This window comes from Madurella fahalii, assembly GCF_045866475.1.
Source record: "Madurella fahalii IFM 68171 DNA, scaffold_1, whole genome shotgun sequence".
Taxonomy (NCBI): Eukaryota; Fungi; Ascomycota; class Sordariomycetes; order Sordariales; genus Madurella; species Madurella fahalii.
Window position 1 is genome coordinate 7727845 of NW_027263971.1, and position 262405 is coordinate 7990249.

At 49.5% G+C, this 262405-nt stretch overlaps 48 protein-coding genes and 1 non-coding gene across 49 annotated transcripts; 25 read left to right on the forward strand and 24 right to left on the reverse strand.

The window, feature by feature from the left end:
* Nucleotides 1-18376: 18376 nt before the first annotated feature.
* Nucleotides 18377-20303, reverse strand: MFIFM68171_02191 (uncharacterized protein; the record flags this gene model as incomplete). Its single annotated transcript, XM_071057613.1, has 2 exons — nt 18377-20147; nt 20215-20303. 2 exons carry the CDS (start codon nt 20301-20303, stop codon nt 18377-18379), a joined length of 1860 nt encoding a protein of 619 aa, XP_070913714.1.
* Nucleotides 20304-22298: 1995 nt separating this feature from the next.
* On the forward strand, nt 22299-23837 carry MFIFM68171_02192 (uncharacterized protein; the record flags this gene model as incomplete). Its single annotated transcript, XM_071057614.1, has 3 exons — nt 22299-22308; nt 22890-23681; nt 23791-23837. The coding sequence occupies 3 exons, from the start codon at nt 22299-22301 to the stop codon at nt 23835-23837; spliced, it is 849 nt and encodes a 282-aa protein (XP_070913715.1).
* A 1868-nt stretch (nt 23838-25705) lies between these two features.
* Nucleotides 25706-26443, forward strand: MFIFM68171_02193 (uncharacterized protein; the record flags this gene model as incomplete). Its single annotated transcript, XM_071057615.1, has 1 exon — nt 25706-26443. The coding sequence occupies one exon, from the start codon at nt 25706-25708 to the stop codon at nt 26441-26443; it is 738 nt and encodes a 245-aa protein (XP_070913716.1).
* Nucleotides 26444-26759: 316 nt separating this feature from the next.
* On the forward strand, nt 26760-27194 carry MFIFM68171_02194 (uncharacterized protein; the record flags this gene model as incomplete). The annotated part of the gene is made up of 1 exon (XM_071057616.1): nt 26760-27194. One exon carries the CDS (start codon nt 26760-26762, stop codon nt 27192-27194), a length of 435 nt encoding a protein of 144 aa, XP_070913717.1.
* Nucleotides 27195-27908: 714 nt separating this feature from the next.
* MFIFM68171_02195 (uncharacterized protein) lies at nt 27909-28328 on the reverse strand (the record flags this gene model as incomplete). Its single annotated transcript, XM_071057617.1, has 1 exon — nt 27909-28328. The coding sequence occupies one exon, from the start codon at nt 28326-28328 to the stop codon at nt 27909-27911; it is 420 nt and encodes a 139-aa protein (XP_070913718.1).
* A 605-nt stretch (nt 28329-28933) lies between these two features.
* MFIFM68171_02196 (uncharacterized protein) lies at nt 28934-30333 on the forward strand (the record flags this gene model as incomplete). Its single annotated transcript, XM_071057618.1, has 3 exons — nt 28934-29001; nt 29084-29764; nt 29886-30333. 3 exons carry the CDS (start codon nt 28934-28936, stop codon nt 30331-30333), a joined length of 1197 nt encoding a protein of 398 aa, XP_070913719.1.
* A 133-nt stretch (nt 30334-30466) lies between these two features.
* On the reverse strand, nt 30467-30573 carry MFIFM68171_t22. Its single transcript has 2 exons — nt 30538-30573; nt 30467-30502 (listed from the first exon to the last, which is right to left on the reverse strand). It is a non-coding gene; the product is annotated as a tRNA-Thr (tRNA).
* A 405-nt stretch (nt 30574-30978) lies between these two features.
* On the reverse strand, nt 30979-33035 carry MFIFM68171_02197 (uncharacterized protein; the record flags this gene model as incomplete). The annotated part of the gene is made up of 6 exons (XM_071057619.1): nt 30979-31121; nt 31330-31554; nt 31686-32117; nt 32210-32347; nt 32458-32482; nt 32562-33035. The coding sequence occupies 6 exons, from the start codon at nt 33033-33035 to the stop codon at nt 30979-30981; spliced, it is 1437 nt and encodes a 478-aa protein (XP_070913720.1).
* Nucleotides 33036-35318: 2283 nt separating this feature from the next.
* On the forward strand, nt 35319-37496 carry MFIFM68171_02198 (uncharacterized protein; the record flags this gene model as incomplete). Its single annotated transcript, XM_071057620.1, has 6 exons — nt 35319-35378; nt 35449-35952; nt 36202-36458; nt 36524-36654; nt 36714-36936; nt 36986-37496. The coding sequence occupies 6 exons, from the start codon at nt 35319-35321 to the stop codon at nt 37494-37496; spliced, it is 1686 nt and encodes a 561-aa protein (XP_070913721.1).
* Nucleotides 37497-38508: 1012 nt separating this feature from the next.
* On the forward strand, nt 38509-39341 carry MFIFM68171_02199 (uncharacterized protein; the record flags this gene model as incomplete). The annotated part of the gene is made up of 2 exons (XM_071057621.1): nt 38509-38538; nt 38598-39341. 2 exons carry the CDS (start codon nt 38509-38511, stop codon nt 39339-39341), a joined length of 774 nt encoding a protein of 257 aa, XP_070913722.1.
* A 43-nt stretch (nt 39342-39384) lies between these two features.
* MFIFM68171_02200 (uncharacterized protein) lies at nt 39385-39615 on the forward strand (the record flags this gene model as incomplete). Its single annotated transcript, XM_071057622.1, has 1 exon — nt 39385-39615. One exon carries the CDS (start codon nt 39385-39387, stop codon nt 39613-39615), a length of 231 nt encoding a protein of 76 aa, XP_070913723.1.
* Nucleotides 39616-41875: 2260 nt separating this feature from the next.
* Nucleotides 41876-42375, forward strand: MFIFM68171_02201 (uncharacterized protein; the record flags this gene model as incomplete). The annotated part of the gene is made up of 2 exons (XM_071057623.1): nt 41876-41904; nt 41970-42375. The coding sequence occupies 2 exons, from the start codon at nt 41876-41878 to the stop codon at nt 42373-42375; spliced, it is 435 nt and encodes a 144-aa protein (XP_070913724.1).
* An 8061-nt stretch (nt 42376-50436) lies between these two features.
* MFIFM68171_02202 (Aminoglycoside phosphotransferase domain-containing protein) lies at nt 50437-51299 on the forward strand (the record flags this gene model as incomplete). The annotated part of the gene is made up of 2 exons (XM_071057624.1): nt 50437-50580; nt 50643-51299. 2 exons carry the CDS (start codon nt 50437-50439, stop codon nt 51297-51299), a joined length of 801 nt encoding a protein of 266 aa, XP_070913725.1.
* Nucleotides 51300-51350: 51 nt separating this feature from the next.
* On the reverse strand, nt 51351-52398 carry MFIFM68171_02203 (Decapping nuclease; the record flags this gene model as incomplete). The annotated part of the gene is made up of 2 exons (XM_071057625.1): nt 51351-51783; nt 51860-52398. 2 exons carry the CDS (start codon nt 52396-52398, stop codon nt 51351-51353), a joined length of 972 nt encoding a protein of 323 aa, XP_070913726.1.
* Nucleotides 52399-57116: 4718 nt separating this feature from the next.
* On the reverse strand, nt 57117-60418 carry MFIFM68171_02204 (uncharacterized protein; the record flags this gene model as incomplete). Its single annotated transcript, XM_071057626.1, has 6 exons — nt 57117-57880; nt 57949-58029; nt 58129-58604; nt 58838-59412; nt 59473-60077; nt 60154-60418. 6 exons carry the CDS (start codon nt 60416-60418, stop codon nt 57117-57119), a joined length of 2766 nt encoding a protein of 921 aa, XP_070913727.1.
* Nucleotides 60419-61233: 815 nt separating this feature from the next.
* MFIFM68171_02205 (uncharacterized protein) lies at nt 61234-62083 on the reverse strand (the record flags this gene model as incomplete). The annotated part of the gene is made up of 2 exons (XM_071057627.1): nt 61234-61864; nt 61935-62083. 2 exons carry the CDS (start codon nt 62081-62083, stop codon nt 61234-61236), a joined length of 780 nt encoding a protein of 259 aa, XP_070913728.1.
* Nucleotides 62084-62092: 9 nt separating this feature from the next.
* Nucleotides 62093-63837, reverse strand: MFIFM68171_02206 (uncharacterized protein; the record flags this gene model as incomplete). Its single annotated transcript, XM_071057628.1, has 4 exons — nt 62093-62873; nt 63037-63359; nt 63505-63544; nt 63620-63837. 4 exons carry the CDS (start codon nt 63835-63837, stop codon nt 62093-62095), a joined length of 1362 nt encoding a protein of 453 aa, XP_070913729.1.
* A 1484-nt stretch (nt 63838-65321) lies between these two features.
* Nucleotides 65322-66290, forward strand: och1_2 (alpha-1,6-mannosyltransferase Och1; the record flags this gene model as incomplete). The annotated part of the gene is made up of 1 exon (XM_071057629.1): nt 65322-66290. The coding sequence occupies one exon, from the start codon at nt 65322-65324 to the stop codon at nt 66288-66290; it is 969 nt and encodes a 322-aa protein (XP_070913730.1).
* Nucleotides 66291-67543: 1253 nt separating this feature from the next.
* On the reverse strand, nt 67544-67792 carry MFIFM68171_02208 (uncharacterized protein; the record flags this gene model as incomplete). Its single annotated transcript, XM_071057630.1, has 1 exon — nt 67544-67792. One exon carries the CDS (start codon nt 67790-67792, stop codon nt 67544-67546), a length of 249 nt encoding a protein of 82 aa, XP_070913731.1.
* A 136-nt stretch (nt 67793-67928) lies between these two features.
* MFIFM68171_02209 (HNH nuclease domain-containing protein) lies at nt 67929-69227 on the reverse strand (the record flags this gene model as incomplete). The annotated part of the gene is made up of 1 exon (XM_071057631.1): nt 67929-69227. The coding sequence occupies one exon, from the start codon at nt 69225-69227 to the stop codon at nt 67929-67931; it is 1299 nt and encodes a 432-aa protein (XP_070913732.1).
* Nucleotides 69228-72588: 3361 nt separating this feature from the next.
* On the forward strand, nt 72589-78158 carry MFIFM68171_02210 (uncharacterized protein; the record flags this gene model as incomplete). The annotated part of the gene is made up of 3 exons (XM_071057632.1): nt 72589-73044; nt 73103-77975; nt 78034-78158. The coding sequence occupies 3 exons, from the start codon at nt 72589-72591 to the stop codon at nt 78156-78158; spliced, it is 5454 nt and encodes a 1817-aa protein (XP_070913733.1).
* A 4527-nt stretch (nt 78159-82685) lies between these two features.
* Nucleotides 82686-83144, reverse strand: MFIFM68171_02211 (uncharacterized protein; the record flags this gene model as incomplete). Its single annotated transcript, XM_071057633.1, has 1 exon — nt 82686-83144. The coding sequence occupies one exon, from the start codon at nt 83142-83144 to the stop codon at nt 82686-82688; it is 459 nt and encodes a 152-aa protein (XP_070913734.1).
* Nucleotides 83145-88732: 5588 nt separating this feature from the next.
* MFIFM68171_02212 (uncharacterized protein) lies at nt 88733-89059 on the forward strand (the record flags this gene model as incomplete). The annotated part of the gene is made up of 1 exon (XM_071057634.1): nt 88733-89059. The coding sequence occupies one exon, from the start codon at nt 88733-88735 to the stop codon at nt 89057-89059; it is 327 nt and encodes a 108-aa protein (XP_070913735.1).
* A 17-nt stretch (nt 89060-89076) lies between these two features.
* Nucleotides 89077-90642, reverse strand: MFIFM68171_02213 (uncharacterized protein; the record flags this gene model as incomplete). The annotated part of the gene is made up of 2 exons (XM_071057635.1): nt 89077-90262; nt 90344-90642. The coding sequence occupies 2 exons, from the start codon at nt 90640-90642 to the stop codon at nt 89077-89079; spliced, it is 1485 nt and encodes a 494-aa protein (XP_070913736.1).
* Nucleotides 90643-95117: 4475 nt separating this feature from the next.
* On the reverse strand, nt 95118-95741 carry MFIFM68171_02214 (uncharacterized protein; the record flags this gene model as incomplete). The annotated part of the gene is made up of 2 exons (XM_071057636.1): nt 95118-95528; nt 95583-95741. 2 exons carry the CDS (start codon nt 95739-95741, stop codon nt 95118-95120), a joined length of 570 nt encoding a protein of 189 aa, XP_070913737.1.
* Nucleotides 95742-104148: 8407 nt separating this feature from the next.
* On the reverse strand, nt 104149-105772 carry MFIFM68171_02215 (uncharacterized protein; the record flags this gene model as incomplete). Its single annotated transcript, XM_071057637.1, has 2 exons — nt 104149-105190; nt 105252-105772. The coding sequence occupies 2 exons, from the start codon at nt 105770-105772 to the stop codon at nt 104149-104151; spliced, it is 1563 nt and encodes a 520-aa protein (XP_070913738.1).
* Nucleotides 105773-123014: 17242 nt separating this feature from the next.
* MFIFM68171_02216 (uncharacterized protein) lies at nt 123015-123455 on the forward strand (the record flags this gene model as incomplete). Its single annotated transcript, XM_071057638.1, has 2 exons — nt 123015-123264; nt 123316-123455. The coding sequence occupies 2 exons, from the start codon at nt 123015-123017 to the stop codon at nt 123453-123455; spliced, it is 390 nt and encodes a 129-aa protein (XP_070913739.1).
* A 778-nt stretch (nt 123456-124233) lies between these two features.
* MFIFM68171_02217 (uncharacterized protein) lies at nt 124234-125422 on the forward strand (the record flags this gene model as incomplete). The annotated part of the gene is made up of 6 exons (XM_071057639.1): nt 124234-124294; nt 124351-124408; nt 124469-124748; nt 124812-124985; nt 125033-125252; nt 125301-125422. 6 exons carry the CDS (start codon nt 124234-124236, stop codon nt 125420-125422), a joined length of 915 nt encoding a protein of 304 aa, XP_070913740.1.
* A 691-nt stretch (nt 125423-126113) lies between these two features.
* MFIFM68171_02218 (uncharacterized protein) lies at nt 126114-126317 on the forward strand (the record flags this gene model as incomplete). The annotated part of the gene is made up of 2 exons (XM_071057640.1): nt 126114-126211; nt 126284-126317. 2 exons carry the CDS (start codon nt 126114-126116, stop codon nt 126315-126317), a joined length of 132 nt encoding a protein of 43 aa, XP_070913741.1.
* A 93-nt stretch (nt 126318-126410) lies between these two features.
* On the forward strand, nt 126411-127750 carry MFIFM68171_02219 (uncharacterized protein; the record flags this gene model as incomplete). Its single annotated transcript, XM_071057641.1, has 4 exons — nt 126411-126554; nt 126624-126712; nt 126934-126964; nt 127022-127750. 4 exons carry the CDS (start codon nt 126411-126413, stop codon nt 127748-127750), a joined length of 993 nt encoding a protein of 330 aa, XP_070913742.1.
* A 1942-nt stretch (nt 127751-129692) lies between these two features.
* Nucleotides 129693-130111, forward strand: MFIFM68171_02220 (uncharacterized protein; the record flags this gene model as incomplete). Its single annotated transcript, XM_071057642.1, has 2 exons — nt 129693-129774; nt 129945-130111. 2 exons carry the CDS (start codon nt 129693-129695, stop codon nt 130109-130111), a joined length of 249 nt encoding a protein of 82 aa, XP_070913743.1.
* Nucleotides 130112-130865: 754 nt separating this feature from the next.
* MFIFM68171_02221 (uncharacterized protein) lies at nt 130866-131319 on the forward strand (the record flags this gene model as incomplete). The annotated part of the gene is made up of 2 exons (XM_071057643.1): nt 130866-131012; nt 131074-131319. The coding sequence occupies 2 exons, from the start codon at nt 130866-130868 to the stop codon at nt 131317-131319; spliced, it is 393 nt and encodes a 130-aa protein (XP_070913744.1).
* Nucleotides 131320-164977: 33658 nt separating this feature from the next.
* MFIFM68171_02222 (Rhodopsin domain-containing protein) lies at nt 164978-166322 on the reverse strand (the record flags this gene model as incomplete). The annotated part of the gene is made up of 5 exons (XM_071057644.1): nt 164978-165386; nt 165451-165830; nt 165884-165951; nt 166025-166061; nt 166125-166322. The coding sequence occupies 5 exons, from the start codon at nt 166320-166322 to the stop codon at nt 164978-164980; spliced, it is 1092 nt and encodes a 363-aa protein (XP_070913745.1).
* A 17707-nt stretch (nt 166323-184029) lies between these two features.
* On the forward strand, nt 184030-184904 carry MFIFM68171_02223 (Lipopolysaccharide core heptose(II) kinase RfaY; the record flags this gene model as incomplete). The annotated part of the gene is made up of 2 exons (XM_071057645.1): nt 184030-184182; nt 184242-184904. The coding sequence occupies 2 exons, from the start codon at nt 184030-184032 to the stop codon at nt 184902-184904; spliced, it is 816 nt and encodes a 271-aa protein (XP_070913746.1).
* A 1039-nt stretch (nt 184905-185943) lies between these two features.
* Nucleotides 185944-187158, forward strand: CWC24 (RNA-splicing factor; the record flags this gene model as incomplete). Its single annotated transcript, XM_071057646.1, has 2 exons — nt 185944-186582; nt 186676-187158. The coding sequence occupies 2 exons, from the start codon at nt 185944-185946 to the stop codon at nt 187156-187158; spliced, it is 1122 nt and encodes a 373-aa protein (XP_070913747.1).
* A 255-nt stretch (nt 187159-187413) lies between these two features.
* ATG3 (E2-like enzyme) lies at nt 187414-188559 on the reverse strand (the record flags this gene model as incomplete). The annotated part of the gene is made up of 3 exons (XM_071057647.1): nt 187414-187467; nt 187527-187995; nt 188057-188559. 3 exons carry the CDS (start codon nt 188557-188559, stop codon nt 187414-187416), a joined length of 1026 nt encoding a protein of 341 aa, XP_070913748.1.
* Nucleotides 188560-189367: 808 nt separating this feature from the next.
* SLA2 (sla2 Src-like adaptor 2) lies at nt 189368-192753 on the forward strand (the record flags this gene model as incomplete). The annotated part of the gene is made up of 4 exons (XM_071057648.1): nt 189368-189399; nt 189500-190122; nt 190178-192588; nt 192667-192753. The coding sequence occupies 4 exons, from the start codon at nt 189368-189370 to the stop codon at nt 192751-192753; spliced, it is 3153 nt and encodes a 1050-aa protein (XP_070913749.1).
* Nucleotides 192754-194580: 1827 nt separating this feature from the next.
* On the forward strand, nt 194581-194829 carry MFIFM68171_02227 (uncharacterized protein; the record flags this gene model as incomplete). The annotated part of the gene is made up of 1 exon (XM_071057649.1): nt 194581-194829. One exon carries the CDS (start codon nt 194581-194583, stop codon nt 194827-194829), a length of 249 nt encoding a protein of 82 aa, XP_070913750.1.
* A 552-nt stretch (nt 194830-195381) lies between these two features.
* Nucleotides 195382-196433, reverse strand: FMR1 (Synaptic functional regulator fmr1; the record flags this gene model as incomplete). Its single annotated transcript, XM_071057650.1, has 3 exons — nt 195382-195392; nt 195448-196230; nt 196283-196433. The coding sequence occupies 3 exons, from the start codon at nt 196431-196433 to the stop codon at nt 195382-195384; spliced, it is 945 nt and encodes a 314-aa protein (XP_070913751.1).
* Nucleotides 196434-196856: 423 nt separating this feature from the next.
* MFIFM68171_02229 (uncharacterized protein) lies at nt 196857-198163 on the reverse strand (the record flags this gene model as incomplete). The annotated part of the gene is made up of 5 exons (XM_071057651.1): nt 196857-197039; nt 197102-197200; nt 197252-197296; nt 197346-198062; nt 198134-198163. The coding sequence occupies 5 exons, from the start codon at nt 198161-198163 to the stop codon at nt 196857-196859; spliced, it is 1074 nt and encodes a 357-aa protein (XP_070913752.1).
* Nucleotides 198164-198842: 679 nt separating this feature from the next.
* On the forward strand, nt 198843-199643 carry MFIFM68171_02230 (HMG box domain-containing protein; the record flags this gene model as incomplete). The annotated part of the gene is made up of 4 exons (XM_071057652.1): nt 198843-199003; nt 199049-199176; nt 199230-199385; nt 199432-199643. 4 exons carry the CDS (start codon nt 198843-198845, stop codon nt 199641-199643), a joined length of 657 nt encoding a protein of 218 aa, XP_070913753.1.
* A 1300-nt stretch (nt 199644-200943) lies between these two features.
* APN2 (Class II abasic (AP) endonuclease) lies at nt 200944-203274 on the reverse strand (the record flags this gene model as incomplete). The annotated part of the gene is made up of 6 exons (XM_071057653.1): nt 200944-201059; nt 201250-202833; nt 202883-203015; nt 203073-203118; nt 203175-203187; nt 203247-203274. 6 exons carry the CDS (start codon nt 203272-203274, stop codon nt 200944-200946), a joined length of 1920 nt encoding a protein of 639 aa, XP_070913754.1.
* A 717-nt stretch (nt 203275-203991) lies between these two features.
* COX6A (Cytochrome c oxidase subunit 6A) lies at nt 203992-204808 on the forward strand (the record flags this gene model as incomplete). Its single annotated transcript, XM_071057654.1, has 5 exons — nt 203992-204136; nt 204193-204217; nt 204437-204596; nt 204661-204668; nt 204763-204808. 5 exons carry the CDS (start codon nt 203992-203994, stop codon nt 204806-204808), a joined length of 384 nt encoding a protein of 127 aa, XP_070913755.1.
* Nucleotides 204809-205280: 472 nt separating this feature from the next.
* Nucleotides 205281-207826, reverse strand: apc5 (the record flags this gene model as incomplete). The annotated part of the gene is made up of 3 exons (XM_071057655.1): nt 205281-206874; nt 206929-207022; nt 207073-207826. 3 exons carry the CDS (start codon nt 207824-207826, stop codon nt 205281-205283), a joined length of 2442 nt encoding a protein of 813 aa, XP_070913756.1.
* A 3955-nt stretch (nt 207827-211781) lies between these two features.
* On the reverse strand, nt 211782-213262 carry MFIFM68171_02234 (uncharacterized protein; the record flags this gene model as incomplete). The annotated part of the gene is made up of 5 exons (XM_071057656.1): nt 211782-212169; nt 212231-212538; nt 212635-212991; nt 213052-213126; nt 213188-213262. 5 exons carry the CDS (start codon nt 213260-213262, stop codon nt 211782-211784), a joined length of 1203 nt encoding a protein of 400 aa, XP_070913757.1.
* A 770-nt stretch (nt 213263-214032) lies between these two features.
* Nucleotides 214033-216658, reverse strand: MFIFM68171_02235 (E3 ubiquitin-protein ligase RNF13; the record flags this gene model as incomplete). Its single annotated transcript, XM_071057657.1, has 2 exons — nt 214033-214372; nt 214431-216658. 2 exons carry the CDS (start codon nt 216656-216658, stop codon nt 214033-214035), a joined length of 2568 nt encoding a protein of 855 aa, XP_070913758.1.
* Nucleotides 216659-219454: 2796 nt separating this feature from the next.
* On the forward strand, nt 219455-220327 carry MFIFM68171_02236 (uncharacterized protein; the record flags this gene model as incomplete). The annotated part of the gene is made up of 1 exon (XM_071057658.1): nt 219455-220327. One exon carries the CDS (start codon nt 219455-219457, stop codon nt 220325-220327), a length of 873 nt encoding a protein of 290 aa, XP_070913759.1.
* Nucleotides 220328-223036: 2709 nt separating this feature from the next.
* MFIFM68171_02237 (uncharacterized protein) lies at nt 223037-224099 on the reverse strand (the record flags this gene model as incomplete). The annotated part of the gene is made up of 3 exons (XM_071057659.1): nt 223037-223150; nt 223239-223541; nt 223884-224099. The coding sequence occupies 3 exons, from the start codon at nt 224097-224099 to the stop codon at nt 223037-223039; spliced, it is 633 nt and encodes a 210-aa protein (XP_070913760.1).
* A 21962-nt stretch (nt 224100-246061) lies between these two features.
* On the reverse strand, nt 246062-250615 carry MFIFM68171_02238 (Beta transducin-like protein HET-E2C; the record flags this gene model as incomplete). The annotated part of the gene is made up of 2 exons (XM_071057660.1): nt 246062-248284; nt 248333-250615. 2 exons carry the CDS (start codon nt 250613-250615, stop codon nt 246062-246064), a joined length of 4506 nt encoding a protein of 1501 aa, XP_070913761.1.
* Nucleotides 250616-262405: the final 11790 nt, after the last annotated feature.

Sequence of the window (262405 nt, forward strand, 5' to 3'; positions counted from 1 at the left end):
TGCAGTCGAAGGCAGGCTCCGACAGCTAGTCAAGTAATACTGAGCGGCAAGGCGTTGCTCCGGACACCTCATTCATAGCGTCAGGGGGTGGGAAGAGAAGGAAGGGATAAGTTAAGAAATGGATTTGACTAGCGTCCTTCGCAAACAGCGCCGGTGCCGAGGCTGGTGGCCGGATGCAGTCGTCAATTCGGGTCCCAGAGGCGGTGACATAGGAGTTGTCGCGCTGGAATTAATGTTGCCCTGCGAGGGCTGCGGAGAACTCCGAAAGCGGGGCTTGGCACGCTCGGTTCCGCGTCCTTGTTCCGCGTCCCGGCTCCGCGTCCCGGCTTCGTTCGGCGCGGGGGCTTTGTGCTGCCCCACCCGGGCTTGGCCCGGATGAACCGTGCTCAAACCCGTACCGAGACACTTTACTGGGAGCTATCACCCCTTTCCTTTAATTGTTGTCTTCGTTGAATTTTGCAGGTATTTTGGAATCGACCTTCTTCTCCCCTGTGTCGTACTGCCAGAGCGTTGTCGACATCGATAACGACACTGCATCCCAAGTCATAGATCAGGGACTTGTCCCTCCCGAGCAGCCCTACCCAGGCCAAAGCCAGCCACTTCGGTTGTTTGACTCATCGACAGAGCCTACGGCAGTGTTCGCGAGCTGCACCTTGAGCTTCCCCTCGAGCTTCACGTCAAGCGTCAACAACCATGATCACAAGGCCCGTTCCAACCGTTCCAGAACCTCACAGACTTCCTCAATGACTTCCCGTCGTTCATAGCGACATGGCTCGGCAAAGCTCCAAAAAAGTTGCCACACCGCGGACTCGATGCAGAACACGTCCATAGCATCTACTGGAGAGCGATCTACTGTGGCTCCAGAATGATTATTGTAAGACTCGTGGCGATTAGTATTATCTAAATGAGAATGGTTCACTGGAGTGGTACAGGAAGTCGTAGGATGGATATCACATTGCGATGAAGCCGGCGTCTTTCTTCAGGAACGGGAGAGTGGGGTAAGGGCATGATGCCGTCGTCAATTCGGGTCGTGGAGGCGGCGGCATGGTATTTGTCGCGCTGGAATTAATGTTGCGCTTGCGAGGGCTGCGGAGGACTCCGTACCCTAGTTCATCAATTCGGTCAAACGCGTATATAGCTAAGTCGTAGTTCTAGTTCGAACGGTTGGATGTTTTGGTCCGTGTGGCAACGCGATCTTGTAGTCGCAGCTACCATTTGATGCTGAAATGCAGCGAGAGGCCATATTGCGTCAAAATAAAAGGTGGTGGCGCAGCTCTCGGCAACCCACGTGCCACAACGGGACTTGGCACGACCGGTTCCGCATCCCAGCCCCCGTGTCCCGGCTGTTGTTCGGCACGGGAGGCTTTGTGCGGCCCCCACCCGGGCTTGGCCCGGATAACCAGTACGCCACACCGGTAGAGTTCACTCTGTGAGAGCCATCACCTCTTTTTCCTTCTTCGTATGTCTTTGTTGATTTGGCATCGGCCTTCTTCTCCCTGTTTCGTGTAGACACAGCGTGCCTGCTCGCCGCGGGACGACCTTCCCATTCTTCCTCCTCGTCTTCTGCCTCATGCAGGCGGCGCCGGTCGACCTGACCAATGACGACAGCCCTCCCGCACCCCTCAAATGAGAGGATCTTGCCGTTCGCCCCCTGTCGTTCAGTTTGGGACCAGGCGACAACACACGATTTTACACGTTGAAGTGGCGAAGGAAGTGGAAACCCATCTTCGCACATTGCAAACTCTCTCCGGCCGAATCGGTTGGGGGCCCCTCTGGAATCATCTGCCCTCCAAAACGAGCAACCCAATACTTTTCAAGCGATACAGCTTAGTCGGCAAAGTCTATGGCTGACAACAGCTTCGTGTTTTGCCACTGTGACTTATCGCAGTCGAACATCATTGTCGATCCGAAAACACTAAAGATTGAGTGCACCATCGACTGGGAGTATGCAGGCTTCTGGCCGGACTTCTTTGAGAGTCTATACTTTCTCGATCTACGGCCCTCTGGTGACCAGTTCAGAGACGAGTCCCAGAATGCGCAACTTGTGGACTTCCTCCGGGGTCAATTGAGATCAAGCGTCTGAGCACACATTTTCGTGCGAGGTCATAGATGGGATGATCAGTTGCATCTGCTCAAGTGTAGCCACTAATATCTTTTCTCTAATAGTATCGCAATGACACAAAATGCTCTTGGAACTGGCTGTACCTGCCTCGAGAAGCGAGCGAGAGGATTGGCCCGAACTGAAGAAGCCCGCGGTGAAGCGCCAGGCGACACGGAGCCAAGGCCGAGAATGGATGATCCGCGCGGGAGCTGAGTGGAGATGCAGGAGAGTGGAAGAAGGGTAGAATTCAATATGACTGTTCGCGCCGGGAGAGCCCTATCGCACCTGTCTCGGGATCGGCCTGTGTCTTGCTTGTACTCCTTCATCCCGACATCTTAGCTCTTGGACTTCGGTCCTGACAAACACCAAATTTTCTCTTGAAAGGCTAGTCATTGAAGAGTGCTATAGGGTTCATCAAAAGGAATGTGTATTGCAGAAGTTAGTCAAGTGTCTGCTGCTGTTTGGACTCAGAACTTCGATTACTCCAAGAGAGAAGAGATATCTTTATTTGACATGACGAGTTCAGAATCCAGTCCTCGTTCCTAGATCCAGCTCACTGTGATAAGCGATCCGTACGCCACGACTAATACGTGCAGCCGGATCTGTCGCATCCATGACACTCAGTGTTTTGAAACGATGGAGGCAAATGAACCTGGTGAGATATTAGGAATGTGTGGATCACAAAGCCTGCGTGATTGTTACCTTTAGTTGTGTGGATCCTTACTGCCGTGCTTATGCAGTCAAAGAAACGCGGCAGCAAGTGAGATTCTTCCACGACCAGATTACGAGAGAAGAGAGTCGATGCCTCGACTGCCGTGTGAGCATCCAGCATGGGATCCACTGCGAGGACTGCAAACGTCAACAGCAAGTGGAGGAGCGATTTGATCAGGGATTACGCCGCGTGGAAGGAACAATACCCGAACAGAACATTTGGTCAGTGGCTAGCTCAACGGGGTCGAGGAAACAGGGAGCAGGAGATCGAGACGGAGGGAGAGGGAGAGGGAGAGGGGAAGGGAGAGTTACAACCACAGGATGTGGCTGATAGTGGCTGCTAAGCTCTTGGAAGCTTAGCAACTCGTGACCAAGCATTTGGGGGGGTCTTTTTTGTATATATACACGCACGCTCGTTCGCTCTCTTCTCTCACGGGAGCTGATGCAATGCACACTCCGTTACCTCCCAATGCACGCTCCCGCGCCCTCGTGTAGCACAATGATTTCTTAGCTTACTCCAGGGACAACTCCGTGAATACGCAGGTGGGCGTCAAACCCAGACGCCGTTGGCGGCCACCAGGAGAATAGCTCCATCGGGGGATGGCAACCCAAAATTCAAACCAAGCGGCGACAGTCGTGTCGTTCTCCTCCGTCTACCTTCCGAAACCCGCTCGTGTGATGCTTTTCGCGTATACCAGAAGCCCGGGGGGCGCAACCGCAAACCAAGCAAATTCAAACCAAAGTCTCGGACGCGAACTTGCTCAAGCAAAGTAAACGGCGTCCGCATCCAGCCCGCCCGCGCCGCAAAGCAGAGAACCGCGCTGTCTACCCAACTGCCGCAACTGCCTAACGGAAAGGCACCAAAACAAGCACCGATCCAAACCGAGGGCACGGGATCCGTCAATTTTCGAACCCAGAATCGGAAACACGGCGGCCCAACCCTACCCCCAACGCCCACACCTGCAAGGCCGTATCTGCAGGCTCGACTCTCCGGCCGCTACATTTGCACCGGTTCCTACTGCAGATATGCGGAGGAGTCCCACGTAGGGGAAGTGGATTACCAAAGAAGGATTCGGTTGGTTTGCTTGGGCTCCTGGAAGTGAGGCCAGTTCCTTGCATTTGGCGGGCGGGCGGGCAGAGGTGTGGTGTGGCAGAGCCAAGCGCGCCCCTGATAGCTGATGAACGCCGCGGCGTGACGCGAATATAATCCACCTGTGGTTCTGTTCAGCCCCATGAAGTTCTAACCAGAGTTCCGAATCAGCAGTGGAGAGAGAGAAGTGGCACCGGATTTCCTGCTAGACGAGGCATCGGGACAATGCGGTAGAGCCTGGGAGTGAAGGGCGGGTGGGGTTGCTCGGTCATCATGAGGTAGGTTTTTGTCAAGGCGGCCTTGGGGTAAGGCAACAGAAGACGCTGAGTGTGATGAATCTCTGGCCCTAATCCTCTGAAAGGGACTCCTGAAGGTATCTTGATAGCGGGCTGTGGGTTCGGTGAAGCCAAGTGGTTCACAACAAGTGCAATGCAGATGGTTCCCAAAGGTGTGCGCCCAACTACCGATGGTTGAGGAGCAGCTTAACGCGGCAAAAAATCGGCATAGTGCTGGTGCGAGTGGACGAGCTTGTACCTGGGATAATAATACAACACTCTGGGTAGTGCAGGGGGTTTCTAGGGTGTCTACTTCATCGGGTCGCGTGGCCGGAAAATCCCAATCTTCCAGGGAACTCGAACAGGATACACCCTCTATCCCTTCCGGCCGCCAGAGGTAATTACTTATCGTATGTAGCCGAGATCTCCTCGATGTCGCCCCCGGGTGTGATAACGATCTGTCGAGCGTGTTTATCACAAGGTCAGCAGTCTACACTCTAATCGTCTGGACTTTTTAGCTGTGATAACTAGAACGCTAGGAGTACTCGTAGAATCGGTATCAGATAGTTGCAAATATACTCCTAAGACCGTACTAACGGGAGAAGATATAGCCCTGCTATTCTAAAGGTGAAAAATTAGTACTATCCCTTTACTCTTATATATTAGTATCTTTCTACTCGTTATTGTCGAGCCTCTATGCTTATATTATACCTATTGGAGTAGCTACCTACATAAAAGCTAGTGATAGATGTGTCTGAGAAAAGGTTGTGTAACAGAACCTAGACAGTCTAGTAAGCGGTCATATAACCGCATATGCTTCTATATCCTATAGCTCGCTCCCGAGCACTTTACTTAGCAAAGTATAGTTGATCGGTTTTAGGGAGTCACTGGATAGCGTATGCTGTTCGTGATCCAAAGGCAATGTCTACTCAATAGGACCTACAAATAAGCGATATATTATTAATTAAGTGCAACTCGAATTCTAATTATTGTTGTAAAGTACACGATAGTTCAGTCTATAGCTTAATATAGACCACTAAACCTAACCGATTAAGTTATAAATACCTTATCAGATTAGGTAGTAATTACCAATCTTGCCTGACTATGACAACTTAGTATTTATACAGCAGCCTAGCACTAGAAGATATAAGTATTAATAGTACAAAAAACTTATATAAGAGAGAAGAAGATTGTAACATTGTTATTGCTATTTATTGTAGAGTACAAATAGAGGTTGAGTTTCGCTATCAACATAGAGGATACAATTATATATATTCTATCTCCTCAATCTCTATCCTACTATTCTTATTCTATTCTCATTATACTATAGGACTGATAATGCAACTGCTATTAGGATACTATTACCGATATATATATAGATAACACTATGACTATTACTAGTATATATATAATTACCGTAGTTCTATAGCAGCTCACTAGATAGATAGCTAGGAATTTCTATAAGTAGATCAGTATACTATTGATTCTAGCTACTATATTTGTTGATTAGATAAGGTATACAATAGATGATTGTTGAGGATAGGAGTGATGATTACTAAGCCACACACGTGATGAAGAGGAAGAAAGGTAGAAAGATGAAGAAGAAACTTTAGGTACTTGATTGTAAATTCTATCTAAGTGAGGAAAAGCCGTAGTTATTATAGATTTATTATTGTCAGCCATTTCAGCCTTCAGGATAATTAGATAGGGAGCTTATTGTAGATCACCTGCTTACTGTGGAGCTAATTTTGAAGATCTCTTTGAATACGAGATTCCTTCACTCCTCACGTAAGATTATAGTGAAGGGATTTGAATACGAGATTCCTTCACTCCACAGGTGAGATTATAGTGCGTTTAGAGATACCGGATCTCATTCTAGGTGCTAGCACCCTGTCCCAGGTGTCAGAGCTCTGTTCTAGGTATTACGGCCTTGTTCTAGGCGTTGTGGCTTTATTCCAGGTACTGTACCCTTGACCTAGGTGCTGTATTATCCCTAATACCTTGGCTAGCATTTGCTTTATAATACCCAACTCCTTGATCTTCAAGAAACAGCGGCTGCTATTCAAGAGAACAGCTATTCTGTATAAGGTCTGTAATAAGCTTAGGATTCGCTAGTTTATCTAGTATAAACGTGTGTTTATAGAGACCTAACACTATTTTGACGAGTGTGGCTAGGAGCCTTATAATCTAGTATGGACTAAGAAATGTGTTATTTATATTCTGGCTCTTGATAGCAATAGTATCTTTACAAATTCAGAACTATATAGGTTTCACTAGTAGAAACGCTGTTTTTACTTCGTCAAAGACTATAGAGATGACCTATACTACTGGTGTACCTAGAAATATTACTTCGAAGGGTGTGTATATGGCATAGAGTTAAGGGTAAGATTGATAGAGTGGACGATGATAGGCTCACCCTTTAGGTCGGAGGTATTAAGCAAGCCGGTATCACTGACTTCTTTCAACTAATGGTATGTGTAGGCTTAGAAAAGTATGGGAAAGAAATAAGTAGGATATTGAGCGGTAGGCCAATGATTTAAATGCCGATAGGTCTGAGTTTGGATCTCTCTTTTACTTTGCAAATAAATGGATTACTCTGACCCGATAGGAAGATTATAGCATTCTACTCATATATCAAGAAACAGTAAAGCGTAGGGGAGAAGGTAAGGAGGACCTAGGTAGATGTTAATGTTAGAGAATATAGGGCTTAATGCTTAGTAGACTACTAAAATCTTGGGCTACGATATAGGTATATACCTATTTAGTTTCTAGCAATTGAATATTTATATAGTTTGTAAAGATATGCTATTAGCTATCTATAGATGTATTGTGATAGTGTTATAGGTAGTATTACCCGTTATATGTCTAGCTTTGCTTTCACTAGAGCTAAAACTTTGTAGTTTTTTCTTAGTTAGACTTGATATAACTTTGTACAGGAAGGGTGTAGCTATGAGGATCAAAGATCCAAGGGTATTAGGACTAGAGTGCCTAGGTACGAGCAGTATATATACAAAGTTGGAGTAGAGTGCTCGTTAGAGGTAGGATGATGGTCTCATTGAACTCTGTCTCTCTCCTAAGCCTTGTCTCTCGCCCTCTTCTTTATACCCTACAATGACAGCGTCTAGGCTTATTTACCCCGCTCACTGCTCTATCATCATCCTTGCTTGTATACTCCTTCGACACTCCTCTGACACGATATCTACGCTCTTCTGGCTTAACGTTGTTGTTGCTTTTTATGACCCCGCTGACGTTGTGGCTTCGGAGCTTCTATCCTACGCCAATGCCGACCCTACCCAGCTGGTCCTCATAGTAGCACCCTATTTATTCTATACTATAACTAAAGTGCTAGTCTTAGTATATAGAACTAGGAGACGTTTATAAACTAGGATATATAAACATTAATAAACTCCTAGTATGACTGTTAGGTAATAGATGACTCTTACACTGAGGAGCATGCCTTAGCCTGAATGAGAATGCTGAAGCCGAGATGATAATCGGTCTCACTGCTCCAGAACAAAGATGGCAGAGCTATCTTTCTAAGCTGCTAGCACTCTCCTCGGAGAATGCTATTAACCCTCGCTTTACACGAAAACAAGCATAACCCTCTAGGTATCTCTATGATATGGGTAGCAGGCTAGCTCCGCTGAGTATCTACTAGGTAGTAGGTAATACCTAAGGATAGCACTAGATAGAATATATTGCTATCTAACTGATGCTAATCACTTTACCTATACTTACTACTTCTTAATAGCTTAGCAGATATGAATCTTCTATAAGATCTCCTCCCTACCTAAGTATAACAATAGAACCTATAATACTTTTGTTTTGTTAGATTGACATGAAGGTTGGGCAGTTAGGACCTGAAAAAGCAAGCTAAAGAGAGGTACACTTTATTTTACGTAACTTGATAATTGTCTCTCTTTCAACTTAGAAGCAACTAGGCTATACTCTCAGACTCTTCACATATTACAAAGTAACATCCTCTAACTATCTTAGATCTACGATTTATATTACAGAAATAATTAGCTGTAAATGCACTATGATACTACAGCTATGCTAACTCAGGCAGCATTACTATAGCCTCCAATAGATTGCATATCACAGTATATTATAATACCAAACACGATATGCTAAGCCATAGCGTAGTTGAAATATTGATATTATACTAGCAAAAATACCTAGAACTTATAGTTTTAATCTGTTATACTTACTTTTAAGATAGTGAGCATTGGTATTATATAAATAATAGCTATTCTCTTGAAATTCTTTAAAGAACACTTTAAGACTAAGCTCATTACAATTGAAATTCAGCGTAATACTAATGTCCACTCGATTTATACTAACGCGAGCTCTGTAGTGCTCTAGCTTCCTACTTCGAACCTGGAAACAATAACTATTCTCAAAATCGGCTATCTATGAAGAAGGAAGGGGTTTTTATATAAGTTCTCTGTAGTCGTTACATTGAAATATCATATAAGCTAAGGGGATTTACAGAAGCAATACCTGTTCTCGAAGCCTTTAGCGAACTTAGTAGGAGTAGACAAAGTAAGATATCCTCGAGGCTATATACGGCTACTTTTACTAAATGGGTTCTAGTTGTTATAACGTAATCCATAAGCGAGCGCCGCACCCAAGCGAGCGCCGCACTTTTCTACGCGACGCGTTCCTCTTACACTCAACATCAATTTTCTCACCAACCCAATATGCCTCCTACTTCCAAGGAAGCTAGGGTAATCTTGGCCATTGAAGCTATTCAGGACAACCCAAAATTAAGCATTCGAGCTGCAGCAAAGATCTACGACGTTGCCGACCGAACTATCCGTCGTCGACTTGCCGGCAAGCCTGCACGACGCGATACTACGGCCAATTCGAAGAAGCTTACCCAATCTGAAGAGGAGGCTATTGTTCAGTATATTACTGAGCTAGTTGCACGTGCATTTCCACCTAGACTACGTAGTGTGGAAGATATGGCCAACCAACTGCTACGCGTACGCGGCGCGCCCCCTGTCGGTAAACACTGGGCCGAAAACTTTGTCAACCGCAAGCCAGAGCTCAAAATGCGTTGGGTACGTCGATATGACTACCAGAGGGCTAAGTGCGAGGATCCAAAGGCTATTAGCGAGTGGTTTACACTTGTACAGAACACCAAGGCCAAGTTCGGGATCCTAGACGACGATATCTATAACTTCGACGAGACTGGGTTTATGATGGGTATCATCTGTGCGGGTATGGTAGTTACGACTTCCGACGGCCGTGGCAAGGCAAAGCTAGCCCAACCTGGTAACCGCGAATGGGCAACGGTAATCCAGGGAGTTAATGCTCTTGGCTGGGCTATCCCTCCGTTTATTATCTTAGCCGGGCAGTACCATCTTGCCAACTGGTATATCGAAGCCAACCTTCCACCTATCTGGCGCATCGCGACTACCAACAATGGCTGGACTACCAATGAAGTAGGCCTCGATTGGATTAAGCACTTCGACTACCATTCAAAGTCCCGTACAAAGGGTATATACCGGTTGTTGATCCTCGACGGCCACGAGAGCCACCACTCGACCGAGTTCGAACACTACTGCCAGGATAATAACATCAAGACGCTCTGTATGCCTGCACACTCTTCCCACAAGTGCCAGCCACTCGACGTTGGCTGCTTTAGACCGCTAAAGCAGGCGTACGGTTGTCAAATCGAAGGCTTAATGCGTATGCATATCAACCACATCAGCAAGCTCGAGTTCCTTTGTGCCTTCCGCGAAGCCTTCTTTGCCTCTATGACAGAGAGCAATATACAAGGTGGCTTTGCAGGAGCCGGCCTAGTACCGTACGATCCAGAGAGGGTACTTTCTCAACTGGATATTCGGCTTCGTACACCAACACCCCCAATCTCGCAGCCTGGTACTACAGAACCTTGGGTCTTCCAGACGCCACACAACCCTCGAGAAGCCAACGCACAGTCAACGGCTATTAAGACCCGCATTGCCAACCACCAAAATAGCTCTCCGACCTCAATGTTAGTTGCAGTAGACAAACTGACTAAAAGTACAATGGCTGTTGTCGGAAACACGGCACCTCTGAATCTTGGGAAATGACAGTTGAGGACTTTTGTGTCTTGTCCTGATTGTGTTGATTGTTGTTGATTCTTGTTGATTGTCCGTGTCTTCCGCCCGTCTATCTATGCTGGAGAGTTTGCTCCTTTTATAGACGAGATACGCGTACAGGATGACGTCCGTACAGTGGCGCAGTTAGCTGCCAGTCTTCCTTAGCTCAATAGAGTACATGGGTTTAGCTCCTGCACTAGATCCTGTGATCCTGATCCTTTGGCACCTGATCCTTTTGACACACCCCCTCAGATTCAACCCGTCAAGAGCTTGAATCTGGACTTCTCTCCTGCAGACTGGGTATCTGCGTCAGTCCTAGCTGCTTGATGAATCTTTGGTGTAAAGGATAGTTAAGAGCTTTGGTTAACCCGTCTGCCATCATCTTAGCTGAGGGCGTGTATTCCACCTTGATTTTCTTGCTTGCCACTTCCTGGCGCAACCAGTGGTTGTGAATATCCACGTGCCGTAGTCGGGTCTGGAGGGCAGCCACTTCAGCCGTGACAAGTCGTATAGTCTGCTGGTTGTCACACTGAATCTTGATGTGGTGGTCGTCCAGTTTGACTGACAGTTCGGCCAGTAGTCGGCTTACGAAGAGAGACTCTTTGGCGGCTTGTGCCAAGGCCAGTAATTCGGCCTCTATAGTAGATGTAGTGACGGTTTCTTGCTTGTTAGCTCTCCAACCCACAAGCCCACCAAACAACTTCATGGCGTAGGCCTAGGAGCTCTTTCGATCAAGGCTGTTATCGGCAAAAGAGGCGTCACTTGCTACTACGTAGTCGTCACCACCCCCTAACTGCAAGGCCAGTATGCGCGTGTGGTATAGGTAGTGGAGGACTTGATCCGCAGCTTTGTAGTGCTCGGGGCCAGGGTTGGTATTGAATCTGACTAGCCGTGACACTGCAAAAGCTATATCGGGCCTCGTAATCACAGCGGCGTATAGGATAGATCCAGTCTTCCGCTGATAACTGGTAATTGACGAGTGCTCTGCTTTACCATCGTACGGCAACAATTCGGCTGTAGCCATTGGGATCTTGGCCATTGGGCTCGTCGTAGCCAGGTTAACAATCTTGTCAAGGTAAGCCGTTTGCAACAGCCAGATCAATCCTTTAGATCGGTCTCTTATAACTTCGATACCTAGGAACCACCGTAAATCATCCCCACCGGTAAGCTGGTATTTCTGCTGCAGTAGGTTGATCAGGGTCTGGGCGTTGGCTGCTTTTTCCTTCTTGTAACCCAGGACAATATCGTCGACGTAGAAGAAAATCAGGATTCCGTCTTTGATTAGAATACAGGGCTCGTGTGGGACGGCCTGGAACCCTAGGGTCGAGAGAGTTGTCTTGAGTTCTTTTTGCCAAAGTAGTGCTGACTCGCGGAGGCCGTATAGGGCTTTCTTTAGCTGTAGGACTTTGCCAGGACTTTTATAGCCGGGAGGCATCTGCATATAGATGGCATCTTCTAGAGTAGCGTTGACAAAGGCGTTGACTGCGTCGAACTGTTTTAATTCGAGGTCGAATCTGGCTGCAATGGCCATGACGATGCGAAATGATCTAGCAGCGAGGGTAGCCGCGTAGGTCTCCTGTGCCGATGGTCTTTGTTGGTCACCCCTAACAACCAGCCTTGCTTTGCATTTCTTGAAGGTTCCGTTTTGGTTGAATTTGTAGGTATATACCTACATACAACCTAATACGTACTTATCTTCCTTCTGCGGCTCTTGCCGGTCGACTTTAGTCCAACAATCCATTTCGGTATTTACTTGCAAGTGATCCTTTTCGGCTTGGATAAATTGGTCCTTGAATGGGTGGTCTTTGAGCTAGTGGTGCCATCTCGGCAGTGGAGGTAGATCTTGGCTGTGGAGGGTCTGTAGGCCGTAAGGCCGTCTGGCAAGTCGTTGTACCATTGCCTTCGTAAGTACCTGACCTTCGCGTACGCCAACTGGTTGCTGTAACCGTCCTGCCATAAAGGCAGCCATCCAGGGTTTGAAGGTTGAATCTAGTACGGCTTGACGATCGGCTTGTTGGATCGAAGCTGCAAGTAATGCAGCCGGCGGCGATAAAGGAGGTGTAGGATACGGCTCAAATCTTGAGGACGTATATAGAAATTCAACCTCTTCTTCGGCCTCTTCTTCAGCCGCTTCTTCAGCTGCTTCTTCAGCCGCTTCTTCTTCGTGGTCCTCGTCGGCATCTAGTATCGGCAGTTCGACAACTTCTTCTAGTGCCGTGGATCTTGGTATCTCTGGTTCCGGTAGTTGTATAGTTGCAAGAAGGTGGCTCAGTTCGTCGAGTTGGAGATACAGGTAGTCGTCTTTTAGGGCTTGGATGTCCCCGTTGAAGATCTCCCCTTCGTTGAATATCACATCCCTTGTGCTGATCACCTTATTGGTTACCGGGTTCCAGATCCTGTAGATATTTGAAGAGCTGTATCCGATAAGGTAGCCGATCCAGGCCCTTGGTTCCAGCTTTGGGTTCCATTGCCGAAGATTCTTAGGCTTGTTGAATACCCCTTTTTGAGCGCTTGTTGTCAAGGCAAAGGCTTTGCAGCCGTAAGCTCGGAGATGAGCTTGGTCTGGCTTCCTGTCTTCCACTACTATACCATCTCTGTGGGCAAGGTAGGTATGGAATCGATCGTACGGGGTCTTCCAGTTGTACCCGTATTTGGGGGTTCGGTTATATAGATAGACTGCAGCTCTGGCAATCTCTGGCCAAAGTATTGCAGGAAATTTAGCACCGGCTCGCATTGCCCTGATCTTTTCTATGATCACACCCCCTGAGCGTTCGGCGCCCCCATTTTGCGCTGGCGTATTGGGTGCCGAAGGCTCGACCTTGATGAAGCGTCGTGTGAAGACGGCCTTAATAACTGGCTGATGGAATTCGTTGTCGCATTCCACTACCTTAGGCTGTAGTTGGTATTGTTGCTCTAGGGTACCGAAGAAATGATCGAGTGCTGAGATAATGGATTCGGCCTCCCTGTCTTGAAGGTAGTAGTCCCAGGCTAACCCAGACCATCTGTCGACTATCAACAACAGATATCGGTACCCGTTATACCCTTCTTTGAAATCGAAGAGGTCAATAGCAAAGCGTATACCTGGACCTTCGTCGTGGACTCTGGGTTGTCGTCGGATTTGAAGCTTAGCCTTAGAGACACCACACGCCTCACATTCGACTGTGGTGGGCCCTTTGATCCGTACGCCTTGTGTATGCTGGACTAGGTGCTCCAACGCCTGTGGGCCAGGATGGCCAAGCCGTAAATGCTATAAGTCAGCAATCGCTTTGCTGGGCCGTCTTTGGGTGTAGGTATTGAACCTGTTGCGGCGTGTGACGAAGGCTGCGTTGGAGAAGGTACGAGGTAGGTCTTCTAGGACAAATTGGTCGTATCGATCTACTAGGTAGCCAAGGACGAAGCCGTTGGACCTCTGTAGGCAGTTGTTGCCAGGACTTGTATCCCACCAGATCCCTTGCTTTCGCAGTTGCTGCAAAGAGACTAGGTTGCAGACAAATCCAGGGCAGTAGGCCACATCTCGAAGCCGTAAGATATAACGTTCCGGTATCTGGTGCCCCTGAATCTGGATATCCACATCTCCGTACCCTTGGATAGGTACTGGGCTGTCGCCGGCCCATACGTAGTCGCTAGGCTCGGCCTTCTTGTAATTATTGAACCTGTGTCTTTGGTTAAAGATGTGAATAGTAGTTCCAGAGTCTAGGATAGCTGAATTTTTCAAAGGATACTTAGCTGTTAAGAAGGCTGTCTTTGCAATCAGAAAACTGCCAGGGCAGTGGCCGATTTTCCGGCCTAGTTAACTCTGTGACTCTATCTGATGCCTCAGCTTCTCGACTTCTTTTTGTAACGTTGGATCCTTCAAGGCCTCGTTGACCCTGATCCGAACGTGGTCTCTTTCAGTAAAACCTTCGGGTGCTAATTCCGGAAAGGCATAGTAGCATCTCTGCAAATGGTGGAACTGGCCACAACAGGGACATGTGGTTGTGGCTGTACCTAAGGCCTTCCTTGGCCCTATTTTAGGTCTTTTGCCCTCTGGGGTCTCGGCCTTGCCCGGAGCTTTACTCCGCTTTTTGGGCTTGCCACCGCCAGAGCCACCCTGTTGCGTTCGTTGACCATTATTTTGTTCCCCCCCATCACTACCAGGGCCGACTTCGCTATCAGAAGCGTCCTCCTGATAGGCCTCTTTACCACCTTTTGTGGCAGCGAAGGAAGGGCCAAACGCGCCTTTTGCTATCCGGTGGCTACCCGGTCTGCAGGCTCTCGTTGACTGCTTTACCTCCTCCCGAAAGTCGTTAGCCACCTCTCGGTAGGTCAAGGTTAACTGCGATGCCTTTGCTCCTTTCACTAGCTTATAGGCCGTAACCCAGTGACTCATGATCGGCTTTACCGCATCAGTGAAATCCTGGAACCAGGCGCTTGTCGATAGAGCCTCAGGAACTTTCTTCCTTTGGGCGTTAGAGAGCGCTTGCTCCCAATTTTCGGACCATCTGATTAGGTCCTTAGGGACTCGTACGAGGGGTTTGACGGCTTGTCGATAGACCTCCCGAGCGTCTGAGAGTGCTTTGTCGTTGCTGATACCGGCTTGGGTTTGAAGAGCCGAATACCATTCTGAGATTGTTTCGGTCGGATCGCAGGAAGTAAGCTGGTAATGTGGACTGACTGTCTTCAGAATCCACTGCTTCAGCCGTTCGATCTTATCGGTTTGTTGCTCGTATTTCTTGAGCTCGGCTTGGTAAATAGACCATTCGAGTTGGAAGGTACGAAAACCGTCTGCTGTAAGGTCGCCGATTCCAATTGCTGACGTAGTTGCAATTGCTGATGTGGTTGAACCTGTAGCCGGGGTTGCCGTCTGGTTGTCCTCAACTACAGATTCGGTACGGCCTCTAGCCGTAGTAGTTGACTGAGTAGGGCTCTTGTGTTTGTGATGTGCTGGGTCCGGAGCCGTAGGCTCGTTGAGAAATGGGGTCAGGCCTTGAATCTGGGCCCACGTATTCCCGGCAACGGCCTGGGCTTGGAACTGCAAGTTCCAGGATTCCCAGTCGTCAGAGCTGGTCAGGAAAATAGTCTTATCGTTATAGACGGTTGTCATCTTGAATCGGATTCAGGGATGCTTTTGATTGTGCTTCCTTTGTTGGCTTGCTAATCGGAGGTTGAGCGAATGAGACTCTTAATTGTCAGAAACACGGCACCTCTGAATCTTGGGAAATGACAGTTGAGGACTTTTGTGTCTTGTCCTGATTGTGTTGATTGTTGTTGATTCTTGTTGATTGTCCGTGTCTTCCGCCCGTCTATCTATGCTGGAGAGTTTGCTCCTTTTATAGACGAGATACGCGTACAGGATGACGTCCGTACAGTGGCGCAGTTAGCTGCCAGTCTTCCTTAGCTCAATAGAGTACATGGGTTTAGCTCCTGCACTAGATCCTGTGATCCTGATCCTTTGGCACCTGATCCTTTTGACAGCTGTAATGCACCAGATGACCCTCCTTCAGTCAGAGGTCTCTTCGCTCCGCAAGGCCAACGAAGCGCTAAGCAAGCGCCGGAGAGCTAAAAGAACGCGCGTACAGCTTGGAGGATCACTTACTGTACAGGCTGCACAGGATCTACTAGCCCAGAAGGCTGTAGGTAGGGAGGTAGTTGAAGGAATACAGCTGGGTAGTAGTAGTAGGGGTGGGGCGCATACGAAGATACGGTGTTGTGGTGTGTGTGGCAAGCCCGGCCATAATGCCCGTACTTGCCGAGAGGTTGCAGAATCGTCGGATTCAGCTGTTTCTGATGTAATTGTAGTTGGTTGATAATGTTGTTATTGTATTTTGGAGGATAGTTATTACGGGGTAGTGGAAAGTGCGGCGCTCGCTTGGGTGCGGCGCTCGCTTATGGATTACGTTAGCTCTAAGTTGTTAAGGAGATCTAGAAATATATAAAATCCTATAGCCTTTAGGATTCTTCGGATAAATGGTATATCAAATGCGACTCAGTTATATAAGCAGTGTTTAATACTAATAAAGTGTATATATTTACGATGAACAAATTGTTGAGCAAGTATTTATAGGAGAAGAGCTATGAAATTGATGAACATTAGATTATCTATTGTCAAAAAGGGTTATGTGTCAAAAGGGTCAGGAAGCTGGATCCTGGATCTGCAAAACACGAACCCGGATCAGTGTGATCCGGATTAGTGTGACTCGGATAAGTGTGATCCGATCTCTCGGAGACCCGTCAACCCGGGTCTCCGTGGTCCAGGGAGTTGGGAATAAGAAGGAAGTTCACCTCCGTTAGATAAGGAGGAGAACAAGACATCCTCAATTTACATCTGAATTTCGATCCCAAAAAAAATTGAACTCCGAACGTTCAGAGGTTCTGTGCATCCGACATCTATGTCTAGGTGCTATAGATAGTAGGTGGATAAAGACTAGTAGGGTGATCTTCATGTTTGTTGGGAGAGGACAACCTCTCTCCTTACTAAATAGATTTATATAGAGAAAGAGGTATTGAGGATAAGGACCTCTAAGCCCTAGGGAACAAACTACTAAACGCACTAGAATACTAACAGATAACTGACTAGGACTAACCTCTTGTTTCTATAACGTTCGTTTATAGATATCAAACTAGTGTATACAGATTCTAGATACAAAGACAACTCTTTTTCATCTATCTTAAAGCTACTCTAAAGCTAGCACCACTCTTCTTACCTTTTCTCCTTTGCCATTGTAAGCCTAGTAGTTGAAGATACTACAGTAACAATGCTAAAAACCCATTATCCTTCTTTACCTTACGTACATCGATACGGTATTTATCTTAGAAGGTATAGTTGCAGAAGGCCTAAAGTCATTCCATATCTTAACCTTCTTACCTATCTACCGAGCATTGATCAGGTCTACAATATTAACTAATATATTCTTTAGATCTCTTTTATATTCTATAATAGAATCATTCAAGGAGATGCCTACCTCGCGGTATAGGTTTTGGTAGCCCTTAAGCTCTAGATCTTCCTCTATAAATTCAGCGTCTATTTCGCTATTACTGTCCTACAACTGCGAAAAGTAATTGAGCTCTTAGTGCATTGCAATTGTACACTCTCGGGTATACTACTACGAGCCAGGGATCCAGTACTACGACGATACGAGACAATCAAATTCATTGTCAAAAATACATACTATCGTTAGGTACGAAGTTTTCGAATTTGGCAAAGTGGGATTGCGACGGCGGTAGGAGCTCGGCTATCACGTCCGTATCCTCTCTGTTTGTGCTTGCCATCTCGTTTGAAGCGGCCTAGGTAATAGGTTTTAAGGTAGCTGGAAATAGTAGTGCTCTCGCTGCATAGCGGTTCGATCTATACCAGTGTTGGGAACTTGTGGTAGCTGTCCGGCTTGTTCGCCTCTGCTGTTGGGTCTAGATGAGGTCGCGTTGACTGCAACTGGGTCTGTATATTTAGGTGGCGCGACGCGTTGCAAATACGGGCTAACCCAAAGCGGATAAACGTACGGTGGGGTTGATCGCCCCGCCATAGTGTTCGACCGAGATACGCGATAAGGAAACCCGTAGATGGTATCTTTCATGGTCGTCCAACATCTGTGGTCAGGCAAACTTCTTTCCTGTGTTGGATGAAATTTCTTACTCAGATCACACCGTTGCACGAAAGAGTAAGGAGCGCTTACTTCCGGGTACTCTTCCAGACATCGCCCCGAGCCCGAGCGGCGCTCACCAAGCTCCCCGCGCTCTCCCAGCCGCTCATCCAGTCGTCGCCGCTCTCATCGAAGTAGAGCAACACATGAGTACAACAATCTACCAGCTCTTTTTTTAAGAATCCATGCGCATTTTTCGAACAACCGTACAGATGGCGGCGATACGGGTGCTCTGTGCTGAGGACTGTGAAGTGACAACACGGTGACAAAGACATACATTGCGTTCTGACTATCAAGTACAAACCAAGCCAATGCAACAAGAGGAAAAACACGATGAAGACCGATAGAAAAGATAATGAGTACCCCTATTCCCGTTGTATCCGCTCCCGCCCTGTCAGACCTCATTACACAATTGACCTGGCACAGTGGTAACCCCACCATATTACTCGTCAAAAGAAATTCACGTCCCAAAACAAGCAATTACTACAGCATCAAGACCACCGGTCCGGCTCACCTCCCACCCAGCCCTCCTCAATAGGCGAGATAGCCGGGGCCGGCTCTGCCATAACCTCGGGCTCCTCCATAGACGTAGGCTCCTCCATAGGTGCAGGCTCCTCCATAGGCGCAGGCTCAGGTTCCTTAGAAGGCTCCAGCTCCGGCTCGGATCTCTTCTTCTTCTTGTACTTCTTCGATGCAGTGATTGAACCCCAGAAATCGTCCTCCTCCTCCTTCTCGGGCTCTGGTTCGGGAATGACCTCGGGTACCGGCTCAGGCTCAGGCCCAGGTTCCTTTGGAAGCTCCAGCTCCGACTTGTGATTCTTTCTCTTCTTCTGTTTCTTGTCCTTCTTGCTTATGGTGGTGCCCCACACTGCCCAAGCGTCATCGACAGCTGGCTCTACCACAACCTGGGGCGCCTCCACTGGGACAGGCTCAGGCTCCGGCTCGGTGGTCTCGGGCATCGGCTCAGGCTCAGCTTCCTTTGGAAGCTCCGGCTCCGGCTCAGCTTTCTTCCCCTTCTTTTTCTTGTCCTTCTTACTTGCCGTGATGCCCCAAGCTGCCCACGGGTCATCCGTGGCTTGGACATCGTTCGCCGATAGCTCAATCGACTTCTCTTCGCCAGGCTCTGGCACTGGCTCGGGGTCCCAGATGCTAGGTTTCTTCTTGTCTTTTTTGCTGGTGGTCGTCCCCAATGCAGCAAACCCCACTTCAGTATCAATCTTCTCTGGCTCTGGTTCAACTTGTTTCGCCTCCTCGACAGGCTCTGGCACTGGGCCGTCCCAGATACCACATTTTTTCTTGTTCCTATCCTTGGTTGTCCTCGCTCCCCACGTAGCGAACTCATCAACAGCCTCAGCCTTCTTTGGGTCGGGCTCATCCTGCTTCACCTCCTCGGCCGACACTGGTTCAGCGTTGACTGACTCTAGCACAGACTCGGCGGCCTTCTCTTCTTTCGCCTCCTCCTTCGTACCGCCAAAGTTCCAGACGCCAGGCTCAGCCAGATGATTACCCCAGGCACTGCCCCAGGCACTGAAACTGGTCGTCTTCTTGGAGTTGTTCATGGCCGTTGAGGAGCCAAATAAGGGAGCTGGCCCAGCGGCAGGCTGAGGGGTAGGCTTGACAGTCAAGGCGTCAATCTTCTCCCTGTAGACCTCCAAAGCACCCTGAAGAAGGAGCTTCGCAAGTGTGACATCTTGTGTCTGCACTTCGGCCCGGGCGTCATCTGGGTTGGTCTCACTTGCTGTCTCAGCAGACGGCGGCGCCAGGGGTGTCTCAAAGGCAGTCCTGATTGTATCCTTGATGAAGATGGGGAACCAAGTGTCGTTGCCTTTTGCACACGGGTAGGCCTTTTTGACAATGTCGATGATCGTGAAGGCATCGACATCCTTGCTCAGGAGGGTGATCCCCTCTGTTGCCAAGGCTTCCAGTTCCTCGAGGTCGAACTCGCGAGCAGTGGCGTACACTTCGAATGCGGTCTCGACCTTGGCGATGGTTTTCTTCTGACTGTCGGTTGGACCAACCCACTTCAGCGTACGGTAATTGTCAGTGTAGAGGTATTGGACGAGGACATGGCCGGCGCTCCGTGAGATTCCCTTCAAGCTAGCGGATTGAGGGTTCGGTACGGGCTTCCCCGTCCAGCGATCAATCTCCTCGACGGCGTCAAGAGTGGCCAGCTTGGGGTTTCGGTGTAGGAGATCCCGGTGTAACTTCAATGAGTCGCCCTTTTCGAACTCGAGGGAGATCATTGACGCGCAGCTAAAGGGACTTTGACGGTAAAATGTCAGTACTCATGGGCGGGTTGTTGAAGAGGTCGAAGCGGTTTGTTACTTACGACTTCTCAAAGAAGGAATCGGGGTCGTCGGGCTTGTAGGCCCCAAACAAGGTACGGCTCTCCGAGCCCTTCTTTTTCTTCGGCGCCATCCTCCTCAGCATCTGGTAGTGTGTATCTGAATGAACTCAATCCCACTTGTGGTTCAAACAAAGGATTTTGAGGAGGGAAGGAAGGGACAAAATCTAGAGTGTCTTCAGACGTTTAAGTGCGGAAGGGGCCAAGATCGCAACCCAAAATCCCCCAAAACAGAGCAGGTTCGCCGTGGTATTAATACCCCCAAGTTCCCCGCACCACATGCGCAGCCCACAGGCAAGACAAATGGCACAACCACACCCAACAACAACCAACACCCAACAAGCGACACTTCTGCCTCGCGCAATCACTGGCCTGCACTAATGCCTGACGGTTGCATGCCAAAAGCCGGTTTGCTCACTCGGCTTCGGCGGCTTTGGGGTCACTTGCAGACCACCTATCCCGCGCAATTATTGCACTTTCGGCAGCCCATCGCCGCGATTCGCTTGTTGGAAGGTCGCACCACCTCCGCACGGGGCTGACGCCCAATGGCAGCCGCATGGGGGCATACAACCGCGCTGCAGTAGGCCTCTCCACGTCCTGTGGGTTGGGAGTTTTCGAGGCGACCAGTCGGGATCGAGCATTTTCATTTGAGATGCGCCCGATATAACGATAAGATCGTGGTACCGATTTCCGACGTGTCGGCCTTCCATATATCTTTGGAAGGAAGTTAAATGACGAAGAGCGTGGTGTTGCCGCAACCACGCTCGCTAGATGCAGGTTCCGGGAGGTGCGGAAGAACGTGTATGAGAAAATTTTTGGTGTACACGCTGAGAAGACTATACTTTTCCTATTGAGGACCTGTCTTTACTGAGATTATCGCCGAAATGGGCCGTATCTCAGATCAGGGGAGGGTTGGGATAGATTGTAGCTAGCACAGTAACTCTGTTGCCGAGTTGTTTGCTCTCCTTCCCGATCGCACAGGAGACGACGCAACCAGTTGTCAGCGAAGGGCGATTGGTTGAGCTGAATTGATTGATTGGTGATGATAGCTCCAAAGTACCGTCCTGGACAGTGACTTCGCCAATATCTACACTAACTATGCTAATGTGGCTAAGTAGGCCTTGCCAAGCCTACTGTTGTAACAACCTGCCGCTACACGGAAAGAACTCGACGTCCTTGTCGAAACACACCATCATCTCGTTATTTCTATTGTATTTGAAGCCTTTCTCTAAGCTTGTTTGGTACCTTCGTTGCTATCTGCTGTTCTGTCATCTATTAGTTAAACTCTGCTCCTAAACCATCAAAACTAACAAGATATTGGTAGTTGTATGATCGTAGATAGTGGCCAATGATCTCTTTGACGTCGTGGTCGACGGTTCTAACGAGCTAGATTGAGGGTAGTTGTCGACCGAATAGATCGAATGTATATGTGACGGGCTGAGCCCTAGGGTGGCCTCGGCGACCCTCGGCCGTGGTACTGGGAATGGTAGGGCGGAGCTCCACCGGCAACCCCTAATGAAGCTATTCCCACTTCGCGTATGCCAACCGACCCCGGCAGCGCATTGACGTTTCCAGAACCTTCTGCCTCCCTCTGATCGGACTGACACCATCATGTACATAGGATAGGCTTCGCCCATCAGACCTCTCTTCTCTTCTTTTTCCTTCAAGTTTCGCATCTTCGTTGCGAAGGCTCAGCTAGTTGCAATACACTACCTCAGCCCATTACAGTATATAGTTCGAGATAGTCAACGCTGACAACGTTGTAGATGCGCCACGACGGCGGTAGACGTAGTTGTCAAAAGGATCAGGTGCTAGTCCAAGGATCAGGATCACAGGATCTAGCGCAGGAGTCAAACCCATGTACTCTAGTCAGCTAAAGCAGGCTGGCAACTAACTACGCCACTGTACAGACGTCATCCTATACGTATATCTCGTCTATAAAGGAGTAAGCTCTCTAAGGGAGACGAGAAAGAAGCATCACACAGAGACAATCAAGACAAGACACACAAAATCCTCAACTGTCATTTCCCAAGACTCAGAGGTGCCGTGTTTCCGACAGCTACTAGGGGATGCTATTCTGTACGGGGACTGAATGGGCTCTCGGTTTTGACTGGTGCTGCATGACTTTAAGAGTTCCTTCTCGACGTCCCTGTAAGATTGTTCCTCTCTAGTTGTAAGATCTTCGTAGGGACTGTTGGTATTACAGAGGTTATTCGAGTTCGTAATGGTCGAGCAATGTGGTTGATATCTAGGTGTTGACCTCAGGGTGTAAAAGCTCTTCTTCAGTGTGACGGGCCTACTCCGGGTTCTTGCAGGTCCTGCTGCCCTCAGTAAGAACAGTAGGGTCGTCGACTTCAACTGAGGGCAGCGGTCCCTCGCAGTCGAGGAGCTCTTTGTCTGAGAGGTACGGCATAAACCACGAGGGCACAGGAGCTGCGTAACCATCAGCAGCGCCCGGAAAAAAATACTGTACATATAACTCGACTTACAGAATTGATTGACAGTGCCCGCAGTGCCGTAAAACGGGGGCGCGCGGTGGCTGTGACGGGCTTGGCAGTCGGTAAGTGAGTGGTTGTGGAAAGGAAGTAAGGTGGGGCGGCAGGATCGGCTAAAAACAGCAACACCACAACCAGCCCGCGAAGCGGGCTGACAACCACTAGTGGCGTTGTCACTGGAGCTGGCTGGGCCGCCCTCGCGGAATCAGGCCCACAACAGCCCCAACAGCCCCGCGGTCAGCGTCACCAAATACAGTTTCCCCGTCAAGCTCGGGGATAAAGACCGTCGGCATGACGGGCTGGTCGGGTATTTTGACATGAGAGGTGCCCAGCTGGACCTCGACCATATCCACACCTACCACCACAACTTTGATGTCCCGGGCTCGCCTCTCCGGCCCATTAGGACAGAAAACTTGCTAAAGTTAAGGCCCTATTGGGTTTCCCCAACACCCAGACCTCGCGACCTCGCACTCACGACGTGGTCCCAAAAGTTTGCCAGTCTCCACCACAGACGGTTTCGCGAATTTGGCGCCCTATTCGACCCGTTTACCCCCGTCTACGCCTTTTGTCCGATCCTGCCCGTCAGGGGTCTGCAGCTCCCGACGTGGACGTGGCACGCGGCCATGAAGGCCATATCGGCGTTTTTCCACGCCGGGCCGCTCCTCCTGACGGAGGACAAGTTGCTGACGGTCGAGACCATAGTGGGTGTACCGCCGACCAGGACGGTGGCTGTCCCGCTTCCCAGGGAGGGTGGGTGGACGTGGATTCAGCCGTATTCTACTGGTGTAGACGGGGACGGCCGTCGGGATAGGGAGGGGGAGGGAACGAAGGTAGAAGAAATACCAAGGCCAGGGGTGGGATTCAATATGTTTAGGACGGGCGGGAACGCCCCGAAAGGGTTTCCCAAGGGTCCGTATACCGCTATAGAGGGGTATTTGCATTATATATTACTTTCAGGTAGGTCTTTGGACGGCGGCAGGGAAATCAGTTGCTATCCCTAGAGGCCTAGAAGTACTGGAATACCACCTTGCCATTCTCCAAGCTCTACTAACCCGTCTGGCGATAGGAGTCGTCTACTTGCCTACCGAGAGCAACTACCCGCGTAACCATTGAAGCGGACGGGGCTAGGAGTGCTTGGTGTGCAGGGCAATTTTTCAATAACCGTTTGCCTGCCCCACCCCGCTTGGGCTTGGGTTGCAGGTTTGAGTGCCATTGTGCGTGGAGGAGATCTGTGACCCGTGTGGGTGTGGTACCATGCCCCCCTGGTTGAGCCGAGGGAGAGCAGCAGGTTATTTCTTCCTTGGGGTTGGTGAGGGTTCCAATCACTTTTTGATGTCGAGACGTACTTTTGAGTATTCTAAATGTTGATTCAAGTACCTAACTCCCGGTCCCCACCCTCCCTCAACTAAGGTACCTTAGCTACCTTACTTCCCGAGGTTCCATTGGTATAGAGGGAATTTTGAAGAACAGTTGCTCGCACTCTTTGCCCCCTTATCCGGCCCAGGTTCATGTAATTCCTCGTTGAAAAAACCCCATAGCCAACAGCAAAACGGCTTCTGCATCCCATACGAGCCAACACAATACTTCCTCCTTCTTCCTCTGTTCCACAAATTTGCAAACAAAAATGGCCCACTCGTCACTACAACCTTCGGCCTCCAGCGGGCAACGACTCACCTCGGCACACCCCGAGGTCCAGCCCGAGCTCCAGCCAGGTGAAACCAAGCTCCATTCCTATTGGGCCCCGGCCTCCAAGCCGGGACGGTCTACGACGTCGAAGTCACCTAGGAGGTCGACGCCCACAACGGGGGTCCAGCCCTGGTGCTCTCCGCCAACCAGGCCTTTGCGGTCCAGGCGCCGCAGTTTTCGCTGCCGACGGGATCGCTCCACTCGGTGCACCCGGCTCCGGGTCACGAGGTTGGTAGCCAGACCCTTCCCCATATTGTGCTCACGGATCCCTATTTGCTGTGGGAGAGATCGGGGGGGGGGAGGGGGGGGGGGGGCAGGATTCTGGTATTGCCGGTGATGGCGGCGTCAGAGTCCCCTGGCTTACGGTCCTTACTTTTACACAAGATGAGCTGAGGCCGCTGTAGGGTATGAAGGTTGGGGCGGACACTAAATCGTCCCTGTGGCAGACAGGCACGCTTGCTGTCGATATGACATTCGGTGAGCTACGTAAAGAGGGAGTTGCTACCCCGGTTACGAAATGCGCAGATCCATCCACCGACCCGGATACAGCAGCGAGTTTTATTTTTCTGAAACGGGAGCTCTTTACCGCCCTCTTTTCTTCCTTTGACGACGACGGCCGGCGCGTGCCGGGCCGTCGTACAGACACCTCGAGCTACGGGTATCTTGCGTACGTTCGAAGCGTCAATATGCACGGTATGTCGTCCAAGGTGGGCCAGGACGTTGAGACGTTTTCTGTTGTGGTAGGGAAGCGATATAACCCGGTGGAAGATCACCCAGTTCCGGTGCTGGCTTACCTGGTTTCCATTGAGGGGGTGGATGTTATAGAACTACCGTTAGATCGGGGGTATGTTGCCCTGTGCTCTCTCTATAGCTGGAGCTACACGACGGTGCCTCAACCCAATACAGATATTCCCAGCTTGCTGGATTCCCTCGGGAGAAACGTTGGCCTCCTCTGTACTTCCGTCTCTATTTATCAGGGGGACGATCCACTTCGGTGTCGGGTTGACGAGGGCTATTCCCTTGTCAACTACCGTATACAGCCGGGAGAACAGACTATCGCGCTGTTTCGAGGACCGCTCATACCAAAAAAAGTTCCCATTCATGACGCCATAACGAGCTGCTCGACGAACGGCCAGGACCTCCAGATCCTGGACCGGTCGTTGGGGCTCCTTGACATTACCTATTCCGCCGCCTAGCAGCTGGGGAGGACCCTAGCCATTAGGGACAGGCACTTTGCCGCTGCCCTGATCAAGCTTCGGACTGCAATTCACACCACGGCCATCAAAAACTCCAAGATGCTGGCTCTGCCACAAAAATGGGGAAAGCCCCACGGCCTCAAGGACCGAGACGACCTCTTGCATAGTTTACCACTGATCATGAGCGCCCTTGCCGGACTTCACTCGGATCGTACGACTCCGTTGCCGCCGCATTCTCGCTGGCATCGGGCTCGTCTGCCGGATCACCAGTACCCCTCGCTCGGTTTCACTGCACAGGGGGTGGAGAAACACTACCAGACCCAAGCCACGCGGGCCGCGCGGGAGATGTTCAAGTCGGTTCCCAACGCCCCCGTTTCCCTCCATGGGGAAGGCGATGGTGGTGGTCTTCAGACCTCAGCCGACTGCAAGGTAGTCTTGGACTGGGTGTTGGAGCGCATGCATCTCGTCGGCGTGCCGGCCCACTACCTGGTCACCGACCCCAGCCATCTCGAGGCCGAGAGCATCAAGTTCTTCCACGTGGACCCAAACTGGGTCGACGCCATGGTGGACGGCGCCCTCGGCTTGGGGAATCACATGGGGAGCGACAAGGACTGTGTGGCCATTTTAATGGCCATCAACGACGTTCTTGCCCGCAAGAAGGACGAAGGGCCTAGAGTTCCTGTCTATGGGTTCTATCTGCGGTCCAAACTGGTCGACATGTTCCCCGGTTTGCGGGAGACCCTCCCGGCGTCGACCACATCGGCGCCTCTCCTACGGCATGGAATCGTGGGCGAGGGTGTGTTGATGGCGCTGTTTGATCGGACGCCGGGCATGTAGGGGGGTCTGGCGCGGATTGGTGACACCACCTTCCTGACTTCTCCTCTTCCTCCTCCTCCTCCTCCTCCTCCTCCTCCTCCTCCGCGCCATTCATCTGCAAAGCCCACTCCATGGGCTACAACACCATTCGGAGCGGCAATTTCGATGGTGGTCTCGAGCAGGACATAATCTTTTCCGTGGTCGCGGACACGGCCTATGCCCAAGACCCAGCCGGCCATCAGAACCGAGCTCTCGTCGAGTTCGCCATCGGGATTCCCCTGGGCCGTCACAACTCGGGCCGGTTCCTCATGAACAGCTACCACGGCCCGGGCCCGTCATGCTCAACAATTTCCGGTTCAACGTGGTGCTCAGCTACGATGATGACGACGGCGACGACGAGTATGAATGTGATGACGAGGATGACGATGACAATGACAATGAAAGTGGCTCCGGCCGCACTCTCTTCATCCATCTTCTCTCGCGCAGTGCCAAGGGCCATTTCACCGTGCAAGAAGTGGGCACCATGTCCGAGGAGGCCGGGTTCACGCTCCCCCTGGCGTGCATCAACGCGTTCCCCCCCGGCGGGGAGCGCGGGGTCGCTCTCACCACTCATACGGTTTACAAGGACGATGAGATGGGGCCGAGAGTGGGGAGCTTTGATGTTACTGTTTCGGTGCCGGAGGGGTGCTATCCTTGGCCTCCGGAGGCTGTTCTCACGGAGGATTTTGATGATTTTGGTGGCGAGTTGAGGGCGCTTTTTGGCCAATGGTAGAGTATTGTAGGGTCTTGATTTGTGTACATTGATACATTGATCCATGCTGAATACACAGGGGGTACTTGTGAGACCTTTCCTGATGGCGGTCCTTGGTTGGGGCGTTGGGCTGTTGTATAAAATGCAACGTCGTGACTGTGTGAGAGAGGTAAGTCAACAGGAGCAAACCCTATTAAACTTGGACTTGCCCGTCACCAAGTTGAATATTTGAAGGACGAGTCAAACATCTCCTGATGGACTTTGAGGGTGTCGCATCTGCAGCTGCAATGATACACCATCTTTTGTCTCTGATGGCTCTGAAATCTGCCCAATGCATCTCACCACTTGACCTCGACCATAGGGCGGGGTTGGGTTCGGCAACCAATGTGCCGTCCCGCCAGTCCGGCAGGCAGGGTCAACGGCAGCCACTCCAATATGGTGGTTGGTTTGAGCAATCGGGGAATGGGAGGAATAGGTTGCACCGAATATCATGAAATTTGAACGTTTGAAGAGGCAGAGTTGCAAGTTTCTGCACTCATACCCGAAACATAAAAATTGTCCACCACACCAAAAGTCCCCAAGTTGCCGACAGATGCCCGTCATGCCACCCCATGTTGGCCAACGCTCCACCTCCGAGGTACCTTTGGTAAACATCCCAACCATCGTCCCACCCCTCCTCAACCCGCAACTCTATGCCGCCGCAGCCGGCTTTTTAGTTTTGGAAACATGCTCAAACTAGACTCCCTTGAACCCCGATGGGCCCATCAGCGTCGTAATCTCGGCCAACGTCGAGGGGGACACAATGGCAAAGAGCGTCCCCTCCACCTCGTTCCACACGTAGTGCTTGCCTGACGACGCAAACAGCCATACGCAGTCCCCAGATTCGGGCGTCGTGGTCAGGAGCGGCCGGGGGTCGCGGAGACCGTAGCGCTCGGCCAGGGCGCGGCCCCTGCCCGTTTGCTTGGCCCAGAGCGACTTGACGGATGCGTCATTCGTGTCCACCGCCTCCCACCCGTTAGAGGCTGTCACGTCTGGGGTGGTGGGAGTTTGTTTGCCGTGTTGTTGTGTGTCTGCCGCGTCAACCGCCACGGCGCTCTCGCCTGGCTGTGTGTCGTCGACCGGTGTGATGTTGTGGGGGGAGGGTTGACGGCCCATAGGGTCAAGGGGCTTTGAACTTTGGAGTTGGTGGGAAAAAAAAAAAAAAAAAGGTGATTGGTTGATCGACGAGAATGAGAGCGTGTTTAGGTGGCAAGTTGGGTTTGGGAGAGAGAGGTAGGTGCTGGAGTTGTTGAGAAAAATTGGGAGGTTGATTTCGATGCCTGGAGGAAGTGACATGCGGAGGGAGGAGGGGCAACGGGATGAAATGGAAAGACTCAGCTTTATATGGACCGCGAGCTTGTGTTATATGCGTCATGAATGGTCGGGCAAGCGCAGCCAAGCTCTCTACCTTGGGAAGGAGAGCTGTCCACCTCTAGTTTCTGCGCTGCATCAAGTCAGTACGCACCTTTGGCCTGAGATTGCCCGCAGTATCTACAAGCTCATGACTCAGGCTCGGGCTCAGGCTTCTGTGCCTGAAAAACCGCAAATCCTTAATTTGTGCCTGCCGGGGCACACGCTGGATGAGCCGAATTCATTGATCCATGAAGTGGGATATGCCAAAGATCGAGATGCGGTATGTGGTAGTCCCCTCGGCTCGGAAACCACCACTAACACCGTCTCCCGAGACAGATCTTTAAATGGCTGGAGGAGTGGAGGAACACATGAGAGCGCTGGATGACGCCGCCGCCGACAGGCTGGAACGCATTAGGCTGAAGATTGAAGAGCTGAGGTAATATGCTCACAAAATTTTACATGTGCGCAGTAATCCCTAGACCTCGAGATCTTGCTGACATCCAGCCCGTGACAACAAGTTTTCCCGCAGGGTGGGGATACATAGACCTGGAACCACCTCAACACATTTCTCGAGAGATAGACGAGAATGATTACCCCAACTTGAAGCTCAGATTTTTCGAGGACGAGAATTTTCGGCGGAATTATTGGAACCCCTGCGACCTGCTCGGGCTCTTTCTATCTTCCTTGGCCCCGGCCCCGGCCGGAGCGACCTTGGAGAATTTCTTTCTCCCGTGGACGGCCATGTATGGGAAATGGTGTGAAAAGTTGATTCGAGTGCGGCCCGCGCCATCTGGCGAGGAAGAACAAGCCGGACCGGACCAACAACCCGAACCGCAAACGAAAGAGGAACCAAAACCCAAAAGCAGTGACAAAACTACAGAACCCGAAGAAACGGACGCGTATTGCTACGCCCCCGTCATGTACCAGTGCACCTGGACCGAGATAGGACCCGGGCAAGGCTACGAGTTCTACCTGGGGGCGTTCCTCTCTGGAATGTTGGAGGGGGATACGAATGTCGTGAAACCCACTGCGTGGGGTCTCAAGGTCCGGCGAGCCCGGTTCGACACGCTCATGACGCTCTTCGGCCCTATGGACAGCGAGAAGGAGATCCACTTTGAACCCCCCGCCGACAGCCCAACCGAGACCAGATACGGGAATTGCGCCGAAACGTACCCATTTCTGAACCATATATCGCGACAGTATGTAACTCTCCCCAGACCATAAAAGGAAAAAAAAGGAAGGAAAAAATAAAAACCTTGTTGGGCACATTCCGCCAGTCAACTAGAAATCAGTCTGACATTCACGTTCCATAACCAATAGGTCGTCGAGAAGGTTGGACGGTGGGGCCGGAGGTGCTGGCGCTCTGCCGCCGACGAGGCCTCTGGAACCATGCCATGGGCTTGCGCTCAAGTGCGACGCCTTGGAACCAGCTGACTACGAGATCGATTTAAACAATACAAAACACTGGAAGAACCTGCGGGACCCTTGCAAGAGATGCAAGGAGCTGGCCAGGGTCGGGGGCGGCGAGCGTAAGAAATTTGAACACAAAAAGGCAGCGATCCTCCAAGCCAGAGCTGGAGGACAGGAAGTGGGAGCAAAAAGCGTGACGAGAAAAGGGAAGGCAAAAAAGGTCAAGGCAAACAACGGCAGGACAGGGAAAGATGGGACAGGGGCGTACAAGACGGAAGATGTGGCAGACACGGGAAGGCAGGAGGACAGGCAGGGTAAAGACAAGAAAAGCAAAGGCGAGAATGGTCAGGCGCTTTGACTTGGCATGCCAATAGCGCAATGGAATTTTCCATTTACAACTTTGCAAAGTGAAGAAATGAAAACAAAAATGATAAAATGATAACGCCTCCCAACTCACTCATTGATCCGCAAAAATAAAGGTTTGGTGTGCTTGCCCCCACGCTGGATTGAACAACGGACCTCAGCATTTTACCAGGAATTGGCACCCAACGGGATGTGAGCTTACAAGTGCTGCGCTCTACCACTGAGCTATAAGGGCGGTTTTGTGGTTTTCGATGGAGATGTGGACTCGGATGTGGGTTTAAATGGGCACGGTGGGTGTAAAGGATCCTCGTGGACTCCACACAAGAATGAGCTGCTGGATATTGCATGAAATGCAGTGGAGTTTGGAGTTGTGGCACCATGTTTACGGAGTAAACTCAAGAGCAACGAAAACCTTTGGATTGGAAAACGAGTGTTAGATTTCGCCAAAAGAACCAAAGCTTTCACCGGAAGGGGTCGTGAAGACAACGAGTGTTGCAACCTCAACCATATAGAATCCTCCAGCAGCAGCAATAAAGGGGGAGAATCCACGAGCTTAGAACATAGCCAACACACAAAGTATCATAATCAGAACCATAGCCATATCCAAGCCCCCACTACAAGCACAGGACTCTCTCAAATCTCATTCCGGCGAAGCAATCCTCGTGATCGTCGTCCCCAGCACCATGGGCACCTTGTTGTTGTGCGCCAGCAGCACAAAAGTGTTGGTGTCGTTGAACTGCTTGATGTTGCTCCAGGGGTTTGAGGTGGAGGAAAACCCGCCGTCTGAGTTGCCGTGGTGAGACGAGGTGGCTGCGTTAGCAATGGCGTCTATAAGCCAGGAGGGAGGAAAATGAAAAGCGTGAGTGTTGGTGGGCTGGCGATGTGTTTGACCACGGATAAAAAAATGAGAGAGGAGGGGTGAGGCGGAAGTTGATGAAGAGAAAGCGATAAACATGAAGAGCAAAGCCAAGAGACAAGTGGGAAGACATACCGCCCTTGCCATAGACATTCCCCAAAATGGACATGCTCCCGTCATTTCTGCGGGCCTCCTCAATCTGGCCCGACAGCTCGTCGTAGGCCCACCGGTCCAGAGTGAAATGTGTCTCGACACCATACCCAATTAGAACTGAGGTTACTTGTTCCTTGAGGTTTTCGGCAATGTGCGGCGGGGTATTCGCTGTGAGGACGGGGTAGGAGAGGAGAGGGTTTCCTGGGTCTGTTTTTTCCTCAGTACCCTATGTGTCAGTATACCTTTGTCCAAGGGCTTCCTCCTCTCTTCTAAGGGGGGAGAAGGGAAGGGGAGTTGGAGAGAGAGGGGGCCAAATAAAAGAAGGGGGGAATACTTACACCACGACCCCATCTGAATCGGAAACGTCCCCACCCCCCACGCATTGACAGTAATCCCGTTCCGAAAGCTCGTCTGGTTGATTCTGACTTCCGTCGTACTCCACGTTGTGGTACTACTACTCTTCTTCTTCCAAAAAGCCAACCCTGAACCTTTCTTTTTCGTGGTTTCCCCATAGCCGTATTTCTTCCAATAGTCGTTGGTCACGTTGATAAAGGAGGTCGACACCTTGGACATGCCCTTTTCGTAGCGGGCGCGGTCGTACGGGTAGTCGGTGGGGAACGTGTCGATCCAGTCCTTGGCGACGCGGTTGAAGGCGCCTCCGATGGTCCACACGGGTTTGTACGAGGTGGGCTGGCCGTTGGCGGTGATGGTGCCGTTGGCGATTTGCTCGATGACGGCTTCCTCGGTGGCGACGACGGGCATGTTGAAATCTTTTTTGTGGGGGTGGTTGTTGTTAATTTGGGTAGGTTGGGGGGGGGGGGGGGGCCAGATAGAGGAAGGGGGAAAGTGAGAAGTGTCTTACTTGGGAAGCTGTGGCTGCTGTTCACCCCCTTGGCGACTGCGTCTCTCCAAGAGTCGAGACGCGCTTTCTGGGCTCCGCCGGTGCTGGCGAGTTCGAGCTCGTTACGGACAGTTTCGAGGGCGTGGATGGTCTTTTGGCCTGTTTGATGGGACACGAAATCAGTCTGTCTTTGTTTTCTCTCTCTCTTTGTGTTTGTGTTTGTGTGTGTGTGTGTGTTTGGGATGGGCAGAGGGGAGCAAGTCACATACGGTTCAAAATATCTGGGTAAAACGTCTGTCCTCACAAACCTCAAGTGTCAGCCGTCGACAACATTAACGAACGATACCGTGAAAGAAGGTTAGGGAAGTCTTACAGCCAAAAATTCTGGAAACCGGATCGGCTGCCCCGTAAACGGGCTGATGCCATTCGGGCAAAACGCCAGAAACTGGAGATTGGCCGCGATCGTGGCATTGAACAGCTCCTCCCGGGTTTGGGTCAGCCGCTGGTTCAGAGCCACAATTTCCGCGTCGAGCTTCTTGTCCCGGGGCACCTGGAGAAAGATGTTGTCGGTGTACAGCGCCACCGATTGGTCGTAGTCTTGGCCAGAGTCAACGAGGACAATGTCGCTGTCGGTGCTGGGGACGATGCTGGCAAAGTGGTAGAGGTTCCAGTTTTGGTAGTACTGGTTGACCACGGGGACCACGGGGATGGCGTAGCTGTTGGCCTGGCTGACGGCGAAGCGCTGGACGCTGGTGAGGCCTAGGCCGCCGACGCCGCCGGGGTGGGCGAGGCCAACGATGGCGTCGGCGTAGGCGCCCCAGAGGGCGGCGTTGTTGAGTTCGGCCATGGGTGGTGGAGTGGGGGGGTGGAATAACGGGGTGGAAAAGGGGTAAGTGTTTGGGTTTCTTACCCCGGTGACCTGGAACCTGAGGAAATAGAGAGACGGTTTGTGGTGCATCAAGGTATTTATATTCGTTTGCTATTACATCAAGGTTCCCATGTACAAATCCTTGCTAGGTTCCTGGGTTCCAACAACGCACGTACACAATTGAGTCTTGTTTTGAGCCAACAAGAAAGTGTTGTTACTATGCTTTCTGTGGATTTTGGCCGGCACTCTCACCAAACCGTGAGTATCTGCATTTTCCAGATTATGTGCATCATTGCGAAGTTTTGTTCAGCTCGTATATTGGCAATTTTGTGATCATACCAAAACAGCACGTTTCCCAGTCGGTCATAGATATCTTCACCATGAGGGGGGAGCCTCATTCTGTCGGTCTACAGGTACCGATATGACGTGCCAAAGCCGACAAATGAACGACGCAACGTCGGGCACTTACCGGTCCGATATTTGTGACACCGTACTCCCCCTTTTGACCGTTCTCAGGGCTGTGTTGGTGAGGCTGAGGATGCCGACATTCGGGGTATCAATCTCATGGAGATTAACTCCCAGTCCCCGGATATGGGGTGCTGCTACCAGACGGTGGCCCAGACCTGACGTTGATTTAGGGGTTCACTTCTGTTTTGCCAGAACACGAACCCCTTGGCTGCAGTCTGCAGGTCGGGGGTATTGGTTCCATATTGGGACACACACCTACCACGTCGACATCATTTTTACCGGGATAGAAAACACGGCCGGAATGGGAGCCGCGGGCCGCTCTTGAGCCCCGCAGACTGGTTCCATATGCAGACAACCTTCTCCTCTTCAAAGTCTGCCTTGTTCTCCTGGGCAGCCCCCAATGTACCGTCGTTGGAGTGTCGATGGTTCCTGGGGTTGATTTATCGAGTATGCCTCGTCCCGTGCTTTTCCTCAAGGGTCCTAAAATGTTTCCCTGTCGATCTGGAACCTCTAGAAGCTGAGACCGGGGTGAAATTAAAATGCTTGCTTTTCCCTCACCACACCAGTTCCGCGGTTTGAAGACGGAACATGGGGTATTGTTCAATTATCCTTCCGGGCAATCGAACATGGTGGTCCCATAATCATCCCGCTGGACAGGTAACCGGGACAGCAGTCGTCCGACGGTGACAGCAGCATTTCTAATATCACGTCAACTCGTTCAGCCGTTTCGTATTCTAACCTCGCTGCCCTTGTCGTCATTTCTGTTGTCTCTTGCCATCGCCTTTGTGCGTTAGTTTGAACACCTCAGTAATTTTCAGCCCCAGGCTTCAGGATTGCTTTTTGGTCTTTACGGTCGGGGCAAAAGGGGAGTTCATGGATGCAAGCCAAAAAGGTCGGCAGCTCCAAATATGGTTTCATTGAACGAAGAAGTCGTAACGTTACACCTCCTCTCGTTGGCTCAACAAACTCCAGACAGAAAAGATCTTGCTACTGCCAAAGTAAAAGTACTAGAAAAAGAAAACAGTGACAGGAGGACTGAGGGGCATGTGTTGACTGCCTTTCAACCCTCTAGATACGAAGCCACGCCTAAAGAAAACACTTCGTACCTTTCACCTAGGTAGATGCCTCACCTAGGTGTCCACAGCGCTCCCCCCTCATGCCTTGCTTTCCACCGCCCCGGCCTTTTCAGTAGCAGCGGCCTCAACTTCGGCTTGGATCCCCGCTGCCCAAGCTTCCATGCGCCTCACCACCTCGTCTAGATCCATATCCTCCAATCTAGCATCATCCCCCTCCTGCTTCTCCTGCTCCTGGTAGATCCACCACCCCACATACGGCTGCACCGTATCTGCATATAAATAATCAGTGGGTGCAGGTCCTGCGCCGGCCGGGAAAGTAGGCGTATTAACCTTTGCGGACGCACGCGCCTAGCGGTTCAACAAGTTGGGTGGTGGCAGGGAGCCACCGTCTTGGGTTCTGACAGATGCCGCTCCGGAACCGAAACTAACCACCAGTCGGCCGACGTGCCGCTGCAAATATCCAGGCACTGGCCGTGATCTCGTCATGCATTCAATTCCCGCCCCATGGAAGGCCCCAAGACTGAATCGCATAAACCGGCAGCAAGCAGCGATTGGCACCGTGCATATGAACGGTCCCCGCTCCGGACCTTTGTTGCGAGCAAATCAGGGCAGAGCAGCAGAGACACTCCCTTCCTCCGCCATCGACGGTGAACTGGAGAGCGAGAGGGACAACAACGATACGACTTCGACTTCGACTTCCGACATATGGAGCACCGTTATGACCCTGCGGACATCAGTGCGGATAGCGTGCCGGCGCTGCCGCAAGAAGCGCGCAAAAGTGAATATGTTTCAGCCGGCCGCGCAGAGGGAGCGCTAACAGGAGGCCGCTGCGGCCGCGGTGCGAATAGTGCGACGGCCAGACCCCATGCGCCAGCTGCGAAGAAGCCGGCGATGAGTGCGAGTACGATGCGGCGCAGAGAGAGTCCAAGAGCGAGCTGCGGGCCGAGACGGCGCGCCTGCGCAAGAGCAGCGTCGACGCCGACGCCCTGATCTGCACCATCGCCAGCATCCAAGACCCCCACCTCTGCAAGCTCACCTTGCAGGGCCTCGTCGACGGCAGGCTCACCCGCGACAACATTCTGCGCAAGTACCGCGACCACCATACGTCTTCCAACAACTACGGAACCTCATCGCACACGTCGCTGGCCCAGGGTCCGATATCCAACATCTCGCAGCAGTCAACTCTCATCGCCGCCGGCGGCTTCAGCCCCGAGGAGCCCCCCAGCTGCTTCGACCAGCTGTTGACCTGGCGCACCTGTCGCCCCAACCCCAGCTCCGTCGACGCCGCCACCCCGCCCCCGCTGTCGCTACCGCCGCTGCCCCTCGACGCCTACGCGGCCCACTCTCGCAAGGTCGACACCTGACACGCACTGGCTGGACCCACGCCCATGTCCGCCACCTTATAGATGCCCCTGCGCACCTGGGACTTCCTCCCTCTCTGCATCTTCTCTGAAGATCTCTTCCTCTGCGATTACGATGACGGCACTCCCCGCTTCTGCTCTGTCGCCCTTGTCCACGCTATCCTCGCCCTAGCTACAAGCCTGATAAACGAGAACAGCGACGATACTGCTTTGCTTCCTTCGGGCTGGCTGGGCAGCTAGGTCTTCTTTGACGAGGCGCGCGCGAGACTCTTCGACGACAGCAGTTCAGTGGTGGACCTCCCGGACATCCAGGCGCTAGGGATACTGGCCCAATACCGCCTGCGGTGCGGCCTAGAAGCCGAAGCCTCCGAGCTGGCCGAGGCCTTCGTCGCCCGTATCGCCGAGCACTGCCAGCGCCCGCTCCCCGACGACGAGAACCGGGAGGACTTCTCCAAGGCGCGTGTCATCACGTACTGCAGTGCCGTATCTCTGATCAGGTAGGCTTGATAATACACGACTGGCTTGCACCTTGGATTGACTCTCTGATAGTTGGTTGGCATAGGATGCTGTCGCTGGTGACAGGGCGGCTGTTCAACACCCACCAACCAGCCATCCCGGAAGACCTTTTCCCCCTGGACCAGCTAGCTGGCAGTGCAGCTCTCGCGGACCAGGCAAACCATGGCCTGAGGCTAAGTAAAAAGAAATGTTCCAACAGCGTGGGCAGTGATATGGCTGATATCCGGGTCCGATAGACCTTATGACAGAAATGGCGCCGTGGAATGTGCAACTGGTTGCTACCAAGCTGTTCCAACTTACCGAGTGGGTGTATAACGTTATCCTTGCTGCCGAGGCCGATATCCAGGCCGCGTTGCAGGACGTAATGGAGGTCGATGAGCGCTGTCTCGGATGGTATAAGGACTTCTTCGATATCCTTGCGCCCGACGGCGGCAGGACCTCCTTTGTGCTCTTCGTGCAGTAAGTAGCGCTGTGACCTGCCGGAACGTGCGATTCTGAGTCTTGACAGCATGTACTACCACTTTTGCCTGCTCTGCGCCTTCCGGCCCTTTGTCAGCCCTAGCGTCGACAACACCGACGTCCGGCCCCAGGAGATTTGCACGCAGGCAGCTCACTCAATCTTGGCGCTGGCGCAGTTCTATGACGACCTCTTCACCTTTCAGCGCGTGTCCGGATTCACCCCCTACTTCATCTGCGTCTCAGGTTTATTTTGTCTGGCCATGGAGGACGGCGGCTCCCAGGTGGGATTGTTGCGTCTTCGTAGGGCTGACGGAGAGGCAGCCATGACCGACGGCGAGTTCAGTGAGAGCGACAAGGTCCGCAACGATGCCCGGCTCCGGGACGGATCTCTGGCCGTTCAGAAGTCCCATATCAGACTATCCCCGGCCGCTCACGCCTGCGCGTTGCTGTCAAGGATTAGCTCAACCCACCCGGCCGCCATGACAGCTGACAAGCTCCTCAAGGAGCAGCTCATAGCCCGCTTCAAGCAGCGGCAGCAGGAGCAGACGAGGAGACGATGACGGTATGATCTCAGTATGGCGATCGGTATCTGTGGTTCCGTTCTTTCACTGGAGAGAGGTTTTTGACCAGTAAAAACGGCCAGACAAGCACCCAAGTAATTGGCCACGCTGCCTGCTGCGTGCAAATGGGCGCCTTCCATCACAAACGGAGGCTCGCGGCCTCAACGTTCGGGTACATCCAGGTGGGACCGGAGGGACGCACGTCGGGTCTACACGCGAACCGTGGGATTGCCCGGCATCACTGAAATCCGGCACTGCGAACCAATCCCTCCGCCCATCACGTGCGTGCCGCTGTAGCTGAACAGTTTCGCCTTCCAGTCGACCCCATCACCGTGTCCGACGCGTGTGGCAGTCACGGCCTTCGAAAGCCCTGTTTGCAACGATTACCCCTGGGATGGAGCTTCTCGTGGCCGAGATTGGATGTCTTTGGACTGGAAACCGCGAGTACGGGTCGTATAGGGTCACTTGTGAGAATGATAATGCTGTGCTTGGTTAGAGAAGTTTGCATTCCCCAACTCCCTGTGGGGTCAGAATAGAACCGTGAGTAATTGGTAGGACAGCAAGTGTTGCAGCGATCAGAATATTATGCATCTCACGAACAAGCCCGCACCTCTTCATACAACTGCGGCGGCTGCTGACCCGCATCCGCCACGGCATCCAGGACCAGGCTGATGTAGATTTCCTGAACAGCGCCTGTTACCCGAGGGCAGTCGGATCCCCTGGGAGTCGGGTATCACCGTAGTGACGCCACTGAACCGGAACCGCTGGAACCTGAATATCGAAGCGACGTTGTCTTTACAGAGGCAACACCAAGCTCCGTCAAACGCGTGAGACCTCGAAACGGTGGCGAAACTACATAGCAACAGAGTTGAGCTCTCCTCTAAAGTTATAGCCGGTGAGCTCAGCGGACAGCGTGCTTACAGTACCCTCCCTGCTTCCTCCGGCTGCGAAAGCGGACAGCCGTGCCGACTCGCCCAACGACCCGCTCCCGTCGCTCCCCCCCGGATCCCACATGGCTCCACCGGACCACGCGGTCTGGCCGGTGCGTAGCAGCCCCACTGGCCTTCAGCGTAAATAACCTCTGACGATATGCGTACACAGCTTAAAACCGAGGTGCTCGGGAAAAAGAAGGAGAGTCCGGCCACGGATGCATTACCGGCTACCTACCACTACTACGAGGCCGCCGGAAGGCAGCGCGGTCGGCAACCCGGCGGAGGACGTACCGGCTTTCTTACGGAGGGAACTGTCCCTCGGGGGCCTAGCCGACATGATGCAAAACTTATGGTTTGCCGGCGCAAAGCGTCCCGCCATGCCGCTGCACTCTCATGTCGCCATGGGTCGGGAGATCACCGTCACCGACCGGATGGATCTGCACCTCCTCTGGGACAACAAGGGGAAGCTATTCATCAAGCCCCGTCCCGCGCTTTCTTCTTCATCCAGCTCTTTGCCGCAGTAGCCTACAAATTCCCGGATGCCTGCGCCTGCCACGGCCCTCTGGCGAATACGTGCCAGAGAATCCCGCGGAGAGTCGCCCTCGGCTTCCTGTACACGTACTTCTGCCTCATCTCATCGGAGAGCGACTTCTACGTGGCTAACGAAAATCGTCTCTTGCCCTGCAGGGAGGACGGTGAGCCACTGGAATGGGCAGACTGGAAGATTCTGGCCAGAGAGCTCCTCCAAATGTATGAGCACGAACCAGATGCTGTCCACCCTCGCTTTCTGCGCGCCGAGCTCCGCCTCTCCCGCATCAACATCATCCACCGCTTCACCAGTCTCCCGCGCTTCAACCCCTATATCCGTGGTCGGCACAACTATGGCAGCCTTTTCCGCGATAACCTCACCTAGATGACCGCCGCCGCCGTCTTCGTCGCCCCTGGTGCTGACCGCGATGCAGGTTGGTCTCGCCACGGAACGGCTTCAGGGAAACACCGCCTTCCAGCAGGCGTCGTACGGCTTTACCATATTTGCTATCTTGGGGCCTTTGTGCGCGTTCGGCCTGGTGGTCCTTGACGCGCTATTCCATCTCGTCAAGGACCTGCCGTCGCTTCTAGGGAAACAGCGCAGCCGTACGGCGCCCGACCGCACTATGTCTAGGTCTAAGCCGGAGGTCTCCGCCTAGACTAAGGTGTTCTAGCCTGGTACCGAACTGGTTATGGTGCCGTGAGCGGAACCTGACAGATGCCGGTGGTCAAACGGGAAGCATTTGAGGCCGGCGCATAACCAGCGATCCGCAGGGAGAAGAGGTGCGTTTTTACAAGGACCCGCCGGTTTGTCAATTGTCCGCTAATGGAGTGGAAGATAGGCAGCAGTTAGCTCTGCCAAGAAACGGCGCGGCGGACAGGGCTCGCTCTTACCGAGGCATGGGACTTGAGAGCTCGGACCTGCACGTTGCGTTCATCCAGTATGAGATATAGATCGGAATTTCTTGCTTGACTACACTGTGCAATGTGCAATGTGCAAAACGACCTAGGAGAAGATACCCGCCCCAGCTTCATCATCTGTCCCAGATTTGATCAAATGAAACAAACTTCCACACTTCAGAAGTCTAACACAATCTCTGTCCAACCTAAACTCGCTGTAAAACTTTGAATCCCCAGAACTGAACCTTGCTTCAAGACGGCGTCGATAGCAGAGCGTCTCAAATATCCTTGCACTCGACCGGCTCAGCTGTCGAGTCCTGAACTCCAGCCTCCCTATCCGAGTTCCAGCATTGGATTCCCATATCTTCCAGCTCGTGTTTTTGATGCCGCCGATGGAACTCCCGCTCGACCCTGTCGGCCTTCCTAACGTCGTCAGCGGCAGCGAATAACTGGAGCGTTTGTTCCCCGAGTCCTTTCGGCCCTAACTGCAGGCGGCCAGGTGATCAGGAGTCAGCTGTGCCTATGTGGCCACGGCAGCAAGAAGGGCCCTTGGATGTAGCGCTTGCGGAAAGAGGATCAAGTAGTCCCGTCGATAGCGACTTTCTTGACTTAGGTATGCAGGACTTCCAGGTTGCCTTCGCGTTACGGCGGTTCGCGCCCATGATACAGCCACATCCTTCGAGGATTCTAGCTCTTCCCGTAACTGATAGTTTTCTCCAGTATCATAGTGTATGGAAATGGGACTCGGAAAGACGAGCGCCAGAAGGCCCTTTGCAAGGCCACAATGTCCGAAATGGCCTCGTGATTGATCCCCACATCTCGGCGACAGGGTGCGCCAAGGCCCTGGAACTCGGCCACCGGAATAATCCCCACATTTGCCGGTTATTTTCCGACCTGTCAATGTGGGGCCAATCCTGACTTTCTGCCACCGTTTATAGGAGACGCAAACCGCAAGCGGTTTGCCTAAAGAGCCTTGAGGAACGAAGCTGCGAATATGGGCATCTTCAGCTTTTGTTTGGGTTGATCGTAGCAAAAGAATCGCTAAGTTTTTAGTGGCTTAGTTATATCAGTGCTGGTTTCAGGAAGGCCGAGGCCAGGGGTCGATTGACCCGAAAATATGAAATATCACACGAACGAATGTCACGACATGGCGCAGTGGACCCTAAGCAGAAACCAAGGCATGAATAAGCCATAAACCCACCATAACTATACCATGCACGCATTCTCGTGGTCCCCGCGCAGACATCCATCGGGCTGCGGGCCCTCTTTTCCTTCTTCATACGTTAGTACAAGTATCTATAGTGGCCAATCATACCTCGATATATCCTACTTTTGCGACGCATGCCCTTCTATCCAGACCACCTCCGATCAAAGTATCTCTTTGCAGCTCCAGCCCATTAAACCGGCCAGCCCGCCCGAGTACCGATATAAAGAACCCATTTTCCTGCACCCGCTGGCAGGCTCCTCGTTATGAATGTTGGAGTTTCTAAACCGCGGTCCTGCTGCTCTTGCCTGAAACTACCCAAAGTATATTAAAAGGCACTACTGGATGCAGCTGCAGACATAAGCAGAGATAGGTAGTTGTCGTTGTATATTTGTTTATTTCGTAGGCAGTGAAATGCTAACTCATCTGCTACAGAGCTTCCGCAGAACCGCCTAATCCAACCCCTATTGAACGGAACCCTCGCCGGCGACGCGGCGGCCGTGCCGGCTATAAAAAGGAAACTCGACCCGGCATCTGGAGATCCGTTGCCCGCGAAGAGAGCGCGATTGACACAGGACCCTCAACAACGTGGAACTGAAGACAAGAAAGCAGAACAAGCGACCGAGGTATGATGGCATTCTCTCTCCCCGGAACAACCACTAATAAGCGTGCTCGGACAGACGACCCTTCAACAGCTAAAGCCGATTACTCCCGACCGCCGCAACCTGCTGCGAGGTGGACCTGCGACTCGTTGCTCCTCAACTCATCTGCTGCGGAATTCCGCAAGCTGCGGCTCACCCCAATCGGATGACCCAATGACAAAGTCGTCGTCGGAGCAGCCACTGTACGCCATACCACTGACTCGACGTCAGCCTCCACCAAGACTCCAGCTATTCTTCTTTTGAAGAGGGCCGCCCACGAGGTCTACTTTCCAAACATCTTTGAGCTTCCCAGCGGGAAGGTGGATCAAGAAGATCGCAGCCTGAGGCATGCCCTTGTTCGAGAGGTCAAGGAAGAAACGGGCTTGGACGTCACGGATGTCATCGCTAAGCTCGAGCCGATGATCTACAAGACAGAGAAGACGGTTACTAGTGATACGGGCGAGGACATACTTGTCTCCAAGACTGCCATCCAACTGAACTACGTCGTGTCTGTCACCGACGGCGCGGTCCAACTGAGCGCAGAGGAACATTCAGAGAGTGCCTGGGCTACGGAGGAGATGCTGGAGGGGCTGAACATCACAAGAAGGATTCCCACGTATCCATCCAACCATCCCACTGGTTATCCCCGCGGAGTGTGGCGTGATAGGTCATAACTGTCAAATGGAAGGGTCTGGATGTGGCGGGTGTTGCCATGTGAGCTGAGTACCGGGATCAAGAGAGCTGGACTGGCGTAACCAGTTCAGCTGGCAAAGCTCACCATTCGCCACCAACGTTGCCACCAACACTGGTATAATAGAGGCTCTCTGCCAGAGCCAGAGAACCACAGAGCAGAATTCTCGACAGCATAGGTCAGAACATAATACAATCACACGATTGCAACCACATCACTTTCCACATCTTGTCCACAAATCCAGTGTGCCGTGCTATCTGACAATAACATTGAATCCAAATCTCCCATTCTAGACTTCGCTGGCTCGGTTGAAATCAAGCAAGATGGCCGGCCGCACGGCGAAATGCGTCTGGCTCGATGGCCGCCGGCTTGCAGAGCTCGAAAAGGACAAAGCAAGCTGCTTCCCCCGGGTTCCAGGTTCCCGTCGAGATAACCTGCCCTACCAATCCAAGAATCTCCCCCGGAAGATATAAAGTCGACTCGTATTTACCCCCGTCGCCATTTCCCGCGGCTGGAGGCCTTTCATGGTTTGGAGAATAGGTGACTGCTTATTAGAACGAAGCTGACGAGATATCTTAATAAGCAAACCAACCTTTAAGAAATACGTGTGAGTCAGTCTATCATCTGTCCCGACCTCCACGCATCCGGCCAAAAGCCAGAGCGGCCGGCCAGACGCAAGGTGAACCCGGCAGGTGCCAAGGTGACCTGACAAGCGGTTTAATTTGTATCATGTTAGATCATGAGGACTAGCTTGACCATCACTGGGCCGATTGAACCACAAACAACTCCACCTCCGCTGGAATAATAGACCTTAGATCCTTGGGGCATTGACCAGGGGTTTTTGGGCGCTGAGGAAGTCGACCATTCAAGCCCTTTTCAGCGACCTTCCACTAAGTTCCAGTACACAAGCCACCTGAGCCGCAACCGTCCAGGGGGTTTCTTCCAGCGCCTATCCCTCCCTTGTCGATGGCAAGGATCTAAGGTCTATTATCCCAGCAGAGCTGTATAATAGAGGCTCTCTGGCGCCAGAGAGCGAGAGTTGAACAGATTCAGAACACAATATAATCCCACAATTACATCCTCGTTCACTTTCCACATCTTTGCCACAGATCCAGTGTGCTGATACTTCCGGAGTCTAGCTCCATAGAGGGTCAGGCGGCTGTTCGGCGCCGGACGTGCCCGAGTTGGTGCCAACGCAGCAGTCGCACCAAACCTGATGGACCACCTTGGTTGGATTTCAGGGCGAGTGGAGCTGACGGGCGCAACTGCGCGGGAGGACTCTTGCCATGGAGGCAGGTGAAGTCCGCGGCGGTTCTGGCGGCATGGATGGAATTGGATTCCTCCAGCCCGGTCAACTGAACAAAACCTCTCGGGTGCATCGGTCCGTTTCCACCACCCATCCCAAGGACATCCACCACCCATCTCATTGAGAGTCAACCCACCTTCCCCACACACAGCATGCAACCCCGCCCCCTATAATCCGTATTACCAGTGATGAGAGAATTCACCCATGAGATGCATGGACGCCCAGCTACGCAGAGGGAATGCAATAGCTAGCCACACGACCCCCCACTCAGAGTATTTCTATTACAAATGTGCTTTTTGTAACCTAAATCTTGGCACTCTTGATCCGGTGGTGCGGCTCAAAATCAGAACAGAAATGCAAAAAGTTGCATAGATATAATATGTGTGCAGTACGACTCTTTTCTACTGATGTAGGTTGTGAGCCATACCTATGCAGTATGTTGCGATTAGCCGTAGTCGGCCTAGGCCGACGCAGCCAGCGCCATGCAATCCCTTACTTCATACAGGACAAAGCCCGCTGGCAGATCGCAGCAGTTTGCGAACCTTCAACCACTACCACGGCAAGCTGCCAAGAGGGGCTTTCTCCTGTATCTTGCATCCCCACTTTCACCGATGTATCTTCAATGGTTACGAAGCTGTCAGTTGATTGCGCAAATGTTGCGGTTCCGCGCTACCAGTATCCAACAATTGTCAAACAACTCCTCAACTCGAAAATCCACGTGTTTAAGGAGAAGTCTGCGGCTACAAGCCCAGCTCGGCTGGCTGTTTTTCAGCAATTGGCGAGCTCAAATTCCGTCACGCTGAGCACAGCCACCCAGTTCCCGCTACAGTGGCCAGGCCCACTGCTTGCGAGAATGGCTTCCGCTGATTGGGAAGGTTCGGTTCGCCGAGGGAACTTATAGCATCTCAGGCCGTGATCTTGGAGCTGGCTGGAGGGCTAGCAGAATCCTCTCCGGCGGGGGCGTCCTGCTCGATCTCGGCTGGCACCTTGTGGATCTCATCACGAACCTTTTGGGCGACCAGTGCGCGCCCGAAGTCAAGTTCGCCGAGGTCCTGCGAACTCGTGTTTCTCAGCCGTACGACTGCGAAGACACGGTACGGGCCGTCTTGAGATTTACCAGCAGCAAATTACTTGCTCAAAACGAAGCGATCTCGTGTAGTGTCTTTATTGCACGGTTGGGACCCATGGAAACATTGCGACTCACCATCTACGGCGAACGCGGCTTCCTACGCCTACAAGATAGTATTGTGGAACTCAGCTCGGATGGCAGGTCGGAGGTACGAAATTTTGGTAGGCACACCGTCAAACTCTTGCCCAAACCCAGAACGAATTTTCCTAATGCTATATGGCTAGACGCAAGTCCATCCACCTTCCAAAGGATGATGGCATTGTTCCATGCGCGAGCTATTGGCTCGGGTAGCCCTGATGAATATGAATCGTCAAGTCGCGATGACATGGTCACGATGCAAACCATTGAAAAATATTTATGCTGCTGCCAAGGCGGCTGGTCGGTCAGATATCCATGGCAGGGACCTACAAGACCGCAGGGATACTCATTCTAGCCTCGACTGTGGCTTCCACTGGCCCCCGATTGATGGAGAAGCCATACGCGCAGTTGCTTCTCAACTGCGGAACACAGTTTCCATCTACGACAACAGCGGGGTGTTTGGCGAGTTCGAAGCCGCCTGGAAGGAGTGCCACGATTTGCCCATTTCCCGTGCGCTTCTCCACAACTCAGGAACGGATGCTCTTCAGTCCTTGTACTTCGCCGCCCAATTGCGCCCAGGTGACCAGGTTAGCTTTTCATATTTGCTTGCTTATATATGATGGTCGTCGTCTGTAGACAGCCGCGCTAACCGATCATAATGTTAAAAAGGTAGTCTTCCCTGTATACAGCTTCCACGCGACAAGCTCCCCGGCGATGCAGTTTGGTGCTGCCCCCGTCTTCTGTGACGCTTCTGATGACGGCAATATCTCCCCCGAAGCAATTTCATCTGCCATCACCTCACATACGAGAGCGGTTGTCGTCACACACATGTGGGGATTGCCGTGTAATATGAGAGCCATATGTGAGATCGTTCGACAGCACCCCAACGTGCTCCTAATCGAGGACTGTTCGCATGCACACGGGGCAAGGATTGATGGGAGAATGGTCGGAACATTCGGGGATGCTGCAGCCTGGTCACTTCAAGGACAGAAAATCATAAGCGGCGGCGAGGGCGGCATCACGCTAACAAAACACCCGGAGCTCTTTTACCGCCAACTCCTCTGGGGCCACTATAACAAACGCTGCAAGGCCGAGATTCCGAGAGATCATCCTCTGAGCGCTTTCTCCTTGACTGGTGCTGGAGCTGAAAACCGTGCACATCCTCTTGCTATTACGTTGGCGCTGACACAACTTCGGCACCTAGAGGACATGCTTCGGTTCAAGAGACTTTATGCCTTGCAGATGGCTTCCGGCCTGGCCAAGGTTCCTTTCCTGCGGGGGCCCGACATCACCGCAATTGGAATGTCCCAGTTAGAACCAGCATGGTACGCACTTAGTCATTCGCTTTATCCAGGCACAGGTACCGCCTGGGCTGGATCGAGAATCATACGTACGCGCACTGCACGACCGGGGGCTCCGCGAAGTCGATATCCCGAAATCCACTGGACTACTTCATCGCGAGCCGCTATTCACGTCCCCACAAAAGATATTCCCTCATTTATATTCCCATGAGGTCGTCTCGAGACTCAGAACAAGCAACCAGTTTCCCGTCGCTCAGAAGTTCTACGACGAAGCAATTAAACTTCCGGTGTGGGCGTTTTCGAATGATCAGCCGGTCGTCGACCATTATCTGGACGTTATGTGCGATGTTGCCCGAAGAAAATTATCCCGGTGATAATTAATCACCGTTTACTTGACTTGGCCCATTGGGCACGCGCCGCCCCATCGTCCTTCGGGGTGTTCTCAGGGTGAAGTTCTAGGCATGTCATACACGCCGCTACCGCAACCGTTCCATTATGGCCGTGGACACCCTACGGCGACCTCCCCGAGTCCCAAGACAGACCTGTTGGAAGCCTACACATGTGAGAGCCCGCCCGGGCGGCACTCTCATCCAGTATGCGCCATGCACGTCACCGCCCTACCGCCACCCGGCTCTTCACAGCCGCAGATACTATTATACGGTGCGCCAAAACACGCTGCAATTTGCGGCAGGGCTGGGGAGGAATACACGGTGGGTATATACGCCGGGCGTCATCACGGGGGCTAGTTTTCCGTCTCGACTCCGCCGCCACCCGGCATCCGCCTGGGCACCTACTGCCATGAGAGCGAGTACACCAACACCGACTTCGAGTTCCGCGCGTGAACAAAGTGGCCATGACGCCGGGTCCCGGCCGTGGACGACTTCTCGGGTGTACCATCCCCATCTCGTCCTTCCACGTCTACGCCGTCGGCAAAGACAATTCCGGTGCTCCTTTCTAGCGCGTCCTGCCAGGGATTCTCAAGGCACCCTTCCCCCGACCAACAACAGCACCACCTCCTCCTCCACCCCCGGTCCCCTCTAGCAACGAAACTTCCTGCCTTCTCGTTCCTGCCACCTGCGCAGCCTCCCACCCCACCCCTCAAAGCATCGCATGATGACATCTACGTCCAGACAGCAAGATGTCATCTTCACCGTCTAGTGCCAGGGATGTCGTATTACCCGCCGCCCAGCGGAGCCGGCCTGCCACCCATCTCGTGGGGCTACCCGAAGGGCTGTGCTTGTCATCAGCGGGTGGCGCAGCGGCTGCAGCGGCGCTCCAAAACGAATGGAAGCGAGGAGCACCGCAGCATGCCGTATGAGACTAACGTAAACCAAGCAGTCTCCTTTTCGAATGTGGTTCATTTAAGATCAGGGCTTGGACCGAGACTAGGAACAGTTCTTAGAATGACGGACATATGCTTAAGACAGAGCGAGATTTGGCCGAAGCAATTCAAGGGGTGTATGGACACTATTTGGAGAGAGACAAACGGGCGCTGTCACGAAGGGTGTCACATCTCGCAGAGGAAATCGAACCAAGTTTTCAAATAGGGTGTTTGAGCCAGGCGATGACCTCGTCGGCGCGGGGGAAGATCTTGGCCATCTCCGGGACCTGAGACTGTCGCTCGGCGTGGTCGAGCTGGTTAATGCAAATGGCGTCGATGAAAAACAACCCATATGTTCTCTTGGCTGCGACTGTAGTGAAGTCTGCAAGACTTCGGCGGATCTGGGAATTCTGCCCATCAACTTGGATTTGTTAAATGCCATTCCGGGTCCTGGCAACACCCCAAACGTATGAAAGTGCTCTGTACCGTATACTGTGGAGCTATGCAAACGGAACTACCTCGAGCCTGTAAGCCGCAGGCTGTAAAGGGGTGTCCGATGGTGATATTCGCAGCAGTCGAACTTGACTCCTACAGTCCATAGGGGGATGTAGAAAGTCGCTTTGGCGGTTCAGTTCCTTGTCGAGCTCACCATCCATCACAAAGTTAATGCACTGATATATTATCTCCGGGTAGTTAAAAATTGAAAGAGACTAGAAAAAGAGTCATTCGAGGTGCTGAGCAATAGACTACGCGGGGAGGTGTGTTTTACTTCGGTCTTTTTTTATGAAGACTCTTATTTGATCTACTTGCCACGAGGCTTTCTTTTCTCTTGTTCCGAGATTCTCCTTTCACCTTCCGCAAGGATGTTTTCTAACCCTTCGCGGCTTCGCTCTGAAGAAACATGTTTCTGACGCACACTACAGTAACGAAACACTGCCAATCACGATGCTTTCGAGTATGCGCAGCTGGCGCCAGCCGTCTGGCGCCAATGCAACCAGATGCCCAACGTGCGGGTTGTGATTTGGGCATCGAAACATTCTTGGGCCTGAGGGACAATATGTAGCAATAGCGATCTTCGAGCTTCAACGCTCCAATCGAACCTACCGAGATTTCATCATAAATACCATGACTGTTTTCTGCAGTAAGGGATTTCTTGTCTAGTATTAGGCGGCTCTCCCAGCTTCAGCTACTGATTGTTGTCCAGCAGATCCAGTGAACCCTAGAGCCGTCCAACCCTCCAACCCTCCACCCGGTCCCTCTTTACCGCCGACGAACATCCATGTGGATAGCTTCTGAGAGCTCGCCAATCTTTGACGATGCGCCTCCTGGAACGCGACGATACGGGCAAATTCCGTCTGACGGATGATTTTCCCAACAACAAGATTCCTCCGTATGCGATAACTTTCACACACATGGGGCGACGAAGAGGTCCTTTTCAGGGACTTGATGGATGGTACAGCCAAGAACAAAGTGAAGTCAGCGTGTCTAGTAACGCCACACAGGTGAAGACTCGGCCCAGCCATCGCCAGCAAATCAGGAGGATGATGCAGCGCAGTGGAATCGCTTTTTTGGGATGGCCACAGACGGATCCATACGCCTCTCAGCTCTAAAGGAGGTGGTGCGCTACTGGGGTCCAGATGTTGTCCAGCACTACCAGTGGGCCTCCAAGGGAGAGAAATATTAGAATTCCAGCTGCGCACCACAGCACGGAGAGTTCCAATGTGGGAGGAGGCTGTGATCGGTCTGAACTGGTCGATGCTCCAACGGTCTAGGGATATCCGGCGACGTCCGGTAAAGGCTTTGGTCAACCCGATCGAACAGGCGGATCTGGACAGCCTTAGGACTTGGTCACGCGAAGATCCATTTCCCTGCCAAAGGCTAGCTGCCGAAGACTTGCCGGTAGGAAGGCTTGAATTTCCTCAAGGTCTGAGCAATCTAGACCATTGGCGACTGAGGCTGGGTCCTGACAGAAAACCGGAAATGGAAGGTACCTCCGCCGCCTTGTTGTCGTTGTGAGTTCTGGTAAGGGCACTTGGACGAAGCTGGGAAGGGGGAAGCCCCCAAATGCTCAACGTTATTGCTGAATTGGATTGGTCAAGAAAGGACTAAACTAAGGCAATGTCAAAATGAAAAGACAGAAAACACAGCCCAGTAAGAATGATGACCCGAAACATCACGCGCTTCCCATCCAGCTTTGACAAGTCACTGAACAAGTCCGGTCACATTCACCCCAGCCGCAGCCAAAGCCCCGTCAAACAGCCGATGTCCCACCGGCGAATAACCCAGCACCAGGTCCCCATACGGCTGCATCCAATTATCTACCACAAAGTTAGCACAGGTCTGCCCTTCATCCCAACCCATCCTCCCCCCCATCTCTTCTTACCAACAAACCGTTAACAACTAGGACACTAGGAGCAGCCTCGCTAGGTACTGAGCCTTGTTGACTAGCCATTTTTCTCGAAACTAGGCGCAAAATACGGTCTGGATACCTTAAAGTCAGGCTTCGTGCCTGAGCGAAAGGATCTGACAGTCCGCTGGCAAAAGCAGGGTTGGTACGTAGCGATGTACTCCAACTGCTAGTATCACGAGCTGACAGGGGCCCTAGGAGGTACTTCTTGGCATATCCACTTTTCAGTTGCACAGGAAGTCACTTCGTTGGGCAGTGCGGCACTGCGCAGTCGCGAGCCGATCAGGGCCTTGGCAAGGCGAGGGGTTAGCTACCTGAAAGTTCGTGGGCGAGGTGGGGCAGAATTTCCATCTCCGGAGTCGAAGAGGCCGCGAATGTGCTCAACGTCTCCACTGCAAGCTCGAGTCGGCAGGGATCTTGCCTAACACTACCATCCTGAATCGAAAGGAAGTCGAATATTCCCATCTCAGCGCGTATAACCGCCATTGCTGCTGCACATACAATGGCCGGCAATACTCCAAATCCGCCACCGAGTTTTTGTGGCCGGTCGTTCGGTGCGATTCCACCTCCTCCAGTTCGGCGGCCCCAAGGGCGCTTAAAACTGCGGCCGAACTTCTACAACACCGAGCTGCCTTCTCGCGCAATTGTAAGTGCGCGCGCTTACCTGGCACCGCTTCTCCGTTGTGTACATGTTGCTGACCTGAACAGCGGTTTCGATTTCGGACGCGCGTCATTCACGCAACAGCCACGCCGGCCGACGGCGTCCACCGACACGTACTCCGTCTCCACGTGCAGCCTTCGTTGGTGCAGCAGGTCATCCGAGCTCTGGTGAACGTCCTTCTCCCGCGCCCAGCTCAGGTCTGGTTTCAGTCGTGCTTCCCTGAGTGGGCCCTGCCTGGCCAATTGGTCCTCAAGAAGCAAAAGGACGGCTGGGACGAGGAATTTGAGACGGAGAAGGCGATGTATGCGAAACTCGCACCGTTGCAGGACGTCGTCATCCCGAGGTGCTTTGGCCAACTTCGATACGAAGGCACGCGGGCCTTGTTATTGTCGGATATTGGCAGCGTATGTCTGGCGACCCCTGAGGGAGGCCTGCTGGACCTGGGCGACTTTCGGCGTATGATGCGCCAAGCCCTAGACGCGTTTTTGCCGTTCGGTATCTTGCAAGACGACAGCAAACTCGATAACTACCACCTCGTCGGCGACAAGATCATGGTTGTTGATCTCGAGCGAGTAAGCGATGGTCTGACTGACAAACAATTCATTTCATCTCTTATCGAGTCGGAAGTGAAGCGCCTTGCCCAGTGCTACGAGGAGCACCAACTCTGCTTGTGGATGGACGGTTTTGTAACCATAGACAAATAACCTAAGAAACGCTCTCCGTACCGTCCTGCTCGCGGCCTGACTATGAGACTTTTACTGCTGAGCGTGTTCGCCCCAGAACGCCGCAGTCTCCCACACCAAGTCGCCCGACCCACTATGGGTCCACTTGACCGCCCCTGACGTACCATCTACTGACCGGACGTAGCCGCCCGGGTGCTCGTCTTGGTCGACTCCGTTAAGACGCCACACGGGCACGCCGTTGAAGAACCGGCGAGACCGCGGCGTGAGGCCCCCGACCGAGATCGGCAGCGCGCACATGCCCTGAAAGCGCCTGAAGCCCTGGGCCATGAGCCGATAGAGCGCGTACCGCGGCGAGTAGAAGCTCCCCTCGCGAGGGAGGACCCAGCAGTCCACAGGGCAGTCTGCGTCCAACAGCTTGGCGGGCGTGTCGGCTCTGAATTGGAGGAGGAGTAGTGTCTTGCCGTCGAAACAGTACACCTGTGGGGACTGATACTTGTCCGCATACCTGTGACCCGCTCCATGTTAGACCTTGGAGAGGAAACGTGACTGGCGATGATAGGAGCCAGATAACACGTAATTACCCTCGAAGCTCCCGAGACAGCATCTTTTGGCCTGCGACTTGCAAGACATTGCCCGCCTGCCATGCGGCTGCTTGGATGAGGTTTCTCTTCATCTCCCCGATGGCGATGACGGTCCTCTCATTTCCATATTTGATTGAGTACGTTGCGTCCACCTCCTCGGGGATGTTCTCAACGCGCGGCGGCTTGGTGTGGGAGGTCTGCGTAACCTGGCGGTAGCGGTCCCAGCCAGCCAGGACAACGTTGGAGACCTCGGTGTGGAACCACAGCTCGCAGTCGGCCTCGCATTCCAATCGCCATATTCTCTTGTTGGGGGCCACGGCGGGCTCGTCCATGCGCAGCCTGTCGTCCTCGTAGCTTCCAAGGAAGGCCGAGTCGAAATCCGCGTGTACCAGACCGTCGCCGCCATGGTAGCTGTGGACGACCAGGTTTCGGATGGGATGGTAGTTGCGGGCCCATTCTTTGTTGCTCTGTGTGACATAGTACGTATTGTGAACGACGTTTGTAGAGTGTTGCGTCAGCAAGTCATAGACGGTGGCCATGACGAGAAACGGGCTGAAGGGTGTCACCTCTTCCCCAGCGAGGGGGTTTAGCGGAGGGGTTTAGCGGAGGAGTCAAGCGGTTACTCCAGGCACTTCATTCAGTGGGGTAGGGGTAGCAAAGACGAGGAAAGGCCGCTCTCACCTTGCCATGAGTGCCTGACCGCACCCCTCATTAGCTGATTGAATTGTAAGTCTGCGGCGCAGCGAATGAGACACCACAGGGCGCATAACGATTGGCTGGGAGCTGCCGCCTGCGTGCACGCCTGGCGTGCTGCGACGAGGTGAGTTTGTGGAGACAGAGAGACCCGAGTTTGTTGAATTTAATTCTCAAACATGCTCACTCAAGCCTGCAACATCCGTTTGCCCACCAGTCTTTCGGCAGCATGGCTAAAACGGCGCAGGTGACCGACATCTATAAGTTTGGCGACATGTATGCCGCAAACATAGACATTTCAGCGACAGGAATATCGGGTTTCCTGGCATGGCGACTGGCGAAACTTTCCAGACCTCGGGTCCTTCCCACAAGTGCCTGGCGCAACCGTTACTTTTATTCCGCACAGCCCTGAAGTCGACGAGCTGTGGGCCAAATCCCAGGTGTTGTGCTACGGCGCCGGCTCTCATATCAGACTTCTCGACCATTTATTGCGTGATGACCGCAACTAACTATCCATATACCCATGCGTCAGTTCCTTTTTCTCCATCGTGTGCCTTGCAATGGAGGAAATATCGAGCCAGGGTTCCCGCGCCCAGAGCAACACCACAAGGCGCTTTGGGAAGAGAATAAAGGGGGCCTCCGGGCTCTTGGGGATTCGGTGTCCGGGATCCTGGTTTCAGCGTCCTGAATTCTGGCTCCTTGGATTCCATTTGCGGCTCCAAGGGTGTGGTGTCACTTTTGGCGCCCTAGGTTGCCGTTCCTAGTCGTATCTTGTAACCAATAAGAGTCTTGACCAGACAGCGGAAAATGACTGTCCTGACGAATTTCAGGAATCTAACTTGAGCCTACTGTTACTGTACGCATTAACCTAGATTTGTATGGTGTTACTGAGATTTCAGTATTCTGTTCTTGGAAATCACCCACCATTTTGTCTCGCCTGACCGAGTGGCCATCTAAGACTTCTCCCGTGGCTGGCATAAGCCCCGACATAAATGTAACTCAAATCTACTACAGTATGCAAAGTTGTAGCCCAATCTCCATCGGCTCCTCTTCAGCGCTACGCTCTAGCATATGAGCTTGGCCGGCAGGGCCGGCTCTTCCACCTCCCAGCCAACAAGCGACTAGGTACGGCGTAGATCAGTGCGTGAGGTTACATCACTAGTGGGACCATCGGCAGCTTATATAGTAATGCGCGCAGAGCCTGGCTGTCCCGTGAGCTAGCTTTTTCCCCACCAGAGTGGCGAGTGCAGTTACAAGCTCGAAAGCAGAGATGGACGTCAGGCTCTCCCATCTGCGTCTACTTGACTGTCCCAGCTGGGAAATTCTTGGGAACCTACCCCTTCCTGCAGTTCTTGTCCGCGGTCCTTGTCCGCGGTTTTGCCGTCCACAAAGTCGATCCATCCCATACGAAACTTGCCCCTATATCCCCTAGCCATTTTTCTCCAACTAACCTCCCTAGATCATCGATTGCATACTGCAGAGGCGACGGATCAGTCAAGTGCTGCTCTCTGCGTGTCCCCTTTGCCATGAGTCCAACGTCGTTATACTTTGACAATTGTAACTGCTGGGACTGCCAATGCTTTGTTAGCAAGTGCGAGTCATGTTGAGAAATACTCCCAGAAACGTACTAAATGGGAGGCTCTCCGGGTCCTTGGCTTTGTAGGATCATTAGTTACGCTGGCTGCCGGACAGTGACGCTGTGTGTGCCTCCTCACGCCACCATTCCGTGGGCCCTGCGGGTAGCGGCCGCGGTCTCGCAGCTTTGCGATTTTGCATTCGGCTCCGCCACGTTTGAGACGACGTTGCGGCGCAATCACTGCTCGGCCACAGGGCAGTGGTTGTTGCGCTGGCGGCCGAGACTGTCGTGGCGGCGAGTGTAGCTGTCTTGCCGCCGGCCGGGCCGTGATTGTTGACCTTCCAAGAGTTGCCGTCGACGACATCGATGCATCTAAGTCGACCACCAAACAAGACACGGCTGCAGCTGCAGGGTTCTGCCCTAAAACATATGGGCATTGCCGGTCGGCTGTCGACGCTCTCGGTGACGTGAGGTAGCTCGCTTGTGGAACGGATCTGAACACATCTTGCTGGGAGTCCGAACTCGGGCCGGAGACTTGGAGAGTCTGGTCTTCGAGGAAGGGAGAGGTGGATAAGCCAATTGGATCAGCGTCATTGGAATTCCAAATAGGGTCGTCTAGAGGAGTATCGAAATCGTCGACGTTCGTCGTCTGCAAGTATTCAAGCGCTGTGAGCGAGAGCCCCTACGGCTGAGAATAAGTCTGGGATGAGCACACTCACCCAATGAGGAGCCACACATTGCTGCTTGTTTGGTGCGACGTGATCTGTGCTGTTCTCGATGGCGAGACAGCGGTAATGCTCGTCGAGAAGACGTTGGACTTCCCCGAAAAGGGGATACTCTGGGCCACCCCCCATCAACTGTAGTGGTTCGATGACTGCCAAAGACCAACGTGGACTGTGGCATCGGAAAATGGAAAGTCCAGGAGGCTGAGAAGCACTCTTCTCGTTCTCAGCAGCTAAGCTCCCGTGGGAATTACGAAGGGGTCCAAGATGCAATAAGGAGGGAGACGGGTTTAGCCACCTGCGCCTCGGGAAGCATGCAAGTCGATGTCAGGTGCTCAGTGCTCAGTGCTCAGTGCTCAGTGCTCGGCGCACCGTGTTCCAGCCGCTGTAATGGACCTCATACGTCAGGAACTTGTAATCCACCGTGTGAACTGATAAATGGGCGAGGGACGTATCAGACGACTCCTTCAGGCCCGTGGTCCATGCGGCGGATGTCCTCTTAGGGTAGGAATGCATCATACGAGTTGCGACTTCAATTGAATCCCCCCTCAAGCGATACCGGCTGTGGGACCGCCCCTGGTAACATCGTGGGGCCCTGGCCTACTGTGCAACGCCTAAGGTAAAATGGGAATCGAACCAAACTAAGGTAAGATCCTTGCACTACTGGGGCTCACTGTGTGGTGCTAGCCATTCGCGGCGTTACGGTGTTCCCGATAATGGGAAGCTCTATAGTTCTAGTTGGATAGGCGTACCCGGCGCACTGTTATCTTCCACTGTAGTACACCAGAGAGCACATCCTTTTCTCCCCATGTCTCGTCTTCTTCTTGATTATTTCCAGTGCCAGCCTCTCCTCGCTGCTCATGACTCGCTTCCCCATGAAATCCCGGCAGAAGTGGATGGAGGAGACACGGACGGCCTCAGCGACTCGGGACTTTTGGCGGATGAACAGCTAAGGAGTGAGTTTGAAGCCTGGGTCCATGTCCAGCGGTTCGATCGGCTTTCCGCCAGCACCAATGGGAACGACGAGCATGACTTGGTCGTCGGTGTCGATATACCACCAGCACCCCCTCCTCCTCCTCCTCCTCCTCCTCCTATTGACGACACGACAACGTATAGTACCATGCCCAGGCTTAGGCGCCGCAACATGCGCCTTCCCGAGAGATATACCTAGGACGACCCCCTTTGGCGCAGGCAGCCTTAGCAGGAAAGACCGAAGAGTGTTTACTTCCAGGACGGAATGGGAGCTTTCGATGCCTGCGCTGTGGGTAGGGGGGCGACGACCTCCTCTCTCCAGAGCATTTTAACAGGGTAGAAAACACTTCACTGTTTCATTCCTCTTGAGCTCTCATCTATTTAACCCTTAACAAGATCCTACCGCTATTGCCGCAATCCCGCCATCAAAGGCATCCCAAAGTTCTCGAATGCAAATTGGGTCGTCAGCAAGGCTCTCTTGCATATTCAATAACAATCTCACTGTGTATGTCTCGCAGTGCTGTCACCCGACAGTTCCCGATCACCGCCCTTACTGTCAGGAGCCCGGAGGCCCCCTTTATTCTCTTCCCAAAGCGCCTTGTGGTGTTGCTCAAACTTGCTCCAGCGTTTAGAACGGCACGAGTAGTTACTGCTGCACTATTGGCCTTAGATACTTAGTTAATGAGTCCATATAAGCACCAAAGTTTTTGTCCCCGGGCGTAGAGAGTGGGTCAAGACATGATAGTTATATTCAGGCAAAATTTGTTAGTAATGCTACTGTTGCCTTGCACACTTCTAGTTATTGTTCTACTCGTAAGTCGTAAGCCCTAAAGCCGGGCTTGCATTTGGCCGGAGCGGGCTCGAATTTCGTATATGAAAGGAAATTGAGTCACAGACTGAAACGTGGGTAGCTGGAGACAACTTTGAAGATGGAGAAAGGTTTAAATAATCTGGACGTTGTCATAGATTTATGAGAGCGAGCTATTCCAAAGCCCACTGCAAAATCGACGGGCGAGCATCATCATATTATCCTATACTTCGAATAGTGAGGTGGGCTGGGAACTACTTCTCCCTCGGGAAGTATTGGAGGCTGCCTGTCCGTTCATGCAACACACACTGCGACTAAAGGTCTTCACATGATGGGAAGGGGAGAAGAGAACGCGGTAACTGGATGATGATACTACAAAATTTCCCGCATCGCAAAACAGACAATGGCATAGCGCAGGACCGTAGATAAGCAGGCAAAGCCCTCTATAAAATAAACCGTCACTTCAAGGCTTCCATATCCCCAGAACTAGGATATCCTCCGTGCAGCAGCATCGACGCGTGGTGGACGACCTCTGGACCTTCTCGCCCCCCTGTGTTGTCGTCTTGATGCTCTGGGAACGGTCACCACCTTCCCATCGACCCGCGGTCGCAGTGATTTCAGCCGCTCTCCACGGGGATCCGGTGTTACTGCTACCGTCCCATAAGGTGTCGCTATGCGTCTAGACCGCCGACAATGGGACGGCGTGTTCTTGGAGGTGATGGTAACTGCCAAGACCACCAGCGCCTCACGATCGGAGGCTTGCCGTTGCAGGATGCTGCTGCTTGGGTCGTCGCTCGTGCTAGCCACCTTGCTTCTCTTCGACCGTGGTTCCGGAACATCCTCCTCCTCATTCTCGTCTGCCGCTGTCGAGGGCCTGCGTCTCTTGCTCCGTCTTGTGTGGGATGAGCTGTCGCTCTTGCCAGCCGGCATCTTCTCCGTCTCGTCCGTCTTGACCATCTTGACTGTCTCTTCCACATTCTTCGTCCGCCTGCGCTTCCTCAACCGCGGCTCCACGACGTCCTCCAGTGATCCGCTGGTCTCGTCTGTATGCCTCGTTTTTCTGCTTCCGGCACTGTTACTCCCATTCGTGCTGCTGCCACCGTTCTCGTCCGGGGCAGCAACCTTCTGCTCCGCCTCGATCTTGTCAATCTCAGACAGCACCCAATCAACCCTAGACTGCTGCTGCTCAGCTGCAGTTTTGGCCGCCCGGTATTTCCCCTCGTAACCCTTGCGCGTTTTTGCCCTCTTTTCTAGTCTCCTGGCAGCCTCAGCAAGCACGTAGAGGGACTCCTCTTCGAAGGCGAGGTACTCGACATACGCCGTCTACTGGTCCTGCCCCTTCGGGTCCGGCAGCAGCCGGAAGGGTCGCCGGAGTACGAACCCTTGGTGTTCAAGCCATCTGCCCACGCGCTTAGCATGCCTCTCAATATCGTCCTCGTCCTCGTAGTCGTACTCGCGCTCCTAGCCTAGGCAGCGCTCTGCTCGAAATCCGGCGTACCTGCGTGCTTGGGCAAACCCCCACACATCAAGAAGTCGCGCCGTTCTGCGTCGAGGTATTCTTCGAATGCGGGCCTCCTACGCCTTCCGCGCAGCTGCCAGGTGCGGAACTCCTTCCATCGATTCCATTGCCTGGAGAGGGCCAGCCACGGCTCCTTCGCATCGGCCGGGTGTTGTTGTCTGGCCCACGGGCGCAGCAAGTCGGTGTACGCGTCCGGGTTCGCTTCGATTTGTGGGAGGAGGTCGGAGTGGAACAACGGTCTGCCGCCGTCGTCGATGAGGGCCTGGTAGCATTTGATCTCGTACTCGTGGTCTTCGTCCTCGGGGGGTTCGACCGTCGACGAGCAGGAGGAGCTCGGGCAATGATATGCCGTTGCACGACGTTCCGAGTCGGAGGGAATTTGATCCAACAGCGCGGCGAGGGCGGTGGAGTCAATCGAGGATGTAGGCGCTGTGGCCAACTCCGGCGGCGATGTACTTACTTAGCGACGACGACAATACGCTCCCGTCCGCCGGCTTCTCTGCGAGGATTGTAGACACTTCGGTGTCGGTATCTAGGCCGTCTGAGCGATGGTATTTGCCCGCTTCTTCTCCTCGGTCTCTTTCCGGGACGCTGTTGTCGAGCAAGAGCCGTGCCTCTATATAGCACTCCGCGGCCGTCCTTCGACCATCCGGTTCGATGCAGAGCATCGATTCGAGAACGAACCGACAACAACGGATCTTGGCGTCGTTGTCGGCCGCCGACAGGGCCCTGCTGGAGCGTCCCCTCCACTTTCTCGCGGATTCTCTCGCACCATTCCACTCCCATACACTGATCCTTCTTTAACTTTGGGAGTCCGTATAGCAGCCTGGCGAGAACGACGCCTAGCGACCAGACATCGACTAGGGCCGTATAAAGCGCCGCCGGCGACCGCTCCTTCCCGGCGCTTACTGCAGCCGCCTTGTAGACCTCGGGAGCTAGGTAGACATACGTGCCGCAGATGGTCTTTAGGGCGTCTCCCTCGCACGAGATGCCAAAGTCGGCGAACTTGATGAAGAGATCGCCGGGGCGGCGGTGTAGGATCAGGATGTTGCTGGGCTTGACGTCTCTGTGCACGATCTGAGGGTCTTGCGAGTGTAGGTAGGCCAAGGCGTCCGACGCCTGTACGAGGATCCGCTTGCATTCGTGCTCGGAAAAGGGACAGCCGGCGCGGAGGTGGTCGCTGATAGAGCCCTCGGGCATATATTCGAGGTGAAGCCAAGACGACGACGCCGAACATGAGTTCAGTATCGAGACGATATGCTTCTGTGAACGAGGTCAGCGATTCGCCTGTGGGGTTTGATAAGAGATAGAGAGGCCACTGACGTGGTTGATTCTTTCCAGGATAACGATCTCCCTCTCCCATTGAGCTTCATGGCCCGAGTCTTCCTTCGGCTTTTTGAGCGCGTACTGCTCGCCGGTGCTAACGTTCCAGACGTGGTAGACTACCCCAAACCCGCCGGCGCCCAGTTTCTTATACACCGTCACGGGATTGCCGGGGCCTGAGGCAGGTGTTTCCGCCTCCGATGGGCCTGCGGTGTCGACCCGGCTCAAGGGACCGACACAGTCGAAATCGAGGAGCTGCTCGGCATCCGTTGTGCCCGCGGGGAATCTGTCCGCCTTGTCCCGATAGGACTTGGAGCCGACGTCATGTCGCGGCACGACGAGCCGGAACTGCAGGAATTTGGATACCTTGACGATGATACTGTTTACTTTCTGCAGAAAATTGCTCCCGCCTACGATCCAGTCAAAGCTTCGCCACCGGCCCCGTTCCATGTCATCGTATATGACAGTGATGCCGCCCTTGGACCCTAGGTCTCGGACGATAAGGCAATAGTTGGTGTCGAAGGTGAGGGCGAAGTAGTAGGCGCTGACGCCTGGGAGTCTGGGAAGATGTAACTCGGCGTCGCTGCCCTGGCCAGCCCTTAGGCCTTGGCGGGTCTTGGGGATGCAGTCAAACGTCAGTCGCGTACAAGCCTCATAGTCCAGGTCCGCCGTGCAATTGACCTTCCTCCTCGTCTTCTTCCTCTTCCACCGTCGGCTCCCGTTCATGCCTCGCGAAGATGTCCGGAGGCCCCGGTTGCGGCGCCTCCACGACCTGAGGACGACGACGTCTTGGAGTCCGGTACAGCGGGCTTGCTCTATTCATTTTGATGCTGTGCGCCGCCTTGTCATAGCCCAGGGTACCCACGGCTGGGTAGATATACGCTATGACATTGTCGTCGTCGTCGTAGTTGTTGTTTCTGTTATTTCTGTCGTGGTCGTGGTCCATTATGATGAGAAGGAGGAATAGAAGTGTGATGGCGGTAAGCGATGAAGAAATATGGATGGGAGGAGATGAGTCTCGAGTCTGGCTCTCGCAGGGGGAGCACTCGCATCCCATCGGCAGCGCCACTGCACTACCGCTTGTTATGGCTGGTCGGTTCTGTCCGTACTAGACCTAACGGAAGTTCAACACTTGGCACGTGCATGCAACAATGGGTTTGCCGTGTGTCCGCCTGGTGTCACTGGCACCCCTGTTCTGGAACGAGTGGATTTGCTGATTCGTTCTTCTAAGTGGCGGGTGCCGCCACCTTGCAGAACACGATATGTCAAGGGCAGTTCAGGTACGTGTTTCATTGCTGGCATCGTTGGGCCCAGGGCAATTACAGATGACGGCGGGGTCATCCCCTTCTCCGCGCGCACAAGAACACCGTACTGGGTACTGGCATGAGCTCCGAACCCGTCAATTGTGTACTATGGACATGACAGGCGGGCTGGGCCTGCGCCCAAGCCCTGGCATGTTACACGCAATTGAAGGTAGGCCGATCTAGCGCTATGCTAGAGGCTTGGTGAGGCATGATGCGTGAAGAGACAAAAAAAAAAAAGAGCAGAAAGGGGAAATGTATGTATATTAAATGCATCGAAAAGATCCCAAGAGGGAGTGAGAGTCAGAAAAGTTCGATGCCATGAAACATGTGATGTTGCTGGTCCCCTTGCCTGTCGGCAGAGCTGATATGGCAGTTCACGGAAAGAAAGAAGAAATACATACCCAACCAAGGGCTTCTACCGTAGAGCACCACGCGCACAGCTCATCCCAGGAACTCATCAGCTCGACGTCCCGGCTCTTCGAGATTCGAAGCCCACCGTCATCATTAAATTAAGTGGAAGCCTAGAACCAGATCCGTTAACACGTCCCTGGAACCACTGGCAGTCTTTCGGATCGTATTGCGCAACAGAAGCATCCGGTTCGACAAGCAGGTCCATCCAGCCGCCGCCGCCTTTGCCCGCGAGAGGCTCGTGCTGCAAGTCGTCCTTCAGCAGGTCGTCCAAGTCGCAAGATAGGACGGGGTCGTCGAAGCTGCCGCCACCGTCCCAACAGATGGGCTCGAAGGCGACGTTCAACCGGGGCGAACACTGTCGCGTCGTGGGCGGAGTAGCCGAGCCTGATGCGGAGAGGCTCTCGCAGCTGGACAAGCCTAGGCTCTCGTCGTCGCCGTCATCTATAAAGTCATACTCGGCGTCGTCAGCTTTGGCGTCGTCGAGCCGGCGGTCCTCGTAACAGACTTGGGCTTCGTGGCCAGCAGCAGGCACCTCCGGTACGCCGTCGAAGCACACCGAAACCCTCGCCCTCTTTCGGTCCGGTTCTGGGGCGGTGGGCTCTCCAAAGTCCAGCTTGAACTCCATCTCGTGGCACCGGGATCTCTTGCGCTTGGTCCCCGCCATGCTCTTCTGGGTCCTGGGTCTGCTTCGGCAGCTTCAACCCCGCCAGGCCATCGCGCTCATGTAGCGCCTCGACGTGAGAATACCACAGGTCGTAGCTGTCGCACGGCGGGATATCCTTGCTTTCGCAGACCAAACACGCGACCGGGCCCTTCTTGAAATGGCCCCGGACGTGCGTCTCGAGGCCGCGAAGACTGCCGTACCAGACACAAAGTGGGCAGATCCGGGTGGCCATGCGTCTCGCTCAGGTGGAAGAGTATCTCGTGTCCTGAGTAGGTCGGCGGACCCTCAATCTGGAAAGATGGGCACTCCGGACAGAGAGTTGCTCGGAGGAGAGCAGCGTGGTATGTCGGCCGTAGTGCTTGATGGCGCCGGCTCTGGAAGCCGGAAGGCCGTCATGGCACACGAAGCAGCGGTGGACGGTGGCAGATTCCTGGGCGCCCGTACAGTCTGACGATAACTCGCTGGTAAGGTGCGGTGCGTGCATCTTGCCGTGCACCGTCTCCGTATGGTTGCTCCACTCGTGTGGGCTGGGTATGGTGTGTGGGGGATGGCCGGGGCGGGCGCATTCCGGGCACTCGAACGGCGCTCTGAGCGCCGAGAGGTGTTGCTTCTTGACGTGCCTGGCCAGGTTTCCTCGTTGATCGAAGTCGGACATGCAAATGAAGCAGGTGGGTCTCGTCGAGGGTTTCTCCTCGATCATCTCGGGAGCCGGCGAACCCGCAGCGCTAAGCAGGGTCCACGCCTTGGCCGTGTAGCTCAACAGCCACGCCATGGCCTTTTCCGACCGTTGCTCTGCACCTTCGTCGAAGACGCGTTCTTTCGCAGGCTTGCCAATATCGGAGATGGAGTGACCCGTGAACAATGCTACCAAGCCGTTGATATCCAGGGTAGCATGGTCGGAGCATGGCGGCGGGGTAGAGCTTCGTAGATGGGTGGTAGGGAGACCTCGCGACCGGAGCTTCGCAGCCTCGGCGAAGTACGTCTTCCGGGCCTCTATTACGACGAGGACGTACAGATGGTGCCTGAGATCCTTCGAGGCGAGCCTTGGCTCTTGATATGTCCGTCTTTGATCCGCATTTCTGCAAGGCGACGACTTTGTTCCTCCGTCCTGTGACGTCCCGTCGGTCCTCGAGAGTCATCATCTGCTCAGTGGTGGGTTCGATTGGCGCCCCAGGGTCGTTCTACATGGTGAGGTCGTAGAGCAGGTCAAAGAGCGGGTCGTTGGCTCCGGCAAACGCTCCGAAACGGCACCTAACGATGTCTTCCCGTACATTCTCCGTCATGTAGTTGTTGTCGTACACGTCGGTCGAATGGCTCATGAAGTTACGCAGCGCGCTGGAGAGGCAGCCGTCGAATTCTGCGCCGGCGCCGACCCGGAAGGCATAGTAGCGCGGGAGAAGGGGGAAACTGGCGACAAGCAGCACACGGCGCAGGATGCGGACGAAGACGCCGTAAGACATTGGGAAGATGAGCTTGTCGAGCATGCCTTCCAGAAGGCATTGAGGGACCTGGGATACTTCACCGCCTTCTTCATGACGTATTCTTCGGGGCCAAGGGTAAGCTGCATTTTCTTGGAGGACGCGACGTAGAACTTGAGGAAGGCTTTGATGATGCAGGAAGCAGCGGCATCGTTTTTGCACGGTCGACCCAGACCTGCTGCGGGTTGGCGTCGGGATAGGCTTTTCTGATGGACCTGACGAACACAGCGGCTGTTAGAGTGGAAGCTCACAGAGAAGGGACACGCGAGGATGAAGGATGTGATACTCACTCCCAGAACTTTGGATGGTGCCATGCCTTGAGGGCTTGAGCTCGTTGACGGCTCGTAGCCGGGGCAATGGACGCCGAGTCGCTCTCGTCTCCATCCTCCTTGTCACTCTCGAGGAGACCATCGGAAATGCCGAACGTGTCCTCGTCGGAGACGTTGTCGAAACGAGACTCGGACTTCTTCGCGGATGATCCGTCCAGCGGGTCCATCTTGACGGCCATTTCGTGGAAGGAACAACTGGTGAGGAAGGTAGAAGATGACGGTTGAGGTGGCCAGCAGAGGAGGGGAGGATCCTCGGTCTTTTATCCTCTGCGGTCCTCTGTCACCTCTTAACGACCAGGGGAGAGGTCTCAGCCTTCTCCTCCCTCGCTATCTCGCCGGCATCCTGTCAAGCATGGCGGGCTACATCGTTGGCCTCGTGTGTCTCAAGGACAGGCATCGACGGAGCTAAAATCAGATCTCGAAACGGAAACGGTGCACAATTGTGGGGGCAAGGGTGGGGCGCAGTCTAAGCCTTTTTCGGCCTTTCGATCAACTCCCAGAAAGCAAAAATCCGCTGAGAGTGTGTTTCATCGATGCAAGGCTCACTCACGTACAATGCTTGTGGAGGACAGAGGTTGCCCAGTGGTTGCCCAGCTGCTGCTGTACTGTACTCTGCAACACGGCAAGGCGCCTTAGGCAGACACCGAGTGAGAAGGGCCTTGAATCACTGCTTAGTCTTTTTTTTTTTTTTTTTTTCCGTCTTTTTCACTTCCCTGCTTCCTCTTACTGTTTTAACATTATTTCTTTGCTATTATTGCTGTGCCGCATCACATGCGGTTACAATCCTGGAAGGCCCGAAAGACGCTCTCAATGCGAGACTCTTTGAAGCCCAGGCTGCGAACAACGCGTTCGTCCTTCGGTCTGTCATTCGCGCAGCTGCTGCACGACAAAGTTTCCCAAGGTAGGGCTACCGTCCACCGTTCAAAAAGCAAAAGGCATCCCGCTCCAAATATGGCAAAGCTGAGCATCCAGTACTGTACATCGATTCTGCAGTTATGCCCCGCCGCGCCAGGTGGATGCAGCCCTGCGGCGCGTCAACATACTTTGGACAAATGGCGATGGAAAGCGGAGGCTCCAAGGAAAGAACCCTGCATTGCCCGTTGCGCCAAGTTCTGGCTCGGAACTATGTAACAACAAAATCTCACTAGCTCGGACAAAGTGATTCCGCCTCACCCAGCCTTCCCCTCTGCTTTGCACAAGGTGAGAGTGCCTGTGGTATCTTGATGGATATCTGCCCCGCGTGCTGGCACTTGTGCGCCAGGTGGAATGCGGATACCGTGGCAGGTGGCAGTTCCTTGGCAGGGGGAAAATTGGCCCATTTGGCTTCATTTGGCTTGGCTTGATCTGCTTAGCTTGGCAAGATTTGGCTCAGCCGAGCGCCTAGAGTTGATCAAGGGGAGCGCGGCAGTGCCTTGAGAAATGAGGCGTATTAGGGACTAAAAGGGACGGGTGGGCAGGAGTCCGAGCGCGCTAACCAAAATTAGACTGGACTAGGAAATCCGAGACCCTCGAAAGTCATGCTGGTATAAAAATGTCAGGGCCATGTGTAGCGAGTCCCCTGACTCCCCTGACTCCCCTGAATCGTTATCTACCTATCCCAATTCATCAACATTCTTTTTTTCTTAACTGCTTTTCTATGATGAAAGGTCTTCCCGCTTCAATGATGGTGGCGCCACCACGTCTGCGTGCCTATTATCGCTATCTATGGAAAGTAATTGCCGCCGTGTTTTGTTTCGTCATTTTCAAGTTCATTGCCGACCAATTCCTGCCGCCCAGGTCAACATCACAAACGGCCCTAGGCATCGGCCGACCACCAGCCTCCGAGGTCCCCATCCCGCAACAGATATGGCAGATATTCTTCCCCCCGCCGAATTCTGAAATTGTGGACAAAGACATCATCTATTCGTCCCAGTGGGTCGCGATGGCTCCCGGCTATACATATACCATGGTGAGCGAGCTGGAGGCCACCACATTCGTCGACGCCAACTTTGAATCCCGGCCCGAGATCGCAGCGACGTACCATGCCTTGAGAAATCCAGCGCTCAAGTCGGACTTTCTGCGCTACCTACTGTTGCTGGCCCGGGGAGGCACCTACAGCGACGTGGATACCAAGCCCCTCGTTCCGCTGGAGGACTGGCTCCCCGCCGACAAGCGGCGCGAGGTACGCTTGATTATCGCACCGGAATACGATGAGTCACAAGACCGTCACCCAAAGGACTGGATGCACCCGGTGCAGTTTTGCCAGTGGACGATCGCGGCGGCGCCAAACCACCCGATCCTTGCCAAGATGGTCAATCGCACTCTAGCGGCGTTACACTACGTGGCGCAGCAACAGGGCACGACGCTGGACCAGGCTGACTTCTCGGACTTCAATGTCCTGAACTCGACCGGCCCGGTGGCGTGGACCGAAGTCATTCTGGAGTCGATCAAGGAGATGGACCCCAACATTACGGGCTTCAGCGATTTCTTCGGAGTTACTGAACCGAGATATTTTCAAGATCTCGTCGTCATGCCACATGAGAGCTTTAGAGCAGATTTCCTAGACGATTGGGGTTTCACATGGGGGAAGAAGCGTCGGGCGTTGGTACGACATTATTTCAAAGGCGCGTGGAGGAAGATACCCGTGGATTAACCGCATTGATACCATATCGTGGGACAGGGAGGGTCATGGCTATAGATATGATAAAATCTAGATTTAGATACCCAAAGGATGGAGCGCAGTTCCCGTAGTGGGCGCGCCCTGAATAATTCTGGAGCACTGCTCTTTCTACCCCAACATAATCAACCTAATCAAAATTGACACTCGAATATCCCGTTTGAGACATCAGGCGCTAGTGAGAAACCAGGGCAAAGACCACATCATCCCTTTGTCAACTCCCGTTGGCAATAGACTAGCGCTTGGGTGACCTGCGCATCCTGCCGCAAGATGCCGCGCAATGGGTCCGACCATGACTAACTGACCACCCCGCCTGCCAGAGACAGAGTGGTCTTCGCCCGGAGATCCGAAAGAGAGGGGAGGCTTCACCGTTGATGTGTGCGACATTCTTGCGACTGGTCGAAGCGAGATAGACGATACGTGTTAAAGGATACCAGGCACACACAAGATGGTGGCCGACGGCTGCGGGGCTACCCGATGAGAGACAAGAATAACTGTCATCCGGGGTGAGTTGGGCAATGCCGGGCACGCGATGGGCAAATCCTCATCTCTCTCAGAGCACAGCAGCTAGACTGATAGTCGCGTCAGCATCAAGGATGGATTGACATGAGTTACGAGATCCATCAGTTGAGTTCCCCACGGCTTTAAGCGCCTGCTGAGGCGCGCTGGATACTGGCGTGAGGGTTTGGGTTGGGAGTGGTCGGCGGCGCATTGGAGGGAGTTGGCAAGGACTGAGGGGATATAAGCGAAATGAACGGAGCGAAGTACGGCCGCTACTATGGCAGGTGCGAGTTGTGGATGGTGATGAGGTGAATATTAGGGAAAAGATGACGGGCAAAGTCGAGGCCCGGGTACAACAAATGGAGATGGAGCCTAAGATGTGGTTTCTTAAATATTTATGCTCATACGCGACGGCGCAAGAGCCACAGCGATGACACAATGTAGCGTACGAGAAGGAGCCTTCCCCTTTTTGGTATACAATACTGATAGCGATCTGTACTGTGTGATATGATTATCTACGCACCGACTGTTGATGAGCAACAAACGTACGATCTCAAGAGGATTATAAAAGGTAAAGTGCAACCCTAGATTTCGATTTTCTAGGGCACGTCGACCCCGCGCTTCTGGCTCTATAGGTTGCAGGTGCCGGCCTACGGCTGATAGCTTCGGTTTCTTCCTCGCGGCGTCGTTGTCACGTTCTAGTCCTACCTCTTCGCCGCTGCGGGCTGTTAGAGCATCCTCCATGACAGCTCCAAGACGGTCGTGCTCTTGTGCCTACTTGAGGCGCCCCTGATCGAGCTCTCACGGGCCTCTGCGGCGGCTTCGGCTACAACACGGCCCTGCGCTTCACCGACCATCGACTCGGTCGCGTTGTACCCGCTCATCAACCACTCCCGCGTCGCCGGCAGCTCGTCCGACTCCATCGAGCAGCTGGTCGATCCGAACACCGGGCGCATCACGGCTAGCAAGGGCAGCATCTTGGTAGGCCGTCGGGCTCGACGTGGACGCGTTCAAACAATAATTGCGGGATCCACGTGCAGACGGGTCTCGGGCAGGTAACCGCAGACTTGCATCGTGTCCTACTAGATCACTATCCCCTTGCTGGCCGTCTGGCTACGATCTGGAAGGCTCGCTCGTTATCGGAAGCAGCATCTTTTTCCTCAGCTGAGACCGGCCAGAGCCCTTGCAGTCTTGCTCCTCCCCGAAGCTGAGCTTCCGCTTCCGTGACCGCCCCCGAGGCCCCTCCTCTTGTCGCTCAGCAGGGCCGAGCTCGTCATAATAGCAGCCATCGTTCTCAGAGATATCGATCCCAAAGTAGCCGCTATCATACGGACTGACGCTCTCCTCTGCCAGCAGTTCCTCGGCGGCATCGGCGGACCTTGGTGCGCTTCTCTTCTTAGGAGAGCGCGACCTGGCATTCTTCCACATCTTCCTGCACATCTCGGGACTAGCCTCTTCGGTTACCCATTCACCATTCTCGTGGCTCCAGAGGAGCAGGCGCCTTGGCACAGATGTCGAGGGAAGGAACGTATTGAAGATATGAGGGCTTAAGACGGTCCAAGCAAAACGCGCGAAGAGACACTCTACCGCCACCGTCATGGGGATGGGGTGAACGGCGCGGTTGTGCCAGAGGCTCGGGAGCTGTCCGCTGGGCGTCGAGCTGAAGACGTGCAGAACGAGCTGCGGCCGCTTCCGCTCTGCTGTGGCCCCGTCGCGACCTATACCCGCCTCACTGCCGTCCCCCCCACTCCTCTCCCCAACCTTGGGAACAAAACAAAAATGCCTCTCGTCAAAGACGCGATGGAGATCCGCCCGCAGCGTCAGGATGTTCGCTGGTCCGTCAATCGGGTCGCTTGAGAACAGCTGTGTGGACGAGTACTGTTGCATCTGGTTCGAGAGCCACCAGTCGTCCTCGCCGGCCGGTAGCAGGTGCGCCATCTCCAGGCCGTCGCCGTAGTTGGAGAGTACGCAGCGCCGAGCCGCCTCTCCTCCCATGCGTGTCACCGCCACATCTGCCGCCCATCTCTGCCACAAGGGTGGTAAACCGTTATGCGGGAAGCGCCAGTGTGAGAAACGCGGCACAGCGGGGTATGGAGGGTCAAGCGGGCCGGGAAGTTGAAAGAAGTACTGCGGCTCGCGCAGGACGCCGTCATCCGGGCGCTCCACACTCACGGCGCCGTTGCAGTCCAACGAGAAGAACCCATCGCTCCACCGGTTGCCGGCAACGAGCCCGCAGGCCGCCAGCGCCGTGTCGAAATCGATGCCGCCGTCGTCGAGTGCGGGCAGCGAGAGAAGCACTGTCCTTCCGGGGTAGCCGGGGTGGAGGAAGTCGGTCCTGCGGGGCCGCTGCGCCGTCGCAGGGCTGTAGTTCGGCTGAGATTCGGGCTCGTTTGCAGCGGGACGAAGTTGCATCTTGTGTGTTTTGTCCTGACCATGAAGAGCTTTTGACCATCCAGAAAAGCGGGGTTGGGGTCGGGTTGCGTGCATCAGCCACTCGGGAGCTTGGCAGCGATTAGGTGGGGCTCTGTGTGGGGATGGGGCTCTGTGCACCGGATTTGGTAGGGCTAAATGTGTGACCTGCAGGCACCTCGAGCGAATCAACTGTCCCTTCTTCAAGTAAATGACCTATCGCTCCTCAAAGCATCGTTTTTCTCAAAGCATGTGATATTTTGTTTTGAGTTCCCTTCTCTTTTTTTCTTCTTCTTTTGTTCATTCTTTTTTTTTTTTTTTTTTTTTTTTTAGGATGGGGTGTAGAACCCTTTCCTTCGTCAAAGCATGAGGAGCGCAACGAGCCGAACGAATTCTAAACATGTCCGGCTTCTGCCCCGCCCAAGCCCGGCATGACCGTTGTCCTTGGACGGCTTTTGTCGTCCCCGGAGAAGTGAGCCAACCATGCGCACACTCCCCTTCCTTTATCTCCGCTATCTCGGAAACTCACCGCGCTTTGCAATTTAGTTGACGGGAACACCACCAAACCTGAACGCCCCGCTCCTTCGCCTCCCGACCGAGCTCCTGCTCGAGATATTCGCCCATGCCTAACCCGAAGACTAGCTCTGCCTCGCCCTTACTTGCAAACGGCTTCTCTAGATATCCTAGTTGCTGCCCTTGCGGATCCCTTCTGCGACACAACATCGGTCTCTGCCCTTCTGCCGCCGGATGAACAACCTGTTGAGGCGCCTCAAACCGCTAGACACGCGAGGACGAGAGAAGAAGACGGTCGCCCTCTGCTGTGACTGTCTACGGTATCGGCTAAAGAGAGTGTCGTATTGGAAAGGATCACCGAGGGCTGATGCGAGTGAAGGGAATTGGTTGTCAGTGGTGGACTCCTGGAAATCGACGTACTCGGCCCAATGCCCGGAGTGTTGGGCTAATGAGAGGCAAGCGATACTGGACCGCTGTTCGCGGGGGATTGGACCGGGAACGGTCGAGAGATCAAAGTGGTAGGGGGATGAAAGGGCGGCCCTGAAGACACCAAAGATCGTGAGGGGAAATGGGGCCCTGGGAGGACTGTCTCTTTTAGCCTAGATGCCGCAGCAAAATCACGGTTCCTAGGACAAATGCGGGACTGGCGATTGCGCCGACGATTGTTTGGGAAGACTTGGGCCAGAGTTAGCACAGATCGGGCGTGTAATAGAGCGCGACAGGACGCGGATGTCAGGTCACGTGAGAACGGACGTGACGGGTCCAAACTGCGGGTGGGATAGTTTCGGGAGCAACCGAGTGCGATGAACATGCGTTCCTATCCCAACACCAGCTGGGACTATATGCGGCCACTGATCAGACCCATCAGCGCCATCATTGGCTTAGCTACCTCGAATACGACACCGTCGAGAATGTAGTATAGATGCTGGTTGATGCAGTATATAAAACCTCGCTACTGCGAGACATCCTCGGCCTATGCGGGAAACGTGATGTTTGAGAGCCACACAAATCTCGGCACCATCAACGACAATGCCGCTGAACACGTAGGTCCGTTAACTCCTATAACTCTAGCAATACTGCGTACACATTTAATGGGACTACTACCAATGGAAAAGCCATGAAGGGGGTTATCTAACGGTATCAATACCATCTATCCTACGTAATATCTTTTATTTGTTGTGACGTGAAAGGCTGATTTTGTTGGCAACGGCTTCAGACCAGCTGGGCGTGAGTTCTGTCGAACGTTATACGACTCGTTTGGCTTGTTGAAGTGGGTCTACCAACGTGGGTCGATAGGTCCAGTACAAGCGGTACCTCAGGCCCAGCAGGTCTGATGCATCTGAGGCTAGAAAATATTTAATTCCTCGGTGTCTACTATAATTTCGACTTTCTTGCGTGGAACCTGCTGTGTTGGCAAGTGCGCTATGAGTTCCTGAATTCGAGCTGCGACCCCTGGATTGGGAACCGCCCTAACAAACAGGCCAGTATGGGACTTGTGCTGAACCAGTCGGACGAGCCAGTCAGTGTGAATATGGCCGATGAGTCTCGGACGCCGATGCAAATTTGCTATGTCCGGCGGGTGGAACTCCCCAATCATTGCTGCGTCAGGCCGAGCCATCCCTATTTTATTTCTTTCTCAGGAGCGAACGGCTGCCTTAGCTCGCTTCAAAGCAGGGGATTGGTAAGGTATCCTGGAGTTGAGGATAGGCCAGTGCGGCCGGGATTGCTTCTCGAATTTCCCTGCGTGGTTGCACTCTTGGCGTCAAGTCTCGACAAATTGTCGCTTAGCGTTGACATGGATGAGGGGCGAAGCACGATTATAGCACACGACTCGCATTCGCATGCGTTGTCGTCTGCTACAAGTTGCACTTTTGCGTTGCTGTGGAACATTGTGTCCAGCTGTAAGTTTCGCGCGTAAGGGCGGCCTGGGATTGCTCGACCCTTCGTCCATCCCGTCGTCCATCCCGTCGTCCAGTTCGCAACAGATTGCATGGAATGTCTTATGATCTCAATGGAAGCGACCGAACGCTGCGGGGAATGACGCCGACTGGCGGCTTGGCCGAGCGCACAAGGTGGAGCGTCATTGATGCCTGAGGCATTATGACACAACCGGGACGGAGACCCAAAAGTGTCCCCTGCGAGCAACTCCGCTTCCCCCTTCCCGTCGCTTCGCCCCTCAAGCGCCACGAGACAGTCCAGCAGACTCCTGCCTTCCGCGCTGCTGGATTCCACCTCTCTCTATCCCTCGCCCAGCCGTCGCTCCCATTTCGAATTATTCTTCTTCATAATTTCGGTTGCAGCAGACTGCGTCCGCATAGCCTGCGCGGTGTCGTTTGCTTTCTCTTTGTCACGGTATTTTTGGTTGGAGTTGTGGCTCGTCGTGTGATTTGTTGGCCTCGGCGCGTCAAAATCAATTGAACCGCCCCCCCATTCCCTGTTGCGGTTCCCGAAAGTCAACAACATCGCTCCGGGTTCGCGTAATCCCCCGACCGGAGCACAACAACTCGGCCAGATCAACGCCGTCTCTTTCACTCTCTTTGCTTGTCATTCGTTCTATTTGCACAAAATAATCTGTACTAATCTTCCTTCGTTGCGACTTTTTGTTCTCTTATTCTTGGCACGGCCTTTCGTTCCCTCCTTCGTCATTACTTTTTCTTTTTTTGGGGGGCGCCACTAGCTAGGCAGACCAGGTCTGTCTGTCTTCACTCTAACTGATTGATGTTGGACTCTGCAACGGCAGGGGAGCTCGCACCGCACGTCCCAAGGCAATCACTGCCCTCCGCAACTGGGCAGTAGGCAGTGTTTCTGAGATCCTCGGAAACCTGCCTGTCCGACGAAGACTTGGCCGATGATGACCATGCCGGTGGCTTCCGACGAGCCTGTTGCGGCGTCGGGTACCAGCGATGGTTTCGACCCTTTCGTGACGAGCCCTTCGGGGCCAACTCACCTGCGGCACTCCCACTTTGACACGCACCTCTTTGCCTTGGCTCCTGGTTCCTCTGCCGAGCAGGTAAAGCGCGCCATCGAGGCCCACCTGCGGGACACGGAGCGGCGGATGGAAGAGGCCGGCAAGCTGGGCACCGCGCTAGTTCAACAGCAGAGACAGCTTACCGAAAAGCTGCGGGAGGTGGAGCAGCTGCAGTCCGAGTCCGAGCTCAGTCCGGACCTGCGACAGCGACTTATCGAGATCGAGAAGGACTACAACGAGGTGGCTAAGGAGAGCGCTCGGGCCTTGCTGCCCAAACAGAGAGTGCCCAGCAATGAGGCCCAGGGTTCTCCATATGCGTTGGAAGGCAAGGCTGCTAGGGTACGTGCCTGAACGAACCGCGCCGTTTACCCAGGCCAGGCTGACGAGTTATCTCTAGCGTTCTGTGAGCCCGTCCAAGTTCGAGACTCTCGCCACACCGTCCCCGACAAAGTTCAGCATCCCGAATCGCAAGGTGCGCAATCAGCCTGCCGGCCGAATTCACGACATCGAATTCGCTGCCGAGATCAGCACCTCTCTCATTGCCCAGGTCCGGAATCTGCAGGCCCTGCTTTCCGAGAGAGAAGAAGAGCTTAAGGAGGTCAAGTCGGAGAGATCGATGCTCGAGATTGAGGTAGAGGGATTCCAGCAACGCCTAAAGAACCTGGATGAGAGCGAGAATCGATACAAGGACGAGAACTGGAACCTCGAAACTCAGATCCACGAGTTGATTGCGGCGCAAAAGGAAGGTGCGGATCGGGAGAAGAAGCTCACGCAGACGCTTAGTATCCTCCAGGCCGAGAAGAACGCCACCCAGAGAGAGCTGGAAGAGACCAAGGATAGTCTGGCTAAGCAGGACGAGAAGCATTCGGCTGAGATCAAGAACCTCGAAATCGAGCTTGGCACCATTCGACGCAATGCCGTGGTTTTCGAGACGGAGCGCTCGGTCCTGCAGAGAAAGGTCGATGAGCTCATGGGGCAGAACCAGGAACTAGCCAAGGCATTCTCTTCTCTCCAGCGCGGACGGGTGATGGAACGTGATTCCACCCTCGGCGTGAGCGAGGAGGACTTCAGTTCGGCCCCTGACCACAACACCCCGGAGCACTCGCCGCCCCCTTCACCCATGAAAGCCACCCCCCGCCACTCTGCACTCGAGTCAGAAACACTGAAGACATCTCTCGGCCACGCCCAGCGTACCATCCAGACCCTGCGGACCAACATCCATCGTGAGAAGACCGAAAAGCTCGAACTGAAGCGTATGCTCCAGGATGCCCGTGACGAGATTGAAAAGATGAGGAACGATCCGAACCCTCATCCTCCGAAGAAGAGCCGCAAGGTGGAGGCAAGAGACTTCAAGAAGCCCTCTTTCAAATTGAACCAGCTGGGCGGTGCACGATCGAGTAGGACCGAAGTGTACGTCGAAGATCCCGAATGGGAGGACCAGTCCGAAGGGCCATCTCCCCGCGCCGTGCCGCATCGCGGCTCACCTCCACATCCCGCCAAAAACAATGCCGCGGCCCGGGCCGCCCAGGAGTCGAACAGCGACCACTTCGAGACGGCAAATGAAACGAGCGACGCGGCTTTCGAGACTGCCCACGAGCGGGGGACCGAAACCGAGGACTTTCAAACGGGCGTCGAGGACATGTCGGACGACGATGCAGCGACAGAGACGGAGGCTGGCCCATCTAGGGGAGCCAATTCGATCAAGCGGCCGCCGCCATTGCCTCCGCACCAGTCCAGCAACCACTATTCGTTTGACAGCACTGCCTCGACATCGAGTGACGACGACGACTACCCGTTCGCCTCCGAATTGAAAACCCCAACGACTTCGAGGATGCGGATGCGGGCAAGCCGCGGCTCGCTTGCCTCCCGCCGTTCTCGCCAATTCAGCGAAGAACCTGCCGTCCATAGCAGCCCTGCTAGCGTGCATGCCAATAGCGCCTCGGCGACACCGGGCGGGCAGAGCCTGTTTGCAGAGCTCAACGAGCTGGAAAACAGCGATGAAGAGTCTCTGCCGGGGGCCGTTACTCCTAGTCGTAGGAGCATTCGGTCCACGCCCGCCACACCCCGTAGCTTTGCTCGAGGCCGGTCGCCGCCGCCTGAGGTCCCGGCATTGCCAAAGATCATGGTTGACAGCGGCATGATGACTGAACCGGTGGATATACGCTCCGTAACGATGGCGGGCGAGCCCCTCACAGATGTCCTCCCCGAGCGACCAATGTCAATGGAGTCCGTAGTCGGGCCGCGCATATCGCACGCTTCAACACCATGGCTGGGCGACGAACCGAGGGATGAAGCGTTGTCACGGCCTCTATCTACCCTTTCCTACAGCGACGCCAGTGTCCAACACGACTGGGATTTGGATGCCAAACTGGCGCAGTTCCCATCCCCTCCTGGCGCGCAGCCAACGCCACCGACACTCAGCGTCTCTTCGATTCAATCAGAGTTCATTGAGCCTCTCTCTGAGCCGGAGATCCCTTCGAGCCCACCATCGCTGAGCGTGTCTTCGATCTTATCCGAACACACCGAGCCAGCGGTGGAAGAGGTGCCGCTTCTGGAACTTCCCAGCCTTTCCATGCCGTCTCTAATCTTCGAGCATGTCGAACCCCTGGCCGAGCCAGAGCCGCCCCTACCGGAGCCCCCGGCGCTTAGCGTGCCCGCCGTTCTTGCATCTCAGGATATCGAACCCCTCCCTCCTGCTCCGATCCCGCTGTCTTTCTCGGCCGTCCACACCGAGCAACTTGAGCCGATTGCCGAGCCGGAGACGCCACCCCCATCACCAGTCATTCTTTCTTACGCAGCTATTGTCGGTGAACAGGTTGAGCCGGTTGTTGAGCCGGAGACGCCACCCCCATCACCAGTCATTCTTTCTTACGCAGCTATTGTCGGTGAACAGGTTGAGCCGGTTGTTGAGCCGGAGACGCCACCCCCATCACCAGTCATTCTTTCTTACGCAGCCATTGTCGGTGAACAAGTTGAGCCGGTTGTCGAGCTGCAGACGCCGGTCACTCTTTCATATTCGGCCATTGTCGGTCAACAGGTCGAGCCAGTTACTGAGCCTGAGACCGCCCCCCCTTCGCCGATCACATTCTCATACTCGAGCATCCATGGCGAACAAGTTGAGCCGGTTGCCGAACCTGAGCCTTCTGCGCCAACACCAATTGCCCTCACATACTCAGGTATTGTGGGTGAACAGATTGAGCCCTTTGAGCTTCCTGCGCCTACGATCGAAGAGCCTGCAGAGCCCAAAGTCGTCATCCCCGCGCCGGTTCCTCTGTCACTCTCATCAATTGTCTCGGAATGTGTCGAGCCGCAAAGTGAAGCCCCCCCGTCTCCCCTCAAGCTGTCGGTTTCGCCCATCAAGGTCGAGGAAGTCGAGCCCCTTCAAGAACCGGCACCGCCTGCGCCGTCTTTGGCTTTCGCCCCTATTCAGACGCAGGATGTTGAGCCTCGCCCGCCAGTTTTAAGCCTGTCATTCGTTCGGTCCTGGGGCGTCGAACCTTGCGAAGCGCCAGAGGCCCCTCCACCCGCACTTGCCCTCTCGGTTATCGAGGCTCAGGACATCGAGCCCGTTCAGTCGGAGGATCCGGTGGTTGCGCCAGTGCTGGGTATTTCAGGGATTTCGTCACTACACACAGAACCCCGAAGCCCCAAGAGGGATGCATTCATCATACCTCGCGACATGGAAGACAATACCACTCTTGCTCAGCCGCGGCCCGAGACACCACCAAATATCATGCGGGGATGGGACTCTGGAATTCTGTCGGGCGAGTCTGAAACTGAGCCTTCTCAGAAGCGCAGCCTAGCTACCACAGATCAGAGCGCTCAGACAGCGCTGACCTCAGATGCCATTGACCAACTTCTCAAGGGAAAGTCCCAGCCTGTCGATATGGCCGATATCGACCTGGCCTACTCGCTTGCCAGCGCGGGTACCCCATCTACTGTGAGGATCCATCGGCCCCGTGAAGGAAGCTTCGACACTCCCCTGCGGGCGAAAGGCAAAGCAGTTGAGGTCAGCACCGATGGGTACGATGCGCCCCCTCTTAAGAGACCTGGCAGCGCGGCTAGTGCTCTGGCATCTCTTTTCGAGGTTCCACCGCTGCCACCAAATCACAAGGAAGTCATCGAGGCAGCAAGGAGCGGTTCTTCACAAGGCGGTCAAGGGACCATCGGGAGCATGGGGCCGCCATTATTCCCTGCTTCGGCTCTGAAAGCCCAGAATCAGTCTCTCCGGCCGCGGACTCCGACCGGCTCCAGGCGACCCTTGTCTCCAGTGTCTGTCACGTCCGGGCGTGGAACACCGACGCCTCGCGCTGCTACCAAATCCGGCTTTACCCCTATGGCCTCTGAGGTGCAATCACTCTCCAAGTCGATGAGCCGCAGCCGCAAATCTTCAATCTCGTCGTTCACCTCCGAGGTAGACACTCGGTTCAACATCCATCACGATGGCGGCTTTGATACACAAGGGTTGGGACCCAACACGGATCCCCGCATGATCCAGGCTATTACGCAGACCATGATCGGCGAGTACCTCTGGAAGTACACCCGTAAAGCCGGGCGCGAAGAAATGTCGGAGAACAGGCACCGGAGATACTTCTGGGTTCATCCATACACACGTACGCTGTACTGGAGCGACCGCGACCCCTCGACTGCCGGCCGCCAGCAGCTGAGAGCCAAGAGCGTTCCTATCGAGGCGGTGCGCGTGGTTGCCGACGATAACCCCATGCCTCCTGGCCTCCACCGGAAGAGTCTCGTCATCGTGTCCCCGGGTAGGACTGTGAAGTTCACCTGCACGACCGGACAACGACACGAGACATGGTTCAATGCGCTATCGTACCTACTACTTCGAACAGCCAATGAGGGCCAGTCGGATGCCGAGGAGATGGCTGGACACATCACCAGGGAAGACGTTGAAGAGTTCAACCCATCGTATGGGAGACGGCAAGCCGATGGCAATCGGCCGGCTCCTTCACTCTCATCGTACACGTCCCGGTCGGCGCGCGGATCCCCAACCATGGACATCTCGCTAGATGTGCCTACTCTGACGCCGTCCCGCTCCAAAACGTCGCAGGCTCGGGCGTCGTTTGGCACTTTGGGCAGGATCAGCGGGTACTTTGGCAGTCTGAGAGCCCGAAGCGTTTCAGGGCGCGATCCTATCAACTACATTTATGAGTCCAGTGAGGTGCAGGACAGCGCCGAGGACGTCAGGCAAATGATTGAGAGGCAGGATCGCGAAGCTGACCGTCTCGAGAACGTCCGGGCATGCTGCGATGGTGAGTATACATCGTCCTACTGGGAGGCTAAGCAGCGGAAACGCTAACTTGTTCATAGGAAAACACGACGTCGGCACGCTTACTAACAGTGGGAGACGTAGCCGCAATTCCCTTGCAGCCATCCGCTCAACGTCGACAACACCGACGCCGACACCAGTGGGGACCATCAGGTCCCGGGCGTGAACATTTTGTCCGAATTCATTCTATGAGTTTCCTTGGAATAATAATTGGCGATTGCCGCATCCAACGGGCATCGCATCGTTACTTTCTCGTCGATCGCTACAAGAACCATGCGTTTGGTAAAAGACTAGAGGTTGATACGCCCGGTGATGATATACAAGGGAGGAAGAAATTGGGTATGAAGGAGTCGGCAAACCAAAGAAAAGCTCATGAAAAACCAGCTAGTTCGCTATCGTCGCTAAGATTAACACTATAGCCGTCCAGCACCCCAAGACCGAGAGATCGGAATAAAGCCCCAAGAAACTTGTCCTGCGATCCCTGAGAGCGTGTATATTCGAATGTGAGCCGAATAGGGGCACCTGCGTGGCAGCTAAATCGTCAGCTGCCACGGGATATACAGGAAGGGGAACGATTGGTGGCTGGGGCGCACCCTTTCTCCGTGTTCTCGGTGACCATGCACTCCCGCCAATATCACGCCTCTTACAGTCCACGCCGAGACCCGTAGCGAGAGACTTACTGGACGTGCCGAGTGCCGATCCATACGGAAGCGCTTCCATTCCGGAATGCAGACACCCACCATAGACTGAGCTAAAAGAGCCCATCAGACGAGAGTAAATGCCCAATGGCCTCTACCCAGCGTATGGCACACGGAAACCAGTGTAGACTCCGCAGACGCCGCGGCCTATCCGGATGACGGCTTTGAGTCTCGGTGGTCGCTCCCTGCGGTAGGCTCCGCTTGGGTGCTTGATACGAGGGCAGTCGGGCCGTGGCCGCGCGAGTAGAACGGAGGCCGTACATTTCGGGTAGCGCGAACACTTGACGATGTCGATGAGACTGCTATAAAACATTCGCTAGATCAGATTCCTCTTGTTGCCTTGCAGTTTAACTCTTGCTGTGCGGTTGAGCTGACCATTCTCATCAAGACCATTCTCCCAGCTTAGTTCTTTGCTAAACTTACAGACCCAGAGAAAGCAGCCCCGGGAAAGTGGTTGCCATTGCCTTCATTGCGGTCCACGGTACCGCCAAGGAGCATTGATTTGGTCGCGGCCCCCAGTTGGTAAAGTTGTGGCCCGCTTCCTCCGTCGGCACTGACGGCTCCATCTTCGACAGCTTGGTCATCACGTCGCGCAATTCCGTGACTCGGTCTTCCATCGCTGCCTTCATCGCATCGTCCTCGGCCAGTTCACACATGTCCTTCATCATACCCACAGTCAGGGGCCTCCACCGTGCTTACTGCTTCCCTTTGCCGAGCCACGCTTTCAAGCCCCAGAGCCCATTCCTGAACTACGGCGTCCACGAACGGTTCGGCTTTCGTCTTGCTGCACAAAGCACTTGAACATTGGGGCCGACCGAGCGTCTGGTTGAGTACGGGGTAATTACACTTTCAAACCCCCGTGGGAAGTCGGCGACGCTACTAGTCACGTCATCGACAAAGTATGAGGGCACCATCCTCCCGCGATCGTTCCGGCTGATGGAAGGAAACTTTGTCTCTTACGAATTCGCATACTTCCACGGAAGACCGCACCCCCCCCGAAGGTCGGGGGGGGAAGTGATGGCCAGTTCCTCAAGGAGTTCGGCAGTTTTCTGGCAGAACATCAGCTTGATCGGGTCCTTGGCCTCCGTGACTCGTGACCAACGTGATCCGAAACTGAACGTCGAGGTGACTGAAGGCAAGGGCCAATATCATGATGCCACGAGGCAGTGTTCCGGAGAGCGAGCTCATTCCGGCGGTTTGGATCTTCGGACTCGACGACGACGATAGGTGCAATTTGCCGTGAGTACTGCTACAGAGACTCAAACCGTAAGCACACACCGGCGAAGGCAATCATGGCTGTGGTTAGGGACAACTGGAACGCGATGTACGTAGATAAAGCTAGCAGTGTTAGATACCGCTGGGCTGTTTCCGGGTCTGTTGTTACTCATGAGCAGATCGCAATGAACGTTTTCGGTCTCGCCCAGGGCTTATGGTTCTCTGCCAAAACACAAGTGTCTCTACACATGACGTGTAAGTATGGGGGCCTGATACGGGTATGGGGCTGTATAGAGGGTAATTGTTGCAGTTGGAGCTGGAGAACTACCGCGAGACGTTGACCAGTCTTCATAGCTGATGCAGACCACCTCGCGCGGGGCCGTTGACTCTCCAGCATCGGAAAGCGGCCCACTCTTGCGTTCGATGTTCCCTCGTCCGGACGTCGACTTCTCAAAAGCAACAAAAGGATGAGATCATCCGATGGCATGCCGAAGGTATCAAGGATGCTATCATAGACGGTCGAACCTACCTCCGGAAAATACGCCACAGTGACGGAACCCTTGTTGGCTTTGGCCGGATGGGTTGTGGAACCATGTCTGGAAGAGCAAGCCAATTCAAACAAAAACAAGACTGCCGTAGAAGCGGCGAAGGTCGGCAACGAGCAAAAGTCTGAGTACTGGCTCCCTGGGGCGCTAGATGTATCTACGTGGTTAAAAAGTGTCGGCAGCCTTGAAGAAAGAGCGGTATAGGGCCATTGGGCATCTTGACAATATATGCCGTATGTTACAACTGGCCCCGGCTTTGATGATTTCCGCCGCTAACTCATGTGCCAATATGCCACAGGAATAACGATTATGTCCATTTGTCCCGAGTACCAACGCCAAGGACTCGGCTCTATACTAATGCAATACATTTGTGAAGATATAGATCGTCATGACCGGTATGGCTACGTCTTGGCGTCACCAGCTGGAGTCGGATTATATTCCAAATTCGGCTTGGAAGCTGTTGGCCAAGTTTAATACACCTTATGGTCCCATAACAAGCATGTTGCGCCAGCGCCAAGCCCGCGCTTTCTCGCTGGACCAACAAAGACCAAGCGGTCGATATAGCTGATCATCCTAGTCTCCCCATTCACGATATTGGCGCTGTAGTCTCAAGGATGGCTGAAGGATGGGCGGATAAATCTGCGATGAAGGTTCTGGAAAGAGGGTTTTCTCCAGCCGCAGATGCTTAGCGCACGCGGCGGTGAAGAAGGTGGAGATTAAGAGTGACTTGTTAGGGAGTGATAAAGGGGCACCACAATTTGTGTATTTCAAATTCACCAGAAGGGTTTCCAGTTGGCCCCTCGAGCACGCGCAAAAACCCGCCGAGAAGGGCTCCATGAAGGACCCGTCTGTCGCGCGTGTTCTCGACCAGAGACGCATTCCAGCGCTCCCTGACTCCCGAGACAAACGGTACCGCTTCGGCCAAGAAGTCCCCATGATGTGACTCCGAGCACAGCGTTGCCGCCTCTCACCAAACCGGCAACCGCAAAGGATGTGCCGCAGCTGGGCTTCCTGGTGAAGCCCCGAAGCTCAGGGGCGGCCATGAGCACCATCTGAAGTCCAGCCGCCGGCAGGAGAAGCTCACCGACCTGATCAAGAGCTTCCTCGGCAGGAAACCGTAAGGCCCCCCCCCCCCCCCCCCCCCCAATCCAGCAACCGAAACTGGCGAGGCACATCTGCGGACATGGCATCGCGAACCGGTACAGATCATTGTTCTCTATCGTGGACCTCCGCAAAACCAACGTGCATTATTAGCATCTTCACTAAGTTGGGGCTGGTGCACAATGACTTGAATCCGTCTAATGTCATGGTGTGTTCGCTCAGCTAACACCTTCTTGACCCATCTCATCCTCCATTGCCGCCGCGGCATCCGGGCTCGTTTGAGAGGGGCAACTACCCAGATCTGCCAGTCCGTGCTCTTATCCGGCATGCGTAACCGGCGGCGCAGGTACAACATTAGTACGGAAAAACACGGCGTCTCGTGAGCCTTCGGCCCGCCGTAAGTTCTGGAATGGAAATCATATCTATCCGTCCACCGACTCCCGGCCTTTCCTCCTCCTTGCTCCCCCACTGAATGAAGTGTCTGGAGTAACCGCTTGCTGCTCAGCGATACTCACCTGGCTATCCTGCTCGCAAGCAGATGCGGAGCAGGCACCCGACTGCATCAGGTTTCCTAAATCCTGGGAAAGCCCGGTCGCCTTAGAGAGTGGTGGACATCAAAGTCCAAATCCGACGGCAGCTGATTGATGGCAGAGCAGATGTTCTCGAAATGCTTGGGCATCCATATATCGTAGACGTTTTCGTAAACCGATATACTGTCCATTTGTCCTTCCCGTCGAATGCAGTGAAATCGAAAGTATAGATTGGGTGCCGGTAGTACTTGATATCTTTCCCAGTTATTACCGGATAGTAGCCGTAGATCCGTACCAACCGGTAGTCATACGACACAGAGAAGGCAAGGATTTTCCGGTTGACCTCATCCTCGCGCTTGACAGTACGGAAGAGCTCGACTATACCCCGTACCGCAAGGGTCATACTGTAGGCGTTCTGCCGGTCTGCGATATCGAGGCCCGCGGTACCGCATTTTACCTCGCAGGTCAGGAACGGGAAGTACATATAGTACGTACCCATAAAGAAGGACTGGTCCCCGGCGATGAAGTCGCCAATAAATGGCGATAGCCTATCGAGCTGGTCCTTGGTAAATACGTCTCGTTTGAACCCAACGGAGTAGTCAGGTTATAGACGGGGCCTAGTGAGGGGGACTGAGTTGTTCCATCCCTCGTTAATACTCTCGACAAGGCGTTTATAGTTCTTGTTCCGGAGTGCGAGGGATTCTACTGAAGGAACAATAAGCCTTGAAATGGCGAAGATAATCCTCGCCTCATTCTTATTCTCGAGGTTGCGACAAGCATCCACGAAGATGTCGTCGTCGAAAAGCGTCTCCTTAGGGACCAGTTGTTCAGTACTAAGGAGGTCCTTAATAAGATGCTTGCTCACATCCGTAATACCAAGCTCAGAGATGTCCATATATAAGCCTTTGGTCTGGAGCAGGAGCGGGTACCGCATGTCTCTATAAGGCGCACTCTTCTCCTCCCTCGGCTTCTGGTCGCTGGGCGTCGCAGATGTCGCAGGGTTCCATCGCTTCCGGGATAGAGTGGACGAGGATTTCTTTCGCGCAAGGAGATGGCGGTCCATAGTAAAACCTGTCCCTGAGATCTCTTCCGGCCAGTTCTGCTCCTCTGGCCAGTTCTGCTCCTCTGGCCAGTGCCCTTCCTCCACCCAGAAAGCAACTGGGTCAGCAACTGGGTCACTGTGTTTATGGGCGCCGCTGCTAATCGCTGGCTCGCCAGATGCGTCTTTTGTAGGGCGTGGAGGAGATGTCTGCTGTCGCTTTGGGTCTGGGTCTCCCTCGAGTGTGTGTCCGGTTGAGTGCTTGCGCTTGCTACCTCTGCTCTGGACAGGCGCCGGTGGTTCCTATGGATCCAATGACCCAACTTAGCTTGTGAACCATATAATACAAAGGATAGAGGGCATACTTGTGGGGGCGGCGTCTCGCTGGGTGTAGTTGGACGCAGTCAATTTCCTGCAAGCGTCAGCGGGAGATGTCGTTTAGCGCTGTGAAGAATAAGTACCTTGATTATTTGACGCCGGCGATGGGTGCGACCTTTGGGCTGCTGTTTGGGCTCGAGTGTCGGCCATGGCGATGAGAATGGGAGGAGAGCGAGGTCCTTGGTTATATGTCTGGGGGAAGAAAGTCTCGAGATAGAGTGACGTGCGAGAGAGAATGGGATGGGCTGGCGAGCGTGCAGGAATGGGATCCACTAGTTGCCGACCATCCAACCACAAAGTTGGGGAGCTGGACAATGCCGTAGGTGCGGGACGGCGCATCCTCGACGTCCAGTGCGCTGTCCCGCGCGGCGCCGGTCACGAAGACGACGGTGCTCGCCAGAGCCGGCTTCGCTCTCCATCTGCTGCACCATTTTTGCGCAAACGGCTGCCCTGCCAAAGACGAGGTGGTGCTCGATGCGAGCGCTCGCCTCGAAACGCCGGGTCATCCCGGCATACCACGACTCGACGAATTTGACGAACAGACACTCTTGTGTGACGTGTCGGCCGACCTGACACGGCACGAAGACTCAAAGCCCGACCAGCCCGAGTGGACTAGCGATCGCGGGCCTGAGCAGGTATAGCGACTATGAGATCAAGGCGAAACGCGCGCGGCGGGAGTGCCCGGCCCTATGTATTTAAGAGTGCAGGGAGACGATGATCCTGATGATACTGCTCAGCCTCACAGCATTCCTCCATGCAAACTCTGATGTACTGAGACTCACTGCTGTCGGCCGCCGGCTGGCCCCATCCTGGCGCCGCGCGACGTTTCGGAGCGCCCCCTCCATATGGGGCTGACTGGTTTTACCCAACATCGAAGCTGGTGGGCAGAGGGTAGCCATTTGCCAGGTCTGTAGTCGGCGCCGCCGAGGGCGACCAGTTTCCTAGCTCCAATCGACCGCCCTATGTCCCGGTTCTCGTCACTCTGTTCGTGACCACTGTTGCTGGCCGGGTTAGAGGCTGGCCGCGGCATCGTACGTCAGCCGGCAGCGCTCAACTACTGGGCTGGCCAACAACATCGTCTCTTAGATCGTGAATGACCCCCAGGGTATTTCTCAGGGACCTCGGTCAACCTGGTTTGTCGCCACGACCGCCAATACGATCGACGCCCTAGACGAGGAGGAGAGGGCGGTGACATGAACACGAGCCCGGACTCGACCGACATGGTCCCGGCGTGGATCCAAGCCTTGCAGCAGCGAACGGCGATAGATGGGCTTCCTGGTGTCGTCTTGACCGTGGCACTGGGCTGCACAACGTCGCGTCCCTGTGCCTCATCGTGGCGTCCCAGGGACTACCGGTATTTGATGACCTCGGTCGCTGGGCTGGGCATGGCGGTCCGGGGATAAGGCGAAGTCGCCGGGCCCGTCGGTATGCCGATGCACTGCTTCTGACTGCCCGACGGCTGGAACGGGTACTGACGGGCCTTGTCGCTGATGATCATTGGGAAGGACTGACATAAAGGCTTTCATAGCCATCAGGGCGCTTCTAGGAGAACACTCTTTTCATGTACGGTCTCGAGTTCGTCTTCCGGGTGCTATTTTGGATATGCATTTACCGTACTAGGACCAGACGAAAACAGAGTCGTTCCGCAACCTGACAAGTGGAACTACGTGGATACGGAAGAATTGGCGAAAGAGTCAACTTTCATGCAACCTGGCATTCTAACCCGAACTCTCGCGTCATGAATGCCCCAGGCTTGAAACGTAGAATAGCGGGAAGTTGTCGGTGATTTGTCTCACAATGAGCATCGTTGACGCTGCCCAAACCTTAACGGTAAGCCGGCAGAGACCATTACGGCCGCATCAGCAAGTAGCCTCTTGACGCATCCAAGCCGTAACACCGTGCGGTTCCTGATTCCAGACATGAAGGGAAGAAAGGACGGCGCCGAGAGGAAGCCCGAAATGTGGTTCAATCTGTCTGTATGTACAGTTGTTGACCGGGGGAGCACTAAGAGGAACGCTTCACTGCCCTTCGCCGGCGGCTACTCGATGCCAACACTAGGCCAATGCCAGGCCGAAGTCGGATCGGGGCGCGACTGCCCAGGGCTGCAGCACGACGACGGAGCAATCCAAACTCCCAACAGCCGATGTGTCGGAGGACTGCTGCCTTAGGACAGTTGGGGTGGCCCAGTCGGAAGACAGCACTGTGGTTCAAAAGTCTGAGGCACTTGCTAGCCTGTCCGTTGCCGGTGCACCGTACATACTGTGCTATGCTGACGACTCAGATAACCAGAGGTGCTTCGGCGACCTCGCTAGCCGATATGCCCCCAATACCTCCCGGCAGGACGCCGTCTCCAACGGCCGTGTGGTCCCGCGGTGACCGCGTATTTCCTCCACTGAATCTCCCTGCTCAGCCACGTCTCACAGACACCGGCCGGAAGCGCATTGTCAAGTGTCGAGGATGTCAAGTTTCGCGGAACTCTTCGGGACCAAAACTTGGCACAAGGGACAGAACTGGGCCTCAGAAAGAGGCGGGAGGAAACCCCAACTGGCGCGTGTGCCGTGGGTGGCAACCGGCGCACCGTATCCGTCTCGAGAGTCTTGTGTATTCTGTCGTCTCGTGGTAAGGGTGTAGAACGGCAGCGGTAGCCGCGGGGTTTCGAGGATAAGGCTGATCTCCTTCGCAGTATGGTGAGCAAACTGGAGCCTCGATACTTCCAACTGACGACCGGTCATCCCGGCATGCCGCCACCGCGTTCGATGACGGCGAGGTCTGGGGAGTCGGTTAAAACGGACGGGTAATCGTCGCTTGGGTTAGCCGTCGCTTGGGTGTCGTTTGGGTGCGGGCACTTTGTGGCATCCCGGTCCGAAAAACGTGGGCAGGTTCTGGGAGAATGGATACATAGAGGGCTTCGAAGACGGCGAGAAGTGTCGTGAATGTTCGACTTTGGTGCTCTTGGGACGAAGGGGACGGAACGACATCGCCATCATGTGGTGGGAAATGCTGTTCGAGGGAGCTGTTGGCCGCCTCGGCCATCCTCGACTTTATGAGCCGTTGCGACTCTTGCCTTTGGCTGTTGCGCAAATGTGGTACCGGTGCGCACCGTGTTGCCTCACGACATATCCGTCCGTGGGCTGCTCGAGCAGCTTTAAGCCCAGCACGTACACTCGGCTTCCGCTAGATCCTGGTTGGACCAAAACCTCCTTCACGACAAGAGTTAAACCTCTCGACCGGGCGCCCCAGTGGACACTGCAGATGGGGAACACGACTTACCATGCTAGCATCAGTCTGCCAGGGGGTGCCGAGGATCCCACAGACATCGACGTCACGACCGTGGTTCACCACGATCGTGTGGAGGTGGCGCTTGGGCATCGAGTGAGGGGAGTGATGCTAGAAGTGGGATAGTAACTGTTGCAGTGCATGTGCACCACGATCGAAGTGCTTTGCTTGTCGGGAGAGGTATCGCTTGGGCGCCGTGAACACCATACTAAGCGAGCACCTTATCCTCTCGCTGAGTCGGCTACTTTGTTTTTGGGTCCCTCTACCGAGGGTAGCTACGAAACGACGCTACTGAGGCGTGGGCGTGGAAGGTCCGGCGTGGCGTGCTGTTGTCCTGGGTGACCCGTTACGGCTTTTCGGGACTAAAACTTGGCTTATGGGCCCGGTCGGATGAGGGTCGTCATGGGAGGGCGCACTTACGTATGATGGTGCGGAAGGTGGAGGAGGGCTGTTTAACTCGAAATGGCGGATGAGGAGTCCCTATCGCGGCTCTCCAGGACCGGTCGCACCCCCTTTTCCCATGGTTAACTCTCACCCATCGCTTTCGGCCGCGCTCTCCTTGACCGCAACCCGCCACGGCGCACTCCAAATGCAAACGTCACTTGCAGCGACCCGACACCTGCGTCTCGAAAGCACTATCGGACAAACTAGCGAACCTCAATACGCTTTAAATACAGTCAGAAGCTCGGCTCCGCTGCGCCCTTCAATCCCCCTTCCCTGGTAGCCTAGGGGGGAGCACCAGTCCAATGCCCAACACAACCAGCAGAGCCACCGAGACCAGACAACAATAAGCGGCGCCTTAGTACAAGAGGCTGTGGCGTACGAAAGTGGTGGCCACGTTCCGCTGTGTCGAGAAAAACTTCTTTAGGTTAGCGGGTTGCTTGCTATCACTCCGAATTCCAACACCCTTAGGCCGAGCTCGCCTGTCACCCGCCGCCGGCCAAACGAAGTCATCGATTGAAGCGAATCCGCGTGCAACCTAAGAACAGGTACGGAGACTACGACGACGCATCAGCGTCGGGGGCGGACGCTTTCTGCATCCGCTGAGGGTGATCAGAATATGACTGGCCATAGGGGTACGGCTTCGGTGGTCACCACCGGGCTAGGGTCCTCGCCGGCATACAATCACACCTCCAAGCCAGCAACGGCATTCGCCGTGCTCGGCCTCGTTGCTTGTCTCGGGGGGCCCTGGCTGGTTGAAGATGTGAGGTCGAGACTTTGATCTTGTCGACAAGCTTGGCGATAGCGGTACTAGGCCCAACTGCTCCAACACCATGGCTGCGCAGCCCGCCCGCCGCTGGACCTACTCAGGTCAACGGCGCGCCATTCGCACCGCCTACCAAGGAGGTCGTGGCTGAGGGGCGCAATCCCTGATGACCTTGCTAGCTCTGGCGCTTACGATGCGGGGTAGCGGGGTTACAGATTCTTGGCCGCTCCCCCGCCATCCCGAGCCCCATTCTGCACCCACGGCAACTTCGACAGGATCAAAAGGCTCAACCACACGCCTAACCACTCCTATGCCATTTCTTATTCCGAGGGTGACGCGAGAAGGCTCGTGGTATATTATCTATCTCGCGTACCGCTGCACCCAGACTCGTGACTCATAGTCCGAAAGTATGATACCCCAGGACGCATTAACTCGAATGTTAGTGGTTGGCTGGGGCGAGGGGCCAAGTGCAGGAGAGAACCACACGAATGGGCAGCCAATACATTTTCAAGGCGAGCGACATGGCGAAAGTCGAGCAAAGGCTCTTGGTGATAATAGTACCCACCCACCCATAGTACGCACGTTTCAGGCAATGCCTTTCCCAAGATTCTTGGTGTCTTGTATTGTTCAATACATCCTCGAAAGTCGACTGAGTACCGAGTATCCAGACATCAAGGTGGGTTATTAAACACACCCGGACCCTCTCCTCGCACCACTCAATAGACAATTTTGCTCATGCTTGACTAACTAGATGTCCAACAAAATAACCGACGCCCGCATCCAAGAACTAGATAGGAAGATCAAGCGCAGGGATGAGCTGAAGGAAAAGATCCAGAAAGAGAAGGACGCCTTGAACGCCATCCGAAACGCAATCAGCAAGGGAGATACCGAAGAGCTAATATCCTCGTCGTCCAAAGCCGCAAGAGATGCTCGGAACAAGGGCGGTTCGTCCACCCTAACCAACCAGGATGTGATTGATACATACACAATCGCTATCGAGCGCCTGGAAGAGGAGTATGAGAAAGTGGAAGAGGAGTTGAAAGGGCTTAAGGAGCTGATGGAGCCTCGCTCTCCGTGATCTTCGGTCTAATTACCTTAGTTATGACGGCGGAAATGGAATCGAACTATCCTGTTCCCAACCCAGTACGTCCCCGCGAAGAGGACCGCTGCTATCGCCCCCCAAGTGACGCCTGGAAGGCGAGTCCACGTATGCTTCAGGGCGACAAGTGGAGACGCGGCGTCGCTCCCCTTCTTTAGCCTCTCCACGTCTGCCTGGTAGGCCCTGCCCTCGTCTAGCTTAGCTGTGATCAAAGCCTGGCGCGCTGGGTCCTCATTCATAAACGCCTCAACCCGATCCTTCAGCCCTTTCTCGTCCTGGCCGCGGAACCACCGCCGATTGACATAGCGGTGAGCGAACCAATCCATGTCGGTCCAATTCTCCAATGCGTTGGCGACAAGGAAGCCGCTATTCTGTTTAGCGGCGGCCCATTCATCAGCGAGCAATGGCTTGCCAAATCTCTCGAGTTCCCGAGTTCGTACAATGGCCAGCAAGCGCTCAAATTTCTCGAGATAGGCATCGTAGAAAACCTTGTAGGCAAGCATCGTAGTATCGAAGAAGTCGAGCCACAAAGGAGGTATAAAGAATTGTCGGGGAACTACGCGGCTCCATTCCCAGTCGAGAACCGATATGATGGACATACTGTCACTTACAATCAGGTTGTATGGCTCAAGATCGCCGTGCACCATAACGAATGGCCCCTGGTCGAGACTTGGGTCCACCCATTTCTTGGCGAACTCGTGGAAAAGGTGGAGATGGTATAGCGTATCGCAGCCCGCCTCCCTGTCAGGGACACTGCTTCGGCCTTTGGCAAATGCGTTGTCGGAAATCTCCAGCAGCATAGCCACATATTGGGACGCTGATATAAGGCGGCCATCCGAGGTGTAGTACGAGGCCTGGATCTCCGAAGGCTGCAAACCCTCCAGCTCTTGCATATTGATGTCCAGAGATATAGTCCTCTTCCCCACCTGGGCATCGCCTGAGTCGAGTACCAGGCATCCGATAGATGGAAACTCGAGCCTTCTGAGTTGAATGTAGATATCGGCGAGTGATGTGTATAGGTTGGTCTGCTGTTCTTCGGTAAGGTCTCTGACCTTTCGGAGATCGAGCTTCTGGCCGTCGATAAATTCAAGGATAAGGAACGATGATAGCGGCTCAGGGTTATCACTTAGCGCATATGCTATCAATAGAGGGATAGGGATAGTTGTTTTTGAGGCGACGAGTCTATACGTGACGGAAACCGAATTAATTAGCTTCTTTCTATAGGACCCAACACTGCGCAGAGCAAGAGATAAAAGGACCTACTGCATCGTCGCAACCTCACTCTCGAGTTTGCTCCTCGCCCCGAGTGCCAAGCATGGCGATAGAGGTACGCGTACGACCCATTTGACCTGGTCGGGGAACTGCACAAAGTAGCAGACGTTATAGCTGCCACGCTTCGGCGGGCTGAAGAATTCGCAGGGCGTTGCATCGCGATATGACGATGCAAGTGCCAGTACACGGTCCTCTGGAATAGATGCGATGAATCGGTCGCGCTCTCGGTGAATCCGGGACTGGACCACCCGATCTTTCAGCTGTTGGGGGCCTCGGGATGCGGTCGCCATTTGGGACTCCGTCTTCGGCTTGGCTGTTACGCTGTGGTCGCGGGCAGATTTTGGATTGCATTTTCTCGAGTCCAGATTTGTCGCCCAATCACGTGCCCCTCATTCCCTCAGCGACAGGGGCCTCAGGCCCAGCTCCTGATGGTCAGACCAAGCCTTCGGTTCCCCCTTTCCAGCTATTGAGGTAGGTGATTCCGAAAAATTTAGGGGATGGCTACATTCGTGCCCCATGGTTCGAGTTTGTCGCTGTTTGTACTTGGGTACAATAACCCTAGCTTTGTCTTTGCCGCGCGCCAAACATCGCGTATACTTGATTCAAGGCAGCCTTTTCTCCCTGCACGAGCACTACCGAAGATCGCTGAGCTTATCAAATGGGGACGTGTAATCTGCTACACTGCGGAAGTGCCCTCTCTGTGATTCCCGTGATCGCGTAGTGTAGTGTTGGGGATAAAGCACGTACGCAGCGCATTGGCAAGCACCCCCATGACAAATTAATTGAGACACCAAAAATTTGGATGCTGATTTCATTGCCAAATTACTGGCAAAGAAATCAAAAAAATTTTGTAGTGAGTTTACAGCTTATGTAAATTAGTTTGCAAAGTTTGAGCTTGGTCAAAGTAGACGCTGTAGTGCTATTGCAATTGTAACTATCGGTTGTCTCTGCTAAAGACGGTATTTTATGTGGGATTTGGGGTTTTTAGTGTCTCGATTTTTTTGTCATGGGGGTGGCAAGCTACCAAACACCGCGTCGGCGGATCGGGGACCGGATCCGGCTGCGGTGGGAGGCGTGGGGTCTGTTCTTAATGCGGGTCCCACCATCACTTCGTGCGGGGTGTTGCCTGGGTACTGTACCCGGTTTGCACTTACTGTTTACTTACCCCTGAACTGGTTCAATTCGCCATCTCCCGCTAACGGCTTTACGATGTTCGCGAAGCTGTTTGTTTTAAGAGTGATATTTTAATTCTTGTCTTTCGATCCTACAACCATCCACCCATCAGCAATGACCTTGGCTAACCGCTACGTTGGCACAGGTCTTCCTTTTCGGCCCGCGCCCTCCTCATGGACCGCAACCCGCCACGGCGCGGTCAAAGGCGGTGTTAAGGAGCTTGCATGTCAGCTGCCTCGGTCGAGGTGTGGGTGCGCAAAGGCAGCAAGCTTCTCCCGGCGCGGCCATCTGGCAAGTCGGCCGATCACCTCTCGGAGGCGAGAGGCACCGTCGTTATACCGCTGCCAGTGGCAGGTCGCCCCGCGGCAACAGATGTAGAGTTTCACGGACAGGCTAGACAGCGGACAAGGATCGGTGTGGAGTTTCCGGCGGTGGTTCGAGGCCGTCGAGGGTGGCTGTCGAGGGCAGCGCGGAGACTGGCGGATTGAAGGTCGGCGTAGATGCCCAACGAGCTCGCCCCGACGAGACTGACCGGCATACTGCCTTTGCACATCCACCCCGCGGTAACGCCGCTCGAGGCAGAGTGTAGAAGTCGGACTGGGTTGGCCTATGTTGGGGACCCTTCTGACCAAAGGGCGGGGTAGGGGATTGTCGGTGTCGAGGATTTGGCGGACGGAGGGCAAGGAGAGGGTGCAGGCGACCGGCGAACATCTCTACGGGCAAGCTTGTCGGTGGTCTTGCCGAGCAGGCCGTAGCGGTGGTCGCGAGCAAGCCGCAATCGTGATGCGGAAGCCCTAAACTCCCCCAGACTAGCAGGTTGCTTACCATCATGCCAACACCATCGTACTCACCGAATCCATCCATCGCGTATCGCTTGCACGACGCTGACAAGATCAAAGGCCGACCCCACACCTCAACCACCCCGCCCCCAAGCGAAGGCTGCTGGATCCCGCAGACACCACCTCACCCGAGCTCGTCGAACTAGAACAACTACCGAGACCCTTCTCCTTCCCTGCCCGTGAGCCCGCCGAACCATCCTATGGAGCTCGGTTATCGTCCCTTGCGCCAAGTTGTGGTCCACGAAGCTCAGCCATCCCCGACACTTGACAATGCGCCTTCCCGAGCCTGCGTCCTTACCGCCTTCGAGGAGCACTCGCGATGATGCTGACGACCGCAGAGCGGGGCCAGAATTGGCGAGAGGCATGTTGGTGCACCGCCCGTGACTTGAACCCTTCCGACCAGAGACAATCCCAAGGGCAGGCTGTAAGCGCTCTGCCATTGACTGCCCGTTGCTCGACCCGGCGATGCCGGCGCTCAGGGGCAGGTCGAAGCCAGGGCGGTCTGGGAGGGTGGCAAAGGGCGGAGACTCGGGGCGCCGCTGTCAGCTCTTGTATTGTCTTCTTGGTGTTGGATCGGCTGCGATCTCTATCACATCGACAACGACCTCCTCAGTAGATGGGAGTTTCTTAGACAGGTCGCCATCGCTCTGGCTGTCGCTCCGTTATGTCGGGCTGGGACTGCAATCGATCGGTCGGGGCTGGACTGCTGTATCGTCGCGGGCAGCGCTCGTTACGGTCTGTCATGGATGCTGGCAGGACTAAAGCGATATTACCGTCTTCCCGTATCGCAAACAACAGCTGCGCCGGGGGTGTGCAGTTGCCATCATCGCCCTCATGGCGTGCTAGGGAATTCGAGACTGTTGCGCTCTCCAGGTAGACGGCTTCATCGCCTCATTGCCGCTGACCTATACGCGTTAGTGGCACGGCTCGAGCTGCGTGGTGTGTGAGCTGGTGCGCGATACCTTTCATCGAGAACGAGACATTATTATTGGCGTTGACGGCGCGAAGGATGCAGAGCTGGCCCTCAGGTTGGGTTTAGCATATAATCCAGACCGAGCACGTGAAGCGTTAGCACAAGTGAAAAAGATGCTGACTTAATTTGGGAATATGACTGAACAGGTTAAGTAATTGCAGAGGCAGGCTGTGGAAAATGCCAGAGTCAGCAGTCCCAGGATGTCCCTTGTTTAGAGCCGGGACGACCCAGCAATGGTAGTGGGGAGGCTGGCAAGCAGGACCAAAAAAAAAAAGGACTGCAAAAGGCTCTGCAATAGAGTGTTGTGGTGTGAGCGAGCAGGTCAACCTCATATCAAACAGTAGTTGTATCTGCCATGCCGAAACAGTCCAAGTGACGGTTACGTTGAAGTTCCTCTCTCACGCTCGGCTGTACTTGTTTGCGGGTTATCACCACAATAAAGCGCTACAGGCATCGAATCTGCTCCAGCATATTTAAGCATCATATATATCCTCGTCCACCAAGCCTTGGGCCCCTTGCTCGCCTTCTGGATAGAGCTGGGCCGGGTGCCAGAAACTTTGCGTGTCCCAAACCCTGTTCTCACCATCCAAACAGGGAACACCACTACCCGCGGAATGACCCAGCAGTCAGCCTCGCACTTCGCGTCTCTGATCTTGCCCTTGTAGTTGGCCCGGAACTGGAGTACGAGAAGAGTGGAACCGTCGAAACAGAAGATCTGAGGGCACTCGTACTTGTCGACGTATCTATAGGCTGTCAGACTTGTCTCGCAAGGCAAATATTATTTATTACCCCCTAAGTTCTTGACTAAGCCTCTGCTGGGTGGCAGATTTGAGGGATCCCATCTGCCACTCCTTGGCATTGATCGTGTTCCGTTTCCGTTCCCCCTGTTGCGACCGGAAGCCCTGATGTACATATCAGTGGCGATACTGGCGTTGCAGTAACCCGAGCGTCGGTTCAGGAGCCTTCCATTCTCCTGGTCGGAGGCAACAATCTCTTCAAATGATTCGAATACACGTATCGACTGAATATAAGCAAGTCTAAACCGTGTGCTATCCCTACCAGTTTTGACCTTATCTAGGAACCTGAAGGCAGTTATAACATACATCGGGATCAAAGCTTGCGATATTGCTGGGTATTGTGGTTTTTTTGAGTATTGTTATCCAATCTGCTAGGGTTTTCTCAAAGTGGTTGGCAAAGAAGGTAAACACATCTTGTCTGACGAGCCCGGAAATATTACGTAGTACTGCTGGATTTCTCTTATTCGTCTTCTTCTTGGCATGTAGTTGTCGAGCTGTTTTTTTTTTGTGGGAATGTCTTTGTCTCCCACCCCTTGCTTATGGGCAGCGCATTCCGTACAATTTGGAGCTGTTGGAGCGAAGTTTGCCACTGTTATTAACAGAGAACTAGTGGTGATAGAGCCAATGTCAGTTTCAATGCACTCATCGATATCCATGAGATCGCACATGATGGCCATCCTGCTGCCAGGAACAATGAAACCTGGTCGCAGCATAGCATATAAGTTGGACGGATGGCAGAAAGATGAGGACGTGGCAAGCTTATCTAGGCTGTATAGCATGCTCATCCATGATCCCGGATGCAGTTAAGTTGTGACCGGGAAATCCGGGCTCCTGGATTGCCCGGCAGCAGGGAATTTGCTGTGTTAGAATTGGCGCCGTTTTCATTACATGCAACTCGAGATTCAGTGATCCCGGTACGGGTAGGCTGCTGCACAGCCCCCAAAACCCATGACAACCCTTCACCCTGCCCGTAACCTGAAGACTCATAGGTACCTTGAATGCCACCACTCCATGGGATGGCTTATCTCAAACCAAGTCTCCGGGGGGGACGGCGAGCGGCGTGCCTTTGCTACCCTTGCCAACTTCTGCCGTTCCGCTGTCTCCTTTTCCCGATCACGCTTGATGCCAACAAACTTGAACACTTCCGGGGCAGCGCGCGGGGGATCCGGAGGGCACGGATCGCCTCGGGCCGTGGACACAAACTCCCAAGAGACCTTGAGCTTTAGATACCGGTTGCCGATGAATTTGAACGATAGCTCGTGTTTCCCATCGCTGGTCTTCACCTTGACAGCTTTCCGACTCGCACGTTTCGGACGGCGGAGCGGCCCAAAATGGCAGTGGGTATTCGAATCGAAATACATGTTGCCGTAGACCATGTCGGCTTCGCTGCCGGGCTCCGGTTAGCCCAGGATGGGTTCGCCCTCGCCGTCGAGGCGGTAAAAGTCAACCCTCTTGGTCATCCCACAAGGAGGCATGTAGAAATGGGCAATGTAGTCGCTGCAAAATACCTTGAACTCCTGACCTGCCAGTGGGTCGAGGCGGGTCTTGTTGCGTTGCTTTTTGCCCTTCTTGAGCGATTTGTGCACTGCGAGAATCTCCTTTTCCATGGCCCGCTCCTCTTCTAGCGCTTGTTCTTTCTCCTTTGATACTCCAGCTTCTCCTTCAGCATCTCCCGCTTTCGTTCCTCGCGCATTTCTTTTAGCTCGTAGTAGTAATCGGCGTCGGAGCCGTCGTAGGATCTCTCGGACTCCACGTCGTCGCCCTCGGGGAGCTTGGCGAGGCGAGGGCTCGGTGGTGAACATAGGGTTGGGGTTAGGGTTAGCTACCTGAAAGTTCGTGGGCAGTCGAAGAGGCCGCGAATATGCTCAACGTCTCCACTGCAAGCTCGAGTCGGCAGGGATCTTGCCTAACACTACTATCCTGAATCGAAAGGAAATCGAATATTCCCATCTCAGTGCATATAACCGCCATTGCTGCTATACATACAATAGCCGGCAATACTCCAAATCCGCTACCGAGTTTTTGTAGCCGGTCGTTTGGTACGATTCCACCTTCTCCAGTTCGGTGGCCCTAAGGGCTCTTAAAACTATAGCCGAACTTCTACAACACCGAGCAGCCTTCTCACGCAATTGTAAGTGCACGTACTTACCTATACCGCTTCTCCCGTTATATATATGTTACTGACCTGAATAGTGGTTTCGATTTCGGACGCGTATTATTTATATAATAGCTACGCCGGCTGACGGCGTCTACCGATACGTACTCTGTCTCTATATATAGCTTTCGTTGGTACAGTAGGTTATCTAAGCTCTAGTAAACGTCCTTCTCCTGTACCTAGCTCAAGTCTAGTTTCAGTTGTACTTCTCTAAATAGGCCCTACCTAGTCAATTAGTCTTTAAGAAGTAAAAAGATAGCTAGGATAAGGAATTTGAGATAGAGAAGGCGATATAATAAAACTTATACTATTATAAGATATTATTATCCTAAAGTACTTTAACTAACTTCGATACTAAGGTATACAGGCCTTATTATTATCGGATATTAGCAGTATATATCTAGCGACCTCTAAAGAAGGCCTGCTAGACCTAGATGACTTTCAGTATATAATATACTAAACTCTAGATATGTTTTTACCGTTCGGTATCTTATAAGATAATAGCAAACTTAATAACTACTACCTCGTTAGCAATAAGATTATAGTTATTGATCTTAAGTAAATAATAGTCTGACTAATAAATAATTTATTTTATCTTTTATCGAGTCAGAAGTAAAGTACTTTACCTAGTACTATAAGGAGTACCAACTCTATTTATAGACAGATAGTTTAGTAACTATAGACAAATAACCTATAAAATATTCTCTATACTGTCTTACTCGCGGCCTAACTACAAGATTTTACTATTAAGTATATTTGCCCTAGAACGCTGTGAGGACCGGCTGGGTAAGGTCGGCATGGATGCAGGATGGAAGCCCTGAAGCCACAGCACCGGCGGGGTTGCAAAAGCAACAACAACGCTAGGCCAGAAAGGCGAGGATATCGCGTCAGAGGAGCGTCCAAGGAGCGTACAAGCAAGGTCGATAACAGGGCAGCGAGCAGGGTAAGTGAGCCCAGATGCTGTCATCGTAGGGCATAAGGAGAGGGGTGGAAGACAGGACTTAGGAGAGAGACAGAGTTCAATGAGACCACTATTCTACCTCTAACGAGCACTCTACTCCTACGTTGCGCGTGCACTGCTCGTACCCAGGCACTCTGGTCCTACTATCCTTGGGTCTTTGACTCTCACAAACGCTATAGTCTCTTATACTAAGTTGCCTAACTTACTATAGATCTACTTGACAACCCCTAATATACTATCTACTGACCGGACATAGCTACCCGAGTACTCGTCTTAGTCGACTCCGTTAAAATGCTATACAGGTATACCGTTAAAGAACCAGCAAGACTACAGTATAAGGCCCCTAACCGAGATCGGCAGTATATATATACCCTAAAAGCGCCTAAAGCCCTGGGCTATAAACCGATAGAGCGTATATCGTAGCGAGTAGAAGCTCTCTTCGTAAGAGAGGATCTAGTAGTTTATAGGATAGTCTATATCTAATATCTTAGTAAGTATATCAACTCTGAATTAGAGGAGGAGTAGTATCTTACCGTTGAAATAATATACCTATAGAGACTAATACTTATCCGTATACCTATAACCTACTCTATATTAGACCTTAGAAAGGAAATATAACTAACGTGATAATAGGTAGCTAGATAATATATAATTACTCTCGAAGCTTCTGAGACAGTATCTTTTAGCCTATAACTTATAAGACATTACCCGCCTACTATATAGCTACTTAGATAAGGTTTCTCTTTATCTCTCTGATAGCGATAACGGTCCTCTTATTTTCATATTTAATTACATACATTACGTCTACCTCCTCGGAGATATTCTCAACGTACAGCGGCTTAGTATAGGAGATCTGTGTAACCTGGTGGTAGCGGTCCCAACTAGCTAGGACAACGTTAGAGATCTCGGTATAGAACCACAGCTCGCAGTCGACCTCGCATTCCAATCGTTATATTCTCTTGTTAGGGGCTATGGCAGGCTCGTCTATACATAGCCCCGTTGTCCTCATAGTTTCCAAGGAAGGCCGAGTCGAAGTCTGTAAAGGGGTTGTTCTGGGAACACGTTGAGGGAGATGGATCACGATGTCTTAATACCGAAAAGACCTGGACCAGCGGGCAATATCTTGGTGAACAACCTCCTATCAATTACACAGAGACTGATCCTTACGGATCAGAAATTCCTCGCGTGAGAGGGTTTTGTCGGAAACACGGCACCCTGAATCTTGGGAAAATGACAGTTGAGGATTTTGTGTCTTTTATTCTGATTGTGTTTCATTGTCCTTGCTCCCTCTCGTTTTTCTTCGCTGGAGAGTTGGCTCCTTTTATAGACGAGATACACGTACAGGATGACGTCCGTACAGTAGCGCAGTTAGCTGCCAGTCTTCCTTAGCTCAATAGAGTACATGGGTTTGGCTCCCGCACTAGATCCTGTGATCCTGATCTTTTGGCACCTGATCCTTTTGACAGGTTTCCCATGGGATTCTTATCTACCCTAGTACAGTGACATCATCCACCGTCATTCAGCCGGTTCTCCCGGTCTTGCCCAGTAGCTCTCATTACAAAGTCCGTATATACCAGACCGTCGTTGCTATAGTAGCTATAGACAACCAAGTTTCGGATGGGATAGTAGTTGCAGGCCTATTTTTTATTGCTCTATATAACATAGTACGTACTATGAACGATGTTTATAGAGTATTATGTCAGCAAGTTATAGACGATGGCTATAACGAGAAATGGGCTGAAGAGTATTACCTCTTCCCTAGCGAGAGGGTATCCGCCTTTCTCCACATATACAAATATATTGCACTCGTTCTCCGACGCCACAGCAGTCCGAAGATAGCCAGCTTACATGCTAAATGCTTCTGGGAACTATTCTTACAACCTTTAGCATCTTCTCTCCACTTCAATATCACGGTATCCCACAGGGCACGCAATAGCAGTCTACCTCGACCGTCAGATCTTTTACGTCCCTCCTGTAGTGGCAGGTCCCAAGCCTGCGAGCCGTGATTCTTGGGTTCAAGAGGAGGACCCCTCTATAGCGATCTTTAGAGCTCCTTTGTCCCTATCGCTGCTATACAATGCATACGATCTCAACCCAGTAGTGCTAGGAGATCGCAGGCTGATGCTATTCTGATCCCAACTGATAACGAGTTCGATAATCTCGATAGCCGATCCGATACATCTTTTAAGTCGCTTAATGGGCTTCTGTCACAGGCGCGCAACAAGGTTCAATCCGGCCGTGTTTCTAGTGCAGGTATATGCTTAGACCCTGCATTTCTCAGTAGACCAACATATTGACTTGTCTTAGTAGGTAAAAGTATCGACGCTGCTTCTAACAATCATAATACACCGGAGCCCTCGGTCACCAGCATCGCCAGCCTAGACAATAAATCACATACCTTGCCTATAGCTCTACACATGGAGTAGGAGCGACTAGTCCCAGTGCCCCCGATATCCCGTCGTTCGCCCGTATACTGCAGGATGGTCTCGTCTTTCGGTTAACAGATATCCCAAGCATCCGAACTAGTTTGTGTTTTACCGTCGGCTTCAAAAGGCTAAAGCGGATAACGAGGATAGCGAGGGTAACCAAGCTGAGCCGGCTGATACTGGACTGCCCCAGGTACAGCCGCCCTACAGCCAAAACCGGATCGACTTTCGGCACGATATTAGTAGACAATATAGTACTAATCTTAAAGCGGACCACTGCCCTACCTCTCCTCCGGCTCCAGAAAACAAAGGAGAGCAGAATAGGATATATCTTGCCGTACTGCTGCAAATAGCGGGGAGCGGGGCACACATATCCACACTACCGGATAACGAGAGTACTAGCGAGCTCGAACTGGCAGATACCGAGCCACACTTTCAGTCCCAGAACCCAAGCGGCACTGCCTCCAGTCATAGGGTTTCACAACAGAGGTCCAGCCTCTCTCAGGACCCTAATCATCGCAATGACAGCGATCAGATAAACGACCTAAAATACCGTTATCCTTCGGTCCAAAATGATAGAAGGGAGCAGAACGAGAAGAGTCGGATTAGTATACTGAAGTCGCCAGTCGATAAGAGCAGCAACCTACCTCGGCTAGCTTATGCTAAGTCATCTCTATAGCTATCTGCTAGCTAAGACTAGGCTAACCTTCAGCACGATATCGGTCGTCGTCGACATTAGAATTCCCAATAATAGTAGCTACAGTCCCGTTAAAGATAGTGTTGTAGAGTATAGCTAGGAGGACGATATTACTTAGCTACCGCGTAAATACTATAGGATATACACTTTCACCCCTTAGAACCTGCAGAACAATATCTGAGCTACAGATTCGCCTATATTGTATAGGCTAACGTATTTGATAAGCGAGCGGCGAATATAAGCGAGCGGCGAATTTTCCCCGCGACGCGAACTCTCCACCTTCAATCCTCAATTCTACTACAACAAGCTATGGCTACCCCCTTAAAAGAAGCCAGGATACTCTTGGCTCTCAAATCGATCCAAAACAGTAAAAAACCTAATGTTCTTTCCACAGCCAATATCTACAACGTTCTAGAAACAACACTTCGCTATCGACGTGCTGGTCGGCCTTTACGACGCGATATACCAGCTAACTCACGTAAACTTACGGATCTAGAGGAGAGTATGATTGTTCAGTATATAAGTGAGCTCTGTATACGTGCATTTCCTCCTCGGCTTTGTTTTGTGGAAGATATGGCCAACCGACTACTACGCGAACGCGATGCCCCCCCTGTCGGTAAACGCTGGGCTTATAACTTTGTCAAACGCCAACTAGAACTCCGGATGCGTTTTACGCGTAAATACGACTACTAAAAGGCTAAATGTGAAGATCTAAAGGTTATTCGCGAGTGGTTTGTACTTGTATATAATACTAAAGCCAAATACGGTATCCTTGACGAGGATATATATAACTTTGACGAGACTGGGTTTATGATGGGTATGATTACTACTGGTATGGTAGTTACTACCTCTGATGGCTTTGGTAAGGCCAAAAAGGTCTAGCCTGGTAATCGTAAGTAGGCTATAGTTATCTAAGGAGTAAATGTCTAAGGTTGGGCTATCCTACTATTTATCCTTTTAAAAGGGAAATATTACTAGGAGAGCTGGTATCGAGAGTGTGGTCTTCTAGCTACCTGGTATATCGGTATAACCGATAACGGCTGGACTACCAATGAGAAAGGCCTAGATTGGATTCGGTATTTCAATCTTTATATAGCATCCCGTACGAAAGGCAAATACCGGCTCCTAGTCCTCGATAGCTACGAAAGCTACTATTCCGACCAATTCGAAACCTACTGCTAGAAACACAGTATTATTACGCTTTATATGCTTCTATACTCCTCGTACCTCGTCTAACCATTAGATATTGGTTGTTTTGGGCCATTGAAGAGGGCTTACGGCCAACAAATCGAGGAACTTATGCGTATATATATTACGTATATTACTAAGTTGGAATTCCTTTATGCGTTTAAAGAGGTATTTTTTACCTCCTTTACCGACAAGAATATCCAAGGCGCCTTTGCTGGAGCCGGCTTTGTACCGTACGACCTAGAAAGAGTGATTTCCAAGATGGATATACGGCTCCGAACTCCAACTCCACTAGCCTTAAGCCCAGATACGGCACTACCTTGGCTATCCCAGACGCTACAGAACCCCCGAGAGGCCACCTCACAGATAGACCTTATTAAAGGCCGGATATCTAACTATTAAGGCAGTTCTCTAATACCTATACTGGCTGCTGTGGACCAATTGGCCAAAGGTATAATGGCCGTAATGTACGAGGTGGCTCTTCTACGTACGGAGATCTCTTTACTATGTAAGGCCAATGAGGGGCTTAGTAAGAGACGGAGGGCCAAAAAAACATGTGTACGGTTTGGAGGGTCACTTACCGTATAAGAGGTATAGGATTTACTGGACTAGAAGGCTGTGGATGAGCAGTTAGTCCAGGAAACACGGCTAAATGGTCGTGGTACAGGGGGGTCTGGTACGAAGGTTCGGTGCTGTAGTCTATATGGCAAGCCTGGCCATAATTCACGTACATGTCAGGAGGCTGAAGAATCATCTGATTCATCTATTTCTGGTTCAATTATTGTTATTTCCTAGTATTATGGTTATGTAATTGAGGATAGTTGTGGTGGAGTGGTAGTAAATTCGCCGCTCGCTTATATTCGCCGCTCGCTTATATTCGCCGCTCGCTTATCAAATACGTTAGGCTTAAAAACGAATAAACTAGTACCTAAAGACTTGCCGAAGCTAGTATCTACAATCTTCAGATCTTCTAGACGAACGAGGAGAGTAGGGTGGTTCTATCGTACCACTATAATTATAGGAGGCTTAGGCAACTGCCGACTTATCTATATAGTCGTCTGCTAGCTACATCAGCATCAAACGTCAGTACGTCCTCGGCTGTTATCGACATTGCAGTACCGATAATAGGGAGGACTACTGTCCTAGCATATACAGCGATACCGAATATAGTAAGGATAATGCTATCCGGCTACTGCGATGCAAGTGTTGTACGGCGAGCGCTACAATATATACAACCGGAGAGATAGCCCCTCAGCAGCAGATACGTCTGTTACTATAGCGATTTCTCGAAAGAAGCTCGGAAACTATCTCGGCACCCGAGGCGCTAGCGCGGCGCTACCTATTCGTTATCGTTATAAGAGTTTACTTTAGAAAGGGACGCTGAGATAGACAAAACCCCCGCTGTAACGTTCGAAGAATAGCCCCTTAAAAACACAGTCCTCAAGCGCATTATAATAAACGGTTCGCCACCTACTTTTATACTGCAGTTCACCTAGGGGTCTATACACAGAATATAGAGTAGGACACCGTGGAACGGAGAATTAAGATACTGTTTCCTCTGCTAAGAGACGCCGCCCGGCAAGACAGAAGAGCAAAGAGTCTATAAAGGATAAGAACAAGCTGACTTTAACTTCGAGGAGGGTAAGATATACTCTAGAGGATAACGCGAAGATCCGTCAGCTAAAGGAGTAGGGACTTTCTTAGATCGCGATTACCAAGCATTTCCCGGGCCGAAGTGCCGGGGCTATTGAGGTAAGGTATTATACCAAGCTCAAAACCGTCGACCCCTCTCGTAGCAGGGATAAAGAGTAGGAGGTAGAGAAGATCTATAGCTATAGGGGGCTGGATGACGGTAGCCCAAAACGGCTTATGAGGTAGGAAGGTGGAGAGGAAACATAGGAGCCTTACAAGAATATAGCGGAGACGAAGACGCTTGACAAGTATAAGCGTTTTCATAGGCGGGTTATTGTAGATACTGTAGATACTCTCCGAGGTTTTGCCTTAGTTACGTGAATTCAAGCGCCGAAGCCCTCAGGGTCATGACCCTTCCGGCTCCCTGGCCGACATCATCATAGACGCCTGTATCCATCTTCCCCGGCACCCCCTTATATCGACCTCCTAACCAATCCTACCCCAACCCTCCCACAGTATGTTGCCCCTGAACGGGCAATTAGTCAAAAAGGGGTACCTAGGTAGGTAGTTATTGGAAACCCAACAGCCACAAATCCCCAGTGTCATACTGGTTGAATGGGGCTTACACCGTCGGTTCCAGGCGAGTCGGCAGTACAAGGCAACGACACAAGGCAGACTTTGGGCAGAGACCAAGGAGAGCCTCTCGCCCTACAGTTGGGCGATTCTTGATGCACTATTTTAGCACCAGCCTTCTCGGCGTGAATAACCGGCAAGGCTGGGCCACGAGAGATGCGGGCTTGGCGGCCGAGAAGCCCTTGAAAACCGGCCCTCCCATAACCCGGATTTGAGAGATATCCCGCATTATCTTCAATCATAACAACACGCTTTGAACTTCAATTCCCCCATTCCACCATCAATCCTCCCAGCCCCTTCCCTCAACCCCTCCTTCTTTGCCTCAAGCGCCCTTTCGCCCACCCCCAGACTCCTGCGATAAAAAACCCCCATTCCGACTACCCCGCTCACTGCTAGTAGCAACCCCTGTACCGTTCTCCAGCGACCCATTCTCCCCCATTGACATCGACATCGCCCTCGAAGTCCGGCTCTGCATCCTCTGCGTCCGCCGCGGGCCCGTCGGCTGCTGCGCCTTCTCCTCGCTCTTGGCCACGGCCACCTGGCTCGCCGTGAGCAAATACCCCTGTACGAGTGTCTCCATGGCGGGAGTGCTGGCGTTGTAGAAGGAAGGCCAGACTACGACGGCGTCGGTTAAGGTTTCGGCCGGGGTTTGGGGGTCTGCGGTGGTGTTTGGTTTCTTGGCGTTGTTCGACTTGGAGTTAGGGGAGGGGTTTGTTCCGTTGGGTCGTACCATCATCGGCGGTGGATTCTTAGATTTGCTCGGTGTTGACTCCGGGACGGGCGGGAACAAAGGTCTGGCTTCGTCAGCGTCAAAGTCGAGGTCGATTTTGCCGTCGAGGCGTTGGATGAATCTCCAGTGTTCGCAGGCTTCGGTGCAGAAGGAATGAAGATTGGCTTCGAAGTCGTTCTTGGACTCGTCGGGGATCAGGCCGAGGACGCTGTCGGAAACGCTGCTCATCGCGGCATCGATGTGGGCTGTGGCGACGGCATCGGCCGCTTTGGGATGACACTCACTCAGACGCAAGATGACAGAACGTAGGTGAGCCTCCCGCTCGTTGTCGCCGGCCTCGACCAGGTCGTCTAAGATCTTGTGGAGACCTGTGTTGTCTCGGAGCAGATAGGTTGGTTGGAAGATGTGCCGGCGCATCTCGTGTGCCAGCACAGCGAGAAAGGCTGCTGCTCGCATTTGTTTCGCCGTCGGAGTGTCCGAGAGAGGAAGAGGGATGTTCTTGTTGACGGCAGGGTGCTTCTTGATGTTGGTCCAGAGGACACTGTTTGACATGATCCCGGGTGAAAGATCAACGGCGAAATAATCCTCGGCCAATTTTCTAGCCAGGGAGAACATCTTGCTAAGTTTCGCGTCTCTGCCGAGTTATCATGTTAGTGTCTCTTACAGAAGGGAGAGAAGGCTTCAAAGTGGCCCACATCTGCTCATGGCGCTTTGCCACAGGCATGAGCTCGATTGAGAAGTCTTGCAGCTCCTCGAGTTTGGCGCGTTCATCATCGAGCTGTTTCCTGAGTGTTTGTGCTTCCTTAGCCGACTCTGCATCCCTGCGGAGAATTTCCGTTTGCTTCTCCCTGATCGTCTCCTGTGCTTTAGTGAGCTGTCCCGCGAGGGCCTCCTTTTCATTCAACAGTTTCTTTAGTTCCGTATCTGTAGTACCAAACTTCCTAACTGCATTGTCTAGCTTGTTCTGGAGACTTGCGATTCTCCTGTTCCCACTCAAAACGTCCTCCTCGAGCGTCTTGTTGCGTGCGACGAGATCCGTGTTTTCGTCGCAAATGGCCACATAGTCTTGGACTTCCGCATTCAACAGAGCCCTTGCTGCTTGGATTATATTCATGGCCTTTGCCGCATTCCCATGGGCTTGAGATGGGGCCTCGGCTGCCTTCGGGGAGTGTGGGGGAGATATCGCTGTACATGGACGAGGGATGCGGGTAGTCATTGTGGGAAGAGACTGTTCAGAAGACTGAGAGGTGCAGAGAACTAACGACCTCGGGAGGCCTTGAGTATCCGGTTTGCTCTCCTTTTCACTTTCCATTTACCGTTCATCTCCCCTCCTTCCATTATGCAAGCCAAGTCAGATGCCTCTCGCAGTATTATGCCCTTGATTTCCAATAATGGCCTTGTGCTTCCCGAAACTGAGGCTGCTGCCCGGCGGCCCATCGCGTCGTCCAGTCATCGACGGGTGCAATCTGCACGAGGCCTCAACGCAGCGATTGGCGGACCTCCCCACGCCATGATTGGAGTCGAGGCTGCTTTTCAGAGGAAAGACAGATTGCCGTCTTGCAACCCCGCAGCCGGATGATTCACCGAAATTCATGCTAGGCCAGTCGCGTGCGAGAGTCATCCTCCATGCCGACCGGAAGACGCGCTTTAACTACCAACTACATGTTGTGCAGCCAATGAAGGACTGCAACGTCTCTGGGTGGCCAGCCAGTGCTGTACTGCCGGCACAAACCGCAGCTTTTAAGACCGGCCAGATGCAGCCTGCCGTTGACAGCTTAGCAAATTGAATTATGCCAATTTATCGGATTTTTTCTGGAAGGGAGCCTGGAGAGGGCCTTGGCACGCTAGCTACATCCGTTTCGTCCACTTTGATCGCGTCCATGAAGGAACTGAACGAGCGTGTAATATTCTCTTCTCAATGCTGTCACTGCTTGCTTCACCCGTGTATAGACAGCTATCCAATCACCCAGCAACTGCAGTTATTCCTTATCCTCATCACTGCTATCGACCTGTGCCCTTCATCCAAAGGCCGAGCCCCTCTTACTTGACTCAAACAATGTGACGTGTTGTTCCCTGATTCAAGTCGTTATTCTTGACGGCGAAAGCGGTCTAGTGCGTCCGAGCGTCTTTTTCGCTTTCATGAGGTGTCTTACTGAGGAATTTGAATGTTAGCTTGCAATCTCAGGTCGCCTAGAGCAGAACTAAAACTTGCATAAGGGCAACAGTCGTCACGTTGGGGCCCAACGCTCCTGACTTTGCCTCTTTTTCAACGGCAGCTGTAAATTCAGCTGCTGACTTGCTAGACAAGAAGCTTCGTCTCTATACGTTAGTCTCTTGGACGTAGGTAACAGTAACCGTGCTGTATTTGTCAACGACAATGGCAATAGCCTGCGAGATGCTCTTGATCTTATTGACAGATATAATGACGATAAGATGACTACGAAAGCGAGTGTTGTAGGAGGAAATTAGAAACGATCAGGTTTAAAGGCTTTACAGAAAGGGGTTGTTTAGATGTAGGTATCGAAGAGGGCTGATAGATGAATCTGACCTGGAATTAGACGGTTTCCTCGCTGCGTCTGTAAGTAAATATACCTAAATCGCAGCCGCTGTTGCTGATAACTGGCCGAATGGCTCTGGTAACGATACTCTTGCCCAGATATAGAGGAATATTAGCTATGGGTAGATCCCAACGGGCCTAGTAGAGCGGAGAAGAATTCACTTCTAGGGTAGGATGTTCTTAGCTGCCACTGAAACCTTCCTACACTGGCCGCTTGCGGGTCGGACGACTCCTTCGGACGTTCGGCTGACCGGGCATTTACCGTCAAAAGGTTGGTTCTTCTCTTGATCCGGCCATTTCGTAGGCCGAATTATGAGCTGACTCGATACGAGACAGCTGTTAAGACAGCATCGACTAAGGGTAGCTGTACATACGTTAGACACTAGGCTCTGCTCAATATGAAGCTTGCCATTAGCTAGAGGAGTTGATAGGGTGGTTTGAGAAGTTAGGTGATTTGAGGAGTTAGGTGGTTTGAGGAGTTAGGTGGTTTGAGGAGTTAGGTGGTTTGAGGAGTTGCTATAGCAGTCCGAGGGGTCCTGTGAAAAAGACCTGCATTGAGCGATTTGTGAGTGTAATTACCGCTACGTCTCGCTGTCTCCCTAGCGGCGTGATTGGCGAGACCCTAGAGCGCTAGGTGGGTATCAGGGCTATAAGCAGGGCCGTAGCAGCATCACATCCGTTTTTGAATTCAGGCTAGGCGCTTAGGGTGCGTAAATCGGGCATGATTATTCGCCGTCGTGCTGTCCATAACCGCCACTAAGAAGACCTACACTGTGTGTCATCAGTGTGTGTTAAGTAATCGTAAACACTATAAATTGTTTCCTAGCAAAACAATCGTCTACGTTGTCTTTCTGCTTGAAGTAGGTACTTTGCGATAGGACCCTGTGTAGTCCAATTGTCTATATAGACGCTTCCCTGCTATCTTCTATCACTCTACTAGTTCTCTATCCTCCTTCTACGCCCTCTTCCTCGTCTATAGAATTCGCCTTAAAACGCAATATACTATTCCTATCGATTGACTAGTATATCCTTAGTCCCACCTCTACTTCTACATCTGCTATTGGACAACAGCCTTTGTATAGGATTATAACTCAAGTTATCTCTAGATAAGTACTGTGAGGGTCAAGGACCCAAGAGTAGTAGGACCTGTCAAAAGGGTTAGGAAGCTGGATCCTGGATCTGCAAAACACGAACCTGGATCAGTGTGATCCGGATTAGTGCGACTCGGATAAGTGTGATCCGATCTCTCGGAGACCCGTCAACCCAGGTCTCCGTGGTCCAGGAAATTGGGAATAAGAAGGAAGTTCACCTCCGTTAGATAAGGAAGAAAACAAGACACCCTCAATTTTTCCATCCTGAATTTCCATCCTAAATTTAACTCCGAACGTTCAGAGGTGCTGTGCATCCGACAGGACCAAAGTGCCTAGATACGAGCAGTGCACACGCGACGTAGGAGCAGAGTGCTCATTAGGGGTGGGATGGTAGTCTCATTGAACTCTGTCTCTCTCCTAAGTCCTGTCTTCTACTCCCCTCTTTATACCCTACGATAACAGCGTCTGGGTTCACTTACCCCACTCGCTGCCCCGTTATCGACCTTACTTGTACGCTCCTTCGACGCTCCTCTAACGCGATATCCTCGCCCTTCTGACCTAGCGTTGTTATTGCTTTTACGACCCCGCTGGCACTGCGGCTTCGGAGCTTCCGTCCTACGCCTACACCGACCTTACCTAGCTGGTCCTCATAGAGCCTCCCTCCTTCCGGGCTCCTGCCCTCAGAAGCTATCCGGGCCACGTACCCCTTCGTAGGTAATGCTATCGACAATCTTGTTTACAGGTCTTGTACGTACTAGCTATGTAGTTGCTCGCTCCGCGTAGCACTCGAGGTGTTGGATGTTGGATGCCGCCCATTGTATTTTCTTATGGTCCTCGAGTTGCCGCCGCGTCGTCTCTTCTTCCTTATCTTCCTCGCCGTACAGGCACTTGCAGCTACAGGAACTTGTAGTTATATATACGCTACGGGTTGTAAGTATGGGAATATCGAGATCAATACGTTATATGGTACGGCGATTGTTTAGCTATATATTATTGCCCTCCCTTAATCTTAACAATAGCATATACGCAACCTCAATGACTTAGAAGTAGGGGAAGAGAGGGTTTTTGCTAAGAAAGGAAGTTAGAGTTAGTAGTACAGGGTAATTGCATTTAGGTTATATAGTCGTAGTATAGAGGCAGCTCTGCCCTTACTAATCGTAGTTGTCCTGGCTCAACTATCTTGAACTTCCTTTATACTGATCTTTAGTCTTATTTTTAAGAAAAGTAGGACCTCTCCCAGTTCTAGGTATAAAAAGGGCTTCCCTCTCTTTAATTACTTTTCTCTCTTTTTTCCTTATAGTCTTACTCTCGTAGGTTATACCCTTCTTACTCCCTTACCTCTCTATCCTTCACCCGTACCTTCTACACTTCTCTGCTACTAATTTTATACTTCTATAGTTCGGTCTATTAACTGTATTGGGGATAATACAGCACCTAGGTCAAGAGTACGGTACCCGGGACAGGGCCGCAACGTCTGGAACAGAGCTTCGGCATTTGGAACAGAACTCCGGTACCTGGAATAAGGCCACAACGCCCGGAACAAGGCCACAACGCCCAGAACAAAGCTCTGGCACTCGGAATAGGGCGTTAGCACCCGGAATATAGCACTGGCACCTGGAACAGGGTCCAGCATCTCTAAACGCACTATAATCTCACCTGTGGAGCGAAGGAATCTCGTATTCAAGGAGATCTTCAAAATTAGCTCCACAGTAAGCAGGTGATCCACAATAAGCCCCCTTTCCAATTATTCTCAAAGCTGAAACGGCCGACAAGATCAAATCTATAATAACTACGGCTTTCCCTCACTTAGATAGAATCAACAATTAAGCACTTTGAAGTCTTTTCTTCACCTTCCTTCTTTTCTATCATCTACTATGTGCTTACCTTGTATATAACTACATATCAGCAAACTGCCTAATATATTGTAGTCGCCGTCCCTATCCTCGCCGCTCTCGCTCTACTCTCTACACTCTCCCCTACTCTACTTGGTCTGTTATATCGGATAAATGCCCTATAAGTAGCGCCCTTACTACTCTTATAGAGTCTCTGTATATACTAATCCTTTCTTAGGCTAAAGATAATAAAGAGCTCAGTGGTTCCCCTAAGAAGTCTAAGGCTACTCTCACGTCTCCTAGTTCCTTAGTAAGTTTCTAGTACTCCCTTTTCTCGCCTTCGCTGCTCCTAACCTACTTCTCTAGGCCGAAGACGATATCGCTCTATCTTCCCCGCCCGCTGCCGATACTCCCAAAGCCTGCGACAAGCTCGCTGAGGGTGTCTACCGCGTCATCCTATAAGTATTCCTCCCTCGGCCGCTAGCTCCCCGCTGATTATACGTAGCTACCGCTCGTATCTTCGCCGTATACTGAAGAAAGGTCTCTCCGCCAGCTATAAGAACCAGAAGAGCTCCGGTACTCGCTGCTTCCACTACATATACTACAACTATATCTACCTTCTAGTAGGTCCTTCTCCTCTTCTTTTACGCTACTCCCGTAGCACTTATTAATGGCATCTAACTGTTTTTGGGTTCCTCTCAATATATTGAATATAGTAGTCTAGTTTATAGAGACCTTCGACTATATAGAGTTCCCTATTACTAGTAAGGATATAGGAAAATTTTTTTTGACTTCTTAGCTATATATTTCTTACACTAACAGTACTTTTCCTTAGGTTACTAGTCTGGAAGAGGAGGTCCAGGAGACTAGTAATGTCGCCCTACATACCCTTAAGAATTTTACTGCTGCCCGGCCCCGATCCGCCGAGGTTACTGCCTACTATACCAGCACTAACCGCGCTGGTCGTACACTGCACCTCTACTATAATAGCAACGTTGCTATAGATTTGTCTTTTGCTGTCTCTACTGCTACCAGTTCCTCGTCCTCACCCTCGGGTACTACCCCTAAGCTCCCTCTCCTATTGGAGGTATAAACTACGGTCCTAACTAATATCTAAAAGCACTTAGGTAATATAGAGGCACTACTTTCGTATATCACGAACTACCTTACCTCTATTATAGAGGAGGGTGATACTGAGGTTGAGAGTAAGGAGGAGTAGATAGGGCGCTATTTAAATATGGGTATTTTATAGGTTTTTAATATCCTTAGATAAATTAAAGATTTCTCCCTTACTTAATATATTTCTATATACTTATATTCTATACTACCCTTATACCTTTACGAATCTTACTTTATATACTCTCAACAGTGGTCTATCATCCAGTATTCCCTAGGTTCCTAAGTATTATCCTCAGGTAGATAGCCCTTCTATTTGACCAGGAACTGCCTATTTTTCACTAAATCTCTATAGTCGATAATGGCTTCTACCTCGTAATACTATTCTTCTAGCTTGACATCGACCCTTTCGCACTACTCTTACACTTATTCCTCGCTACCCTTAGATAACTTGAACAGGGCAATTAGGAAAACTTGATAGATACGATAGTGTTATAGAAGGTCCAGCTCGTATACTATCTTCCTATCGCCGACAACTTTAAGGATTTTAAAGGGCCCTAGATACTTATCTATGAGTTTACTATTTAGACATTGCTACTTAAGGTACTTTATTAAGAGCTAGACCTATTAACTAACTTGGAATACCTTGTCTTCCTGCTTTCGATTATACTACATCTCGTAGTTCCTATTGGTAGCAACGAAGATATTGTAGATCTTTTTACGGCTTACCGATAAGCGTCTTACTTGCTTATCTACAGCAGGAACTAAGTTCCTAGAGATTGTTATATGGTTTAGAGGATCTCGGGAGTAAAATCTATAGAGAAGAAAGGCTAGCGTTAACCGTATTGTCGTATAGTAGGAACCGTTATAGGTATACTCTATAAGGCGTAGATAATACGTCTAATCTACTTAATCGTAGCTATAGAACGTATACAAGTAATACTCGAGTATCTAGTTCTAGTACTCCATCTCCTATCTATCTACAGGTGATACGCAGTACTCAGACGCCGCTTGATATCTAAGAGCTCATATAAGGTCTTCCAGAAGGAGCTTGTAAATAGGCTATCTCTATCGGATACAATAGACTAGAGAAGTCCGAAGGGTTGGTAGATGTAGTCAAAGAACAGCTCTACAAAGGCATTTACTATAAACATCACAGTTATTACGATATAGAGAGCGTACTTCGTGAACTTATCTACTACAACCAGAGCAGCATTATACGTCTTACCTATCCAAAGGTCGATCGAGGTTGGTAAACCTATAGAGAAATATATACTCTACCTTAATAACAGATAAGTCCGTCCTCTCCTTTACTCCAGGAGCCTTTACTACGACTATACCACTTCCTACGAGTATTCGACTGAAGCTATTGATTTTTCTATTACTTCTCAAGCAACAATTCTTCCAAAGAGAGCTACCCTCCTTTTGCCTGGATCCTGTAATCTCCGTTTTTTAATACCAGAGGTGCCTACAATAAGCATATAGTGATTAGGCGTAGCCTCATCGTAAGAGTTATTCCTTATACAACGGTAGAAGCACCCGATGCCGAATACACTATCTGGTCCTCTGGGGGGATTAGCGCTAGCGATATATATCTACTTCTTAGCATTAGATATAGTGCCTTCATCCTTATCTATAGAGCTATAGCCGCGTTTCTTGCTGTAGTCCCAGACCTCTTGGACTATAACATTGCTCTAGCCTCTTTAGCTCAACAGTAACCTCTTAAACTTTTCTCTTTCTTACTTAATAACTTCTTTGTCTTCTACTGTCCTTATATATAGTAACAACGTAACTATAGTAGACAGTCGGAGTAGCCTTCGGGCTATAGCAATAACGGAGTAAGGACTAGAGTTCTCTTATTGCCTACACTCAATCCTATCCTATAAGAGTTGAAGTAGTAAGTTCTTAGTATCCTCGCTCACCTCTTCTTCTTCTATATAGTCTGGTCTATATAAAAGTCTATCAACAGGGTTCTGAGTACTAAAGTAGTACTTAATAACGAAGTTAAATATAGCTAAGTCGTCGCTCCAATATAGTTGCTATAAACTTAGTCTCTTCTTAGTCTTCTAGTACTCCAAGTTAAGGTAGTCTGTTAGGACTATAACTGGGATCTGGGTATGAAGGAGATACTAGGACTAAGTTCGGAACGCGTCGATAAGTACAAATAGCTCCTTATCTCCGGTACCATAGCGTATTTCTTTAGGTATAAGCTTCTTTAATCTAAAAGCGATAGGGTGCTAACGATCCTTATAGAGCTACGAGAGTACTACTCCAATTACGCATTTCGAGGTATCTATCTCTATATAGATAGGTAGGGAAGGATCGAAGTACCTAAGGATAAAGGCCTTACCGAATTTACTTCTAAGTAGCTCGAACGCCTCGGTTACCTCCTTCGTAAGCTCGAATAGATGCTTCTAGTCACTATGTAGGAGGTCTATCAAAAGAGCATAAATCTTCGAATAGTTCTTAATAAAGCGACGATAGAACCCTATAAATCCCAGGAAGACTTGAATATCATATATACTACGAAGGAGCGGCTACTATATAACGGACTCGATATAGGACAGCTCTATAGCAATCTTCTCAGATAAGATTATATACCTCAGGAACTCGACTTTAGTAGTATAGAATTAGTACTTCTTAAGATTGGTGTAGAGGTTAGCTTTCTCTAATCAATCAAGAACTTCCTTTATATACTACTTATATACTACTTCGTTATTGCTATAGATTAAGATATCGTCTAAATAGACGATATCCGTAACATCTACTAGCCTAGATAACACTTGGTTAATATATATCTAGAAGGTTACTAGGGTATTAGCTAGCCCTATTACCATTATACGGAACTCGTATGTAAGAGGGCGTGCAGTAAACCACTCTGCCAATGAACCAAAAGATCCGCCAGTTCAATCACTCCGTGATTGAACGCTGCGTACCACTTGCTTATATCACGTACCCGGGGCTACGCCCTCAGCCGGTCCCGTGACATCGTAGTAGCAGTATCGTATATAAAAGGCGGTCTTCTACTCGTCGTCCTCGCTAAGCCTAATACGATAGTATATATCCTTTAAATCGATCTTAATATAGATCTTAGCTATTAACAGATAATCAAGGATCTCTCCAATTAGCAGGATAGGTATATAGTTCTTATACATTACCGCGTTCAGCTCTCAGTAGTTGACAATAAGGTACAATTCGCCCTCCTTTTTTAAGACGAATAAGATAGGGACATTTATAGGGCTTATAGAGAGTCGTATCCAGCCTTTCTTAGTAGTAGCCCTAAGTTACTTATATAGGATCTCAAGTTCTGTTACCTCTAATAGGTAAATTGATCTCTAGGGCAGCTACGCATCGTCTACGAGCTCAATACAGTGCTTTACCGATATCTTGGGGAAGGGCAGAATCCCCGACTTATAGAACAACTTTTTATACGCCCGGTAAGCCTCTAGGAGTTGCAGCTGCTCTAGCTTATACGTCACATTAGCAGAGTCCTCGTTAGAGGGGACAATAGCGACGAAGGCAAATACCGATCTAACCTACTATTGCTTAGGCTCAACGTATAAGCCTATTCGTAGTGTCTCAGGCAGGTAAGCCCATATCTTAACCCAGAAATCGATATTAGGGTTAGTTATTTCGAGCTAAGGTTAGTTGAATAGGATAACGAAGAGCTTAATATCCGCAACAATAAAGTGTAGGATGGGCACAGATATTGATCACTGTGATCCGTAACGGATCACAGCGATCCGGATCAGTGTCTGACCCAATATAGTATAGATGCCTTGGATCCAGTTCTATGGAGCTGGGTTTTATACAGTTTAGTTCCGTAGACCTGGATTTCAATCTCTTGATCCTGTTTCAAAGTCAATTAAATCAACTGCAATATATATGGACTCTCTTATATTGCTAAGAGAATGTTAACTTAGGGTTAGGGTTATAGCTTAGAGATATATATAGCTCTTTTTATATTTTCTAAGCTTATATATTAACATAAGTTTATTATCTAGTGAAATGGTGCAGAAATACACATCTACACCCACATACCCACCAAAAACAAGGGGGAGGGCAAAGACGGCCAAATGCCCGACAGACAAGATAGACAAGACAGGCCAGGCGACACCACCACAAATCGGGTCCCTGCAGCCTAAACAAGGTCAAAACAACATGTGCAGATAGAGCTCCCTCTGATCAGAGGGAGATCGCTTTGCACGCAGGGAGAGCTCGTCAATTGAGCTTGCAACAAGTGTGAAGAAAGGTACTGAATTGATTGTCCTGTCTAAGGAGCAATGGCCAGGACGGCCCTACTTATGGTGCGAAAGAAAAATGGGCCCACGGCAAGTTCCAGCCCCTAGGCACCATCCTAGCAACTGTGTCCCTCTGATCAGAGGGACCCTGCCCTCTTGGGACTGTTTTTCCCAACTCACTAGGACGAGATTTTAATATAGTATTGGTTTTGCTTTAAAGTAGTAGACTATGATCTATAGAATATTTACAGCTATAATAGTCTATTTAGCAGTATCTCTATAATCCTTAGAGGTAACTTTACTTAAATCTTTCCTATTATCTATAAAGGAAGTTATACTTAGATTATATAGACTTACCTTCAAAATTCTCAGATCTAGCTACAATTATAGGACCAGAAGCTTATAGAGAATATAAGAGTTTAAGGAGTAGATCTAGAAAATAGGGCTTTTATATAGTAGCATCAAAAGCTCTCTTATAACCCTGAATTCTAGGACTATATAGATCTATTACTAGCTTTTACTTACTATTTCTCCTAAGAGGAGTTAATTCAGTAGATCTATTCCTAGAGGCTCCTAACTCTTATAGTTTCTAAGTATACTCTTTTATTGACTAAGCTATTCTATACTCTCAGTTAGTTACAGTTATAGGTATTAATTTAGCTATTCTATCTACTTTTCGAGAGGAGAGTAAACAGTATTTCTCTTTAAATATAGTTGATAACCCGTTAAAGAGTAGTACTAATACTCCATTTTATCTTCTAAGTTTCTCTTTTCTCTAGATTTTACTTCTATTCCCCTCCTATATTAGAATTAAAGGGTTACCTCTATTATTTCACTTCGAAATCTTCATCCTCAAGAAGAGTTATATAACAGGACCTATTTAGTTATTATATAGTTAGACTGGTCTATTTTTAAAGGCTGAATTCTTATAGGGGAGTTTGTAGGCTAGTTATAGATAATACCCTATATTAAACTTTCTTTAAATTATTATAACTTTCCTTATATTATTTTATGGATTTAGTTTTCTATCCGACTCTATTTTGCAATGTCTATTAATAAAGTATAGAGCTAATCGTTTACTTATATTGAGGTTGATCTTTGAGAGCCTATATTTTTTTATAGATAGCTTTATATAGTAATATCTTGAGTTATAACTATTTATAATATCTCTATTTATTTCTAGAGTCTATAAGAGAAGTAGTATAAATTAAGAAATATTATATATCTAGAAGTTCTAATAGAGTAGTTCTTATATTCTTATAGTCTTATATTAGAAAGGTAGTAGATATTATTTACAGCCTTACCTTATAAAGGAGGTAGATATATATTATTATTTCTTCCTATACCACTTTATCTAAGATAGGGTATACCGGATCTTCTACTACTAAATACATAGGAAAACCGTGCTACAATAGCTGGGTGAAAAACCTATATCGACAAGTAATAGGAAACAATAGTAATAGACGCCAGTTAGTTGCAAAAGAAAGAAAAGTCTTATACAAGGCGCTGAAGACTTCTAGTCTTCAGCTTCAGATTTGTCTACTACCTCCTTCTCTTCCTCAGCCTCTTCGGCTTCTAATTCTAGTTGTCGGGCTAGGCTGTACTCTATCAAACGGCCTGAATCTATCAGCTAACCCAAAACTCTCCTTAACAACCTGAGGTTCCAGGAGCTCTGACTCTGTAATACAAAGCTGAGATCTCAGTGAGTTCGAATTTCTGTTCTTGGCTAAGTCCTAGGCTTCGGTGGTATCGGATACCATACAACAAAGTGCTCCACTATTTCCTGATCCTCCCCACAGTTACAGTAGGGAGTAGGGAGGTTTAGAACTCCTTGTCAGAAGAGAAAGTCCTAGAGGCCAATAACTCTCGTCTGAGCCTGTACTAGTAGGGAGCTCTGGGCTTTGGTAAGGTCTGGTGTTTTTAAAGAGCTTTACTGGTGAAAAGTAGCTCAGGAGGGTCTTTGTCAGCTAATCTAGTAGGCTGATTTCTAACCTCCTTTTTCCAACGTGCTTCCTAAGCCCTACCTAACATCTCTTCAGCCCTAAACCCTTAATTTAACTCCTAGCCCTGATTCTAGTCCTAGTCCTAGCTCTAGGCCTAGGCTTAACCTACCCACTAGCTGATGGTAATAGCAGCTTTTTCAGATATTGTCAGCTGTTGTGGCAACGGGACCTTACGACCTTACCTTTGTCTCTGGAACCTCCTATATAGTCTATTGCAAACCTCTTGTATCAGAGACTTTGGTAGGTTCCTTGGAGTTTCTCGGCCTTACCCAGCCTATAGAAGAGGGATCTGTAGTCAGATTTCGAAGTCTACGAGCCTCTTATTGAGATATAGATCTAGTGGTAACACCCAAGTCTCCGTCTCTAGGTTCTGGATAGAAGTAGTCTTGTAAGCTCCAACTACTATCCTAAAGCTCCTTGACTAGGTTTTGATCAACCTCGCTGCTATGCCTTGGAGCCAGCTATCAACTGTTATGGGCTGGTGGTAGTTGGTAGCTCCAAAGGTTATAGCACTTTGAATATACTTAGTATAGACCTCCCTAACTCTGATTAAGCTTGGTCCCTAGGTCTTAGCTGCTATCTAGGATACTACAAAATCCTGAGTTTTTAACTTTTTCACCACTTTTGACTCGTGAGCTCTCCAGTTGAGCTTCCAATCGAGCCATACCCCTAAGAACCTTGCGTTAGGTATAGACCAGACCACGGTATAGCTTTACCCGGCTAGGTAAGCTAGTTAGAAAGAGTTAGCCCAGTGAGATCGGCCTTTGTTGAAGTGGATCAGTTCGCTCTTTACTGGGTTGAATTCTATACCGTAGGCCTTTACCCACTACACATAAGTAGCCTAAGCTCTTTCTAGTTGCTAGCAGTTGACTTTTAGCCTCTTTCCAAAAGCTAAGAGATTTGTGTCATCGGCAAAGCCTACTAGTCCGATTTCAGGGTGTTTCTCCTTTAGTATCTTATACAATGAAGCTATATAGAGGATAAAGAGGATAGAGGATAGGGGTGAACTCTATAGGATCCCTACTCTAATATCGGACTGTTAAGCCTATTAGTCATCGAAGAAGAGAGTAGTTTTACGGCTAGTGAGCTAGGCTCTTACTTAGTAGACTAACCATTGGGAGAAGCCTTAATCCCGAAGTATGGTTAGAAGCTAGGTATAGTTAACTCTATCGAATGCCCTCGTGAGATCCAACTATAGTAAGGAGGCTATAGTCTATTACCTCTAGGTCTTACATACCTGGGCTACAACTAGCTGAATTGCTAGTTCTATTAACCTATTTTCCTGGTTTCCCATTTGTTCATTGGGCAAAAAGCTATAAGCTTCAGCCACCTTGGTAACCCTCTTTGTAATCACTGCCTCGATTATTTTCCTAACAGTAGGTAGTAGGGAAATTAGTCTATAGCCTCCTAGGGTACAGTAATTAGATAGCTTTTTCCTGGTGTTCAGAAGGACTATGACAGCAACCTCCTTAAGTCTCTATAGAAACTACCCTAATTCGAAGCATCTCTGAGCGAGAAATGCTAAAACTCTGTAGAGTGGCTATCTACAGGCCTTAAGCAGACCTGTTAGTAGATAGTCATTACCTGGAGCTTTCTAAAACAAGGCTTTAGCTAGGACCTTCTTGATATCCGTAGGGGTAACGGCTTGGCTAATTTTGAACCTCGGCTCCCAAAGTTAGGACAAGTCTAGATCTTGAATATATGATAAGTTGGCTAGAGGATTAGGGAAAAAACGGTCGGCTAGAGCTATAGCCTTCTGGGTATGGTTTGATAAGGTAAGTAAGCCAGTTGAATCTTCGAAGGTTGGGAGTTTAGGGAGTTCGGCTGGCTTAAAGCTTTTACACTTAGCCTACCGTTCAAGTTTCCAAAGTAGGGTCGTATCATGGGAGACTTCTTACAAAGTGGTCCTCTACGTCTTTATCTTGGCTTCTCTGACAGCTTTTGATAGATCCTTGAGCTTGTAGTTGAGTTGGGTTTTGTTATAGGCTGTTGGTACTTCTTTTGCTAGCCGCTCAGCTTTTCTGGCCTCCTTCAACTTGTTTTGAACCCTTAGAAACTACTAAGCAATTTAGAACTCTGTATTGGCCTTCCTCTATGGGGTACTAGCTTTGGCAATCCTCATTAGTTTCTTAATAAGCTTATCAAAAGCTCTATCGAGGCCCTTGATTATCTGAGCTTGACTAAATAGTCCGAGTGGACCTCTATCATCTAGGTCTAGTATCGAGGGTAGTAAAACTACCTCAGCCTGAACTTTCTATCTATTTATCTTCTTCCAATTCTATCCTAGGGGTTGTTGTTGTTGTTGGTGTAGTTGTGGTCGATGGGTGTAGATTTCGAAGACTTGGGGAAAGTAATCCGATTTTCCTTTTCCTCGATACCGTAGTAGGAGTACTGGATACTTCCTGAGGCCTAGATAAGGTCAAGTGTTGACAGTCTACCTCGTTGGTTCCACTAGGAGATCTGGGTAACGGTACCTTAGAGGGTAATAAGGTTGAGGTCCCAAGAGGCTACTAGTCGAAGTAAGGCTTCCGAATCTGGGTCGTACCGATCGAACTGATCCTACAGAGAGTGGTAGAGGTTGAAGTCCCCTGCAAAAACTACTAGATAGGTCGGTTTTTACCTTCCTAGCAGTTCCCTAGGTATCGTCTTGACTGAAGGGGGGTTATATACCGACTAGACCTCAAAGCTACTTCTATCCCCTAGCTCTCCCTCTGAAAAATATACCTAGCACTAGTACTTTGATAACTCATATTCACACTGGTTAATATCGATCCTCTTATGGACGAAGATAGCTGCTCTACCTCCCGATTCAAAGACCAAATGGTATTGGATACTTCGGAGGTAGTAAATGGACTTAGTAAAATTGTTGACCCATAGCTCTTGGATAGCTAAGAGATCAAATTTAGCTTCCTCTAAAAGTATTTCTAGGATTAGTTTATTTTCTCCAGTATTTAATAGCAATATCGTAAACCCTATCAAAGTGTAAGTTCAATAGAGGTATCCTGCTGCTAGGTTTCAGTAGATTGGAGGTTCAGTTGGGAGCTGAACCGGGAGCTAGGCTGGGAACTGGGTTGGGAGCTGGGCTGGGAGCTGGGTTGGGAGCTGAGCTAGGGACTAGACCTTGTAGGCCAGGCTGGGATTGCTAGGAAGGGGAGCCGGCCTTGCCTTGGGTCTTGGGAGGCTTGTTGGATATAGGTAGGCCTTCCCCGCTTCTGAGCCGGCTCATACCTTGGTAGTGGCCGTCTTCGACAACGAAGTTGAAAAGGAGAGCTCTAGCAGTTGGGAGAGTGGCTGATTCGAAGGTTCGAGGGCAGTGCTGGTAAGCTTCTTTAGCCGTTATCTTCGCTTTTACCCTCTTCGAGCACTCCCTATTCCAGGCCGGATGTCGTCCTCTGTAGGCTGGACATTTGCAAGATAGTCAGTAGTTAGAAAGGGTAGAGCATGACAAAAGGATCATGTGCCAAAGGATCAGGATCACAGGATCTAGTGTGGGAGCCAAACCCATGTACTCTATTGAGCTAAGGAAGACTGGCAGCTAACTGCGCCACTGTACGGACGTCATCCTGTACGCGTATGTCGTCTATAAAAGGAGCAAACTCTCCAGCAAAGATAGACGGGACAGAAGACGGAGGACACAGGGACAATCAACACAATCAACGCAAGACATATAAAAATCCTAAACTGTCATTTCCCAAGATTCAGAGGTGCCGTATTTCCGACAACCCGTATAGGATAACGTCTGTTCAGTGGCACAGTCAGCTGCTGTCGGAAACACGGCACCTCTGAATCTTGGGAAATGACAGTTGAGGGTTTTTTGTGTCTTGTCTTCATTGTCTTGATTGTCCCCATGTTCTCTCTCTCGTCTCCCTTAGAGAGCTTACTCCTTTATAGACGAGATACACGTACAGGGTGACGTCTATACAGTGGCGCAGTCAACTGCCAGCCTGCTTTAGCTGACTAGAGTACATGGGTTTGACTCCTGTACTAGATCCTGTGATCCTGATCCTTGGACTAGCACCTGATCCTTTTGACAGCTGCCAGCCTACTTTAGCTGACTAGAGTACATGGGTTTGACTCCTGCACTAGATCCTGTGATCCTGGTCCTTTGGCACATGATCCTTTTGACAGCGGATACACTCCCAAGGTGTTTAGTTTCGTTTTAGTCTGCTAAGTGCTGCATACGCCCCTGTTCAACCTCCGCTTAGCTTTATGGCTGTTCAGTAAGATGACAGAATCTTCTGTCAGATAAAACGCAGGTTCAGCTTCCTACCACAAACAATTGTGGAACTCCCCACCTTTTGGGTGTTTGGTGTAGTTGGTAGTTTGCGACATCTTCCCACTTCGGCCCAAGTGGAGGCCTCAATCTTATTCTTGTGTAACGTTTGGCAGCTCTAGAAGCCCACCACATACGAAGGCGTATCCTACTTGGCGTGTTTGGCTTATAATGTATGATTCGACGTCACTTGTATTGATGGATGTGTCTACGTGCAGATCAAAATGTTCCTCCAATATTCTTACTCAGCGTGGAACCGATAGCGAAAGAGCACAGGCATCATTCGTATGTGATCGTAGGTCGCAGCCGGGCCCATCACTTCCACAGATCGCCAATAGAGCGGCATATCTAACCACATGGTGGTTTTCGGGCCAATGTTAAGAACTTAAAACCCAGTAATTCTAATGTACGAACTCCCTTTGAGGGGACGTCGACCGGGTCAGCCGGTTGTGGATCACAATTTGAGACGTCGTGAAACGCATGGAAACGATGGCGGAAGCTTACCCACATGTAACCCGCAAATTAGATTTCCATTGAAGAAGTGCGCAGACTTCCAACCGTTTGCTAACCCCTGTGCGGTACGTTAGCGTGATCCTTTAAGCAGGGTTTTTTCTCTTGTAAAAGATCTCAGACGTGCCCGAGCGATCCTAGACGCGCTAACATATGTACCGCACAGGTGTGGGTAGACTGTAGTTTGTCACTACGCCACATTATGCTCATTCGTAGCGCGAGGGTTACGTAGCAACATGTGGGACATTCTAGGCGTTCTTCGTGTCAGAAACGTCCTATAGAAGACAAGATATAGACTATGCTCCCATAAGATTGCGAGGCCACCAGCTGAATTTTCATCAGGGGTTTACTTCTTCGCCGGTATGCTTGGTAGCTATTCGTTAGCCAAAATTCACGTGTAGATGACATTTCGACCACTCGTGCTCAGTAAGCTTACAGCTTAGTAGAGATGACATTGGTTGTCAGCAAAACCATTGGTCATCGCATTGGTCACCGTAACGTGATCCTGCTTTCACTACACATACACGAGAGTCGCTAAAGTGGTCCATCACACCCGTCTCACCGTCAAACTAGCCACACGGGCTCCTGAGAGTAACTTGACAAATGCCATTGGAACATTCTCGATAAGCCTCCGCTTACGCGGCATTCATTGGATTTCACCATGGCTCCAGGAGCGAGAATAATGTCCCTGGGGGCCTTATTTTTTCCCAAGGTATTAAAACTCCTTTAAATTCTCTCGTCTTTGACTTCATCACCCAGAACTGAAGAATTTAGATCATGCTCCTATATTTACATTACTCTTTCGCTTCACAGCTCCCACACAACCAATATCAACATGCAGACCAAGGCCGCCATTGCTTCCCTCTTCCTCGCTGCTATGGGTACCCACGCTGCGCCTTCACCTGAGATCCGCCAAGCGGCCATCCCTCTCAACATTTATGATGGGGATGCCTGTGGAGGCCCCGTTATCAGCACGGCCAACGTTCCCAGAGATGGAAGCTGCTTTGGCATCTCGCCCATCGTTTCTGGGCAGACTGACAGCGCTCGCATCGATGTCAATGATGCTCTCCCCAATGGTTGCACTTGTAAGTCACCTCGAGATATACTACTCAGTGTCTGAGTACTAATTGTCGTAGTGACTCTTTTCAACACCAATAACTGCAGCCCGCAGGGCAACAACATCCCACTTACCACTGAGCATCAATGCGTCACTTTTGGCATCAACCCGCTTGATCCATTCATCCGCGCTGCAAGGGTTTCGGGCAACTGTGCATAAACTTTGACAACTGTTCGTCCGAGCTCTTAACGTAGCGGAAATGTGAGTGGAGATGGGAGATGGAGTTTTGAGCCGATGTAGGGAAGTTGGAATGTACTTATGCCATTCTTGTCACTCGTTATTTAGATAGGATTCTCAGCATGCGAATTGATAGGGACGCCTAGTGTTTCGCTTCAAACAATTTTCAATGCTGCTATGAATTGCGTCGCTTCCAACACGAAAATATCTTCTCACCACAAAGTCTCAGATTGTTCGTACGCCATTTCGCGAACCACGTGCAATACATCGACTAGGACGACTACAATGGGTGGCATGCCGTTTGAAGAACGAACTTCCATTTTGGGGCGCGCCGCGCAATTCGCCTAAATAGCTCGATGCGGGGAAGCTGGGTCCAAGGGGTAGGTCTGTTCCGGTTAATCTAACTTGGCTTCTAGCATTATTGCTACTGGCCCAACATATATGAACTGCTTTATGTTCCGGCTACATCTTTAGATGACCTGCATGCGACAGGCAGTGTTTCAGATGTTCGTTGTGTACGTTCATCTATACGATTAATTTGTATGTCACAGGAATAAGAGTAACCCGGACTTCGCACTTAGGACTCAATCTAAAATATCCAAGCATCAGGTAACGCATACCGGCAATAGGCGCTTCGGCGCATGACATCTTCCGGAAATGCTATAAAGACTCGTTCTGACTTGCAAAGAAATTTGCCATTCTAATAACCGCATTAGAACTTAGAAAAACTACTCGAACTTATGTTCCAGCCAAGAGTACCATGGGTCTCGTCCTGCTAATCACTACATTTGTAGCAATTGCACGAATCGTTCAAGGACATTGTAAATTAACAACTTTCCGGGATCCTAGGTGCATGATCGTCTGATAAGCGCAATAGTTACCTTTGTCCGCGTCAAGACAGATGGCGAATGGAAGAAACCGCTGCAGTTTATTCGGTGAGATGCTTTCCCTGGGTTTCAGGATTCGTCCAAGCTCTTGAAGCCTAATGTTTCCAGCAACAAAACCTCTCCATATGATGAATTGAAACCTTACCAAGGCAACTTCCTCTACCGCTTCTACAACTGGCCGACATATGTTATCGACCGACCAGAATCGGTCCGATGCGGGCGTGGTAATATGGACCATGCGAATAAGACTGAGGTTTTGACATTGAAGGCTGGGAGCATGATCGAGATTGCGCAGCAGCGTGAAGACCCGTCCGGATGGACTGACGACATGTTCTACAACTGTCCTGATGATCGAGGGACATGTTTCACCAAACCAGGATGGAAACAGGTACGTAACGCATTGTTGTCTAACAGCACTCAGCAGTATTCAAGTGACTAACATAATAGCAAGGACTTCAATCATCCTGGTCCGCTTCTGATTCATCTCTCTAAAGTCCCAGACGGCCAAGATATCCGCACATATGACGGGAGTGGAGAATGGGTTAAGATCCATACGCTGGGCCTAATAAACCCACAGTATGATCAGCCCCAGAACTGGGCCTTGTACCGAAGTGATCCTCCACATGTAAGTCCCGCATCCCCTTCTACCTAGCATAGACTTATTGGGGGCAGATCACGTTTAAAATCCCCGCGCAAACACCACCCGGCCAATATCTCATGCGCATGGATGTTATCTGGTCGGGAGCGACAAACGAGTATATCAAGATTGGCGATGATGGAAGTTTGGCCCAAATGTACCCGAGTTGTGCCCAGTTGAACATTGTCAGCGAATCGAAAGCAGAGTTACCCAAAGGTGTCAAAATCCCCGAGATTTTTGAACCGCTGGAACCAGGTAGGTATTCTAAATATATAGTCCGAGGAGATGCTGATGCTAGAACAGGAATGACGACATCGTGGGACATGCTGAATAATCTTACGATCGATGAGAACTACACATATCCTGGTGGGCCATTGTGGGACGGCGAGAAGTTAGTAGTTGACAAGCCTGTCGTCTCAGGGTAAAACGGTTCAGTTCCTTAGGGATTCGTTGTTGCACCGCCGTGGCTTAGCGAGCCAATTCCCTGGGTTATAATGCGTTGTTAATGTCCGCCCGAAGAGACAGCGTTCGCGACTCTGTTCTTGTTTAGAAGTTGCATCAGTTCCTCGTTTCCTTTCTTTCTCGTGTACCAAATAAGTGAGTATCCACCATGGTGTTTCTGAGAACCAGCGCTGGCAGCTAGTACGATGACGCAACCCCAAAGTGTCCGTTCACTACAGCGAGCGATGGAGCTGTCAACCCATACTCCGTGGGCACGTCGATACCTCTATCGATCAAATCCCGAACTATCGATGTCCATCCACCCTGAGCCCCAGCACATAGAACAGTTTGGCCATGATCATCTTGCCTGTTAGGTTGCGGGCCGAGTGCCAAGTGACCCTTGTCTCATCCCGCCAGCCACCTACAAAGCTACAACCCAGAGATGTTGGACAACTTGGAAGCCCCATAACCAAAGGAGATTTCTCGGCACCCGCAGCTCACAACGAGCAGAATAGCAAAATTAAGCGAGGAAAAGCATTAGAACCAACGAGAAGACGGGACAGCACATTAGCGTGCAACACAACCCTGTGGAATTCAATAAATGGCGGGCCACAGTACCACCTGCCAACGGGGCACACTGTATACACATTGCTTCATGCGCTCCCGATCCCCGAGATGCAAAGTCCCGCCTCAGTCACCATCACGTGTGTTCAGCGTGTTGAGGCCGTGATTCTGGCCTGGTCCAAGGCATCGCTGATCGCCGTTTTTGCCAAGTACTTACCTTCCGACCTTACTCGAGATGTTGTGTCTAGGCTGATCAGTAGCTAATATTTGTTGCTCGCCAGTATCTGGTTGCTATATTTCGTCAACGCATTCTAGGATGCCATTCTCTCGAGTTTGATCCCGTTCGTCACGAGCGCATTTGAATCCCACTCGCTGCTGAATGTTATCTTCATCGTCTCCAACGCCATCATGGCCGCCATGTTTATCCCTTTGGCCAAGATTTTAGATGTCTGGGGTCGAGCCGAAGGCTTCCTCATCATGACAGTCCTCGCCACCTTGGGCCTGATTCTCATGGCTTCGTGCAACGATCTTCCCACCTTCTGCGCAGCACATGTAAGACTGCCATTCAATACGAATGGCCTATTCCATGTCTTTTGCAAATGCTGACACCCCGACATCTAGGTTTTCTACAATCTTGGCTTTAGAGGAATGACATTTTCCGTCGATGTGCTCACGGCCGATGCGTCCAAGTTGAAGAACCGTGGCTTGGCGTACGCTTTCACATCCTCTCCGTATATTATCACGGCATTCGCGGGACCAAGGTGGCCGAGGATTTTTACAACAATATCAGCTGGCTATGGGGCTTTGGATGCTTCTCCATCATCGTCCCATTCGTCGCTGCCCCGTGTACTTGGTGCTAAAGTTCAACCTTCGCAAGGCCGAGATACTCGGCATCATAACCAATGAAAAGAGCAGCCGGACTTGGTTGCAGACCATCTGGTATTATACAGTTGAGTTTGATGGTGAATACACCGTCCCCGCCTCCGAAAAAGACATGACGTATTACTAACTTCCCAAAGCACTCGGAGTCCTCCTTTTCTCTGCCGGCCTCACTGTGTTCTTACTTCCGGTTACTATTTCTGCCGAAGCACCGAACGGTTGGGCGTCCGATCACATCATCGCCATGCTTGTGGTCAGATTCGTTCTTCTCGGCCCTCTACGAGTGGCTGCTGGCCCCTACACCGGTGCTCAACCTCGCTTTGCTGTCTGATCGGACCGTGATCGGCACCTGCCTACTCGGCGCAACTTACCAAGTCTCTTACTACTGCTGGGCGTACTACTTCTCGTCTTTCCTGCAGGTGGTCAATAACTTGACCATCTCTCAGACCGGCTATGTCAACAACACCTTTTTGGTCGTCTCCGGCGTCCTGTTGCTATTTGTCGGCTTCTTGATCCGCAAGACGGGCTACTTCAAGTGGCTCCTTTATATCGCTGTTCCGCTTTACATTCTCGCACAGGGGCTGATGATCTACTTCTGCCCTGCGACCGTCGGCTATACACCTGCCGCCCCAAGCTCCGCTTCTCCCGGGAGCCGTTCCCAGGAGTCAGCCGGTTGGCGGATAGTACCGGTGGCGCGGGAAGCGTTATTGCCGACCACAACTTCGGAGTGGTCCCGCGATCGCCGGTCTACTGGCTGTGGCCCCGAGCCTTGGACCACGTGGTTGGGTCGGCGGTCGCGTCACTCGAGGCCGGAGGAGAGGGTTATTGCTGCCGTGCCATGGAGGGGCAAAGGGGAGATGATGCGCTGACCGCCGGAGACGTTGGCGAAGTGGGCGGTGTTGTTCAGGAGGGTCATCGAGGAGAAGATGAGGGGTACTCCAACCATCGGGCAAATCTCGTCGAGCATCCCCTTGTCTTTAGCAGATCGGACGGCGAGACGACGCAGACCTTCGCAACAGCGCACGCCAGCTCCAGGGCCTCCTCGCTACCATGGTTGTCACCACCACAACATCGTCATAGCCCACGGGCAGAATTGCGAATTACCCGGGGCTCTCGCATTTTTTTTCCCACCGCCCCGAGAGTGTCATCAACTTGGTGCTGACCACTTCTGCCTCCAATTAAACTCGGGTCTCGCAACACAGACGACAACAAGCAAAGAGTGACGAGCGAGAGTAGGGCGGCACACCGAAATAACGCGCCTGTAACCGACCGCGAAGTGCCCGCGCACTCCACCGATACCCAAATCGACGGCTACCCTTCTACCAATTCGTGCAAGGCCATGATGAGGCACTCGACGTTGCTCTCACCTGTCCACACCAACGGAGAGCGCTATCGTCCAGCTAGGCCTACTTGAGCTGCGGCTTCAACTCCATCGGCAGGCAAAACTAAAGGCAAAAAGCTGACCTGGTGCCAGCGTAGATCGGAACCGACACCTCGCCACATCCCGAGCTCCAGAGCATGTCAGGCGACGAGTTCGCGAACCGGTCTGCCAAGAGGTAGAAGGAGCGACCCCTCGATATCTATCGACGGCTCACCGCTGGGTAGCGCGTGCCATTGCTCCCTCATCGCGTACAAGAAGGTGCAGCGCAACTACCAAAGACGAGGCGATACATGAGATGTTATGATGGTTGGAGTACAATTCTCTTGACTATAATGACTGACCACCCGACTCAGCAGCGTTGCCCCGCGCTACCCTCCGCTCGATCCCCTACCGTGCCTGGCCCAACGTGACGTATATCCTCATCTGCGGCGCCTGTCTGACCACGCCGCCTCGGAGATCGACGCCTCATGCCTCAGTCTGATCCCGGCCCCCGCCCGTAGGCGCGCAGTCTCGGCTCGGAATGGCGATTTATCGCCGACAGCTTCTCGTGAGTATCGTGGCTCCAGTTTGCTCACTATACTGCGAATGAGATCATCCTCGAGGTCCCGCGGCTGCCGTTCTGCACCGTTACTACGAGACGGCAGAACACACAAGACTCTCGAGACGGATACTGTACGCTGGTTGCCACCCACGGCACACGCGCCAGTTGGGGTTTCCTCCCGCCTCTTTTTGAGGCCCAGTTCTCGTCCCTTGTGCCAAGTTTTGGTCCCGAAGAGTTCCACGAAGCCCGGCCATTCTCGACACGCCCTCCCGAGCCTGCTCCACAAGCCTGAGAGCTTCGCCGTCATCGCCTGCACCGCTACCCCGGTGCTTAGTTTTCGCTAGCAGTGCAGCATAGCTACCGAAGACGAGTTGACGAGATGTTTGTCATGATGGTTGGAGTACAAACCCCCTTCCTCCCTCTTCTCTTCACTACAATGGCTGACCACCCGATCCAACAGCCAATCACTTGATTCTTGCTACGATGGAACTCTAAACCCCTCTTCCGGCCAATCCGAGCTGTAGTACCTGTAAGAAGAGGCACATCGGGGAGACATTCTCGGGTCTGACGACGGCTAACGGATGCGCGTCGGGACAGGAAGCCCAATATTACGGTGACCGAGGCAAGTTCACGGCCATCAAAGGGAGGTCGAGAGCGAAGTCGAGAACTCGGGCGAGTGGTGGATGGGGTTGAGTGGCGCGGAGGGGTAGAATTCCATGTACCGTACGAATCGACTAGCTGCTGGTCGTTGTAGTTGTATTCTAACTATCATCACGAACATCCCGTCAATCATCGCCTCGTCTTCGGTAGCTGCGTTGCACTTGTTGCAGCTTTCCTTCATATAACACACCTCACCCTTCGAGGCCCAACATGTTGCTTGCCGAGCGCCATGCGGTTCTCATCTGTCCGCTGTCGGGCCCTCGCCTTCGTCACGCTCAGCGCCGAGCGAAAGCTCGTCGAGTGCCGGCGACGTGAGTCTGGATCTGGTGCAGTCGCTGGTGAGCGCCGTGGGAGGGGGGATCAGCGGAATTTCCGGCATAACTACCGGGGTACGGAAGTGGGAGCCTATGTCTTGGAATTTTGGCACAAAGAAGGAGGATGCTTCAGCGGTTGGAGAAAAGGCATTCCGTTTTGCCTTCAGTCCTGCTCGCCGATGAAGTTGAGGCCACAGCTCAAACGATGGCGGTCTCTGTTGTTGCACAACAGTGGACGGATGAGAGCAAAGTCGAGTGCCCTATCACGGCCTTCCACGAAAATCAGAGGGTATCGTTTGCGGCGATGATAACTCTGAGGTTGGTAGAAAGGTAGCCGTCGTTCCGCGTATCGTTGGAGTGCGTCACTTTCGTGGCTAGGTACAGGCGCGTTACTTCGCCCCGCTCTCGCTTGTCATTGTTGTCGTCTGCGGTGTCAGAGAGGAAGATTGCATTAAAAGGCCCGCCATTGCGCAGAACTGCAGTTTAATTGGAGGCAGAAGTGACCAGCACCAAGTTTGGTGACTCTTCTGGGGGGCCGGTGGGAAAAATGCGAGAGCCCCTCCCCGCCTCACAGGTAAACCACGGGAATCGGGGTGATTTTCCGAAATACCCCACCAGCCGTTGGGCTTTCGCGCCATTGCCCGACGTAACCCTTAATGCCGTCATCGGATCCTAAGAAGATACTCTGATATTTAAACACAAAGGTTTGTTTTTTTTTTTTTTTTTTTTGGCTCGCAGATCCCCTCTCCGAGGTGCCTTTCTTTGTTCGTTACAGCACTCCGCCAGCAACACACTGTACACAAGCCTAGGCAATCCCCATCTTTGGATACCCCGCTTTGGCTCCGTGAGTCTCAATTCCTCCTCCTCCCGGCTTTCTCGTCTGACTCACTCCAAGCACAGGATCCGCACCAGAAGAGCTGTCTGGAACGGTACATGTATGGTGGGCAGTGCTCTGACTTAAGGATCTGCTTCAAGGCACACGATCCGACCAACGTCTCCCCTCGATCCCAAACCCGCCGCGCCAGCCATCACAAGTGGACCGCCCGCAGCAACCCCACCACCGTACACGGATTAGCAAGGCGTATAAGATGTCTTCTCAACAGACACTACCTAATGATTCCGATCAAACAAGTGATAAGCATGGGGGACAACTTGAGAAAATGATCCTAGCCGAGGGCCCTCAAGTTGTGAAGGTCACGGCGATATCGCATGATGATGCCACGCTTGAGGCGATGGTACAAGAGAGAGCAAGTCAACCTTGGCTTCGCGGCATTGTATCCCGCTAACTATATACAGCTAGGCTACGGTGTGAGACTCGACAAGGAGTGGGCAGTGTGTAAGAGTTTGGAGAAGGCGGACCCCTCTATCCGCGCACTCCTAGTCAAACAGGACTGCGAATGGGGAGCCGTCAGGGTCGATAGTATCCCGGTGTCAAATGTGGTAACTGGCCAAGGCAACGATTTCTACATTGTGTATATCGACACTGGTCAGAGTTGTCGCTTCTTCCACCAACCGTCAGTTCGCTCCTTCCGCCGCCTGTGATACACGAATATACTCGATTAACGCCTCGCTCGCCCTTAAAGAAAATTAGATTATGGCATACTTTTCTACAGAAGCATCTAAGCCCAGATCGATGAATGGAAAAGGCTGCCCAGATATTGGGCATATTATTTTCAGGTTGGCAGACTGGGTTTGTTGTTGCAAGAACCCAAAGAGTTGGGCATATATGAGGGGTATAGCTACTGGAGGGGGCGGAATTCTCGGTGATGCTTTAAAGTGGTTAGCTTGCTAGAATAATGGCTAGATTGCCCTTACTGACTATTCTGTTCTACGAGTAAACTTCTCAGGGCAGGAGGACATTCAAGCCCTACCTATTTCACTTGCAGCGGCAACTGTGTTCTGCTAGCGCTTTTCATTTCCACAATACATGTTTTTCGGAGCCCAACAACACAAATCGCAGAACCTTCAAGCTCGCAAATAGACTCAGCATAATGCAAAAACCGTCGGAACATAGCTGCTTTGGAAGTCTCTTCCGGCCCCGGTAGGGCTAATCCGCGGAGCTGCTGGAATTTTTGGACTTGATCCATATCGCGCTTTCTAAATCCATCACAGTTGACCCTGTCGCTGAACTTACGGAGGTGTCCAATCGCTTGCTCGGGTGTGAGTGAGCGTGCAGCCATGATTCGGATGAAAATGGGAAGAAAATGGGGAGAAAATGGAGAGAATGGGAAGGAAAAAGGTAGGGGGAAAAATCTGGCCTCTTTTGGGTCCACCTCCCCCCATTTTTACCCCAGTTTTCACCCACTTTCTACCCGTGTTTCACCCGTTTTTTACCCACCTTCTACCCACTTTCTTGCGTGGCGGCTACATCCGTCTACTTTCAACCTGAGGCCTATGCAGAATCGAACAGCACATCACGCAGCGCTTCCTTTGGGTGACCGAGATTCCTAGGGGCTCGTTGCCGAGGACTAGCTGAATTCCTGTGAGAAATCCAGCCTCAAGTTCTGCATATCAACTCGGTTTGTCAAGACAACACCACGTTGACTTACGCCGATAGGAAGCCGGCTGTCCCGCGCCCGACTGCGCACCACCATGCACAATTACCCCTGGCCGCTCTTGTGAATTTGAGGCCCGGGGGATAGGTGGATTGACAAACACGGTCCAGTTGGCCGGTGAATTATGCAGTCGGCGCGGGGATGCTTCTACGTATGGGCCATTGACCAATATATTCCGCGCATCAGATCCTATCCCCTCCTTGGAAGGCTGGTCTCCATCTTCGCTATGCGTATTTGTACCGGCTGCTAGCAGGATCCTGGCCGCATGGGTGCGACCCGAGGTGTCAACATTATTCTGATTCGTAAACACTGAGAAGAGTGGGAAAGGAGGGGTGTTCATGCGGCTTGGCTTGATGAACGAGGCGCCAGCATCGTAGTAGTTTATTCTGGTTTGTTAACGCTTACCTTAAGGAGGAGAATGGAGGCGTTTGTGCGGCGTGGTTTGACAGAGCCGAGCCACAGCTACAAACTTATAAAGATGCTCTTTCCCGTCACAACTGCTCCATCTCGCCAACAGCCGTGAATGCTAGGGTGGATGTAAAAAGCAGCCTGCTTGAACAGAACTCCTTGTCTTTTGTCATCCTCTCGTCTTCCCCCAAAATCACCTTTCAGTTCATGATCTAGCCATCAGAGCCCAGCCGAGTGACGTACCACCAGTCTTTGCACTCTGGATACTAGGGACACCCCATTCAGCAACCAAACCCGCCGCGCTCTCCAGGTAAGTTTGCACTATACCCGAAGTGTAAGACGGCAATCGATCAATTTGAACAAGAAGATAGGCTGACTTGGCGAGTTCTCCGAGGTTCCGGAAGCCGACTGTCGTCTCCCCGTCCACCGGCTCCAGAATTCGAGTCTCGGTGAGAGACATCTCGGCTCTCAACACGCCGGCCAGAGAGCTCTTCGCTTGTTCCTCCCCCGAGACCTTCTCGTCCTCCAACCTTTCATTCGCCATCTGCAAATCAGAATCCAGCCAGCCGTTGTCACTGGTCCAGTTTCATATCCCTCACCATCAAGATATGCGGTTGCTGTTGTGACTGCCAAAAACCGATCCAAGTACCCGAATCGCAGTTCTGCAACCGGTGTCTCGGACGCTGTCAAAAAGAGTGACCACGTGCACAGTGATTACCAAACGAGTATGGTGTCCCGAGACTCTTGAAAGTGCTTGGCTTTAGGCAAGGGAGCTGACATCCCACATCAGGTTCATACCCCAAACACCCGGCGTCACCTCCATCTTGCGATCTATCTCACCGTCACCCAATTCTCGGGAGTTCCGGTCATCAGCATCATAGGCCTCCACCAGTCCCTCGCCCTAGGTAAGATTCGTCCTGTCCCTGGGCGACAGCAAATCCATCCAACATCCAGCCGGCTGCTCTAGGCCTGAACATCTACTTGGCTCGCCGATCGGCACGCCATTCTTCAGAACACTTGTTCACGCCTCTGACGACCATTCCACATCAGGTCCATACCCCCAAACACACAACCGCATCGCAGCGGACGGCAGAGACCTCTCCACTTGTTCCTCCCTCGATATCTTCCCGTCCTCCAACCTTCCATACACGATCTGGAATCAGAATCCACGTCGACGTTCCAAAATCGCAGTTCTGCAAGTGTTGTCTCGAACGCTGTCAAACAGAGTGACCGCCCGCAACAAGACACGGTACAGATTATCCGTTCAGTAGAGGGTCTTGGGTCCAGTTCCTTGGCTCTTCCCACGATCAGCTCGGACTCGCAGAAAAAATAAACCTCTCAAAGCAAATTACAAGGCTATCGACGAGCTAAGTAAGACATCGCCCAATCACAGGCTTATCTTCCTCACAGCATTCGCGTTCAGCTCCCGTATCCGGCTCGCAGATCTCCAACGACTTCACACAAGGGGTAGATTCGGTTGCAAGGTGCTCTCACTTGCATTACTCTTACGATGTCATCAGGCGAGGAGCCCGGTTGGCAACCCAATCACCCGGTAAGCATCAGAATCCCATATAAGACGCCTAACTGACTGGAGAAGACTGAGCCTTCGGAGAAATCCGGGCTATCGACAAATAATGCTGCAGATAAGCAGGACAAAGAGCCAGAACAACGGGTGAGCACTGGTGATCAGCATTAGCAAAAATTTGACTGATATCCCGCATTAGGATACTGAAAATCAGGACAGTTTAGACAGTAACTCGGAGCAAGGTATTGACGACGAAGCTAATAAACTGGATGAGGACTCAAGGCAAGACTCAAGGCAGAACACGGAGCGGGACACAGAGCGGGACACAGAGCGGGACACAGAGCGGGACACAGAGCGGGACACAGAGCGGGACGCAGAGCGGAACACAGAGCAGGACACAGAGCAGGACACAGAGCAGGACACAGAGCAGGACACAGAGCAGGACACAGAGCAGGGCTCAGGACAGGTAAGCACCGACACCCAGCTGTGAGCGATGATACTAATAGGGCGTATGAGGAAACTGAATCTACGCCTAACGAAGCCGCCGACAATTCCGACAGTGGTGTACCGAATGGTACTAGTAGGCATATTGAAGTCGGCAGGGTGAGGTCGTCTCCATTCTGGCCCCGCGATAATTTCCTCGAGTAAAGTCTCAAAAGGGCACTGGAAAACTGGCGATGTTTCATATCAGATAACGTAACAACTTGGTCCGTAATTTTATAGTTCACCTTTGGAATCAGATGTTTTAGCTTGGTAATTTCAGTCTCCTGAATTTCCCCACCATCTGCACGCGCTGCTTCACTCAAGTTGGGTACCCAATATTCACAAGTGGTACGACGACAGGTCTATTTCCAGCCTAAATAGCAGCGTACGCCCTGCTTGAATAACCCCTTTTCTTTTTCATCCCCAAACTTTTAGGTCGCCAAAAGCCATGGATTTGAGGCATCTATTTCCAGAATCGACCGATGAGCCAAAACAGGAGAGCGTCCTCGCACAGCTGTACAAAGAAGCCGGGCGAAGAGATGAGAAATGGGAGCGATTGAAAAATGAGCCGGGAGAAATATACGTGTGCCAACCTGCCGACTTGCACTGGAAGATCTTTAAAGCAGTCAAAAAAGAACATGTTAGTATATACGTCTCAGATTAACGATACATTCTAACTAAGCAACTAAGGGGCCGGCACTAAAGAAATGGGTTGCAAGTCAAAACACTGGTGTAAAGGACAATACTGCGCGAGATCCGTGTTGGCTCAAAGCTGGCTCGATAGCAACAAACAGCCAGGAATTCGTGGTTCTTATTCCGTTTCCTCCCCTCGACTTCAAAGTTCAATATCAGTCAAATAGAGAAGACGACTCAACGAAGCGACCGATCAATCTGCTTAGGCCCATTCTATTACCGCAGAGCAGTGCGCTTATTCTCGAAGCCGGTGAGATGAAGTTTCAGATGATCCAGTTCGAATATGAGGCTACGAGAGCCCAGGATGATGTGGAGGTTGATGGATGACGTTAAGGAGAAAGGGCAGCATCACTGAAATTGAAGAAGTCGTCACATTCCTATCCCTGCTGAAGCCTTACAGAGACTGCACCGATATGGATATGTTGATGAGTCTGGTTCTCCGAGTCTGGAAGGCCCCTTGTTATTTCCGGATGCAGGGCCACGGTTAACAAAGGGTCACTTGGCGCTGGCTCCAAATCCTCTGCGGTAGCTGACAGCGAGAACATTGGATCAAAGTGCTGACGAGCAGCACCAAATACAGAGTCTCCTGATTCCTGCTGCAACGAGAGGTCTGGCGCGGAATGCCATTGGGCATCGTAGCTTGCACCCGATGTAAATGAGGCGTCCACGTCTTCGGGTCCTGTGATTGCCATCGACAAATTACCCGCAAGACCGGGCCGTAAAGAGTCAAACTGTATCACCTGCGACATTGCGTCTCCGAGCTCTCCCACGCCTGGTCCGGTCGGGGTCTTGTTGGGATTAGGGGCAAGAGAAGACTGAGCAGCGGCAATAAGCATGTCGAACGCGTCTAGTAAGGACATAGGATTGACGTATCCCACACCGTATGCTCCTTGCTCGGTGTTGTCAAGCAGCAAGGCCACTTGTTCTGCAGCATTCTGGCTTCCGGTGTCGGTAGCAGTATTGGGTGGTTGGGTACCTGCCGTCGGCCGATGCCCATCGGCATTGAGCGCATGTATCTGGGAGTTCTCTTCGTCGCCGGTTCGAAGCGCTGGATAAGAGTCTACCTGGAACTGATTCCCCCTTTGTTCTCCGCCTGTTGGCTCTGGGCCGGCCGCAGCAGGTGGTGGAGGAGGTGAAGGGACTGAGTGGTGAGGACCTCCCGGATGACGTTCGCAGCGACCGTCGCGCTCGGGAACATATTCTTCGCCAGTAAGAAGTGTCGGAACATTGATTGCTTGGAAGCCTGCTAGCCTCAGTGGTACAAGAGTGCCATCCACTCCACCGACACCGCCGTCCCCTTCCCCAAAAAAGGTTGAGTTGCCATTGTTTTCGACTGAATGCACTCGTGCTGGAGGAAGCGGTTCCCCTGGTGCTGCTTCTTCAGTCGACTGAAACCCCTGACCTCCTCCTTGAGACGCCGCTTGCCCAAGCGTCCTTTCTCTTCTCTCGTCAGTGCCACGCAAGTTCCCACCAAGACTCCCATTGGTTGCCGTTTTGTCTTGCTCTTTTTGAGTTGGCGTGGTGAAGATAGAGGGGGAAGGCCGTGGCGTGTCGTCCCGGGTTATATCTGCTGAAGCCGTGGTGCCTGGGGCCCGACCTGCGTGTTGCTCAGCGCCCGGCAACTGATCCTCCTGGCCTTCGCCGGACTGGTTAGATCCTCGGCGGTATTCGGCGGGCTTCAAACGGTACGCCTGGTTTCGGTGTCTTTGAGGTTGCGGCTGGGGGGGGATGGAAGCGGAGGATGACGGCTCCGAATGGCACTGTTGCTCCTTGGTCGCTTCCCTCTTCCGGACGGGTTGCCGTCCCCGCGCCGTTTCCCGTGGATGTTGTGGGTCTGCGCTGGTGTTGTTTCCTTTGGGCGCGATACCCGGGTATTCCCGCTCCCGTTCACTGACGTGAACCGCGAGATAGGCGCAACCTGCCCCTCCTTGAATTGTGCCGTATCCGCATGGGTGTCGGGGGGCCGCTCCGGCTCGTGGTCTCCATTGCCGACGGATCCGCATCTCGATTGAGGTGTGTTCGGTACCGTTGTGTCGTCCTTGTCCCTCTGCCTCTCTTGAGAGGACGGACATTCCTGGGTATCGTATCGGTCTGCAGCATCCTTCGAAATTTTCATCACAAGAGACCCGTTTTTAGTACAGACACATCCTTCTGCGGGCCTGAATGCCCCCTCCAGTATATGCTGGACATGAGTGGGCATCGGGCATAGTGACGCATGTTTCAACCCCGCCGTATCGATGCTTGCCTGAATAAGGTTTTTGAGCCCAATAGCGCGGCAAACGGTAGCATAGTCGAGGTGCTCAGTCGCAGTCCCATCACGCTGTTTTAGCAGATACCAAGCAATCAGCACTGCTAGATGGTATAGAGATAATGAGTGCGGAATGTAGATATCGATCTTCCCGAGTTCTTTTAATACGCTCTAAATAAATTCCCTTCCCTCCTTGTTGCTTAACCTTCCGAGATCGTAGTAACGGAAGTTAGAGCCTATATAGATCAATGGTTTATAGGAGTCATTAATATAGGAGCACTTACCAGCGAAGATGGTATAGAATGCTAGGGCGTATATACTAAAATAGGGAATAAGTTCGTTGATAATACTATTGAATAAAACGGTTACTCTAGTTATTCTTTACTTATAATCATCTCGATCCTAATCCTCGACCTTCCTACTGTATTTACGCTAGACTGCTCGGGAATATTCGGCCTAATAGGCTACAAACTATTGGAAACTAACGCTATTCTATTTCTATTCCTTTATAGCTTTTAGAATTATATCGTATAGTTCGTCCAATATCTTCTGATAGTCACTATTATAATCGTATTGAGAGATCGAGAGTCGCTACTCTAAAGGCTCGGTTGCTTTAGCTAGTAAGTTGATATCGCATTTGATATTATTAAGGTATCTCGTTACCAGACTTTCGACTTTAGGACCAGGTGCTGCCTGAACTACCCTATCCTTGCTACCCTCACTCCCATCGTTATTGCTATTGCCCTCGCTACTACGTTCCTCGCTATTCTACTCCTCGTTATCGTTCTCATTATTCTCCTCATCCTCATCTTCGTTATTCTTATAGATATTTATTAAACCGATTTTACTATTTTTATAGATAGTAAAGAACTTATCTAGGAATATATATATGGCATTATAATATACTAGTTTGCCCTTAGATTTAACATCATTAATCGGATTATAGGACAGGTAACTATCTTAGTAGAGAGGTAGGAGATACAGTTTCGTTTATTACGTACCTATAGTATATCTAGATACCTTCTTCGAAGTTATAGCATCTCTTTACCTATTTTTCAGTATTTTACTTAGTATCTATAAATAGATAGTAGGGTCAACGGTTATAGTCAGACTAGAAATAATGCTATTCTATACTATCATGAAGTTTATCTAGATAACAAGCTATATTAACTACTACTATATTGTAATACGCTCTATACCTAATAGTAGAAAAAAAAATGAGATATAAGGTAGGTATTATAGGCAGCTTTTTCCAATCTTCAACGCGAATTAGCTTTACTCGGGGTATATTTCTATAGTGGTATAATGGTAATAGATAGAATAGGGTACCAGGCTCAATAGAAAATCCAGACCCTAATTAACCTCCTTTTAAAAAAGGTTAACTAGAGTCTAGCTAGTAGTAAGCTAATAATAATTGTCTATAAATTCTTCTTTTCATCTATTTCCTAGCAGCAGGAATAGCTGTCTATAATCCAAAAACCGTTTCTAGTCCGAAATTTTGTCCTATTATAAGCTCGCTATACTATTCGTCTTCTATTTGCTCGTTACAAGGTAACTCTAACTAACGATCTACCTTCTTACTATATACTACTATTCGTATTTCGCTCTAATACTACTTATTGAGTACGGTTAGTCGTAGTTTCCAAGCTACACCTAGTTGCCTTACTTTTACCTACTAGTTATCTTTCTCTTCTAAAGAATTACCTAGGCTACAACCATTATATTAGTAACTACTTTAAAAGTAGTAGCTTACCTACACTTCTCCTTATCTTTCTCTTTCCTACTTTATCGTTAGCCTATCCCCTTCTAAACTCCCTCTATAGCCTATATTACTACGTTAGCTGTACTTCGAGTTAGGAACCCTTGACCAACTTGTCTATAGATCCTACGCAGGTCAGGGCAAAACAGCGTATATTCGCTATAGGCACTCTAGTAAATAGGAATTGCTCTATTATCTCTTATAGTCTCTCCAGTTACTATTATCTATACTAGTATCGGCTTAACGTGCGTGATAAACGAGCGGCCGATCTAAGCGAGCGGCCGCTTCCCTACTACAACGCGTCTCTCTCTACATCTTCTACAAAATTTACCACAACAAGCCATGGGGACTCCTTCAAAAGAAGCAAGGACTCTTTTGGCCCTGCAAGCTCTTCAAAACGATACCAAGCTTAGCATTCCGGCTGCAGCTGAGTTATACGATATTGCAGAAAGAACGCTTCGTTACCGAAAGGCCGGCCGACTTCCTCGACACGACCTTATCGCCAATTCGCGTAAGCTCACAGATTTGGAAAAGCAATCGATTATTCGATACATAATTGAGTTATATACACGTGCATTTCATCTCCGGCTTTCGTACGTAGAAGATATAGCCAATCGATTGCTACGCGAACACGACACACCCCCTGTCGGCAAACGCTGGGCTCATAACTTCGTTAAGCGCTAGCCAGAACTTCGGATGCGTTTTACATGTAAATACAACTACTAGAAGGCTAAATACGAAGATCTAAAGGTTATTCGCAAGTAGTTTATACTTATATATAATACTAAGGCTAAATACAGTATCCTTGACGAAGATTTATATAATTTCGACGAGACCGGTTTTATAATAGGCATTATTATCCCTACTATAGTAGTTACTACCTCTGATAGCTATAGTAGGGCTAAATAGGCCTAGCCTAGTAATCGAGAGTAGGCTATAGTTATCCAAGGAGTAAATGCCTTGGGTTGGGCTATCCCGCTATTCATTATCTTAGCCGGATAATATCACCTCGTCAATTAGTATCGAGAGTACAACCTTCTGGCCAACTGGTGTATTGCAACAACCGATGATGGCTAGACTACCAATGAGAAAGGTATAGATTGGATTCGGTACTTCGATTTCTATATAGCATCTCGTACGAAGGGCAAATACCGGCTACTGATCCTTGACGGCTACGATAGCCACCACTCCGAAGAATTCGAGATCTACTGCCAGGAGCATAACATTATCACACTTTATATGCCTCCGCACTCCTCGCACCTACTTCAGCTATTGGATATTGGCTGTTTTTCGCCGTTGAAAAAGGCGTATATCTGCCAGATTAAGCAGTTAATACAGATGAACATCATATACATTAGTAAGTTAGAGTTTCTTTGTGGGTTCAGAGAAACGTTTTTTGCTTCAATTACAGAAAAGAACATCTAGGGTGGATTTACCGGAGCCGGCCTTATACCGTACGACCCAGAGAGGGTGATATCTAAGCTGGATGTACGTATTCGGACCCCAATACCCCCAGCCTCCAGCCTAACTACAGCACTACCTTGGGTCTCCCAAACGCCATATAACCCTCGAGAAGCCACTTTACAGTCAGCACTTATCAAAACTCGAATTTCTAACCATCAAGGCAGCTCTCCAACCTCAATACTAACTGCTGTAGATCGATTAGCTAAAGGTACGATGGCTGTAATGCATGAGGTAGCTCTTCTACGTTCGGAGGTCTCAGCACTACGAAAGGCCAATGAGGGGCTTAGTAAAAGACGGAGAGCAAAAAAAATACGTGTGCGGCTTAGAGGGTCACTTACTGTACAAGAAGTACAGGATCTACTGGATCAGAAGGCTGTGGGTGAGCAGGTAATCCAGGAAATACGATAAAATGGTAGTGGTGTAAGGGGGTCTCGTACGAAGATTCGGTGCTATGGCGTGTGTAGAAAACCTGGCCATAATGTACGTATGTGCAAGGAGGCTGCAGAATCGTCTGATTCATCTGTTTCCGATTTAGTTATTGTTATTTCCTAGTATTGTGGTTGTGTAATTGAGGATAGTTATAGTAGGGTAGTGAAATTTCGGCCGCTCGCTTAGATCGGCCGCTCGCTTATCACGCACGTTAACGGTATTTTCTATACGGTCCTCTACTATTTTTTTACTCCTATTTATACATCCCTGCTATACCTTGCTCTACCTGTATACTCTTATCTATCTTCTTCCTCTAGGGATATATGATCTTCTATTCCCACTTACACTCCTATAATACCTTTCCTTTCTTATTCAAACGATATCTATATAGGCTAACGAACCTAAATCGAAGGAAAATCCTTCCTATACTCAGGTCTAGATTTCCTATTACAGGAATACCCACTATCTCTAACAGTACCGCTAGCCTCGTTACTATCTCCAATTACCTCCTCGATCCCTAGATAACAGGCGTTATCGCCTCGAGCTTTATATATATCTCAATCGCCTCCCTCCTTCTTCCTATCGTCCCTAGTAGCTAGAAACCCTCCTCTTTTAAGCTATTATCGCTCTATAAATTCTATTTATTATCTCGAGCGAAATAGTATAACTCGTTTAATACAGAGAGATAATCACTTCCTAGTTCTATATATCCAAAACGTAGTACCTCGGCCGTACCTAAGCCCTTGTCTTCTTATATATATCTATAACAATATACACGTTTAGTGATTGCATCTATACTATTGTTCCGAACCTTCTTACTTATCGACTCTTATACCTAAGGCTTAAAAAGACACTTATTATAGTACTAATAGCATTATATCTGTTTTACAACGATATACCGGATTTCCAAGATTTATTCCTTTATAACATACGACTGAGGTATAAGTAATACGACGATATAGGAGCTACCTGAGTTGAAGTAGTATAATTTAGAAGAGAGTCTTATCTTTATCACAGTATATACACTATTATTAAAACATCTGATTATAAAAGGGTTGAGGCGGTTAGGGGTACAGAAGTTTGTTATACCGACTAGGGAGTTGAATAGGGCGAGCTCACTCCTAGTTATAGAGAGGAGTTGAGTAGGGAGTATAGGAAGGGAGAAGAAGGTGGTATAGAGTATCTCAAGTGATTTGGGTACAGTAATAGAAGGGGCAATAACGCGAACGCCAGCAGTATAATCTCATCTTAAAGTAAGCACTTTGTAAATATATTTGGGTTATATCTATACCTAGGTACGGATCTGAGATACAATCTCTATTCCTATACAAATAGTATAGCTAAGATGTTAGACCTGGGGGTGGAGTTAGTCAGAGATTATACTACTACTGCAGGTGTCAATACTGTTCTCCGCTATAGGTAGATCCCTATATTCGTCTTTTTAGAGCTACTTAGTACCTCAGCCTCTATGAACCAGACCTATAGCACTGAAGTTACAAGGATTACCTACTAGTATAGTTGCTTTTTAAGTATATAACTAAATCTAGTTGTCTAGTTTTTATATATTCTCTCTCTTACTTTCTACTTTTAATCACCCTTAAAGATAAACCAATTGCTATTTCCTATTAACAATATACGATTATACCTAGGTATATACTTAGTCCCTACTATCTTATATTATTAACCGTCAATAGCACGAGTATTTATATAGCTACTTCCAGTAGATTACGTCTAAATAGTATAAAGATTATACAACTATATATAGGAGATGCTAGCTAAACATAATATACTTTAAATATAGATAAGAAAGACTAAGAAGTAGTTTCCGAGATGCCTCTAATGCTACATAGTGGGGAGGAGCTCTATAGAGAGTGCAAACTAAAGACCTACCTTCTCTAGGGAATATAATTAAGCAGTCTAAGAAGTAGTAGATCTTTCTATTTTAAAGTAGATATTTTATAATGTAGTAGAAGACCTACCGTTAAATTGCTAGAAATCTCGGTTCTTAGGATACAGATCTGAGTTGTAGCTCCTAAGCTATATCTTGTCTAATACCCTTCTAAGGAATTGGAAATTCGTAGGCCGTAGCTATTTTAGCGGTAACTGTTTAAAAATAAGAGCCTATCTATACTTCTCTCCCCCTTACTTTTCCTTCCTGTATTATTGGCCTACCTCTTCCGCTCTGGGAGATACTATGTCAGTCAGGACGAAGTTATAAGAATTTACTATAGTTAGTACTCTAATATATACTTTCACTAGCTCCTAGCTACTTCTATATACTCCCTATTAGTTTCTATAATCCTCGTCGATAATTATCTAGGCTCTTTTAGGTCGGGCAGTCTCGCGCCTGAGTTATATTACTCCGTACTAGCTGAGTTCGGCTCTTATTACTATATCCATCATTCTCTATTTTAAGATCTAGAAATAGTATAAAGTCCCCGATGTAGTATCTTAGATAAGCTCTTATTCTAGCACTCTATTAACAGCCAATCCTTATATTTATCCAGCACTTATAGGGGCGAGAACCGGGCAAGATAGCTAAGTACTAGAGTACTTTTCTTTTCTCGTATCTACGAATATTTACGAACATTCTCTATCGGTCTTTATACTCCCTAGTATATCCTCTATATATTCTTATCCCTAAGCTATATATTTATAAATAGAAATATGAGGCTAACCCTATTAGCTAAGGCTAGTAAATAGAGGAAGATCCTATACTACTAGTAGTAAAGGATAGATCGAGCAATATAGTGATTCACTTAGTCTTTATACGTCTTATATTAGTTTAGCCGACGGAGTTTCAAATCTTTCTCTTATCTCGGGAATATACTTCCTAGTAGACTATTTTCCTCAGGGGTACGTTCTTTTCTGACCCCGAAGCTATATACTCGTTATACTCCTTTCTACTCCTACTCCTATACTATTTTATTTATATCTGATAACACTTTCTTTCTAGTACTTTGTTTATAACTCTATAATAGAGGAATCGTTTTCGATATTTTGCTCTATTTAGGTAGGTCTAATTCGTACCAGGTTGTCTGGCTGATCTTCTTTGAGTTCTCCAGGCCTATATAGTTAGAGGCAGATCGGGAACTAAGGTCGTCGCTTTCTCTCTACTTTTATTTCTTATCACCCCTAATATTGCTGGGAAGGAGCTATCCTACGTCATTATAGGAGGGATCAGTTAATAAAAAATACTTGGTATAGTAATCATTTTATAGCAGCTCGAGTAAAACCTCATTAGGGTATATAGTAGAGCTGAACTACCTATATATTACTAATATTCTTTTTATATTTTTCTATTAAAATCTCTTATATAAAAACTCGCCAATTGTAACACCTGATATACATATTACTACTATAGCCAGTAACAAGGATAAGGAGCTGATACTGCTATATACAATCTTCTTACTCTTCCCTTTACCACTTATCGCTATCTCTGTCTGTATCTACTACCGTAATCGCGTCCTCGCTACCGCTAACTATATTATTATCATTGCTATAATTTTTAAGACTCTTTTAGTCAGTTTAATAACTATAGCTATCACCAAGTACAGTTTTAGCAAGTACATGTTTGCTATTCTCGACGGTACCAACAGCCTTATTACTATCTCTAAGTATTTCCTCGGTATCCGAATAACAGATGTTATTACCTCAGGCTTTATATATATCTCAATCGTCTCCCTCCTTCTTATTATCTTCTCTACTAGCTAGTAGAGTAGGCTCCTCCTGTAACGAGAGCCTCTCGACGAAATTAGGATAACCAGGCGAATGCCCCACAATAATATCACGTTACCTAGTAGATAAGAACTCCGTATAGCAGCTGCACACGCGGGGAACTTCTGATCCATAAGGATCAGTCTCTGTCAATAGAAGGAAGCTATTCGTGAAGACTTCTACCCATAATCGTTAACTTATCGGTACTAGTATATCGTGTCCCAACTCCCTCAACGTATCTGTGAACAACTTCTTACACCTCTCTAGATCACCATCCTTCTACAAATCTCGTCTATTATCTTGTATATAATCGCGTAGGTTAACTAGCTTATATAATACACCACTTCTAGCATATCTGATGTATAGTACCTCGATTATATATAAGCTTTTACTTTCTTATATATATCTATAACGATATATATACTTAGTGATTACATCTATATTATTATTCCAACCCTTTTTATTTATCGAATATTACGTCTAAAGCATAAAAAGGCAGTTATTATAATACTAATAGCATCGTACCTATTTATAATGCCTTTCGGATTTCTCGAGTTTTTTTCTCTTAGAATATAGAACTAGGGTAGCGATACAATATAGGACCTAATATCTGAATTAATATAGTATAACAGAGAAGAAGTTGTTATTATTATTATAGTATATACACTATTATTAAAGTTACTACTTAAGAAAGTATAGAGAAAGTTAAGGACGTTCAGTATATCGATTAGAGAATCGATATTACGTCTATAGTAGAGTTTGCTATATCAGGATTTAAGTAGGGGAAGAGTTCTGCTATATAGGATAGGAGGTAATATAAATAAGATAAAGGACTTAGAAGGTCTAGTCAGTATATAGGGAGATAGCGATAATATAAGTAAGATAGGGGACTGGCTCTCTATAGAATCTAGAGAAGTGGCAGAGGCTAAGCCCAGAGTTATATAGCTGCTGTATATACATATAACGTGGTTGATAAGCGAGCGTGCAAAACAAGCGAGCGCGCACTTTCACCACCTCAATTGAACCATTGCACGATATACTAACACTACAAAGGGAAAGATCAATTAAAACTACTCAGAATCCGATTCCTCATCCATTTACGCATCTTCCTAGCACGTATGAGAGTTATGTCCTGTTTTGCCGCAGTTGCCACAGTGCCGTAAACCTGACGCATTGCTCCTCGTACGACCACCCCCCGACCGCCTTTCCTGCTCTACCAAGGCATTCGCATCCTTTGAGCTAGAATATCGGTTGCATCCTGCATAGTCAGTGCTCCTCCTTTCCGGATATGACTTTTTTTTAGCTCTCCGGCGTTTGCTCAAAGCTGCATTGGCCTCCTCAAGCTCTCGTACACGAGCCTTCATCAACACCACTTCATATATAACCTTCGTTGTGCCCTTCACAATTTGATCGAGAGCCTGAATAATTGGGGTCGGTGAGCTGCCTTGATGCCTGGTAATGCGATCTTTGATATATGTTGATTATAGAGAGGCCTCGGTAACATTCTGTAGCGTCTTAGAGACCCAACTGTCGTACAATGCCTCAGGGGGACCAGTAGGTATTGGTATCCGAAGCTTGATATCCAGTTTGGATATCACCTTTTCCGGATCGAATGGAATAAGGCCTGCCCCTCGGAAACCTCCTTATACGTTTTCGGGTTTAAATGTTACTCCAAATACGTTGAAGAAGGCGAGAAAGAACTCCGGCTTGGTAATATAGTGAGTATGGTTACGTATCAACGTCTCGATTTCCTTGCCGTACGCCCGCTTCAACATACCAAAATACCCGATATTAAGTGGTTAGAGTAGATGAGATAAATACGTAGGCATGTAAAGTATAATGATATTGTTTTCTTTATAGTAATTCTCAAATCCGACCGAATAGTAGCTCTTATGTCCATCGAGGATTAGGAGCCACCTTCTACCTATCGTACGATAGCAAGTATATTGGTTAAAGTACTTGATCTATTTAAGACCGATCTTATTATTCGTCTAACTAGTTTCTAAAAGATCAATGACCTATTCGGGTAGAAAAGGGCTATTACGATATTAACTTTTAAAGTAAACTTTACCTATAACGACTATATATAGAGAGATAACATCCCTACCCGATTATATAGCTTGGATCACCGTCGCCTATTCCCGATTACTAGGTTGGATCTTTTTGACCCTTCTACAGCCTTCGGACGAGGTAACAATAAAGGTAGGTGAGATCTGGCCTATCAGAAACCCAGTCTCATCAAAGTTCTAGATATCCGACTCGACGATCCTATATTTCACGATTATATTGCAAACGAGGTTAAACTACATACCAATTACCTCTAGATCCTCGTATAAGGCCCTTTAGTAATCGTATAGACACGTCCAATATATTTTAAGCTCTAGTTGTCGCTGTACAAAGTTCGAAGCCCAGCGTTTTCCAACGCGTAACGCGCTACACGTCGTACGCAATAAGTTGGCCATATCTTCTACTATATTATATCCTGGCGAAAATCCTTGCTCGTATAGGTCAAGAATGCTCTGTACGATAACCTGCTCTTCAATAGGGTCGAGATTCCGATTGTTAGGGATAGTATCTGTTCGAGGAGGTATTCCCTTCAAACGCTGCTCAAGTGACCTTCGAGGTATCTTGTAGTTAGCTACAGCTACTATAAGGCGAAGAGTCTTATCGCGCTCTATAGCTTGAAGGGTAAGCTGTATTTATGCCTCATTACGTATACGGCGTATGTTTTGTTGTGAAGATATTTGCGATCTTGTACAATGGTTCAATTGAGGTAGTGAAAGTGCGTGCTCGCTTGTTTTGCGCGCTCGCTTATCAACCACGTTATATATAGTAAGTAAAGGCTATTAGGATGGCATTAGAGATAGGTATAGACAGCATTATAAAGGTCTAGAAAAATTATTAATATAGAGATATAGTACTCATAGCAATAGATATATAATACTAGAAAAGCTATTATATAGGTTGTCACTATAATCTCTTAGTTCAGCGATATACATTAAGGGTTCTAAGAATACAGGCTATCTAGAGGGAGTTTACCCTATAGGTGTCAATAGAATATAACTATAGAGTAGGTAGCTTTCCAGCTATAGCTCTTTAAAATCTCTAGACTACTTTATTTTTTCCCCTTTACTTCTACTGGTTTACTCTCCTACTTAGCTTCTATTTCGTTTCAGTAATATAAGTAGATAGGTAAAAAGACTATAGACTATTCCCTCTCGGGCTGCCCTTTATCGCTATTATAAAAGAGTCTATCTGCTCCGGCGATATATATACTATAGTAATACTGTACTATTGAACTATTAAGTAGGTAAGAGACTTATCGTTAACGGGATTAAATACCGCTTATATTTTATAGAAGATCGAATTAATTCCATTTAACGTCACCTATCTACTTAAGCTCCTATTGAATAATAAAGCTTAGGTACCTTATCTTATTCAAGTGTTCGATATATATCCTTCCTAGTTATATATAAAGTATCTCTCCGGACTTTACTAGGTTAGACCAGCCGGCGAGCAAGTCGAAGTAGCTATCTAGAAATCGTATATATCGTAGCTTACTAAGAATAGCTTCCTATTCGAGCAGTTACCTATAAGGGACCGTTATTAGTATAGTATATTTGGAGAAAAAGATTTATAGGTATATAGTACGCTATAAGCGATCAAGGTAGTAAAGCACTAGCTTCTATAGACTGCTATCTAAGGACTATCCTCCGGGTTCGAACGAGGGTTTAATCAGTACTATCACAACCTAACAGCTAGTGAAGGCCTCTATCCAGCTATCGAGTAAGCAATCTTAATATGCAATATAGTAGTACGACCTTAGGGTTTGGATTTAAAGATAGAATACTGATATTATCTAGAATACCAATTGCCGGATCCTCTACTGGCTCCTACTACGCTATATATTCTTTGGATTATACCTACTTAGAGATTTCGATAGCTCTCTTACCCCCAAGATTGTCAACAGAGGTATAGATAATTGGGTCTAACACTTCCGGTAGCTCGGTAAGGAGAAAGCTATATAGCTACTAGCAGGACATATATAGGCAGAACTATATAGGGTGGCATTACTATATAGTATTCTTGAGTCGGCTGGTAGGTAAAAGGATATACGGTAGTACTAGTTTGATATAATATAGTTAGTTAATAAAAGTTTTACAGTATTTAGTAATATCTTCAGCTTTGACCCTAACTTTACAGAGCCAGTATCGTTCGGCAGCTTCGATAAAGATAAGATAACGGTAATGCTTTTATAATTAGTAGTTTTTAGCGGTATAGTTCTGGGATCGGAGACGTCTACGAACTTTAATATATTCCTAGGTAAACAGCTACTGCGATATATCCTAGTTAAGGCTCTAGATGATATATATAGTATTCTACCAATAGAAGTAGTTTATAATATCAGATATAGAAAGCTGAATTAGATTTGGCTTATAATATAAGAACGTTAAATCTCTATATATCACCTTTAGAAACTTATATTTATTAAACGGAGATCAATACTATATTACGAGGTATCCTCGCTTAAAGATAACGGGATTAACGTACTAGTACTTATATATAGTCTTGCTCTCTGTCCTACGGCTAAGCCTAGTCTATATAACTAGCTAGCCTTATAAGAGGGTAAGAGTTTCTGCTAATATACTCTAACGAGAATTCGCGAGTCATAGAGCTTAGAGTTGAAGGTCTTAGCTGTTACAGCTCTTCTCTAGTACAGCCGAATTCTCGGTTTGGGTACTAACAGCAGTTTAGATACTAGAGGTAGTTCATATTTATAGGCCTTTATCTACTTACTATACAGTTTAGTCGATCCGAACGAGTACGTAATGTTAGGGCAGATAGCTCTCTCTTTCGAGTATATTATAAATAATAGATACTATCCTGTTATCTACTACTACCTCTATAATACCGTTTAATCAATCTGTTACTTACTATTTGATATAATGGATATGCTATCTAACTAATACTACTTATATATAATAGGCTCTCTATAGTACGAGAATACTTTAGAAAAGACTTAGTAAGAACTTAAATACTATATTGGCCAGTATAATAACGATCGGGACAATAGATAGATATTAGTCTAAAATAGACGGGATAGGGAATCTAAGGTAAGAGATGATGTAGTTGGAGATTTTACAACCGTTAGTATATATATAGCGGATAAGGGGCTAAGGATATAGAGAGATAGTATGAGGGTTAAGGACCTAAGGGTAGTAGGACCAGAGTGCCTGGGTACGAGCAGTGTACGCGCAACGTAGGAGCAGAGTGCTCGTTAGGGGTAGGATAGTGGTCTCATTGAACTCTGTCTCTCTCCTAAGTCCTGTCTTCTACCCCCCCTCTTTATGCTCTACGATAACAGCATCTAGGCTCACTTACCCCACTCGCTGCCCCGTCATCGACCTTGTTTGTATACTCCTTCGACGCTCCTCTGACGCGATATCCTCGTTCTTCTGGCCTAGCGTTATTGTTGCTTTTGCAACCCCGCCGGCGCTGCAGCTTCGGAGCTTCCGTACTGCGCCCACACCGACCTTACCCAGCTAGTCCTTATAGAGCCTCCCTCCTTCTAGGCTCCTGCCCTCAGGAGCCATCCGGGCTACATACCCCTTCATAGGTAATGCTATCGACAATCTTGTTTATAGGCCTTGTGCGTACTAGCTACGTAGTTGCCTGCCCCGTATAGCGCTCGAGGTATTAGATGTTGGGATACTGTCTATAGTGCTTTCTCGCGGTCCTCGAGTTACTACCGCATCGTCTCTTCTTCCTTACCTTCCTCGCCGCGTAGGCACTTACAGCCGCCGGAGTTTGTTATTGTATAGATGCTGCGAGTTATAAGCATAGAAGTGTCGGAGTCATTGCGTTATATAGTACAGCGATTATTGGGCTATATATTATTACCTTCCCTTAGTCTCAACAATAGTGTATACGCAGCCTTAATAACTTAGAAGTAGGGAGAGGGGGTTTTTACTGAGAAAGAGAAGTCAGAGTAGGTAGTATAAGATAATTGTATTTAGGTTATATGGTTATAGCAGGGAGACAGCTCTACCCTTACTTATTGTAGTCATCCTGGCTTAACTATCTCGAACTTCCTTTATACTGATCTTTAGCCTTATTTTTAGGAAAAGTAGAGCCTCCCCTAGTTCTGGGTATAAAGAGAGCTTCCTTCCCTCTAGTTCCTTTCCTCTCTTTTTCTTTATAGTCTTACTCTTATAGGTTATACCTTTCTTACTCCCTTACCTCTCTATCCTTTACCTATACTTTCTATACTTCTCTACCGCTTATTTTATACTTCTGTAGTTCGATCTGTTAACTGCCTAGTATATTGTAGTCGCTATCCCTGCCCTCGCCGCTCTTACTCTGCTCTCTCGCTCTATTCTCTGTACTCTGCTCTCTATATTCCCCCCCCCTCTGCTTAGTCTACTATATCAGACAAACGCCCTATAAGTAGTGCCCTCATTGCTTTTACAGGGTCTCTATATGTACTGATCCTTTTTTAGGCTGAAGATAATGAAGAGCCCGGCGGTCCCCCTAAGAAGTTTAAAGCCGTTCCTACGTCCCTTAGCTCCTCGGTAGGTTTCTGGTCCTCCCTTTTCCTATATTCGCTGCTCCTAACCTGCTTCTCTAGGCCGAAAACGACGTTACTCCGTCCTCCCCGCCTGCCGCTAACACCTCTAAGGTCCGCAACAAGCTCGCCGAAGGCGCCTACCGCGTTATTCTATAAATATTCCTCCTTCAGCCGCTAGCTCCCTACTAATTGTACGTAGCTGCCACTCGTACCTCTGCTGTATACTGAAGAAGGGTCCCTCTGCTAGCTACAAAAACTAGAAGAGCTCCGGTACCCGCTATTTCCGCTATATATACTACAACTATATCTACTTGCCGGTAGATTCTCCCCCTCTTATTTTATACTGCTCCTGCAGTGCTTGTTAGCGGCGTCTAACTATTTTTAGGTCCCCCCTGATACATTGAATACGGTAGTCCGGTTTATAGAGGCCTTTAACCGTATAGAGTTCCCTACCGTTGGTAAGGATATAAATTAATTTTTTTTTTTTTTTTTTTTTTTTTACTTCTTAGCTATATATTTCTTACGTTAATAGTGCTTTTCCTCAGGTTGCTAGTCTAGAGGAGGAGGTCCAGGAGACTAGTAATACCGCCCTATATACCTTCAAGGATTTCTCTGCCCCCCGGCCCCGGTCCGCCGAAGTCGCCGTCTACCGTACCAGCACTAACCGCACTGGTCGTATACTATACCTCCGCTACAATAGCGGTATTACTATAGGTTCGTCTTTCACTATCCCTACTGCTGCCGGTTCCTCGTCCTCGCCCTCTGGCACTACCCCTAAGCTCCCCCTCCTATTAGAAGCGTAGACTGCGGTCTTAACTAACATCTGGAAGCACTTAGGCGATATAGAGGCACTGCTTTCGCATATCGTGAACTACTTTACCCCTATTATAGAGGAGGGTAATACTGAGGTTAAGAGTAAGGAGGAGTAGATAGAGTACTACTTGGGTATAGGTTTTTCATAGGTTTTTAATACCCTTAGATAAATTAAAGTTTTTTTCCCTTACCTAATATACTCTTATATACTTATATTCTATACTACCCTTACGTCTTCGTAAACCTTACTTCGTATACCCTCAATAGTGGTCCATTATCCAAGTATTCCCTAGGTTCCTAGGTATTATCCTCAGGTAGATAGCCCTTCCATTTAATTAGGAACTACCTATTTCTTACTAAACCCCTATAGTCGATAATAGCTTCTACTTCGTAATACTGCTCTTCTAGCTCGACGTCGACCCTTTCGCGTTGCTCTTATACTTATTCCTCGCTACCCTTAAATAGCTCGAGTAGGGTAATTAAGAAAACTCGATAGATACGATAGTATTATAGAAGGTCTAGCTCGTATACCATCTTCCTATCGCCGATAATCTTAAGGATCTTAAAGAGCCCTAAATACTTATCTACGAGTTTACTGCTTAGACGCCACTACTTGAGGTACTTTATTAAAAGCCAAACCTACTAACTAACCTTAAACGTCTTATCCTCCTACTTTCGATTATACCACTTCTCGTAGTTCCTGTTAGTAGCGATAAGGATATCGTAGATCTTTTCACGGCTTGCCGATAAACGTCTTACTCGCTTATCTATAGCAGGAACTGAGTTCTTAGAGATTACTGCAAGATCTGGGGGATCTCGGGGGTAGAACCTATAGAGAAGAAAGGTTAGTATTAACCGCATTGCCATATAGTAGGAACCATTATAGGCATACTCTAATAAGGCATAGATAATACACCTAATTCACTTAATCGTAGCTACAGAACATATATAAGTAATACTCGAGTATCTAGTTTTGATACTCCGTCTATCTATCTATCTATAGGTGATACACGGTACTTAGGTACTGCTTAATACCTAAGAGCTCGTATAAGGTCTTCCAGAAGAAGCTCGTAAATAGGCTACCTCTATCGGATATAATAGACTAGGGAAGTCCGAAGGGTCGGTAGATATAGTCGAAGAACAGCTCTATAAAGGTGCTTACTATAAGCATTGCAGTTATTACAATATAGAGGGTGTACTTCGTGAACTTATCTACTACGACTAGGGTAGCGTTATATACCTTGCCTATCTAAGGGTCGATCGAGGTTGGTAGGCCTATAACGAAGTCTACTATAATTATCTACTATAGTCCGTCGGGTACTAGCAGCGCTATAAGTAAGCTGTAAAGGCAGTATATATACAGCTTCGTATATTAGTAGGTCACATAGTTGCTATTAACGTATATCACTACGTCCTCTCTTATAGACAGCTAAAAGTAATTGCGCCCTAGGCGCTTCTACGTCTTCCTAAAGCCTCTATAGCCCGTAGTCGGTACGTTATAATAGCTTTCAATTAGCTCGTACCTAAGGGATAGGGGAATATATACTCTGCCTTAATAACGGATGAGCCTGTTGTAAAGGGGTTGTTCTGGGAACACGTTGAGGGAGATGGATCACGATGTCTTAATACCGAAAAGACCTGGACCAGCGGGCGATATCTTGGTGAACAGCCTCCTATCAATTACACGGAGACTGATTCTTACAGATCAGAAGTTCCCCGCATGAGAGGGTTTCCTACGGGGTTCTTATCTACCCTAGTACAGTGACATCATCCACCGTCATTCGGCCGGTTCTCCCAGTCTTGCCCCGTAGCTCTCATTACACCTGTCCTCTCCTTCTCTCCAAAAGCCTTCGCTACTCCTATACCGCTACTTACAAGCATCAGACTGAAGCTATTAATCTTTTAGTTGCTCCTCGAGCAACACTTCTTCTAAAGACAGCTACCCTCCTATCGTCTAGGTTCTATAATCTCCGTTTTTAGCGCCTACAGTGCCTACGATAGACGTATGTTAATCAGGTGCAGCCTTATCGTAAGAGTCATTCCCTATACAACGGCAGAGGCCTTCGACGCCGAATATAGAATGAAAACTATAGGATAGCCTATCGGGGGGGCTAGCGCTAGCGATATATATCTACTTGTTGGCATCTAATATAGTATCTTCGTCCTTATCTATAGAGCTACAGCTGTACTTTTTACTGTAGTTCCAGACCTCTTGGACTACAATATTGCTCTAGCCTTCGTAGCTTAGCAGCAACCTCTTAAACTCTTCTCTTTCTTACTCAATAACTTCTTCGTCTTCTACTATTCTTATATACAGCGGCAGCGTAACTATAGCAGATAGTCGGAATAGTCTTCGGGCCGTAGCGACAACGGGGCAGGAGCTAGGGTTCTCCTATTGCCTATATTCAATCCTATTCTATAGGAGTTGAAGTAGCAGGTTCTTAGCGTCTTCACCTACCTCTTCTTCTTCTATATAGTCTAGCTTACACGAAAGTCTATTAATAGGGTTCTAAGTACTAGGGCGGTACTTAATAACGAAGTTAAATGCAGCTAAGTCATCGCTCTAATGTAATTACTACAAACTTAGTCTCTTCTTGGTCTTCTAGTACTCTAGGTTAAGGTAGTCTATTAGGACTATAACTGAGACCTGAGTATAAAGGAGATATTGAGACTAAGTTTAGAACGTATCGACGAACGTAAGTAGCTTCCTATCTCCGGTACCGTAATGTATTTCTTTAGGTATAAACTTCTTCGATCTAAAAGCAATAAGGTGCTAACGATTCTTATAAAGCTATGAAAGTACTACTCCAATCGCGTGCTTTGAGGTATCTATCACTATATAGATAGGTAGAGAAGGATTGAAGTACCTAAGGATAGAGGCTTCGCCGAATTTGTATCTAAGTAGCTCGAATATCTCGGTTACCTCCTTTGTAAGCTCGAATAGGCACTTCTAGTCGCTATATAGGAGGTCCATTAAAGGGGTATAAATCTTCGAATAGTTCCTAATAAAGCGACGGTAGAACCCTATAAATCCTAAGAAGATTTAAATATTATATATACTATAAAGGAGCGGCTACTGTATAACGGACTCGACGTAGGATAGCTCTATAGCGATCCTCTCAGATAAGATTATATACCTTAGGAACTCGACTTCAGTAGTATAGAATTGGTACTTCTTGAGATTAGTATAGAGGTCAGCCTTCTCTAATCGATCGAGGACTTCCTTTATATACTACTTATACGCTGCTTCGTTATCGCTATAGATCAGGATATCGTCTAAGTAGACGATATATATAACGTCTACTAGCCTAGATAACACTTAGTTGATATATATCTGGAAGGTTATTAGGGCGTTGGCTAGCCCTATCGCTATTATATAGAACTCGTAGTAGCTATATCGTATACAAAAGGTGGTCTTCTATTCATCGCCTTTGCTGAGCCTAATACGATAGTATATATCCTTTAAATCGATCTTAGTATAGATCTTAGCTGTTAATAGACAGTTAAGGATCTCTCTAATTAGTAGGATAGGTACGCGGTTCTTACGTATTACTACGTTTAGCCCTCGGTAGTCGACAATAAAATGCAATTCGCCTCTCTTTTTTGGGACGAATAAGATAGGGGCGCCTGTAGGGCTTATAGAGAGTCGTATCTAGCCCTTTTTAGTAGTAGCCCTGAGCTACTTACGTAGGGTCTTAAGTTCTATTACCCCTAACGGGTAAATTAGTCCCTAAGGCAGCTGTACGTTGTCTACGAGCTTAATATAGTGCTTTACCGATGTCTTAGGGAAGGGCAGGATCTCCGACTTATAGAACAGCTTTTTATATACCTGGTAAGCCTCTAGGAGCTACGGCTACTCCAGCTTATACGCTATATTAGCAAGGTCCTTGTTAGAGGGAATAATAGCTGTAAGGGCAAATACCGATCCGACTTACTATTACTTAGGTTTAACGTATAAGTTTACTTACAACGCCTTAGGCAGGTAAGCCTATGTCTTAGCCTAGAAGTCAATATCGGGATTGGCTATTTCGAGCTAGGGTTAGCCGAGTAGGATGACGAAGGGTTTAATATCTGCGATAACAAAGTATAGGAGATATATCTAAGCTCTGCTTTTATAGTCGACGGCATATATATAAAGGGGATATACTCTGTAGGTCTATATGGGTTGATTTCCAATACCGGTAATCCCTACCGATAGCTCGAAGTGCTTAAGGAGGGAGTGTTTAGTAAAATAGCTATAGCTAATCAGATTATAATCTGCTTTTAAGTCGAGTATTATAAGTATCTTTTTCTAGCTTCTTTATATCCTGACTATTATATCGGACTCTATATAACGAGAGATATCTCTGGTGTTGTCTTATTTCTCTGTCACTGTGGCTCCTATGTATTCCTATAAAGGGATCTGGTTGCTACTAGTGGTAGAGTGGTCGCTAGGGTACCGAAGTGATGTATGCCCTACTTGATTATAGTACTGGTATACCGCTTGAGGGTAATTGGTTGAATAGTGCTCCGGCTAGTTATAGGTATAGTAGCGTTGTTGCTACTTATCTGCCCTCTCCAGTGCTAGGGGGTTGGACGGCCCCGATAGATAGTTTCTAGCGATATAGCCCTCCCTTCTGTAGTTGTAGTAGACGATATTATGCCTTAGTTGTGCTAGCAGAGCTTAGGTACCTCTCTTAATAGACTCTAGTGCTGTAGGGGGTTCTAACGGGGGTCGTAGTCGGAAGTGGTATCCCGAAGTCCCTTTAACCTGCTTGTAAGGACCGGCTGAGCGGGTGTAAAGGGGGTTGTTCTGGGAACACGTTGAGGGAGATGGACTACGATGTCTCAGTACCGAAAAGGTTTCGATCAGTAGGCGATAGCTTCACGAACAGCCTCCTATTGTCATTGACTACACAGAGACTAATCCTTGCGGATCAGAAGTGCCCCGCGTGAGAGAGTTCCCTCACGGAGTTCTTATCTATCCTATATCGTGACATCATCCAGCATCATTCGGCAGGTCCTCCTAACCTTCGTCTGGAGACTCTCGTTACATACGTTGAACTCTCTACCCTTAAGGTAGAGGACTATTAGAAGGTTCGTTTGAAGGAGTATATAGCTTATAAATAGTGACTTCCTAGCTTAGAAGCTATTACAGACATTGCGTAGTCTCTACAACCCTTTTACACTTTCTAAGACCGCTAGTACCACAATCTTTACTTCTTCTAAACACCTTAGCTGCAGTAACTATACCAGAGAATAAGAGAGCTTAGAAGCATCTTCGAAGATTCAGCTAATCTACCGGGTATCAAGATAACGTTATTCATAGAGTTCAGCTACTAAGCTACGTAGTTACCCTATATATACTAAGACTATATAAAGTGTACGAAGAAGAGAGAAGATAATGTAATATAGAAATAGTTTCTTCTATCATCAAGTAATGAAATGTTGCAGAAATACACATTTACACCCACATACCCACCAAAAACAAGGGAGAGGGCAAAGACGGCCAAATGCCAGATAGACAAGATAGACAAGACAGGCCAGGCAATACCACTACAAATTGGGTCCCTGCAACCTAAACATGGTTAAAACAACATGTGCTGATAGAGCTCCTTCTGATCAGAGGGAAATCACTTTGCACACAAGGAGAGCTCGTCAATTGAGCTTGCAACAAGTGTGAAGAAAAGTACTAAATTGATTGTCTTGTCTAAGGAGCAATGGCCAGGATGGCCCTACTTATGGTGCGAAAGAAAAATAGGTCCACGGCAAGTTCTAGCTCCCGGGGCACCATCTTAGCAACTGCGTCTCTTTGATCAGAGAGACCCTGCCCTCTGGGAATAGATTTCTCTAACTCAGTAACAACTATTAATTAGGTCTAACTACATCTTTATTTCGATTATTCTATTGCTTGCAGTATAAGTATATAGTATACTACCTATAATTAGCTTACTTCTAAGGCATTATTGTAAAAGAGCTATATTATCACTACTTGAAAGCTGTAAGAAGTCCTTGAGAGTTACGAGAATTCCTTGAGAGCTATGAGAAGTCCTTGAGAGCTGTGAGAAGTCCTTGAGAGCTACGAGAAGTCTTGTATATGAGGGAGCTCTTCTACTAGGTATAATTGTGTTCACTGTTTAAAAGCTACGAGAAAGTCCTATATAGAAGAGAGATCCTCTATTAGGTAAGATTTGCTAAGCCATTAGAGTACCTCTAGTACTTATTAGACATAGTGTTTAGAAGGTGTTATAAATAAATAATCGGTTAATAGGCCTATTAAATAAGTGTGAGCCTAGCGTTTACTGCCATTAGATAACTCTAGAGATGCGAGATAAGGAGGTAGCAATACCTAACTAGTCTGTAGTATAGAAGGGTAGTGAAGACAACTAGGAGCACTGCTATAGAGGAGTATAGACACTGTAAAAGAGCATTAGTCTTCTAAGATAACGCGTAAGTAGGTCTGCTTTTAAGTAGCATCTCTGTTTAATAGACTTGTAGGTAGAAGTTAGAAAGGTATAAGCACTTGCCTTAGAAGGAACCTTTACTAGGTTATTGAGGTAGCTTTAGTACTTATCAGGCATAGCGCTTAGAAGGCGTTATAAAAGAGCAATCGGTCAATAAATCTTTTAGATAAGCGTAAGCTCAGCACTTACCGCCGTCAAGCAATCCAGAGATATGAGATAGGGGGTAGCGAAGACAACCAGAAGCTCTGCTGTAGAAGAGCTGAGACGCTGCAAAAGAGCATTAGTCTTGCAAGATAGTATAACAATATCACCGTTTATGACGCGCCTAAGTAGCTTCAGTGTCTGCAATTAATTTTGCTAGTTAGCAATCTAAGATACAAGTTCCAGAGGGGAATTATAGAGAGAGTAAGGTAGTTAATCAATACCGTCAGCGTCAAAAAGTAGAGTTACATTCCCCACCCACCCAAACGCAGTCGCTTCCCATAACACGCCTCCCAATCCTATTCTTCTACTTCAAACAACTATAACTTTGTCAATTCTGAGCTAAAATACATGCCTTTGGTATTGAATTAAACTCTAATGTCCGTTCTATAGAAGGGAAAAGGAAGTTCCTTACTCCTGAAGAACAGGCTTCAATTGTTACGGCTCGAATAGCTGGGATCCCTCGGAAGATTGTGGCCGACAACTTTGACTGCAGTTTAGCCTGTGTCTCCCGTATAGTACAACGCTTCCACAACTGTAGTACCGTTGAAACTACGCCTCGTTCGGACTATCCAAGGAAGCTCAGCCCCTATACTACCTAATATATGGTTCAGATGATAAAAAGGAACCCGTATATGAGCTGAGTTACGTTAGTTAGTTCCTGCCTTGTGGGCGTGACAAAGAACACTATATACAAGATCTTAGGTAAATATTTCAAGTGTAAATTCAGGTCTATCAAACGTATCGCCCTTAACAAGCAAAGAGCAACCAATCAGCTTACATATGCAAAAGACCTAAAGCGTAAGGAAGCGATATTGATGGAGGTAAACTGACTTACCTAGGCTATATTATGGAACCTGCTGATGCCCTTGAATTCAGAGGGTCTACTCTGATGAGTCGTCTATTGCTACTGCCCCGGATACTTTCAATGGCTAGATTTTTCACACCCCAGAGAGCAAATACAACAAAGAGGTTGTCAATATCCAGGCACACATCAAGGCTGAGATTATAGTTATGGTATAGGAGATGATATAGATAGGGGGGATATCCCTCTTAGTAATCATAACTAGTGATCCTGATATCCCACGCTAAGGATATATAGTTAATAGCTCTATCTGAGCTCTAGAAGAGGGTCTAGCTCCCTGCTATCAACTCTAGCACTTTTTTTCATCAGGATAACGCCAAAATCTATACGGCAGACAAAACGAAGAATTGGCTTGAACAGCATAGAATCTAGGTAATGGAACACCTCTCCTACAATCCAGATTTAAATCCAATTGGGCATGTCTGGAAGAAAATGAAGGACATCCTATATAAGGACTTCTCAGGTCTACACTTACTCAAGAAAAACGAGGCTAATATTGCAAAAGTAGAAGTGGCCCTGAGAGAGGCGTAGGATAGGGTGCCCTAGAACTTGATAAACAGGCTAATCCAATCTATGCCTAGATGCCTAGCTGCAATGTGTAAGGTAAAGGCTAGTATACCAAGTATTGAAGTCTAGTTAAATACCTTCAATTTGATCAAGTCTGCGTTCAATTTAGCCCAGTTTTGACTATGTTGTGGCTGTTTCTGTAGAGAGGGTATCAAAGTAAGTGTGGTGTGCTAAGGAAGTGACTCTACTTTTTGACTGTAACTTTACGTTGCAGCTATAGTTATGCAGCTAAGAAATATCTATTACGCAGTTGTAGGTAGTAGTCAGTCAGTTCAATTCAGCCTTTGCGATAGTCAGTTCAATTCAGCCTTCGCGAGATTAGTTCGTTGTAGTTATAATTACGTAGTTAAGGAGCATCTATTGCACAGTTATAAATAATCAATCACAGAGAACTCTATATGGATTCCGAGAGAAACCTGAGTAAGAGGGAGTACTTTATTAGATGTAGGAGAGATGTTAGGGTTAGGGTTATAGCTATAGACGTCAGGCTCTGGAGGTGCTGTAAAGATCTATAAATTGCCAGCTTCGTCATAGTTTTAGAAGTTTCAAAGTTCAACACTATCATCTACTACCTCCTTACGAGTGATAGTTGCGTAAGCACTGCTCTTATAATGCAAATCATCCTCTCACTCTCCTTTTCCATTCCTATTTTGATCTGATATATACTTACTATCCTTCTTATATAACGCATTTTATAAACGAGTAGTACATATAAGCGAGCAGTATACTTTCTACTATCTACCTATAACTATCCTAAATTACAACACAACTACTAGGAAATAATAATAACCGAACCAGAAATAGATAAATCAAATGATTCTCTAGCCTCTTAACATATATGTGTATTATAGCCAGGCTTGCTGCACAGACCATAACACTGAATCTTCGTACTAGACTCCTCTATACTACTACTATTTGTGGTCTTTCATAGATTATCTACTCATTTACAGCCTTTTGATCTAGTAGATCCTGTGTTTCTTATATAGTAAGAGACTCTCTAAACTGTATACATGTTTTTTTGGCTCCTCGTTGCTTACTAAGCTCCTTATTAGCCCTTTATAGTATTAAGACCTCTGTACATAAAAGGGCTACTTCATATATCATAGCCATTGTACCTTTAGCTAATTAGTCTATAGCAGCTAGTATAGGTGTCGGAGAACTGCTCTGGTGGTTGGATATCTGGCTTTGATAAGGTTTTTCTATGAGGTAATCTCTTAGAAGTTTTATGGTATTTGAGATTGCTAAGGTAGTGCTGTATCTGGCTGTGAGATTAGTGGATTTGGAGTTCGGAGACGTATATCTATTTTGGAAATAACCCTTTCTAGATTATACAGTATAAGGCTAGCTCCGGTAAAGGCTCCTTGGATATTCTTATCAGTAAAAGCAGCAAAAAATGCCTCTTTAAATGTACAGAGAAATTCCAACTTAGTGATATACGTAATATATATATGTATTAACTCCTCGATTTGATTACTATAAACTTTATTTAATAGCCTAAAATAACTAACATCTAATAGCTGGACTAGATACGAGGAATGCAGAGGTATATAAAGCGTAATGATATTGTGCTCCTGGTAATAGATTTCGAATTAGTCGGAGTAGTAACTATTGTGGCCGTCGAGGATTAAAAGCCGGTATTTCCCTTTTGTCCAAGATACCGTATGAAAATCGAAGTGCCAGATCTAATCTAGGCCTTTCTCATTGGTAGTCTAGCCATTGTTAGTTATTCTAATATACCAGGTAGCTAGAAGATTATAATCTCGATACCAGCTTTCCTAATGATATTTCCCCTTTAAAAGGATAAATAGTAAGATAGCCTAGCCTTAAACATTCACTCCTTGAATAACTATAGCCTACTCACAATTACTAAGCAGGACTTTTTTAGCTTTCTATAGCTATTAGAGGTAGTACAACTATACTAGTAGTAATTATACCTATTATAAACCTAGTCTCGTCAAAGTTATATATATCTTTATTAAGGATATTATATTTAGCTTTGGTATTGCATACAAGTATAAACTACTCGCAAATAATCTTTAGATCTTCGTATTTAGTTCTCTAGTAGTCGTATCTACGCATAAAACGCGTTCGGAGTTCTAGTTAGTATTTGACAAAGTTGTGAGCCTAGAGCTTGCTGATAGAGGGCGTATTGTATTCACGTGGGAGTCAGTTGGCTATATCTTCCACAAAACGAAGCTGAGGAGGGAATGCACGTATAGAATGCGCGTATATAGAGCTTAGATATATACTGAATAATCATATACTCCTCTAGATCCGTAAGTTTTCATGAATTAGCTGGAGTATCGTGTCGTGCAGGCCGACTGTCATGTTGGGTAGACAAAGTCATTGTTGGTATGTTATAGATCGTAGCTGTCTTTCGAAGACTAATTTTTAGATCATCTTGTATAGCCTTGAAGGCTAAAATAATCCTGGATTCGATTGAGGAGGAATCTATGGTAAAATAATAGTAGAATTAGTAAGAGAAGTTAGAAGGTCATGTTATGCTAAGAAAGTGTACTGCTCACTTATATATACCACTTGTTTATAAGATATGTTAATACTATATTACTTTTCTTAAAGTTTATAATAGAGACTATTTATATCTATTAACGTAGCCTAACTATCGTTATCTGATACTACTAGTTGATTATCTTTTCTTACACCTATAGCGTAGTTCTAAAATGAGACTTATATCTTGAATCTTACTATATTACCTAATTTCGTTCCTCAAAACTCTTAAGGTAAACTATAAGTAGTTCGTATCACTTATCTCTATAAGTACTAAACGGTAGTTAAGAGTTAGAATACTAGAATAGAGAGAGCTCTATATTTGCTAGTTGGAAAATAACTAGCGAATATAGGGAGATACTTGGGAGGCTAAATATTCTAGAGGTTTAGCGTACTCTATTGCCGAGATTAAAAGAGGTGAGGTTTTTACCTCTATTAGCTACTTCAGAGGTTTTGTATTTATAGAGAGCTGTTTCTAATACTCGTCTTTCATAAATCCCGCTTCTTTAATATATATTTAACTACTTAGAGGATTATAGAGCAGCTCGTTTACCTTATAATAGATAAGTAGAATTCAGTAAAATCTAATCCTACTTACTTGTATAATATAGGCTCGTACTTATTCTTTGAACTCGTTCGCTTAGTATAAATTGTTCTCTACGAAGTTTATTAATTTCGTACTTCTTTAAACGTAGCTTACCGTCTTCAGCTAGAGGTATAGAGGATACCTGTTATCGCTTCTAGACTGGGTCTAGACTGAGTTCAGATATGACGACGGATAGCTTGCTTTTAGATAGGTGCTGGTGGATCCTGTAATATGATTTAGTTTGTTGCTTAATATCTATAAGCTTACTACCGAGTTCTTTTCTTACTAAGATTTAGCCTAGGAGTCCTATACCGGGATAGACTAATATAACTCTATCTGGTGATAGTAACTCTGATGATCCGGTCGCCAGAACTATAACCTCTAACCGAAATCCCTGTTTGTAAAGAAGGTCAATGGGTGATCGTATAGGCGGCAGCGTATTTATGGAAGGCTGCAATGAGAACGGTGTTTAACCCCATGTAAATACAACGGCAGTTACGTAGCTCTGCCCGCGAAAGGAAAACCTGAACTACTACGAAGCTAAAAAAAAAAAAAAAAAAAAAAAAGGAACCCTCTCTCCTTTTGGGATGGCGCTGTCATTGCTAAAAAGGGTACAGCACGTGTGCCCATAAAAATGGAAAGTGGAAGGAAGAAGAAGAGGAGCTATTTCGGATAGGGTATTAAACAGGGGAATAGGAGGCGAGAGGAATAAAAGATGTCTGGACGGGCTGGCATTGCGCAGCAGCTATCTGCACCAAGGAAGGAGATAGGAACAGATAAAGAGCTGTGACCAATCCTTCGTCCACATTTTGCATTACTTTTTCTTGATAAACCTGAATCCGCTCGGGAGCTGAGTCATTTGTACCTTGTCGGTAGGATATGTTAATATGCTGCCTAGTAGCTACCCCATATCTGGGATGAGCGGCATTGGCAACGATATTTAATATTATCATGAAGGGAGTTTTGAGCAATGGGACGGAAGAAAATATGTTTTTTTCCTTCTCTTTTTTTGAAGGACATGAAGATGAGCGGGGAAAAAACCATTTCCTGGAATAGGCAGAAGACACAGAAGCCTTCCTCTGCTGCGTGCTTGGCACATGCAGGGCATAACTTGATAAAACCCGGATGGCCCGCCGGCCGTGAAGGACGAATGTATTCGAGCTAGCTCTTGAATAAGTATTGGTAAAAGTACCCCAATTCCCTGATTAATCCCGGCCATAAAAAAGGAGATGCGGTGGAAACTCCCAAGATACCAAACCATAATCCCAAATGACGAAAAACGAGTGCCCCTCACTCCCCCTTTGGCCTCCTGGCTCTCTGGCCTGCTGCCGGGGCCATCGGTGTTGGATATGACAATCTTGCTCTCCATCAGTGACAGTTAGCGGCGACGGACGTCAACGAGCTGCTGCACCGACCGCGGTCCGGCGGCGGCCACACGGCCTCGCCCAGCTCCATTTTGCCGTCGCAAGAGTCGCCGCTGCTGGCTTGCACCGTCTCGCCCGAGATGAGGTCGAGATGGTCGCCGAGCCGGGGGCTCGGATGCCACCGCCCGGGCGTGTTAAGGTAGTTCGCGGATGGAGGGCTGACAGGCCGCCCGCGGAAGGCGTCGCGCAGGCGCCGGTACAGCGGGCGCAGAGTGACAACGGCGGCGCAGGCGATGCCGACGTTGATCTCGATAATCGCGTAGATGACGCTGGGGACCTTGTCCCACATAGGGTCCTTGGAGTTGGCCGAGGGTAAGAGGGTCTGCATGCGGATGATGGAGATTATGCAAGCTCTGGGGCAATGGTTAGCAAGAAGGGACCAAGATACAGGGGGGGAAAAGAAAAACGTCCTCTTACGCGGCACCAAAGGCCAACACGATGCCGATCAGCACGCGCTGCAGCACCGGCGCGTTGGAGTGCCGCAGCACGAGCAACGGGCCTAGCAAGATGACAAAATCCATGACCATGTTCCAGGCCTGCGACGCAAAAACGAACCACATGCTATGAAAGAGGCACCGCACACCTGGCATTCCCGGTGTCCACTGCGACTCGAACGGCAGGCAGCGTACCGCGCGCAGCACGATGAAGGTGGCGTATCCAATGCAGTTGATGGCAATCAGGCCCTGGAACAGGCGCCGGTCGAGCGGCATAACACTCACGCGGGTGAACTGGAGGAGGATGGATAGCTTGAGGAAGAAGTGGCAGAGCGAATACAACTGGCTGACTGTCACGCCGACCTGTGGTTATTAGGCAGTTAGCGAGGTGGCTATCCTGGATGCAGGTGACTGACCTTGAGAAACTCGGTCAACTCCGCCTTGCTAATCGTCTCGATGTGTCGACCAGTGCCGTAAACGACCGCTGGACGAAAAAAAAGGAAAAAACGTCAGCAACAAGCACCGCCATACGACCGGACGGGGACAGGACGGCGTACCTAACTGGTTGCATACAGACATGATGATGGAGCAGGCCTAAGGCAGCCCCGTCAGCATCTGTCCACTTGCATGTCATCTCTGCGATCTACAGTTATATACCATGGCGATGACAATGGCAATGTCCTCCCAAAAGCGCTTTCGGACGATGACTAGCCGTGTGTAAATGCGCAGTGCCACGAGTACCAGTGCAAACATTGCGCAGACGACGTTGGCTATCGTCACCTGGTAACCCCGGGACTCGGACGCGCGGGCCGGATCCAGCGGCACGGCGCTGTCGGCGGTTGAGTTGGTCGACATGGTTCAATTCGCTGCGCGCTAGCCAACTGTGCCGCAGCTACCGACTGTGCCGAAACGGTAGTTTGACGTCGGGTTTTGGGTTCCGGAGGATAGGTTAGGCGGTCAGCGATGGACACCGCTAGAACGGAGACTAGCGCACCATAAAGGTAACATCTGGCGGATTGCGGACCCGGGCGTGCAGCAGCGGATCATTTAATCTTTTAAATCTGCTCTTTCGTGCCCCCTGACCAGCCCCGGGGAACCTCTCCCTCCTGTCCCGGCTCTGGCCTGTCTCGGGGTTCCGTCTTTTCTGCTGTGGCTTGCCCGGGGACGCATCGCGGCACTTTCCGCCCCTGGAAGAACCGTCGACTTGGGCCGTGGCTGCAGCGCCCAGGCGCCACTTCTAAGGATCGCCCTTTTGAGGCCCTGGGTCGCATAGCATTCGAGCGGGGCAACGGTTGCACTGAGTTATGTCTCTCTTTCTCTCTTTCTTTCTCTTTTTCTCTCTCTTTCTCTCTCTCTCTTTCTCTCTGGTTGCACTCTTGCTGCAATCTTTTTCTACCTAGAGCCGGCGTTAAGAGGGCAGAGACGCCAAATGTCGCGATCAGAAAGGGTTTAGCGCTGCCAAGAGTTAGAGCGTAGTTAGCCGTTGGGGATCTCTTTTGTATATATACCGCTCAAAGTCTCCTATATATTGGGATCTGTTGGAAATGAGGACTGTCGTCGCAAATGAGCGACCCACTTTGTACAGCTGGGGGCACCTGCCGACAGGTGTCGGATCATGTGACGGGTGCGCCCAGGGGCTATCTTCCTGAGCTCCCTGCTTCCTAAGCGATATCTACAGTATAACAACATAACAACAGGGCGACTGCCCAGCCCATTGAAAAAGACCTTCTAGGAGGTATGGATCTATGCCCAACGAGCCTAATTGATCAAGTGGGTGCCACAGACTGTAGTTCCAACAGTTATGAGCCCGGCGAGCGATCTTTTGCTTCTACGATCAAGAACTTCAGTCAGATACGCACCTGTCAAAAGGATCAGGTGCCAAAGGATCAGGATCACAGGATCTAGTGTGGGAGCCAAACCCATGTACTCTATTGAGCTAAGGAAGACTGGCAGCTAGCTGCGCCACTGTACGGACGTCATCCTGTACGTGTATCTCGTCTATAAAAGGAGTAAACTCTCCAGCAAAGATAGACGGGAGGCACAGAAGAGAAGCAACACAATCAAGACAAGACATATAAAACCCTAAACTGTCATTCCCAAGATTCAGAGGTACCGTGTTTCCGACAATTAAGAGTCTCATTCGCTCAACCTCCGATTAGCAAGCCAACAAAGGAAGCACAATTAAAAGCATCCCTGAATCCGATTCAAGATGACAGCTGTCAATAACGACAAAACTGTTTTCCTGACTAGCTCCGACGACTGGGAATCCTGGAACCTGCAGTTCCAAGCCCAGGCCGTTGCCAGGAATACGTGGACCCAGATTCAAGGCCTAACCCCATTTCTCAACGAGCCTACGGCTCCGGACCCAGTACGTCATAAGCATAAGAACCCTACTCAGTCAACTACTACGGCTAGAGGCCATACCGAATCTGTAGTTGAGGATGACTAGACGGCAACCCCGGCTACGGGTTCAACTACGTCAGCAATTAGAATCGGCGATCTTACGGCAGACGGTTTTCGTACCTTCTAACTCGAATAGTCTATTTACCAAGCCGAGCTCAAAAAGTACGAGCAACAAGCCGATAAGATCGAGCGGCTGAAGTAGTGGATTCTGAAGACAGTTAGTCTACATTACCAGCTTACTTCCTACGACCCGACCGAGACAATCTCAGAATGGTATTCGGCTCTTCAAACCTAAGCCGGTATCAGTAACGACAAGGCACTCTCAGACGCTCGCGAAGTCTATCGACAAGCCATCAAACCCCTCGTACGAGTTCCCAAGAACCTAATCAGGTAGTCCGAAAATTGGGAGCAAGCACTCTCTAACGCCTAAAAGAAGAAAGTTCCTGAAGCTCTATCGACAAGCACCTAGTTCCAGGATTTCACTGATACAGTAAAGCTGATCATGAGTTACTGGGTTACGGCCTATAAACTAGTGAAAAGAACAAAGGTATCGCAGTTAACTCTGGCCTACCGTTAGGTGGCTAACGACTTTTGGGAGGAGGTAAAGCAGTCAACAAGAGCCTGCAGACCGGGTAGCTACCGGATAGCAAAAGGCGCGTTTGGCCCTTCCTTCGCTACCACAAAAGGTAGTAAAGAGACCTATCAGGAAGACGCTTCTGATAGCGAAGTCAGCCCTTGTAGTAATGGGGGGGAACAAAATAATAGTCAACGAACGTAATAAGGTGGCTCTGGCAGTAGCAAACCTAAAAAGCGGTGGAATAAAGCCCCGGGCAAGGCCGAGACCCTAGAGGGTAAAAGACCTAAAATAGGGCCAAGGAAGGCCTTAGGTACAGCCACAACCACATATCCCTATTATAGCCAGTTCCACTATTTACAGAGATACTACTATGCCTTTCCGGAATTAGCACCTAAAGGTTTTACTAAAAGAAACCACGTTTGGATTAGGGTCGACGAAACCTTAAAGGATCTAACATTACAAAAAGAAGTCAAGAAGCTGAGGTATCAGATAGAGTTACAGAGTTAACTAGGCCGGAAAATCGGCTACTGCCCTAGTAGTTTTCTGATTGCAAAGACAGCCTTCTTAACAGCTGAATATCCTTTAAAAAATTCAGTTATCCTAGACTCTGGAACTACCATTTACATCTTTAACTAAAGATACAGGTTCAATAATTATAAGAAGGCCGAGTCTGGCAACTACGTATAGGCCGGCAATAGCCCAGTACCTATCTAAGGGTACGGAGATATAGATATCCAGATTCAGGGGTACCAGCCGTCACGACCTCGATAGTAACAGATACGACAACGCTGACTAAAAACTACCTATATCTTACAGCTTCAATATATGGTCTACTGCCCTAAATTTGTTTATAACCTAGTATCTTTACAGCAACTACGAAAGCAAGGGATCTGGTAGGATACAAGTCCTAGTAACAACTGCCTACAGAGGTCCAACAGCTTCGTCCTTAGCTACCTAGTGGATTGATATAACCAATTTATCCTAGAAGACCTACCTCGCACCTATTCTAATACAGCCTTTGTCATACGCCATAAAGGTTTAATACCTATACCAAAGGACGGCCCAGTAAAGCGATTGCTGACTTATAGCACTTACGGCTTAGCCATCCTGGCTCACAGGCATTGGAGCACCTCGTCCAGCATATATAAAGCATATAGATCAAGGAGCCTACTACAGTCGAATATGAGGTATATAGAATCTCTAAGGCTAAACTTCAAATCTGATAACAACCTAGAGTCCACAACGAAGGTCCAGATATACGCTTTACTATTGACCTCTTCAATTTCAAAAAAGGGTATAACGGTTACCGATATCTGTTGTTGATAGTCGATAGGTAGTCCAGGTTAGCCTAAGACTACTACCTTCAGGACAGGGAGGCTGAATCTATTATCTCAGTACTTGATCATTTCTTCGGTACCCTAGAACAACGATACCAACTACAGCCTAAGGTAGTAGAATGCGACAACGAATTCCATTAGCCAGTTATTAAGGCCATCTTTATACGACGCTTTATCAAGGTCGAGCCTTCGGCACCCAATACGCTAGTGCAAAATGGGGGCGCCGAACGCTCAAGGGTATGATCATAGAAAAGATTAAGCAATGCAAGCCGGTACTAAATTTCCTGTAATATTTTGGCTAGAGATTGCTAGAGCTGCAGTCTACCTATATAACCAGACCCCCAAATACGGGTACAACTGGAAGACCCCGTACAATCGATTCTATACCTACCTTGCCTATAGAGATGGTATAGTAGTGGAAGATAGGAAGCCAGACCAAGCTCATCTCCGAGTTTACAGCTATAAAGCCTTTGCCTTGACAACAAGTGCTTAAAAAGGGGTATTCAACAAGCCTAAAAATCTTCGGCAATAGAACCCAAAGCTGGAACTAAGAGCCTAGATCGGTTACCTTATCGGATATAGCTCTTTAAATATCTATAGGATTTAGAACCCGGTAACCAACAAGGTGATTAGTATAAGGGATATAGTATTTAACGAAAAGGAGATCTTCAACGGGGACATCCAAGCCCTGAAAAACAACTGCCTGCATCTCCAACTCGACGAACTGAGCTATCTCCTTACAACTATATAACTACCTAAACCAGAGATACTAAGATCTACGGTACTAGAAGAAGAAGTTGTCGAACGGCTGATACTAGATGCTGATGAGGACTACGAAGACGAGGTAGCTGAAGAAGCGGCTAAAGAAGCGGCTGAAGAAGAGGCTGAAGAAGAGATGTAATTTCTATATACGTCCTTAAGATTTAAGCCATATCCTATACCTCCTTTGATACCGCCGGCCGTATTACTTGCAGCTTCGATCCAATAAACTAATTAGCAAGCTATACTGGATACAACCTTTAAACCCTGGATAGCTACCTTTATAGCAGGATGGTTACAGCAACCAGTTGGCGTATACGAAGATCAGGCACTTATGAAGGCAATGGTATAACGACTTGTCAAACGGCCTTATGGCCTACAGACTCTCTATAGCCAAGATCTACCTCTACTGCCGAGATAGTACCACTAGCTCAAGGATTACCTATTCAAGGAACAATTTATCTAAGCTGAAAAGGATCATTTGCAAGTGAATACCGAAATGGATTGTTAGACCAAAGTCGACCGGCAAGAACCGTAGAAGGAAGATAAGTACGTATTGGGTTATATATAGGTATATACCTATAAGTTCAACTAAGACAGAACCTTTAAGAAGTATAAAGTAAGGCTGGTTGTTAGGGGTGACTAATAAAGACTATCGGTACAGGAGACCTATATAGCTACCCTCGCTACTAGATCATTTCGTATCGTTATAACTATTACAACTAGATTCGACCTCGAATTAAAATAGTTCGATATAGTCAACGCCTTTATCAATGCCATACTAGAAGATACTATCTATATATAGATGTCTCTCAGCTATAAAAGTCCTAGCAAAGTCCTATAGTTGAAGAAAGCCCTATACGGCCTCCGCGAGTCAGTACTGCTTTAGCAAAAGGAACTCAAGATGACTCACTCGACCCTAGGGTTCCAGGTTGTCCCATACGAACTCTATATCCTAATCAAGAACGGAATCCTGATTTTCTTCTACGTCGATGATATTGTCTTAAGTTATAAGAAAGCAAAGACAGCTATTGCCTAGATACTGATCAACCTACTATAACGAAAGTACTAGCTTACAGGCGGGGGTGACTTACGATAGTTCCTAGGTATCGAAGTTATAAGAGATTGATCAAAAGGATTGATCTGGCTATCGCAAACGGCTTACCTTAACAAGATTATCAATCTATCTATAACGAATCCAACGGCCAAGATCCTAATAACTATAGCCGAATTATTGCCATACGATAGTAAAACAGAGTACTCGTCAATTACCAGTTATTAGCAGAAGACTAGATCTATCCTATACGCCGCTGTGATTATGAGGTCTGATATAGCTTTTGCAGTGTTACGGCTAGTCAGGTTCAATACGAACCCTGGGTCTAAACATCATAAGGCCGCGGACCAAGTTCTCCACTACCTACACTACACGCGTAAACTGGCCTTACAATTAGGGGGTAGCAACGACTACGTTATCTCTAGCGACGCGTCTTTTGCCGATAACAGCCTTGATTGAAAGAGCTCCCAGGCCTATGCCATGAAGTTATTTAGTAGGCTTGTAGGTTGGAGAGCTAATAAGTAAGAAACTGTCACCACATCTACTACAGAGGCTGAATTATTGGCTTTGGCATAAGCTGCCAAAGAGTCTCTCTTTATAAGCTGACTACTGGCCGAACTATCAGTCAAACTAGACGACCACCACATCAAGATTCAATGTAACAATCAGCAAACTATACGACTTGTCACGGCTGAAGTGGCTACCCTCTAGACCCGACTACGGCACGTAGATATTCATAACTACTGGTTACACCAGGAAGTAGCAAGCAAGAAGATCAAAGTGGAATATACACCCTCAGCTAAAATGATGGCAGACGAGTTAACCAAAGCTCTTAACTACCCGTTACACCAAAGATTCATCAAGCAACTAGGACTGACACAGATACCCAGTCTATAAGAGAGAAGTCCAGATTTAAGTTCCTGACGGGTTGAATCTGAGAGGGTGTGTCAAAAGAATCAGGTGTCAAAGGATCAGGATCATAGGATCTAGTGTGGGAGCCAAACCTATATACTCTATTGAGCTAAAGAAGATTGGCAGCTAGCTGCGCCACTGTACGGACGTCATCCTATACGTGTATCTCGTTTATAAAAGGAGTAAACTCTCTAGCAAAGATAGATGAGAGGCACAGAAGAGAAGCAATACAATCAAGGCAAGACATATAAAACCCTAAACTGTCATTCCCAAGATTCAGAGATACCGTGTTTCTGACAGCACCTAAGACACGATCAACGTGATTATCAACAACTACTAGAAGCGCAACGCAAGAACAACGATAAAACTAGATAAGATGACCACTACGAAGACCGATGATACCACGGCCCACCTCGCGAGCCCAGACGACTAGCACATATAGAACTACGAGTTCTAGTCGAGAGCCGTAGCCGCTGACCTCTAGGATAAAATCAACCCTAACGCGGATATCAGGGAGCCATTTCTGAGCCTTCCTTAACTGCCCGATCTCGCGAAGTTCGAAAAGCGAGAGCTCCCAGTAAGGTGATCAGAGCACCATACAACAGCTTTCTCAGCTGGAGCCGCGATACCTAGTACAGCCACGATCAACAGCTCCTACGATTTCGATATCCAGAGCCAGGGAGTATTGTACCAAAAGCGTATCGATATCGAAGCTAAGCCCAAATCTATTATAGAACTCTCAACTGCTAGAAGGAGCTCTTACTCGCTTGAACATACCTAATATACAATACAACTACAGTACTTCGAGAAAGAGAAGGATAATATTAAGGAACTTAAGACATAGATCAATAATATAGTTTCGAGCTACTTATAGCAGGTCTCCTATAATCCTACAACCTCGCTAGTAATATGGTACGTGAACCTTTATAATCAGGTCGGTATTACCGAAGTATATAAGAAGATAATTACACGAGATATATACCTCGAAGCTATCAAGCTATTTATACATCCTCCTAAGGATATAAATACATAGCTTCGAACCTAGGAGTACGCGATGACCTATACGTAGAACAAAATAGTAGCCGAGGCTAAGGGATTATCTTCCTAGTTCCCCATTTTAAGAGAGTAGTAAAGGGCATAGAATATACTGATTAGTACTGGATCTACCGGATACTCTATTCAAAGGAGATCGAAAGCGATATCCTGGAATACCGTAAGCTCAGTAACAACTTCTAGAACAAGATCTGCAATACTTAGAAGAACAAAAGTAAGTTGTATATTACGAAAGGTACGTTTATAGCCACTTTCACTGATCAAGGCGATACTAATAACAGAGCTATTGAATACTCACAATCGAGAGGAAACAATACCCATATATACAAGAGAGGATATACTAGGAGAGAGCTGTTAGACTATAGAGCATATAAGTATCTATACTACCTTAATTAGTACTTCTATATAATAAATTAGCTATTACTATGGTAGTTCGAGAAAAGGGAGTATATCGTTGAGCTCGTTAGATAGAATCTCGAAAGAGATTCCTAACTATAAGAGAAAGTCACCCAGCTTAACAAAAAAGCTAGGAGCTTAAGCTCCAAACCTATTAATACTAAGCAATAGAAGCTAAGAAGTAGATTACTAGTAGGCCAATTGATATAATATTGAACGCGATCTCCTATATAAGAAAGTAGGGCGAAAGTAAGATTCGAGGATAGTAGTGTAATAAGAGCTACTAGGCAAGACCGAGAGAACTAGCCGAATAACGGTGGATAATGTCACTGTACTAGGGTAGATAAAAACCCCGTAGGAAACCTTCTCACGCAAGGAACTTCTGATCCGTAAGGATCAGTCTCTATATAATTGATAGGAGGCTATTCACCAAGATATCGCCTGCTGGTCTAGGTCTCTTCGATATCAAGACATCGTGATTGTCAAAAGGGTCAGGTGCCAGTCCAAAGGATTAGGATCACAGGATCTAGTGCGGGAGCCAAACCTATGTACTCTATTGAGCTAAGGAAGACTGGTAGCTAACTACGCCACTGTGCAAACATTATCTTGTACGTGTATCTCGTCTATAAAAGGAGCAAGCTCTCCAGTAGAGATAGAGGGACACAGAAGAATACAAGCAAGACAATCAAGAGAAGACACACAAAAACCTAAACTGTCATTTCCCAAGATTCAGAGGTGCCATATTTCTGAGAGTGATCTATCTCCCTCAACGTATTCCCAGAACAATCCCTTTACAAATAGTTAACTATCTAAAAAGATCATAGAGGTTAATACCACCTTCGTAGCAATAGGATCAGCGCTATCAGCAGCTATCTACTTACTATAGCACTCAGTAATCCTCGATTTAGACGCTACGATCTATATCTTCAACGAGCTATTTTCTCAACCTCAGCAATATACTCCTAAGAGAAGAGACCTAGACGGGAGATCACTACCTACCTATCCTCAGATATAGGGAGGTAGATATCGAAGTTTACTCTCTACTAGGTTATCAACGCCTTCTATGCCTGCAAGGTATAGAACTCTATAAAGAAATAGTATACAATCTTATATTGCTATACTGCCTTAAGAAATCTAGATACTACTAGGATATATACTCAATACCTATACTGCTGAAGAGAGTGGAGGGTATATCGTTTTATATACTCGAGGATTACTACAATCAATCCGTATTTAAGTATATTGCAGACGAGATCACTAATACCACCTTTGTAGTATACTGTAACAAGTTCAATACCTAGATCAAACGGTGGCCTAGATACGTTGTAGGTACTATATAACACCTATAAATAGGTTATCTAGGCCCAGGAGTACTTAAGCACTTTATCAATGTAATAGAAGGAATTAAGATCAAAGCACTTGCTACTTACAAATGCAATACCTATATATTCAGCAAGATAAAGCAATAGATCTGCTATAAGCCTAGAGATCTAAATAGGATCCTTCTTGCAAAGTACTTTACCCTCGATTTCCACGACTTTGAGCCCAATCAATAGAGATTTAAGATCTTGATGCTTATCATCGATAGGTACTCTAGATATATATAGGATTACTACCTTATTAATAAGGAGGTACCTACGATTATAGACGCCCTCGAGTCCCTAGCATCAATATTAGAGCTCTATTTCAAGATAAAGATCAAAACTATCAATCTAATAATAAGATCTATTAATATATAAGCTTAGAAAATATAAAAAGAGCTATATATAACTCTAAGCTATAACCCTAACCCTAAGCTAATATACTCTTGACAATATAAGTGAGTCTATATATATTGTAATTGATTTAATTAACTTTGAAACAGGATTAAGAGATTGAAATCTGGGTCTATAGAATTAAACTGTATGAAACCCGGCTCTATGGAACCGGATCCAAGGCACCTATACCATTCTGGGTCAGACACTGATCTGGATCGCTGTGATCCGTTACGGATCACAGTGATCAATATCTGTGCCCATGTGATAGTTTCGTATCTCTGTACCTGGAAGCTAAGCTTGAAACTATGGATCCGGATTACTGTGATCCGATGCGATCAAACGTGATCTATACGCCCGGACCTATATCCGTGGATCTGGATCCCAGTAGTTCAATGCAAGGAAATAAGGATAAGAGGGAGTTTCGCCCTCGTCTCCAAATCCTGTATAGTTGAGGTTAGAAGTGACGTCTGGCACGTACATACACACAATCAAAACATACGATCAATTGCACTTACTTTGAAAAAACGCTTTGCACTTGAGATTTGAACCCTGAACCTCATCTCTGTCAATCTTCCTACCTACCACTGCACTTGCTGACCGTGTTCTCTGTTGCAAGAGTCTCCTGCTCTCACAGGTTAAGTAGTTCCATCCCAACCTTCCGCTTCTCACCTTGCCCTGTGCTAGGTAAAAAGGAGGTCTTTGCCTCTTGACACATAGCAACTGGCGAAACTTTTTAGACCTCGAATCCTTCCTACAAGTGCCTGGCACAACCGTTACTTCTATTCCGCACAGCCCTGAAGTCAATAAGCTGTAGGCTAAATCCCAGGTATTGTGCTACGGCGCCAACTCTCATATCAAACATCTCAACCATTTATTGAGGGTTACATGCTGTATAGGCCTCTTGAGACCGGGAAATCGAGCTTGTGCTTGTCTCTAGCAGGGCGCTTCAACTTAGATATCTATATCCTCAACGTCTCTGCTGCCGACAGCTGTTCCCTGGGCGCCCTTCTTACGGAACTCTTGCCCCGTTGTCTCCTCCTTCTTGAAGACGTGGACACCGTTAGCGTAGTGCAACCTCGGTAAGGCGAAAAGGATATCCACTAAGCTAAGGAAGGTACCGTCCAGAGTCGGCCCCGATTGCAGGAGAAACTGTCGTTGTCGGACCTTCTCAGCGCTCTCGACAGGGTATCAGCACATGAGGGTAGGCTACTTATAATAACGACGAACTACTTAGACCATCTGGACCAGGCACTTATCCGGGCTGGCCGCGTAGACAAGAAAATTGCGCTCCACAATACCGACAAGGACATTGCGCTCCGGCTCTTCTACATGATCTTCAAGCAATCGGAAGGCGATATCCTCGATCCGAAGCAATCGGCTGAAGACGACACAACGGTAGAAGGATTTGTACGTGAATTTGCGAGGGAGATACCAGAAGGGGAGTTCTCGCCGGCCGAAATACAATCTTATCTGGTGGAACACAGAGGCTCGACTCGTGTGGCGGTGGAGAAGGTGCAGGAATGGATGGAGAGAACCCGGGCAGAGAGGTCGAAGATGGCGAGGGCGGATTCTTTCGTTGCGGTTTCGCGCTCGAGCGAGATTCGTTAAGGAGTCGGGGAGTCGGAGAGGAGAACTGCAGGAGAGCATTTCAGAACTTGTCAATGTACTCGGAGGCCCTAGGAACATCTCCACCTGATATGGTGCTGGTGTTGGGTTGCGCGAGATTGTTTGTAGCTCTTCGCGATGGAGTCAAACGAATATATAACTTCGCGGACTTTCGCGCTAAGTTTTGGCGAGCGGCTTGGATGCTTCGGGAGAATGGAACAGGTTTTTATTGGCTTGTTAAGCGCGGCGCTAGGAGAACAGATGAAACAGATCGTCATGGAACCCCCACAGGCTGCGTGGTGAGCTGGACCTGTGCCGCTTGGTTCGGCTGAAGCTGACCGCAGGTGCGCCACTTTGTGCGGCAAAAATTCCATCACCAGTTCCATGGCTGTCTTGTCGGTCGCCAGGTGCTAGTCTGATGATGAAACCGGCAAGTAGGGCTATGGAACGGATGGGGGAATTGATAAAACTGGCGCGGAAACTGATGCTATTGTTAGAAACTAGGTGCATGGGTGCATGGGTGCACGGGTGTATGAACGGTGATGGATCTGACCATGAAATGGATGTATGGAATGGGCGAGGGAACTGGTGAACACTGTTGGAAATGGGATGTACAGAATTGCTAGGGATAATAGAAGTAGCTATAAGTTTTATTCTAAGTTGATCTGGTTCGGTATTCCAACACCTTTGTTAAGATAGCTTTAGTTATGGCCAAGAACGACCTCTCGATACGCTCTCGCAGGCGCCAACTCTCGCAAGTTCGAAAGAGAAGAAGAACACTCATTTAAAAAGTTGACGAGTACTACGGGCTTTGCGAGGCACAGGTGTACCTGGTTATCCGCACGAATTGCCGATTCTATGTCTATTCCTCAAGCTCAAGTCCGGAATGGCCTCCTTCCTTCAAGGACATTGTTAGTTCTCAGCGGTGCGCGTTCTTTTACATTGCTAACCCCTTTGATAGTTAACTTCTTATCCGCTGCCAATTATATCTACACCCGAAACAGAGAAGCAGAAAGAGCAGGGCGAAAAGCAAGGGAAAGAGGTTTAATGTGTACCGGCGCTTAATCGGAGTCGAACTCCACCACCAGCTGAGGTTTCGTCGTTTTGTCTGCATTAGGCCCACCGAGCGAAATAAATCCCATGCAACCTCCATCAAGGATCTGTGACAAAGAATGTGACGAGACTGCGATCAGGAGGCGGAATATTTTCTACGCTTTTTAGATGGGATTTTTGATCAAGAAACGGCCGCTTGAGCCCGGCAAGAGTATGGTATTTCGTCCCATCTCCGCTGACTGGGCGGCGCAATTCGGAGCGGCACAGTCCTATTCGGACGGCGCAATCGAGACATCACACAAGACAGTGTCCTTTGAAAAGGAACATTTAGATTACCTGTCAGCTCCCGATATCAGACGACCTCGTCTCATGGCTAACATCAACATTGTGATGTTGAATATTCATCCTTGCTTGCACTACTGGGAATATGTCCCAACCTCCGGTCAGTAAGCGTAAGCCTTTTTTTCGATTTAGTCTAACCGGCTTTACTAGACGAATACGAGGAAATGGAACAGATGCAGTTGACGGGGAACTTTGCAGCATGGGGAGCGAAGGACGAAGAGAAGTGGGTCGCTGAGATGGCTGCCGAGTATGCCTTGCGAATCGACCTGCCCTCTGCATCGTCTCCACTCTTCACGGCGGGCGCCGGCCCGGCATCCGACCCGGAGCTTGCTGCTGCCCTGAACCAAAGCTGTAAACCTCCCGCTTCCATCGTCGCCCCGACACACCACCCATCTCCGCGAAGTCTAAACCCTGCTGTTGGGACCATGGATGCAATGGCCGCCAGTTCTCCACCTACAGCAATCTTTACAGACACCAGCGCGAGTATAAGTGGAAAAGCTCGGCATCAAATCCAGCTGGATGGCGCCAGCCTGAACCTCGTTGCTGGGACCATGGGATGCAACGGCCGCCGGTTTGCAAATAGCAGTAATCTTTACAGGCACCGACGTGAGCGACAGCAACCCGTTTGTCCTAAGTGCACCACCGGATTTACACCAGTTCCGACCAAAACTACAACGAATCATCGACCCAAAACAGCACAGTGTTGGGAGCATGGGATGCAATGGCCGGGCCTTCGCACATTATAGCGATCTCTACCGACATCAACGGTCCATGCCAACTTTTCCTCGCTGTGGCGAGGTATTCTCCCGCTGAACGTTACATTGAATGATCGAGGGTCTCAGTTTTTTTTTGTATGATTAGAACTATCGACGTCTCACCGAGCAAGGTGCATCAATGTCCCGCCGCTGTATAGATGGATACTGATTGGACGTCAGCTCACCGCGTCGTGTGGCATGCCCCAGATCATCTGCACAATGCATCTCCTTTAGGCTCGCAAAATGCCCGTCCTATGAATGTCGCGTGAAGCACGCATGGATGTCTGCTCTGCTCCCGGATGCGACCGAATTCCAAGGGTATTCAATACTCGTTTAACTTCGTAGACCCCTCATTTTCCCTGGGTCTCTGCCTGTACCCTGGGGCACATTCCGACTCCGCTTGCGCTCAAGGCCGATGCGAGGCGAGCCCGAAAACGCGGTGGGTGAGACATGTTGCGGGGTTGCACTTTGGGGAGGATGGATAGGACACCGTGGGGGAGTGGAAGGGTTTCTATCTCCCTTTTTCATTTTCGTTCTATATATATAGGAGCCGGCCGGACTTACCTGCCGGCAAACCCTCAGGCAGCATCTATAGTATCTCCAGTCACCGTCCCACGAAGGCGCTCATACTCGTCAAACGTCTCCGTTTCCGCCACGTTCTCGTAAGGCTCCCATATCTCCTCTCCACCTTTCTACTTCACAAGCAGTTCCAGGCCGCCGTCATCCAGCCTTCTGTCGCCGCAGATCTCCTCCATCTCCCACTCTTCTTCCTCGCTGTCGTCGCCAACCACTTGGGAGATCGCCCGAGAGTGATCGCACAACTGTACTGTGGCCTCACGGGCGTGCGTACTCAACTCACTGCAGAGAATCACCGACAGCTCCCTGTCTTCCGCTTCTGAGCGGCGGGGCTCCGTGTGGCGGAGCTCCGTGCCGGACTTGCAGGGTCGGAGGATGGACACCCGCACGGACATCACAAAGCTAGTACGCTTGTACAGAGTATAGGCGGTGGTGTAGGCTGTGAGGCAATGGGCTTGTCCTTCAGTTCCGTCTGTGATGTCGGGGTTGTTAATCCTCTGCCCGCGAGGGTTATAATACCCCGTTTACGGTCTTCCGTCTAAATGTTCTATCCCTTGAAACTCGAAACCCTGCATCTCAACACCTCAAATACTCCCTAGCGCTTCTAGGCTCCTAACTCTTCAATTCAAATCCACTTCTTGCCAGTACCCCGTTCATATACGCACATGGTGCATATATCATCCGAATCAATCTTGTTGAAACTGGGTCCGTGTAGGCAGTCTGAATGCCTTGCTCTTGCAACCTGACACCTATCCTGGACAAGGAACGGGCCCCAGTGACGACGCTTCTTGTAAGACGTTCGCGTCCACTGGCACATTGTAGCCTAAAGAGTCGTTAGGGTTGGCATTATATACTCGGCTAATAGTTACTTACTAAGCTGCTTGTTCGTATAAAGATAGAGTGCTCGGGTGAGGAGAGTCTAGTAAGATAGTTTGAAGTTTATAATTTAGAGACTACCTTGAAGATATATCCCTAGGGCAGTTACTCTGGGATGATATGGCAAGCCTGAAATTAGGGACTCGGCACCAGGCTTTAAGCCATGCGCCGCCTTCCCATGCGCCCGCCTTCTACATTTTCGATATGGTATTCTCCTCTCACGTTTACCGAACTTTTTGTCTCCTAGTGGGAAGCTCTGGAATATAAAGGTGGAGACTCGGCCGCAAAAGGCCTGGTCGAGTGCCCTCGACACGCGCCGGAGGAGCTTATTGTAGATGCGGAGGATGGACAAGCTGCTTCTGCTTGAAGTGCTTCGCGGTGATACGCTCGCCGCGCGATGCTTCAAATTGGCGGGGCTCTCGCCAAGTCCTCGACTTGGGGAGTGGTGAAGGTGGTCCGAGGACGCCCAGCAACAGGAATACGGGAGATCATCAACACCCGGCCCTAAGCGGGAGCCAAGGCGGCCGGGGCTGAGCGCGGGGCCGGCTCGGCTAAGTGGGACCGCTTGAAGAGCCTCAACCTCTCGTCCTCATCCCCGAACTTAGCTCTCTCAACCATCAGCTACAAGTCGCTCCGAGAGCCCACAAGCATGCCACCAAACCTTGCACTTTCCCAGCACGAGCACATTCGAGACATGATTCTTAGTGGGTCACTTACCAATCATCAAATAGCTAGTGTTGCCTGCTGCAACACGCGCTCCGTCTAAAATATCTGATCGAACCTTCGATGCTTTGGAACCACGAAGGCGCCTCAAAACCGGGTCGGGCGGCGCAAAACGATTACACCTCCTATGCTCAGCGCTCTCCTCGAGCACCTCTTCGAGAAACCTGACCAGTATCAGGATGAGATGATCGTCTTTCTTTACGACGAATTCGATGTTCTGTTGACGACCGAGGAATCTGATGGTCGAAGCAATTCAAAGTCAGAACAGTCAACTTGGAGAGGGCCGCCCTTCTACACTCTTCAACCCGGCCTTGATCCGCCTGTAACAAGGGTAACGGGAATTAGCAGAAAGATGTATGGGTCAGCATGCTGGGAAAGATGGAGACTGTGTTGGGGAGGGAGCATGAGTCTACAGTCTGCTGGTGGCAGTATCTAGCAATGATGGCAGCCAGGGATCAGCATAACTAGGGAAGTGTGAATGGCATACAGTACTTGCTCAAACTCCCTACCTGAGTCAAACCAGATAGCGCCCACCAAAGCCTCGACAGTCGAGGCCATTATGGTTCGAGGCACTACCTTCCTGACGAGGGTCTTTTATCAACAATTCATAGAACAGTATAACCAGAGACCTCCAGCCCGACATCTATTCCCAGAGACCTCTAGTTTCCCACACTGGATCCTCAACCGTTGGGTGACCCCTGTACAATCCCCCCGTAGCTCCGTCGATCGAGCGAAGATAACCCTCTGGATGGTTGATGGAGGACTGGCCGCCGATTCTCCAAATCGGCCGCCCAGTAAAGAACTCTCGCCCATGCTCTGTCAAGGTACCAACGCTAAGAGGTTTGGCCGCAGCGACCGCTTGGCACCGGCGAAATCCCTGTACCATAAGTCTATACAGCGCGTACCGAAGCGTACACGTAGAGCCATTTACGGGGATAACCCAACAGTCAATCGGGCAGTCCGCATTCCGGATATATTCCGGTTTGCGGGCTCGAAACTGGAGGATCAAGAGCGTCTGACCGTCCCAGCAGAAAATGTGGGGACATTCATATTTGTCGGCGTATCTGGTAGACTTCATAGTTAGAAGGATAACGTGCGTGATAAGCGAGTCAGCCAGACAAGCGAGTCAGCCACCCAATTTTCCATATACAACCCTGAAAACTGACCCTTGCTAAAATTACCAAACTTGGCAGGATGCTTTTGATAATCGAGAATATAGTTTTAAATGATATAAGAACCTATTATAATTTTTGATATAGTTTTATATATTATATAAGTTAGTGAAATTATAGTTGCAAGTTTGCTTCCATATATAACCGTAGGGTTATTTCCCGTTCTTGAAAGCTACGTTAGTCAGCAAGAAGAAGAGTTTTTATTTTACTAATTTTATACACGTAAATTATAAGTTTGAAGTTTCAGAAGTTTTTATTAAGAATTGGATGTAAATAGTAGAGATCTATTCTCAGGGTTATATAATGAGAAGTTAAAGTGGCTGACTCGCTTGTCTGGCTGACTCGCTTATCACATATGTTATAGGGTATTTTCTTTGATACTTCACTTGAGCGAGAAGCAGTAAATTAAGGTAACTTACCCGCGAAGCTCACGTGCCAGTTTCTGTTGCGCAGCAGCCAAGTTACCAGTTTGCCATTGAGAGGGACTGATCAAGTTTCTCTTCATTTCCCCGATTGCCACGGGAAATCGCTGGTTACCGATATACACACTGTAAGTAGAGTCCACGTTTTCCGATATAGAGACTTCTCTCGGCGGGTTGGTATGGCAGGTTTGAACGACCGCAGGGTATCTAGCCCACACAGCCAGCACGATGTCGGATATCTCGGTATGCCACCAATGCTCCATATCAGCTTCGGTCTCAAGTCTCCAAAACCTGTGGTTTGGTGGATAAACAGCCTCGCTGGCACGCTTCTCTTCGTCATCGCCGAGTGGAAGGAACGCCGGATCGAACGTAGCATGGAAAGTGCCCTCTTGGTCAACAGTACTGTGAATTGAAAGGTTTTGCATCGGTGGGTATGACCGAGCCCATGGTTTATCGGTATAGGAAATGTATAAGGGATTATCTACCAAGTTCTGCGAGTGCTGAAGGATGAGCTCGCTAGTAGAAGACATTGTTGACGGTGATACAGGAGTTCCGGTTGGAGAGTGCTGGGTTCACATGTATAGTATGTATATTTACCCTGTGGTGTTGACGTTCGGTTAGGTATCAATTGCCAGCTTGTGCTTTATTAGCCGCATTTAGTATTGCGGGTCAGCAGACAGGTCACGTGAAATGAAAATTCCTCGGTATTTGTCTCGCAGCAGTGATGCACTGGTGTAGGCAAAAAGTTTTCCCAACTTTTTTCACCAGAACATCAAGCAGTTCTGCACAGATGAATGTAGAGAACTCGCAGCCGTTAGCGCCTCTAGTAGGCAAGCATGACCTTGAGCTGCCTAAGTACAAACGTCCCGGGGAGCCAGAGCACTACCGCCTTTCAGCCACTCGACTTGGAGGCCCTCAACGCCAGTCTCCGAAAACGCTAGTTGTAAGTAAGACATTCCAGTCTGTGATTTCATCTGTAGCCCTTTATTAAACAGGAATAAGCACTTCTGGTTCAGGACCCGCTATATCTCTGCCTTCGCTACAGGCCTTTCCCAGCTCCACCCGCATATACTCGAACTACATATTCGCCCATCGACAGTAGCCAGCTTAATTGGATCCTGTGTCGGACTGCTCCCCGCATTTGCTGCATCCTGGGTCAAGGCTGTCCTTCCCGAATGGTTCCTTCCTAGCCATGTGGTCCTTAAAAAACAGAAAGAGGGCGGAGAGGCAATGATCAACGAGGAGCGGTTTGATACCGAAGTGAAGGCGTACGGTCGGCTTAAACCGTTGCAAGGCGCGGTTATTCCGACATGTTATGGTCGCCTGCACTACAATGGAGTGAGGGCCATGATCCTGGAGTATCTTGGGGGCGTATCGCTGTCTTCGCCTGAGGGTGCAACGCTAAGGCTGGAGGAGCTGTCCACCCTGCTGCAGCCATGCTACCGAGCACTCTACGCCTTGGGTGTACATCATGACGACCCCAACTTGTCCAACTTTCAGCTTGTGAATGGGAAGATTATAGTTCTGGATCTTGAGAGCGCCGTATTTGACTTGTCCATTGATGATCAGGCGTTCTTTATGAGGACAAATATTTGGGACTTGGCGTATAAATATCGCCATATGCAAGCGTATTATCTACGCGATGGGTCATTGGAAGCAGCATGAGAACTACACTCGAGTCTACTAGGAGTAGAGCAACGTTAGTTTGCTACAATACTACGGTACTTCGACAGTTTCGTACACATTGACTGACGTTCCGTGGGGCAAGGTCGGCGCAGCCCTAACCGGAGACAAGCAATCAAAAGGATCACGATCTCGTACGGAGCTTTGTTACCAACAACACAATATCTCCATCTTTCAACCAGGCCCATCTGCGTGTGTCCGCAGACAACGTGATTGCCCCGATGCCAATGGCACATTTTTTTTTTTTTTTTCCCCTTCCTCTTCTTTCCTCACCATCGTCATCTTTACCACCGCCACACAGTTCGAATTAAACCTTCTGCGGCCAACCCTAATCCGCGTCGTCACCCCTTGAGGCGTCAGCATACCATAACCACTAGGCGCAGTCTATCTCACCCTACTCCCAGTCCGGCCACGCACAACTGACCAAGGCCGTTTCGTTATCTTGGTAAACACGGCGTTGGGGCATTCTCAGCTTGTTGACGCATCTTTCACCGGGTGTTTCGGCGGGTCAAAATCTTCGTCCAGGCGCTAGGTTGGTTTCTTGGTGGTTCAAGAACATTGCGGTCCGCGAGAGAGCAACGTCTCTAGCAAGCGAAGAAGCGCAAAAAAAACTTTCATTCATTGTTGGCAAGTGCCCATTGGGCCCTCATGCAGACTGATTTCTGTCCGAGGAGCTTTGGGGAGGAGGAAGAGGTGGTGTTGTAGAATGGTGGATGCGTTAGGAGATAGCATTTGATGATTGAATGATAAAAAACTAAATTGGAACTGTGGGGCCCCGTAGCTGTGATCGATTCGCAAGTGCTTTCCACGCTGGGAAAAGTCGTGTACACAGAACGCTGCTCTGTATAGATCGGATTTGTCATGTCGTTGGCGGAAAGGGGGTCGAGGCTCTTCCACCTGTTGAGAGCTCGGACCAATTATGACATAGCCCGGAGAGCTGCGAATTGAACTTTTGACAAAACACCAATCTTCCAAAACCGCCACCCCACCACACATCCGTGACTTAGCCGCCCCCTTCCACATGGCAGACACCAGTACAACACCTGGCGATGGCGCAGCCGCGCCGATCGCGCCAGTTGCCATCTTCAAGAAGCGCGGCGCAAAGGGCAAGGCCAACTTCAGGAAACGGCCAGCCACACCACCCCCAGCGAACGACAGCGACGACTCGGATTTCTCCTCGTCCGAGAACGAGGCGGGGCAGAGAATCAAGCGCAGAAAGAAGAACAAGGCGGGCGCGGTAGTCGCTTCCTCGACCTCGTCCGCGCACGACAGGAAGAGGCACGACAAGGACGACGTGCTCCCGACGACCGTCTTCGAGGCGGACCGCAACGCGGCGCTCGACACGGCCAAGCGCGACGCGACCAAGCAGAGCAACTGGTTCGACGAGGAAGGCGGCGGCGGCGGCGGCGACGACGACGACCTCTCGTCCAAGAGCCTCCTCGGATCCACGAGGGCGCGGCCCACGCCGGCGCCCGCGCCGTCCGCCGACGGCACCTACAGGGGCCTGGCCAACCAGGCCTCGTACATCCCGCGCAACCCGGACGCGCCCTCGCGGCGCGGCGGCGCCGTCGGCCCCGTGAAAGCGCCGACCAACATCCGTACCATCACCATTACTGATATGGCACCTGACGTGTGCAAGGATTATAAGACGAGTGGTTTTGTAAGTCCTCCCTTATCTTTTTCTCACCCTTTCCCTTTTCCCTTTCCCTCCTTGCTGTCCTCTAGCAAAAATCTCTCTAACCAATAAAAACAGTGCGGATTCGGCGACAGCTGCAAGTTCCTGCACGCGCGCGAGGACTATGCGCACGGGTGGCAGCTCGACCGGGAGTGGGAGAACGTGACCAAGGGGAAGAAGGTGCTGGGGGGGACGGTGGTGGCCAGCGCCGAGCGCAAGGCCACGGGGGGCAAGGGCGACGAGGAGAGGGACGAGGACGAGATGGAGGCGGCCATGCTGGAGAACATCCCGTTCGCGTGCATCATCTGCAAGGGGCCCTACAAGTCGCCGATTGTGACGCGGTGCGGGCATTACTTCTGCGAAGGGTGCGCGCTCAAGAGGTATCGGAAGGATCCCAGCTGCGCGGCGTGCGGTGCGGGCACGAACGGGGTGTTCAATGCGGCCAAGAGGCTGCAGAAGTTATTGGATAAGAAGAAGGAGCGGGTAGCGAGGAAGAGGCAGGAGGCTATAGAGGCTGGGGAGGAGGTCAGTGACGAAGAAGAGGAGGAAGATGGGGATTAATAGAATTCGCGTTTGCATGAGTTGCATGGTCAATCTGTGTTGTTATTGTTCTCATTTACCCCCATTCCTGGTGCGATACGCCCGTACTCCGTTTGCCAGCCGCCGTCCTGACATGATCTATCCATGATCAAATTGCATCTAACCCATATAACTCCACATGTAATACAAACAAAAATAGAAAAAAGAATGGTCAAAAAAGGTCCAAAATAAAAAAAAAAAAAAAAAAAAAAAAAACCCATGGACAGAACCAGGACATCAAACACCCATCGTGAAATCGTGCTCGATACCCGGAGTCACACTGGCAATAAACTGAGGGGCAATGTTAGTCCTGCTTTGCTGAGGTTGGGGACTGAAGGTAGCGAACGCACTTTCAAGAAGACAACAAGATACTGGTCCACCCGGATGGCAACCTCCTGATCAGCAACGTCGTGCTGGACCTCCTCCCACTCATCGTTGGTATCGCTGGCGGCATCTGTCCCGCTGACGTTGAGGTTCGCGATCTCGCCCTCCAGCCCTTCCAAGCCTTGGCTGCTGCCTGCCGCGAGGCCGGCCCTCTGCTTCTCCCTCCGCAGCTTGAGGGCAGCATCGGCACGGTCGAGGAGCGTCTTCATGACCGAAGCGTGTTTGCAGGGATGTACGCTGGCCATCTTCACATTGTTTGCGAAGAAGGGGAAGTCCTCCAGCGTCACGGTCTTGTCCTTGTAGTCGCCGACGATATCCTCCATCATGAGGTGCGGGGGAAGTGGCTGGCCGTTCGGCAAATAGCCCGACATGTACATCCGCGGGGTCTTGTACCACGGCGAGTAGACGATGTATAGGGAGTAGGTCCGTCTCCCGCTGTGCAAAGGCCCGAGTCAGTATGCTGTGAATCCCCAGCTGCGCGACGTCGGCTGCTCACCTGCTATTTCCGTCACCCTCAGCATCACGAATGATGGCCTCGTCGTCCTCGTCGTCCTCCATATCCGGGACGTCATCTTCATCAATAACCTCGCGGTCGCCGACGTTTCCGGCATCGTCCACCGTGCGCACTTCCCGGACCTTCAACGGCTGCGAGCTGGTCAGGCCGCCCGTCCGCAGCCAGCCGTCATCGTCACTGTTCTTGCCTCCCTCTACCACGGCTTCTTCGTGGCCTGCATCGCCGGCAAAGTCGTCATTTAGGCGGCGATGGCACGGGACATGGCGGGTTACTAGGTACTGCTTCCCGGGCGGGAGATGGCTGATGCGCTTGCTGGGTGTTTCGGCATCGGCCCACGACCACGACGGGAACTTGAAGACGAGGTAGTCGCCCGCAGCTACGAACTCTTCGGGCGTGATCTCGCCCGTCTTGCGGAACGTCGACGTGTGACTTGCGGGCGTGTACCTATCGCGCAGGCTGTTGACGGTCGAGTAGATGATGTTCATGGCGAGCCGTCGACAAGCTTGTTGATGTGCTCGGTTGGAGTGAGGGGGCGGGGGTGGGGTCAGCTTGTTGGCAGATAAAGAAGATCGCCAAGGAGGATGTAATGTGTTCAAGATGATCGAGAATGAATACAACGGAGCGGGAGGAAGAACTGGGCAGGTTGTGTGGCCAGATATCGAGGCCGGATGGAGCGATGCAGATGGCGGGAATGACTGTGCTGAAATCAAATGACGACTGAATGAAGCCTCGTGACAGCCTTGCAGCAGCGATGAACGCCGTGGCTAGCTACACCTGCCTCGGCGCAGCCCCCTAACGGCCCCCGCCAAAACGATGAAGCAGGCTTGGCAGCAACGGTTGCCCGAATCGGTGGGGTCGGGCCTTGCCCCACCTTCTCATTTACATGGCAGCTGACAGTTCCACAACGGTCCGTCGGCGCTCCGAATGTGGGGCTCTGATTGGCTGTCTGGAGACTCGTACAAGCCGATCACAGTGCAACTTCCAAGAGAGGCTGACGACGACAATGCGCATCAACCACTCGCTCCACGCCTTTTAATTCCTTGCCCAAAACCTGCCATTTTTATTTTCCTTCGAACCGGACCACCTGCGTCTGCGCGAGCTCTGGATGAGCTGCCGTGCGGGGCGTTGTCGATACGCTTGGTGCTGTCGCAGAAAGCCCGTCCTCGACCGGATCTAATAGCTTGATAATTTGACTTGCCCATCGCTGCGTCGAATCTACCGAGTTTCTCCTGGATCCCCTTCTGATTCGCAAGTCGACCGAGGAAACGCGGCAGCACTCGATAGGCGCCCAATATGGCCACAATACGCAGCCTCGACCATACCAAGTCCGTTGCGCCTGCATCTGCTCCTGCACCTGCCTCTCACCCGCCGTTGACTCCGTCGCAAAACGTCCAGAACTCCAGACTGACCCGAGATGCCGCGCAGATCCGAGGCCGAGCTGGCCATCAACATCAAGAAGGCAACGAGCCCCGAGGAATCGGCCCCGAAGCGCAAACATGTGCGGAGCTGCATTGTCTACACATGGGACCACAAGTCCTCCCAGTCCTTCTGGGCTGGCCTCAAGGTCCAGCCTATTCTCGCCGACGAGGTCCAGACGTTCAAGGCCCTGATCACGGTCCACAAAGTCCTCCAGGAGGGGCACCCGGTGACTCTCAAGGAGGCTATGGCGAACCGGGGGTGGATTGACAGCCTGAACCGTGGAATGGCCGGCGAAGGAATGCGCGGCTATGGCCCCCTGATCAAGGAGTACGTCTATTACCTGCTGGCGAAGCTCTCGTTCCATAAGCAACACCCCGAGTTCAACGGCACATTCGAGTACGAGGAATACATCAGCCTCAAGGCCATCAATGACCCCAACGAGGGCTATGAGACCATCACCGACCTCATGACGCTGCAAGACAAGATCGACCAGTTCCAAAAGTTGATCTTCTCCCATTTCCGCAACGTGGGCAATAATGAATGCAGAATATCAGCACTTGTCCCTCTCGTCACCGAGAGTTATGGCATCTACAAATTCATTACGAGCATGCTCCGCGCCATGCATTCAAGTGAGTTGCCGTGGTACCGGATTCGATGCCGTCTCCCGTGCTGACCTTTGCCTAGCCACTGGTGACAACGACGCCCTGGAGCCCCTCCGTCAACGATACGACGCTCAGCACTACCGTCTGGTCAAGTTTTACTACGAATGTTCGAATCTCCGCTACCTCACGAGTCTCATTACCATCCCGAAGCTTCCGCAAGATCCCCCGAGCCTGCTAGCAGAAGACGAGACTGCGCCGGCCCTTCCCGCTCGCCCCAAGCAGGAGATCGAGAAGCGGCCGACTCCACCTCCAGCGCCCAAATCGGAAGAGCCGGATGAGATCTCGGAGTTTTGGAAGAGCGAGCTAGACCGGCAGAACCGGGAATTCGAAGAGCAGCAGCGCGTGTTGGAGGCGCAGCAGCAACAAGCACTTCTCGCCCAACAACAGGCGCAGCTCCAGGCGCAGCGTGATTTTGAAGAGCAGCAACGGCGATTGATGGAGCAGCAGCAGCGTGAGCAGGAGGCACTCATGGCACAGCAAGCACAGTGGCAGACACAAGGGCGACTGGCGGAGCTCGAGCAAGAAAACCTCAATGCGCGCGCACAATACGAACGCGACCAGCTGATGCTCCAGCAATACGATCAACGAGTGAAGGCCCTCGAAAGCGAGTTATCGCAGATCCAAAATAATTATGGGCAGCAAATCTCCAGCAAGGACGACCAGATCCGAGCCCTGCAGGAGCAGGTCAACACCTGGAGGACCAAGTACGAGGCTCTCGCCAAGCTGTACTCGCAGCTTCGCCACGAGCACCTTGACCTGCTCCAGAAGTTCAAGTCGGTCCAGCTCAAAGCTGCTTCCGCCCAGGAGGCGATCGATCGGCGGGAGAAGCTGGAGCGCGAGATCAAGACGAAGAACCTCGAGCTCGCCGACATGATCCGGGAGCGAGACCGGGCTCTGCATGAGAAGGACAGGCTGTCGGGCTCCAACAAGGACGAGGTAGAGAAGTTGAAGCGGGAGCTCCGGATGGCCTTGGATCGCGCAGACAACTTGGAGAGGAGCAAGGGCAACGAGCTCTCGACGATGCTTTCCAAGTACAACCGCGAGATGGCGGATCTAGAAGAGGCGCTGCGCAACAAGTCACGGGCGCTGGAGGACGCCCAGGCCAAGTTGAGGGATGGCAGCTCCGACCTCGAGGCGCTTCTCCGCGAGAAGGAGGAGGAGCTCGAAGTCTACAAGGCCGGCATGGACCAGACTCTGATCGAGCTCACCGAGCTAAAGAACAACCAGGGCGTCACGGATCATGCGCTCGATGGCCAGATCGATGCCTTGATTCTTGCCCAGCTGGACAAGATCAACGAGATCATCGATTCGGTGCTCCAGGCAGGAGTGCAGCGTGTCGACGATGCCATGTACGAGCTCGACTCTACCATGCAGGCGGGCAACCAGAATGCCTCGCCCTCGTACGTCCTGTCGCAGATCGAGAAGGCGTCTGCCAGCGCCACCGAGTTCGCCACGTCGTTCAACAACTTCATCGCCGATGGGCCCAACAGCACCCAAGGAGATCTGATCAAGAACGTCAATGTTTTTGCTGGCGCTATTGCGGACGTCTGCAGCAACACGAAGGGCCTCATTCGTCTCGCTACTGACGAGAAGAAGAGCGATGCTCTGATCAACGGCGCTCGGCAATCCGCGCACTCGACCGTCAAGTTCTTCCGCAGCCTGCTGAGCTTCCGGCTGGAAGGCATGGACCCCTTGCAGAAGACGGATGTCGTTATCAACAGCAACAACGACGTCCAGATGAACCTGCAGAGGCTGAACACGTCGGTTGAGAGGTTCGCGCCCGGCTTCGGCAAGCTTGCCAACAAGGGTGACTTGGGCGAGATCGTCGACAAAGAACTCAGCAAGGCGGCGGATGCCATCGCGGCGGCTGTCGACCGGCTGAACAAGCTCAAGAACAAGCCTCGCGACGGCTACTCGACGTACGAGCTGCGGGTGCACGACTCGATCCTGGACGCTGCCATGGCCATCACGACGGCCATTGCGCAGCTCATCAAGGCGGCCACGGTCACGCAGCAGGAGATTGTGCAGGCTGGGAAGGGCTCGTCGTCGCGGACGGCATTCTACAAGAAGAACAACAGGTGGACAGAGGGTCTCATCTCGGCGGCTAAGGCGGTCGCCTCGTCGACCAACACGCTCATCGAGACGGCGGACGGGGTTCTGTCGAACCGCAACAGCCCCGAGCAGCTCATCGTGGCCTCCAACGATGTGGCGGCGTCGACTGCGCAGCTCGTAGCAGCCAGCCGCGTCAAGGCCGGCTTCATGAGCAAGAGCCAGGAGAACCTGGAGCAAGCCAGCAAGGCTGTCGGGGCCGCCTGCCGTGCGCTCGTCCGCCAGGTGCAGAGCATGATCAAGGACCGTAACGCCGAAGAGGACCAGGTGGACTACTCCAAGCTGGGACAGCACGAGTTCAAGGTGCGCGAGATGGAGCAGCAGGTATGTGGTCACGATTCTGTCCCCTCCGAACCTACTTTTGACCACCAAATTCTGACTAACCATTCTTTTTCTATGCAGGTCGAAATCCTTCAGCTCGAGAACGCTCTCTCTGCTGCCCGTCACCGGCTGGGCGAGATGCGCAAGATCTCGTACCAGGAGGAGTAGGGAGTTCTTTTACGGCAGGGGTCCATAGGAGGTGTGGAGGACAGCGCTTACATTCTGGAGGACGACACTGTTGCCCTGTAATTAGTTTGTCAAGTTTCTGGGAAACGATTTTTCTTGGTCCGTCACTACTGCTGCGCGGTGCTGCGTTGCTCTCTCCCCCTTGACAGCCGATCGACTTGCTGCAGTTACCAGGAAGCGTGCAACTCTCACCGCTACCCGAGGACAGCTGGTCCAGACCAGCACACACCCATCAGATACTCTTGTGTTTCCCACCCTAGGCTCCGGCCCGGTGTGTGAGGAGATTACCTTGGATGGTCAGAGATGGCTCCCCTGTCTCGAATGGGCGCAGTCTACGTGCTGGACGATCACACAGCGTTTGCCGCGACGTATGCGCGTACCCAGGGAAGCCTGATACTCTGCAGCGTGCCGTTCTGCGCTATCAGCTGCGCTTGTCGGCAAAGCAAAACCGGCACTTATTGGTCGCCGATCCGCGGCGAGGCGCAACCCGACCACACCGGCTGCAATGATGATCTACTTTTGCAGGCAAACATTGGCGGGCACGTACCGACTGAGGCGACGACGACGACGCTTGACAGCGAATGAATTTGGCTCATTTCTCTCGACCAGCTTGTTGGGCGTTTGACGTGCGCGAGATTGGGGGCTGTGTGTGGTGCGGAGCCCCTGCTATCCGCCAGTCAGCTCTCCTCCCCCTCCCCCTTCCCCCTCCCCCCCCCTCTGGCCTCGGCCCCAATTCATGCGGCCTCCCGCTATCACATCACATCACTGTGCGTTGTTTGCAATATCCGAAAATCCCAGGAGAAAGTTCCCCACTGCAGGCGAGCGTCACACGCCCAGATGAGGAAAAGGTCGCACGGCAGTTGTGGGTGGGTGGATCTCGGTAAAGGTTTGATCGATGCAGCGATGGCTTTGTTTGTCTTTATTACTGGTTTTGGCAATTCAAATGAACCCCGCCGTCTCGGGTCTCGGGTCTCGGGTCTCGGCTGCCCAAGTTTGTGCCGGGTTTGGTGACCTGTCACATTCGATTTTCGTTGCAGAACCCGCTCCCAAGGCGCTGACCCGGCCAGCAGCCCCGAGGGCTTCGTGACGCCTTGCAAACAACCAGCGTTGTTTATGCTGTTGGATCCGGCTCCCCGCAGATTGTTCCAGTAACGACCTCTGTCTCGGATGTAAGATGCATGCACTCGCCCAACAGGGCAGTTGGAACAGCCCAACACGGCAGACGAGACCATGATTGAGCATACCATTCATCCAATCGGCAACAACAGAACCCCACCCCATACCCCCTCTTGTTGGTTCGGTCGAGCGACGCGGCACTGCGGCTGAGCCGAGAGTGGTGGGGTTACGGCAGGGTACTTGCAGCTTAAATCGACGACAGGTTGATATACGGCGCCATAAATTATGAAGAGTCCAGAAATATTAATACATCCAAAGATTTCGCTAGATCCACCCCAGGGGCTATCAGAATTTACTCATGAAACCAACCACCTCACTATATCTATATTTAATAGGGCGGGGTCTTTTCAGACTGTAAGAAAGGACTTACAGTACCAGACTGTAAGCCCCACCCAAATTGACTGGCTGTCAGCCTTACCGTCACTTTTCTCCTTGAGCGTGCCATCATCACCACCATCATGATAGTCTTCAGGCACATAGCCTTGTTCTTCCGGCTTGATGTTAGGGGGGAGACCGTTATAGCCCGGGCGTTGTAATTATGTATCTTTAGTATTGCCTTCAGAACAAGTGAATATTGTTTATGCGATATTATTAGCTCGTTTAAGTAGGTCTATAAAAGTACAAGAGGTAGCCATGCATAGCAGGTCTAAGCGTCTGAGACTACGAGGTATAGATGCCCAGGCGGACAATAACAACGACAAAGACAACGACAACGACAACGACAACGACAACGACAACGACAACGACAACGACAACGACAATGACAACGACAACGACAACGAAAATGACAACGAAAATGACAACGAAAACGACAACGAAAACGACAACGAAAACGACAACGAAAACGGCAATGAAAACGACAATGAAAACGACAACGACTGATAGGGTGGTAGGTCAGGGTTAGGGACATATATGGTATTTCTGTATGCACAGATCACTACGCTGGTCAGACCGTTCCTACAGTCCGAAAAGACCCTCCCTATTGCATAATCATTGAATTTGTAATGTACGGGGGTGTAAATTAATAAAAATTTGGTCATGTTGGTTTCTGGGCCCTTTCCGATTCATGGCGCCGTACTGATACGACGTGTTTGGCTTAGTGTACTGAATTATGTATCTACATGTTCATCGCGGAGGAAGGTGGTGGTTGCCTGCAGATGATGGCTTGTCTCGCCTCTCTCTTTCTGTCAATCTGTAATAGGGATACATGTCATCCCCGTTTGTCCTTGTCTGCCCTTGACCCGCGCGGCCATTACCGCAGCAAAAAGCCCCGATCCCGTATTCGCTTTCTTGTTACTACCATGACTGATTCCACCATCAAATTGTGGCGTCCACCCAAGATCAAGGAAGATCCTCCACATTGGTCCATGCAAAAATCACTCAGATCAAATCAATGCCCCGCTGTCTCGTCGGATTGCGATTGTCGCCTGGAAATCAGTTGAAGCCTAGCGTCGGGTTAGCACGGAAACCGTTGGTGGCAGGCAAAAGGTCGCTTCTTACCAGGCTCGCTCTGCTCCGGCAGCGGATCAATGGTGAAGTAATTCGGATCCATTCCCATGGGTCTGTTTGCAGCAGCCTGCATAGCGGCCGCTTCGCTCTGGAAAATCTTTTCCAGCATCTCATCGAGCTCTACATCCTGCTGCGGCAAAATAAAGTCCCGCGGGTTGACGAAGGTCTCGGGTGCGGGGAGCTCGTTCGGAACGTGATGCAAGTCAATGCCCTGGGCGATCATCGGATGGCCCTCGGGGACCTGGAAGATGGCCGCCATGGCGAGCTGTGGGTTGGTTCTGGCAAGCTGGCGGAATCCGTCCATGCTGTTGGTCGACTGCGTCAGGCCGCTACCGCCTGCAGCCTGCATGTTGATGCAGATGACGTCGTTGGCGAGATCTGAGAGCTTAGCGATGATCGGGAGCGGGCTGGGTACCGGCAGACCGTCATTCAGGCAGCTCATGAACAGGCCCAATCCGTTCATGGGTTGAAGATGGCTCTGCACCACTCCATTCACGGTGCGCTCGAGCGTGTGTGTGCCGTCCTCGAGCTGCACCAGTTGCCAGCCAAGCGCTGCCAGGTAGCTCTCGCGGACTATGACCCCAAGCGGCCTGATGGCGAACTGGATCCAGATCTGCAGCGGAATCTTTTGGTCTGCCAGGTCCTCCCGGATCGCTGAGTACACCGCGCACAGGAAATCCCACTCCTTGTGAAACGGATCGTGCTTCCAGAGCATCGTTATGATAGGCGACCGCTCCTTCTGCGTAAGTCGAGCGAAGAGAGAGGAGTAATATGCTGGCAAAGTTAGGACAGTATCGTAACCCATAGAACGTAAAAATAAACTAACCGCGAAATCCCATGAATCCGTTGACTCTCCTTTTGGCAGGCTGTGGCTGGCTTTCAACGCGCATCATGGTTGCGAGCGCTTTCATCGTCGTTTCGCGATCGTCTTCCCCGAGGCCTTCAAACGTCTGGATAATATGGTTAATGCCAGACATTGTGATTTCGGCGATGGAGGAAGATAAGGGGTTGGAATTGATGTTCAGATGTGGGGTGGTTTGGTCTTTGGGATGGTTGTTGGGAGGTAACGGTTTTGGGAAAAGGAAGAAACCCCAACTATTTAATAAAGTGTGAAAGAAGTACGGTAAATTGCGACTTGGAGTGAAGTACAAGACCATGCGATTACATAAGCCCCATTTCTTTGTCCTGTTTCTCCTCATCATCTGGAAACTGAGGCGACAGCAACATTTTCAATTCACTTGAGACTACGCCATTATGGGACGAGTTTATTTGCGCAGCGAGGGAGATTTTAAGTGTCGAGATAACCCTAATCAGTTTATTTACTGACTATTTTGTCCTCCAGTTCCCAGCCCCAACGTTCAGGATCTGTTGTGCTCGACACCAGGGAGTGATGTCCATTGTCAAAGATCTGGTTCCTCATCGCTCTGGATGCAATATTCAACTGCCTCTCCTACCACTAGAGCTTGAACGTCGGGAATATCATCTCCCAGCAGAGCAATTCCTGCCAGCTCCGGATCATTCACCTCGGCATTGAGTGCCTCGAGTCGTGAGAGCCCCTCGATGTCGAATTCCGGACGGGGGAGCTGTGGCCAGGCATGCCAGTTAGGGACACGTCCAATCTTTATTTCTAGGAATGCCAACTTACCGTGCGCAAGTCTTCGAGATGGTAGATTTTCTCGTCGTCTAAATTCTTGGTGCCTTCAAAGTGAGTCGACAGACGGCGCTGGATCCTTCTGATCATTGCCTTTTTTGTGTTAACTATCCGTTTTTCGCATAAGACAGATGAAGTACCTACCGCTCTGACATGATCCGGGCGGCGTGGGTCAGGCAGTTGACCGTGCTAAGGGCAAATTAGTAGAGTACATTGCAAGGATTGTTGCTGAACTTACGTTCTCGAAATGTTGGCGATTTGTATCATAGTCGGAGGACAACTCTTCCGCTAACCAGTCAATAGTAGGTGGGAAGACGACGGTGAAACTGGGTTGCGGCTTTGTCTCTTGGAACAATGCCGGGTTGATGACTGGTCCTGGCTGAATGTTGCCGAAGTACTTATGCCACTGATTGCCCGGAACCTGCCTCAATGGATGGTAGATGTTCTCCGGATGCCAATACTCCACCACGTCCTCCAGATCAACGTTGTCTAGATTTGGGTCGGGGGCTCTGTTCCTGTCGACATACTGGTGCTTGTGAAGAACAAAGCCACTGAAGAACTTCACGTCTTCATTATAGATCATTCCCAGTTCCTTTCCCGGGTAACTTTCGGCCTTTTGGTACAGGAGCAAAGTCCGAAGAAACTCCTCAACCAACACTTGGGCTGCTTTGACTTGTTTTTCGAGGGACACATCACCCCCGGATGGCAGGCCTGTCATCTGGGTCTGAAAGTCCAAAAACTCCAGGATGGTGTTGGAAACCGCGATGAAACGACAGAGAATCTTGACCGCAGCATTCTCGTCGATGATGGCCAGGGAGGGAGACTGAGCGGCCTTCTCGGTAGCTACCAGGAAGACCCTAGCCGCTTGAGAGATCTCATCGAAGCAACTCTCAAATTCCTGGATTTCTGCAGTAAGAGCGCCGCGGATGTACTGCGCTTGAAGGCGCAAAACGACCTGGAACAATGACGGTGAACCGCGTCAGTAAACGTCCCTTTCCGTACCTGGGAGTTCTCATGAGACATTACCTCGCCAAGCTCGCGACGATCCATTTCCATGCTCAAATTTCCAAGGTCTCTTCTTGGGAGTGGGCGATTCCCAAGTATCAAGGGGGTTTCTGTTCCGTGATTTTACCTCGAGAGGAATCTCGCTTTTGGTTGGTGACTGGGTGAGAACTGCCTGGCTCTACACAACAAGCAGGCGTAATGCTCCGAAGTTGAAAAAGCGAGTGTATTTGGGGAAGGGAAACGCTAGCCTAGGAGATTTATTAGCAGCATTTGGCTGTTGCCAGGGATTTACTTCACTTTGCAGCCACTAAAATATCCTTAGTATTGTACGATTGCGGATTAGTATTGTCCATCCAAAGAATAATACTTGCGTTACTCCCTACCTCCCCCGCCAAAATACAGCGCACACAAATCCGACATGGTTTTCAGCCAAAAAAAAAATAAAAACGGGAGAAAAAGAAACATCCCTAAAAAACTTCACTTCTACACAAATTTCTCTGCACGATTTAAGAAGGTTAAACCCTTCTTAAAATATCTTCCCACTTGATCTTTTACATCCTCTGCATTATTCTGAGAGCAACCTCCGCTTCCAGACCTGAATTTCCTCCCATCCTGCGAGAGAAACTGGCACCATTACCCTTTAGTCCAGCGGCTCATCCCACAAAGTCGCACAGTACTTCCCCATTCATCTTCGGCCTTTCTACTCTCTCAATTCTCGACCGACGTCAATATGGCCTCATATCTCTTCCAGGAGTCCAAGGCTAGCATCATGGCGGGACACTCTTCGCTCAGCTTCATCTTCAACGGCGATGATGTGATCGTCCAGTACGTCGCCGACCGCAATGACCCTGCCCTTCTCAAGCATCTGCAGACCGCAATGCAGACCTATCAGTACGTTTATATCCAGAATTCTGAGTTGTTGCTAATGTCCTACAGGTCATTCAACGATGGCAAGCCCGCCGCGCTTGTTCGCATCAAGGGATCGGTCCAGTATTGGATCACCACCATCTCCTTTGCGCAGGCTTTGGATAAAAATCTCTATCACATCGTTGCCACCACCATCAGTATGTGCTTCTCTTAGCCTCCCGGTATAGATAATGTTCTAACATGCCTCTAGAGCCCGCTGCCATCAAACTTGTTGACAAGCCCGTCAACCACGGCAAAGTCACCAAGGTTCATATTCGTCGGCCCAGAAATCAATTCATCCTTTATCGCCAGTGGATGTCCGGAAGAATCCATGCCGAGAACCCTGGCATGACTGCGGCTAGCATCTGTAGGTTATCCCCAAGAGCCCAATTGGCACCGCTAACGTCAGGCAGCACAGGTTGTGTCGCACATGTGGCGCTCTGAAAATCCCGTCGTCAGGGCTCATTTCAAAGCCTTGGCCGATGAAGAAGACCGCAAGCACAAGATGTTGTATCCTGAATACCGCTATGAGGCCGGCCGCAACCCTAAGCCGGCGCTTCGGAAGCGCAATCTGCGTCATGATCCCATGACAATTACAGAGAGGCTGATCGCAGCGGGATACTGAGTCTGACCGACATCTGTACGACTCAAAACTCGCAATCATTGGCAGCCCAAGCCAATCATTGCGCAAGCGGGCTTAGTCCCGGGCGACATCGACTTGCCCCAACGGCCAAGCAGAGAGCAGAGCAAGAAACCGACTGACGAGAGAACCATCTAGTAAGAAAGGTAAGCGAGCATCACGCCATCTCCTCATGCGCAGCCAGCAAATGATCCCCTGGCAGACCCGATGCTAACATCCACTCCAGGGAGAAATAGAATATCACATCGCGGCGACGCACAGGGCGTGGGACGCTTGATGGAAGCTCAGACGGTTGACTTTTCTTTCTTTTTTTTTGGCACGATGATTTTACACGACACCCCTCACTGCCATGGAACACCGACAATTTGTGGGCGTGTTGGAGAGCAAACTAGCATTTGACGGCGCCTCGCGCTATTTCCTGTGATTAGGTTCTCTGGGGAGGATACATTCGACATCGATCGACTATGAGATTCAGTTCTTGGGGGGAATGGGGGAAGAAGTCGGACTCGAGAGGATCAAGTAGTCGGCATCGTCTCTTTTGGCAGCTTTTCATTGGCATGGCCATCCGTCATGGACATTGTATTTGGGGGGGGGGGGGGGGGATCGTTTTCGTACTTAGGACAGGGTAGTCACAGACTCGCACTACTCATTCCGTAGGAAAGAATACTGCTGGCTGTAATCTCCTGTTTTCTTCTCGTGCCTGCGCGCTTCTGTGATTGCGGCAGCCAACGTGGGATTTTGCGGGTGGCCGCAGTCCCCTGTCCTGTGCTGTTCGACAACAGACATGGGGTCCTGCTTTAACGAGGAATGTACCCCGCCGCGAGCCGAACCGGTACTTCGACATTCTCACTGGAGATGCCATGGCGAGACCCATAAGCGCCGTCGGTGCCACGAATGCAAGGGAAAGACGGCTTACGCTAGACATGCCGCTGAATGGGTAGCATCACAGAGAAGAGAACAACGCCTCGAACCAGCGACTGGGAGCGACCAGGGCGACTCGGGATTACAAATACAGTTGAGCAAGCCAAAGGTGTGTCATCATGGGCTTCCCGAACCTTGAAGGCTTGAAGGTATTATAGCTAACCGAAGCGAGAACCAGATTCCTGTGTCTTTGCGCGAATGCCAACCCCAGAAGCGCCGCGCCAGAAAACCAGACGACAATACCGTCCCCTCTTCTTCCTCTCTCGCCAGCCCTCTTTCACCCGTACGATTGGATATCGATCCACCAGCTGCCAACGTTACCGGGACGAGAAGCGATGGCCAGCAACTCCCCTCCTGAGCAACATCACTGCCGACCGTTCCAGTCACTGCTCCATATAAAGGTGCGGCAACGGAACTCGGTGCCCTGCTCTTTGTCGCCGGACGGACCCAGCGGGCGACCGCACACGAAGAAGGACCTGCCTACAGGTGGCGTCAGTCGGGAATGGATACAATGGCCATGACACTGCTTGGCCGTATGCCGAAGCCAGGGAGAAATAGACGAGCACAACAGACCGGACAAAGTACCCGTAGGAGAAATGCGGATATACTCGAGGAGATGGAGAGGAAAAGGAGAGGAGAGCGAGAGAAAAGGAACAAGCAGAATACGTACCGCAATTGATACCGGCCTTCTTGGTAACCAGCAACTGGCAATCATCGCCGTGCTCGCACTTGGGGACGACGCGCTTGCCGAGCAGCTTCGACCAGGACTCCTTTGCCTCGATGGGGTCAAACACCTTCTCGTCGGAGGAGTTGGCCGGTTTCGAACTCCCGTCCACAACGTCGTTCTGTGCGGCAGTCTTGTTGTTGCCGATCCCGCCGCTCTGCGGACCTTGACTCGCAGCTGGCTCTGCAGATGGTTTGATGTCTATTTTTGGAGGGCCCGGGGATATATCGTCGCCGTTGTCCGATTCACTAACCGGGCCGGCACTTGAAGCGGACGTCTTGGGCTTGAAGAAGCCCTTCAGACTGCTCTGTGAGAATGCGGAGCCTGATTTGGAGGAGTTCTCCCGGTTTAGGGATACTTTGCCTTTTTTCTGGGGTCGAGCTGGTGATATGGAGGGTTCTGCTTCGCGTTTTGACGGAGGCGGCTTCTGTGGAGTAACCGACGCTGTACTGTTGGCTATATCGCGCCGCTGCGGTGATGTCGGAACTGGGCTGTCTTGAGTGGAATCGTCGCGGTTCGTCTTACCGGGTGCAGGACCCGCGGGCAGGGGGATCTCCTCACTGCTGGATTGCGCCGGCGTGGAGTTTGCTTTGGTTGGTGGAGTGGCTTTTTTGAAGAACATATCCCGAATGCTCTGCCGGCGGTCAAACTCTGGGATGAGCTTCGCTGACATAGGAAGGAGATCTTTGGGCGACCACTCCCGTTGACGCTCCCCGTCCTTGAACATGCCCGGGGGGTTCATGATATCTTCAATGTGGACTTTGGCACCGTTGAAGTCGACCATGTCGTCCATGGTAGCATAGACGGGACAGTGATCTGATCCCAGAAGCCCCTCCTGAATGTTGGCGTCGACAAACCAGCCCTTGATTGCAGAGCTGCATAGCACATAATCTATCCGGCTCCCAAAGTTCCCCGGCCGCGCATTCTTCTTGGTCTCCCAGCAGGTGTACATGCCTGCACGAGAGGGATGGAACTCTCTGCAGAGGTCCCAGAGGACAGGCTCCTCTCTCCCCTCGTCCCTCTCCCCAATGACGCGGCCTCCAAATACCAACTGGTTGAGAAAGCGTCTTGAAGGCGTAGAAATAAAGTCGTCAACCGTCATGGTCCCCTTCCGCAAATACTCAGCCATGCCGGCGGTATCCAGCTCGGAGCGGATGATATTAAGGTCACCGCAGAGGAAGACTTGTTTGCCCATGGCGACCAGGTTACGGACTCTAACATCGATGGCGTCGATGTAGTTTTGGCGGAACTCGGTTCTTGTGTCGTCCCGTTGGGCGGGGCAATAGACTCCGATGAGGACAAATGCGGGAAACTCAAGGATTACGCAGCGGCCTTCGGAATCCAGAACCGCTTCGTCTATAGAGTTCTCAAGCTGGCCGGGCTTTGGGTATCCGCCAATCTGCTGGTCTGCAGGAAGGTCCCGAAACTTGGTAGATGAATTTGGGGGGCAGAGAACACCGGTGATGCCTTCTTCTGCGCGGATCGGGCAGCACTTGGAGGAGCGGGTATAGATGGCCACGCCAGAGTATCCTGGGGCACTCGTTAGCAAAGAAGAGAAGGGTTGATGGATCCGGCGAACCTTTCTTATACTTGGGGAGACTGAAGTAGACGTCCCAGCCTGGCACCAGGACCATGTCGTCCCGGAGATCCTTGCGCTGAATCTTGGTCTCTTGCATGACGACGATGTCGGCTTCCAGTGTGTCGAACATGGCCTAGAGCTAATTAGACGGGATGGATAGCATGCAAGGTGTTCTTCTGGGCAGTCTTACCTGGAAGGTGCGGTTCTCCCTCCATGGCTGGTATCCGAACGGATTCCTGGAGTAGAGTAAGACGTAAAGCTTCTAGAACCGGCCGGCGTTATCCAAACGAACCTTATGCCATTGACTGTAAAAATTATCAGTGATGAGGGTGACATAAAGAATCCAAGAGTAAGCCTTCCTCACCGTTCCACGTGGTGATCCGGAGCGGCATCTTGGCCAGCGTCTTGCAGTCTGGATTATCTTGTGCCGTCGGGTTATTCTATGAGGGCTCAATCCGCGTAGAACACGTAAAGAACCCCCAGTCCGCCGTTGCAGAACTGGAGGATACGGGGAATGGGAATGGCGGAGCAGCCCATCGGCGAAGTGAGGCAGGCGTTCGCGAACGTGGACTTTAGTAAGCGGAACGAGAGGCCAAACGCGAAGCAGGATCACCGCTTGATGTTCCGGGCTCCCATTACCGGAAAGCAACTACAGCACGCCGCTGAAGTTCAATCTATTTCGTACTACGAGCAGAGCGCAATGAAGCGATCGATTTCGCGTTTTGGTCTTTCTTTTTCCTTATGCCACGTCGGTGAGGGCAAGCGTCACGCATCCCGCCTGCCACCGCTCGCGAGGTCACATGACTTTCCAGGTCCGCTCCAAGTAATTATGTCATCGCCGAGCTCTGGACGAGCGATTGGCCTGTGCATGTGGCGGCATGAGCACGAGCCATGAGGCACGCTCCGCACCCAACACACAACCCGAGGTCTAGCCGAAAATGACCTGATTGGGGTCTGACCTCACACCGGGAGCTTCGCCAAAAGCGGGTCTGTTGCTTGCTTCGTCTTTGCATGACCTGAAAGCTCCCTCCGCTTCCCCCAATTGACGCACTGCACCACTCCGAGTCGAGTTCGCCGTCGCAGCACTGCTCACGACCACCACGACCACCATGATCGCTCAGCGCCAGATCGCCCGCGCGGCGCCGCGCTTCACCGCGCAGCTGCGTGCTCAGGCCCAGCGTCGCTTCGCCAGCACCGAGACCGAATTCGCCCGCGAGCGCCGCCACGTCAAGGAGCACGCCGGAGCCACTACTGGTGAGGACCTCTGCTGTCTCCGGGGTCAATTGATGGCAGGGCTAACCGAGCACCAGACCTGTGGCGCAAGATCTCCCTCTAGTATGCTACCTCTTCCCCTTCCCACCCGCAACTGCGTGGTTTTCATGACGTTGCCGAGTCGAAATGCCCTGGCTTCAACGAATCAATCCGATCTTGCGAAAGGGAACATGGGAATGCAAGCTGCAGTGGCAACACAAGAGCTCGGGCAATTGAACCAGACGGACCAGCAGCACACCAACCACAACAAAAAGCCACCTGCTAACGCCAGCGTTTAACCAGCGCCGTCCCGCCGGCCCTCCTCCTCTCCGGCCTCAACGCCTACAACCTCTGGAACGAGCACTGGGAGCACTGGTCCCACCTGCCCCCTCTGGAGGAGCGCGTCGAGTACCCCTTCCAGAACATCCGCACCCGGAACTATCCCTGGGGTGACGGTGACAAGGTATGTAACCGCTACCCAAGCTCCTCGCCTTCATCGCAGCTAATAAAATAACTCCTTGCTCCAGACTGCCTTGTACGTACTATTAGAACTGGTTCCCCCCCTGAGCGCGGGGATAAGAGCATGGTAGTTTCTGGTTTTGCTGCTAACCTCGATATGACCAAAACAGCTGGAACGACAAGGTCAACTACCACAACAAGGATAAGACCACGTAAATGGCTTGACGCCACCGCCGTTTGAAGGGAGCGGGAGGATGATAGAGGGGGTGTATTTGCAAGACGGGACGAAGGGACGAGGAGAAGCGGACAGCCACCTGTACATGTCTCCTAGAGTTGATGAATCCGGGGTCTAGTAGCTTGGAAAACTGTCTCCCGATAGACTTGCAGTGCTATGTGCCTATGATGAGTTGCATTGGGACCTCCAGGCCGGAGTGCGCAGGATCACAACCCGCCCGGTGGATGGGACTGACGAGTGACATACCGGAAAATCTCGCAAGCCAGGCTTGTCATATTCGCATGGTTTTCTCTATTTTTCCCGGCCGATTATTTCGGAACCCTGAGCTAAACATGTCTTTTCACAAGCTCTCAGGGGCAACACAAAACGCCGCATATCTTGATACTCGAGATTTTTGAGCCATTGGTCAAACCGTACAACCCTTCTTTCCATCTGGTTCTTACGCAAGCTGCACTACTCCTTCCTCGCCAACTCCTCCTGCCACACTCCTAGATATGCGTCCGCACACTCCTCAGCCCGCACATGATCGCCCTCAGCCCTGTACAGCGCCGCCTTCTTAGCCATCACTTCGCACCGCTTATCCACATCCTCCACCGCGGAGAAGCACTTGAACGCCGCATCCAGCGCGCCATGCGCCCGCGCCAGCATCCTCCCCCTCTCCCTGGCAAGCTCACCACCATCACCATCACCAGCAGCAGAGGTAGCAGCAGAAGCAGAAGCCGAAGCCGAAGCAGCAGACGTAGCAGCAGCCGCGCCGCGACCGCCCTCCCCCATCTCCCCGACGAGCCCGACCCACGCGTCCGCCAGCAGGTTGTACAGGGTGGCGGCGGCGAAGGCGGTGTCGGACTCGAGACAGCGCGGCAGCACGGCGACGAGCAGGTCGGCGGCGGCGGCGAACTCGCCCAGGGCGGCGAGGATGCGGGCCAGGGCGCCGACGGCCTGCCAGAGCAGCGGGGCGAGGCGGGCGCGCCAGGCCATGCCGGCGGCGCGCACCGCGATGCTGAACCCCTTCTCGGGCCGGCCGGCGCGGTCAAAGAGGTGCACCTTGGCGAGCAGCAGGCGGATGCGCAGGGCCAGGTCCCGGTGGTCGCCGCGCAGCGGCGCCATGATGTCCTCGATCTTGCCGTACGCGGCGGCCAGGTCGACCCGCCGCGTGAGGCACTCGATGTGCAGCGTGTCGATGACGAAGAGCATGTCCCGGTCGATGTCCTCCGGGCCGGACTGGAGGAGCTGCGAGAGGAGGGCCTCGGCGGCCTCGAGGTTGTTGTGGTGGAGGTTGCGGCGGAGTTTGAAGAGGCCGCGGTAGAGGTGCCAGTATTGGTTGGATTTCGCTGAGCGGAGGGCGTTGCCGTCTATGTTATCCAGCTTCGCCAACGCCTCGTCGTACTTGCCCGTGCCGGCGAGCAGGCCTGCTAGGCGGCAGGTGATCTTGAGCTCGTCGTCGAAGACCGAGTTGAGCTTGTGGCACCGGAGGAACACCTCGCAGGCCATGGTCGACATGGACGCCAGACCGAGCCTGTCCCACAGCGTTATCCCCAACGAGAGCTGCGTGCCCATCATGCTCTTCAGGTTCCGTTCCACGATGATCTGTGAACTTCGCACCAGGTGCTCCAGCGCGGTCGAGACACTCTCGCCGTTCGCCATGCCGAACTTGGCCTCGGCCTGCAGCGATGAGCTCCACAACGTCCACATGCCGGTTTCTTTTGCTTTGGCGCGGAGGAAAGAGAGCGACTCTTTGCCGCTTCCAAGCATGCTGTTGTCCTCGAGCTCGCGAACAAGGTCCGGATGACCTTTGCCGAAGTGGAAAAACCAGTTAAGCGTGAAATTGAGGCAGACTGTATCCCTGTTCTCTCTCGCTATCGAGACGGCTTCCAGCATGGTCGACAAGGCCTCCTTGTGGCAGCCGAAATCCGACTGCACGATGGCCAAGTTCATCAACGCGTATTGGTAGAACAACCGATCTCGGTTTTGCATCGTGTAGTCAAAGTATCGGTGGAGGTAGTCAAAGGACGTCGGCAAGTCGCCCGACCGCCATGACTCCGAGAATCTGTCCCATGTTAGTCGGCCTGATACGTGTGGCGGCGGGAGACGGCGTGCGTACTGGAGGTAGTGTGACAGGCTTGGGACGACCCGGCTGCTCTTCAGCAGACTCTGGAACCGCTCCATAATATCCGCCGGTACCCTGCTGCCATACTCTGCTTCAGTTGGCCAGAGTGCCTTATGAAAAGTGAACGGGAACACTCACTTTGCACCTGTGCGATCTGAAACTCCAGCAGGCTCTCGATATCGTCGGTACTCACCGGCGGCGCCGCACCGTTGTCATCCACGAGGAGCATATTCCCATAAGCCGCTACAGCGAGTTCATCTGTCTGGGGACCCCATTCGTGCTCACCACTCATGAGCACCGAGTCGAAGCTGAGACGGCTGAAGTGAGGATTCCGCCGGCGCCAGTAGGCGGCTGTAGGCTGGCGGTATTTGACAAACATCATCCACAGCTCAGACGCGTGGTTGAACTGCAGGTTTGAGAACTCGTGGTTTAATCTCCTTACGAAGACACCAAGCGGAGAGTTGCGTGAGAGAAGCACGCCGGAGGGAGGGCTCTCGCCGCTCTCGGCCATCTGGCGAAGCTGGGCTTTGGTCTTGGCCAGGAGATTCGGCAAGTGGCCGAAGAACTCGTGCAGGGTATGCAGAGAGTCGATACCCCAAAGCTTCTCCAGAAACCTGTCCCATAGCCGACGGCCGGGAAGGCGGTCGGCTGCCGGATAAGGGCCCAGCACTTCCTCGAAATGGTGAACCGACAGGGTCAGTTTAATGATGCTGTCGGCCTTCTTCCATCGATCGGTGGGACGCGCCGACATGCTGGTCAGATCATGGTCGAGCAAGTTGGACGTGAGGAAGTTGATCACCGGGAGGATGGCATCGGTGGGCACTGCTCCTTCGACGTACAGCTGGATAAGAGCCAGCAGGCCGATCTTGGCCGGAGCAAGGTACCGGGACATGGCACCATTTGGTGGGAGCCACCCCCTGTTGGGAGCTCGAGAAATAGCACGCGCGGCAGGCACCGGGTGTAATTTTTAAGGTGTTGTTTAACTGCGGAGGACTCTCGCAGCTCTCGCTCAATAGAAGAGGTTCAGAGCTAGCTCTGCAGAATTAGAAATTGTTGCAAGTAAAGCGAAATCTTGGAAAAGGATGCCTCTTTGCGCGAGGCGCAATTGTAACTAGTAAGGCACTGGCTTTAGGCGTAACTTCCCGTTTACTGTACCGTACTTGGACGTCTCGATGCCAAAGTCGCGTTGTGGTTGTTGAGCGTTGCTCGTAATCTATGTTGTTGCCGTCGAGGCTTCCCTGTTCTGAGTGGTCGGCCGCGCTTCGCCTAGCCACAGCATCCGCCAATCACAGCTCAGCGCACGGACCCAGCGTTTGTCCCTCATTCCTGGTGCCCCGCGTACCAGCTGCTGGATCTGAGCCTGCTGAGATAGCACTGCCCCATACAGCTGACCCAAGCCTTTGGAGGCCGCCAGACGACAGTGTGGAGTGAAGGCTTTGCGGTGCAGTATCAAATGCGCTGTTTGCATGCGATTTGCTGGATTGTAGCGGGAGAGGGGAACAGAAGATAGAGTTTTGATACCCAACGCGTCTCTCTCATCACTCAAACAGGCGCTGACCCCAAAACACCAACACCACCACCAATATCCTTTGGAAGAGATTTCAGAAATAAGAGACACAGCAATGGCGGCACCCTCGGAAACGGTGTACAAATATGAGATACTTCCTGGCGAGGCTTTTTTTCGGCTCCTGAAACCCTGTCCTGGCAAGATAAACGATGCGCTTCAGTGCGAGCTTTCATGTTTACAAACTTGGTCTCTTCGAACAAGCTTCCACCGTTCCGAGCTTTCAAGCGCTCTCATACGTCTGCGGTCCGCAACCCCCACCGCAGGACATCCGGTGCAATGGCAAGATTCTCCGCATCACGAAAAGTCTGGATCGCGAATTGCGGCGCGTCGGAGTCAGAGGAGCGAGATATTCGTGTGGGCAGATGCCATGTGCATAAACCAGTCCGACCTGAGAGAACGCAAGCAAACAGGTTGCTCTCATGAGGAGGATCTTCTCCCGAGCAAAGGTGGTGACCGTGTGCCTCAACTTAGACGAGACCATCTCGATGGAACATCAAGGTTTCCTTGCGAAAATTATGCGGAAACCTGATTCACCAATGTTCAGGCATCCGAAGTCGATCTTCGATATTTCAAGGTGTGCGGAGCGGAGGCTTGCAATTGTTGATGTTTTGCTGTCCCACCTCAGTTACCATCAATCCTCGCTGCCTTTTTTCGACAACCCATGGTTTAACCGCATATGGGTCATTCAAGAAGTCGCCGAGAGCCAAAGGGTGCCGTGTGTTGGTCGGTGACCAGGTCATTCCATGGAAGAGGGTGGTCTGTCTGGCTCGGCGGCTCTTCCGCAGTGCGACATATGGATCTCCAGTACTTCAGCTCATGAGGACGAATGGGGTTCGCAATGTTCTTTTTATGAACAACTATTTGGCTTTCTTACCTAACGATCCAATTCCGGCGCTGCTTCAATCCGCGAGATATTTCGAAGCCTCAGATCCCCGGGACAAGGTCTACGCGATGCTTCACAGGCCAATTCGGAGACGGCGCATTTACACGAGATTCCCCCCCCCTTTCAGCCCCCCCAGAACTACGTCAAACTCGCCGCCCAACTACTCTCCCTCATGTGTCTCCTCTCGGCTACCTTGGAAAGAACCCCTCGCGAGTTATCGTTCTGGCAGATGCTATTCTCATGGGGCTGTACAGCGTACTTCCTCCGATTCCTCCAGCTGGTCAAAGCTATTGTCCAGGATTTTTATCAGAGCTTCACGTATTTCCTCCTAAGACTCCAAAAGGTTCTTTTGCGTGGATACCAAGTCACAGATACCATGGGGCGTGCCCTATCCCTGACGGCAGACTAATTACAGCCTGACAACGCAGACGCTGTAGAAGACAGTCGCGGCCCGGGTCATTGAACGCTCTGGTAGCCTCGACATTCTGTGCTACGTCTGTCACGGAAGTGACATTGAGACTACCTCGAGCTCCCCATCATGGGTATCTCGATGGGATCAGCCGACCAGAGAAGCGGGTATCCTCGTTGCCCAGTCCCCGTTCCAGTATAGGGCATCAGCCAACATGACGCACACTTGGAAGGAATCCAATCAACAGGGCGACCACTTGACCGTGGAAGGGGTGCGTCTTTTCCCACCGTCTCTTCTGTATCAAACATTGTCGACGGCGCGCACGATAGCCAGCTAGGACCTATTTTACTCAAGTATTGCGGTCGTTCGCCCACCACGCGATTTTCATCCACGCATCTTGCGCCTGGCAGCCGGAGATTCTCAATGTCGAACGGGATCCACGGCTTTGGACCTCGGGCAATGAAAGAAGGGGATATAGCCTGCGTGCTCTTTGGGGGTAGTTCTCCGTACATATTGAGGGGGACGGACACGGATAATATGTATTATCGTCTCGTTGGGGCATGTTTCGCCTATGGGATGATGAACGGTGCGGCTATCGAACAGTGGCAGCAAGGTCGACTGGTCCTAGAACGGTTTACCTTGCGTTGATAGGTACCTAGCCTGACTTAGGGGAGAGCAATTTCTATTAATTTGCTATGCCCCAGCAACCAATCATCTCCTGCCGACTGTTGACTTTGAACTTGAGGGGCTGTGGGAGTTTTTATAGTTATTATAGGGCTCCTTTCTGTTCATTCAGATGCAGAAACCGGGAAAATAGAGCAACAGTTTCTCTGTCGAAATCCCCGGTAAGAGGCTGGTGCTTCTCGCAACAAGCCCAGCCGAATTCAAAACAATGTAGCCACCAGGAGCGGTTGCTTTCACCATTTCACCGAAGCCGGGAGATTGAGGGTTTCGATGGTTTAGGACTGAGCGGTTTTTGCTTGGGTGCTGCTGCCGCCACACACTGCGGCAGTTGCCCTTGGAGAGTCTGGAGGTGAAAGGGTTCCCGAGACTTAGATCGGAGCCCCGTACAGCAGAATATCAACGACGTCGCTAAAGATGTCCCGGGTCGGTGATAGCCTCAAAGTCAGGAGCAGAACACCCGTAAACACCAACAAACACACTAGGTTGCGGCGCCGAGCGGACTAGATGCACTAGATCGTCACCGTCATGGAGCAGATGCCATCCGCCTCGGTGGGGAAGAAAAATCTCCCCGACTGCGTGTTGTTGCTGGACCTCAGACACGGCAAGACGAAAACGTCGTCGCCGTCCTAGCGATATGTCTCGCGCTTTTCTCCATCTCCCCCGTCCACCAGCCGGGAGTTGCCAAAGTCGGAAAAGACAAGCCGGCCGCTGCTGTTTCACTGTAGCGCATCTGGCGTGACGTTGCTGTGCACTATGCTTTTAGTTTGTAAGTGGGACACAAGGCCGGTGATTTTAAGAGAGAGCGACTTGCAATCTTGCGGGCAATCTCGGAGAGGAGAAGCGGTACGCCATTTCCCAAGATGGTAGCAGTTTCCCATCCTGGGCGGCGATGATGTATCCATGCCGCTTGTCAGCTGCATTGGGGAGATTGGCAGCAACATGACCAGCTTCAGACAAAGTCCGCCTCTCGCTTGCTGTAGTTGAGCTTGAGCTGCAGCGCGTTGCTGAATGGATGAAAAGATAATGTTTGGGGTGGCAAGCCGACAACAAAAAGTCGAGCCATGCGAAAAAAAGGAGCGACGCGCAAAGGTTGAGCGACTCGATGCGGTCCATGATCTCGTCAGTGTCACATTTTTCCATTTTCCATGTGCCAATTCCCATTGGACGCATCGCATTCTTATTTTCCGCAGCGGCCAATCCCCATCCAGCTGCCGCAGAAGGAGAATTGTTTTGCTGGTAATGGACGCGATGCAGAGTCGGCGCGAATCACTGCAGGTATCGAGTTCCTATGTACATATGCCGCCCTAGGGGCGCTCGGCAAGCTGGCGCTTGAGTTCAGCAATCTGCTCCAGGGCCTCAGCAAGATGCTCCTTAGCCTCCGTAGCCTCGGCCTCGGCCTTGGAAGCACGCCGCTCTGTCTCAACCATCTGCTTCTTCATTTTCTCCTGCTCAATCCACTCGTGACGACGCTTGTTCCGATCTTCGTAGCGCGTACCTCGAGCCTTTGCCGCCTCCTCCTCCTTGGCCATCACCGCAGTCGTCTCGGCCTCCTTCTCCTTGGACGCGACAGCCCGCTTCTGAGGCTTCTTGGCTCGATGATCAAGCGCCGCCGCCTCCAGCCTCTTCTGGGCATCGCGGGCGCCTAGAAAAATGGTTCGGAGCTGATCAAACGTCACGATAATCTGGGGAATGCTACAACACCAACACCAGTTAATCGCTATCGATAACCAAAGGTACGAAGGGTAGGACAAACCGTGATATACCAGTAGCTATCTCAGCAGCGGAGGGACGGCAGTAGGCGGTGGGCAGACCTTGGGCACCGAGAAAGTCCGAGAGATACCAGCTGAGTTGGCCGGTGGGCTGTTCCAGCAGCTTGTCATCGTAAAAGATAACACGGTGCTGAAGCCAGTAGCCCTCGGGGCCGTCGGCGACAAACAGGCTGATAGTAGCCTTGGTTGCTGTTGGGTAGTGCATATCGACGATGAAAACAACCTGGATTTCTCCCTTTGTGTCTCGGATGTACTGTATCGCCTTCCTCTCGACATGGGACCATCTCTCGCTCTACGAGATCTCGCCGATGACAGAGGGAAGCCGGATGGAACCAATTTCACAGAAAGAAAGGTCGCCTTGCTTCCAAATCGTACCGGGGCGTAAGACGTCGCAACTGCCCAACTGTCGCACATCGCCCATTCGACGGCGGATGGTAGCATCCTCGATGGTGGGAAGGAACGCGGAGATGCCGGACTTGAGGCCGGCTTTGAAGTCTTCTTGGGTAACATAGTGCATCGGGCGTTCCGGCAGGATGTCTAGGTAGAGGATGCCTGTGTCGAAGTCGTATTCGCAGCGCCGAATCTTGGATTGATGGAGCCGGACGAGCTTGCGCTCCAGGCGTTCCGCTAGATCGTAAGCCTTGGAGGCAGGATAGCGAATGCTGATGAGTGACTCGGTGCTTTGGCGCCGCGCACTGACAATGTATTCGATGAGCTGGTCGAACGAGTAGCCGTCGAGGGAAACCTGCCGAGGTTCGTCAGTTGGCAAGCACGCGCAGAGGGAAAAAAAAAAAAAAAACCTAACAGGGTCAATGTATTCGTCCACAGGCTCCGCCGCGAGTTCAACGATTCCGTTGGATTGGTCGCTGTTGAGGGGAGCCTGCAAAGGTCAGTTGGCTTAGCAGGCAAGCGAGCGCGCGCATAGGAGAAAAAAAACTGACGGGATCAATACGAGTGGCCGCAGGCTGCTCCACGGTAGAGTCTGCCTCCGTGGATCGGTCGATTCTTGAGGCCATCTTGGATGCGCTTTTCGTTCACGTATCACCGGATGAGTTTCGGGGCGTTGAGGGAAGCAAAGAGCAGAAGCACAAAATATTTGTTGAAGCCCATTTTCATTAGCGCGGCTGCTTAGCGCACCGACATCCGACATTTACCCGCTGGTTAACCGACATTTACCCGTCATGCACCCTTATGCTCACGTGCGCACTAGGAAGCATGCTCCATGGCGGGGTACCAGGACGGCAAAGCATGAGCTTTTCCTGGTATGCAGGGCGCGATTATTCGCTTATCCGGAAATCCGTTCATCCACCGAAGTCCTCGCCTTTCGCACAAACAACGCACAACACGTCACGGACGCAACCAGTAGAAGCAAATTCACTGCAGTACTTGGAAGCCAGCGGCGCTGTTATCCCTTGCATGGAGGCGTCTCCCTCTGCAGGGATTCTGGGTATGTTTCACTTCCACGTCTTTGTAGTACTCTATATGACGGTGTGACGAAGGTGTTGGAGCCGAGTCTCGGTCCCTTGCCCAGCCACTTGCCCCTAGAGAAGGCCGACCGCGCGGCACATGGAAAAAATAGGCCGAAAGGATAGGAAAAGAGGTATCACGATACATTAAGAAAAGAGCGTCAGTGGAGAGGCCTCTACCAGTATTAAGCGCCCGCACTGTATACACTACCCTCCCAGTGCTTAACCCTGCCCGAAGCGCCGATATTCCCCCCAAGAAATGCAAAAAACGAACCCGAAAATCAAAGCCACCCCCGACGCCTCGATAGTGTGTGCCTGCATTAACGGCTGCGGTCGGCTCCCGAGCCCTCCGGTCTCGCTGAAAGAGATGAACCGCCTCCGAAACGGCTTGCCAGGGCGCTGAACCAGACGTCATGGCGGTTTGCCTGCCATTCTTGTCTTGGCGCTTGAGCAAAGGAAGGGCCTCGTTCGAGATCGTCCTCGAGCTGGTTAGGAGAAGGAGGCCTGTCCTGGAAAGTCTCGGAACCGTCGCTGCTGTCGTAGGGATCCTCACGGAATGGCTCGTATTGTGGGCCTGATCCAGATGCTCGGGCCAGTGATCTGACAACATCGCCCTTGCAAATCGGACACGTCCGTCGTCGCGTGGTAAGCCACGGTGTACTGGCCGCAGGTGAGTATGCTTCTGAACATGATGCAGCCGAGGATCGGGAGGACTTACATGCACTCGGCGTGGAATTCATGCCCGCAAGGTAGGCTCATGACCCTGCTCACACCATCTACGTACTCTTCCAAACACACAACACACTCTACTTGTCTCCCCATGTACTTTTTCCATTCGCTCGAGCCACGGCGCTGGTTCTTCTCGTGAGAAGGCGTCCTCGACGCCTGCAAGGCATCGTCTACTCTCAGCAGGTCTCCAGATTCTGGAACACCCGTGGTAGTGCGAGACCGTGGTCGCGACCGGGACGGGCCTTGAAGCAAGGGCGTGGTGGGTGAAGAGCTTGTGGGAGATGGTGCCCTGGGGGACTGGCTTGGCGACGGCGCAACTGTGTGATAGGTACGCACCGGGAGCCGATCGACCACTGACTTTGGCGCTCTCCACCTCCGCATGCGGATCTTTACTCGCAAAATAAGAAGGGCATACACGATTGTCAATGTTACCAGAGGGCTGATCACTAAAACAAGGAGAGTGTCGAAAAACGGGCTGGCACTGCCAGTAGGCGTGATGGTGACCCAGAGGCCCTCGCGGTCGTTGGCACCATCATTCCCGCCGGGCGCTGTGAAGGTGGATGCTGATGTTCCGGCCGGGGACCCCGCGGTTTCTGTTGAGGCAACGTCTGCCACAGCGTCTGTATCGTCGTGGTCACCGAAGATCTTGGAAAGAAGGCCGCCCCTTGCGCCGGTGGACGAATCAGAATTTCCGGGCCCAGGTTTATTGGGATCATCTGCGACTCCAGGTACGTATTCACCACTGCCCGGCGTGATGCTTCCACCTCTTGGCCCTCCGATATCCGCAGACGACCCGCTCCCGGCTTGCCTTGCGGAAGCCTCCGAGTTGCTGGATTGGATATCGTCATATCGAGAATCTTGGGAGGAAGAATCACCGCTCTGCGCTGAGGGTCCGACGAGATCAGGGTCACGCCAGTCCTGGACTCCGATCTGGAAACCGTCACCAGACGGCTTGCTGTAATCCGTGGCCGTGTTGCTCTTTCCACTGTCCTTTGCTGCCCTATCTAGGCTATTCTTGATAAGTTTGTCATTCTCGTCGTTCCAGTCATCGACGAGAACCCAGTCGAGCTGGCCACTGCTTGGAGGCCGACTGTGATCGGACGCAGTGCTGCGGCTCTCCCCCCAGTGGAACAGTTCGGAAAACCAACTTCTTCGTGTTGCCTGAGATCTCTTGTTTCTAGAGTTCTCCCGAGGAGGCGGCATCCGGGACGGCACTCTCGAAGCGTCTCTCTTAGGTAGTGCTGACCTCTTGGTCCTCCCAGCTTTGGCAGATTGCTGTACTTTCAAGATGGGATTTCCGTTCTCGTCAAGGATGTCCTCGATGAAGCTTCCGGGCTGCATCAACGACGACAGGAGGTGGGCGGTTGTGCGGGAGGTGAAGACGGAGGGAATTGTAACATTATCCACATTGCCGCGGGCGAACATCTGAATTAGAGGGCCGCCCTTCTGATTGTCCCCCACGATCAGGGCAATGGCGCCCCGCCGTTGCGCCCACTTGACCTTCTCAAGAAAGCCACAACCGCCGCGACTCAGAAGAGCAATCTTGCCCGTGATTTCGGCCGTTTCTTGCATCGACTGGATGTCGGCGTGGCTGGATCCCGAGCTCGTCGACCCCCCGTTGTAGGACGACCTCGGCTGCTGGAAGCCTTGGTGGAGATAATCGTCTGTTCCATCATTCGTCGGCTTGGGTTGGCTCTGAGGCTGCTCTTTCTCCGTACTGACCCGGTCGACCAGGGGTCCCTTTGCTAGGTCGTCGCGTTTCGAGTTCTTAGTGTCGACGGGAATGACGGCCGACTTGCTGCTGGCCAACGCCTGTTCTGTCGCCTTGATAGCCAGTTTAAGTCTTCCATCTTCCCAACCTGGAATGTCGCTGCAGCCCAGCTCGCCTTCCCCCTCGCCCTCCTGCAGGGTCTCGTCCGTGAAGCCGCTTCCTATCCACAGCTGCCCGCTCAATCCGTTACTCGGCAGAGGCGGACCAAACGCAGCCGGTCTAGCAGCGAAGAAGGTGCTGTTGTCCTCTGTCAGGCTGATGGCAGCACTCGGCGGGAACAAAGAAAAGGGCGCAGTGAACGAGAACAAGCTTCGGAATGACGACTTCTGAGGTGGGGACGATGTCGCTGCCGGGTTCGGGCGGCGGATGGAGCTGATGGACCGACAGACGAGGAATAGCGAAGCGGAGAAGAAGAGTACGAGGATGGCCACTCGAGGAGGCCGCATCGTGGGGCTGCCGTCACGCGACGATGGGTGGGGTGATTCAGCTGCCCGATTCAAACGGGCGAATACCTCGGATGGAACAGATCTGGTAGACACTGCTCGACGTGCCAGGCAGGATTGCGCCCGGTCATTCGTGAGAGGGATCTTAAACTGTTGCAGCGGGTAGATAATTAATGCACAGGGAGTAAAGGGAAATAAGAGGAGGTGTCGGCCAAGGAAGTTGGATGACGAGGTGGGCGAGCTGGGGCGTTATTTGCTGCCGCTTTTGGCCGGTGTGGACCCGCCATTTTCAGCAGGCTCAAGCACTCTGGATAAGGGCATGAAAAGCGGGGCAGATGCACTTGTCCGAGGCCACGGATCACCAACAAGTACCCCACCTAATGCTCGTTTGTATAGTACACCGCGGCGCACTGCGGTACAACAGGAGCCTGGATCCAGGCCGCGGCGGCCACAGCAGCAGAAGTAAAATGTATGGAGAACAGAGGGGGATATATATGCCGGCCATGTAGTTGTGTCGTCTTGTGTGGTGTATCCGCCTGTCAAAGAGCTCTGTTAGGCGCTGCTTCCCATCCGCCGTGAAGTACGCTTCATGACACAACCGTGGGAATGGACGCAGTCTGACTGCGCGCTTCGCCTCTCGAGAACATAATAATACCGCTTCATTCGTCGATCTGCAGAGAATCGCAATGCCAAAACAACGCCTGAAACGGAAGGTACGGAACGGCAAAGGAGTCAAGTACTTTACTCATTCCACGGAGAGCATACAGAAAAACCAGAGACTTCAACGTCTTTTATAGTGTCATGGCCCTTTTACTAAGGGAAACTAAAGCGGTTTATGGACTTGGAACGCGAGCAAGGAGAGATGGTACCGGCGAGGACAGGTCCGCTGGGATGATTATTCGGGTACCTAGGACTGATGAGTTTTTCTAACCCTTCTATACATAAGAGACAAATTGCTTCCCTGTTACGTCCAAGACCGGTTTGAAATTGCGCCGTTTGAGAGTGGTCGTTATTCGTCGCTTAGCGTTTCAGTCTCGGCCCGGAGCTGCTCTTCAGGCAGAGACGTGGATGCCTCACAGGAGAAGGGTTAGGGTTGTTTGTACGCGCGTTGACCAATCTCAACTGGTGTTTCAAACTTCGGATCGCCCAACTCCTCAGTTTCCTCGTGGCAACATAATGGCAGAAACTGGCAAGCCTCTAGCTGGAGAGCGCGACATTGTTATAAGTAGCGCGAAGATGCATCTTCGTATACTTCACGCGGCAAGTATTCACCGTCTTTTTGACTTGGCGGTTTACCTTAGGTTAACAGAATGACAGCAACTCGCCTTTCTCCGAGAAACGGGAGCAATGGACACGGAAATCGAAAGCATGCTGTCTTCATTGACACCTGGCTCCCAGGACCCTCAAGCCATTCAAAGCCAACCAAAGCCTCCCGTGGAAACGATCGAGGTCCTACCGACTCCTGAATCATTCTCGGTCAAAGCTGAGTACTCTGGCCCGGACTACAAGTACCTTGTGGCAAAGGCTGGAGACAGCGTGGTGGTGTGCGCAAGGATGAATCAATTTGCTCTAGGATATAATCCACGAAATGATGTGGCGGGTCGGATCCCGTGGGAGCTTTTAAAACGGAGTGAGTCACAATCCACCATAGCCTCAGAGGTGTATCTAGCTCTCCACTCTCATAAGGGTGATTTATTTTGGGGGGTTCTTTCCTGGAAGGCTGGGGAACACATTAGGGTATATAAATGGCTCGATCGTAGGCGTGCTGGGATCGGGTTAAACATCGCTACTAAACAGGTCGGAGTGTTTTCGGTAAATCAGGGCATTCTTAGAGCCCTTAGTTAGTTTTTCTATCATTGCGGTTGAGCCGGGACGTCTTTAAACGTGTAGTCTCTGTCATCATGTCCGGTTCTCCTCAACGATAATCTAACGATGTTGTGGCCAGACGTTGGGACAGCAGCCGTGGGCGGGCAGCTGTAGGGCTGGTGGAGCTACCCGACTCCGTCTCGGATCATGGGAGACCGAATGTGAAACAAAGAATTATCGGCCTCCGGTGCGGGAGGTCACCTTATTCCAGGCCTAGTTCTCAGTAATGGACCGGTTTTCCTCCCAGATTCTGGCGCTCATCGCCAAACTCCTGCCTTTAGCTGCCTTACAAGTGTTCCGGCTTGTTAGTCGCCGTCTTGCTGACATAGCATACCCAATCCTCACCCAGCACCTTTCCCTTATGACCGCTGTAAATGTCGGGGGGAAGTTAAGCTTTTCATCTCTCAGAACCCGGAAACCGCCTTTTATACTAAAAGCTGACGATTCACCACGGGACTTGGCCAGTCTGCACACGAGATACCTGGAAAACATGCCCACTGCTTTTAGGAGGATGCTATCGGATGGACGTGGGCAGTCAAAGACGTCACATAACAGATCAAATTTATCGGGACTACAAAAACTTCGTCTTACATGAAAGCTTTCGCAAACCGCCCGACTTACCGTTCTTCAACTATTCCCTAACCTGGTCTAACATGCGAAGCTCGAATGTGTGTCAGGGTAATTGACCTCACATCAGTACTTCTCGTTTGAGAAAAGATCTGGCTTCAGCCGCACGTGACAAAACAGCAGGACACGCCGATTCCATACGACGCGAAGTCACGTGAATTGCCCGCGGCCGCGTTTGGGCCAAGCCAGTCCCAAAACACCCAACATTACTACAATTCTTCACGCTGCGCGGTTCCCAAGACATCCATCGCTACTGCATTCCTACACGCATTTTCGCACAAGAAGACGACATCAGAGTTGACGACAATGAGTGAAACGGCTACAAAGGCCTTTGTCACAGCGGAAATTGAAGCCCTCCGTCAAGAGACAAAGGCCGAGTTCGCTGTTGTCCACAAGGCAATCGGAAGACTCGAGACCGACGTTGAAGAGCTCAAAGCCGATGTTCGCGAACTCAAGACCGATGTTCGCGAGCTCAAGACCGAGTTTGGGGAGCTCAAGGCCGATTTTGGGGAGATGAGGGTTACAATGAGGCAGATGGAGATCCGCGCCCGCAATAGCAGGCTCAAGAACCCGATAGCCCGAATCCGCCCTGTTCCCATCTTTGTCCAAGGCCGTGGTGCCGAAGAACCCAATCCAGACTATTTCCCAAAGTACGCCGACCAACTTTACGGTCTGAGAACACCACAGAAGGAGCGCGACTACCAAATGCTTGCCTACCTCAGCAAATTTTACGATATTCAGCTAGAGGCAGCCGATACGAGCCAGTCTAGTGAGGAGATACAGGTTGACCCCGAGCGTGCTGTGGAGCTACTTGAAGAGATACTGGGGCTTGATGAAGACAACTTTATCGCATTCCGCGCGAGGGCACAGCAGTTTGCTACCCAAGGTCCAACCGCTGAGAAGCGGGACCGGCCGGCAACCAGCTCGTCCGGAGGGCCGCAACCGCACCGACGCAGGCTCCAGACCCCATCAGATGGCGCTCCGACAATCCCGTTTACCATAACGCCTAGTCGTGCGCGCGGCCACCCAGCGCCCGCAGACCAAGTTGGCAGCCCGACGATTCCTTTCACCAAAACACCCAGCCGCGCACTGGAGCCGCCGTCGGATTTCCATACCGTGGCTGCGCGCCCGCGGCACCCCAGCACAATTCCCGACACCGAAGAGACGGCGAGCTCCTAGAGTGGCAGTCATAACAAAGCAATACCACGTCACGAAGAACGCACCAAGGCTTCTTGACCGAGGTACAAGATGGGGGTTTGAGCACCGGGGAAGCACCGCAGCCACTAAGCTCACTGTTGGGCGTGATGAAGAAGCGGAAGTTCTCTGCGGTTCGTGACGGATATGAAGAAGTCACCAGCGAGGTCTCATTCAAGCGGTCACCGGCCTCCTGCCAAGGTAGCTTGAAGCTAGGGATGCAAGGGGCAGTCTGCGGATGCATTGGACTCAATTATGTCTGTTTGTTACGCTCTCTGTTCTTTTCATAGCTTTCACCTTTTATGTTAGTGCATTGCATGTGGCGCTTTTTTACGCAGTGGTTCTTATGCAGTGCGTTTCCTACATATACTGTTATCCCCCACACCGTGACTGACTCGTTGTGACTGTTGTATCCTCTCCCTTTCGCCGACAATACCTGAACGTTATACGGACTGCCTTTAATACGCTTGCCGCTCCGCTGTCCTTCCTCTCGTCCGGTACCGGATTCGCGCGGAACATGCTGAGGACTAGACTGAAGGCACCAAAGCCGGGCACCTGGACCGCCGAGTGGCCTGCGATCCAGGACCACCCCTACGGAGCAGTCAGCATGCCACAAAACCTCCAGACACCAGTTGACCACTTTCTGGCCACTACTACCTCCTTCGCCCTAAAATGGTCAATCCGAGAGAATACATATCGACCTTGCAAGCGCAAAATTCCATTTTGAGCGGTACCTTATTCATTCTCTATCTCGAAGACGGTAAAGCAAGTTGAAATAATTAAGTAAGAACACTGCCTTCAAGCTACTGTTTTGCGTAATACTAGTTGGAACCGTTTGGCATGCCTCCGGAATGCGGGTATTGGGCCGGGTACCCCTATAGCTGGTATTCCCAATGGCGCTACGATGCTTCTTTCTATACCTCCCCGTTCACGGAGGTTATTTATTATATCCTGAGCTTCCCGGGAAATGCCCACATACGGCATGTAGCTTCTAAGCAGAGAATCGCCCACGCCTCTCTGACTAATAAGCTTTGCTAAATAAGCCTGGCTAAGCTGGAAATCCCGCATAACAGACATGGTACAGAGAGAGTGTCTTGGGTCCATTAACTCCAATAACGGGGCACCAAGGATTCGGAGGCCAAGTCGTATGATAGGTTATGTTTCAAGACTCATACAGGCTTCTAGGTCTAGTAGTTGTTGTTAATGCAAAAACCAGATTAACGTTTGGTATAACTTACTCAGGTGCGGCGAGAAATTTCTCAAGCAACTGGATGGATTCGACTTCAGGATCTCCATCGAAATATCGATTCTCGTCAATGAGACGTGTAGCCTCGCTCGTATTTCATATAGGCGCACATTATATTTGGGGGACGTGGAGGACGGCCATCTAAAATTGGAAGGGCGTAAGGCATACAAAACTTCTTATGCTTGTCTACTCCTAGGTCTCCCGATCCGGGGTTACCGAGGCTGCCGTCTGGGATCCGGGTGCCCGGGCGTATGCTGGCACTTAACACCCAGATCTCCAAGGTGTCCCGGATCCAGGACCTAGTGATAAATAAATTTCTATATTATACTTTCACATCGACCTCCTCGCAACACCTATCGTCCCTCTGCCACTCGCCTTTGAGTGAGTCGGTTCTGACCCCTGTATGTAAGGTTTCCAAGGCCGCTTAGCTGACTGCCTAAGTACCTTGGGCAGCTAGCCGGAACCTGCCCAACTAAGGATCAACATCTAGAAGCTCGATGCTTGCAGGTTCTCCTTCTCCACGGCGTGTTGTCTACTTCATCGCCAACTGGCTCTTTCTCTTGGAATGGTAGTGCCAATATCATGTTCGACTCCAGCAGAGACACCATAACCGATAGATTCAGGTTACTAACTAGCACACTAGGTACACTGAGTAGCACGAATGCTAATTCAAGCTGTTCCCTGCCAGTGGTAATTAGAAGCATCTGGGACGCTCTTCTCCCACACCACCGCTACCAGATCTTACCAGTCGGCTCCTTCACCTGACACGTAAAGTGCTCCCTGAAGTAGCGCGAGTTCTCCAGCGTCCCCTTGACCCGGAACTGCGGTCTCGAGTGTGCGGATCGTCATACACCTGCGAGACGAGCAGCTCCTTCTTCGACTTGGAACATCACAGGCTCGCGAACGCGATGGAATACAGCTGCTCGTGCGTCCACTTTCCCAGTCCTGGCAAGCGGGTGTCCTGCTCGAGGCGGTCCACTCGGTGCTGCTGCCAGGCAAGAAACGCCATGTCGATCCCCCAGCGTCAGCGATGTTCTCTCGGAGCCTCAACTCCCCGTTCAGCGGCAAGGGGTTCCCATCCAGCCCCGTGACGGTGTAGTTCCCGTACTGCTGCACAAAGCACAAAGCACTGCGTGCGCAGCCGGAACTCGGTGTCGGTCCGCGCGGTCCACCAATCGTTCCCGTACCGGCCCTTCGAGGCCGTACTGGATCCCACTACTACTATCGAACGAGGGCGACACCTCGTGCCCGATCGTCCGACCCGTCACGCCAAAGTTGGCATTACGACGGCAGCGCCGCGCCAAAGTACGAGGGCTAGAGGATCGCTGCAGGCCGGGCACTCACGCCGGGCCCGATGTCGTTGGTACGCGTTGACCGTCTGCGCCGTCATCCGCCACTCACTCCTGTCGTAGGGCGTGCCCAGCCGGCCCCCAGTCGCGCGCGACAGCTCACACTGCTAGGTGCGCCACATTACCGAAATAGCTCCCCGTGATGCTCACGGCCGAGTAGTACCGCAGCACCGCCTCGCCGTCGTTCAAGTCGACCACCACCGGTGGGAAACCCTACTTGCGCTTGGAGCTTTTCCATCTTTTGCATTGCCACAGTCCGCATCGAATCATCCTGCCAGGGAAACGAATGGTACGGGCGTACTGGTCTTGTGATGTACGTCATGAGCTGTTGATCGAGGGCCTTGTCGGCCTCGGAGAAGTGCTCCACCTCGGAGAAGTGTTCCGCCTCGGAGAAGTATTCCGCCTCGGAGAAGTATTCCGCCTCGGAGAAGTGTTCCGCCTCAGAGAAGTACTCCTCTTCGGAGAAGTATTCCGCCTCGGAGAAGTGTTCCGCCTCGGAGAAGTGCTCCGCCGCGTAGAAGCGCGAGAGGATCCAGCCGTGGGTTCTGACATCCGACGCGTGGTTGACGCAGGCTCGCCACCGGGCCGGAGAGGCTGTTGGATCCTGCGCGGTGGTTAGTGGAGGTGGAGGTGGAGAGGGAGGTGGAGGTGGAGAGGGAGGTGGAGGTGGAGAGGGAGGTGGAGGTGGAGAGGGAGGTGGAGGTGGAGAGGGAGGTGGAGGTGGAGAGGGAGGTGGAGGTGGAGAGGGAGGTGGAGGTGGAGAGGGAGGTGGAGGTGGAGAGGGAGGTGGAGGTGGAGAGGGAGGTGCAGGTGGAGAGGGAGGTGGAGGTGGAGAGGGAGGTGGAGGTGGAGAGGGAGGTGGAGACGACCGAGTCGTGTGGGTGGCCGTGACGGAGTGTGAGTAAGGGGTAAGAGATAGTACGTGTGGAGATGGTGGGGGACTGACCCTACCACCTTGGATGTCTTTAAAGACACGAAGCGGCTCCAGATCCGCCGCGAGAGAATGCCATGTTTGAGGCCCTCGATGGCCCGCCACATCAGATACGTCTGGATGACCTCCTTCGAGGTATCCCGTGTAATCCTGGCAATGTCCTGTATTAGGTGGGGGAAACGAGATCATGATGCGGTCTGCCGAGTAGATTGCGGGCGCCATGCTGGTCATGACGCGGTCTAGGCCAAATATTGTTGCAAGGTTGGCAGTCTCTGACAGTGAGATGATAGGAGAATCTGGATAACAAGCTAAAGTGCGGAGCAGTACACTGAGAGTCAGAGAATATTAGGGTACTCCCAATCGGTTTACACGCCCGTAGCAATAATTCTGCAGCTCCTAAAACAGAAGTACTAGGAGGGAATGTCAGTTAATATATAAATAGTGTCGATAGGTAACTAGGGGATATTTATAATTACCTTTAATAATAAAACCAATTCTCCCAAATCCGAACTGCTATTATCTATAATTTGTACTTAGTTATAGAGTAACGTATTTTATCAGTAAGTGGGCCATATCAGCGAGTGGGCCACTTTTTACGCGACGCGATACCTTTACCCTCAATAACAAACTTCTCTCCACATCCAAAATGCCCTCGAAATCAAATGAAGCCCATATAATCCTGGCCCTTCAAGCTCTTCAAAAGGACAAGAATCTAAGCGTGCGAGCCGCAGCTAAGATCTATAGAGTCGCTCGAAATACTCTAGGGCGCCGACGCGACGGCAAACCTATACGACGCGATACTACGCCGAAGTCGAGGAAGCTCACCGAATTGGAAGAGGAGGCTATTGTTCAATATATTGTTGAGCTAGATGCCCGAGGATTTCCACCAAGGTTACGTGGTATAGAAGATATGGCCAACCAACTACTCTATGTACGCAACGCGCCCCCTATCGGCAAGCTCTGGGCCTATCGATTTGTTAAACGTAAGGAAGAGATTCGAATGCGCTGGTTGCGTAGATACGACTTCCAGAGGGCTAAATGCGAGGATCCAAAGGCTATTGGCGAGTAGTTCGTCCTTGTACGGAACGTCAAGGCCAAGTATGGTATTGTAGATGACGATATCTACAACTTCGACGAGACTGGGTTTATAATGGGCATTATCTTCGCGGGTATAGTAGTTACGACCTCGGATAGCCGTAGCAAGGTAAAGCTAGCTCAGCCTAGCAACCGCGAATAGGCGACGGTTATCCAGGGAGTCAATGCCCTCGGCTAGGCTATCCCTCCGTTTATTATCTTGGCTGTATAGTACTATCTTGCTAACTGGTATACTGAGTGCGACCTCCTGGCTGACTGGCATATCGTAACCACCGAGAACGACTGGACTACCAATATAATAGGCCTAGATTGGATTAAGTACTTCGACTACTATACGGCGCCCCGGATAAAGGACAAGTACCGGTTATTGATTCTCGACGGCTACGAGAGCTACCACTCGACCGAATTCGAGCTCTATTGCCAGCATAACAACATTATTACGCTCTATATACCTCCGCATTCCTCGTACCTCCTCCAGCTACTCGATGTCGGCTGCTTTGGGCTGCTAAAGAAGGCGTACGGTCGCTAGGTTAAAGACTTAATATGGATGTATATTAACTATATAAGCAAGCTCGAGTTCCTTTATAGCTTCTATAAGGCCTTCTTCGCCTCGATGATAGAAAAGAATATCTAGGGTGGCTTTATAGGTACTGGCCTTATGCCGTACGATCTAGAGAGGGTGATATCCAAGCTGGATGTAAAGTTTCGTATACCAATACCCCTGAGCTCGCAGGCCGGTAAACTATAACCTTGGGTCTTCCAGATACTATACAACCCTCGAGAAGCAACCTCGCAGTCAACGCTTATTAAAACTCGTATTGCTAACCATCAAAACAGCTCTCCGACTTCGATATTGACTACAGTGGACCAGCTTACTAAGGGTACGATAGCTATAATGTACCAGGTAGCCCTGCTTCAGTTAGAGGTCTCTTTGCTCTATAAGGTTAACGAGACACTTAGTAAGCGCCGGAGAGCTAAAAAAACACGCGTATAGCTTGGAGGATCACTTTCAGTATAAGATGTTTTCCCCGGGACTCGACTCTGCTCCCAGCTCACGGAAGGTACTTATTGTAGGTATCATCTCGGCCAACGGTAGAACGGAAGGATCAGAATTGTAAAGGGGTTATTCTGGGAATACATTAAGGGAGATGGACTACGATATCTCAGTACTGAAGAGACCTTGGCTAGTGGACGATATCGTAGTAAACAGCCTCCTATTGTTATTGACTATATAGAGACTGATTCTTACAGATCAGAAGTTCCTTATATGAGAGGGTTTTCCACAGGGTTTTTATCTACTCTAGTACAATGACATCATCTACCATCATTCGGCTGGTTCTCCTAGTCTTGTCCAGTAGCTCTCATTACAAGCGGGTACCTAGCATACAAGGTATTTCGATACCCCAGGCCTTTATAAACCAGGGGTTTAGCACAGTATTTACCATATATACTGAAGATTTTAATGCACCTACTATCAACTATAACTCCAATAGTGACCTGAAGTTATAGATTCTTATAGATATATATAATAATTCGAGACTTCAGGACATCTTTATTCGGGATAAGGCATTATCCCGCAACTGTATACACCACCAATCCCTTCACCACAAGTCCCTTTTCCTATCCCCTATATACCTTAACAAAAACAGTATGAATATACTTTACTTCTCCAACCCTATAGCTATATTATAATCACCGGGAAAGGCGTTCTACATCAAGGTATCAACTGTAGGGTAAATGCTACAGAAGCACTTAATTATATATCTATGGGTTGGATCTTCCCAGATATTATGCCCTGTATATCCAGCTACCAAAGCTGGGAACCAATTATCCATAAGATGCTTATACCAGAGAGGGAGAGGGAGGAAGACAAAGAGGAGGAGAACTAAGGCTGAGTAGGGATAAAAAGGAAGAGGACGCTACTGACCAGTAGCTATATATCAAGAAACAAAGTAAAGATGAGTATTGAGGAGTTGGCATATACTATTGGCAGCAAAGAGGTAATTCTTCGCTTTTTCTAGCTTATCCATAGCTAGAGAATATACAATAAGCCGGTAAAAAGACGATTTTTTTTATAAGATGCTCTAGGGACAGCACTAATCCTAGAGGACCTAAATAGCATCTTTAAAGATAAGACAACAGTTTCTATGTTCAGCAATATACTTACAACTGCCTAATGTACGCAAGTAGTCGATAGCATTATAGGTAGCAGAAGAGAGAAGAGGATAAAAGTCGGAGATCTTCTAATAAGTATAGGACGAGCTAATATAAAAGAGTCTTGGAGAGCTTTATAACAGGAACTTATTAAGCCAAGGAAGTGGAAAAGAGTTTACGGGCTCGATAGCTGTATACCATTCTTCCCGTTCGAAAATCCTATAGAACTCTGAGAATATTATCTGATGTCAGACCTAGAGATAATTTCCTTTTACAAACTCCTTAGCAAGACCTTTCCCGAAATCTCTAGGGGATCGAGAAAAGCTTTTAGAACTCGATCTGGAATAGCGAGGATTTCCTAGTATACCTCTGGGAGAGTAGGATATCTGAGGAGTTAGATAGATTGCCACTAGAGAAGCTTCTAGAGCTACTAAAGCTTTTATAGATACATTCATCAGTATAAGAAGATTTATAGACACGGAAACCTATAAAGAAATCTATAAATAATAATTACTTAGTCTTTAATATAATCGGAGACTAAATGCCTCTAAGGAGTTACTGTATACAGTCCAACTGATAGTTAGGAATCTCCAACTGCTAGTTAGACCATACGTACCAGGTGTGTAGAATATATTGAAACGAGGGGAGACAATATATCTTACATTTCAACTAATTAGCTACCAGTAGCTCAGTAGCTCGTATCAGTTTATAAGTCGGAAAACGGTAAGGGGAAAATAATACTTGGAGTGAACTTAGTAAAATAAGGATTGAAGTATACTCTCTCCTCTTCCCTGATCTTATATAGCTTGGTAGTACCTAGTAGCATAGTTAGACTTTGCAGTTACTTAGCCACTACTTCCCTTTATACTATAATATAACCAAAGAGTTTCATAGCTACGTCAATACAAGGTATTATATTAGAAAAGACTTTTATTCTATTCTATTATTCAGTTTACCGCATATATAGTATGCCTAGGAGTATATAACACATCTGATTAAGTAGTATAAAGCAGTATTGTTGCCTAGAATATAGCTGATCTAGAGATCGGTCAGGGTTCTATAGACTAACCGGCGTCTTACAGTATCCTCTATAGTAGAATATCCTTCTCTATTATAGGTTTTATATTGCCCGAAGTAAACAGGTATAATTCGTTGACCTCGATATAGGGCTATAGATAGCTAGGTAGAGAGGGGAATATATCTAGAGTGCGATGAGCTAAGGACTAAAACCTGATATAGAAGAAATAGTATTATTATTTTCTTAACCTACTATTGAACGTAGGTATTAGGACTATATATCCTATACTCCCCTGACTCTATCTCTAGTTCTTCAGCCTAAGTCAATATTCTAGCCATTCCCCTTAAAACTCAGCTCAGGCAAGTATCTGCCATTAGTTCCGTTATTCGTTTTAAGAGTCTATATCCACTTCACTTCCTATTATATACATCCAATCTTCGAAATATTTCAAAAACTCTATAATAGCAGTCTTTATCACCTCCAGTCTTTCCTCTATTATACTTTGATTTAACAAGACTCTATCTATCGTTTTAAGCAACTTGTTTTAGCTTTCGATTATCTACTTCATTATATCCTCTATAATGAGAAACCGTTTATATAGAGTTTCTGTCAAGAGGCAGAAACCTCCTTTTTACCTAGCACAGGGCAAGGTGAGAAGCGGAAGGTTGGGGTGAAACTACTTAACCTATGAGAGCGGGAGACTCTTGCAACAGAGAACACGGTCGGCAAGTACAGCGGTAGGTAGGAAGATTGACAAAGATGAGGTTCAGGGTTCAAGTCTCAAGCGCAGAGTGTTTTTCAAAGTAAATGCAATTGATCGTACGTTTTGATTGTGTGTGTGTACGTGTCAGACGTCATTACTTGTTTAACTATATAGGATTTGGAGACGAGGGCGAAACTCCCTTTTATCCTTATTTCCTTGCATTGAACTACTAGGATCCAGATCCACGGATATGGGTCCGGGCGTATGGATCACGTTTGATCGTATCGGATCACAGTGATCCGGATCTATAGTTTCAGGCTTAGATTCCAGGTCCAGAGATACGAAACTGTCGCATGGGCATAGATATTGATCACTGTGATCCGCAACGGATTACAACGATCCGGATCAGTGTCTGACCCAATATAGTATAGGTGCCTTGGATCCGGTTCCATAGAGCCAGGTTTCATACAGTTTAGTTCCGTAGACCTGGATTTCAATCTCTTGATCCTGTTTTAAAGTCAATTAAATCAATTGCAATATATATAGACTCTCTTATATTGCTAAGAGAATATTAGCTTAGGGTTAGGGTTATAGCTTAGAGTTATATATAGCTCTTTTTATATTTTCTAAGCTTATATATTAACAGTTTCGTAATCATCTATAACCAGTATTTAGGAGACTAGCGTTTATGCTTTTAGGAGTAGAGGTAGCGGCTACTCTAGACTTCTATAACTGACGGTAGTCGCTAGGTTCTTAATGACTATTGGTAGGGCTATTAGGTAGGTAGGCAGCAGGGTCGGCTTATAAGCGTTGGAAGTACTGTAATAGAGGTTCTAGAAGCTTTCGAAACTAGAATACTAAGATATATTAATACTTGAAGGTTACCGGCTTTAAGTATTTAGAAGGTAGATAAGGGCTTTAGTTCGAGTAAGTTGGGAGTATCTATTACTACTAGGTATTTAAATAATATAAACTCAGGAATTAATTGAAAAAGCGTTCTAATAGAGCCTACTACCTACTAACGTTCCTAATAAAGATATAGATATTATCTATAGTCTGCTTGTCCTATATAACTAGAACGTTCTAATAGAAACCTCAGGTACTATTGAATAGGACTGAGAGAAAGCCGAGCTAGTATAAAGTATATATCGTTAGTTCTCCCTTATTAGTCCTTGATTATATTTGGTAGTACGAGATAAAGATCTATATATAAGCGATAGTATAACGCCCTGAGCTTATAGGCAGCGTTGATTATACATAGTAACAAGTCGGTATATAGCTAGAGTACAACCTATCCTTTACTTCAAAAAAATGTTATATAATATAAGAAGGATATAAGTTTAGTATAATAAGATAAGGAGGAACTATATATACACTGTACTAACTTTCTATATACTATAGCTTATAATTATTATATACGTCTATTCTCATTCGCTTAATCGAACTCCTTCCCTTTACTATAGACTATATATACTAGGACTCAGTTATCGCTGATAATTATATATAATAGACGGCCTCAAATGCGCTTTAAGATGACAATAGCATAACTATAACAAAAAACTTTTTCCTTTCTGCTTCGCCGGCTGCTTGCCCGCAAAGCCAGCAAAACAGCTGCAACCTACATCAATCAATTCCTCTCGAAAAGCCCTATCCAACGATACCGCTTGCAGCCGCGCGGCACCTGTTGCGTGGCTGCAGTTGGGCCCGAAAGTCAGACTGAGCTGAGCGCCCAAGCTGTCAGCAAAATCTTCATAGTGGGCTTGTCGGCCTAACAGCCTTGCAGATCAGGCACCAACGGGCCCAGCCAACCCCACCTAATACCAGCCACCCCCTAGCTACACCAGCCACCTCCCTGGCCATACCAGCCACCCCCTAGCCACATTAGCCACCCCCTGGCTACACCGGTCCACCCCCTAACCACACTAGCTACCTCACTGTCTACTATGGACAGCGTTGAGATGGAAATGGATATGGGAAGCAGGGTAACTATAGAGGAGTCCCCAGCTTCAACTCCAACCCTAACTCCAACCCCAACCTCGGCTTCAGCTTCAGCTCCGGCCCCGACTTCGGCTTCAGCTTCGGCTTTGGCTTCAGCTCCGCAACTACTTCGGCCTCCCCGTACAACAACCAGCTACACAAGCAATGGTCAAAGAAGGTCTCAAGGGTCTACCCAGGCTCAACAGACCTATAGCAGCAGCAACCAACCAAACCACCCTACTCTAGGAGACTTCGACAATTTGGTTAACAAGCTCCTTGCCTTTATACCAACTGGAAATAAAGATAGAGCTCGAAGCCTAGCGAAAGAAATACAACAAGCCTACCGAAAGGCTGTTACGGTACCCAGGTCAGTCTCGACAGTTACCCTGCCTAACCTTCGAAAGGTAGTGGCCGAGGAAGTGAGAGTAGCTCTCCGAGAGACCCAGCCGACTAAGCCGATCCAACCGACCCGAACTTGGGCTGATATTGCCCGGGGAAATCCAGCTACCCCAATCTTAGCCCAGCCAGCTAAGGTGATCCCAGCGAAGGCAAGCCGTGAGATTTTAGTCAAAGGCAACGGCCTATCATCCGACCTAGCTAAGCGAAGCCCACTAGAAATTGTCCAAGCAGTTAATCAAGCCTCGAACCGAAAAGGGGCTATAGCAGCCCGGAAGCTCCCTAGTAGAGATATAGTCATTACCTTCTCAGATCTAGCTACCCGAGACTGGCACTCTTCTAACAACAACTGGATCCAACAAGCCTTTGGGGCCCAGGCAAAGGAGGCCCAAAGGACTTTTACAGTCCTAGTCAAAGGACTTCGACGGAAGGATCTTCAAGGGGTTACAGAGCTGGAATTCGGCCAAGACCTAGGTCTAAAATCACTCGACAAGGTCAAATTTCAGTATCCGAAGGACCAAAACCTCACCTAGGTAACGGTCTTAGTTACTCTCACCAGCCAACAAGAGGCCAAAACAGTCTATAATTCAGGGGTAATTTTTAGGGCACAGATCTTCAACTGTAAGCCCTACTGGGCTCCTCTACAGCCAACTCAGTGCTTCAAGTGCTGGAAATAGGGGCACACTAGCCAGTACTATAAAAAGGAGGCCTTGTATCCGAGGTGCGGAACAGGGGCCCATGGCCCTGGTAGGAGAGAGGGTGAGGCTCAATGCCCTATCCTTTCTAACTACCGGCTACCTTGCAAATACCCGGCCTACGGAGGACGATATCCGGCCTGGGACAGGGAGTGCCCGGAGAGGGTAAAAGCGAAGATGACGGCTAAAGAAGCCTACCAACACCGCCCACGAACCTTCGAATCAGCCGCTCTCCTAACTACTAGAACCCCTCTTTTCAACTTCGTTATCGAAGACGGCTACTACCAAAGCGGCGGACCAGCTCAGAAGTAGGGAAGGCCCACCTATATCCAACAGGCCTTCCAAGATCCAAGGCAAGGCCGGCTCCCCTTCCTAGCAGTCCCAGTCCCAACCTGGCCTATAAGGCCTAGTCTCCAGCCTAGCTCCTAGCCCAGCTCCCAACCCAGCTCCCAGCCTAGCTCCCAGCCTAGCTCCTAACTTAACCTCCAACCTACTGAAACCCAGTAGCAGAATACTTCTATTGAACCTACACTTTGATGGGGTTTATAATACTGCTATGGAATACTAGAGAAAACAAACTAGTCCTAGAAACACTTTTGGAGGAAGCTAAGTTCGATCTCCTAGCTATCTAGGAGCCGTAGATCAACAATTTTACCAAGTCCACTTATTGCCCTCGAAGTAGCCGATACTATCTGGTCTTTGAACTAGAAGGTAGAGCAGCTATCTTCGTCTACAAGAGGATCGATATCAGCCAATGGGAATACGAGTCATTAAGGTACTGGTGCCGGGTATGTTTTTCAGGAGGGGAGCTAGAGGATAGGGGTGGCCTCGAGGTCTAGTCGGTATACAACCCCCCTTCAGTTAAGACGATACCTAGGGAACTGCTAGAAAGGCAAAAACCGGCCTATCCAGTAGTTCTCGTAGGGGATTTCAACCTCCACCACCCTTTATAGGATCAGTTCGATCGGTACGACCCAGATTCGGAAGCTCTACTTCGGCTAGTAGCCTCTTAGGACCTCGACCTTATTACTCCCCGAGGTACCGTTACCCGAACCCCCCGGGGGAACCAACGGGGTAGACCATTAACACTTGACCTTATCTGGACCTCAGGGAGTATCCAGTACTCCTACTACGGTATCGAGGAAAAAGGGAAATCGGATTACTTTCCCCAAGTCTTCGAAATCTACACCTATCGGCCACAACTACACCAACAACAACCACAACCCCTAGGATGGAATTGGAAGAAGATGGATAGATAGAGGGTCCAGGCCGAGGCAGCTCTACTACCCTCAATACTAGGCCTAGACGATAGAGGCCCCTTCGGGCTACTTAGTTAAGCTCAGACAGTTGAGGGTCTCGATAGAGCCTTCGATAGGCTTATCGAGGAACTAACGAGGATTGCTGAGGCCAGTACTCTACGGAAGAAGGTTAATACAGGGTTCCAAGCTGCTTGGTGGTCCCTAGGGATTTAAAACAAGGTCAAGGAGGCTAGAAAGGCTAAGCGGCTAGCAAGAGAAGTACCAACAGCCTACAACAAAACCCAATTCAACTACAAGCTCAAGGAGCTGTCGAAGGCTGTTAGGGAAGCCAGGACAAAGACGTGGAGAACTACTTTATAGGAAGCCTCCTACGATACGGCTCTACTTTGGAAGCTTGAACGGTGGGCTAGGTGTAAGAGCTTTAAGCCAGCCGAGCCCCCTAGGCTCCCAGCCTTCGAAGACTCAGCTGGTCTACCTACCTTATCAACCTACACCCAGAAGGCTATAGCTCTAGCCGACCGTTTTTTCCCTGATCCTCCAGCCGACTTATTGGATATTCAAGATCCGGACTTATCCCAACCGTAGGAGCCGAGTTTCGAAATCAGTCAAACCGTTATCCCTGAGGATATTAGGGAGGTTATAGCCAAAGCCTTATCCTAGAAAGCTCTAGGCAACGACTATCTACTAACAAGCCTACTTAAGGCCTGTGGGTGGCCACTCTATAGAGTCTTAGTATTCCTCGCTTAAAGGTGCTTCGAACTAGGATGGTTCCTATAGAGATTTAAGGAGGCTGCTGTTATAGTCCTTCCGAAGGCCGGAAAGAAGCTATCTGACTACCGTACCCTAGGAGGCTATAGGCCAATTTCCCTACTACCTACCGTTGGGAAAGTGATCGAGATAGTGGTTATAAAAAGGGTTACTGAGGTGGCTGAAGCTTATGGCCTACTACCCGACGAATAAATGAGAAACCGAGAAAGCAAGTTAACAGAATTAGCAATCCGGCTAGTTGTGGCCTAGGTATGCGAGGCCTGGAGGCAATAAACTACAGCCTCCCTACTATAGTTAGATCTCACGGGAGCGTTTGATAGGGTCAACTATACCCGGCTTCTAACTATACTTCGGGATCAAGGCTTCCCCTAGTGGCTAGTCTACTGGGTAAGAGCCTGGCTTACTAGCTGTAAAGCTACTCTCTTCTTCGATGGCCAATAGGCCTAACAGTCCGATATTAGGGCAGGGGTCCTATAGAGTTTACCCCTATCCCCTATCCTCTTTATCCTCTATATAGCTTCGCTGTATAAGATACTGAAGGAGAAATACCCTGAAATCGGATTAGTGGGCTTTGTAGACGATACAAATCTCTTAGCTTTTGGGAAGAGCCTGAAGGTCAACTGCTGGCAACTAGAAAGAGCTTGGGTTACTTGTGTGTAGTGGGCGAAGGCCTATGGTATGGACTTTAACCCGGTAAAGAGCGAACTGATTTACTTTAACAAAGGCCAATCCTACTGGGCCGATCCTCTCCAACTGACTTGCCCGGCTGAGCAAGGCTATACTATGATCTACCCTGTGCCCAATGTAAGATTTCTAGGGGTGTGACTTGATTGGAGGCTCAACTGGAGGGCTTACGAGTCAAAAGTAGTGGAAAAGTTAAAAACCTAGGATTTTGCTCTATTACGAATAGCAGTAAAGACCTGGGGGCCAGGCTTGATCAGAGCTAGGGAGGTATATACTAAGTGTATCCGGAACGCTATAGCCTTTGGAGCTACTAACTACTACCAGCCTATAACAGTCGACGGCCAGCCCCAGGGTATAGTAGCGAGGTTGATCAAAGCCCAGTCAAGAAGCCTCAGGATAGTAGCCGGGGCTTATAAGGCTACCCCGATCCGGAACCTAGAGACAGAGACTTGGGTGCCACCGCTGGATCTATATCTCAACAAGAGACTCGCCGACTTCGAAACTCGGCTATAGACCCCTACTCTATAAGCTGGGTAGGGCCGAGAGGCCCTAAGGCGTCTACCAAGCTCCTTGATCTAAGAGGCTTGTAACAGGCTATATAGGAGATTCCAGAGACGAAGGCGAGGCCGCAGAGCTCCGTTACCACAACAGCCGACAATATCAGAAAAAGCCGCTATTACCATCAGCTAGTGGGTAGGCCAAGCCCAGACCCAGGGTCAGGGCCAGGACCAGAATCAGAGCCAGGGGTTAGATCAGAGGCTTATGGCCGAAGAGGTATTAGGTAGGGCTTGGGAAGTACGTTGGAAAAAGGAGGTTAGAAATCGGCTTACTAGATTGGCTGATGAAGACCCTCCTGAGTTACTTTTTACCAATAAGGCTCTTCGAAAGCACCAGAACCTTACTAAAGCCCAGAGCTCCCTACTAGTGCAAGCCTGAACGGGAGCTATCGGCCTCCGGGACTTCCTTTTTCGGCAGGGAGTTCCAAACCTCCCTACTCCCTACTGTGGCTGTGGGGAGGGCCGGGAAACAGTAGAGCACCTTGTTGTGTGGTGCCCGATACCACCGAAGCCTAGGACTTGGCCAAGGACAGAAATTCGAACTCACCGGGACCTCAGCCTTGTATTACAGGGCCAGAGCTCCCGGAACCTCAGGCTGTTAAGGAGAGTTTTAGGCTGGCTAATAGATTCGGGCCGTTTGATGGAATACAGCCTAGTCCGACGGCTAGAATTGGAAGCCGAAGAGGCTGAGGAAGAGGAGGAGGTAGTAGACGAATCCGAAGCCGAAGACTGAAAGTCTTCAGGGCCTTGTATAAGGCCTTCCTTTCTTTTGCAACTAACTGGCGTCTATTAGTGTTGTTTCCTATTACTTGTCGATATAGGTTTTTTCACCCGGCTATTGTAGCACGGTTTTTCCTATGTATTTAGCAGTAGAAGGTCCGGCATACCCTGTCTTGGGTAAAGCGGTGTAGGAAGAAATAATAGAAACTCTACCTGATTTTGGTAGAAAGAATATTTATTAGGTTTGCAGTATAACTATATTTGTTTTAGGCGTTCTAGGACTCGTCGGAGGTAAATCGTATAGATTTCCCGGTCTAGAGAGAAAATTAAAATATTATCTAAATAATATATACAACAATCGTCTAGTAGCCCGTCTAAGGCAGTCTAAATATAACTTTAGAAAGTTGCGGGAGTATTTATTAGACTAAAAGGTATAATAAGATATTCGAATAGACTATATCGGGTACAGAAGGCCGTCTTCTATTCGTCTCCTTCTCGGATACGAATTCTATAGTATACCTCTTTTAGGTCCAACTTCGTAAAATACTTTACTCCGGATACTCGGTCTAAGAGTTCCGAGATTAACAGTAAAGAGTACTGATTCTTGACCGTTATCCGGTTAAGTCCGCGGTAATCCATATATAAGTATAGGGTACTATCTTTCTTCGGGACGAATAAGATAGGACTTATAGCTGAACTCTGGGATAGGCGAATACAGTTTTTTACTAGGTTTTTGTATAGATATTCCTCTAAAATCGAAAGTTCATGTCGTAATAGAGGGTAAAGAGGTCTAATAGGAGGAATAGTATTGGGGAGTAGATTAATAGTATAATCAGTGCTTTTGAAAGAAGGTAGAATATCTATATTGCTGGAGTTTATAATATCTGTAAAGTCTGAAATTTCAGGGGGGATATCCTTAGATTTTCGGGGGGTATTCTCCTCTTCCTCCTCCGGAAAAAGCGCCTCCGGTACGTCTAGGTACTGCATTAAGGAGTAAACGCAAGCTTCTCCTCGATATATTTTTAAGAATTTCTTCAGGTTTTCAATTCGAATATACTCCGATTCCGTTATAAACTACTATAAATTCCTTTCTGGGTATAACAAGATCTTATAGGATATTAAACTTAGTATCCTAAGAAGAACAGGGGAATCGTTTATAATAAGGGGGTAATTGATAGCGGTATAAGAAATATATATTCTCTTAGTAATTCCTTAGTAGTCTATTAGTTCTAAGAGATCTTTATAAACACTAAATACTTTAACGATATAATGATCTATAAACCGAATATAGGGTAATTGCATCCCGATCTATCAGAGCTTCTACTGCTTTACGAACTCTAGACTAACGATATTAATCTCTACTTTAGTATCGAGATCGACTATAATAGACTTAGGAGTATAGTTTAACAAGGTTACGGAAGTATATATTCGTTCTTTAACTGGAACCCCTAGTATATTATCTTCACCGATATAATTGGGGTTTATGTCTGCTGGTATCTACCGTTTCCCCGCTGATTTAGACGCGATCTACTACCTCGGTAACTAGGGTACCTAGTAGCTTTATTCACTGATACTCCCTTTTATAGACAGTCATTAGCGAAATAGGTATTACTACTATAAACGAAATAAGTTAAAGGGTTTCCCTAACTGTCTATAGGGTTCAACTAATTGAAATGAGATAGGGTTGATATAGGGTAGTCGTCAGGTTTCGTATATAGCGTCGTTGACTATATATTTCATTGGTAATAACGGGATAATAACGTTCTTTAAAGATAAAATCACGATTTATAGGTTAGGGAAGAATGTAATAAAGGAGAAGAGTAAGAAGGATATCGGGACGAATACTTAGGGACTTCCTAAGGTTTTTAGTACTGGAAACTATACTAAATTTAAATAGCGAGTTTAACTATCTCTTCTCGAGTCTCTAGCTTGTTATAGATATATAAGTCGATATAGTTACTAATTATAGACGAAAGCTTCGTATAAAAGGTAAGAGTATAAACCTTTTCGTTCTACTTCAGGAATTGGGTCTCAAGGGATTCCAAGTACTAATAAAAGTCTAAAGGAGACTGGTTTTCTCGTTACTTAGTATCATTAAGCTACTTTATAACAGTAGATTCTTAGTCTATAAGCTCTCGAATATAGTTCAGTATCTAATCTTCAAACGTTTTCTAGTCGTTTTCAGCCTCTTATCGTATATCTATCGGAAAATTATTATAATAACTGTACTATCGATTATAAGGACGTTCTTCTATTTAATCTAAGGCGAAAAGGATCCGGTTTATACCCGTTTTAAACTCTTTCGGGTCTCCTATAAATGCTCGCTATAGATCTTAGAGCTATTCCAAATAGCGTCGATAGGTAGTATTGTCAGGGAACTGAATCAGATGCTTCACCTTAATCGCCTTTCGGTCCTTATTATAGTCACTAGAACCTGCTGAAGGAGAACGATATCGCCTACGTTTCGATAAGGATTCGCCTAGTAAGATACCTAGCTTCCGAAGCAAACCCTCTTCTTATTCTCGTAGTTATTTCAGCGCTTCCAGTTACTGTATCCGAAAACGGGTTAATTCCAATAGGTTATTATTATTATTTCTTCCTACACCGCTTTACCCAAGATAGGGTGTGCCGGACCTTCTACTGCTAAATACATAGGAAAAACCGTGCTATAATAGCCGGGTGAAAAAACCTATATCGACAAGTAATAGGAAACAACACTAATAGACGCCAGTTAGTTGCAAAAGAAAGGAAGGCCTTATACAAAGCCCTGAAGACTTTCAGTCTTCGGCTTCGGATTCGTCCACTACCTCCTCCTCTTCCTCAGCCTCTTCGGCTTCCAATTCTAGCCATCGGGCTAGGCTGTACTCCATCAAACGACCCGAATCCATTAGCCAGCCTAAAACCCTCCTTAACAGCCTGAGGTTCCGGGAGCTCTGGCCCTGTAATACAAGGCTGAGGTCCCGGTGAGTTCGAATTTCTGTCCTTGGCCAAGTCCTAGGCTTCGGTGGTATCGGGCACCACACAACAAGGTGCTCTACTGTTTCCCGGCCCTCCCCACAGCCACAGTAGGGAGTAGGGAGGTTTGGAACTCCCTGCCGAAAAAGGAAGTCCCGGAGGCCGATAGCTCTCGTTCGGGCTTGCACTAGTAGGGAGCTCTGGGCTTTAGTAAGGTCCTAGTGCTTTCGAAGAACCTTATTGGTAAAAAGTAACTCAGGAGGGTCTTCATCAGCCAATCTAGTAGGCCGATTTCTAACCTCCTTTTTCCAACGTACTTCCCAAGCCCTACCTAATGCCTCTTCGGCTATAAGCCTCTGATCTAACCCCTGGCTCTGATTCTGGTCCTGGCCCTGACTCTAGGTCTGGGCTTGGCCTACCCACTGGCTGATGGTAATAGCGGCTTTTTCTGATATTGTCGGCTGTTGTGGCAATAGGTTATTATAATAAGGAGCTTAATGCGGAACCCGGGAGTCCGAAAGGGTATACGAAGATATACGAGGTCGAAATCCTAGTGAATCCGACCGATGAAGACGCATAGGATTTATAGGTAATTAGGGGGTGTTTTCCCCTAGACTTGACTCTACTCCCAGCTTACGGGAGGTACTCATCGTAGGTACCATCTCGGCCAACGGTAGAACAGAAGGATCAGAATTATAAAGGGGGTTGTTCTAGGAACACGTTGAGGGAGATAGACTACGATATCTCAGTACCGAGAAGGGTTCGATCAGTAGGCAATAGCTTCACGAACAACTTCCTATTGTCATTGACTATACAGAGACTGATCCTTGCAGATTAAAAGTTCCCTGTGTAAGAAGGTTTCCTACGGGGTTTTTATCTACCCTAGTACAGTGACATCATCCACCGTCATTCGGCCGGTTCCCCTGGTCTAGCCTAGAGGGCTCTCGTTACAATTTAGTTCTTCCAGATTATACAGACCGTATCAATTTGTCACGGGACTGGCTGAGGGCGCAGCCCCGGGTACGTGATATAAGCAAGTGGTGTGCAGCGTTCAATCACGGAGTGATTGAACTAGCGGATCTTTTGGTTCATTGGCAGAGTGGTTTACTGCGCACCCTCTTACAATTGTTCAATCACTCCGTGGGTGCACTGGAGGTCCTGCGTTCAATTCAGCCAGGTGGCGATTGGCGTCAGGGTTCCCCTCCTTCGTTGGCGCTCACAGTGACGTATGACATGGTGGCGGCGCGGTTCGCCCAAGGCCCTGCGGGGTGTGCGTGGTTTGGGGTTCCCACCCACGGCGAGTCATGCGGATCATTGGGGGTCTGACACTTGCCTGCTATCCTTAGCGGTCGGAAGCCGCCGCGAAGGAGCTCGGGGGCGAGCTCTTCCAGAGGGGAGGATAGTTGTTACGGGACCGGCTGAGGGCGCAGCCCCGGGTACGTGATATAAGCAAGTGGTGCGCAGCGTTCAATCACGGAGTGATTGAACTAGCGGATCTTTTGGTTCATTGGCAGAGTGGTTTACTGCGCACCCTCTTACACAATTATATCAAAGGACTTATCTTAGTAGTAATAGAACCAGCGAAATACAGCCTAGAGAAGCCTTATAAGCTAGTAAGCGTCTATTCTATAGTATAGCACCCTAGGATAGACCTCGAGTACCGGCTGATATAGCTCGTCCAAGACCTAAGGTTTATTAACGTACTCTATCCTATTAAAACATTCTCTCTAGATACTTTCAGCAGTCTAAAAGCTATACTCTCAGAGGGGGTTAAAGTTCGTTAAGATCTCTACCGTAAACTCCTACTCTAGTCTTCTACTATCCTACTTATAATAGCCTATAACAATGAATACTCGTAGCTAGTTCTGACTAAACATATATAGAGAGGAATAAACCTAATTCGTAAGCTCGTATATAACAATAGCTAGACTACTAAACTCCTCTTCAATAAGTATAATCACTATACTAAAGAGCGATAAAACCTGTGAATATAATAGCCAAGCAATCTATCTCGCTAGGAGATCGGCTCCAGGGACCCGATAAAGAGAAACTATCCCTAGCCTATAGCAGTTACCTACTTCGGATTATAGTATAGTTTAGAGAAGATAGAGATCACATTTAGCAATGAGGACTAAAGGAGGTCCAATATACCTTAAGTAAACCTAATTACCGGCATACAACAGGTACTTACATTATATATATCTCGTCCTATATACTAGGAGAATTAGCTCTAAATATTTCTAGCTTTCTTTAGCAATAGACTAGTACAGTCTATAGTACTCTAGGAGAACTAGTTCTCCCCTGGAGCTTTGCCCAAGATTGATCTATAGCGAGTTAACTATCTTAAATAGCGTCAAGTCGAGAAACACATAAGCTCTCTATACTTCCAAGTTAATCTAAAATTTCCTGACAAAGAGGAAGGTACTACACACTAGCAGAGCTAATAAAATACTAGTCTCTATCCATTAGAAGTAGTAGCTAACGATACCTACGATATTTTCGGGATACTACGGAAGGGGATAGTCCGGGAACTTTTAAAGACAAAAGATAAAGTCGGCTAGCACATAGTATAGTACTGACATTCTAGGGGTACTTAGAGAGAGAGGCATTATATTATACTCTATACCCTTAAATTATAGGAAAATACTACCTATTTATAGAGCTCTAACTGCCTACCTTCTACCCCCGCCTCTGCTACACTTTTCTTTTAATACTAAGAGGAATAAATAGCACACTTATCACCTAACCTCTTCTTAGATAATTAGCGTCCCTCACCACTACAAAATTTAGAATAATTTGCACTACAGGACTTTTCTCCCACTAATAATAGACTCCTTATCTGAATCTTCTAACAGGCTATCTATATTTATATTTACCGCCATCAGCTTAAATAGCACAGTACTTGCTATATCTCTCGGAGCTCTTATATATATCTAGACTCTATATACTAAGAAGAAGGTATAGATTATAGAGTCAGAAACTAATGCAAGTGATAGCATTTCCGTAATACCTAGTACTGTTATACCGGCTCAACACCGAGAGGAGATTTTACCGGGTTCCTCCTACAAAGTTACATCGCCTACTTACATCTATACACTGTATAGGCAACCAATATCTTTATTACCTCCAGGAGATACTAGCAGAGTTCAGTCAAATAAGTTTACAGGGGTCGATATAGCGGTATCAGTACAGCAATAGCCTTCTCAATTACTCTGTCAAAGGAAACCTAACCTAGAAGAACTACATATATTTCACAATTGAATGTAATTAGCTGGAACTTAACTCCTAGCAGCTGAATTTCCCGAGGTCACTATTATCTATCGTTTAGAAACAAATCTACCTATTTTCTAAATACTACGAACTTAGTTCCAAGTTCTTAATCTGCTTTCTTTATTCTAGAAATTCTTCAATCAATTCGCCTTTTTATAGCATATACTTTAACAAGGTTACAGCTTATTTTTCCAAACTTTTGTAACTACTATATCTCTCTTCAGTGTCCTTCTCTCACGTATCCCTATCTTTAGAGTGTATAAATTAGGATAGAACTTGTCCTGGATAATCTATAAAAATGTAGAGAGCAGCATTACTTTGACACTGAGAAATCCTACATATTAAGACTACTTTTTTTAGCCTATTCGGATGGTTTGATAAACTTACATAATTATCATTGCTTATAGGAACAACTTATTCGAGCTTGAGAGGACAAAGATCATAAGTTCTATAACTTAGTCCTTGACTATCTTAAAATGATCATTGATAAATAGAGTTAGGCAACGGCATCTATGAGATAAGGAAAGTTTTATATTATAGGTTTAAAACCAATGAATATTTAGACATAGCACTATAACGGCTACTTTCCACTTTCTACTCTCCAGAATCAGCGGTTTGGTATTCTCATTTCTTTTATAACGGTTAATGAAAAAGACCTGAGATCAAGTTGAACCATTATATACATCGAGCAAAGTTTCACAGTGTTATGCCAATATTATCTGTCAAAAGGGTCAGGTGCCAGTCCAAAGGATCAGGATCACAGGATCTAGTGTGGGATCCAAACCCATGTACTCTATTGAGCTAAGAAAGACTGGCAGCTAACTGCGCCACTGTACGGACGTCATCCTGTACGTGTATCTCGTCTATAAAAGGAGCAAACTCTCCAGCAAAGATAGACGGGACACAGACAATCAAGACAATGAAGAAAAAAACACACACAAGATCCTCAACTGTCATTTCCCCACGATTCAGAGGTGTCGTGCTTTCTGACATTATCTAGTTTACCAACACATACAGCTAGGAGCGAAATTGGCGTCCGGTCGCGTACACTCTTCTCTTGTCTTATAGACGCACGGACACGCCGACAGGAGTATGAATTCATTTTAATTCACACGTTGTACTTGTGACTCATGGACGGGTACGTTTTCAGAAAGACGGAATCGGATTTTCCAGCTCCGAAATAGTCAGCGCCAGACTGGCAGCGGCATCATCAACCGCACCACCAACCGCACCACGACCACAATGGCGCCAAATCTTGCTCTCCACAAGCGTGTTCTGATTCAGGGTATAATTGATAGTAAGCTATAAGGTGACGATGGCCCAAAAGATAACGAGATAGCAGAAATAATTGGTTGTGACGCCCGCGCGGTGCGCCGCATTCGAGCGAATCTACTCCGCTTTAGAACGACAACCGCACCGCTAAATGGCGTTGGCCGACCCAAAACCGTCGCTCCTCCTATGCTAACCGCTTTATATGATCAACTCTCCCTTAACCTATGTATGCGACTTGAAGATATGGCCGTATTCCTCCGAAACGAGTTCGATGCCGATGTGACGCGTTTCAGCATCAGCAGAGCACTAAGGGAGGCCAAGTGGTCGAAGAAATGCATGCTAAATGTCGCGCGCGAATATAACCTCGATCTACGCGATAAATATATATACGAGATATCTTTCCTTCGCTCCGAATAGCTAGTCTTTATAGACGAGACTGGAGTAGATAGAAGCATCGAGACGAAGCGGAAGGGCTGGGCTCCCCGCGGAAAGCGGCCCCGTTAGATCAAGCGATTCTATCGAGGTCGGAGGTTCCAGATCCTCCCCGCCTATACTTAAGATGGCGTAATACATTTCTGGGTATACGAAGGGTTGACTGACGCCGAGATATTCGAGTGCTTTATTGAAACCCTGCTGCTGTACTGCGGTAAGTGGCCTGAGCCCAGGTCTATCTTGGTTATAGACAATACGTCATTTCATCATTCCGAGAGAATGCAGCAGATGTATGACAATATAGGTGTTGTACTGCTCTACTTACCACCCTACTCGCCCGACTTAAACCCGATCGAGGAGTTCTTTGGAGAGCTGAAGACGTATATTCGGCAGGTTTGGGATGAGCATATTAGCTTTATCAGGGCTGACTTCTCCTCTTTTTTAGAGGAGTGTATCGAGGTCGTAGGTACCCGGAAAGCGAGTGCTAGAGGTCACTTCCGGCGAGCTGGGATCTCTATTGATAATGAGCTATCAGAATGACAAGCTAGTTGACATTCTATCTATATAACGAATATGTTCTATCACTAGCCTCTAGGATATATTGTACTGATCAAGAAAAGGTACTATATTACAGACAAAACGCCGTGCTATACCCTCTAACACCTCTCGGTCGATATAGAACTAAGTGTCGTTATCCTCGTAAATAAGCTCGAGATCAAAACCTCTATCTAATATAAGGTTAAGGGCCAGCCGATACTATTGTTTTTGATCCTCGTACCTAACTTTAGAATAATACTATTCACAGTAAACCACTACTGTATCCTCCTGAAATCCGGGTATAGTAATGGGTAGAGGACGCGGTTAAGAAGTACGTATTATCAGAGAGGGTCCAGAAAGGTCTGGGTTAGTTACGGGTTGGCTAGGATAGGCTGGAATATAATTATTAATAACTATAGGTTGGCCGGATATACATAAGTTTGAGTCTCGTCGCTTTTACTTATAGTTATAATACTATTGATCTTCAGTATATAACTGTATCCGGATATCTTATAGAACGTTATTATATCTCTCTAGTTTACAGCTTTGCTATACGGACTTGGTAAAACTCCTTAAGTAATAGCCTATAAGCTTATAGTGTTTCTTCGAATCAGGATCCTATTAGCAGTAAGGTCCCCGATTGCACGGGGGTTCTAGGCACCTAAATATGGTATAGACCTACCTCCAGCCGTCCAGTGCACCAGAGGCTACCTACTCCGTATCGAGCCGAACATCCCTCTCAGCGAGCTGAATAGTAGTAGCCCCCCGTCCAGTAGTGCAGTTCCCTTTCCCGCTCTCTATATAGTTAAACGAGACGTTAACTCTTAAGGTCTTGCTAATACGGAGAAGGTGGCTCCACGATTGAAGTTGCCTCTCTACTACCGGCCAGTCAACCTTCAGCTCTTTAAAGTACTTTGTTATATCTCTTTCGGAACGGTCGTTCACGGAGATGACAATCGTCGTCGTATCGGCTCTATATGACTTGCCCGTCGACTGCACGATATCGGCGATCTTAGATACCAGCTCTTCATTCCAGAAGTCGCTTGGAGCCACCACAAGGTTTTCTTCGGTTTGCTTGGCCGCTACTCTCTTATTCAATATCAACTTCCATTCTATAATATAGCGCATGCAAAAGGGTGGGTGTCCTTCATATAACTAGCCTGGGACCCAGTCCTCGTACGGCACGAATGGGAGGGTGTTACGAGCAGGCCGCAACTCGCTCCGTTGCGGCAGCTTCGCGCCACGAACTGGCTGACTCACGGAACTCGCGGCACTATGAAGTTGGCGTTACGGCTTGTCGCCACTGGACCAATCATTTGCAGAGTCCTCTGAATCCATTTCGAGACGGCGCTGGGGGAGCCAGATGTATGTGAGTGGCGATGTCTGTTCTCTATGGCAAAGGTGAGTCACAGAGGACAGGTGTCCTCTTTGCGTAGCAATCACGTGCTGGAGCACTTGATCTCACGTTGTCACATAACCGGCAGTGCGATGTTAAGACCGCCACCCACCATTTTCGTCACGTAGTCCGAAGAGAAAAAAATCCCAAGTTGATTTGCCTTCTCGAAGTAGCATATATAAGCACCGTTAGAAAATGCTAGAATCCCAAAATATCTATAAATTGATCCATCCTCCTATACCCTTCTCCGCTGTCAATCTAGAAAAACAAATAAAGAATATAAATTGCAGAGAACTTGAAAGGTATTAAATATATCGCGAGAAGCCAATAATAAAAACTCGCCCCGATCGACAGCCAATAGATATCATCTGCCTATGGACGGCAGAACAGTTTGGGCGGTATTCAGGTGGTAACCATAATACGTTCCGGCCATTGCAAATAATCCAGGTCTGGTCTTCCCCCAAGCTATACCCGTACATCCCTAGATTATCTACCGAGAAAGCGACCGACCGAACCGAGTCAGGATGACCTTTTAGCATCTGGAGACATTCGCCTGAGGTGGGATCCCAGATCTTAATAGTATTATCATTGCATGAATCCGATGCGAGCCGCTGGCCGTCCGGTGAGAAGGCGACCGGGTTAACCGAGCGACGATAGCCTTTTAGCGACTGGAAATATTGCTCCGGGGTAGGATCCCAGATCTTAATAGTATCATTGTAGGAGCCCGATACGAGCCGCTGGCCGTCCGGTGAGAAGGCGACCGGGTTAACCGAGCGACGATGGCCTTTTAGCTTTTGGAGACATCGCTCCGAGGCGAGATCCCAGATCTTAATAGTATCATTGTAGGAGCCCGATACGAGCCGCTGGCCGTCCGGTGAGAAGGCGATGGAGTGAACCGAGCGACGATGGCCTTTTAGCTTTTGGAGACATCGCTCCGAGGCGAGATCCCAGATCTTTATAGAGCCATTGTATGAACCCGATGCGAGCCGCTGGTCGTCCGGTGAGAAGGCAACCGACCAAACCGAGGCATTATGGCCTTCTAGCGTCTGGAAGTGTTGTCCTAAGGTAGGATTCCAGATTTTGATAGTACCATTACTAAAACCTAGTGCGAGCCGCTGGCCGTTCGGCGAGAAGGTAACCGAATAAACCGAAGCACTATAGCCCTCTAGCGTCTGGAGAGATTGCCCTGAGGTACGATCCCAGATTTTAATAGTACCATTACTAGAACCTGATGCGAGCTGCTGGCTGTCCGGTGAGAAGGCGACAGAGTAAACCGAGTAACGATGGCCTTCTAGCGTCCGGAGACATTGCCCTGAGGTGGGATCCCAGATCTTAATAGTACGATCGTCAGAACCCGATACGAGTCGCTGCCCGTCCGGTGAGAAGGCGACCGAGTAAACCGAGTTACTATGGCTATTTAGTGCCTGGGGATATTGTTCCGAGGTGGGATCCCAGATTTTAATAGTATGATCGTTAGAACCCGATACGAGTCGCTGCCCGTCCGGTGAGAAGGCGACCGAGTAAACCGAGTTACTATGGCTCTTTAGTGTCTGGAGATATTGCCCCGAGATAGGATCCCAGATCTTGATAGTACAATCGTCAGAACCCGATACGAGCTGCTGGCCGTCCGGTGAGAAGGCAACCGACCGAACCGAGTTACTATGGCCTTCTAGTGTCTGGAGACATTGCCCTGAGGTGGGATCCCAGATCTTAATAGTACGATCGTCAGAACCCGATACGAGCTGCTGGCCGTCCGGTGAGAAGGCAACCGACCGAACCGAGTTACTATGGCCTTCTAGTGTCTGGAGACATTGCCCTGAGGTGGGATCCCAGATCTTAATAGTACGATCGTCAGAACCCGATACGAGTCGCTGCCCGTCCGGTGAGAAGGTAACTGAGTAAACCGAGTTACTATGGCCCTTTAGCGTCTGGAGATATTGTTCCGAGGTGGGATCCCAGATCTTGATAGTATTATCATCAGAACCCGATGCGAGCCTCTGGCTGTTCGGTGAGAAGGTAATCGACTGAACCGAAGCACTATGGCCTTCCAGTATCTGGAGAGATTGTCCCGAGATAGGATCCCAGATTTTAATAGTACCATAGCTAAAACCTGATGCGAGCTGCTGGCCGTCCGGTGAGAAGGCAACCGACCGAACTGAGCTATAATGGCCATTTAGCGTCTGGAGAGATTGCCCTGAGGTGGGATCCCAGATCTTGATAGTACGGTCGTCAGAACCCGATACGAGCCGCTGGCCGTTCGGTGAGAAGGCGACCGACCAAACCGAGCTACGATGGCCTTCTAGCGTCTGGAGGCATGCATTCCAGTCCGCTTCTACTACTGGCTTCGTACTGATCCAGCTAGGTTCTTCTGTCTTAAATTTCTTCTTCACCAAACTGCAAACTGGTGCAAATATAAGGGCTGAAGTGTACACTTGAAGAGGAGCTTGCTCGACTATCCATCTGTAGGAGAGAGCGAACCGATGTGCATCTCGAACAAAGGTTGTTAGCTGCCTTTGATCAGTACGCCCCTGCATCTCTATTAGCATGGTTCTCTGGCGCTAGTTATTTATACTTACGAGTAGCCCTTCAAGCTGTCTTATAGCAATGACACCCTCCGACATTGCTCGGAGTAAACTGAGAGCTTCGAGCCAGTAAAGATACTTCTGCTCAAGGAAGGTTTGGACCACATCCAGTGTGTTGCGTTGCGGCGTGTCTTTATCGGATATCGAGGCGCAGAGATGATCAACCCAGAAGACGCACGAGTACCGTACTGTGACCAGTGGGTCTCGAGATGGCGTTTGAACCTCGCCGATTGGGAATCCAGGCGCTTCTAAGCTGTATATATCGCGTCGCAATACGGCGGACATCATATCGAGCGACCTTGAGAAGATAATGTGGTGTGCATCCTCTATTCCCCGACTGAAGACCCAGTTGAATGCGTCTCGAGGAGATTGCTGCGTTCCCCTGGCGAGCAGAAAGTCCTTGGCTGATTGATGGATCAGGTAGATCTGGTTGTCTCGGACTGTGAGAAACGACCCACATTTGGCAACGATTATCTTCACATTCTCCGTCGATTTTGTAATCTGTTCCGGTAATCTAGACAAGGCGCCGATTTCGGTCAAGTGAAGTGGCCTGTATGCTACCGTCACTGTCGAGAGTATGCGCCGGCAGTGTTCCGAGTCCCGCCCGTGCCGCTTGATCTCATTCAACATGCGATCGTACATCCCGTCCAGGCCCGGCGGCACTTCTTCCACAATTTGGAGAACATGCCAGCTCTCAACATCCTCTTCGCTAAGTTCCTGTACGACGAGGGCCACCCAGAGGAACGTGCCGTTTGCCTTGTCGCGTAAAATATCTCGCACTCGATCTTTTAGTAGAGTTCCATCTTCTAACAGCGTGTTATCCTGAAGTGGTTTGAGACCGGATAACTTGTCATCGATGTATAAGTTGACGGCGTAAGACACCTGCATCGCATTTGCCTTCAGCTCAAGATTAAGTCTCGTCCGCTTATCATCAGATCTCAGCTTTCTTTCGATAGTAATCTCGTTCCGGCTTGATAAGAGCCATTTCACACGGTCGGACGAGACGCGGACGACCAGGTCTAAAAGCTTTGGCAGGTCGACCACGCATTCGTCAAGAGCGTCAACGACCAGGTAGGTTGCCTTCAGGTTTGGATCTTCAAGCATTTCCGTTAAAATATCCGACAAGGCAACCCACGCATTTGTGTCGGACAGCGATTTCCCCGCGTCGATATACTTCCGAACGTGGGAGAGAAGACGTGGTTGCTGGCGGGCGAGGAGGTAGGTCAAGCCACGCAGCACGGCAGTTGCGTTATTGATGCGTGAGTCGGTAGCTTGACAGAAGAAATAAGCTAAGTTGTGGCAGTGGCCCCCAGCAACAATAGCTTGTTCTACCTCGTTGATGATGCCGCAGAGCAACATGGTCTTGCCCTTGCCAGGATCGCCTTTGATCCAGAGAAGACGGCTCTCCGACCGGTCATGCCATCGGTGAAAGTTGGGGCTGTCGAGAACCCAGCGGTAAGCATTGACAAGGAGTCCGCCCTTTGCCTCTTCGATGCGCTTTTTGTCGAGGCGTGGATCGGTAGAATGCAGATTGGCCAGGTAGCGATCATCCTTGCTGATCTCCTCGCGCAGCCGCTTGAATGCTCTGTCTTCTCCCTCACCGTAGAGAATGGGCATGCATACGTCAAAGATGCCGAATAGCGAGTATGCTTTGTCTTCCTTGCGTGTCGTGTTGCGGTTTTTAACCCACGACATCCGTTCTTCAATGCTGAAATCGGACAATGCATTGCTCTGAAGAGCTCCGAGAGGAATGCCAGTTGCGTTGCAAATTTGTTGTCCCAGAGACCGCTTATCTCCTAGGTACGCACCCTCTTTAGAGAAGAATTCGACCGCAGTTGGAGCAATCAGCTCTTGGAGAGTCCATCCACGCGTGAACCATTTGCAATTTCGAAAAGCGAGTTCCCAATTACAATTGCCGTCGGCGTCCCGCTTGCGTGTTGAGACGTCTGTAAGATAGACATAGCATTTTTCCGCACCGCGATACCACTGAAACATGGAGTGAAGAGCATGCTGAAGCTCGGCAGCGTCGGACTTATCGATGCAGCAGGTGTCGATCCAGAAGTATTTCAACCCATCGCGCCAGGCTTGATCTCCGCAAAACTGAATCTTAGCATAGCCCGCTTTCTTCTTGGCCGTACCGTCCACTAGGTCTCTGAAGAGGACCTCTTCATCGCCCCATGTGTGTGAAAGTATCGCGTAAGGCGGAATGATCGCGTCGTCCGGTAAGGGCTTCGTCAGGTAGAACTGGCCGGTATCATCGCGCTCTAGGAGGCGCATCGTCCAAAGACTGGCGAACTGATTGTATGGATGTTCGTCGGCAGCAAAGGAGGCCGGGTGGAGGGTTGGACGGCTCTGAGTTCACTTGATCTGCAGGACAGCAATCAGTAGCCGAAGTTGAGAGAGACACCTAATACTAGGGGCGAATTACCTACTGCAGAAAGCCGCCGTGATATTAGCATGAAACGTCGGTGGGTTCGATTGCGTTGCTGAAGCTCGAAGATCGCCACAATTTCTATGCCCGAACCACAACCCCGCACGTTGGGTATCTGATTGGGTTGGCGCCTAGACGGCTGGTGCCGGCTGCGTGCACTCGAAAGCATTGTGATTGGCAGTGTTTCGCTACCGTACAACAGTGTGCGTCGGAAACGTGTTCTCTAGAGCATAGTCGCGAAGAATTGGAAAATGTCCTTGCGGAAGGCGAAAGGAGAATCTCGGAACAAGGAAAGTAGGAATACCTTAGCCGCGTACTTGGGAGGGCCAGTTTGTACCTCTCTGCGTCACTACACTGTGTGACAGCTCACGTGAACGTTGGACCGCCTATATACCTAGTGCTACTCAATGTTACCCATTGATGTAATGTCAGCTGCCGAAAACAGGGCAAGTGTCAGCCATTTTTGGCGCATCATTGTAACTCAATGTTCCTAAAGTACCCCGGTCCGTGCCTAAACTCTTCAAAAGAGTGCCAGAGCGGATGCCGATTCCGCTCTTAGCTGTACCTCTATGAAATATTGTCTTTAATAAAGGATGGACAATCTTAAAAAGACATTTTTAGCTAGGCTTATTGTCTTATCTGCTGTACACTGTAAGTGTTATTATTCTACTAACGTTTTTATGCTGAATTAATTCTATAGGCTACTTTGTAGCATCTATAATGGGGTTCCTTTGGCCCAAGGTATTTTTCGACTTTATTACGAAGAGAATGGATGTTTTAGTTACACCACTTCCCATTTTGCAGCTCGTTAATTTTCTTTTTACAATTTTGGTACTCGCTTTGGAATAGCCGTTGCAAAGTATAGCTAGATCTCTAGTACTATAAGGCCCATTCAACTGTTTAATGATCCTTCCTCTCGTTTTAGTTATATTTTGTCTCATGTACTACAGGAGTGACATCGCTTTTTACTATTTAATTGGCTTTGTGATATACTGGTGGGCTTACACTAGTAAGGTCTATAATCTACCATGGTAGAGGGGGATTACTATAGATAATAACAAAGATATATATAATATAGCCTGAGTTAAATAGAGTGAAAATCATAGTCTCTCTCTAAGCCACTAGTGATTCCAAGTAGTAGCTTTTCCAGTGGAAGCTGAAGCTTTTCCTAGTTCCACTAGTAGAAAAGAAGTGGAAGAAGTTAAGAGTTCTATTAGTGGAAAAGCACTAGAAAGAAGTCTACTAGTGGAAAAGAAGTTCTATTAATAGAAAAGAAGAGAAGAGTTCTACTAGTGGAAAAGAAGAGTTCTACTAGTGGAAAAGAAGAGTTCTACTAGTGGAAAAGAAGAGTTCTACTAGTGGAAAAGAAGAGTTCTACTAGTGGAAAAGAAGAGTTCTACTAGTGGAAAAGAAGAGTTCTACTAGTGGAAAAGGAAAGTGGAAAAGAGGCTTTCACTAGTAGTGGAAAGTGGAAAAGGAAGCTTCTATGTGAGGAAGCTTCTACTAGTAGTGGAAAGTGGAAAAGGAAGCTTCTACGTGAGGAAGCTTCTACTAGTGGAAAAGGAGAAAGCTTTCTACTATAGGGTCCAAGAAAAAGGTTGAAAGTAGGAAACGCGAAAATGCTTCTATCTTGTTTCAAAAGTGGTACAAAATTCTATAAATATATACATAGACCTATTGCAAACAAACATCAACGTAGTGAACCACCATGTCTGAGCTATAGTAGATAGCTCGCTAATTTCAAAGATTTTCCTAAATGTATTACCCGAATATCGTAAAGGTAGACCTTCACAGCGACGTAATAAACTGAGCTCGAGAGATAGATAACAACTCTGAAAAAAAGAAAAGCACTGAGGACGATTATCCTATTGAGTAGGCAGAGAGTTCCTAAATAATAAAGGCTATAGTAGCTAAAATAATGAAAGATGTTGAACTTGAACCCAGTGGCCAGCCGGGATCTTCTTCTATCCCATAGTCGATAACAACCGAATCTACTTCGTAGTCTATATCTCAGTCTGAAACTGACCCAGAATCGCGTATATCATTGAAATGGTGCAGAAACACACATCTACACCTACATACCCACTAAAAACAAAGGGGAGGTCAAAGACGGCCAAATGCCCGACAGACAAGATAGACAAGACAGGCCAGGTGACACCACCACAAATCGGGTCCCTACAGCTTAAACAAGGTCAAAATAATATGTGCAGATAGAGCTCCCTCTGATCAGAGGGAGATCGCTTTGCACGCAAGGAGAGCTCGTCAATTGAGCTTGCAACAAGTGTGAAGAAAGGTACTGAATTAATTGTCCTGTCTAAGAAGCAATGGCCAGGACGGCCCTACTTATGGTGCGGAAGAAAAATGGGCCTGCGGCAAGTTCCAACTCTCGGGGCACCATCCTAGCAACTGTGTCCCTCTGATCAGAGGGACCCTGCCCTCTGGGAACTGTTTTCCCCAACTCATCATCTCCTAAGACAGTAATAGAACACTAATCTAAAGGAAAAGTGCCTATATCTATTAATAACTAGGTTAAAGGTAGACCTAGTAGCTAAACAGAGCTATTTCCTTTGTAGCTCCTATTCCCTGAAACAGTAATAGAACCTCACCAATCTAAAGGGAAAGCACCTATATCTGTCAATAACTAGGTTGAAGGTAGATCTAGTAACTAAGCAGGGCTATCTCCTTTACTCCTATCCCTATCACCAGTAGAGCTAATAGGTAGTCTAGTATCTTCAGCTAATAAGTATATCTATAATTCCACTAATAAGTATAGCTATAATTCCGCTAATAACTATCAGTATAGGACAGATGACGACGAGGAGCCAGTTAATGCAATTTCTATTACACGTTGTAGAGTTGATAGATATATGTACATTATAGCATACGATCCCAAGATAGACCAGCTAAAGCATATTGAGTTTCAGGTTAAAAGAAAGCTACCTATGAGAGGCTATATAATTATCAGCGTCCCTTTACAAAATACAGTCAAAAAATATAGCCATTTACGCTACGAATATAGAGTTAAATATACGAGTCTCGATTTTATATAGAGCTCGCTCGGAAACCTACCTAGGGACGACTCGAAAAAGCTACGAGATAACGAAGATAATATCGAGATAATAGCAGTAGCAACTGATATCAACTAATCGAAAACCAATCCTTAAAGATTTCTATTGACATATAGGAAAATACTCTTTAAAGACAAATCTGTATTCTACTACCCAAAAAGCTAACTAAGAGACCTAACTTTTAATATAGAACAGCATTTGAATAAAGTCCGTATAAGAGTCGACTAGAGTATCCCTGCAAAATCTAGACCTATTATAGAGAGAAAGGAGCTATAAGAGATTAGAGCTTACGCTCTAGAAATGGAAAATCTTATACCGGACGATTTTTGGCGTTACCGCAGCTGACAACAACAGGCTGAGCAAAATATACGACGAGTACCGGGTAAGTAGCGGATATAAGAGTGATAAGCACTACTACCAACAGAGTAGATAGAGAGAATCGAAAAAACTATATATAGTAATATACTATAGAATATATATAACTATTCTCTTTCGTGAATTCTAGCTAACAACTTATAATGGCTGATAGCATATAATAACAACGCTTTGAGAAAGGTAGAATACTCTACACTAGTCTACTATAAAGAGCGTTGTAAGATACGAGGCAGGGCAGGCGATACTCGGCTTAGATGTAGCTATGCCTTCTATACCAGATATATCGATCTAAGTAAAGTAGTGGACTATATTTTCTCGTGCCTAGTCTGCGAAAAGTACGCTTCATTTTTTCTATACTTTTTACAATATACAATATACTAACGTTCTAGTCGACTTCCGTAGTTTCGAAAAATTCGGCTATCCTAAATAAACTAGTCCTACTATAAAATAAGACCTGTTTAAAATTACTTTCGAATCCGAATATCTGATATATAGACATACTATATATAATATAAACACAATATATATTGCAGTTATATTCTACGGTGATGTCCCTCATATTTTCTATACATAGTGTTTAGAAGCTACAAAATCTCTGAATTATAGTATTTATAGATAGGTAATAAGCAAGGTATATACAAATAGAAGAATATTTAGGGACAATGAATGGAGGTATAATAATGATGTCTTTAATTTCAACAAGTATAGAACTGAATTAGTAGAACCAGTTAAGGCAGTTAAAGAGGACGAGTAAAGGAATTATTATATCAAGCTGCTAAAAAGTTTGGTCCTATTCTCTAGGTAGCAATACACTTACCTTTCCAAGATATTAGCCTGTAGTCATAGGCCCTTATCAGTACTAGTAGACATAGAGACACGAATAAGATTTGATTATAGGAAAGTAATTATTAGACTTATCTTTTTCGAATACTGTTTGCCGGAGGAATACCGACGATCTAATCGTAAAAACGGAATAGATAGACTAGAGGAAGATGGTTAAAGCAAGTATCCTATAGCTCTTCGGCTCAGTGATCTACTATACTTTCTCTTTGTATCGTCAAATTATACTGTTTTATTAGGTCTCTCGCTATAATAAATGTAATATAGACAGTAAAATCCGAGGGTTAAATAACTATAATTAAATATATTCGTCGATATCTAGAGATAGATTATCTAAAACTCAGAAATAGAAATCGAGTTTATAGATCTAGACTAGAATACTTAATAAACGAAATAATCTCAATACTACCTCTCTCTAATTACTAATTTAAACCTTGCTATAGAATATATCAATTACTTTACCCCTCCTAAGCTGCCGACTAACTCTCATCGTAATTATCGCCGACTCCGCCTAAGCTACTTAGACACAGCTAGAGACTTAGTTAGGTCAGGTAACGCAGTACTACATTATAAAAATCGACTGCCAATACTTTATCTCCGCCGAGAGTATTCGACCGATGAATTGCTGACAGCACATAAGACGTATACCTATACCCGTAAGCTATATATTAGGCTGAGAACGATTGAAGTTATGACAGTAGAGTGGTAACGGCATTCTGAATCTACCTCTATAGTAGTTATCAATTCTAAATACTATTCGTCCAGTCACGTTAATTCCCAGTATAATAACAGAATCAGCGATTTTACTACTCGTAAGATAGAGGTCAGAGTATATCCTCACCAACATAAGTCTATCTCGTTCTATAAATCTCTCTAGTACCAACGAGATAGAGAGCTTTAAAAATGGATTGCAGCTTAGAACAACAAGATCAATAGGAGACCGGTTCATATATAGGAGCCACTACAGCCCATTCTAAAATATCATATAACGGATGACCTCTCTACAGCCTTCTCGAATTTGTAGCTTAGCTCTCCTTATAAGTATTAAGATAATACAACGTAATAGATACGAGTCTATACTCCGTAAATCCTACGACATACCCTAGTAGTATAACCTTACTACTACAATATCGTCGTAGATCCTACTAACCGAGTTCCTCGTTCTCCCAAGCATATTTATATCTTTAGGAAAGCTCTAGCTAGATACTGAGACGAGTAATACAATCTATAAATTTATATAGTAGCGTATCTTAATTAGCCTCTCTATATTCTTCTATATCTCTAGTCTACTCAGAACTAGTTTACTCTAGTATAAATACCACGATAATTATATATGGCTCTTGAGCCACTTATTTATATAAGTATACATTATCTTCTTCTATTAAGATAGACCCAGCCGAAGCTAACTAAATGCAGTCTAAGACTGTAGAATTCTGCTAGTAGGTTAATAACAGTTCTCGTTAGTGTTTATGCTTTATAAAACGGTGACTGGTCTATGATAGCTAATATTATAATCAGTATCGTAGCCCTATATCTCTCTTACACATTAGTAGGTTCTATAATTTATTTCTAGCTTCTTGAGAATGTAAAATCCTAATCTTAGATATAGGAAATAGAAAGTTATATAAGTATTATATAATATATAGCTTTCTGAGAGTGGGTTACTATAGTAAAGTATAGTTATTAGCGAAATTACCTTCTGTTTTTACCCCATTCAATTCTCCGAGGGCCTATTTTTAGGCCTCTCGGCGCTTACACCTACCTGTTTCTACTGTTAAATGTCTTACATAGTCCAGCACAATGCTTTACTGCCCTACAGACCTGAGCTAGGAGCATGAAAGATCGAGTTGTAACGAGAGCCCTCTGGGCCAGACCGGGGGAACCGGCTAAATGACGGTGGATGATGTCACTGTACCAGGATAGATAAGAACCCCGTAAGAGAACTCTCACGCAGGGCACTTCTGATCCGCAAGGATCAGTCTCTATGTAGTCAATGACAATAGGAGGCTGTTCGTGAAGCTATTGCCCACTGATCGAACCCTTTTCGGTACCGAGACATCGTAGTCCATCTCCCTCAACGTGTTTCCAGAACAACCCCCTTTACAATTCTGATCCTTCTGTTCTACTGTTGGCCGAGATGGCACCTACGATAAGTACCTCCCGTGAGCTAGGAGCAGAGTCGAGTCCAGGGGAAAACACCCCCTAATCACCTATAAATCCTATACGCCTTCATCGGTCGGAATCACCAAGATTTCGACCTCGCATATCTTCATATACCCTTTCGGACTCCCGGGTTCTGCATCAAGTTCCTCACTATAATAACCTATTGGAATCAACCCGTCTTCGGATACAGTAACTGGAAGCGCTGAAACAACTGCGAGAACAAGAAGAGGGTTTGCTTCGGAAGCTAGGCATCTTACTAGGCGAATCCTCACCGAAATGCAGGCGATATCGTTCTCCTTCAGCAGGTTCTAGTGACTATGATAAGGACCGAAAGGCGATTAAGGTGAAGCATCTAATTCAGTTCCCTGATAACACTACCTATCGACGCCGTTTGGAATGGCTCCAAGATCTACAGCGAGCATTTATAGGAGACCCGAAACGGTTCAAAACGGGCATAAACCAGATCCTTTTTGCTTTAGATCAAATAGAAGAACGTCCTCGTAATCGATAGTACAGTCATTACAATAATCTTCCGACAGATATACGATAAGAGGCTGAAAACGACTAGAAAACATTTGAAGATTGGATACTGAACTGTATTCGAGATCTTATAGATCAAGAATCTACTATTGTAAAGCAGTTCAATGATACTAAGCAACGAGAAAACCAGTCTCCCTTAGACTTTTATCAGTACTTAGAATCCCTTGAGGCCCAATTCCCGAAGTAGGACGAAAAGGCTTATACTCTTACCTTTTATATAAAGCTTTTGTCCGTAATTAGCAACTATATCGACTTGTATATCTATAACAAGCCAGAGACTCGGGAAGAGATAGTTAAACTCGCTATTCAAATTTAGTATAGTTTCTAGCACCGAAAACCTCAGGAAGCCCCTAAGTATTCGTCCCGACATCCTTCTTACTCTTCTCCTTTATCACGTTCTTCTCTAACCTACAAATCGTTATTTTATCCTCGAAGAGCGTTATTATCCTGTTATCACCAACGAAACGTACAGTTAACAACGCTATATACGAAACTTAACGACTACCCTATATCAACCCCATCTCATTTCAATCAGCTGAACCCTATAGACAGTCAGGGAAACCCTTTAACTTATTTCGTTTATAGTAGTAATACCCATTTCGCTAATAACTGCCTACAAAAGGGAGTATCAGTGAATAAAGCCACTAGGTACCCTAGTCACCGAGGTAGTAGATCGCGCCTAAATCGGCAGGGAAACGGCAGATACCGGCGGACATAAACCCCGATCACGTTGGTAAAGATGATATACCAGGGGTTCCAGTCAAAGAACGAATATACACTTCCGCAACCTTATTAAACTATACTCCTAAGTCCATCACAGTCGATCTCGATATTGGAACAGAGATTAATATCGTTAATCTGGAGTTTATAAAGCAATAGAAGCTCCGATAGATCGGGATACAATCACCCTATATTCGGTTTATAGATCATCATATCGTTAAAGCATTTAGTGTTTATAAAGTTCCCTTAGAACTGACAGACTACTAGGGAATCACTAAGAGAATATACATTTCTTATACCGCCATCAATCACCCTCTTATCACGAACGATTCCCCTGTTCTTTTTAGGATACCAAGTTTAATATCCTATAAGATCTTGTTATACCTAGAAGGGAATTTATAGTAGTTTATAACGGAATCGGAGTGTATTTGGATTGAAAACCCGAAGAAATTCTTAAAAATATATCGAGGAGAAGCTTATGTTTACTCCTTGATATAGCACCCAGACATACCGGAGGTACTTTTTCCGGAGGAGGAAGAGGAGAATACCCCCCGAAAATCTAAAGGCATCCCCCCTGAAATTTCAGACTTTACGGATATTATAAACTCCAGTAACATAGATATTCTACCTTCTTTTAAAAGTACTGATCATACTATTGATCTACTCCCCAATACTGTTCCTCCTATTGGACCTCTTTACCCTCTATTATGATATGAACTTTCGATTTTAGAGGAATATCTACGCGAAAACCTGGTAAAAGGCTATATTCGCCTATCCCAGAGTTCAGCTGCAAGTCCTATCTTATTCGTCCTAAAGAAAGATAGTACCCTATGCTTATATATAGATTACCGTAGACTTAACCGGATAACGGTTAAGAATCGGTACCCTTTACCGTTGATCTTGGAACTCTTAGACCGAGTATCCGGAGCGAAGTATTTCACGAAGTTGGACCTGAAAGAGGTATACTACAGAATTCGTATCCGAGAAGGAGACGAATAGAAGACGGCCTTCTGCACCCGATACGGTCTATTCGAGTATCTTGTTATACCTTTTAGTCTGATAAATGCTCCTGCAACTTTCTAAAGTTATATTCAGACTGCCTTAGGCGGGCTACTAGACAATTGTTATATATGTTATTTAGATAATATTTTAATTTTCTCCTTAGACCGGGAAACCTATACGACTTACCTCCGACGAGTCCTGGAACACCTAAGACAAGTATAGTTATATTACAAACCTAATAAATGTTCTTTCTACTAAAATCAGGTAGAGTTTCTAGGTTATATTTTAACTCCTGAAGGTATCGGTATAGATTCGGCATAAATTTAGACTATCTAAGATTAGCCTGAACCCTAATCCTATCGAGATATCCAAGTTTTCTTAGGATTTTGCAATTTTTACCGTCGATTTATTCGAGGTTATTCGGAGATTGCATTACTATTAAACAATTTACTAAAGGGGTTATAGAACGGACGAAAACCCGGGACCCTCCGGTTAGAAGCCGAAGAGTGTGTGGCATTTATATAGCTCAAGAGAGCATTTTAGGATACGCCAGTTTTATATCATTTTAACCCCGAACTCCCTATTGTTATTGAGACAGACGCCTCTGGCTTTATAATAGGAGCTGTCCTATTGTAGGTCCCGAAAGGGGGCCGAAAACGTTCTATTGCGTTCTAGTCGGCAAAGTTTTCTGGACCGGCCTAGGACTATGGAACTCCTAACAAGGAGATAATAGCTATTATAGAAGCCTTTAAGTATTGGCGACACTATGTTAAAGGAAGTCGCTATAAAGTTACTGTATTTTCGGATCACAATAACCTATAAAGGTTTATAAAGCAAAACCGATTGAACGGCCGACAGGCTAGATAGTATATGTATCTAGTAGGATTTAATTTCACTATTAAGTATTAGCCTAGGAAGCGAAATCCGGCCGATAGCCCCTCGAGAAGACTAGATTATAAGGACAAAGAACGTCCTAATAGACTCGAGTAGATACCTACTTTTAAGAGTAAAATTGCTCGGGTAAACCGGATTAGAAAGCTGATCGCAGAAAGAAACAAGATTGCCTATTATATAGAAGAGAGCAAATTAGCTCGTGCAAGAAACCCTAGCAAATTGGCTAGTACCCAGGTCGGAAAGACGACTGCGGAAGGGGTCAAGAGAGCCTACTATATACCAGAGAATGGCGAAGATACTAGTGCATAGGACCCTGGCAAACTAGCTAGTTGGAAACCCGAAACAATAGGTTATCCCTTAGAAGTTACCGTAGGATCGCTAAGTGTTTACCTGCTAGGACCTCAGGATTACTAAGAAGCCGATTAGCTTGGATAGGAATAGATTGTTACTCGTTAATATACGAGAGAGTATACTTGACTAGAAGCGGTTTATACTATAGAACCGTCGAAATCTATAAAAGAATTGATCCTAGAGCTATAAGCTATGGATCCGGTGACTCTGAAAATTAAGGAAAGGCTAGCGAATCCAGTCCGAAACCTGAGAGTTTCGTCCGAATAGGCACTTGGATACGAGTAAGAATTGCTATATTAAGGACGATTGTTCGTCCCGGTAGAGCAAGCCGTTAAATAGGAGTTACTCCAGCTTTTTTATAACAATCTGTTAGTAGGTTATTTTAGTGTCGAGAAGACTCTTGAACTGTTGTAAAGAAAATACTTCTAGTATAGTATAACCAAAGATATCAAAGACTACTATAGAACCTGCTATACCTACTAAGTCAATAAGACAAGACGGTATAAACCGTATAGATCGCTCGAATTGTTGCCGATTCCTATATAACCTTAGAGCGAAATCACTATAGACTTCATTATAGGTTTTCCTGTAGTAAAGAGTCCCGATAGCTCCGAGAAGGATGCAATTCTAGTGGTTGTCGATCGGTATACGAAGATAAACCGATTCTTCCTAGTATCCACTACCATTACCAGCCAAGAATTGGCAGAGCTTGTTTATAAAGAGATTGAACTTAAGTATAGCCCTATTAATAGTTGTATCAGTAATCGAGGTTCTGTTTTTATATCATAGTTTTAAAGCGATTTATATTACCTGCAAAAGGTATATAAGCAGCTTTCGACCGCTTTTCACCTACAAACCGATAGGCAAACGGAGCGAGTAAATCAAATACTTATTCAATACCTCCGTTACTTTATATACCAAAACCAAATTACCTAGGCAAATCTCCTCCTAGAAGTAGAATTTGTTGTTAATAGTACTATCAATTCTATAATTAAGATAAGTCCCTTTAAAGCACTAATAGGTTATTAACCTCCGATTTCCTGCTGTATCGAAGGCGATATACAAGAGAGGAGGATACCCAGTGCAATTGAAAGAATTAAAAAACTTGCTGAACTGAGAAAACAGTTAGAACAAAATTAGGCTGAAGCTATAGTAGTTTAGAAACGATATTATAACGAGAAGCACATAAAAAAGGAATTTAAGAATAGAAGTTTGGTATTATTATTAACCCGGAATTTGAGATTTAAGTTACCGAAGAAATTGGTACCCAAGTTCATCGGTCCATTTCGTGTCCTAAACTGAGTCGGATCGCTGGCTTATCGTCTAGCACTCCCGGATAAATACAATCGTTTATATAATATATTTCCTGTATCAATATTGGAACCGTAGTATAGCCGAAAAGGAGATGATTTGTCCGTGATGCCGATACTAGACCTTAAGGACGACGGAGAGTAGGAAGTTAAAGAGATTCGAGACAAGAGAAAATTCTAGGGTAAAACCTTCTTTTTAGTCAAATAGGTAGGCTAGCCTTCGGAGTATAATCAATGGGTATCAGAGGAAGACATAGCGAATATACCTAAGTTGGTATCGCAATTTCGAAAAACACGCGAAAACCAGCGAAAGTATAGGCAATAAGATATTAATTAATATCTACCTATATAAAACCATATCCCGGGGTATACC